The sequence below is a fragment of the Ictalurus furcatus genome, chromosome 17 (assembly GCF_023375685.1).
Source record: "Ictalurus furcatus strain D&B chromosome 17, Billie_1.0, whole genome shotgun sequence".
Classification (NCBI taxonomy): domain Eukaryota; kingdom Metazoa; phylum Chordata; class Actinopteri; order Siluriformes; family Ictaluridae; genus Ictalurus; species Ictalurus furcatus.
In genome coordinates, this window is record NC_071271.1 from 12,572,310 (window position 1) to 12,810,074 (window position 237,765).

At 39.3% G+C, this 237,765-nt stretch overlaps 2 protein-coding genes across 2 annotated transcripts in view; one reads left to right on the forward strand and one right to left on the reverse strand.

Moving 5' to 3' along the window:
- Positions 1–4,788: 4,788 nt before the first annotated feature.
- On the forward strand, positions 4,789–189,216 carry rtn4rl1b (reticulon 4 receptor-like 1b). Its single transcript, XM_053646365.1, has 3 exons — positions 4,789–4,862; positions 186,537–186,988; positions 187,074–189,216. Exons 1-3 carry the CDS (start codon positions 4,850–4,852, stop codon positions 188,058–188,060), a joined length of 1,452 nt encoding a protein of 483 aa, XP_053502340.1. The 5' UTR covers positions 4,789–4,849; the 3' UTR covers positions 188,061–189,216.
- A 36,131-nt stretch (positions 189,217–225,347) lies between these two features.
- The window catches only part of rpa1 (replication protein A1), a 39,341-nt gene continuing 26,923 nt past the window's right edge, over positions 225,348–237,765 (reverse strand). Inside the window, exons 14-17 of the mRNA XM_053646857.1 lie at positions 232,596–232,772; positions 231,709–231,816; positions 231,358–231,444; positions 225,348–226,060 (exon numbers count right to left, since the gene is read on the reverse strand). Of these exons, the coding sequence (XP_053502832.1) occupies positions 225,956–226,060; positions 231,358–231,444; positions 231,709–231,816; positions 232,596–232,772 (477 nt within the window). The 3' untranslated portion in view covers positions 225,348–225,955. The remainder of the gene's footprint in view (positions 226,061–231,357; positions 231,445–231,708; positions 231,817–232,595; positions 232,773–237,765) is intronic.

The following is a 237,765-nucleotide window of genomic DNA, read 5'->3' on the forward strand; positions in this document are numbered from 1 at the left end:
TGTAAGTAGCCATAGCAACTTACTCTCTGAGCATAACCTGGTCTGAAGCAGATGTGATCTGCCAAAATTACTTCTAATTAAATGGCTAATGCACAAAGTGAACAGTTGACTGTTGTTCGTGGTTTCTTTATTTTCTGTAATCGAAAAAGACATTTGAATTTATTGCTTTACCATTCAACAATAATTGACAGAATAATAATACTCAGTAGACAAATACTTTGCCCTTCTTAAACCAATGCTTCAGCAATTAAATTTCAAGCCTGGCCATTTTTATATTCACCTTTTTTCCCCTCCATATGAAGTTGTAGAAGGTCCATCTCCATGTCACTTTTTCTAATTTGCCTTTGAAGATGGACCTTATACAGCTCATTTGCAGGAAGACAGAATGATAATTCAATATAATTGATATTATAACATTTTTAATCAGGACAACTGCAAACTATTTTTTTACACTGCCAAGATTCTGTGTGGATGTAGATGGACCCTCCTCTGTACAGGAATCCCCAGCCATAAACTTTAATGGGAAAATGACAAAGTTTTAATAATCACACACACAAAAAAAGAGAGAATGCATGCAGGGGTGCCACTGGGGTTTCTGGGCCCCTGGCTAATTTGTATTCCAGGCCCCAAACCCCCAGCCCCCGATTATCTTTTCTTATTGCCACATGTAAAAACAGTCATTATCAATAAGCATAACAATTATTGCATATTCAATAAGAGACTATAAAGAACAAAATTTTAACAGTTTATTAAACTAACTGAAATTATGAATTTATAACTATATACAAATAACTATATATACAGTATAGGTAACACCATTGTACTCTCACTCATACACAGACACTATAGAAACTCTGTCTGGATGTCATTATAAGCCGTCGACTTGTACTTTCGTATTCCCCAAGTACCAAGAGCAATGAACTTTATTATTATTATTATTATTATTATTATTATTATTATTGTTATTATTATTATTATTCGGCCGCTCCAGAAAGAAATGTGGAAATTAGCTTAAAACAGTGACCGGATCATTGAATCAGTGAGTTGAACTCGAGAGTCGAATCGGTTCTATTCGGGAATGAATCCTTCATACTGGTTTTATCAACGGGATTCTCCAATTCATTGAAATGAACCGACTCAAACAAACGATTCACTTACGAATCGGACATCATTACAACACTTCTCATAAACTCACTCGGGACAATTAATGCAAATTTATATGATTACATTAAACTTCGATCGATTCCTCACAGAAAGCTGCTGCAAGGCTTCGGAAAGCTTGAATATATACAACACTGGACTATTTTTATTGTGGCTTGGTGCTTTTCCGTCCTTTTTGAAGCTCAATGCTCCATTACCATTGCTGGATTGCATGGAACAACATACATTCTTGGAAATATTCAATGTCTTGCTCTCTCCTCTTTTCCATCTCATTTCTCACATCTCATTTCTTTCCTCTTTTGGTAAACTGATGTTCTCTGCACCATCTCTTTCCATCTACCTGCTGCATGTAACGACTCACAAATGTGAAGTGCCCGTGTTTCTGAATAATCCTCGAATGTCTTAAGGGGACACACACATTCACTTGCCACAGTCTGAGGGCATTCATTATAGCGTGCTTCTTAATAGATTATTGTGCAAACAGGCCATTTAAATACCAAAATCATATAGAAAATTATGGGGTTCTGCTGGGCCCCCTGTCTGACCAGGGCCCCCCTTACCGCACCCCTGAATGCATGTTATACCTCTGTGGGCCTCCCATCATCTTCATTTTGTACCTCTGTCACAGCAGAGGTAGTCCCTTCATCTTCATCCTACAGGGCAAAATACTGAAGATGTTGAGTCTAGCAAACAGAAACAATACAATACTTGGAAGACAATTATCACTTTCAACTGTGGCAGGACGTGCTGTTGCAGAAGGGTCAATTAATACAACGTGTCCATCAGCAACTGTAAAAAAAATGAAATCAGATGCTCAATGTACATTCTCAAACAAATACAATTAATATACAAATACATAAGGAACATCTAGTAGGCACTACAGATAAGATTACAGTACACACCATATGCAGTAAAACAAAATAAGCATGCATAATATACAAGTGAAACACTGCCAATAAAGAGTTATTTTAAAATTCCTTTTTCAGACTGTCATCTTGATTGCTTAAGGATAAATCACTTAAAGCACTTGAAACCTTTTTATTTATTTATTTTTCAAAAGGCCTAAGTACTAATATGCTACACACACATTTTACCAAGATACTTATATCATATGAGGTAACTGACTCTGATGAACTGCCCCTTGATTAAGGGACAGTGCCAGCTCCTCAGCCGGAGTGAGTGAAGGTGCTGGTGATCCCCACACATTTCACAGGCCTCTGCCTTCTTCTTGTGACTACATAGAACCTAGAGAAAAGTTTTTATAGAAGGTTGGGCCAATTAGATAGGTTACAATTTAGGAAGTTTATGAAATATGATCTTTTTTCGTGTTTCATTTTGACTTGGCTCCAAGTTCTTCTGGGTCTAGAAGGATTACACGTTAAAGAAATTGATAGAGGGCTAAAAGTAGAGGCATATCTATTAAATGTTACAGCACGGGTCTTATAGGGTCACTGTTCAATTTTGCATCATAATGAAAGGAAACTTTTCAGATATTATGAATTGATATGCTAAATTCACGCATTTACTCGATTTGTCACTTTTTTTCCAAGCCAACTCTCTGCCCGAAGCAGCACTTACTTTTGTTGTTGTTATTGTTATAAATGGCTTATATTTCTCATAAGCATGTATTAAAACCTCTAACTCTGCTTCGCTGAAGTATGCAGCTCGCTTTGAATACTTTATAAGTACTCAAAGTTCTACAGATTAAACATGAACGTTTACACGCGTCGTAAGAAACGCGCATGCGCTCTAGATTTTTTTTAACCTTATGTTCACGCGCACAGCAGCCAGGCTCACTTGCACGGTGCATACACATTCAGTAGTAGTACATTATTTATACAGATATATTATATTGTTTATCAGATACTTATACCAAGGAAGATTAAGCTGTTTACATTTAGTGTTAAGTTTTAAGTTGCTTATACTACATCCCTTTTAATTATTATCCCTTATAATTATTTCATAATTCTGCATATGTTTAAGTGATCTTTGTGTTTGAGACAAGTTTTTTCCCCCCAAATTCTGATGTATACTAGCTATATAAAGGAATGACAATAAAACCACTTGACTTGAAAAGTAAACGTGGAATCCGTATATGCCTGGGTTGTACCATGCTACAAACGTCTTTTATAAATACTTGAGTTTAAAAGTAATTGCTGTTTCTCGAACATAAGTATATCGGTTAAAATGTATTATATGTGTTTAGGGGAGTAGGGGAGGGGGGCGGGGGGTTTAGGCACAATATATGAATGGAGCCCTATTCAATTAGCCTACACACATTTACCTTGATTATCCTTGAGCTTCCTTTCTCTTTTGTGATACTTGCTGCTGCTCAGCGGTGTCCCCTGGTTGCTGCGGAAATAACAGCATACATTATGTAGCATCAATCATTTGAAATGTATATCATTTGCATTTATAGGGGGCCCTTGGCTTCTGGGGGCCCAAGGTGGTTGCCTAACTTTGCCTATTGCTAAGTCTGCTCCTGGCGGGGGGGTTAGGGAGTTTGGGGGTTTATGGGGAACAAACATCTTAATGTTTGAATCTTAATGAACACCCAAAATAATTCCGTTTGATTAACTTCTTATGGGTGGACAAAATACGAGATGCTGCAAGCATAGGAATATCTGACAAAAACTGCAAGTTTTATTACAAAAAGCAAAGCAAAACAAAACAAAAAATAAAACCCTAAAAGACCCTCAACATTTCCTTTTGCTTACTTGGTGTTTAGAATTCGGTGCAGAAATAGCATCTTATCTGCATTAATAATTATGCCCTCACAAGGATAGTGAGACAAATGACAAACGCGTGTGTGTGTGTGTGTGTGTGTGTGTGTGTGTGTGTGTGAGAGAGAGAGAGAGAGAGAGAGAGAGAGTGTTGCATAGGCTTGAATATTGCACTCTGTAAAAACAAAGAATCCATAAGAAGATTTTTTTCTTTCCAGTGGCTGGGCTTCAGTCACACTACTGTGTGTGTATCTCGGATGGTCATCAGTCAGCATCACTTTCTTGTTTTCATGTAGTGCGCAAACACACCGGTGTCGCGCCCTAACAGCGCCTTACTGTCTCCTGTCTCCAAACCGGAAATGTGAACGCGATGCTCTGAGAGAGGTAGTGTAGCGGACATCTCTCCTCACAGAGACACCTTCTTTACTGGTGTTAAAAACAGACTGGATTGCCATGTTGGTCTAAAGAACGTTTATTAACCGGATCCTTGAGACAAACTTCTCGCGTCACCGACAGCAGCGCGTGATGTTCATTTAGACGCTGGAGTTTATTATCGCTCATGGCTCAATTCTGGACCTTTCTGGATTCTGGCTCCATGTAGGACGCGCAAAACAAAAAAAAAAAGCAAAGCAAAGCAAAAACCAACCATTTCGGACTGCAGGATGCGTCTCTGCGCTGCTCTGCTCTCGAGCTGTGTCCAGGACCTGACGGGAGGAGAGTAGATCAGTAGATCCAGCATCAGTGTAGATCATCCGAATTAAAATTCAGCTGAACTCTCTCGCCTGCTGTGGGACTTTTCATCACGGACGGAGGTGGTCACACCGCCAATGCCTCCAGCCGACATCCAGAGAAAAAAAATCATTGCTTCATATCTAATCCACAGTGAAAAACAAAACCCCATCCGGACCGGAACGCGAGACTAAATGATCCCCAGAGGGGTTTAACGCGCACAACACTTTTCCAACATGTTTAAACGGGGTAAGGCTCATTCCTGGCTTTTCTCTCTCTCTTTCTCTCTCTCTCTTCCGCTGCTTTGTGATCAGAAGTTGCACCTGGCAGGTGGTTTGTTAGTTTATAATTGTCTAGCGATGTAATTAGACCATGGTGTTAAATAGCGGTAAAAACAACAACAATAATAATAACACCTCACGCAGCTTCCTCCATAGTCAAGTTTAGTGGCGCGTGCGGCTTTGAAAGTTTAATGGGTTTAACAGCAGTGCTTTTTATCTGGATTAGCTATGGTGTATCCTGGTTTTGCAAAGACATATTGAGCAAAACAGTAATCTAGTTTATATCTGGAAATATGGTGCTTTTTAAAAAAGAAAGAAAGAAAGAAAGAAAGATAGTAACCATGGGTGCCGCACTGCAGTTTTTATCAGTCACTCTTCAATTGAAAGCAGTCGCGCGCTGTCTGTGTGGCTTGGATGCTTCTTCCTTGGGTCTTTTCACTTGTGAGCTGTCATTAAAATGGATAATAAATGCTTTCGGTATAGGGGTGTGTATGTGTGTATATAGGCTAATGTTGTTGCCTGCTGATCATTTTTAAATAATCAAATCCACATCTGCAGACTTTTCATTAATAAAATAATGGGCGCGTGCTTTTCAGTGATGCTGTGGCTGTGTCTGTTAAAGTGAGTCTGCCATAACTGCACTTCATCGTTGGGAAACAAACGGCGCTCGCGCTTCAGCTTCCATATAGCACTCTCTCTCTCTCTCTCTCTCTCTCTCTCTCTCTCTCTCTATATATATATATATATATATATATTTTTTAAATAAATTAATGTCCGGTTTAGGAAATACATTTAAATCATCCTGTTTTAGACAACAACAAAAAAAAGAAAAGAAAAGAAAAAAAAAGGAACTATAGACAACACCTCTGCAAGCTGCATTTCCATGTAGTAGCCTGTCTCTCAGATTATGGCCGGAATGGATTAATCTGATTGGCTGCTTTTCTCCCAAAGTGATTGGCTGCATTCGAAACCGCATACTTTCACACTAAATATTGTATTACTCCAACTCTGATTGGGTTGTGTTTGGATGTTCTATTTAGTATGAAAGTATGAGTTTCACTCCGTTGTTTTCAGTTCGCACAGAACGAGTCGTGAGAACGAAGACACTCGTGAATTAATAATAAATACTACACGAAGAAAAAAAAATATTGAAGCCCTTGCCAATAACCTATATAGTCTCCATTTTATTAAGAGCTGATTTATTGCTATTGCCTAATGATTAAACCTTTATCACGATGAAAAATAAAATGTATTTATTTATAGCTCCACCCAGGCACATGGCCTTAATGTTCCTGTAGTGAGGTTATTCCAACTTTACTCCAACACTACTCCAAACCCACATCAAAAAAAGATTTCCCCAATATTTTTTAGCTCCACAGAATACATCTAATTACTCACAAATAATCCTGAATGAAGAATAAAGCTGTGTAAGTATGCTATGGCTATGACCAAGAGGATGAGATGGTAGAGTATGGGTTTGATGGTAGCCTATACCAAGATACGGAAACCTGACAATGTTACATTAATGGATATTATAATAATGTATATAATAAATATGGAAAATATTTATTAGAGTAGATTTTTTAAAAACTTTTTAATGAAGCAAACTGAGTCTAAAACTGTAATTCTGCATAATAACAACCTAATGGAGGCGTCTTTACAAGTCTGCAAAAAAATATTCTAGCAATTTTCAATATCCTGTTACCATATACACTAGGGTGGAATGATTATCATAGTATGAATTTTTCATATCTTTCCACCCTGATATGGATATATTGCATTATGGGCTGCACTGAACCTTAATGTTCAGATAACCAATGCATGAGAGTAGGTGAATAGAATGCATGTTTTTTGTTGTTGTTGTTGTTTAGTTTAGTTTAGTTTTTTTCTATTTTGCTACACTGCAGATGTCAGTTTATTAGTTTCAATTTGAGAGATTAACATAATCCTTCAAAGATTGTAAACATCTAAAAGTGACTGCAAATGCATTTTCTGTCCATCTCTCTCTCTCTCTCTCTCTCTCTCTGTCTCTCTGTCTCTCTCTCTCTCACAGAAAAGCATGAGAGATGATATTTCAAAGGTGACATCAAATAATGTCCTATTAAAGGTCTATCTGAACAGAGATGTTATATAAATGCAGTCTCTGCCAATAGTATGTAAATGCCACACTGTGATGTGTGTGTGTGTGTGTGTGTGTGTGTGTGTGTGTGTGTGTGTGTATATGTGTGCACGTGATCAGTATGAGTACCTCTGACACTGTCATTGGGGCAAGGTTTATTTTAAGCCATGTGGCTCTGGCCTATGTGTCAGGTCTGGGTGAGTGACTCCGTCGCAGCTGGTAGCGCCTGATCAGCACACAGTGAAAATGTCCCCACCCTGCCCACTCAGCCATGGGTAGATGTGTCAGTGCGATGCAGTGTGACATTGGTGTTCATCATGGCAGTAGGTTGCTGGTGCATGTCCCTCTGCCTCATACCCTGTTTTCTGTAAGAACCCCAAGGAAGTGGAGGAAGACCCAAATGGCACCAATATGGCTCCATAAAACAACTTCTACTCCTACTGGAAACAGTGGTGGCTTCGAAATCATGCCTTTTAATTACAAAGCACTTAGTGTTTTACTGGAGGGTACATTTATGGAGTGGAATCCCTGGGATATTAAATCCTGCAGCCTTCTTATCTAATCTATTTAATCTAACATTAGCTCATTTCCTTGGTGCATGATGCAGAAAATGAACCAGCAATCATGTGGTCATCGATGCAAAGCACCCCTGTGTCTGCTCCTTGAGTTTGATTACACTAATATTAGTCTGATGTGCACGAGAAAGCAGTGAATGAGGGTTAGGATTATTGTTAAAACCTAAATTATACTTAGTTACAAAAATGAATGCAAATTACTTTAAGAAGAAGGTAAAAAAAAAGCACAAACACTGCAGGCTGGCATGGAAACCAATGGGAACCATTTTAATATGAAAAAGAGTGAGAGGTTTGATGACTAAATAGCATGCAGATGGATCAGGGTCAATCTACTGAACAAAGTTTTTGACTATAACAAAAAAAAAATGGAAAAAATAAACATCAACTAGAATACCTTCCACCATACCTCTTACAAGACTTGCCAGAGGTTGATTCTGGCTTGATTCTCTCTCTCTCTCTCTCTCTCTCTCTCTCTCTCTCTCTCTAATTCTTTCAATGTAACGTCTACAAGAACAGTTTGATTAGATTAAGGTCAGGTGACTGAGAAAGCCATTACATTAGACAGCACTGTGCCTGTACTCTTCTCATATTTCTTCCACAGCTTTAGGAGGTTTTTTCTGTGTAGATGACAAGCAAAAAATTTTTTTAAAATATACAATGTACAGTTGAGGCCAAAATTTACATACACCTAGAGAATCTCAGGTTTTCATAACTCAACACATGTTACCATACATTTCTTTTGGCAAGTCAATTAGGGCATCTACTTTGTTCACATCAGAGGTCATTTTAATTTTAAAACAATCAGTTAGAGACAGATTTATTTTAGCTTCATTTCACTATATCAGAAGTCCTGTGGGTCAAAAATTTACATACTGTACACCAAGTTGACTATTTCTGGAAGGTTCCAGAAATGGCTGCAGTTACTTTTAGAGTCTTCTGATTGGCTGGTTGTCATAATTAGATGATAATTTGGAGTGCGCCTTGGATGTACATAAAAGGGCCTATATTTAGAGACAGTTCTTTTTTGCCCTTGATGCAATGGGAAAATCCAAGCAACTCTCTCCAAGAACGCAGAAAAAAATGGACCTCAACAAGTTTGATTCCTCTTTAGGAACAATTTCTTAGGAGCAGCAACTGAAGGTACCATGAGCATCTGTATAAACAATTCTATAAAAAAAAAATCTTGGGATCATACAGACACTGCATCGTTCAGGAAATAGGCACAAATGAACTCCCATAGATAAACAAACTTTGGTCCAAAAGGTTCAAAATAACCACAAGGCAACAACAAGGAGAAAGAAAGGAGGCATCTAATATCAAATACATCTACCAACGCCATCAAGTCCTACATTGCTATGGTCTGAAACACTGTCACACAAAGAAGATGCCCCTACTCCAAGACCTGTATAAATAAGACTGAAGTATGCAGGTCTTCACCAGCCTTTTGGATCAGTGCTATATTTGGATGAAATAGGGTGAGGATTTTAATTTGAAGACCACCAGCAGCATCATGTTATTGGGTGTTCTGCTGGAAAAAAAGTGATGGAATAAAACAATAGTGCACTTTAAAAAATAGAACAAATCATGAGGAAAGAGGATTATGAAGAAATACTGAAGTAACACCTCAAGACATCAGCCAGAAAATCACAACTGCCTCTTCCTACAGGACAATAATCCTATGCATACTTGCACAATTTAAATGTGTAAAATGGCTTAAAAACAATATATTGAAGGTATTGAAGTGGCCATCTCAAAGCCCTGACCTGAATCCCATTTTGGACTGAACTGAAAAAACGTAGCTGAGCAAGGAGGTCCACAATCCTGACTGATTGACACCAGTTCTGTCAGGAGGATTGGGCAAAAATGGCAAAGTATTGAGAGAAGCTTGTGGATGGCTACCCCAATCATTTGATTCAAGTTCGAGCAATTAAAAAGCAATGCCACCAAATACTGACAAAGTGATTCACTAAAAAAAAAACTGATATAATAAATAAAAGCGGAAACAAATCTGTCTCGTAGCTATTATTTTAACATGGAATCTTATGGAAATAAAGCAGATACCCTAATCGGCCTAACACAAGAAATGTACAGTAACATGAAATGGGGAGTTTGAATGCCCTTGGCCTAGGTGTTTGTAAACATTTGGCCTCAGCTGTATATATAAAATATATCCCTGTGTACTGCATGTGTCACAGGGATGCTCAGCCAAGTCCAGGAGTCCATCGGCCCTATAGTTAGACACTGGTCATCAAAGGGTTACACACATTGCAGCATGAGAAACCCAGACTAGAATTAATAAGAAAATATTCTACATTCTACATAGACTAAGGATTCAAATAAATGCAATATAGTATATATAGATAAGCTTTTAACCCTAGCTTTTTCACCTCAGTGTCCTTCAGAGTAGAAAGAAGCCTGCTTTACATTGATCAGATTCAAAACAATGCATACATCAAGAATCAATTAGAAGTTATTTTTGCTCTCATAACGCCCCCCCCCACACACACAGACATAAAAGAGAGATGTCTATACTGTAGTAAATGATACATACATCTAAGTAGAAAAATGGCCCATATAAATGATTAATGTACATCCTTCACGTAACCATAAGATTTAACCTGAATAGACTTTTTAAGACTGAATAGTGTTAGTATTGCCAAGGTTATCTGCCAATTGATTTCACAGTTGTTATTATTGTTATTATGCTTATTGATTACAAGATAATAATACCATTACATATGATCTTTAAGAGTATTATTATCTTCAGTCAATTAAGAAGCAATCACTTAGTATAATAACCAGCGATGGATCAATTTTATAGTGCTTGTAATTATAAAAAGCATTATTATGTTTCACAATGATTACAGATATGTACAATAGATTACCAGTTGTTACATTTATAACAACAGTAGCTTTGTTTCCCAAACATCTCAAACCTGTAGTAGTGTTTAAAGTACAAGCAACATATTTAGAAATGCTAGCCTTGAGTGTGGTTGAAACATTGATTCATCCACTCAAATCTTCTGTCCAAGAAAAGCAAAACAACCATATTGTATGATTTCTAGCTCCAGTAGGAATCTATCTATTTCCTTTAAATGTCTCTGGAATGAAATTAAACAGAAATAGTAACACCTGTGTGAATCAGCCTTGATTGTCCAACCAAGAGGGATCAGGGAAGTGAATGGTGGTATGTAATAAGAAAAAGGCTGAACATAGAAGATTTGTAGCTCAGCTTCTCTGTCCTTCACACTGGATTTATCTATGTCTCTTCCCAAAGAGCTATTCTTCTTACTTTCATGCCTATAAGTAAGCACCCAAATCAGCTGGTGACATTTAAACAGCCTGAATTTGCTTAACACTGCTGAACAGTGTACTCACTTTGGGATATGCTCGGAAGCAGTGGGCACCAACCCTGATCCTGGATATCTACCTTCCTGAAGATTTTAGCTCCAGCTATAATCGTGCCCACCTGACCATCTTATCATAAGAAGCCTTAAGAAGTTTTTCATCAACCAAAACAGGTGTATTAGATTTTGGTTGGAGATGAAACCTACACGAAGGTAGATCTCAAAGAAGAGGATTGTTGCCCACTGCTCTAAAGGCTATAGGTATTATAGGTGCAAGGGTTTATTTTATGGTCCTGACCATACTAGTAGGTTGGAATGTTACTTCATAACTAATACATCTTCAGTAACACTCTTTATGCAGTAGTGATGTCTGACCCATGAACAAATAGTTCTTTTTCATTAATTGCTTTAATGTCCCAAATTGAACTTTGCATTGGTTTTGTTGGTTTAACATTCTAGTACAACTCTAACAATATAACAATTTAACCTCATAAATGGCACGATTAACTTAGTAAATCAAATGTAATTATTGAGAGATATGCTTGACTAAATGAAACAAAACCCACAAATACAAAAACATTTTTAATTCAATGTATTGTATAGCGTTTTATCAGTAGACATGATCACAAAGCGGCTTTACAGAAATTGTAGAGTATGAAGAGCTAAGGCATTATTGAGCAAGCCTGATGCGAGAAAAAACTCCCGGAGATGACATGAGGAAGAAATCTTTAGAGAAACCAAACTCAAAATGGAACCCATAATTTTCTGGGTGATACCTGATTATAAATCATTGCAGTATATCGCTGTAGAACAGTAAAGACAAAGAGTAATAAATGTGTTGAAAGTATGTTCAGAATTAGTCCATTTTAAATAAGTGTCTTGGGATGAACACAGGACAGGATTTATGATTACAGCAGTACTTCTTAGAAGGTACAAAAATAAAATATCCTGGTGTAAGCCAATCTCAAGATCCACTGGAAACTTGCTGAGCTAAAAGTCTAACACTTAACACAAACTAGTATGAGAGTTTGTTTATAATGGTGTTAGACTAGTAGATCTATAGCAGCCTTTGGCAATATAAAAACTTTTTATTGTAACTTTTTATATATATTCACTTTTTATGTTGTATACCACAAAAGCTGCCATTTTAAATTCATGAATATGGATCCAAGAGATAAAACATATTGTACTTGATAAAGATACAAAGCAAAAATGTTAATGATGTATTTTTAGCTAGATTGTTGATAGATGCCTTGGAAAATCATTATAGAAATATTATCAAAATGGTTCAAAATCTGAATGCAGGTAATAAGTAAGCATATTGAATAAGCTTAACACACATTATGTGGAGCAATTTGGAGGTTTTATATTCCCCTGGGCAAAATTGGCCAGATCAGAGGAATCAGCTTGGTAAATTGAATCAAATTTTCCATCACTATTATAGTTGAGTGCACAATAGTTTTATTTGTGAATAGATTCCTATTGATCTCAGACAGAGGTTTTATTTCGCACTCATACAAATATACCGGTGCTGTTTATGTATGGATTCGCCTTGCACATAAACAAAACTGTATGTGCACATCGAAAATGACATTATTCCTATACTAATTTACTTTTTCTGCATTTGTATTCATTTGTTGCTTTGTTTTTGTAATTTGTTTGTGCTGAAGTGTTTCTTCAAAACCTTACGGGTCCAGCTCACAACATTTTTACTACTGTCCTAAAATCTCACTGGTGTGGAAAAGTCACATTTCAGTGCAATATAGTAGACACTTAGTATAGACCACCAAGTCAGTTTGATTCTGAAGTTATCATTTTTTAAATATCCACACATTGTCTTATTTGTAGTTTGATAATTTAAATAAAATGTTCTTTTTTTCTGAATTTACAGTGCAGTGCTCTAGATAGCACATCAAGAGCTAGGTGTTGTTTATCACATTCCCCTTCCTAGATACTATTACAGGTGTAATTATAACAGTCATACCAATGATCTTTGCTGCACAATTTAAATGAAGAATTCACAGCACCAGTTCCACTACGTCAAGATCAATCTAATAGAAATGTTGAGCAGATTAGATAAGTAACTAATAGATTTGCCTACCATTAAACTGTCACTGCATAGCCGCATTGATACATTTGATGAATAGTTAATTTCCTAATTTGTGCAAGAGGAGCATCATTTCAAATGGGAGTTTTGTACATAAGCAAGTGGGGTTGATTTGAGCGCAGCCGTGTAGTTTTGTGTAAAAGTCATTCTGTGTGAGAGCAGAAAGAGTCCATGATACTGATTAAACTAGTGTGCAGTACATAATACAGAATGAAGATAATGATGGCAGTAAAATAGCAAAATTAGAAACAATGAACTAGAAAAGTCTAGAAATGATAAAGTCAAATTTAAAATGTAAAGACATATGCTTAGCTGACACACTGATTTGTGCTGAAAGCTTTTCTTGGAGTCTGTTGATTACTAACATTATGTTTATTGGCCATTATTTCACTCAGCATTCAAAATTAGTTGAAATTAGTGCACATAATTTCACACACTGGTTAATAAGGTCTAAATCCAGAGATAGCATTTTTCTTAAAATAATAAGTAGTTTTGACTTTAATTGCCATTTTATCAATTAAATCTAGCTGAAAGTGCACTTGTCACACATGTGAATAGCGTTTTATTTAATTTTTTAAAAAATAATTCTATAAAATAAAACTATTATGAGAAACTCTTATATGAAAGCAATTGCCCAGGCTTCAAGTTATATTTGTTAAAAAATAGATTTTTTTTTTATAAATGATATATATAAATGAGCGTATATTTAATAATCTACCACCTGATATGCATATTGTACTACATTTTTCAAAGCAAATGTGTGATACAAAAAATGTGTGTAAAAATTTATACTTTTAACAAGTTCAGTTCAAATTCAGTTCTGTTTAATTAATAGAGTGCTAAACCTGACCTTAAATAATATTTCCCACTATATTTCCTGTAAATATGAATTTTGTTTAATATTTTATCCTAAAATCAGAATTCTGACCTATGCACATTTTCTAAGAACAAGCAAAGTGCAATGGATAATAAACTAATTAGCGTTTTCTAATATGGGTGCTGTGTGATTCAGTCTTCTGTTCTGTCCTCAAGTATTTGTTGTAATTGACTGAGTGTTACCTTCTATCAGCTAGATGAGTTTATTTAGGGCTGGACTATGGAACATGTGTCAGAACACCCAGCATGCCGAGTACCTCATTTGTGCAGACAGTCTAAGAATCTCAATGGTGTTAGAGAAGGGGAGAGTTTATGATCATCTCTCACTTCTCTGTTTCTATATTTCTATCTTTCTATAAAGATACACTATATGGCCAAAAGTATGTGGACACCTGACCATCATCCCATATGTGCTTGTTGAATATCCCATTCCAGATTTAGTCTCCCTTTGCTGTTACAATAACCTTCACACCTCTGGGAAGGCTTTCCACTAGATTTTGGAGCATGGTTCTGAGTGGGGGATTTTTGCCCATTCTTCCACAAAAGCATTATTGAATTCAGGCACTGATGTCAGGTGAGGATTCCTGGGGTGCAGTCGGCATTCCAGTGTATCCCAAAAGTGTTTAGTGGTGTTCAAGTCAGGGCTCTGTGCAGGCCACTTGAGTTCTTCCACTCCAACCTTGGAAACCATGTCTTCATGGTGCTCGCTTTGTGTACAGGGGCATTATCATGCTGGAACAGGTTTGGGTCCCTTCGTTCAGTGAAGGGAAGTTGTAATGCTACAGCATACAATGAAATTCTACACAATTGTTTGCTTCCAACTTTGTTTGGGAAGACCCACATATGGGTGTGATGGTCAGGTGTCCACAAACTTTTGGCCATATAGTGCATAGTTGGTCTCATTGAAAATAATTAACAGCATTTAAGGATGTCATATCATTGTGCAAATTTCACTGTGTGCAACTCTTTCCTGAAGGGTTCCTCTTATCTTAGTACTACATCCATCTCTAGAAATGATGAGTATAGCCAAGTGATTCACTATGAAAATGTAATAGGACTGCTGATTTATTTGAATGTATTTTATGCCATGGGTGTCCAAGACTGCCCCAGTGGATCAAGCAGCATCTTCCTGTGCCCTTTACCATCACCTGAAATTTCAGCACAAATTTCCTGGTTTTCTCTTTGGAGTGGAAATGAGATGCTGGCTTGGTCATTAGCAGATGGTAATGAGGTAAGCGAGACAAACAACCCTAAGCCCTGTTGGTTTTGCTAATATTAATAATTAATCGCCAATTAAATGGCTAATTGCAGTGGAAAGGTCAATGTCAACGTGAAGGCCGCTGATGTCGAGTAGCAGGGTGTGGAGAGAGACTGAAGATGACATACCCTGCTTGTGTTGACAGGATTCCTGAGTGTTTTCATGTCACACTGATGTGCCTGCCTGCCACAGCTATAAGCCATCAGTGCTGAGTCCGGCATTCTGGTCTACCCCTGGGCAGGTTATCACCCTTCCTCACTACTACAAGTGTGGGGTTCAGGGGAGTTTGTGGATGAGTTTGCCAATATGTACATATACATAAGCAACAGGACAGGGCAGTGGTACAAATCTCGAAGTGTGTACATTATGTATTCAGAAACACACACACACACACACACTCACACTCACACGTGGTACACTCAGTCCTTTTCAGTGACACTCACTGCCTTCAGGAAGTGACCTTCAGTGTGGATACTCCTCATTACGATTCTTAATATCACTCTAATATTCTACTCACGCCAATCCCAGCTCTGAATTATTCAGATCCGTGTAAGCTTAGCAAGGTCCAGTCCGCTGCTTGTTTTCTTTTTTCCCCCCAGATAGAAGTTCCTTTGTTGCGTGCACTCAGTTTTATTAAACTCTCAGAAGGGAGCTGACATTAGATGTTCCAAACAGTTGGATGTTCTTTGTATAGGAGTGCTGTGAAAGGTCCCGCATCTTTCTTTATCTCTCTGATGACCTCCTCTTTTGCTCCTCTTGTTTACCACCACCCTGAAACCCAGATCATGGCTACTCAGTCTCTCTCTCTCTCTCTTTCTCTCTCTCTCTCTTTCTCTGCCCCCATTAATCAGACAGGATATTGTGACAGTGAGATTAGGATGGGATCTCGCTAACAGCCGGTGTTCCTTTGTGAGGCTGAATGTTATCAGTGTTCTTTCTTTACTTGGTGTTTCAGACCTGGTGAGAGTTCGGCTGTCCTCTGTGCCTCCTGCAACCAGATAATAGCAGCTCAGAAATGCATGTGTTGAGAGGTCTTACGGTTTCTCCACACTCCCGATGCAATCCCCACCTGAGTCTAGGCATCTCAATTAATAAACGCTGATTATTTCACCCCTGCTCCTTCCCCAGGTTAATATCTACCAGCCAATCCTAGCAACCGCCTGCAACCACACTGTGCAAATGTGTGTATGGACATGCCTCTTTTTAATTACTTCAGTGCCATGTCCTAAACTGTTTATTCATGGAAAACCAACACACCGGTATTTTCCTGTGCATGTTAACATTGTAGCTGAATCACTGTAGAGGACATTATGTTGGTTTCAATTCAGTGCACAGAGGTAAATGGAATAGTTATCTGTGAAGAATATTTGTTCAAGGTCTGATCTCTATTCTTTAAATAGATATTTCACAAAAAGCACCCTTAAATGGATGCACTCTTTAAAATGGAGTTTGTTCTATGAAAAGGTCTGGAACATTGTCAAACACCAGGGCTGATTAGCCTTGCGTATTTGTTCTAACTGCATTCACATTGCTCTATTTCAAGTACACAGTATAAGTTTGCAGAATAGTTTTTTTTCTTTTCTTATATTGTTTTCTGAATTAGAAGGACATCTTTGGCATTTGCTCATGGTTGTGTAGTATTGGCCAGCGCACACTGTTCCCCGAAGGATTCCTGATTAAGACCTTGTGCTCATACCCAGATCATTTCAGGGATAGGTGACTGCGAAGCAACAGAAATCTGCTGTTTCCCATGAGACATGCTTACATGTATGAGGCACAGGGAGGACTGGGATGCTGTGTACTTTCTGTTTTGATGGCATATGCATGTATGGATGTACTGACAATCACTTTATGTTGTGGGGAGGTTTGCAAGTCTTCAAAGCTTGATTATAGTCTGCAAAAGTTTTGTCCCGTCTCAGTGGAGGAGGAGCACTGGACATTTGTTAGGGTTGCCAAGGTCATAGTTTTACTCCAAATTGGGCTAGTTTAAAAATACTCCATGGCCAACATGATTATGTTTTACAGCAAGTAATCTAAAATTGAATCTAATATATTTCAACAAAAAAAGTCATATGCATACAATGTGTCTGTGATGTACAAAACCATTTCTATTGTAAGATATAATGATAATAAGTCTTTATTGATCACGATCACATACAGCCCCAGCATGTCAGGAAGCTGGGGGTCAGAGTGCAGGGTCAGCCATGATACAGCACCCCTGGAGCAGAGAGTGTTAAGGGCCTTGACCTTAATATATACTGTATGCCCTTAAATATACATATTGCAAAGATTGGAAGTGGGGTAAAGGTGATTATGGAGTGCATCATCACATCTTTACTTGTTGTATTCTTAATAAGATATAATGTAGCACCACCCTTTTGCTAGAATGAACACAGAAGGCTAGTTAAACCCCAAAGGAACACTTTTTTATTGAAAGGTGGAAGCAGAGGAGTGTGCAGCTGTCCCAGAGTGTGGTGTAGCTCTGTTGGGTCAAGCAGGTGATTGGCAGCACTCTTGAGGGTGCCTCTTCTCTTTCTTCTTTCCCAGTGAGTGGCATTTTTATCCTCTGATGAGCCACCTGCCGGAGTTGATTGGGATGGTGAGTGGCAACCAACCGTGAGCATTTAGTTTCAGCTCAGCACTGCGTGCACAGAGTTTTGCTCTTGTTCTGGTTGCTTATATGGTTATATTGTTTTCATTTTGCAACAAAATTACTCCTTAATCGCCTCGGACAAGCATTTTAACATTTAAATTCATTTTCACATTCAAATTCTCCAGTCACTCAGAGGTCTTTGCCTACTTTTGTCCCTTTTTCATACATAAGATATGTGGTGTTGTACATCTTTTCAACACAGCTACGACTATGAAGTGCTTTCTATGAAAAATAAAATTGGCCTTAAAAGCTGAACAGAGAATAGATAAAAATATGAAACCAATGCAAAACGATTGTCTATAATCCAGACAAAACTGACTGACTGGACTGAAATTGAAAACAGCTTTCACACTCTACCTGAATTCCTAGCTTAACTGGCCACAGGCCTGAAAAATAAATGCAAATATTGAAAAGTTCCTTACATTTCTCAATCGCATAACTACATATATATACTATTAGTTTCACTGTAATTATGGAATAATTTAGAGTAGTTTCTGAAATGAGATGAATAACTGAATAGTAAGCCAAGAGTTTAATGTATAAAAAACGATTTCTTACATAGGTGAATCAAAGGCTTAGGATAGAGTACCGAAGTGGTGTTACATCCTAAACAGTGAATGATCATCCCTTTAAGCTGCTCTGCGTTCCCACATGGCCCCGGCACCATTGAACAAAATTTCACAGCAGTAAAGGAAACCCTGTTCTTCAATCAGATAAGAGAAACAGCTGAGAGAATTGCTGCACAAGAGACACAGACGTACTAGCATACAGTGCCGGTCTCCAATCTGCTCCTACACATAGCCTCCATCACACAGTATCACATACCCAAGAGAACCAGCAAATGTGCTGAGACATCAGCCTGTGACATCTCCTACTGTGCCTTCGGTGCAACGTTTTAAATCATCCACATCAGAAAAGAGGCGGTATGGTGGCTTAGTGGGTAGCACATTTGCCGCGCACCATCAGGGCTGGGGGTTTGAATCCCACCTCCGCGAAGTTGCATTTTCTAACTGTGCTTTGAGGGTTTCCTCCAGGTACTCCAGTTTCCTTCACCAGTCCAAAGACATACGTTGTAGGCTGATTGGCATTTCCAAATTGTCCATAGGGAGTGAATGAGTGTGTGTGTGTGTGTAATTGTGCCCTGTAATGGGTCAGCACCCCTGTCCAAGGTGTCCCCCACCTTGTGCCCCGAGTTAACTGGGATAGGCTCTAGGCTCCCCCGTGACCCTGTTTAGGATAAGTGGTATGAAAAATGTATGGATGTCTAGACAACAGAAGAGGAAGGAAATTAGAATCTAAAATGCAAAATGGTAAAATATTTTGAAAAATTAGGCTATTGTTTGCTGTGAATGCATCTAGAGCCTAAATATTACAAATGACACACTGAATTCCAAAAAAAATATTTAAAGTGCAGGAGGCATTCTTATTGCACTGTCTGCTTATGAATACTTCACTGTTACTTAATTTATGACTCGGATCTTTTCACTATGGGAGAGTATTCTATACCAGAACAACTTCTGGCTGAAATATTACTTCAGTCGATTTGTCCCTGTCTCCAGTAGCACAGTCGTGTCAATTATTTAAAAGAGCAAAACAACATCAGAGTGGAGCAGGCAAGCAGTTTATGCCAAAGCTTCTCATTTACACCCTCTATTCCCTCCTTAGTATCCTGTGCATTTGGGCCACAAAAAGCTGCTTTCGCTCCTCCTGTTCATTTGTCTCAATATCCGTCTCACTAGGGAGGCTACATAGACGAACAGGAAGTTCACTCAGAAAAGACAAGTCGAAGGGAAGAGTGATGGTGAAAGTGGAAAAAAGTCAGAGTGCCACAGCATAGATATGCATGTTCAGCTCTGGATTAGCATTTTTTTTGAAGAAGAAAAGTGGCACAGTGTTAAAACGGGGGTTTAGTGGAGCGTATAAGTTAGAAAGAGAGTAAGAGTGAGAGAGCACTTGCAAGGATAAGCATTAGATTATGTTAGTGCTCTAATGGAATAAACAGGTTTTGTGTCACATCTGCTCACACTATTGATTGATTGGGAGATTAACAGGCACCAAAGAGTCCAGAAACCATTGGACTGTCGAGCCAATCAGAGTTCTGCTCCCACAATCTCCTGAGTGTCGAGAATAAAAACCATATTTTGGCTAGACCATCCAAACGAAATCACGTTGTCATGGGAACTGTCTGGAGTTCAATGACTTTATCTATTCTTACATTTGATAATGCTCAGTAAGGCTGAGATGACCCACAGATACAGTTTTCTTAGGATTCAGTGGAGTTTTTCCAGATTCAGAGGCATGATGGGAAAAGCAAAGTAGGAGAGGGTTGTAGGCGAGTGTTCAATATGATTACACTGGAGCATAGGCTAATTACAGAAGGTCACAGAGCAAAAGACGGAAAGGATAATTAGTGGCCTGTTTACTTAAGGTTCAGCCAAAGCCAGCTGACTCACAGAAAGTGTAGTGACCCTTGAGATTACTTGCCACTGGAGAAAATGACCGCAGTCACCCACAGCCCCCTAGCAAACACCGTCTCTCAGATTTTTCCTCTTACTCTTGGTTTCTTACCACCTCTTTCTCTCTCTCTCTCTCTCTCTCTCTCTCTCTCTCTCTCTCTCTCTCTTACTCTTTCCATTTCTCTCCCTCCAGTATTAAACCCCAAAAAGGTAAATAACATCTCACAGTGTTTGAATGAAGTGAAGCTCAGCAGAACTTGGCAAAAGAAAAGACAATTGTACGGTGTATTTTCTTTCTCTCAAGTACTTTCTAGGCCACAGTTCTACCAAAAAAGACTTCATTATTTAAACGTCTTGTCTCTTGCTGTCTGCCTCTAGAGTTTTAGGAGAACTGTGCCAGGATTTAGCCAAGAGAACAAGAGATGAATGTTTCAGTTCTTGCAGAAAAAATACAAGCAGTGTTCAAGAAAGGTCACCTGAAGAAGCTGTTGCAGTGTTTGCAGAGGAAATATGACATTGGCTTTGTGATAAAAGTCAAGACATGCTGGCTCAAGCAGCATGAAGCAAAGATGGATGGGTTTGTTACTACACAAGATACAATCTGCAGAGAGGTGGCAAATTTAAGGAAAAACCAACATAATGTGTAAGGTGTTGGTGTGTTCCAGGATGACAATGCTTCCATCCTGAGGTCTCATTGAATAGTTTGATGAGTATGAAAGTTATCAAATCATATACTATGACCTTCACACTCAACTTGCTTGAGCGATTTTGGACTGATGTATTAGACAGTGCTTTCCACCACCATCATCCAAATACCAGAACAGGTTCAGTGTGCCTTGGAATAGAAGGAATGGAGCACCATTTTTTCAAAAGATTTTCCCTGAGTTGAGGAGATATCACACTGTTTGTATTTAGATGATGATAAACACTGCTATTGCAGCATTTGTCCTGAATATTAATGGTCCCCTTGAGGACACATTGCACTCACCATGTCTGTATTATGAGCAGACTTCACACCTTGCTGAAGATCTCACTATGCCAGATGCCCAAGCGTCCAGACCCCCAACTTCTCATGCATCACATTACACAGTATGCTTGTAGGCAGGGGGTTAACGCCCTGATAAAACACACTAACTGAGAAAAACACCCTTACACAAAAGACTGACTGTTAGCTTTGTAGGAGGTCAGAGGACACCATGGCAATTATTCGTCAGATTGGTACACGGGTTCTTGGCTGAGTCTGGAGGCAGCTGCACCAAGGCAGGTGCAGAGGATGCACTGGCGGCCATGTGTGCCTTTTTACTCATCCACAGAGCGGAACCTCCATTTTAAATGTGCTCCACAGGCATACGATATTGCTGCTCCACTGCTGCTTGAGGAAAACACTCACTTTGCCAGGTGCCATGATTTACACCAAACACAAGTCATCATCTCACTCTCAGCCCATGCAGAGCCACCCATTTAGTGTCCATTACTTGACATTTAGAGGGCTATTTACAGAGCAAGGCCCAGCTGCCTACACAGATATGCCTTTTGCAATGAATTATAAATTATATTCTGGACTTTGAGATCCTGTAAGCATGTTTGGAAGAATCTGACTGTTTTTCGACTGAGGGTTTTGTTGTGATTTCTGGATTGAAATAGAGTTTTTGTGTCTTACTCACATCCGCAAACAGCTCTCCCACTCATGAAGAAAAGGTCAATTTAGCCTTCAAGTCTAGTCTTTCTGCTGAGGAGAAGTTTGATAAGTTTGCACTGTGCGTCCCTCCAAGCACTCTGATGACACTGTGGTGGACATCTCCCTGACTGAAACCACAAAAGAATTCTGTCACAGTGGATGGCTAATTAATTTTTGATCACTGATGAAGCATTTTGGGCTTTGAAGGTGTCTCGCCAGCTGCACCGAATCAGCACAATAGTGTATTGATCCCATTAGCAGAGCAGCCAGCCACTAATTCCTACCTCCGAGTCAAGAGTTCAGGAATGGGATAATAAGAGGCAGACAGTGTACCCAACAGGCCTAGAGTCTTTATGGTACTGTCAATATTACCTGTCCCTCATGCTTTTAGAAGTAATGAGACAAAAAGCCTTTTGCATCCAAGACCAATATCATTTATTATCCACGGCTAACAGGCTCCGGCTGGCTCCCCCCAGTCTGCCGTCCCTGGCTGGTTGCTATGTAGCACTGGGTTGAGAGAAAGCCTGAGTGAAGCTAAATGAGGCATATCTCTAGAGGGGCACACACAGCTCACAGGCTGTGACTTTGGCACCCAGTGACCTAATCTAATGTCACATACAGTATATCAATAGATTTGGCCAATGTAGCCATATAGTACACACACATGTATGCAGAGTGCCTGGCAATTTGGTGTGTTACAAGGCAACCCCATATACATACATAAGAACCAGTCAATATCATCTTCCATTGTACTTAGTCAGATATTCCCAAGTCACTACCTCTGAGTTCCAAAATGTCTACTCGGAAAAAAAAACATGGATAGCTCTTGAGTAACATTAGCTAGTGTGCTTCTGTCTAGTTTTGTTCAGCAAAAAAACAACACACCTGAATGATCAGTCAAATGAAAAACAGAAACCAAAAACACGCTGTAAGCATGTTTAAAAAAATGTTTTGTTTGTGACTTCTTGATTGAAGTAGAGTTCTGACCTAAAATGCAGTCTTACTCACATCCGCACACAGCTCTCCCACACACCAAGTAAAGGTCAACTTAGCCTTCAGGTCTAAAAGCATTTTGCTGAGGAAAGTTTGCACCATGACTGCGTTGCATCCCTCCTACCAGTCTGGTGTCACTGCGGTGGATGAATCCACAAAAATGTCTGGCTTGATGGATGGCTAATTAATTTTTGATTATTGAAAGAGCATTTTTGGCAGGACCTACATTAACCCTTATGTTCTGTTCACTACTTAGCAACGGATTTACTGTTCACAAGTCAAAAATTACAAAAAAATTTTTTTTTGAAAATGATAGCCCCTGAATAAATCTACGGTTTTGGAGAACAGTAAAGACACACAAAACCACTTCTCATGCCTGAGGTGTTCCTGCCAGCAGGTGTGTGCAATCAGACTGTGAGTGGAAATGAGATGGAAGCACAAAAATTAAAATTTAAAACCTAACCTAAGAAGAACATAAGAGTTTTTCAGTCAAGCACAATATTCTCTGTCTAGTAAAGTTCAGCAAAAATAACCCGAATAACGTTATATTAATAGAAACAAACAACACTTTCACAACACATTCATAAAACATACAGCTTTATTTACTCTTTGTTGGCTGCCTGTTAAGTTTTGTGTCGAGTATAGTATAGTGTGCTACTTATGAGGTTTAAAGCTCTAAAATGTTTAGTTCTGACTTATCCTGCTGATCTCCTGAAGCAGTAGAGGCCATCCCAATGGCCTATGCCATTGGCTTTTTGTTTGTTTAATATATATATTTAGTTTTTCATAGATTAACTTACAGTGGATGTAAGTCTATACACCCCTGTTAAAATAGCAGGTTCTTGTGAAGTAAAAGACACTAAGATAAATCATGTCAGATATTTTCCCAACTTCGATTTGAAATGAACTGAAAAACATTTAGAAACTTGGGGGAGAAAAAAAACCTAATAACCTAAAGTAAAAAAAATAACCTAGTTGCATAAGTGTGCACACCCTTTTACAACTGGGGATGTGGCTGTATTCAGAATGAACCAATCACATTCAGTCTCATCTCTAGTTTCATAGTCTTACTTCACAAAACCTGCCATTTTACCAGGGATGTGTAGACTTTTTATATCCATTGTAATAAACTCATTAGCGACTGTAGTTCCGTTTCAAAGGGAACTCAACATTGCATGAGTTTCATGCTGTGGGAAGCGCCCTCGCAGACCAGTATCTGAAGATTGTGTAACTTCATGCCTATTCATAGACCTGGCGTGATCAGGTGACGTGGCAATTCAGCATGTCGCGTGATATAAAAACGGCACCTGTGAACCACGCCATCAGCCTTATTATCTTCAGTGAGAATGCATGTCGGTTGTTTGTGTAACACTCACAAAAAGACTTCATTTCCTCTCCATCTTTAAAAAAAATAAAGAAAAATCTCTTTACTTTTCTGTCTCTTTAAAAAAGAGAGAAAAGTCTGAGAGAGAGAAAATTCAGGAAGTGTGTCATGCCTGGCTCCCGTTTCATCACAGGGGGACAGATGGATACACTTTCTGTGTGAAGTTTCCTGGGCTGGAGCACGCCAGGGCAGCCTCGAGAGGTGTGACTGTGCACATTGTGAACACCTTACAATTAGGCAGCTCTGCTCGCAGCTCGCTCTCTTCTCGGCTGAAGGGAGTTGGTTTTCAGAGCCTTGTCAGCAGCCGGCCCAGGTCCTCAGGTTGAACCTTAAGAAAATTATGCTTTCTCCAGTGCAGAGGACAACATTTCTAGGGGTTATATGGGATTATACTACAATAAGGGTGTCTCTATCCCCAACATTGAGCAAGATAAAGCTGGATTTGGGCATCCCCTCGAGTCTCTACGAAGGATTGTTTGGGGATTATGGCAGCAGCAGCCAATGTCATACCGTTGGGCCTATTGCACATGAGACCGTTTCAGAGGTAGCTGAAAAGTCAGTATCACGCAGCGATGCCTACATGCTCTGAGAATTTATAGGTGTCCCCGGCTTCTAGCCTTGGTTCACACTCTAGGGGTGTCTCCTTATTGCAAGACGGTAATCATAGATGCCTCCCTCATGGGCTGGGGCGCGGTTTTAGATGGCTGTCCAGCTCAAGGTTTCTGGAGTGGCCCTCATCTGGAGTGGTATTCATATTGCCTAGAAATGCGGGCCGTATTTCTAGCACTGAAATTCTTTCTTCCTCAATTGAAAGGTCACTGTGTATTAGTTGTGACAGACAACACAGTGGTGGTCTCATATATCAACCACCAGGGAGGGTTACGTTCGTGCCCCCTGTTCAGGCAGGCACAACTAAGACAGGCAGGCACAACTCCACAAGTGGTGGAGTCCATATGGTGGAGGTTCGGCTAAGTGGAAGTGGAGGTGTTCGCCTTTGAGGAGACAACACACTGCCCACTGCGGTTTGCCCTCACTCCTCCTGCACCACTGGGGCTGGATGCCATGGTGCACACATGGCTGAAGGTCATGTCTGTATGCTTTCCCCCCCAATTGCTCTGCTCCCAGAAGTTCTAGTGAGAGTTTGCCAAGACTGTCTACATCTGCCTCAAGTAGCACCTTATTGGCCAGCTCAAATATAGTTCTCAGAGATAATATCTTTGCTAGATGGCGCTCCTGGGGAGATTCCTGTCTGCAGGGATCTACTGTCTCAAGCCGGAGGGCTGATTTATCATCCTAGGCCAGAACTATGGAAACTGTGGATCTGGTCCCTGAGGGGCACCAGCTCATAGATTTTGGTCTTGAAACTGAGGTTGTAGAGACCATGTTGAATGCTAGAGCACCATCCATGATGAAATTGTATGCACTCAAGTGCCGACTTTTTGTCTCGTGGTGTGAGGAACATCAGCTAGACCCAGTAAACTGTGAAATAGCTATAGTCCTGGAGTTCTTACAAGGATGTTTCTCAGAAGGGTTGGCTCCTTTTACAATCAGAGTCTACGTGGCCACGATTTTGGCCATCCATGCCCCTATTGATGGAGCCTCTGTGGGGCAGCATCCTCTAACATCGAGGTTTATGAATGGTGTCAGGTAGCTGAGGCCCATCTGCAGACCATGCATACCATCCTGGGAACTTTCTCCTGACCCTGACATCTCTCAACTGAGTAGGAGATCTACAAGCTCTCTCTGTTGCCCCTTCCTGCCTTGACTTTGCCCCTGGATTAGTCAAAGCCTTCCTATAGCCTAGGTCGGAATATATTCCAAAGAAGCTCACGCAACTTGAGTTTCCTTTCCTTGTCGTCTGGGTTACGCATGTAACCCTGTTGCCTTAGAAGGGAACGAGACGTTGCGTAGCTTTTTCATACTATGGCATGCCTTTGAATTGCCTCTTCGCTTCAGATAATAGAGGCTGATGGCATGGTTCACAGGTGCCGTTTTTCTATCACGCGACCTGATCATGAAAGCCCTATAAATAGGCATGATGTTACACGAGCTTCAGATGGGGGTGCTTCCCACAGCATGAAGCTCACACAATGTCTTGTTCCCTTCTCAGGTAACAGGGTTACATGCGTAACCCAGACGATTGTTTCATTAATGTGCCTTTTACAAATAAGTATTTTTTTCATGATGTTGATGATGAGGAGGAGGAGGAGAATGATAACGACAACAATGATGACGATGAAAATGATTAATGTTTAAGCCTCACTGTGTATGCCATTATGAGAGTGATGTTAGGCATGTTTAAGTCAGCAAACTCTTTTTTTCCTAATACTTCTATCGCACTTTTCCATTATTACAGTTCTGAGTGCAATGGCAAGCAGGATACACACTGGCACAGAAATACACATGTTGCTGTAGATGAAGAGCACCTTTCTGAAGAGGAGAAAAGTGTAAGAAATAAAATGAGGGAGAAGACAAAGTGTTCTGTTGTTGTCGACCATTTTCAGATGTCCTTCACTGAGGCATGGCCATCACAAAGGGGAGGGTAAGTAGAGAGAGAGTGCAAAAACAAGTCAGAGAGGGAGAGAGTGATGGCACAAGAGTTTGCAAAATGAAATCTAGTTACAGCCTCTTTTTCAAGGCCTCTGCCCGGAATGAGGTGTGTACGTGACTGCATGTGCAAATGTGGCCTCAGAATAAATAATTGATAGAATTGGGACTTTATGCAAGAGCAGCATAATTACAGGGGCTCTGATTAATTGATAAATGTTTTTTTCCCCTTGTTGAGAAATTGAAAACAGTAACCAGAGGAGACCAGAAGGCCTTTGAGCACTGGATCCACTGTCCACCTGCAGTCACATCTAATTAGCATTAAAGTGATAAAAACATGATCTGAAAATTTGCTCTCTCTCATTTTGATCATGTCCGAGTCTAGACAAAAGTACTGTTTTATGGAGACAGGTAGAGGTGAGCGGTATAAATAAGTAACAGAAAGAAATTCGCCAAATGGTTTCTAAAGCCATTGGACTGTATTCAGAGTTGTTGACTTGAGAGGCCTGTTGCATGAAGCCAGTTTTGGTGGCTACCGAGGTAAGTTTGCGTTTACTTTGAGCAAACTCTGTTTTTTCGGTCTCAACAGGGTGGATTGGTTTATAGCAGTTTTCATCACCATGGCAACTTACACTACATGGCTATCCTGCTCAGGCTAACCAGAGCAGGTTTTCTTCTGGGTAAGAATTATCAAATGCATCAAAGTTAACCCTTTAGTGTTTTTAGCGATGGCTTCACCGTTTGTGGAGAATCCTTTGGAGCTCGGAGCGGAAATAATGAGAAGGTCACGTCGAAGAGAAAGAATTTTTAGGGACAGACACAATCCCCTGGCTTTTCCTGATGACCATATGTACAAAAGATATTTTTAGCAGATGGTATAGTTGGTATGGTATACAGAGTGGTACATATTTGCATGCGGTGGCATTATTCCTGTCCTAATATATTTTCACAAATTTATATTTATTTTATTCATTTTTAATTAAAACTATCTACATTTGTATTAAATGAAATTACATGAAATATGTTGGGGTTATAAGGTTGTCTCTTTGTGAGCAATCTCATTGTGAGCCTATAAAAGTAAACTTCAGCAATCAGCAATGTTCCACCAGCAATTTTCCTGAACTTCCCGAACTGGCTTGACAGCCAGCAATAGTGTTGCTTTTTGTGGTTAGTGTAGGTTTTAATTCTTCATATTTCCACAAAATAATTTCTCTTCAACTGAAAAGTATGCACACCTGTTTTTTCCATGTTGAGCGCTATTGGCTGGTTGCTCCAAACGTCTGGCTTTTATGCGCACGATCAGTAAACATTGATTCAGGGTTAAAACCTGAGTTGATTGAGAAAGTTGATAACCGGTGTCATGAAACCTATTAACCTTAATTAACCTGGGTTGGATTTCTTTGGTTTTGTCAACTCAAATCCTACTCTGCAACTCTGAGTTTGTTCAATTCGTTTCATGCAACCAGCCTCAGATGGTGACTTAAGTCCAAATTTTACATGGGAGGATTTTAGCATATTCAGAGATGGGCTAAGCACCTGCTTTAGCTGATTTTCTGGATGCATCTTTTAGATTATGCAAATTACCTGCATGTAGATTATGCCTCTGTGGTTGCCAGATTTTTCCTGAGGCTAGGTTTTTCAATAACACTTTCAACACAAGCATATGGCTTTAAGTCAGAACAACAAAACAGGGATAGAAAATGCGCGACTGAAGAGAAAAATAGCATTTTATCCCTTTGCTGTCAAGTGTAATACGTTGTTACATAAATGCAAGAGACTATTTAAAGACTAATTCAATGATATATGAATGAGGAGAGGGATAAACAAATCTAATAGGAGTCTTGCCATTAAAAATCTGAATATGACCCATAGAGAAAAACTTTAAAGGCAACCAATGTCTTAAAAACATGTAGCAAATCTACTGCACATGGCTGGATTGTATTCGGTTTCTGTTTTGTTTTTATTGTCTTCCTAAATGCAGTGAATGAGATATGAAAAAAAGCATGCTATCAACATTGAGTGTCTGTAAAAGGGTGCTCAGGTCCTCAATTATTTCCTCTATCAAGTATACAGGCCGTCAAAATGACCATCCTTATCTTATCTCCTGATGTAGAAGTGGATGATACAAAGGGTGTTTAAAGAAGGTGAGTGGGTGGGTGTTGGGAGTGTGTGAGAAAAGGAATATAGATTTTTAGAGCTGCTCTTTAAGCTTTCACCTTGATGGGAATAACATTTGTTAACTGAAATATAAGGGAGTCTAGTAAACAGCATTGCATTATAAATTCAAACTCTCAATACTATCTTATTGAGTTTTGACCACTTATGCGTTCCTTATGTCTTTTAAAAAAGAATAGTTTCTGTCAAATGCAGAGTACAGAGTGTTGCACCAGTGCTGAGGTAAGCCGCATTTTAATTCAGTTGTATGAAGGGATTATGTAGGATTATGTAAAGGTGATTATGTAAAGGTGAGCTGCCGTATGTGTTTCAGAGCTCACTGGTGAATGTGCAGAAAGCTGTGTTTAAAGTGTCTCTAGAAAACATGGGCCAAGATCTTTTGAAAACTTGAGCATGTATGAGTCTCTATCTCTAAGATTTTTCCACTACTCATTTCCTTTGCCTGCTCATTTAATGCAAGATAAGATTCCCTCATTCTCTTTCACCCTCCCTCCTCTATTCATACTGAATTATTGAAAAGTGTTTTGATTCCCCCAATGATTATGAATCCAAGGCTGTAGCTCTCAGCCATGCAGTCGTGATCGTCGTCTTCTTCATACTGCTCCTGTGCATTTTGCCCTTGTCTGGGTGGGATGCAACATTGTGCATGATAAAATGTTGCTTATCTAATGTGCTAAAATGTTTTTTTTTTGTTGTTTTTTTGTCAAACAGTACACTGAGGTTTCTCTTCTCTTAGACTGCAGTGTATTTCGCTCTCCATTTGCATTCAGGTCAGTGGATGACTTTTACACTTTCCCAGAATGCACTTGGGGATGGTCCCAAATTGGCATAAGGAAGCTAGCAGTCTCACCTAGGATCTTCTGCTTGACTGTGTCTATATAAGACACAGTCAGTGAGGTCTGTAACACCTTTAATGCTTACTCAGGCCTCACTTTTGTTATGCACTATATGGCCAAAAGTATGTGAAAAGTATGTTGGACATTTGTGCCAATTCAGTCAAAAGGGCATTAGTGAGGTCAGGCACTGATGTTGGATGAGATGGCCTGGTTTGCAAACGATGTTCCATCACAAAGGTTTTCAGTAGGGTTGAGGTCAGGGCTCTGTGCAAGACACTGAAGTTCCTCCAAACCAAACTCCTCAAACAATGTCTTATGGACTTGTGCATAGGGGTACAGCATGCTGGAACAGGAAAGGGCTTTCCCCAAACTATTGCCACAAAGTTGGAAGCATAAAGTTGTCTAAAATGTCTTTTTATTCTTTAGCATGAACATTACCCTTCACTGGAAATAAGGGATGTCACCCAAACCCTGAAAAACAGCCCCAGACCATTATCCCTCCTCCACCACACTTTACTGTTGGCACAATGCATTCTCCTGGCATCCGCCAATCCCAGTTTCATCCATCAGACTGCCAGATAGTGAAGGGTGATTCATCACTCCAGAGAACACGTTTCCACAGCTCCAGAGTCCAGTGGTGGCATGCTTTACATCACTCTAGCCAACACTTTACATTGTGCATAGTGATCTTAGGTTTGTGTGCAGGCATAAGACAGTTCCTGTGCTGACTTCCTGTGCAGCTTGGAAATCTGTAATGAGTGGTGAAACAGAAAAGCTTTGCCTTATCATCAAGCGATTATAAGTTCGAATCCCACTGATGGCACAACCATTCATGGCTCAACACCAATGGAGCAAAATTGGTTGTGCTCTCTGGGTGAGAGATTGACATACTCTCTCTGTGTCACAGTGTGTTACACTGCCCTGTGATGCAGCACAGGTCAAAAGATGCGGTTGGAGGGAGTGAGTGTTGGAGGAAGCTCCCTGGATGGTATATGTTATATGTTAGGAAAACTGGCTAGTGGTAATTGGCAGGTGACTAAATTGAGGAGAAAATGAGGATAGACCAATCAGATTTGAGAACTGTGATATAAAGTAATACTATAGTCATATTATCATGCTTCAGTAGTAGTACTTCATAGACTGTGCCGGCTTCAGAAAAGGCAGTAGCTTACAGGATGTATAATTCATAGCAGTTTATTTCCATATGTTTGAGTAAAACTCAGCTCAGTATTTTTGGGTGACACAAGGATGACATGTCACAGACACCATGCACTCTGGTCTCTCCTCTCCGGGCATGTGAACTTGGCATACTAATGCACTATGGATGGAGATGAACAATCTCAGCTTAGAGAGTGAGTTTTTTTTCAGCCAGATATTGATTTACTGTAGGTCGAATGTGTAAACGATGCTATACTTAATTTATCTGTGCATGCTAATCTTCCCAGATTTAATACAACACGTTGGGAAAAAGACCAATAGTTGAATATGCTTTATAAACTGTAGAATTTTCCACTGAGATTTAGAAGTTGTAATCCTCCCAATGGCCCAAGGCATGTTTTATTACATGCTCTGTAGCCAGTGATACACAATACAGGAGGCCTGTAGGGAAAGGGAGCAGTAAGATTGCCAATCTCGATCAATGCCACAATGACACAGGCCATGTCGATGAGTGATGAGCTTAAACACAAGCATAAGGACATGTTGGTTCTATACAATAGGGTGAATTTTGATATAGTTTATTTAACGAGCAGAGAGGCTTAGTTTATTTTCAGCAGTATCCTTTTTGCAAGCATATCTCCGAGGTCTATTCAAGGTGATATACAGTAGGTGATGATTCACTGTGCTATTTTATGTCAATATAAAACATTCCCTCTCTTCTCTTGTGGTTCCATTCAGTACAGTGAAGGGAATATTTTTTTCCTGATCAAACGTCCCCATTTAGATGTCATTTTCACTCAATAATACTTTCCATTAAGCCTCCCATTCTACCTCCAGCTAAATAATAATCATAATAATAAACACCACATGCACTGCATTGGTTTGGTTCAAATCCTTATTCATCCAAGACTGTGATTCAACAAGTCACCAACAAAAATAGAACCCATGGCAGCAAGACCCGATCCATTCACCACAAGAGATGCTGGTTAGACTAACATGTGCCTTCAAGGAACACACTAACTTTATTTGGCCCAAGGGAGCAGTTGTGTTCCTCTCATATCCCAACTTGCAGTGAAAGGTTTCGTGTCTTTTGCAATGTGCACAACCATGGAAGTCTGGCTCACAACCTTCTAGTGTCATACACAGCATCTGAAAAGAGTGACATGGGGTCAGTGTAGGTAAAGAAACAAGGTTCTGACGCCACCTGGAGAATATACAGGAATGTTTGTGTCAGAGACAGACAAGGAAAAGAGTGACCAGCGAGCTGTCCTGCTGTGATACACCATGCTGTCAGTCTGTCTTTCATACTCACATTTTACACGTTTTGACATCTGACAATAACTAGGAACAGAGATCAGACGTGGTATCTCAAAGCTGCTGTCTGCCTCTCAAGATCTTCTATGTCTCTCTCTGTCTCTCATATATATATATATATATATATATATATATATATATATATATATATATATATATATACACACATATATATATATATACATATACACACACACACACACACACACACATATATATATATACATATAAAATCATGTATTTTGAGTTTTCTGCTAGAAACCTAGAAACCAGAACAATACACTCCAAATGTGTTACTATGAAATACTATGAAATATCTAAAGTATATAATTTAATTATTATAATGCAGAGTGCATTTTGTTTGAGTGGCACAATAATAATGCCTACATAAATACTGAAATCATGATTGTTTCTCACAGTTATTTATCAAACACTTATTTATGGAAGTTTTAATGCACTTGAACATTTTACCATATTAAATACACAGATTTTTCAATGTACAATGTAAAATCAAAACAAGATTGTTCCCTTGTCAAATAAATGCTAAATATGAAAATATTACACTCAAATAGATAAAAAATTTACACGACAGAATGCAAGCAAATGGATAATTAATTAACTTTAGCTAAGTTCACCATTCATTCATCTTCGGTAACTGCTTTTTCTTGATATGGGTCGTGGTGGATCCAGAACCTATCCCGGGTAAAAGACAGCAATACATCATGTATGGTATGCCAATCCATTAGAGGGTGCATATGATTATGTTTAACACATTGAGGAAGATAAAAGTTATCATAATTAAAATTCAAATATGAGTAATTGTATTGCCTTCACATATTGTACACTATGTACTGCAGGGCCCATAATTCTTATAGAGCATACTCATAATAGGGATGTCGGTATTTTTTTCCAATATTCAGTATTCACCCTTTGGAAAATTTGGTAGTGTGAAGTCATGGGTATGATAGTTTTTTTGGCAGTGTGAAAGAAAATAAAGTTTTCAAATCATAGTTTTATCATGGGTAATATGGGTTAACCTTAGTTACTATAGTATCACCATGGCTTTTCACATTAGTTTTACCATGAATACTATGGTATGACCTTGGTTTTCAAACCTTCATCATAGTAACATTGATTTCAAGCCCATAGTTACACCATAGTAATTCATAATAGAATATGAATGAGTCAATCATTTCCAATAATCAATAGTCTTAAAGTTTGAATAGTAAATTAGGCTTTTATAAGTTTTATATAATAGCAGTCGTGAGGGTTGTATAATTATGACCTAGTATAGCTATGGGAAAGTGTGCCATTGGTGAGCAGGTACAGTATATGGCTATTTGCATGTTATGAATGTTTTTTTCAGTGCTGGTTGAGCTTTGAAAGGTAAGAGGAAAACGGGGTCAGAGTTGGGCTTGATTAAACTTTAATTACAGCTGTGCAGTGTAAAATCCAAAACAGAAGCTCTCTCTATACATAGGAACATGGTGGAATAGTTGGTGCAAAACATTTTTGTAGCTGTGTATCATTTGTATGCAGCTGACTAAATGTGTGGTGGTACAGCAGGTGACAGTTCACTTAGGTAGTTAACCATGCCTTAAGTTAATTCCGTATCTCACAAGGATATTGTAAAATTAAATTAAGTTTAAATGTGGACTGTGATATTGCATGGTGGCTTAAAGTGTCAAAGCTTTATAAAATCTAGCACACACACGCACACACACACTGCAGCAGATATAGGCTGCTGCATATTAGTCATATAATCCTTTGAAAAAATTCAACAGTACTGTAATTGCCTGAAATGCAGATTCTTAATTCATCATGATCACACATGCAGACATGATGGATTAGGTTATTTTTACAGTGTCAGTAGATTAAAGGTACTCTTGTGCTGACATACAACACTTAACTTTCGTAGTTCTTTGTACCCAAAATAATAATAATAACTAATATATTGAACTTTTGTCCACTGGCGATCCTGATTTAAAAAAAAAAAAAAGAACAGACACTATTTTAATCTCTTGAGGATTGTGCTTATGTAGTGATGATCTGAGGCAGAGATTCTATTGTGCTTGCTTAAAACTCCTGCTTTCTTCTTACTATTACTTTCTAGTGGTGACAATAAGTGCGTTTACATGGACAACAATAATCCACTATTAACCCGATTAAGACAATACTCTGATTAAGAAACTAGCATGTAAACAGCAATTTTTAATTACCTTAATCCGATTAAGGTCATACTCGAAGTAAACACTAATCGAATTAAGACATGTGGAGTACTCCTGTTTTAGTCACATTATCGACGTGTATTACAGACATGTACACACCTTAATCACATTATTAACGTCGCGTGGTAGTTTTCACCTCATTTTGCGACAGGGCATGATCACACATGGCAGTGCTCAACTGTTTGACGGCAAACAAGAGAGCACGGCTGTGTCCCAAACCGCGTACTTGCCTACTATAGGCCTGTAGTAGACGAAATACATGTATCTCGGCTACTATAAAGTAGGTAGGTATGTGATTTGGGACGCAGCCTACGGTTTCAAGCAGTCGTCTATTTGCACGTACGGCATGACAAATAATTAACCGCACTTGAAGCGTTCGTAAAAATTTTAATTAAAAACACCCAAAACTGTATACGGTACCATAACAAAGACGAACTGTATGTTGATACGTGAAATTCTGGAGGGAATGTCGGACGGCGTGGCGCAGTTACATAATGACGTGTGCTGTTAATCGAACTATGTTCTATATAACATGTAAAACGGGTACATGAAAGGAGTATTCTAAAAGCGACTGATGTAAACACCTGAATCACAATATTGTCTTATTCAGAGTAAGGTCAATAATTAGATTACTGCTGTCCATGTAAACGTAGTCAGTGTCTATTTTTAAACAGGTACCTAAGGAAAATGGGTGTACATGTGCAAGAGGGTCTTGCTGGGTTGCAAACCAGCCTGAGTTTGACAAATTGAAATTGTGCAAGTAATATCCAAAACAGTCTAGGTCAATACACTTCATTCATTCATTCATTCATTCAGTCACTTTCAGTAAACACTTTATCCTGGTCACGGTTGTGTTGGATCCAGATCCTGATGGAGCCCGATCCTGGGAACAATAGGTGCAAGGCAGGAGAATTCATACAAGATATGATGCCAGGTCCATTGCAGGGCACCATGCACACCCAGATTCACACAGACCCGCACACTTACAGGCAATTTAGCGTACCCAATTCACCAACCTGCATGATTTTGGACAGTGTTAGGAAACCAGGAAACCCATGCAGACATGGGTAGAACATGCAAAACATCACACTGGCATTAACCCGAGATCAGGATTTGAACCAGACACCCTAGAACTGGGAGGCCACAATGCTACCTGCTGTGCTCCTGTGCCGAGCAGCCGTACAATAACAAGGTTTAGACTTACTGTTTAGACTTAATTTAGAGCAATGGGTGCTAGTATCATTTAAACATTCATTCATTCATCCTCAGTAATAATTTCCTCCTGGTCAGGGTCACTGTGGATCCTGAGCCTGTCATAAGAACAATGGGTAAAAAGCAGGAGAATTCACTGTAGGTGGGATGCCACTGTAGCAGGGCACCATGCACATATGCCATGCACATTCACTATGTTACCGTGTTCTCCTAACATTTAAACCTTTGACTAGCTGAAATGTTAAACACTGACCAAATGAACATGATTTGGGGAAATAGAGAGTGAGAAACAGGGATATTATGGTGTGCTGGTATAGCCATATAATCCCCCTCTGCAAGTGGTGTTTTCTGAAGCAATGTCATCCCACTGTCAGCTGTCAGTGCTTGGCATGAAAATCTGGATGTCCTTAGCAGTAAACATTGATTGAAGGATTTTTGATGCCCTTAAAAGCAAACCATGATCATTCGTCTGTACCATACTGCTAGCCCACCAGATAATGCAAATAGATCAGGCTGGCCTTCATATCAAGTAGAGAGAAGATTTAGCCCCAGAACACAGAATGATATACAGGTTTGAGCACAGATATAGGTTTAAGGAAATGTCTGGGGGATGGCAGCAGTTTGGCTCTCTCACAATCACAGATCAAAACTATAAGTCTTATTTTATAAACATTTTGGCCAGCCTAACTTGTTCTAACAGAGCAGTTACTAAAGATAATGAATAGTCTGACTAATTGAAATTGGATTCCCAGATTTAAAAAACAAACAAACAAACTTTTAACTGGAGACACTTTTACCTTCTTTATAGGGTTATCTATAAAAGAAGACTGAAATAGTGCACTAACTGGACTTATCCAACACAGGGTGTAGGTGGGTTTCAAAGTGAACAGCAGTCCATATTAGCTCATTTCCTCTCCATAATGGTTGGTGTCAGACAGTAGAAAGAAAAGGATATAAGGATAAAACTGAAATGGAAGGAGGGAGGAAGCCAATCCATCTCACTTTTTCTCTAACAGCCCAGGATCTTTGGTTGACAAATCACTGAGAGGTGTTTTTTCCCCCCCGGGTTTAGACAGGGCTTGTCTTTGTGTGGGTGGCTGGCTGACCCTGAAAAGAGCAAGAAAGAGAGGGAAAGGGAGTAAGAGAACAAGAAAGAGAGAGGACATGTGAGAGAGAAGTGGGGGTGGGGGGTTGGGGGGGGTTAGGGCAAGAGAGCAGATGGCCCAAGCTAATGGCCAACTCTGTGTCCTCCCTGGCCCAGTGTGAGGGACAGAGCGAGGACAGCCGCCAAGTGTGTGTGTGTGCGTGCACGTGTTAGGTGGAGGTGTTAGTAGTGCATGAAGGTGTCTCTGCAGAGAATTGGAGGGAGGACAAGTCTCATGATCTTTATACTAAACTGAATCAGCATTCTACGCTGTATGTGGGTGTATATTAACTCACAAGCAGTACAGTATATAACGCTTGCAGAGCAAAATCTCAGAATGTCTCACGTGACTTGAGCTGAGTAAGCAAACTGACAAGGTATATTTAGGAAAAAACAGAGAATAGACGTGGCACCTGGATGGCTTTCTCTGTGTTGCCCTGTCCTTCACTCCATTTTCTTTCTCACACACTCTCCCTCTCTTCATCTCTGTCTTTGTATTGCACTCACTCATGTGATCCCCCTAATGAGGCAGCTTTGAGAAAAGGTAGGGGGTGACAGACTCCCTGTTGTTCAAACACGCATTTCAGAAGTATTACACATGCCCCACAGAAAATGAAGCAACACTGTAACATGAACAGAACATGGGAATTCTAGTCCACAACCACATGCATATAAATATATGGAAGTTGCTGTAGACTGTAACACATGCTATGGAAACTGCTTACATAAACAAGGAAGAGATTGGAAAGAAATCACATGATCCCTGATGGCACACACTGAAAAGTACAGTGTATCACAGAAGTCTCCAACCATAAAAGGGCGGCTGTGGCTCAGGTGGTAGAGCGGGTTGTCCACTAATAGTAGGATCGAAGGTTCGATTCCTGGCCCACATGACTACACATGCCGAAGTGTCCTTGGGCAAGACACTGAACCCCAAATTGCTCACAATGGCAAGTTAGCGCCTTGCATGGCAGCTCTGCTACCATTGGTGTGTTTGAATGGGTGAATGAGACACAGTGTAAAGCACTTTGGATAAAAGCGCTATATAAGTGCAGACCATTTACCAGAAAGGACTATGTTTGCCAGCACCATGTCGGTTGTGCCTTCTTCAGCGGATGTTCCACTGATATTATATATTAATAATATAAAATAAGTATGAAAAATTTTGGAAGACATTTTGCTCAAACGTGTTAATTTCCCCTATGTATGGAGACTTTGGGACACCCTCTAGGATGTGCATGCCGCCCACAGCAGTGCCTAAACCAGGATGGGATGGGAATATGGAACCAGTGCACAGGTTGCAGAGAATACAAAAGGAGGAATAGATATGCACATGCACACACACATGCACAAATGCAGCAGAAGCAATCACAGAAAATCCATTTGTTATTATTTGCAGGGGTCTTTTCATCTGTTTTTTCAAACTAGCACAGTATTAAAATGATTCCTTTCAATCACTAAAGCCAATTTTCACAGAATACCCCCCTGTTCTTCATTGACAATGAAGCCTCTCCTTCTCATAAAGACACCGAGCCAAGTAGAGCAGGAGTCTAGCCAGCCTGAGTGTCTGATGACATGGAGGAAGCCTTTGATAGGAAATAGCCATTCATCCAGCAATCAGCAACCATCAACAGAAGTCAACAATCAGACAGGGTTGAATACATGTGCAAGTTTATTTTGCATTTGAAAAACCAGACCTGTGCAGGTAATATCCAAAACAGTCCAGGTCAATATACTTCATTCATTCAGTCACTTTCAGTAAACACTTTATCCTGGTCACGGTTGTGTTGGATCCAGATCCTGATGGAGCCTGATCCTGGGAACAATAGGTGCAAGGCAGGAGAATTCACACAAGATATGATGCCAGGTCCATTGCAGGGCACCATGCACACCCAGATTCACACAGACCCGCACACTTACAGGCAATTTAGCGTACCCAATTCATCAACCTGCATGATTTTGGACAGTGTTAGGAAACCAGGAAACCCATGCAAACATGGGTAGAACATGCAAAACATCACACTGGCATTAACCCGAGATCAGGATTTGAACCAGACACCCTAGAACTGGGAGGCCACAATGCTACCTGCTGTGCTACTGTGCCGAGCAGCCGTACAATAACAAGGTTTAGACTTACTGTTTAGACTTAATTTAGAGCAATGGGTGCTAGTATCATTTAAACATTCATTCATTCATCCTCAGTAATAATTTCCTCCTGGTCAGGGTCACTGTGGATCCTGGGCCTGTCATAAGAACAATGGGTATAAGGCAGGAGAATTCACTGTAGGTGGGATGCCACTGTATCAGGGCACCATGCACATATGCCATGCACATTCACTATGTTACCGTGTTCTCCTAGCATTTAAACCTTTGACTAGCTGAAATGTTAAACACTGACCAAGTGAGCATGATTTTGGGAAATAAAGAGTGAGAAACAGGGAAATTATGGTGTGCTGGTATGGCCATATAATCCCCGTCTGCAAGTGGTGTTTTCTGAAGCAATGTCATCCCACTGTCAGCTGTCAGTGCTTGGCATGAAAATCTGGATGTCCTTAGCAGTAAACAGTGATTGAAGGATTTTTGATGCCCTTAAAAGCAAACCATGAGCATTCGTCTGTACCATACTGCTAGTCCACCAGATAATGCAGATAGATCAGGCTGGCCTTCATATCAAATAGAGAGAAGATTTAGCCCCAGAACACAGAGTGATATACAGGTTTGAGCACAGATATGTGGAAGGAAATGTCTTTGGGATGGCAGTCTCACAATCACAGATCAAAACTATAAGTCTTATTTTATAAACATTTTGGCCAGCCTAACTTGTTCTAACAGAGTAGTTACTAAACATAATGAATAGATATATTTTGTACCAAGACTGACATCCTTTTTCTTGAAAATGAAAAAGGCAGCTGCAGCTAGAGACATAGAAGGGCACGTGTAACCTAGTTTTGGTGCTTCCTTGTTTTATTCCTCCATTGCTTGGGTGTCAGTCAGTGACAGGGGATAAGCTAAAAGGATAAGAACAGTGGTAAAGCTCCTGGTAACAGATTTATCACAGTTCTGTGGTCCATTGGGAGGTCATTTGGCAGTTTTCTTTATTGAATACTTCTGCTGAGATTTAGATTTCTTTATCGATTTTAGAGCCTTTAATATGGGTTACACGATAAGGGACGGCTAGATAAGTAGAGGTCATCAATTTCCTTTTTTATATTACTCCATGAAATGCTTAGGGTTATGTAGTGCTAACCAAGATAAACCTAGTACTATGAGGCCATCAAGGAACTAATTGCTCATTAGGAAAAAAAAAGTTCATGGGAATGGTATCTCCTTTACATTTCCTTAAACAAAATGCTTACCATCCAAGGTCCCAATGCCCAGACAAGAGCGGGTGGATCAGTGCTGAAAAACTAACACATATAACAGGCACAACAAATTTTTGGGGTGATATTGGTGGTGTTGCTTTTCCTCACCCATCCATTCTCAAGTCAGTCACTCTCCCTGTTTGAAAGAGTACTAGGAGAAGCTAGGACAAGCAAGTGAACTTAGATGGAGGACACCTAGCTTGGAGGACATTATCAAGTCTGAATGAGAGTTGAATAAACTATAAGAGATTGAGCTAAACATCTTTGCATGAAACCTCCACTTGCAGTATTTTACTAAGCCTAAGCATTAAGCAGTTTAGTATGGGTTAATTCAGCCCACGTTTAGTGGCCAGATGCAAAAGGTTATGGTGCAGTTGTGGCTGAGCTTACCTTTTTTTCCAATAATAAGAGTTGCTTGCTGGCATCTTTCAACTCAGGGAATGATCCAAAAGCTTTTGAAACTGCTCACAGTGTTGAAATGACTTTCTAAATGTGGATTGCTGACTGAATATAGCCATTGCCCCTTTCACGGAGATAGAGAACTAAGGAAAACGTATTCTTTGTCAGTAAGGTAAGGCATGTGCGTTTGGCTGAATGAGAGAGCACAGTGCCTTAGGAAGCCTTGCTTCTCAGGAAGTGCAACACAAGGATTTATAGAAATCACTTGCACATAGGAGGTGATGTCTATGGGGTTGATAACTGAGAAACTTTAAACCAGTTCCTTTTCTGTGGTTGTAATTAAGGGTGGGTGATAGATCCTGAATGAATAAAGTGCCTTCCAAGATCTGTTTTGACAGAGAGATCGTGTGTGCTTTGATACTAAACACATTTTGTCAGTTGCACTGAAATGCTCAGACATGGCATCTTAAGCTTGTGTTCTTCTGGATAGACATATAAACAAACCAATAATAACCAAGAGTAGGCAGTTCTTTAGCTTATGTTTTCCTCCTCATCTTGGCAACATAGCAGAATGGCTGACCACATAGTAGTTTGTGCCTAAAAAGTTCAACATCAGTTATATGGAACTGCTGGATTTTCATTGCAGACACAGCTCAAACAACTGTCAAACAAAAGCAAGATTAACATGTTGAGGTAACATGATGAACCTGTTTAACCATCAAAAAATCACCCCAAAGAGTGTGCGAGAAAAGCCAGATGACACAGGAGTCCATGAGTGTAACAGCACCTTAGCCAGAAACAGTGATGAAGTAAACAAATGTGTTTCAAAACAAGTAACCGCTGGAACGGCATCACTGATACCATGACATTGTACCTAGTCAAGTATATGATACCCATCAAAACAGTTGAACATGAGGGGTTTAAGTGACTTCTAAAAATATCCATGCATTTACCCTGTCCAGGGTGTACCCCGCCTTGTGCCCAATGCTCCCTGGGATAGGCTTCAGGTTTCCCCGTGACCCTGAAAGAAGGATAAGCGGTATAGAAGATGGATGGATGGATGGATTATCCATGCAGATTTTAAGGAAGTGCACTTTATAAAAAATTGCTTGAAATGGTACTTTGGCCTCAGATGTCTCTGTTATTTGTTTTCTTTGCGATTAAGTTTCCCTGTAGAGCTTTATTTTCATCAATAGGGAAATTAGATTGGTTCATGCTGGTCTTAATATCCCACAGGTCTTTCTTGTGCTGAAATTGTTCGTTGTACCTAATATGGCCAAAGGTATGTGCTTGTTGATCACCCCATTCCAGATTAATCCCCTTTGCTGCTATAATAACCTCCACTCTTCTGGGAAGGCTTTCCACTAGATTTTGCATGGTGTGCTCATTCAGCCACAAGTGCATTAGTGAGGTTGGGCACTGATGTCGGGCGAGGAGGCCTGGGGTGCATTCGGTATCCCAAAGGTGTTCAGTGGGGTTGAGGTCAGGTTTGTGCAGGCCACACAATGTCTTCCACTCCAACCTTGGCAAACCATGTCTTCACGGACCTCACTTTGTCACAGATGCATTTTCATGCCGCAACATATCTGGGCCCCTTAGTTCCACTGAAAGGAAATTGTAATACTACAGCATACAAAGACATCCTATACAGTTGTGTGCTTTAAACTTTGTGGCAACAGTTTAGGGAAGACCCATGGCACCAAAGTAGAATTCATGAAGTTTAGACTTTTGAAGATCCACTGAGTATCAGCTGACAGATTATCATCTACAGTGTGTGAAAAATAGTAAAATGACAAGATTTCTAGCTACTTTATAGGTTGATATAGATGTTTATTTGAGTTTGAAAGTAAGAGTATGAAGAAAGCTGAAATTAGAGAAAAAGATACTTGTGATACAGTGAGAGGTGCCTCTGTGATTTATTCACTCAGTTTTTCTTGATATAACCTGTCAAGTTATTTGATTAATCAGTGCCTTGAACCAGCAGGCCTTCAGGCTGAGATTTATAAAGACTAACACCAGAGTGCACACAAAAAATGGAATCCACCTATTCATCCATCCATTTTCTATACCACTTATCCTACAAGGTCGCGGGGAACCTGGAGCCTATCCCAGGGAGCATCGGGCACAAGGCGGGGTACACCCTGGATGGGGTGCCAATCCATTACAGGGCATACTCACATACACACTCACACACCCATTCATACACTATGGACACTTTGGACATTCCAATCAGCCTACCGTGCATGTCTTTGGACTGGGGGAGGAAACCAGAGTACCCGGAGGAAACCCCCGCGGCATGGGAAGAACAGGCAAACTCCACACACACAGGGCAGGATTGGGAATTGAACCCCTAGCCCTGGAGGTGTGAGGCATACATGCTAACCACTAAGCCACTGTACACCCTGTAATGGAATCCATACATATATATATACATATATATATATATATATACATATATATATATATATATATACATATATATATATATATATACATATATATATATATATATACATATATATATATACATATATATATATATATACATATATATATATATATATATATATATATATATATATATATACACACATATATATATATATATATATATATATATATATATATATATATATATATATATATATATATATATATATATAAAAAGATCATTATATTATATATCTTTGCCAGTGGTCTATAATTTTGGTTAGATCGCTATAATAAAACACTGGGAGAAATTATCCTCCACACGCATTGGGAATCATTATTCATTCTAGCCTTCTTTCTCTTCACCTCTACACTAATTGGAAGAAAAATCACTCCCCTCCACCCTCACTCACACTCTCATTCACATTCCCTCTCCCTCTCTATTTCTCTCCTTACAGCAACTTAGACACAAATAATATTAAGAGGATGGGGAAAGCTAAAACCAATCAATTTTAAGCAGCATGATACTAGTCCGAATGCTTGATCCTTGCTCAAATGATTGCATAACAATTCACAATTCAGTAAGAAACCACTGTGCACATAGGAAGTTAATGCTAGGAGGTATAACAGGCTTTTTCCATTGGCCATGTATTTTCAGCCAGGCTCTGCTCTCTGTGGACAGAACTCCATCATTATCCACAGTAGTAGAGCATTATGTTCCCTCATGCCTGGCCTTGTGTGATAACCACTGAAGCACTGGCAGTTGAGGACCATTTCTAAATGAAAAGACATGTTCACTTGTAAGTATCTGTACTTGACAGAATTAATTTTTATATTTTATTTCCTCTCAAGTTGAATTGTTCAGGCACTGTGATGGCTTGATGTGCCACATTTAACTATACAGCATTAACAGACTTTTGAACTACTAATGTTATTTTTGTGTACAATGCTGCCTTGTTTTTTTTATTTTATTTTATTTTATTTTTTTAAACTGATTGTGCACTGTCACACTCATACACTGATTAAAGTAGCCAACACTGGACAATCCTGTGGGCCAGTGGGAGTGTGACACGGATGAGCTGTCTCTAATGGGTATGTGAACTGTAGAACTGCAAACAAGCTTCTCTCAGTGTCTGCCTCAGAGACACTCTGAACCAGGCCAAGCTTTCCTGCATCGCCCTGCTATTAATAGTCAGCCTCCAGAGCAGCTGCATTGAGGAGGAGACAGAGTTAGAAAGAGAGTGAGACAGAAAAAGAGACAAGAAGGGAGGCTTATTACAGTCCATGCTCACCCGAGTGCTTTCACCTATGTGCTATCACCCAGGAGACTAGCTGAGACTGGCCAGTTGCCAAGGTCAACGCTTTATCCAAAGCCAAGGTCAATCTCCTTATCACTCAGACCTTCATACAGCACTCTATCAATATCATGTGTCCATGTGTCTCTTATTGTTATTGTTATTTCATTATTGTAGAATAACAATGCTGTGGCATTTGTTCTGCCAGGAGGCCTATATGTTTTAGAAATAATCTGGCTTTTTATTCTGCTGCTTTCCTTAATTGCAACCCACGCAGCCAATGTTTTGTCTCCTTTCACATTGTACTGAATTGAGGTTTGATATGGTGCTGAAGTGCCTTTATACAACACTGATATTGCCCCATCATAACACCACCTGTTATGCTAAATGTTACAGCTGTCGCATCATTATGTAACATAGCATTAATCAGTATGTGAGAACGCCGTGGCATTGCGTTGTGGATTGTAGTGCATGCTGCAGATAAAACACTTGCCCCACATCTCTGTGTTCTTCATAAACCATGCTAACCATCTAGCTCCAGCATTGGTAATTACAGTCGTGTTAATTGAAAACGGCCCCTGTAGTTTGACAAGCTGTAATATGTCTCCAGATTAATCCTCAGCGCTGATCAAGCCTTGCTTCCAATTAAATGGCTTATAATGTCACATACTATGCGAGCCATATGGGGTAAGAGACCTGCTTAAACTCTGTGAATGTTGGATCTGACCCTTCCAGTTGTTCATAATCCATACAGCCTTCCAGTGGAGCCCTCATCAAAGTGAGGCTATTAAATTCTGCTGCAATTATCTGATTTCACATCCAGATACCACTGCCTTAGTATAGGACTAATAGACAAAGCTGCATATTTTTGCACACTCTGAACAAAACTTTGGAAATTAGCTTAATAGTAGATGATCTCACTGGATAATTGGTTTTATAATAGTATATATGGGAATATTAACTGAAAAAGGGTGTGTCATTCTTTAATAGAGGTCCTGCTTTGAGAAAGTTTAGGCTATAGAAAGTTACATTCCTAAAAAATGAGAGTTGGTACTATTCACAAATAGCCCTAAAGCTGGTGCTTTTGGTAAAGGTTAAAATTTTATTCAAGTAAGAGTAATTTGTTAGTATAACACTAGTGAATTGCTACGGTGGTTGTTTCCATTTTTGTGGCCAGAAATGAGTCTGGGCTGAAGCGCGTGCACTGGTGCAACACACAGTGTGATATTTGAAATCTGCTGACACAGTGATATTCTGTAGTCAAAAATTACATTTGTGTTACCACCTGCTCTTAGAGAGACTCCCTGTATTGCCACAACTGTATTTTACTGACTTCAAGTGTAGATTTAAAAGCTTTGTTCAAAACTGAATCATTTTATTTCTAACCAATAAAAATCTACTAAGGTTTAAAATTTGCATCAATTGACATGTCATTAATGAAAGAACATCATATGATCCATAGAATCAATAACATCACAAGTGATATCCATATCTTTCGACCTTTCTTTCTTTCCTTCTTTTTTAGTGACTGCTGGCTTTTAAATGAAAAAATCAAACCTCAGGGGTTTTGACACTGCCACTAAAATATGATGCATTTCTGTGACAGAGTAGACAAAAAATGCTTTTGTTGTAAATGATGTCATATATCATTATGAAAATGTCACTGCACTGTGCACAGGTTTTAAAGGGAATAAGAGGAGCTGATTTGATTGGATTGTGCAGCATATTGTCTAAACACACCTCTTGATAATGCATTTAAATTTATTCCATTTTTCACTATGCACCGATGGTCACAAAATACACAAATAATATACAGTATAATGGCACAATCATATGCCTTTTTTTGTGCTTTACCACGTTTCAGATCTGTTGCCAATCCTTTATAGTGCGGACCTTTTCATTTTGTAATAATGAATGGACAGATGGATCTGGCTTACCAAACTTTTAATCAGGGCTATGATTACCAAATGATGCTAACTCCTTTTGAAGATGTTCTAAATCATGGTGTGATCTGAACTGCAGATACCTCATTAGCCCTTAGATAGGCCATTCTCTCCACCACACCAATGCTGTGTGCGTGCTACCTTAATTAACACTGTACTTCATACTCACGCTAGCACGCCTCTGGGGAGAGGATGATCTCAACCATATTCTTCCTACAGCAGCCTGTACAAGACCCACTGTCTTAGCTGGAATATCAGTACAGTAGCTCTTACTTATCTTGTCCTGTTTATGATGCAAAATTGACAACTAATACAATGCTGTAATATTAGTACCAACTCAACACTGAATGCTTTGCACTCTTAATCGACCTTCGAATTCCTTTCCCACCTTGGATCAAGAGGGCTGCAGTAAGACATGGGTATGTTTTATATTCAGTGTGTAGCAGCATACTGTAGGTTGTGGAATAAATTATTTACCCTCCAGATAGAGGCTAGAGAATGAGCATTGCTACTGAAAACCATCTGCAGAGAAAAAATACAGACGTCCTAGCACCAGAAAAAGCTCTTTATATTTCTACAGCATTAATGGTTCATTAATCACTCCATGGCACAGGACATGCGAAGAGATACAATTGGAAATAAAAATTTTTTTTAAAAAGGATTTATGTGGCATTAAGTCATGCTCGTACAGACATGAAAACATTGTGTATTTCCTAACTATGAGTACAAAACATGGAGAGAAGCAAAATGAAATGCTGTCGTTTCTTTCTGAGCACTCCTACTATCCTGTTTTATCGGGTAATTGAAGCCAATGTTGCTACCTGATATTGTTCTCAGTCCAATCAGAGAGACCGGAATAGATACCACTGTATTGACCTGCACTGCTGGCAGCAGGGAATTAAAAGCACTCCAGTAAGCATGAGCACTGCAGCAGCTCAGAGACGCTCTGCTACCAGAAACGGAAACATCCATCCTGGCCAGTTGTAGTCCTAGTATACCATATGGACCAGCCGTGTGTTTAGCTGTTTTTTGAGAGGCTTACATCTGATTCTGCCTATTGCTCTTCATTGCACCATTCTGCTAAGGCGCCACTGCTGCATCCAAATGTCTGGCCTGGCATTAGTGTGGCTCAGCATGCCAAAATGAGTCTTTTCTCTCTATTAGGATTTGTCCCTGGAGGGTATGATTCTGAAGGAGGAAGAGAACTGACAGAGCATGCACGAATGACCACGCCAAAGGCAAATGTTTAGGCTAATTGGTGACAACAGATTTATTCTCATTTCCTCCTTTCCCTGTGTTTACTTTGCTATGGACTAGGCATGGATCCAAAGCAGAAAGGGTGCACATAATAATTGTGGCCAATTTGGCGTGAAGAGGTTAGGCATGTTCTGCCCCGGATGTCCATCTTTTTGTCAGACAAGCTGTGGGGGATATCATCAGTCAGACAGAGAAAGCTATTCTGATAGAAAGAAGATCTTCAAAGACACATGGAATAGAGGCACAGGGAGGTGACACCGGCCCCTCTTCATATCTACTCTAACACAAGCTTATTCAACATATGCCCTTTCTGCCTTAATGTCACTACAGGTACTATTAATATCACCAGGGCCTGGCTGAGATTTACGTCCCCCCATTCTCACCAGTGTTTGAACTGCTCTTGTCTCCATCACTGGCCTGCCTGCACGCTGACACATCAAAGTCTGTAAAACTCAAAAGAGCAAGGCGAGACGACTGGCGGGGCTCTAAAAGCGATTTGCGAGTGCAAGCTGACAGACAGGCGGAACATATTTGCCTAATGGTCTTTTTTTAGGTCATTTTTGTGTTTTTAGTGTTAAGAAGTAATGCTACTGTGAGGCATTTGGCCTTGTGGAGGAAGAGATGCTTAACACAGTATGCGTGTTTATTGATACATAGCATTATTCCCATATGTCCTGGAGAATGCAGGTTAGAACACAGATTTAAAAAACAGATCACTCCAGTCATAGAATACTCTTGTTAGTAGAAAAACAAATATTAGTGTGGTTTTGGAAAAAAGTAAGCCACTGACATGAAAATTTTAGCATGTTTTCTCCATTTTCTCCATTTAGTTGGTAGTCTTACCAAATCTGGGATTTTTATGTGCTTTGGAGTCAAATTACTTTTATATTATTTTCATACAGTTCATGAAGCCTGAATGTTTGGACACATTCTACCTGGTTCTTTTGAATTTGAATTCAATTTCATCACTGCAAATTCCCACTAACTTGTTCTCCTCTATCCTATGACACCTACCAACTCATGAGGTCAAAGGTCAACATGTGCTTCCTCTGATGCGTGTGAATCCAGCCAGCCAAATCTTTCTGAACTGTTTCTTATGAAATATCACACGGAATCTGTATGTCCATGGAGGAGAGGGCTAACTGCGCTTTTCTGTATAAATGAGCTAACAGCTGCCCACAGTTGGCTAGAGTCATTCTGACTGTCAGGAGTAATATTATTCTTCCCAAGCAGAGAGCAGGGCCAAGAATTCTCTCTTGGACTCCCAGCCATGGACGAGCCATGGATGACTGTGGCATTGTTGGGATTTACATACACACACACACACACACACACACACATATATATATATATATATATATATATATATATATATATATATATATACACTACCAGTCAAAAGTTTAGAAACACTTATTCTTTAGTTTTATTTTTTTCCCCTACATTTTTGAATAATAAAGTCATCAAAACTATGGGAATTATGTTATGATAAAAAATCCCAAATTAATCAATAAAGTAATTTAATTTAATTTAGTTTAATTTAGTAAATAAAATAATTTAATATTTTAGCATCTTCAAAGTAGACGCCCTTTTTGCCTAGAATTTCAGAAATGTATTCTTGGCATTTTATCAACCGATTTCTTGAGGAATCCCCCTGTGATGCTTTTTAAACAGTATTAAAGGAGTTTCCACCTACGCTGGACTCTTATTGCCTGCTTTTTGGAATATAAGTCATCCATTTAAAAAAAATTTTTAAATAAAATGTTAGTTTTCTGATGAAAGAAATGAATATGTTGGCACAATTATATTTTTGTCTACAACACCGATTTCAAACATTTAATCATATACCTTTAGACCAAAAGGTTTTTATCAGATCAAGTGTCTCCAAACTTTTGACCGGTAGTGTGTGTATACTGTATAATAATTTATATAATAACAAGCAAGTTAGCTAGTTACAGTAATTCAAACTAAGGGAAGCAAAAAAGAACATGTAGCACACCGATGTAGCATACTGGGTTTTGCTGAGGCAGAGATTTTCTGTGCTTTTTTTTTTGCAGAAAACTACCTGAATTGGCGAAATCGCAATTGCATGAAATTGTTTTGCACGGTCTTTCACAGTGATGTTTGTTGGTAAATGAGACCTTTTAGCTATACTCCTGTTTGACGCACGTGAATTGAAGGGGGCTTTGGCTGAATGTGCATTCTGATGACATCACATGACATGTCTTGGCCCAAATCTGTGGAAAATCTGCTGTAATTTTAAAAAAAATTGCAAGGTCCTACTAATATTGTGGCATTTGCTTTGATTTTTGCATTAATTTCTGCAATCACAAAATCGCAAAATCCTGGAGGGACTGGTACTGTAGCAGGTGGTGAGAATCAGATGCAATATAGTGCTATATTTACAGCAATAAGGCACATCACACCACTGAGACATGCATTAAGTTTAGACATACCAAATAAAAACTTTTGTCAATAAGGAGTAAGGTTTTTGTTTTTCTGCTTATTAAATCTATTATTAACAAGAAGACTATTTGTTCGGACACGTGTTTGTTTTTGTGAGTGTCTGTGTTTCAGTCATTCAGTAAGATAACGTTCATTTTAATGTTAATGTCAACAGATGTGCTTCTCTGATGTCATGATTATAAGCCATGACCTAAAAAGTGTAATGAAACATGATCTCCCAAATGCTGTTTCAGAATGCTGTTTAAACCTTCATAAATAGTCAATATGCTTAGCGCCACTGAAGTAGTAGATTTCTAATAGAACCTATTGTTTTGCAAACCCAGCCCCGTAATTGGTTGAACTGCACTCAGACGCTTGTGTATTGGTCTAATCATTACCAGAGCATGCTTCAAGTATCTGTTCTCCTGGCCTGCACTCTATGTAGATGAAGGAGATTTATTTATAACTTCTCATTTCTTATATGAGTTCTGTGCATATATAGCGTGCATATTTATCTCTGTCTTTCAGTTCAGGACTTAGTAAACAATGCTTATTTTTATTGCGAGCACAAGCTGGATATCCTCAAGCAAGTGTTTCTGTATTTGCTGCTAAGATGGATTCTAAATTCTCTGGGCAATACCGTAGACTTTGTGTGTGTGTGTGTGTGTGTGTGTGTGAGAGAGAGAGAGAGAGAGAGAGAGAGAGAGAAGGAGAGAGGGAATTGCATCAGGGTGAGTGTGTCTTATTATTTATGTGCTGCAATCTAGTTTAGAATTATGAGAGGGTTTGGGTTCTTACTCTGAAGGTCTGAGTGCCTTTACCTATACGTTTGTGCGTATGTCTTGGGCTGACATGTGATTTAAAATGCATCATATGAAGAGGCAGTATGAGATTTGCCGCAGTATGTCTCTTCTTACCGTGCTGACAGGGGTATTATGAAAGTGATGCAACAGTAATTACTCTTTATGCAAATGATGAATCATGCAACATCCCCATTTTGATCATCTATAAGCAGCTGAGACGTAGCAGTACAGCATCTAGATGCCAAAATCCAATTTGTAGCTCAGTGTGCGTGACTGCAGTGTGCAAATTTGCTCTGTATATATTTCTGCATCTGGAATGATATAAAATGACAATACGGTACTGAAATGTTGTAAAACTGTCACGACACCCTTGAGGATGTTTTTTGAAGACAAGAGTTTCAAAAGGGTACTAAACACATTTCTTTCATGATGAAAAACGTCTGGATTATGCATGTAACCCTGTTCCCTCAGAAGGGAACGAGATGTTGCGTGAGCTTCACGCTGTGGGAAGCGCCCTTGCGTGCGACCGGTACATGAAATCTGTGTAAAATCATGCCTATTTATAGGCCTGCTGCCTGGTGCCTGTAAACCACGTCATCAGCTTCTCTTTGTCTGAAGCGGAGATGCAATTTACAGGCATACCCTAGTATGACAAAGCTACACAACAGCTCGTTCCCTTTCAAAGGGAATTCAGTGTTGCGTGAGCTTCACTCTGTGGAAATGAGCATACCCACTCCGTCATACTGAGGGTATGGCCTGTCACAGAGGCTCCATCAGTAGGGGCGTGGCTGACTGAAATGGCGGCCACATAGACCCTAATTGTAGAAGTAGCCAACCTTGCTGAGAAATGACCTGTAAGAACTCCAGGACTGTAGCCATTGCGCTGTGTACTAGGTCTCACTGATGTCCCTAATGTTTAACATGGTCTTTACCACCTCGGTTGAGAGACCGGAATCTATGAGCTGGTTCCCCTCAGGTGCCAGACTCACAGTTTCCATAGTTCTGGCTGAGGGTGATAAATCAACACTCTGGCTTGAGACAATAGATCCCTGCAAACGGGAAACTCTCAGGGAGTGCCGTCCAGCAGAGGTATTATCTCTGAGAAATATATACGAGCTGGCCAATAAGGCCAAACTGTAATACCGAATGAATGTGTGAGGCGTAGACCACCCCGCTGCAGCACACACATCCTGTAAGGGTACCCCTTAGATAAAGCCTTTGAAGAGGCGACCCCCTTAGTGGAATGAGCCTCTATGCCCAGAGTCGTAGCGAGACCACACACCTTCCAGGAAAGGGGGAATTTTCTGCGGTGTGAGGGGGTACTCTCCTTCTCACTGGCTCCCCCTCTCTGTCTCAGAGAGGGTGAGTTGACTCTCCATACCGGAGGGAGAAGTCGTTTCGCAAGCTCCAAAACCGAAGAGTCGCATCAAGAAGAAAGAGCAAGAGCTAGAGCAGATCATTTACGGTCCCTCGTCCAAATCCATACGAGACCCGCAGGATCCCAGCTGGCCGGCTGCCACGACAGAGGCTGGTCCAGAGCCCTGAGGTCCCGAAACCCGTTGCCCTTCGGCTGAGAAGTGAGAGTGCCACGGTGTGATTTTACACAGACTTCAGATACCAGTTGCGCACAAGGGCTCTTCCCTACAACGTTGAGCTCCCTTTGAAAGGGAACACTTTGACATCCTTCTTCCCAAGAGGTTTTATGAGTATGAAGAAGTTTGCCAATGTCTCCAGGATAAAAGTATTATTTAGGAAACTTTGGCCTGATCTGTGGTAGTGGCTGATACAAAGAAATTTTGAAACTCCCTTCATGATATATGTAAGGTAAACGGCCAAATTTTGTTATGGCTGTAACAAAACTCTGGAACACAGCCAAACATAATGAAAAATTGGGTTTCAGCCAAAATGAGTTTTGCAAATATTTTTTTTTTCTGCAAATGATATACTTTGACATCTCTACTTATAGAAAACAAATATATTTTACCAAAATGACATGGAAGCGTTTTTATTTAGCTACTTCATAACCTTGCCTTGGCTGTTTGCCTGCAAACATCACCTTCAGTCAGGAACTAGTTTACCAAACTATGCTGTAAATGCATTCAGTCTGCCTAAACATATCTAAAACTTTGCTAGTGTTCTTTTCTGATGATTTGATTTTGGATATTTTTGGATACAGCATAGCTTAATGGACATAAGCCTAATCAAGTCAGTTTGTAATTGGTCATTTATATGTCAAAACGTTTAAATGACCTAATACATTTTAACTATAGGTCATTTAAATGTAAAAAATTATAATGAAATAGATTAATAACAAGAAATGTAGTCAAAAGAATGGAATGCTGGAATGTCTGGATTAATCAGTGATTATTTCCCCACCAATGTTACCGTGAATGGAGATCAGTCGAGTAAAGAGACGACTCTTATGAGGCTGGTATTTAAATTCCATGAGTGAATTTTATCTCATTAACTCCATCCATCCATTTTCCATACTGCTTATCCTACACGGGGTTGTGGGGGAGCCTGGAGCCTTTCCCAGGGAAATTGAGGCACAAAGTGAGGGACATCCTGGACATGGTGTAAACCCATTGCAGGGCACAATCACACATACATTCACAACCTCCGAACAATTTGGAAATGCCAGTCAGCCTACAACCCATGTCTTTGGACTGGGGAAGAAACCAGAGTACCCGGAGGAAACTCCAGAAGCATGGGGAGAACATGCAAACTCTGCTCACACCGGGCGGAGGTGGGATTTGAACCTCCAATACCAGAGGGGCGAGGCAAACGTGTTAGGCAGGTGAAGCATCTTTCAGAGTTGGAACTGAATCTATAAATACGATTTTCTCTTTTCTTTTTTTTCTTTTTTTTATTTATTTATTTTTTTTTACAGATTTTATGCTGTAACTTTACTACTTGTTGAGATATTTGCAAAAAAAAGAAAGATATATACTGTATAATCCATCTATATGGGGTTCTTTTTATAAACCCTATATACTTTTTCTATACAGAGATATGAGCAACCGAGTGGCAAAATATTCTACTGTAATGTGAAGAAAAAATAATTTGATTGGATAAAAAGGATTATACAGTACTACAGCCAGACTTAAATTAGTTATACTAAACAGTCAAACTATGTCTTTTTTTTTTTTTTAAAGAAAAATGAAAGTGACAGACATGATTTTGTTACATTCTGCCAGGACACATCATTTTGTATTTCAAAATTCAAAAAGCATTCCCCTTCTCTTAGATAGAGTATTCAAAAGCTCTCAGTTTGCCCTTGAGACACACAGTAAAGAACTGCTCCACCACACACAGACAACAGACTATAAGATCTCTCTCTCTTTCTTTCTTTCTTTCTTTCTTTCTTTCTTTCTTTCTTTCTCTCTCTCTCTCTCTCTCTCTCTCTCTCTCTCTCTCTCTCTCTCTCTCTCTCTCTCTCTCTCTCTCTCTCTCTCTCTCTCTCTCCCCCTCTCTCTTTCTCAGTGTGTGTGTGTGCATGTGGAGTAGCAGTGAGGTTGACATTGGCAGTATGCCAGTGTCTTGCCTCATAGCATTTTTGGGCACTTTTTGGCGACAAGGTGTACCTACAGTATAAGGGCAAAATTAGATTTTGGTAAAGCTTTCATGTGTTATGGTTCAAGATCAGCCTGCATTAATTTGATTAAAGCACGAAGTGGGGGACACCCTGGATGAGGTGCCAACACTTCACAGGACACAATCACACACATTCACACCCCACACACTACAGACAATTTAGAAATGGCAATTAGCCTACAGTGCATGTCTTTGGACTGAGGGAGGAAACCAGAGTACCTGCAGGAAACCCCCAAAGCACAGGGATAACATACAGGCTCTGCACACACAGGGTAGAGGCAGGGAAGGGGGACCACTAAGCCACTGCACACCCATTATTATAATTATTACACACACAAAGAACAAGTACAGTGTCCTCCACTAATATTGGCACCCTTGGTAAATATGAGTAAGGAAGGCTGAGAAAAATTATTTATTGTTTAACCGTTTGATCTTTTGTTTAAAAAAATTCACACATATACTCTTTATCCAAAAATATATAGATATGTTAAATATACATGTGCAACAATTATTGGCAACCCTATGAATTCATATGAGAAAAATATATTTAAAGTATATTACATTTTTTTTTAGTACACCTGGGTGACTAGGAACAGGAAATTGTTCAACCATGACTTCCTTTTTCACAGGGGTATAAATATGAAGAAACATACAAAACATACATCAAAATCAACACAAAAATGGTTTACTGACCACAAAATCAAGGTCCTGCCATGGCATAAAAAACCTGTGGGGTGAACTGAAGGGGAGAGTCCACTAGTGTGGACCTTGAAATGTGAAGGATCTGGAGAGATTCTGTATGGAGGAATGGTTTCAGATCCCTTGCCATGTATTCTCCAACCTCATCAGGCATTATAGGAGAAGACTCAGAGCTGTTATCTTGGCAAAGAGAGGTAGCACAAAGCAATGACTAAAAGGGTGTCAATAACTGTGGCACATATATATTTAACAAAGACATATCTTTTTTGGATAAACCTGTGTTTTGTTTGCAATTGTTTGATAAACATGAGAACAGAGTATTTTTGTTAATTTTTTTTAACAAAAGATCAAAAGGTTAAACAAAAAAGACAAATTTTCAGAGCCTTCTTTGCTCATATTTACCAAGGGTGCCAATATTAGTGGAGGGCACTGTACATATACACATCGATATAGCAAAATGTCAGCAGGTCTTTGACAAAGGTTTCAACTGTGAGATACAGTGCTCTGTCCTCAGATTGCACGTAATATTAAGTAATTATTCAAGTCAGGCTGCTGTCTTTATTGTCTCTGGGTATACAGTTTATCCCAGGAACTTTTTTCAAGGGACCATTTGGTTCCTCCAGACCTTTGTTGTCTGCGTTTCCATCGCGCTCTAAAGATTAGGCAAATTAGTCGGGTGATGTATGACCAGACTAGCCCTTGGCGAGGATATGAAGCCTCAAATTATGCTATAATCAAACTGATTATTGACACAAAGTAAGCTGATTTTAATGATGTAATAATATAAAATGATTGCTCAGCTCATGAAAAACACGTAGCAGGCGCTGATTGGCCAAAAAAAACCTTTGAACAATAAAAAAAAGGGCTTGTTGTAACTAAACTGGTGGTCTAGTGGTTAGGATTCAGCACTCTTACTGCTGCAGCCTGGGTTTGATTCCAAGTCTCAGAATGAAATTTATATTGTTATCTTTGGATAAAGGTTGTGTTTTTAAAACTGTCAGTCTATTTTCTGAAATCTGATAACGACACTGCAACAACAAGCATGGAGGAGATTCAAGCTGTGCTGCTGTTGATTGTGATGTATTGCTTTGCTAAAGAGGTAATTGAGAAAACGCTGGAGAAGAGACGAGCAGTGGTAGTAAAGCGAATTCAGAAATCTTGTAATGCTAGTCTTAAATAAGCAAACGGATTTCATCAGCTACTGCTGAGACGACTGAGACGAGCGCACATGCACGAGCTTCTCTCTGCACTGTTTTCCTGTGTGAACAATGCCCAGCTCGCTTAACCGAGTTGATACTTCTAACTATACTTTTTCAATGCAGGCCGCCGTTTCCAGTTCCCACTGTATTTTGTCCTCGGCATAAATACTTAATAAGGCCTGAACCTCGTCGTCAGTCCATCGGTCATATTTTTAAAGAAATTCAATTGTGTTGATTCAAATCGCAATAAACAACTGTTACTGTACGCACCGCAAGAGACTTTTAAAAATGGTGGTTGAAATACATGCTGTGTGCACTCAACCAATCAGCATGTTCAGCACCCAAGTCTCACCCCCCAAAATTCCTGGCTTTTGAAAAAGTACCACCTCCCGAGTAGGGACTTTGTAGGGCTAAATGTTTTATTTAGAACTTAATTTAAACCCTGGTCCCTGCGGTGGAAACACACAGAGTACTTCCAAAAGTCCCTAGTTTCTGGGGAAAGTTCCTGCGGTGGAAAAGCGGCATATGTTGTGCTAGCTGAACAGATTTTTACAGCTTATTTACTTTATTTTGCTCAGTTTCGTCAGTGTTTCCACATGCCTGTCATCGCCTGTCAATCATGAATTCCAAAAAATAAGGAGTAGGCTTTTTTTCTGGTTGTTGAATATACTTGTCCCCTTGGCAGCTACAAATAAAAAACTAGTAGCCTGGCATGAAATCTTCAGCAGTGTGGAAGTGAACACAGTCTAAAACTAAACTAAAACGTAGTCTAAAACAAGAACTGAGTAATATAAACAGGCAAAAATAAGAGACATAATATAATAAAACATACTGTACAGTATAAGCTTACATTCACACAAGAATACGACGAAGCTTCAGGTAGAGATTAATTTTCTATGTATGTGCACAAGACCGAGCCATAATTTTAGTGACAGCAGCAAGTGGCAAAGCGACAGCATGACAATGTGACTTGAGATGTTCTCAGTTCTATGCAAGTTACAGTAGGTTTGGCACAGTAAATTGACAAATCCAGATAATTGGCTCAGATGATGCCTTGGATCAATGAAATGTGCAGTCCAAGATTAATCCAATCCTCCTATCACATCTAATGCAGTTAGTCCATTTCATCATTTGCCTGTCATGTATGACCTCTCATTAAATGTGTATCGAGACATTATGATGAAAAGACATTTGCAGGAAGTAGCAGAGATTGTTGGTGTCTCTGGTGTATGTGCTTTGCCTTGCTGATCTGCCAAATAAAGCTAGTACGAAGTCTAGCATGTAAGTCTGACCATTCGATTAAGTATATTTTAAGCCATAGTGGTGTGTATAACTCATACAGTAGGCTGTGGTTACTTTTGTCCATTTGAAACAAAAACAAAAAACGCTGGACAGTGCACATCCACACGCAACACCAGTAACGGTCGCCACATGCCCACAAGAGACAACCTACAAGCAACACAAGCGACATGTTGCTTGCTAGTATGAGCGTAAACTCAGCAGTAACAAGCCCTCATAATAAACTGACTACTATTCTGAGTAACACATAGAATACAGGAAACTAGGGCGAGTGAGACTGTGTAAACTGGAAAAAGAAACATAGTATGTGCAAGGCTTCAGGATGACTACAGCATGTGAGTCTGAGTAATTGAGTCAGTCTTTGATTACAGGTGATGATTAGACACCGGTGGCATTAGTCAGAGGAGGAGTGTTAGGTTATTAGGTAGGTGGTGCCAGGAACATGACCATAACACTGTGGGAACATTTTGCTGGTCCTCATAATGAAAATTCCTTTTTAACACCAAATGGTCTTCTTAAAAAAAGAAAAAGAAAATAGGTTTGGTTAGGGTTAGCCATGATTCAGCTGCAGTAATATACAAGTCAATGACCAGCTCCCATAAAATTAGTATTCCAAGATAATCTGCATTAGTATCGAAGCACATATACACCATCTGCCATGACCTATTGCCACTGAGGAATGTATGCACCATCTGTGAAAGGTCATGGCAAAAACAAACCTAATGCCCATTCAGACAGCAGTTCTTCCAAAAGTTCTATAGCATTTATCTGCAATTTGGGATAACCTGGAAGCTTCTCGCACTGTCTTGGGATCTGTCTGTCGTTATTTCTGTCCAGGACTAAACCTGATCAGCTTGCAGTGTGATTAGTGTAACGGCCGGTGCTATGATTTATGTAACCTTTCCTAAATTAGCAGTTCCCACTGCAATGCTGTTGATATTCTACTGCCATCTCTGATTTCATACCAGCTCTATTCACTGTGGACTTCGAGAAGCCCCGGCTGACACAGGTGACAGTCTGCTGTCTCTCTTTTCCTTACTAAAGCAATAGGGACAGGCATAACAGATCCTCTAAGTTCTCATTTTAGCTTAAGGCCCTTTTATGGAAAAGGCTCTACTGACTTTTATTCAGAGCTCGGATCTTATGGCCCATGCCAGGCATTGCAGAGAGAAATGCTTGATATATTTTTAATAGCGAAAGTCTGAGTTATGTAACTTTTTTTATTTTAACTCTCAGAGAGACTGAGCTCACAGATGATAGTGGTAATTTCTCAGTTGAGGCTCTTTGCTCACATGTAATAATATGACTGTAATCAACATCATCGACCGTAAATGAGCTTTCTCAAACCTTCAGACACATAATTAGAGCATTGATGCACATGTAACCACTAATGATGCTTGGCCAAATATCCAGGCCTTGTAGGTTAGGCATGTACATGACATTTTGAAGCTAATTAGATTAGAAGAAAACAATAAACAGCAAGCTATAGTGGCCCATCTGCCTAAGGGTTCTCAAGGCAAGGGTTCCCACTTTTTTTCTCCAGCCAGGGACCTTCTTCAATAGAACATTATTTTCCAGACCCCCATATGCCTGCAGCACAGATTCATTTTATGAGCATAGTCCAAATATTTAAATGTTAGGTACATTAGCCAAACATATCTGAAGAGCTTTTATTGCTGAATGTTCCAGGCACAGTTAGCAAAGTTCCAGGGTGTTAAAATGTAGTTTCTAAACATTTTGCAGCTCACTCGTATCATTTTCCTGGATTTATTAACATTGCAGTTTGTTTCAAGTTGATGTTTATTTCTATAACTAGATTAAAACCAGTTAAATCCAAGGGATCATTTCATTTAAGTCATTAAGTCAATCCAAGTCATTTAAGCTTATAACTATAATAATTATAAAATAATCATAACAACCATAGCAATAGTACACTTAGAAAACAAAGGCTCCTCATTGTATCTTTGAATAGTAAAGGTGCTTCTCTTCTACCTAATCTTCTTCTATCTCTTCTAACTAATGCCTCTGCCGAAAAGAAGTCCTTCTTGTTACTAATTTGTAATACCTTTAAATAAAATTGAAACAGGAAGTAAGCTATTGAAGAAAAGCCATTTCACACATTTGACCTTGCTGTGACCTTGACCGTGTTTGGATTAAACAGACCACAATCGAATCAGTTCATCTTCTGGTTACAGTGATAATTCCATATAGATCCTACAAACATTGGACCACTCATTAATGAGATATCACCTTGTAGAGAATTTCAGATGGATGCACGGACGCACGGACACACAGACATTCTGAAAACGTAATGGCACGTAGTGGCAGAGGCGTAACAATGTCTTGAATAGAGGTTGTTGCTAGCTGATTAATTAATTTTATTAGATGTTTGTTTTGGGGTATGGTGGCTTAGTGGTTAGCATGTTTGCCTCGCACCTCTGAGGTTGGACATTCGAATTCCCACCTCCGCCCTGTGTATGTGGCGTCGGCATGTTTCCTCCGGGTACTCCGGTCTCTTCCCCAAGTCCAAATACATGCGATGTAGGCTGACTGGCATCTCTAAATTGTTTGTAGTGCATGAATGGGTGTGTGAGTGTGCAATTGTGCCCTGCAATCTGCTCTAATCAGATTGTCCTGTGCTTATCCCAGGACTCTTATTCACAATATGCTCATACCAAACATCCTAAACACACTTAATACTGTATGCCTTTATTCTCCTTCTCCTGCATACTGTCCAGATGGGAGGATGGGTTCCCGTTTGACTCTGGTTCCTCTCAAGTTTTCCTCCTCACATCATCTCGGGGAGTTTTTCCTTGCCATTGTTACCTATGGTTTGCTCATTAGGGATCTAAATCTACATCAAGATTTCTGTAAAGCTGCTTTGTGTCAATGTCTGTTGTTTAATAGAGCTATACAAATGGCACTGAATTGAATAGATAATAAGGGCATAGAATGTGATGCACAATGCTATAGGTCAGAGAATCGATGTCACCCAGCTTTGTGGACAGCAAGTCCTGCAGGTCCGCACATGCACACACAGACACAAAACCGACAAGTGAGTGGTGCAGACCAATTGCTTTGCAACTGAAGCGTGTAGTCCACGTCAAATCTGAGATACTTCAAAGTGCCTGAGAGCTTAATGCTTTTTTAGCCGAGCTCTTTCAAGCTGTTTGCCGTGACTGTGCTCGTCACTACGACTCGTGAAGCGGCAAAAAGGGGAGACTGGAGTGGCTGGAGGTATTATCGGTTCAGTAAGAGAATAAACCAAGTCAAATAAAGCTAAGAGACAGAATAATAATTGTTTTTAAACAAATCCACTGTAGAGTTCTCTGCCAACCAAACCTAAAGGTGCCACACAGATACTGTGTCTAAAAGCAAATCCGGGTTGATTACAGCTTCCAGACTGCAGAAGAGCGAGGCACTGTGTGAGAGTGTGTGACACACATTTTCCCTTAACACTTAGGCTGCTGTAATTACTTTCTCGGTCTTCAGAGAGGGAAGCACCGGGGGTCAGAGCACCCGACCAGACCGGTTTAAGGTGCAGCAGGCGGATATGTTTAAAGTGTGTGACAGACAGCTCAGGCAGAATCAGTTAAAGCCGACATCTCTCTCTCTCCTCCCTCTTCTTCTCTGATACACACATACACACAGCTGCTTGTCTGTCTGCTCCCTCTATCCCCTCATATAACTGCAGTGTTGCAACACGATGTCACCATATCCAGGTCAAGGCCAAAGACATCAGTCAGCAAACAGCCTGAGATCAACCACAGACAAAAGCTCACTGAAGCAATGAAGCTGAGAGAAGTGAGAGAAAAAGGTAGAGAGGTCATAGGAGATTAAGTGAGCGAGAGAGTCTGAGAATAAGTGAATGAGAGAGGGCACATGCCAGTCTGTGAATGATTGAGTGTGTGGATGAGTGAATTAGTATGTGAATGAGTGAGAGAGAGATAGCATGCCAGTCTGTGAATGATTGAGTGTATGAATGAATGTGTGAGTATGTGAATGAGTGTGTGGAGAGTGAGAAAGTGTGTGTGAGTGAGTGAGTGAGAATATGAGGCAGCGAGTGTGAGAGCATGCCAGTGTGTGAATGAGTGTGAGTATGTGAATGAGTGAGTGTGAGAGCAAATGTGTGAATGTATGAGAGAAAGTGTGTGAGTGAGTGAGAGAGAAATTGTGTGAGTGAGCGAGTGTGAGAATGAGTGAGTGAGAGTGCATTTGTGTAAGAGTAGTGTGTGAGTTAGTGAGAGTGTGTGAATGAATGAATGAGTGTGTGAATAAGTAAGAGAGAGAATGAGCAAGTGTATAAATGAGTGAGTGTGTGAACAAGTGAGCATGCGAGAGTGTGTGAACGAGTGAGCACGCGAGAGTGTGTGAACGAGTGAGCACGCGAGTGTGAACGAGTGAGCAGGCGAGAGCGTGTGAACGAGTGAGCAGGCGAGAGCGTGTGAACGAGTGAGCCCGCGAGTGTGTGAACGAGTGAGCACGAGAGTGTGTGTGAATGAGTGAGCATGCGAGTGTGTGAACGAGTGAACACGAGAGTGTGTGAACGAGTGAGCAGGCGAGAGTGTGTGAACGAGTGAGCAGGCGAGAGTGTGTGAACGAGTGAGCACGAGAGTGTGTGAACAAGTGAGCAGGCGAGAATGTGTGAACGAGTGAGCATGGGAGAGTGTGTGAACGAGTGAGCACGCGAGAGTGTGTGAACGAGTGAGCATGCGAGAGTGTATGAACGAGTGAGCATGCGAGGGTGTGTGAACGAGTGAGCATGCGTGAGTGTGTGAACGAGTGAGCACGCGAGAGTGTGTGAACAAGTGAGCACGCGAGAGTGTGTGAACGAGTGAGCATGCGAGAGTGTGTGAATGAGTGGACGAATGAGCACGCGAGAGTGTGTGAACAAGTGAGCATGCAAGAGTGTGTGAACGAGTGAGCACGCAAGAGTGTGAACAAGTGAGCTGTGAACGAGTGAGTACGCGAGAGTGTGTGAACAGGTGAGCATGTGATAGTCTGTGAACGAGTGAGCACGCGAGAGTGTGAGTGAGTGTGTGAACGAGTGAGCACGCGAGAGTGTGAACGAGTGAGCATGCGAGAGTGTGTGAACGAGTGAGTATGCGAGAGTGTGAACGAGTGAGCATGCGAGAGTGTGTGAACGAGAGAGCATGTGAGTGTGTGAACGAATGAGCTGTGAACGAGTGAGCACGCGAGAGTGTGTGAACGAGTGAGCACGCGAGAGTGTGTGAACAAGTGAGCATGCGAGAGTGTGTGAGCGAGTGAGCATGTGAGAGTGTGTGAACGAGTGAGCATGCGAGAGTGGGTGAACAAGTGAGCATGCGAGAGTGTGTGAGCGAGTGAGCATGTGAGAGTGTGTGAACGAGTGAGCATGCGAGAGTGGGTGAACGAAAGTGGGTGAGAGTGCGTGTGAGTGAGAAAGAGAGAGATAGTGAGAGAGAAAAAGACATCTAGGGGCAGGGAGAAAGGCAGTAAAACCAGACAATAAGAGAAAGAATACGAAATAGAATGTGATGGAAAGGAAGAGAGAAAGACAAAGGACTAGGAGAATAGGAGAAACGCAGATAAAGAAACAGACAGTGTGGAAGGAAGACATAGAGAAATGTAGACAGGTGATAAGAGATGAAGTGAGAGACAGAGAGAGAGAGAGAGAGAGAGAGAGAGCTCAGTCACTAAATGACCAATCAGTATGATGACAACAAATGAGGAAGTTTAGTGCACTGCCTTATCCAGCTCATTAAAACAGCGCTGCACCTGTGGCCCTGCTGAAGCTCACATCTGTGTGCCTCCTCCCTTTTCATCTCTCTGTTTCTCTCTCTCTCTCTCTCTCTCTCTCTCCCCCTCACACACACATACACGCACTGCTACTTTGCCAGTAAAGTACTAAGCATTATGCATTAAAGTATTACGGTCATTTTGCATTTAAAGCACTTTCTGCTACAGCAAATGATGATACTAGCAGGGCTTATCTGAGAAGGAAGGACTGATCACGTATTAAACGTGTGTTTCTCGTTCTTTGAAAGTGAGATGCAGGTTTCAGCAGAATGGGGAGAAGAAAAAAAGATTTCGGATTAACCTCTGAATTCCTCACATCAAAGAGACTGCTGTCCACAGCAATCACGTCCGAGCGTGGCATCCAAAAATGTTCTGACCTTTTCCCTCCATAAAAATGCTTCTGCAGCAAACTTCTGTGATCCTGCAGTAAGTCTTGCTGAAAAGACATAAAACTGGCAGCACTGATCACACCAGAGGTCAGCACAGTCGCATTATCCGTATACAGCAGGACATAACTAAGGCATTGTGCGGGAGAGTCTGTGTCTGCGCATTCGTTTGTGTATGCGCTGTATTCTAGCTTTCTCAGTTTTGTTTGTTTTTTTTTCTCTTGAAACATGATGTGGGTGTGCATGTATGTGAGTGTGTTCATTCCCTGTCAAGGTCTGCAGGCTACAGGAAGACGCTGGCAGGCTTCACTACACAGACAGAGGCTGTCACTATCTCACTACTCATGCAACCTTTTCTCACTCTAGCTGCAACATCTGCCTCAGATGCTACTTTATATTTACATACACCCGCAGCTGCCAGATTATTACATGGCTACAAGATACCTACATTAAGGTAAACCTACCATCTAAGTGCACTTTGTAGGTGTGTTATGCTGTGACACGAGGCAGGACGCAAGTGTGGATGTTTGGTGTATGTTTTATTGTGGGTATACCAAGAGTTATCGCCAAAGTCCATTGTGGAGGTCAATACACAGGCAGGCTGCAACAAATTAGGATCAGCTGTAATCAGGATCAGTATAAGAAATGATTAAATGAATAAGAACTAAAATCTGGAAATATGGGAACTAAAAAATAAGCACCAAGGAATCACTGCTTAGACTGAAAGGGACTATAAGACGCAATAACATTAAATGAGACAAAGGTACACAGACACAAACGGGTATAAATAGACAGGGCTAATACAAAACAGGTGAATATGATGAGGGAACCAAAACTAAAACAAACATGAGCACATGGCGAACCAGGGAGATTTGAGACAATAAGCATACATTCACTAAATGTGGCCCTTTGATATATTTGCTATACACTTTTCTACCCTATCCTGGATAATAAAGTGGCCAGTAAGTATACGTGCACAGTGTTTAAAATCTCCAGTATTGCTGCACTCATAACACACACTAACATGCCATTAGACTCATGTCAGAGTCTCTGCTGCTCTTAGAAAGGTCCAAAACCAAAATAATACCTAGTCAACAGTGACCTTTTGGTTGTACCCCTCTGTCACTGGGGCGAATAAAGCTGGACTAGCAAATTGTGCATAGCAACAGATTACAATCAAGGACTGTATTCATAAAAAATGCACTTTACAGTGTACCTGATAAAATCACCAGTGAATATAGGAATAAGCTTGGTACTTAATTCAATTCAATTTTATTTACACAGCACTTTTAACAATAGATGTTGTCACAAAGCAGCTTTATGTAAATCCATATGTAGATTTAGAATCCAAATGAGCAAGCCAAAAGCAACAGTGGCAAGGAAAAACTTCCTGAGTTGACATGAGGAGGAGGAACCAGACGCTTCTGAGCGACACTGAATAGTTGGATTATAAATCATTTAATACAATAGTTATTTCCAGTCCGCTAATGTGATTGACCCAGATGAGGACGGGTTCCCTTCTGAGTCTGGTTCCTCACAAGGTTTCTTCCTCATATCATCTTAGGGAGTTTTTTCTTGCCACTGTAGCCACTGGCTTGCTCATTAGGGATAAATTCACACACTTAAAATCTGTATCCTGTGTTTTATATTTCTGTAAAGCTGCTTCGAAACAATATCCATTGTTAAAAGCTCAATACAAATAAAATTGAATTGAATTGAATTGAATTGAATGGCTGAGGGGGCGCACATGGTTAGCACGTTCGCCTCACACCGCCAGGGTCGGGGGTTTGATTCCCGCGGCTCTGTGTGTGTGGAGTTTGCATGTTCTCCCACGTGCTGCGGGGGTTTCCTCCGGGTACTCCGGTTTCCTCCCCCAGTCCAAAAACATGCATGGTAGGTTGATTGCCATGTCTAAAGTGTCCGTAGTGTATGAATGGGTCTGTGAGTGTGTATGTGATTGTGCCCTGTGATGCATTGGCACCCTGTCCAGGGTGTACCCCGCCTTGTGCCCCATGCTCCCTGGTATAGGCTCCAGGTTCCCCGTGACCCTGAAAACCGATAAGCGGTATATAAGATGGATGGTTGGATGAATGGATGAGAGGCATTGCAAAATTGCTTAAATAACCACAATGGGACGCACTGGGAAACTGCAAACAATAATTTTCAGGAAAATAACTTTTGACTTAAAATATGAAAGCGCATCAGATGAAGATGAAATGGGAAGCACCTTTAACCAGAAAGTGCAAATCAACCTGAGTTAAAATAAGTATAACTTCTTCTATTTCTATTTCTGTTCGCAGAGCAAAAGGAAACAAAACATTTGGATGTATTGTGTCTGAAATGTCACTTGTCGATATTGAGTTCTAGTTTATAGAGCTGTTGTATAAAACCTGTGGGCTCGTGCCTACTGCTGAATCACAGGCATGCCGATATTCAGTATAACTACACTCTTTCTTGTGCAGTATTTCTTACATAAATCAGTGTACAGCTGTAGAAAGGGTGTTGAAAGGATGGTCAGTATAAGCATATTGTGAATAAGAGTCCTAGGAAAGTCTTTACGATTACGTCAGCAGTTCTTAGGTACAAATCTACAGTATCCAGGTGGGATTATCTCCTGAAGCAAGGGTGAGTCACAGGTACTGTTTTTTGGGAAGTGTAAGTCTTTAGGGTATCTATGTAGGACCATCTACAAAGGAGAATGTGAACATTTATTTTAACATTGATAACATTTATATTATTAACATTATCATGTTTTTTGTGCAGTTAATTGTCATTAATTTGCCCAAAAGTTTGACCCAGCGTACATGATGTGCTACGTCTACAGCCTTTTGTAGACTGTGTTCTAAAATTTTACAGAAATTTCCAGGAACTGGCTGTGGAATGTTATCAAACGGCTGTATTCTTGCAGCTGCATTCAACTTCCTTAGGCCTTATCTGCTGTCTTTTCAGTAGCTGTGCTAAATGTGGAAACATTTTAAAAAGTTGCACTACTTTGCTACTTTATCACATTTCTTACTTTCTGCTTAAATTACCACATTTGGTTAGAACATATGCCTCGCACCTCCGGAGTTAGGAATTTGAATCCCACCTCCACACTGTATTTGTGGAGTTTGCGGGGGATGGGGGGGGTGGGTTTCGTTGCAAGCTGATTGGCACTTCCAAATTGTCTGTAATATGTGAATGTGTTTGTATGATTGTGCCCTGCGATGGGTTGGATGGATGTATGGATGAAATGTCTCTGTGTTGTGATTTCATTATAGTCAACTTATATGATTACAGTTTCCAATATATCCATCCATCCCTCTTCTATACCGCTTTATCCTTTTCAGGGTCACGGGGAACCTGGAGCCTATCCCAGGGAGCATCGGGCACAAGGCGAGGTACACCATGGACAGGGTGCCATCCAATCGCAGGGCACAGTCACATATGCACTCACACACCCATTCATACACTACGGACACTTTAGACACACCAATCAGCCTACCATGCACGTCTTTGGACTGGGGGAGGAAACCGGAGTACCCGGAGGAAACCCCCACAGCACGGGGAGAACATGCAAACTCCGCACACACAGGGCCACGGGAATCGAACCCTCGACCCTGGAGGTGTGAGGCGAACGTGCTAACAGTTTCCAATATAGCTAACCCCAAATTAAATACAGTTCCTCACCAAAGTCTGTTTAAAGAACCCGTCACAACTTTTTCATAATTTAATCCCAGCAGGTAATTTGTGAACAACACAATCTAGAAGGGACTCGGAACATGTGTCCAAAACATGTAGCATGTTAATGTGTTACTGACACTTTAACTCTGCCTGATCAATGTATTACATCTTAGCATCTAACACTAAGGTGCTAGTCTGTTGATTTTAAAAAAATAATGGCTGTAAACACTTATTGGCAGCTTATTGGTTCTTCTCCCTGTTGTCCTTAATGACTTGCATGGCTAAAATGCTTTAGCTGTTGTAGCCAGTCTGCTGCATGGCTAATCTCATTCTTCTTCTCTCTTCAAATACTAATACTAAACAGCCCTGTTGGCTTGTGCTGAAAAAATGTAACATGTTGCACGTATAACTCATAATCTGATGCTGCTTTCACCTCAGCTCTAACCGGAGCTGTAATGGCTCATACCTCAGATTTTCTCTTTTTGCATCATCCACTTCTCTGTTGGTGATTCAACCTTTCTTGCTGTTCATCGACTTCTTTTATGTGGTGCTTGTGCTTTTGACATAGCATTAACATTTCCTGTAATCTATAAATGCCAAACCAAACTAGCCTTTTCAGCCTTTAACACCTGCACCGCTCTCTCTCTCGCTCCCGTGCTAATGCATGGATGTGGTTCACACTGATCTGACGCAGGAAGCAAGCAGCACTGGCCTGATAATTACATGGCTGCTGTTTATATAAAACACTTATGAGTAATTTTACCTCCTGCTTCAGTCAAGAGTCACATAGTCACCTACCCCTTCTGTGTGCAAGATGTTGAGCCTCATTTGCTATTGGCGCACTCATGCTTGTTTATATTTATTGCAGTTTTTGGGCCCATTAAGGATGGCAAATCAACTTATTCACACTCTCAACCTGTCGCAAAAGTTCCTGCATGTCACAAAGCGGGTAGAGAAGTGAGACTAATGAGATTAGAAAATCAGTTCAAGACAGTAGCTGTGTTTTGGCCCATTATACACATTTTCTATCATGTTTGTGTGTGTTTGTGTGTGTGGACGAAAGGGGTCACAGCGATGTAGACTGGAGTGCATGGCATTTCAAAGTGCTATTAGTGGTGTTGAAATAAAATTGAAGCTGCATCACAAATGGTGTACTTTGTGTACTTTTAGTGTGAGTAGAAGGTTCATACTGAAATATTTAGAGAGATGTCATGTACTATTACTAAAACCGCTGAAAAATTAATTATAGAGTTTTTTGTGGTCACCAGTTGCCTAACTGAATGGTGAGCACACTGAGTGAGAATGCCACTATACCAACACACAAATTAGAAGCAAAAATGTTGAGCTACATATTGTGTCAGCACTATCGGGTATCGGCTATCCGACTTTATACCACCCTCATGTACTCATACTTAGTAAATATGCTCCGATGCTGCAATCCGATGCCATGGGATACTATGTGATTTAGGCTTACTGTACAATGTCATGCTAATGAACATGTGGCATGAAATCTGGACATATTTCACAATTAATTGCATTCTGTGAAAATATCAAGAGGAGGAACTACAGCATCTTCCTACAATAAAATGAACCTGATAAAACATCTTCAACATAAAACTCAGTATAAGGAATTCACCATTAGAGGCACATGGCATCAACCGACACCAACCAAAGCAAAGGCTGGCAAGCTTATATTTTACACTGTAATAAACATATATATATAAATATATATATATGTTTGAATGTAAACAAATGTAACGTCACATGAGCTGTTTCCATTCATACATCCATTTTCCATACCGCTTATCCTACACAGGGTCACAGGGGAGCCTGGAGCCTATCCCAGGGAACTCGGGGAACAAAGCGGAGGTCTCCCTGGACGGCGTGCCAACCCATCCACAGGGCACAATCACACACACTCACATACGCCCATGCCAATCAAAATACAACACATGTCTTTGGACTGGGGAGGAAACCAGAGGAAACCCCTGACACATGGGGAGAACAGGCAAGCTCTGTGCACACAGGGTGGAGGTGGGATTTGAACCCCCAAAGCTGAGCGTGTGAGGCAAATGTGCAAACCACTAGACCACAATAAACACAGATAGCTCTCAGCCCTAGCTCTTAATTAAATCCAGTAAATTGTTTTTGACGGTCAGCCACAAATTTTCCATGACAACAAGCAATTCATATGCAATGAAACATTTTAAATACAGATGGACAGAAGCATTTTTTAGACTCGCCACTCTTTTGCACTTCATTTAAAACCAACTAGCTAACATTATAAAGAACTATCTTTGTAGTCTATGTGTGTAGACATGCACACATGCACTTTTCATGGCCACTACTTAAACCGGGGAATATTACGTACAGTAGATTACTTATTTTGCTATTAGTATACACTGAAAATCACACTGAAAATATAGTATTGATGCCATTTGAGATGATGTTTTTGTGTCATGCTGAGAGAAAATAGCCTAACTAAACACAGTGAGGATAAATTCCAGCCGTGATTTTCAGAATATAATAAGCAATAAGTTCGAGGTGGGGTATTATAGATAAATGGTGGCTAAGTGTGCAGCATTATCACCATCAGTATTTACGTGTCACTCTCACAATCTCCAGCTGACATTTACAATGGCTTTTGTTTAAGCTACAGCAAGGCAAACTGGAGCAAGCAGCACTACAACAATCAATGCTGTCAAAGTGCAGTTTTTGCACACATCATTTGATCTAATTGTAGTGCCACAAGATCCATACGATCAAATCTGTGCTATTTTACAGGGCTGATTCAGGCACATGCACAAGCAGAGTGTTATTTTATGAATTCCTGCTCTGGGAAATTTAGCTTGCTGACAGTCATGGTTTTATTCAAATGGGTCACAGTGCTGTCTCTGGAGCGGAAGCCAAAGTGCATTTGTGAGAGACTGGAAAGTTTGTGTTGTAAATCAAAAGCAAGACCATACTGGAGTATATGCACTGAAAACCCTAACAAGTTGACTGTACTCAATTGAGTAAACTCGTTCCCTCGATTTCATTAAGAAATGGGGTCTTCCAAAACGTATATATTTAAGTTCACTTAAACGTATATATTTAAGTTCACCACATGGTGCTCATGTAGACTGTACTTAAATGGTTAAGTTCGCCTAAATTTGTCTTCATATAGCGTACATTATAGTTTACTGACCAGGAATTGAAGTTGGGTTGCAGAAGTGAGAGCACTGCATGCTAGCCACTAGTCCTCCAGGGAACTAATGTGCTTAAATACATTAATACTTTAATAGCAAAATTTAACTTTATTTGCAAAACATCCTCTACGTTATGGCTATTTCTTTGTAAACACACACAGAGGCGTCTTGCCTATGTACTTATGATGAACTCTTGACTCACTACTCTTCACTACTCTTGTATGGGACCAGCAACTGATGAGACGAAGATTGGCCGCCTTTTGCGATTATCTACCAATAAGTGTATTAGTTCTCTTGTTGCCAGGCGGAATTCCTTGCATGGCCAATCTATTTGAGCTATTTAGGTATTTTAATAAATCATGATTTTGAGTTTATCACACTTGAAATCTTAAGCGTATGTATTTTGTAGGTAAATAAGTTAAACATACATAGGTTTTTGATTTATGGGTCCATGGGTCCAACATTTTAAGTAATGTTTAGTCATGATTGCTTGATTGTTTATGTAAAGACAATATTAGGGTTTACAGTGCACAGAGAACGATGGATGGCACAGATGAATGCAGAGCTGCTCACATGGTCTTTCACACAGCTGCACACAGTATGTGGTCTCGATTAAACCTTGCCACGCATGCACTTCATCAGAGCAATCGATTACCCTTAATATGTGTTCATCAGGACTGCATCATTGGCTGTGCTATACTACAAATCATCAGAATTACTTATTTATTCTGCCTCAGTTGGAAGTGGCTCTTCACTTTTATTACACAGACTTCATTTTTGTCCACTTATTCAAAAACTCCAAACATATAGTGACATATAAATGTTCATGAGAATGTATGATGGATAATATACTGTATAGGCAGTGTTTCTCTAATGGGAAGAAGCAAAGCAATCAATTTTCTTTAAGTGAGAAAGATGAAATGCACAAAATGAACTGATTTCATCCATGTCTTTATTGATGGTCAAGAGGAGTCCAGGGTAGATAGAAGTTCATGTATAATTTTCCTGTTCTATGTATTATAGCCTAGTGTAGCCTATCGAGTAAGGAATAAAAGAACAATTTGCCAACGAGTGTAATTGTTCACTTATAAATGAATGGCATGTTACACTTTTTAACCATTTATGTTTACATTTAATCTTATGGAATATCTACAAAAAAAGTTATCACTTATGTTATGCCATGCATAAAAAAAAAAAAAGAACATGCTGTCTTTCTTTCTTTAAAAAAATCTGTTTAGTGTTAGATTTCGATTATGTGGAGCTGCGATTAATATAAACCTATCATTTATGTTACAGCTGGAATTACTATTGTATCCATGCTGATTTAGAAAACGAATGCACACCTGATTTGAGATTTTTACACTGTGCTGGTATAATGTCTATTACAGTGTAATAGACAGGAGGGAAATGACAGTGGATTTCATCAGAGGAGAATTTTTTTTTTAAATCGGTGAGAAGGGAAAAATGAAAAAGAGGATTTAGTTATTAGATTGAGCCTCAGTTGTGCAGTATGTGAAGGGCAGGAAACAGAGAGATTGTAAACATAAATTATGTCTACTTTGTAACAGTGAGCTCTCTCTCTCTCTCTCACTCTCTCTCTCTCTCTCTCTCTCCCTCTCTCTCTCTCTCATGATCTCAACTATCATGGTTTTATCTCTTACTCACTGCATTAAAGTCACCAAGACATTTGCATTCGATAAGCCAATCGATTCTTTTTCAAATCAGATTGGTTTGAGGTAAATGTCAATTCAATTATTAAGATTATTCATGATCAATGTATATATCTGTGAGTGTGATTAGACAGCGCATGTTTTGATTGCTGCACTGAGAGAGACTGACTTATGGCATTTGGGAAGAAAGCAGGAAAATGGTGTTGAATGCTGCCAGAGCACATGCCACTGAGGAAGACTTGGCTGTCCACTGGATCCCTGCCCTCAAGCAGAAGAAATATTGATGAGAGGGGTCCAGTCACTGGAAAAGGGGATAGCACTTTGTCTTTGTGTCTATGTGTGTAGTGGCTCCTCAAAGCATGGTGGTCTGTCTTTAATTGGTGTCCAACTCTTCCAGAACAGATGTGCAACAGTGCTGCTACACAAGTCCCTATGCGGCTATATAACAGAAGGCAAGGTTGGCAATACTGCAGGAGTGTGAAGGTGTGTCTGGAGGCAAGGTCTGGTACTATTGTAATGCTTGATTGTGAAAATGCACATGCATACAGCCCTTCATCTTACTGACCAGAATCAGAAGTGTTTTAGGCAGATTTGTCACACACACTCTCTCTCTCTCTCTCTCTCACACACACACACAGACACATACACACACACACACACACACTTGTTTATTATATACTAATGCACAATGCTTTACGAACATACTTTTCCTTTTGGTTAAGTGACTGTACTGCAGGAGTGGGTCTGTACTATAGGAATGGGTCTGTGCTGCAGGAGTGGGTCTGTACTATAGGAATGGGTCTGTGCTGCAGGAGTGGGTCTGTACTATAGGAATGGGTCTGTGCTGCAGGAGTGGATCTGTACTACAGGAGTGGGTCTGTACTACAGGAGTCGGTCTGTACTGCAGGAGTGGATCTGTACTACAGGTGTGGGTCTGTACTACAGGACTGGGTCTGTACTGCAGTTGTGCGTCTGTACTGCAGGAGTGGGTCTGTACTACAGGAATGGGTCTGTGCTGCAGGAGTCGATCTGTACTGCAGGAGTGGGTCTGTACTACAGGAGTGGGTCTGTACTGCAGGAGTGGATCTGTACTACAGGAGTGGGTCTGTAATGCAGGAATGGATCTGTACTTCAGGAATGGGTCTGTACTACAGGAGTGAGTCTGTACTACAGGAATGGGTCTGTACTGCAGGAGTGGATCTGTACTACCGGAGAGGGTCTGTACTGCAGGAATGGATCTGTTCTACAGGAGAGGGTCTGTACTGCATGAGTGTGTCTGTACTGCAGCAATGTTTCTGTACTGCAGGGGTGTGTCTACACTGCAGGGGTGTGTCTACACTGCAGGGGTGTGTCTACTGCAGGAGTGTGTCTGTACTGCAGGGGTGTGTCTACACTGCAGCAGTGTGGCTGTGCTGCAGGAGTGGGTCTGTACTACAGGAATGGGTCTGTGCTGCAGGAGTGGATCTGTACTACAGGAGTGGGGCTGTACTGCAGTTGTGCGTCTGTACTGCAGGAGTGGGTCTGTACTACAGGAATGGGTCTGTGCTGCAGGAGTGGATCTGTACTGCAGGAGTGGGTCTGTACTACAGGAGTGGGTCTGTACTGCAGGAGTGGATCTGTACTACAGGAGTGGGTCTGTACTGCAGGAGTGGATCTGTACTACAGGAGTGAGTCTGTACTGCAGGAATGGATCTGTACTTCAGGAATGGGTCTGCACTGAAGGAGTGTGTCTGTACTACAGGAATGTGTCTGTACTGCAGGGGTGTGTCTACACTGCAGGGGTGTGTCTACTGCAGGAGTGTGTCTGTACTGCAGGGGTGTGTCTACTGCAGGAGTGTGTCTGTATTGCAGGGGTGTGTCTACTGCAGGAGTGTGTCTGTACTGCAGGGGTGTGTCTACTGCAGGAGTGTGTCTGTACTGCAGCAATGTGTCTGTGCTGCAGGGGTGTGTCTACTGCAGGAGTGTGTCTGTACTGCAGGGGTGTGTCTACTGCAGGAGTGTGTCTGTATTGCAGGGATGTGGCTGTGCTGCAGCGATGTGGCTGTGCTGCAGGGGGGAAAATTGAAAATTGAAAATTGAAAATTAGCAAATCTGATGTCTTAAGTAATAAACAGGCATAAGTCAAAACTCTGGAATAACACAAATGGAACGATGGGAATTATGTTGTCATAAAAAACAATCCAAAATAAGTCAAAATAATTTTATATTTTAACACTTGTTATCAGGTTGATATTCTCTTCCTGAGGCTCCCCACCGGGTGCTAATGGCTTTGCAAACATCAGGTATCACCGCTTATGGCGGATCATAAAGGCATTAGATCCTTCTCTCTGACAGACTTGGATAATGCCTTTTTTTTTTTTTTAAATTACTCATCTCGTCCCTCTCATATAACAATCGTAACAACGGATTGACCCATTTATTTCTGACAGGCAAAGGTCGCACAGATCCCTCTCAGTTAACCCCATACGATGAAGACCGGCCCCTGAGGGCTCATATAAAAGGCCTCTGTTTGAAAAGATCAACGGGAGTTGTACTATCTCCTTCTCCATCTCTCTCCAGCTTTTTATGGTCTCGATGTTGCTTAAAGACCCATATTTCTCAACCTTAAGGTTCCATGTCTCCGTCATACGGCGTCCAGCCACCATGAAACATCCATTACCGTCACCTTTTCCGGTTCCGCCATCTCCAGGTCAGGCTTGATGTACGATTGTGCAGTTGCAATCACAGGTTCTGTCCATATACTCCGCTTGACCTTCCTAAGCATTTTCTCCACCAACCGCATCATTCGGTTGTGGCGGGCACAGCGGGCCTGGTGCGTGACTTCACATACTTGGAGAACATGATTTAATGCCTCCCACATAGCACAGGCCCCCCGGCATATGATATCACCTGCCTTGTCAGGTCTACCGCGAGACCCTCGCGCCTTTGTGGACAGAACTCCGCCGCTCAGCTGGATTCCCCTAAGATGTAAACGGGGGAAGACTCTCACTGGTTTCTGTAGCCAGAGGTGGCTTGCTTTGTCGATCTTACCAACCATAAGCTCTCTGCCATCAACAGAGTCATGCAACTGTGAAGCCCACACATGTTGGGCTTCATCCCTAGTTGTTATAACCATTCCAGCCACCCTGCAAGGGATGTTTATACATCGCTCGATTTTCTTAAATGATTTCTGGTTGACAGCGGATGCGCAATATGTGCTATTATTTGTTAAAAGCTTCTGGAATCTTGATTTCTGGGCTAGAGGGACTGATGAGCTAATGCAGGGAATCCCCAGACCACCATCTCGCACCCTGGCATGTAGATACGCCACTGGAGTGTCTTTTGGCAGCCTCAACCATCTCTGGATACTAGATCTTATTAAAGTGTCCATTCTCTTCATTGTGTTTCTATGTGCATTCCCCAACACCAGCTCATAAGTTAGTTTGGGCAAGAGGAAAATCTTTAGAATTTCCAGCCTTTGATATGGCTTCAGGGGAGCTTCTGACACTTCTCTCAACATTGTCTTCAGCCTCCCAGTGTGCTTGGGGATCACCTTCCCCTTCCAGGTGAACTTCAAACCCAAGTAGCTCTGTACAGATTTTACTCCCATTGGTGCAATTACTCCACCAGATGTTCTTACCCTCCGTGGGACCAGAACCACACACTTTCTCTTGCCATCTCTTGCAATGGTAAGCCCAGCTGATTTTTTGATGTTAATAGTCATTCCTCTTGCTCTTAGGGCCTCCTCCAGCCCATCCAATTTTTCTTGGAGCCTTTCTGGGCGCTCCGCAAAAAGAACCAGGTCATCCACATATGCAAGTGCGTCGACCCTGCACCCACCCAGATCAACTCCTATTTCTGGGAGTGCCGCCCTCACGACTCTGTCCATGGCTAATATGAACAGAACCGGGGACAGCTGAGGTAATTGGTATTAGTCTGAAATCCCCGGGCGTCACCGGGTTTCCTGTTTTCAGAAGGAACACCACTCTGGCTGTGGTCAGTATCTCAGGGAGCTCCTCCAGCGCTAGAATCAGGTTAAGGTACCCAGCCAGCATGGGCTGGTGCCATTGAAGCATATCCTTTACCTCAACTTTATCCAGCCCCGCCGCCGTGGTACCCATCCCCCGCAGTGCCTCAGCTACTTCTCTTTCGGAGATCGGTGTTAGTATCTCCCACACCTGCTCTTCCTGATCCACTGCCCCACACCTGAGCTCATTCGGCATTGTCGTAGACTTCGTACTAAAAATCTCTTTCCAGTACTTTTCCAGACCTTCACAGTGATAATCCTTCCTTCTATAGGTCTCTCTCCAGCGTCCATCGAGCACTGTAGCTGCAGCGTCCCTCTTCCTCAGCTTGTAAAGACGCTGGATGTTGGCATAGTCAGCCCTCCTAATAAGTCTCCTAGATGTTAAACTTTTGACTTCTGTCTTCCTGATCGGTCTGGAAATCCACTTCAAAGGAAAGTTTCTTTCTGCATGGGCGTTCATGGAAGAGACTGCTTCTTCTCTGCTTAAGTGACCTTGCATAAGGCCCTCCGCGATGTCATTGAGGCAATCAGCCTCCAGCCGAGTGTCTCTAATCTGATCAACTGCTTTCTCCAGCAGCCTTCTCCTCCAATCAGGGGTTACACTCGAAGTCTTTTCCACTACTGCAGACTGGACTATCTCAGTGGAAATAGCACTTTGTGTTCATTTTCCTCCTTCTTCTCTTCTCCTCTGCCATGAGCTGGTCTCCCTCTCGCTCACTACTTGTTTGGAGTCTATTGTCATATGTTCTCCTGCCTCTCTGCAGTCAGCTTCCCCAGGTAGACACGGTGGTAGCCACTCCAGCACCTTTAGCCTTTTCCTGATGGACTCCACTGTGCGGTTTCCTGCTAACGTTCTTCCCAGTAGAGTGGCAAGGTCTTTTTTCAACATCCCGTCCTTCCACAAGAGGTCTGCCTGGCGCCGAAGCTCTTCGTCTTCCACCCTACTCCACACTCTTCTTCCAGCAGACGCCTTACTTGGAGACGCTGGAATGGGAGGAACGAGAGGAATTGGCAATGATTGCACTTTAGCTTGCTTCTTCTTTTCTGTAGCGTCCGCCCCTTCCCTCTCCTGGGCCGGGCACCAGCCAAGCAGCTTCAGGCGCTTTTTCGAGGCCTCCGTGGATCTCATGGGGAAATACTGCCGCAACTGTTCCAGGTGCTGCTTCTTCATCATTCCTTCTTGCCAGACGTTATTGGCATGCCTTCGCAGGGTGCTGTCTTCATCAACCGACCAGACCAGCTTCCTCGTAGGCATTGACACTAGCCTCTCAGCATTCAACTCCTCTGGATGTCTGTGGTGCCTATGCATCACCATGCTCCGCAAGGATGGGAATCTGATGCCACATTCAGGACAGTCATGTATCTTCAGATGAGTACCTTGACTGTCAGGACTCGTCACTTTCGCCCCTTTGTTCGCATCGCCGCTGCCTTCTACCTGGACTCCGGAGGGGCCAGGTTTCTTCCTTCTTGTATTTTCTGTAACCAGCAGATTTACCCCCAGCCAGAAGGTTAGCCTCACCAGGGGTTGGCCTGGATCTTGGCTCGGGTGGCTCAACATAAGCCACCGTCTCCAGCGGTCGCCACGAGGAGTCGCCCAGGTCTGTGAATATGGCTCATGCCATACCCATCCCTGCCAAAGCAACAGATTCATTTTAAATACTTGACAATTAGCAAATCTGATGTCTTAAGTAATAAACAGTCATAATTCAAAACTCTGGAATAACACAAATGGAACGATGGGAATTATGCTGTCATAAAAAAAAATCCAAAATAAGTCAAAATAATTTTAGCATCTTCAAAGTAGACCCCCCTTTTGCCTAGAATTTCCAGAAATGTATTCTTGGCATTTTCTCAACTGATTTCTTGAGGAATCCCCCTGAGATGCTTTTTAAACAGTATTGAAGGAGTTCCCACCTACGCTGGACACTTATTGGCTGCTTTTCGGAATATTTCGCTCCAAGTCATACATTTAAAAAAAAAAAAATTCTAAATAAAATGCTAGTTTTCTAATGAAAGAAATTAATGTGTTGGCACAATTATATTTTTTTAATCATACACCTTCAGATCAAAAGATTTTTAAGATCATGAGAAACATTTAATTGAAGTGTCTCCAAACTATATATATATATATATACACATTTCAGATAGCCTTTAAGAATGCCTTTGACCAAACGAGAACATCTTAAAATCATACTCATGGCTGGATTGGGAAGCTTTCACAAGGTTGCAATGGTCTTTAACAGGAAACATTGCAAGCGCATCACACACAACACTGTCGCCAAACTTATTAACAAATTCAAAAAGACTGGAAGTGAGATGTGGACATCCACGAACATCCACTGACGAAGGCACAACTGACGTGGTGGGATACCCTATGGATATAATTGGAAATGGCCTTGATGTTAATCACTCTAATTAGCCACTTGTAGCCACAAAATGTACTTTCCTAATGACACAAGCACTCAAGAGTCTTTTATCTGTAGGCTTAACAGCTTTACCCTATTAGTGCACTTGCCTTTAATAAAGCAAGAAGTTAGGGTCCTATTAGGATGCGAGAGTGGCCAGTTAATAACCAAAAAGAAGTTAAATCCAAAGATTAAGTACAAATTACAAACTGTACTTCAGGGACAAATTATGTCTGCGACACTAATAGTGAATAAACTGTAATAAACTATATAAGCCACAGTGTAAAACCGCGGCCATATTGTTTTCATAACACCTATGCTTGTTACAAATATATGACTAAATTAATATTGTATACAGTATATTGTAAATATAATTTATTTAGCAAGTTTCTCTGTGAGACCAGGTTATTCTGTATTACCAGTTATATCTAAACATCCACATGGTTAAATTAGAATGGCAATCTGGTGCTCTGACCACTGAATGTAAAATTGATTTCTCCTCTTGATTTACACAAGCTAACTAGACAACTGGGTTAATAAAATGAAAAACATTCAAAAATTCATTCAAACATTGGAGAATTTTGTGCCTAGGAAAGCACAGGGTGAGGTTGATTAAAATTGGTGACTCTGCCAGGAGAATTATCATCGCTGGCATAAACTCATAAAAGAAAGAAACTTACTTGAAACACGCAAATGAAGCACAAAGCAAAATAGGCAAATCAACAATAGTTTCAAAGTTAGCAATCCAAACTCAGTATGTTTCAATGTGTATCTTAGTATTTGTAATATTACCACTGAGACTGCATTAGTCAGAGTGATACATACTAGCCAGTTAATAAATTTCTTTGCTCTCTTCTGCTTCTAGATCTTAATTGTTACTTTTCATACAGGAGATCACAATCCTCCTTCCATACCATTTGCAACAGCAGCATGGTTCTCTTCTTTTCTCTGTCTGTCCATGTCTATCAGAGTAAGTATTCGTACTTGCTCAGCAGCAGCAGCAGCAGTGTAGCAGCTCTACTCCGCCAAGACCAAACCTGTTTACACTCCTTTCCTATCTATAAAAGCTCACAATTTCAATTTAACAGTAGTCATGGATGAACTATTGCTTTTAAAGACAGTGATTAGATGAAAGTGTATATTTTGCTGAAAAATACGACTGACTTTTGTATGTAAATATGTACACTACAAGTCAAAAGTTTGGAGACACGACTGAAATGTTTCTCTCTTTCTCTCTGAAATGTCTTTTCATCTGAAGGTGTATGATTAAATGTTTTAAATCGGCGTTGTAGACAAAAATATAATTCATATACATATTCATTTCTTTCATTAGAAAATGGGGGTTGATGTATATAAATGCTTAGAGAAATGACAATAAAGTGAAACTGAAACTGAAACTTTTGCTTATTTTTATCACTATGACTACTAGTTCTCGGATTTTAGCTTAACCATTGATGGTTGCTCTGTTGCTTGGAATACATCTGTTAGGAATCCCAGAATCACTATTGTTTCAGACTTGTCATTTAAGACAACTGCTGTATATGACAAATCTGAATCTTATATATGTAAAACAGCTTATTTTCAATTAGAAATGTATGCCAACTTTAGGAATATGATGACTGTGCAAGATGCTGATAAAAGGAATTTATTACTTCCAGCTTGCAATGTTGCAAATACACTGAAGCTGGAAGAATGAGCAGTTACTACATCTAAGAACACTGACCATATTAAACTATTTTATCTACCTTACACTGGCTTCTGGTTAAAATCTTGGATTGACTACAAATGCTTGTTAACATGTAATGCAGTACATGGTTTAGCACATTAGTATTTATATATTCATTCATTCATCTTCGGTAACTGCTTTATCTGGGTCAGAGTCGCAGCAGATTCGGAGCCTATCATTCTAGTGGGAGGTGGAAGGAAAGTCCCAAAATTATTTTAGATTCTTTTTTAAAAGAGTCTCTTAAATTCATTACTTATATTTCCTATTCCTGTATTTTTGTTTTTTTTTTATCCATTGATTATTATTTTTCACTTTTTCTGTTTTTCTGAGATACTTTTATAGTACAAAAGGTGTTCTGACCCAGTCCAGACTAACATGGGTAAATCTGAAAACACATCTTTTTTTTTAATTTATTGCTTTTTCATCCACAACATAATGCCATTTTGTTTAGTTTTACTTGTGTGTGTGTGTGTGTGTGTGGGCGGGGGGGGGGGGGGGGCGGGGGGGTTAATGAAAATCTTGAATCCATTTTGCAAAGGGATGCATCTTAAAACGCAGTATTCACTTTGTTATATGGATAAGGGCCAATATAGCCTTTTTAAAAAGCTGAAAAATCCCATGATCTTCACAATTCTAAGAGGGCAGAACCCTGTGCTGTTTTCTATATTAGCTATTTTAATGAGGTAATGGGTCAGACAGCTCGTGCATATACCCAGCTAGTGTGGCCAAAACATAATACAGCATTTTCCAAAAGACTTGTGATGACTAGGCCTATGTAAATTAAATAGAAGATAAAGGGATGCCTCATTAACAGATAGGTCAGTACTTCAAGGTGTGTGTTAGCACTTTAAGGGCATGGTTGTAATTCAGTGGCTATATCAATATGAGTGGAGACAGACATTAATGAAAGCTCATATTGTGAAGAAGCATCTTCCAGAAGTATAGGGGCTTCTTTATTATGTTGACCTTCTCATATAGTACCTTAGCGGTTTGTGACAGTAAAGACTAATGAAGGTGATATTGTGGATGGAAAGATAGCACATAGAGGAGAGAGTTGTAAACTAAACCTGTAAGCCTGTAACATCTCTGGCTGTATGGATTCATCCTAGGGCAGTAGCAGGAGAAAAAAAAACATAGCACGGCAGAGGAAGCTTCTCCTGGGTGTGGGAGTTGTTGAGACACAGCTTTAAAGAGAAAATGCACTATGACTGCACACACACACACACACACACACACACACACATACACACACACACATACACACACATGCCCTTCATTGCTTTCTTCTCTAAAGATCCATCCATAAAGCCTGGTGCTGAGGGTGCATGAATGTCTCTGAAGAAGAGGCCACTCAGCAGGGGTTGAAAATGTGCACATGTGTGTGTTTGCATACATGGACCCTTGAGAAGCCTGACACATTTATTATGTTTAATGTGATTCCTGAATCACAGTGATAGTTGCTAATGAAGCTCGTGGGGTGTCTGGCCAGCTGTTTATTAGTGGAACTGCTCCAAACTGCTTTCCTATTTCACTTTTTAGTATCTGGAGTGGAAGGGAGAGAAAGGGAAAGGGAGAGGGAACAGGAGAAAGAGAAGTAGTGGAAGAGACAGAATAGATAGACTGATAGAACACCAATGACAGGTAAGATGAAAGTGTGAGTGTTTGTGTGTGAAAGAAGCGATGACAAGAGAAAGACAGAGAGAGAGATAGAGAGAGAAAGAGAGAGAGAGAGAGAGAGAGAGAGACGGAGAGAGAGATGAATAGAAGTTGACCCAGTTTACAGGTTCCCCGCATAGCTCCCAGTGAATGCTGCAATAAATAGCAGGTGCAGACTGGCAGAATCCACCAGCTGCTTGGTGACTGTATGACTCTGTCTCCGACTGCATCCCACCCTCCTCCTTGTCCAATCGTGTTTGTAAACACACTTTACCTAGCCTGCAGTGTGTGTGTGTGTGTGTGTGTGTGTGTGTGTGTGTGTGTGTTCAGGGACACGATATAGGTAACAGTAAATGTGCTCAGAGCAAGTCTGGCATCTAACATGTTAGCTAAGTCACACCGTCAACATCAACCTATTAACAATAAATCATCATCTAGAGATAGTTAGGGATTACTACGTGTTATACATTAAACATATTTATAATATAATATAAAGCACCATGGTGCATAAGTACCACTGATTGTTCTGGGTGGCGTGCATCCATGAGATATTTTGTGTGTGTGAGCAGTTGAATGTGTGGCTCATTGGTTTTCTGGCACCAGCCATAAAACAACATCAACATAGTTTTACCCTCCCATCCGGTGACCCTGGCACAGACAGATGGGTTACCGAGTCAAAATTAAAGCCCTTGAACCTTTATTGTTGTGAGGTTTATTATTCTAGCAGCTCCAAAAAAAAAAAAAAAAACCCAAAAAACAGAGTGTTGTGTCAGTTTGGCTTGCAGTCACAGAAGCAAGGGGTGTAAATAAAGCTGCCTGGCCTGACGGATGGCCCCGCACACATAAAGCCCTGTAGATCATTTGCAATCTGCAATCTGCAACTCATATGCTCAATCAGCGATTTATATATACATTAGCCAGCATGTATATAGCTTCCTGCTGGGTAGGGAGAGTAGGACATGTGCCATATGTGCTATGACACCCTGTCAGCTCGGGAAGCCTGAGAATGCGAGATAAGCCCCAAAAAATAATGGGAAATTGCTACTGACAGAGGGGAGCTGGTGTAGTGGAGAGAAAGGGAGAGGTTGAGAGTGAGACAAAATGTATGGGCTAAACCAGAGAGAGAGAGAGACAGAGAGAGAGAGAGAGACAGAGAGGCTAGACTGATCTGGCACCTGATACACCATAACATGCCACCTGGCTACTGCTCAGCCAATGAGGGTGGGCATGCAGTTCATTTATTTAGGAGAGAAATTTGGGGTTCCATTGGTATGGTATTAATGAGTAATGAGGCAACTGTGTGTTAAGTGGTTTGGGTGTAGTGCCCCTGTAGGCTTCCTTGATGGTGCAGACTGTTTTGAGATAGCTGATCTGTTATTGTTGATGTATCCAAAAAGGAAAGTGACTTTAGTAAGGCTAAGGGTGAATTTTCCAATCTTCTTATTGGACCCAACTAATACCCTGTCTAATTGCAGACTATGTTGCACTTCCTCTTCTAAATTTAGAGCCTGGTAAAAAAAAAAAAAAAATTAAAAAAAGGAATGCGCATCAGCAGATGTGCATCAGGACTGGAATCCCAGGAGACCAAACTAAAATGTCTGGCAGTTTTTACTATCATGTGGGCAGCAGCAGGTAGACAGATATGCAACTCGCAGGACAAAGAAAGTCCATGCTGATTAACATGAGTGTATTGGACATGGCGGGTGGTTCATGTGGCACTGCATGATGTGTTCACAGTGTTAATTCATTCATCTTCAGTAAATGGTTTATCCTGGTCAGAGTTGCTGTGGTTTTAAAGGACTGTTTTGTTTATATTTTGGTAATAGAACCAACAAAGTTTGTAAAAAAAAATATTACAAACAAAAATAGTAACTGCAGGAGTGTGCAGGAACGTTCCGTGGGAATGGAATGATCAGAGTGGGGAGCGGGCAGGAGTGGAAGACTGCACACCTCTAAACTGGAAGACTGTAGAGTTTTAACAGAGCAGATATTAAGCAGGAGCCAGTGTGTAATAGCATGGAGAGTTGCATGGCACTGGGCCTGGATGGGTTTGTGTTGATTGGGCCACACAGGCAGTGAGCAACTGTTCAGACGTCCAGCTAACTGAGACAAATGGCACATTAATCCTGTATGATTGGGAGTGAAACCAGGATTATCACATGCAACACACTGTATAATTACCAACAACACACTAGCTGTGCAGAGGGTACAAAAGAGAGCTAGACTCTGTGCTCTGCAGGACCTGTTCTGAAGGTCAGGGGAAAGGAAAGGCTTGTAGAAAATATCTTCAAATGATCCTCAAAAAGCATTACAAGATCTCTCTCTCTCTCTCTCTCTCTCTCTCTGAGATCTTTTCAAGTCTATGTCTGATGACTTGAAAGATGCCCAGAGACAAATGTTGACTCTGTGTGAAAAGGTTAATGCAGTTGAGTGGAAGGGAAGGGTAAACAGAGAACTGATAATGGGGAAGAAAGAAGAGTGAAGTGGGAAGAAATGCTCGTCAGAAGGTAAGCAGGATCCTGAGAAAAGGTCATGTCAACACTGCTAATTGGGCTTCTGCTGGGTGACACTGATGAGATGGCTGTATGCTCATGAAAAACAAGGGTGGGAGAGGTCACTGAAAACCTAGCTGTTGACTGGCAGCAGTGCCCAGAGGAGAGGGACAGAGGGGACAGATCAGTGAAAAAAACGAAGTCCATCAGGAATGGTATCATTGAGGAGCAGTGCAAGGTAGAATTGCTCATTTGAAATTCTATTCCCTGGTCACAGCTTCAGGCTAGGAAGGGCTGAGAGATAACCTGTGCAGGAAACATACCCAAACATGGGTTTATGGATGCATTTGAGGGGCTCTGATGCTCAGGTCCTCAAAGATATGGAAAAAGACATCTACAGAACTTTAGCATCATAAAGAGCCTCAAAACAGCATGCATTCCGACTTTCCCCCCTTTGCTTATGAGCCCATAGATCCATTTACTATTCACTGCACACCATAATCTTGGTGTTCAAGCATAATATATTTGCATTAAAAGAAATGAACGAGCATCGCTACAAGCAAGTCAAGTATCTAAATGAAAATGCCACATTCTAAACTTTTTAATGCATTTATGAATTTATTTCAGGTCACTGAAGAGCCGGGCTCACACTCTGTGACTGAACAGAAAGGCTTCTAAAAAGGCTGTATATTGTAACTTTGAGTAATTCCCAATACACTGTCTTACTTAAATACTTTTTCTGTGTACCTACCCTGCTGCAGACACATCTGGGAAAAGAGCAAAAACAAAACAGACAAATAGATTGAACACATCCAGACACTTGCCACTATTTTCTCCCTTGTGATTTTCCTCAATAGTCACTTTACAAATGTAACAAAATATATTTCATCCATCTTTTTTTTTTTTTAGTTACGCATATACTAGCTCACTTCACTATCACATTCAGATGACAAGCAAGCAAATAAATAAATAAAAATAAGAAATTATCATAAAAATGTGTCTAGGTAATGCAGGTGAAATTGCACAATCATTTATATGGCAATCTATTTTTCTATCCTTTTCCGTACATAAAAGGAAAAAGAGATGGCAAGCATTCGTTATTTCAGCAGGTCTGTTGTGGGTTTTTTTTTAATGTTATGCTCTATCTGCTCCATCTACTTCTGAGCAAGGGTGTGCTGTACACTGTGGATTTTTTCACAACGCCCACAGCCAGCTGTTTCTCTACAGCAGCTTCAAATACAACAACTGTGACGAGCAAACCTCTGGTGGCTTATGGAGAACCATGTACTGTGCAATAATCAATTGATAAACTGCTAAACTAATAGTCTAATCACAAATCAGTAAATGGAGTTAATTTTTAAATAGTTAAAAGCTTGTTCTCAAACTTATTGATGAAACAAAATGATAATAACATTGAACAAAAACATGTTTCTGAGATTGATCAGTGTGCCAAATTGCTGTCAATCATTTCATATATTGGATGGATTGGCACCCTGTCCAGGGTGTACCCTGCCTTGTGCCCGATGCTCCCTGGGATAGGCTCCAGGTTCCCCGTGACCCTGAAAAGGAGCAAGCGGTAGAAGATGGATGGATGGATGGATGAACTGACTATCCAAGGCATGTAATTAAAGGAGCATTCAAATTTAGCAAATAATTACAAATTTGTGTGGCACTCCTTACTTGTTCAGCATTTGCCAAAGGACAATATATGTGTGTGTCAGCCTGGCAAGACCTTTCACTTTTTTTCCTTTTATTTATTTTTTTATTTTCATTTATCCCAACAAGTAAAGTAGCATGGCTATAGTCTGTTTATCACAATAGTGTAAGAGAAAAATTGCATTCTGTGGAGGAAATCACACTTTGTGCTTGTAAGGTTTAGACATTTTTTAAGGAGACTGACGGTTTGGGCTCCTTACCCAAAATAATCTTTATAGGAAGAAAGCCAAAGCAAGATAAGATAGGGTGTCAAAGTATGTTATAGGCAAAATAAATGGGGGGGGGAGAGGGGGGAGGGGGCAATGGTAGAATTCAGCCATAGTAACATCTAGCACCTTTTCACAGACTTCTGCAGATACATGGTGATGGTGTTCTTTGTTGGGAAAAGTTTTGTGTTGCCCCATCTGCTACTGCAAACTTGACAGGTAGGGGCTGTAACCAATAACTTAATAGTTCCAACAGGGCCAGCACTCATGTTATTTTTGTTTTTCTATAGTTGACAGAAGTTCTGTGAACTGTGGTCGTCCATCCAGACAGAGGGTCTTTGGGTGATCTGTGCAAGAGGACAAGGCGAATGTTTTGCTGGTGTAATATGTGTTGAGGACGGCATTCAAATGCTCAGTCCTATGTGATGAGATCCAGACTTTACTTTCTTGAGGAGTGCTGAGCCATCAGCTGACCAAACTGGGGTGATGTTGTATTTTTGAGAGCCATACAAAGTTTTAACGGCAGAGTACAAAGCCTGGGTGTTGTTTGTGTAGCTTTGAATGTCCTGTGTTTTTCTGAGACACCACTCGATTTTCTATGAATGTGAGTTTCGTCTGTGTCTCATTGCAGTTTGTTTTCTACTTTAAGAGGCAGGCTGGGGACTAGAGGTTAGAAAGAAGGACTTTAAGTGCTCTGTGTTGATCCTCTAGAGCTGCCTGAATCTCAGTGGTACTGTCATCAAACTGGTACTATTCATCTGTTTTAATGAAGCCACAGTTATCTGAGGCAGCCTGCATCATGGCTCATCCCAGTTTGGACTTATCCTCTATTTGAAAAGTGCAATCAGGATGGTTATATACTTGAAGCGCTACAGCAAGCACTAGTCTCTACCAATATGTGTGGAGCACCTCTGGGCAACCTAGAACCCTTAATATTGAGTTTATTGTTTGGTAGCAGTTTCACGCAAGGTGGCCAGCTAGATTCCTAAATTAAATTTGGACCAGGCAGTCTATGGTCAGTCCAGCATTTAGCTCCTTACAATCCCTTAAAATGGGGCTGAGCAGTGTGGTCCTAAGATACAGCTGTCCAGTAACATAAAGTTGCTGAAAAAGGATGCTATTCCAGGTTTTCATCTTCACAGTGATCATCAGGCCCATGTTGACTGTGTAGCTAGCATCTCCTTACCATATCCATAAACTGCCCTGAGTACCGGCACAATAAATTGATTTAATGTGAAGGTGAGGGTCGTAATTCCTTCTTTCACCATCTTCACTTCAATGTGATGTCCTATCAACAGGTTCGGAAATTTTCATCTTATTTTAATTAATTGAGGGAAATTTTACTATATTCATCACACGTTTTCAATCGAAGGATGAATTATTAATTAGTTATTGTATAGTTTTTGGTTGTTGAACATTTTTCATACCTATTTCCAGCAACAAAACGAGCCCTTAGAAAATCTTGAGAAGTACACATTCTTCTTCCTTCTCTCAGTTGTTTTTGTCAACTTGGCCTGACTAATTAACAGATTCAAGTATGCAGGTTTGTTTCAAAGGTCAAGTGTTTAATTTTAGCCACTCCTTGCTAATCACCACACATCCTCTGATACATTACCACATGATGACACGGCTATTTTATTTAGCCGTGTTGCTTAAAAATAAGCAGACGTTTCAAGAATATTTAACACTTTTATGAGCGCAAAAAGCTTTGCCAAACTAAGTTATGTGGACACCTACTGTATCTGACCATAAACATCTCCAGGAGAGCTGTGAGTAAAGACCTTCTCCTCATGTTTTTAAATCTAAAGCACTTGGCTCCAGTTATTTCACTACATTGCTTCTTTCTCCACTCTCATTTATTTTTCTTTCGTCTTTCGTCTTTCTCCCTTCCTCCACTGCCTGCTCTGTGACTCAGAGACAGCTGGCATAAGGATACTGAGTCTTTATTGCCCTCCTATCAGCCTAGTGCCACTCCAAGAGATTTGGGTTATTTGTTGGCAAGTGCAAAGGTCTGCGTGGTTTTATAGTGCCGATAGGCCAGTGTCAGTGTATGCCCAATTCTGCTGGCCCCTAGGCACATACCAAACAGACGTACTTACACACACAAGCTGTAAAGCACTGCTGAGGGTCTGCCTCCATGTTAGCACTGTTCTATTTGCTATGTTTGATCTTCCAATACAGGCAGCATGTACGCACTGTGTTTGTTTACCTCATTCATTTCTCTTCCCCCTATCCTCTGTGAAAACTTCCAGGCTTCCTGATCCTCAGGCTTAGCCTGCTCTGCTCCCTTTCTTAACACTAGGACAGGAGCAAATGATTCTTGATGGCAGTTGGATGAGGTAAAACAAAGGTGATCCAAACTATCAGCACTTCCAAGCTTTTGTTTGTGACAGCTAGCAAGAGGAGAGGAATCAGAGTGCCTACAGTACAGAGAGATGGACTACATGAAGCAATATCTGTTTACTTGCTCTTCACAGTGACATGATGTTTAATTCCCACTGAGACTAATCACACGAGATCCTTCTCTCCCATGCGGTTATAGGTTTGATCGTCTTTATTTTATTCACTGATCAGGTATTCATTTACTTACTTACCATTACTGTGCATGTGCTTCCAAGCCCAGGGCCTTATTATTGTCATTCTGCTGGAGATTGAGCACTCTCACTCATCAAGCAAAAAAAGCTCATTACATTAATTTGGCTTCTTTTCACAGGCTCTGCTTGCACTACCCAATTGTGAGAGGCAAACACTAAATGACACTTTGTTTCAGCAGATCACAGCAGGGTTTGTTATTGAGAACAACGGCCTGTTTTTCAGTATGAATGCCACTGAAAAGCTTTTCATGTTAACCAACTGCCAACCTCTACAGTTACTATAGATTTAATTAGATCCAATGACCATCCTGTATTTTTCAGGAAAAAAAAAATTAGATTTAACAAGATATAATTTTTGGTACCAGTTATTATAAAGCTCTTTCAATGTACAATGGGGGAAATAAGTATTGAACGTGTCAACATTTTGTTAAGGAAATATATTTTCAATGAGGCTATTCACATGAAAGTTTCACCAGACATCAGTATTAACTCAAGAAATCCGCACATATAAAGAAATCCAAACATTAAAGTCCATAAATGAAGTTATGTGTAATAAAGAGGAATGACACAGGAAAAAAGTATTGAACAGACTAACTGAAATTTATTTAGTACTTAGTGGAGAAGCCTTTGTTTGTAATAACAGCTTCAAGACGTTTCCTGTATGAAGAAATGTATGGGCCGCAGTATTCAGGTGTGATTTTGGCTCATTCTTCTAAAAATATTGTCTTTAAATCTTCAAGTCAGGTGATTGACTGGGCCATTCTAACACCTTGATTTTTTTCTCTGAAACCAATTGAGAGTTTCCTTTGCTGTATGCTTTGGATCATTGTCCTGCTGGAACATCCACCCACGTCTCATCTTCATCATCCTGGTGGATGGCAGCAGATTCTTCTCAAGAATCTCCCAGTAAAGGGCTCCATTCATAGTTCTTTCAATTATATGAAATCTGCCAGTACCATGCGATGAAAAACAGCCCCACACCATGATGCTTCCACCTCCAAACTTCACTGTTGGTATAGTGTTTTTAGGGTGATGTACATTACCATTTCTTCTCCAAACATGGTGTGTAGTATGACAGCCAAAAAATTACATTTTGCTCTCATCTGACCAGACTACACTCTCCCAGTATTTCATAGGCTTTTCCAAATGAGTTGTAGCAAACTTTAAACGAGCTTTGACATGCCTTTTCTTTAGTAATGGAGTGTTGCAGGGTGAGCATGAGAAGTGGAGTGCATTGCCTATTGTTTTCTCTGTAATGATGGTACCTGCTGCCTCCAAGTGTTTCTGGAGCTCTTTCCAAGTGGTCCTTGGCTCTTGGGTTACTCTTCTGACTCCCTGGTCAGAAATCTTGCGAGGAGCTCCTGTGCGTGGCCGGTTGATGATGGAGTGATGTTGCTTCCACTTGTGGATAATGGCCTCAATGGTGCTTACTGGAGGATTCAGAAGTTTTGAAATATGTCTGTATCCGATTCAATCAATATGTTTCGTAACAATAAGGTTGCGAAAGTCTTGGGAGAGCTCTTTGCTTTTACCCATCATGAGATGTTTCTTGTGTGACACCTTGGTAACAAAACGCCTTTTTATAGACCATCAATTTGCTAACCCAGCTGATATTAATTTTCACAGATAGGAGGTATAATTACTTTCTAACTACTTACGGATTTCAGCTGGTTCCTTGCCTTACCTTGTGTTGGAGAACTGCTTTTTCTTAGCGTGTTCAATACTTTTTTCCTGTGCCATTCCATTTTATTACACATAACTTTATTTATGCACTTTAATGTTGTGAATTCTTTATATTTCCAGATTCTTGAGTTAATACTTATGTCTGGTGAAAATTTCATATGAATAGCCTCATTGGAAATATATTTACTGAAAAAAATGTTGACGTATTCAATACTTATTTCCCCCACTGTATTTATTGACAACATAGACAGCAGAATTTATTAATAGCTTACTGAAAATCAGATTAATGGAAGCCAACAGTTCACATGACTAAACTTATCTATTATGGGCTCCCTCATGGTGCAACACAAGAGCATTAGCCCTTTCATCTAGAGATCACAAGTTCAAGTCCTGACGAGGCCAAAGCTATCAGCAAATGGAACCCCCAACTAGCCATGCTCTCTGGGTGGGAATGATAGATAATGAGTCTTTATTGATTACATATACATATGCACAGTGAAATTCTTTTCTTCACATACCCCAGCATGTTAGGAGGTTGGGGTCAGAGCGCAAGGTCAGCCATGATGCAGCGCCCCTGGAGCAGAGAGGGTTAAGGGCTCAGTTGCCCAACAGTGGCAGATTGGCAGTGCTAGGGCTTGAACCCCCGACCTAACGATCAGTAACTCAGAGCCTTAACCCCAAAGCCACCACTGCCCTACACACTATATATATATATATATATAGAATACTCTGTCTCACCTGTAAGTTATAGTAACACTAACCAATCATGTGTGTCTATGATCTCATGTATGTGAAAAGGGGCAAATAGCACACAAGCACTTCCAAAGTATGTGGCTGGTTTCACATGTCTCGGAAAAGAATGTCTTAACCTTTGCCCTCCCTGGTTGGCAGCTGCTGGGTGGGAATAGTCAGGTGACCAAACTAGGGGAAAAAAAAAGATTGAAAAGTTATAAAGATTAGGGTTAAGTGTAGGGCTAGTGATGTAGGGCTAAGTGCAACTTTCCTCATGACTTCCTTTGTCTTAAGTTGAATAATAGAGTACAAGTATCACCCTCTATTAACTACACCCATATATTATCAATTTGTAACCAAATGATGTATTAGTCACAACTAATAATTAATGCCCAAGAACAGATATCTACAGAATAGATTTTTATAGTAAATTTACTGTTTTATTACATATTTACATTATATGGATTAGTGTGTTAATATGAAAAAACAAATGTGAGGTTTCCAAACGTTCATTGTTCCTCCAGTAATGAAATGTTGTAGATAATTTCTATGCTGTTAAAAAAATAAATATATTAGTAGACAACAGCTTCAGATATATCATATTATCAAGGGATTTAACCTGCACAGACAGAAGCTTTTGAGACATGAAAGTGTGCTGTGGAATTGTGAGGAGGGGAACAACCTTCTAGCCAATTTCCTTACGCAGTGTACCAAAGAGAATCGATGTAGCTTTAAGGACACGAGATGACACCAAATATTCATTTTATTTTGTGTGTAATATATATTATACACCTAGATGATGTCAAATTAAAGGAAAAGCCTTTAATAATGAGGGGAGAAACAGAAAGAGTGCGGATGGTCACAGATATATGTACTGCATGATAGAATTAAAGCTCCCATGAAATTAAAATAAAGATATAGTATAAAGAGAGAGTATATGTATGTACTTTTATTTCAATTTTATACTTTATTTGATGACTCATTATGTACTCATCCAATTTGCATCCAATCAAAAAATAGCTTATATGTATGCCTCAAACATGTAGAACATCATTGCAAAACACTGTGGGCTGCACTGGCTGAGATGAATTCACTGCAAAATGCGCAACTAGTATACAGCTCATATGGGCTGTATACTATACTGAATGGATGCTAAGACACAGTGAAGCTGTTCTCATGATTTGATGTGCCCCAAAACCTTATGTGTGTGTGTGTGTGTGTGTGTGTGTGTGTGTGTATGTATATATATATATATATATATATATATATATATATATATATATATATATATATATATATATATATATATATGTGTGTATATATATATATATATATATATATATATGTATGAAGTGTTTTATTAGCTGTGCAAGCAAATTGCTACAAATATATATACGGGTGACAAAGTAATGGAAAAACCAACATAAAAACCAATACATAACAAAGATACAGGGAATAATCAGATGAATGCTGTTAATGGATGAGGTGTATTACAAGGCCCATGCCTCCTTGATCTCAAATCTCATCCAGCTCTGAGGTTCTCAGTAGTGCCATCCCATCATCATGAAATGCAATCAAACTCGTGAAGGACCTACACTCAGATGACTCATTGGCTGTGGTAATGACAGTAGTATACCATTATGAAAGAGGAGAGCTGTACTCTAATATTTCAAGCATAAAGTAATTAAGGATTGCTCAGTGTTGCAATGTACTTGGCTCTGTAGGATGCAGATGTAGATGATATTCTCAGAAATATTTCATAATGCTAATAAATATACAGAAGTAGGAGTTATTATAATGGGTGATAGCGGTCCGTCTATGCTGAACACAGGCTCAGAGGACAGTTAAATATCCCCCATGATTTGTCCAGTGTGTGAAATTCCACCGCTTTCTCTGTACACTTCATAAACTTTAATAGCAAACCAAAGGTAAACTGGCTATTTCTACTAACAGCAGGGGGCTATTTCCAGAGCACAGATGCTCCATTACAAAGCAATGTACAAAATAATAATAATAAAAGATAGAATCTATTGCTGGCATTGCCATGAAAGATCTTCTGCTAGGATTTAGAGTACATGCAGCTCATTCATTACAGCATGGAAAAATAGACTTTCTGACAAGAGCATTATTGCAATCTATTGCAATTGCTATTGCTTTTTCAATATCAATCTTGTATTCTGTAATATTTCACTGTGCATTATCTTGGAGTCCTGGCAAGAAAACAGAGCCTGCATGATGGGGCATATTACAGTCAAATTTAAAGGATGATGATTTATAGTGTATAAAAATGCAAATGGAACTGTTTATGTAAAGATAAAAGCTTCATTAGTTTAAATTGGGAATGAAAAAGCACAGTAAGTTTGAGACTAGAACAAGAAAGGGTGGACAGTTGTAGCAGTTGTGTGGCCAGGTCTAATATTTAGTATTCATGTTTGATTTCACTGTCACTGTGATAGCTGAGTTTGATTGCTGAGAGTTTGAAAAATTTGAACAATATGTCATTTGGACCAAACATACATGCTGTAACTGCCAAAGCTTTGGTGAGAGAAATATGGAGATGCATATTTTCTTCCTAAAGTAGCTTTGCATGAAAAATGTATCCAGTGAGGCAATAAACAAAGCTGTAAAGCAGGCCAGCTCATGTTAGGGCACAATGAGTATGTAGCAGATAAGGACCATTCTTGGAGGCAGAGCCAAATCCTCAGTCGAGCGGCAGACCGGGCTGAAAAGTGCAGAAGTATATTACAGACGAGCTCTCCTGGCTGTTCTACTTTCAAATTGCTGCATAAAAAAACACACAGTAATTATAACATTTCACTCACCGGCCCCTTTTTTACGAACACCCATATCCCTGCTCATTCATGCAATTGCCCAACCAGCCAGTCATATGGTAGCAGTGCAATGTATTTAATCATGCAGTGACAGGTCAAGAACTTCAGATAATGTTCACATCAAACATGAGAATTGGGGAAAAATGTATTTTTCTAAAATCTTATTGACTTTGACTATGAGATGGTTGTTGGTGCCTGGCAGGTTGGTTTGAGTATTTCAGAAACTGTTGGTCTCCTTAGATTTTCACTCATTACAGTCAATAGAGTTTACACAGAATAGTATGGGGGAAAACCCCTCCAGTTCTCTGGGAGCCTTGTTGATGAGAGAGGTCTGTGGAGAATGACCTGTCTGGTGTGATCTGACAGAAAGGCTACAGTAACCACGCTTTACAAACATGGTATACAGAAAGGCATCTCAGAAAGCAGGAAATGTCGAACTGTGAGGCAGGTATACATTTGTACCTGTTAAAGTGGCTGGTGAGTGTATTTTCATTAATGATTTTCTTGTCTTTTCTGATAGGACTAAATAATTGTTCAGTTTCCTCACTGAAGTGATCCCATTCCACAGGTGCCCGTGGTGTTATAAACAGTGGGCAACTGTTGCATTCAAAGGAAACCTGCTGTAAACTCTTTCTTTCACGTGAAGGCTATTGTTGAACACACAGAGACATTCACAGTATCTCTCGCTAAGCATAATTCTCTGTTCCTGTCCTTCTTCACTAAATCTCCAAATGGTTTCTGAGATCTCTAGATTAGATTTTTAGCATGTTCGCTTGCTGTCTGACACTACATAACAACATAACAAAACATCTCTGATAACAAAAGAAAAGCACTGATTTTTCTTCATTCTTTCCTCTATGATGTTCTTATATAAGATCTCCTCAATTTATAGATGCAAATTTAATAATAATAAGAAGAATAGATGTCTTGCAAAAGTGGAAAAAAAAAATCCAAAAGTGAGTTTCATCTCTTAATTTTCATTCAGAAAGTGAACAATGAGGAAACTCTTGTTGACAGTCAAAAATCTGATGTAAGAAATAGCTTCTTACTCTTAGCAGAAAGAAGGTACTTTACAACAGTGAATGTAAGAACTCCACTGCTTTCGAAAATAACTGGAGAAAAACAGGGATTGGGTTCATCTAGTATTTACTGGAATAAAAACAATAAACAAAACATGCTAAACGGAAAGCAAAGCCTGGTGTTGAATGATAGTAATGTGTGAATTGCCTTCCAGTTATTACTGTTTTACACTTTGTATCTTACACCTTGCTGGCCAGTTGCTCTGTGGGCGTTATTATGTATGTGTGAAAAGGGGCATTAATACAGTATTTGCTTATTTGTTACCAATTTACTTGAACCCTGTGTCATTAGACTGACATAACCACATCATAAATGTTATGGCAAATGTCATACGGAGTCATGACACCTTATGTCCAGTTATATAGCAGCATAACCATAGCTGCTGTTTTGTTTGTTGTCATGACAGTTTATGTCACATGCAGACTTTTACTAAGCATACTTGTGAATATATTTTGTTCTATACCAGTGGTTCCCAAAGTGTAAGGCAGGCCCCACTGGGAGACACAAGAGTACTGCAGAGGAGGCACAGGGAGATGGAATGAGAGTAGAAAGTGTGTGAGAAGTAAAGTGCACTATAGTGGGGTGAAAGCTAGATCACAAATTGTAAAATTAGGAGAATGAAAGTACAAAATGTAGAAATAATGGTTACACACCAGAGTTATCAACAAACACTGTGACTGTTGAATCACATCTTCTCTTCAGATAATAGAGGTTGATCACATGGTTTACAGACTGCGTTTTATAGTCACATGACGTGCGAAATGTCACGTCACCTGACCACGGCAGGCCTATCAATAGGTATGATTTTACACAGACTTCAGATAAAGATCATGTGCAAGGACGCTTCCTACAGCATGAAGCTCATGCAATGTCTCGTTCCCTTCTCAGTGAACAGGGTTGCGTAACCCAGACATTTCTTGTGGAGCACTCTGTGATTACATAGTCACAAGTTATTTTTTATGCTTTGACTATTGCCCTGTTTTCTCACGGTGTCTTTCTTGAAATTGTTTGTTCCGGTAATGAAATCCGTTTTCCCTGCTATTTCTCTGCACGCTTTGGAACAAAAATCACAAAACATTTTCTGTGTGCAATGATCACACCTGAGCCATGCAAACCCATGAATCCAAGAAGTCTTAAAATGCCGTTCTGCATTTTTACTTGGGCGTTCATTGAATGACACGGAAAGATGATCCTCTGTGTCTCCGTCGTTTTCTATCTCTCTCATGCTGGCACAACTGGTGTCTGCTTTTTTATTAGCAGGTGTGCCATCAGCATTGGTGCTCGACAGAGATGAGGATTGTTTGAGAAAGTCTGATATTTTTAGTTTTGACATGTCTTTCAGATGCAGAAAGCCGATCCTCGCATTCTCTGTGCGTATTTTGGTGCTTTGGATGAATTTGAACTCAGTGAAACTGCTTTTTTTCCCCCACTGAAACTTTCATGGCAGCGTTTCATTTTATTATGTCAACACAACAAATTATGTGACAGGCTACTCCTCACAGAACACGCAATTAAAAAGACATTACATGCAAATTTTGAAATCATAACGTGTGAATTTATATTGTCACCAGTGGCAACCTCAGAAAAAGTATAATTCGCAAATGAATATTTTTGGTCATAAATGTGACCATTTTAGGCACAGTCTAATGCCCTGCAAAAGTTTAATTTCTTTGCTTTTAAATAAAAAAAATTGTAATCCTGATAGTACTCCCATTTTTTTACAAAATGTACCTGTAATCTGATTACTTTGCTTTTTGACATAACTGTAACGGATTACAGTTACCCGTTTTTTGTACCAGTTTCCTGATTATGTAACGTTGTTACATGCATTCATTACTCCCCAAGCCTGGATGTCAGTCAATCTGTGTGTTGTATGGCAACAAATGACGCTCATGTGTAGCTGTAACAATTGTTACATAACAGGATATGAGTTCTCCAATGACATTGCTAAGACTTATACAATGGGGGAAATAATTAGTTTTTTTTTTATTGACTAAATTTCAGTTAGCGTGTTCAATACTTTTTTCCTGTGTCATTCCTCTTTATTACACATAACTTCATTTATTGGCTTTACAGTTGGGATTTCTTTATATGTGTGGATTTCTTGAGTTAATACCAAAGTCTTGTGAAATTTTCATGTGAATAACCTCATTGGAAATATATTTACTCGAGATGCACTGATAACCGATACCAGTAGTTCTGCCTTTTATGCCTTCTTATAAATTAATAATAATGAATTCCACAATTCTGAAGGAAATGCAAATAAAAACTTTATTCTCTCCATTTCAGCAAGTTGTTTCACAGTAACTGGTCTCATACACGTACTCTAATTAACATTAGCACATTAACTAAATTCTGAAGATTAAAGTAAGATTTCTTAACTTATTGAGTGTTATTAATTCATATTAACAGAATTAATTGACTGAATTCTAAAAAACCTCCTGTTAGGCTTCACACAAACAAAAGCATTTCTACTTTATCATTGAACATCAAACTAGTAATATATAATATAAACTTTTTTTGATGGTATTAACTCATATTAACATTAAGTGGATCTGAAATATACTACTCTACAAGTATATTTTTCTGTGCAATGTATACTTTTTGTCACTCATCTTCATTTAAATCTTTCAATGGTGTACTGGCCCTTTAAGTCAGCCCGAGCAGCGTGGCAAAAATTTTTTTTGACTTGACGCTGAAACTCCTGCTTCACTGCTGTAGCGTCCGGTGTAACATCTTAGCAGTGCAGAGATTACAGAGATTACAAACTGCAGTTTTGACATCATTCCACACAAGAGATATCTTCTTTACACACAGCACGAATTCCCTGTGTTTTCCCGCCCTCTTTTGATTGACAGGATATAATCGACCCTGAGCATTGGATGTTTTTAAACTATATTTTTTTTTTCAGTAAATATTAACAGTGCACTGATGTATTAATCAATAATCTGTATCGGCCGATAAAGGCAAATTTTCACGCTACAGGCCATCGGCCGATACAGATTATTGGTTGATACATCGGTGCATCGTTAATATTTACTGAAAAAAATGTTAACGCATCCAATACTTATTTCCCCCACTGTATTTGTTGCTATGGTTACATGTAGACAGGCTTGATGTCTGTCCTTTTCTTTTATTGTTGCTTTTAATTAAAACTTTTCCATCCACTATGAATAATAACATTAATTCATTCATCTTTAGAAATAATTTATCCTGGTTGTTGTTTTCGGTTAGATAATTACTGTTTACAATATGCTTGCGAATTAATTTGCAATTTAGAGTTCTTTTTAACATTTTATAAACAGTTATTTAGGCTCATTGCCATGAGCATGGCAACTCACAGCGTATTACATCTTCTATTACGTTTGCTCATGACATGGTTATGCCTGGATTTTTTCTTTTTGTTTTCTAAGCATCTTGTAGAATATGGGTTTTTCTGGAGACTTTGAATTTCACCCTTGCTTTTGTTTTTGGACCCAAAAATGCAGAAATCATAAAACAAACATCTAACATCTTAATAACTGGTATTAAAAACTAGGGCTTCTAAAGCACTATTCAGACAGGACTAGTTTTCGAAACGTAGTTTGAGTTACAATTCTTATCACCGGACGTCTGTGATTCCATATACTGATTCGGTTGGAACTAACATCTCCGTGTTTATTACAGAGGTGGGAGTGTCTGTTTTGTACATCTGGGCGTTGCAGAAGATCACATGCTCTGGATGCGTACATTGCGTGCATAAATACTTTTAAATTTAAAAAGTAAACTTTCTTAATTTATTGATTTAATTTTAATGTATTATTATTAGTTATTTAAAAAACCTTACTAAAATAAACGTCACATGATTTTATAGAACTGGCTGCTTATAATAGACCCACTGAAATAAAAACATGATTACATATATAATTAAAACATTACATAGTTGAGTGCAGAAATGAAGGTGAGTAATCACCTGACACTGATATTACAGTGACCAGTCTTTGATTTGGTTCTTCTTGTTGATATTATTATTTTATTTATTCATTTATTTTCTAGATAAAAAAGAGCCCCTGCTAAAGCTAAGCAAGCCGTCAGACTGCTACTTCCCTGGACTTATATACTTCCCTGTCTCTTATTCATGTCTGACCCTTGTACACAGACTCAACATGGTCTTAGTCAGGGACATTTTATCAACAGCTCAACACATGCCACTCTCTTCTCTTCTTATTCTTAATCCTTCTTCCTGTTTTCTCAGAAATATTCCATGTTGTCAATTTTTTCCCTCCCTCTATCTTGCTGCATCCTGCTGACCACTGCGATATGACTGAACAGCATGCCCCCCATATGTTTACTTTCCCCCTCTCTGCTGTGGTGTTATTCTGCTTTTATCATCCACTGTTTTTCTCCCACTGCCTCACATGCCAACACATGTGCATACCCCATCACACATACCAAGCATCTGTCTCTCCTTGTGTCTGATTGGGATTCTGCTCACACACTTGTCTGTCCAATTAGAGTAAGACGGAGGCAAGAGAAACAGAATGGCCTCTCTTAGAATGCCTTATCGGTATCGCCTCTCTGTCACCTTGCTTTCTTTTCTCCCCCTCCCCCCTTTTTTTTTTTTTTTTTTTTACAAAAGCATCACACAAGCACTGCTAATTGATTTGTTAAAGGATTTTTGTTTACTGCCTCTGTCTAGCACTCCAAATATCTGTATCTGTATCAGTATTGTAACTGTATTTGGATTTAAACTGAATACAGTGGGTGTGGCCTAAACTAGATTTTTTCAACTTAAATATGCCTCAGAGGGAGGCAAGGTGGTTTCGTGATTAGCACATTTGCCTTGCAACTCCAGGGTTGGCAGCTCAAATCCCACCTCCACCCGTTGTGCTTGGAGTTTGCATGTTCTCCCTGTGCTTTGGGGGTTTCCTTGGGGTACACAGGTTTATGGTTTCTTCCTCGAGTCCAAAGATATGCACTGTAGGCTGATTGGCATTTTCAAATTGTCTATAGTGTGCGTGCGATTGTGCCCTGTGATGGGTTGGCATCCTGTCAGATAAAAGTAAAAACATTCCACTCAAATGAGTTTTTAGTTGCACTCTGCAGGATCCCAATCCAATGCACACCTCTACTCTTATTCATATCTGTGTTTGTATTCATCTATCACACTATCTTTTACCCTTGTAAAAAAGGGGGACATTCAACGTGCTTATGAAGTCAAGTGAAGTCAATTTCAGGTAGCTAGGTCAAAATTTACTCACAACTTCTAGACTATTCAAAAACATGTTGGCTGGAAACCTTCATAGACATATTGCCACACATTTATGGAGGTAAATTCCTCCATAATAAACCCTAAAGGACCCATTGATAGATCTAGACAGGTCTATTTCTCACCCTCATAATTATATACAAATCATGGTGTTTTTGGTTTTACTGCAGTTAGTGAATAAATCATATCATGTTTCAAGATGAATATGAATAATAATACAGTAAGATGTTAAGAGGTTAATTATGAGCACACATATAGTGTTACAGACTCTGATAGCAATGTATTTAAGACCAATTATTTTGGAGGTTCATTGATTACTACGTACTTTCCACACACTTCAGATCAGACTATAAGAGAACGTCCTATTGGCTGCTATAAAACAGATGTGACCTTGGTGAACAGTAGCTACAACAGCACTCTCTCTGCACTCTCCTAGTGCAGAGCTTAATCAATAATTGAACCAAGTTTCATCAAATCCATGGCTGTATTTCATAGGCTTGTCTGTTTGAGTACACAGCATCCACAAAGAGGCAGCAGCAGAGCGAGTTTGTGGACAGAAGCTCTCAAAGCCTCTTTGATCTACCACACACATCTACTGAGGATTCACATGTAGGGCCAGGCACATGGGAGCAACTTGGTTGTGCATACATACTCAGTGACATGCACAATTTTACATATCCTTGCATAGCCCCAATAGCCTGTCTTCTGCTTTTAAAGGAATATTCCAGTGTTTACTTGAAACATAATGATATAATGTGTAATAAAAGTCAAGGGGCTCATGTTTGAATCTATCAGTAGTGTTTAAAAAGCCAAAAAATTAATAAAGCCCACAACAGATGCACTCACAATAAAATATAAATAATAAAAGCCTTAAGATGAGACAAACATGAGAGGATGACTTAGAAATTCTCATTCTTACAATACAAAGCAATTCCAGTTTCCTAAACTTTCTTTAATGTTTTGTGGTATTATGTGTGATCAGGCCCAAATCTGTTTTTAGGCATTTACTGTTAACTTATGCAAATTCTTCCCTCAGAAAAAGTTGTATTATCACTGAAAAGACAAATAATTCATGATTAGAGATTTATTTGAATAACTTTCCCAATCATGAAACCATTCTACAAAATATTTGTTTTGTACAAACTTATAACAAGTGTTCTTAATCAAGTGCCCTTCTATTATAGGTCTGTTTTGAGCATACAGTATAGATTTTTCTTGTCTTAATTTTGGAATACTGAGATGTTCCTTTAAGAGATATTAGGACAGTGACTAACACTAACTTATTTTCTAGGTACTTAGCATTGCTATTGATGTAAAACTTCCTTATTGTGTGCTATGGACAGTCACAGAAAGATCTTAACCTAGTTCAGATCCTGTTAGTGATAAATAGCAAAATTCAATAAAATGCCATACCATACCACCTAGCCATGCAGTTTGAGATAGCATTTCTTAATGAGCTGCTCTTCAGAACACAGTTTCTCTAAATATCCCACTGTAGCTGAAGGCTGAATGTAAGCAGTGGTCAGGGGTATTCCAGTGTGTGTGCATGTGTGTGCGTGTGTGTGTGTGTGTGTGTGTGTGTGTGTGTGTGCCTGTGTCTTCACTGCAGCTGAACCTAAAAAAAAAAAAACTGCAGCCAGGACTCCCAGCTGGGCCAGTTTACACCTTCTTTCTCCTCCTCACGCTGCAGACAGCGCTCTAATAAATCAAGCTTCTTATAAAAAATTCACTCTACTCATCACCAATCTCAGGCCAGCCTTGCAACATATTGCCAGACAACTACACAACACGGACACACACATGCATAAAACATCCATCCATCCATTTTCCATACTAGTTATCCTACACAGGGTTGCGGGGAGCCTGGAGCCTGTCCCAGGTGACTCAGGGCACAAGGCGGAGTACACCCTGGACGGGCACACAGTACAACCCATCGCAGGGCACACAGTTACACTCACAGTCTTATACCCACACTATGGACAATTTAGAGATGCCAATCAGCCTACAACGCATGTCTTTGGACTGGGGGAGGAAACCGGAGTACCTGGAGGAAAGCCCCAAAGCATGCACATGAACATGCAAACTCTGCGCACACAGGGCGGAGGCGGGGTTCGAACACCCAGACGTACAAGGCAAACATACTAACCACTAACCTCTACTGACCACTATTTTTTAAAGAAGAAGCCAGTTTTCCTCATTCAGAATATTTTCAGTAGGGCTGCAACTAACGATTATTTTCATAATCGATTAGTTGGTCAATTATTTTTTCGATTAATCAGATGGGGGGGGGCAACCATTCAGTACCATTTTTTTTGTTTATTTAAAAACCAGAAGCCTAACTTACCAATCAGGGAATACTGTATACCCAAGATAGAAGAAAACTCAAAGCACGTAATACATACACTAAACTCAAAACGTGCACACACACACACACACACGTTTGTCTTACTATCTTTTTGAGGACCTTCACTGACATAATAATTAATGTAGCTAATTAATGCTATGCTTCACCTAATCTAACCTTAACTAAATCTAACATTTTGGCTCTCTTATTTTTTAAATAAAAGCTGCCTTATTTCCCCTAAAAAAGCTTGTGGGGACCAGCCAAATGTCAAAGTACATGCCCACAGACACAAACAAACACACACACACACACACACACACACACACACACACACACGAGTTAACCAAAGGAGATATTTCTGTTCTAGCGGGAGCAGAATCCAGATGATCCTGTTTCATTTTGTAGGTGGACTGCATATATCATGTAATATAAATAAATGATTCTGCACAAAAGGCTGTTGCCATGTCAAACCTCCCAAGGCAACTATTAGTGTAAACACTGAACTATATTGCATTTGTCACTCCATCCTTAAATTCACTGAAATACCCACATCTCTTCTCTGCTGTTTCAGTGCTATGTTTCCTTCCTGTCTAACCATGTTTCCAACCTTGCAGCCCTCCTCCACACTCCTGCCCTGCTCCTTTTCTCATTAATTGATGTTGTCGCACTTCATTAGAGGCGTTTGTGCTGGAAAGGAGTTTGAAACTCATTTTCTCAGCATGTTTCAGCATCGTTAATTTCTTTCCCCATTGTGACCCATAGCAAACGCATTGCTATTCTAATTCCCAGTCCATATTTTGTGCTTCCCTCTTCTCGCCACCACATTCTAACCTCTTGCTCTGGCCCATAACGTTGGCTGAAACAAAAGTGCTATTAACACTGCCTATGTTTTTCTGCATCAGCGGACTAACTGCTAATTATTAGTTTAATTAAACTTGTACCCTTAATCCAAATCACATTTTCTTATAGATGTCAATTATGACAGTGTTGGAAATGCAACAATACAACTCTTATCATGTTGATGAGTTCACGTTGACTACAATTACCATTTAGTTTAATTTGATTATAAACTCATTTGATTAGATAGATAGATAGATAGATAGATAGAGTCCCCTCTGAAAGTATTGGAACGGCAAGGCCAATTATTTTGTTTTTGCTATACACTGAAGACATTTGGGTTTGAGATCAAAAGATGAATATGAGATGATAGATCAGAATTTAAGCTTTCATTTCCTGATATTTACATATGTATGTGTAAACAACTTGATGAAAATTAACCCACCCATATTTTAAGTGAGCAGAAATATTGGAACATGTGAATGACAGGTCTTTCTTCTTTTCCAGGTGTGCCGTGTTCGATTGTTTGTTTTAACAATTAATAGCTCTGAATGTTTACTCTTGGTTTGAGCCCTGTGTTTTGCCTCTAAAGGCTGCATTTGTTGTTAAAAAGGATAAACTAACATGAAAACCAGAGAGCTGTCTTTGGCGAAAAAGCAAGCCATTTTGAAGCTAAGAAAAGAGGGAAAATAAACCAGAGCCACTGCACAAGCATTGGGCATAGCCAATTCAGCAATTTGTAATGTCCTGAAAAAGAAAGAAACCACTGGTGTACTAACAACCAGACATTAAACAAGTCAGGCCAAGAAAAACAACAGCGTTGATGACAGAAACATGTGATGAAAAACCCCAAAACAACAGTCAGTTTCATCAGCAACAACCTCCACAGGACAGGGGTGAAAGTATCACAATCCACCGTTTGAAAAAGACTGCGAGGAGAAATATAGTAGCCACAACATAAAATGCAAACTCATCAGCAGTAGGAATTGTAATGCTAGAATGGAATTTGCAAATAAATACAGAGATGAACCAAATAAGTTCTGGAACCAAGATTAACCTCTATCAAAGTAATGGAAAGGCCAAAGTGTGGAGAAAGAAAGGATCTGCTCATGATCCAAAACATACAAGCTCATCAGTCAAGAATGGTGGAGGTAGTGTCATGTCTTGGGCTTGAATGGATGCTTCTGGAACAGGCTCACTAACAGAGTTTGCTATAACACGTTAAAAGTAACGTGTTATTGTATTCTAATTACTTTTGCTGATAACACAGTAATGTAATGCATTACATTCTAAATTTATATAATTTGATTACAGTTACTGATGTCAATAAAAGTACGTCTCTTACATTACAAATTTATTGTTAAGAAAACTGTAGCCCCAAAGATTTTTGCTTTAGCCCCGAATAATGCTCCACTTTGAGCAGTTTGTTACTATGTAACTGAACGTCAGTAAAAGAAGAGCAGTGTTGTAATTTTATATCTTCACTGAATCTAGGCGAGACAAATCAGACAGGGTTTAGAGGAAAATACGTGGAAACACTCGTGTCTTTTTGGCTGACATCTCTCAGTTCTGACAATCACTATCTCACACAGCCAGTGTGAGGAAAAATGGATATGCGCTGATTTATTATTATTATTTTTTAAACCAGTAAAGGGGTTGAAACTGAAACAGTAACATCCTCTAATGCTGAGCAGGAAAACAAGGTGTGTAAATGTTTATATGAGTTCCAGTGTACCTGAACATGATATGAGCAGAGCATAAGGAAAGATAATATACTTTGCATGGCACTGTAGCAGCTAAACCCATAGCTTAGCTGTTCCTCCCCTTGCCTAGCGACACCAAACTAGCCTAGTTATAAAAAAAGTTTTATATTTTCTCAGTCTGGTAGTTCTACAAATAGAGATAACACCTGAGGCAAGTTTTATTATAAATCCAACCTTTTTGTAGTGTATTTTTGTAGGTTTGAAAGTAATTGAAAGTAAAGTAATTAGTAATATGGTTACTTTTTACATGCAGTAATCAGCAATGCAATCAAATTACAATTTTAAAGTAGTAATTAGTAATCTTTAGTGAATGTTTTTTTTTTGAGGAACTTACCCAATACTGATCACTAATCTTTATTGATGATGGAACTCATGATGGCAGCAGCAGAATGAATTCAGAAACATTATGTCTCCCAATTTACAGAGAAAAGCATTCAATCCAATTTGGAGAAACTTCATCATTGAGCAAGACAATGACCCAGAACACACTGCCAAAGGCCAAGTCAATCACCAGACCTTAACCAAATTGAGCAACATTTTTCCTGAAGAGGAGACTGAAGGCAGACACCCCCAAACCACCCCCCCCCCCCCCACCAAAACGCACCATGTTCAAAGTTGTTTAACATCTAGCTGTAAATATCAGGAACGGAAAGCTGAAATTCTGATATATCATCTCATGTGCATCTTTTGATCTCAAACCCAAATGTCTTCAGTGTATAGCAAAAACAAAAGAATTGACCTTGCCGTTCCAGTACTTTCGGAGGGGACTGTAGATTTCACTGAGTTTGCGAAGTGCTTCCCGTTTCATAATTTGACACTGACATATGCACAACAAGTGCAATGGACACATTTGAATTTCAAACCAAAGGAATGTCCAAATTATTGAGAATAAATCTGGGAGCCGTGACAGAAAATGGTCAGGGATAAATAGGTTTCAAACAGCAGATGGGTCTCAGGGACTGAAGAATCACCTGGGGGAGGGTTGCTGGAAAGGATGAGAACTGATGAGGTAGCACTGTGCTTTAAAAATGTGTAGTTTCATATGTTTATAGAAATAGGGAAATACTTTTTACAGTTTAATTGTCTATCATATTTAGGTTTGTAGTATCCTTTCCCTACCCTACAAATTGTTAGTCATGACACAACAGATTTAAGACTGTTGTTTTGCAGCCCCACTGACTTCCTTTCCCTGCCTGTCACTTTTTGCTGTGTGATGATGATTTGTATCTTTCTGTGATAATTTAATAACACTTTTTGTCTTGACTGACAAAATTATGTCATAAATACTGTATGTCATGGAACATGACGTGCTCTCATGAGTTGCAATGTCTATTTATATCTATCTAGTAATATAAGATATCATGAGTGCTTATATCATATGTTAATGTTTGTGCAAGCTTCCTCTAGTTAGCATATGCTTTCTGACATGAACTTAATGATGTATACTTTATGAAAATTGTCATAAGGTATTTTATATCTCGTCCATGGAGAATACTTGTTTCTGACTGGTTAGTAGGTGTCTGTTATTGTCTTTTATGATAGTTAGCTCTTAGCTCTTGGGTATGAAATGCTAAAAATGACTAGTGGTGCTTTAGTTCGCATGTATGTTAGGAGAAATGTCAGGACAAGCCCTTTATTATGATGCCATATACGTGTCGTGATGATACAACAGTGTATATCATTCATGACATATTTCCTGATAGCGTATATCTTCCATGACACATTTCATGACAACTAAATATCTTTAATGAAACGTTTCATTATAGAATCATTAATGACACTGTTCATGACAGTAATTAAATACACATTTTATAACAGCATGTATTGTTCATGACAACATATATCATCCATGACATGGTTATGACATATATCATCCATGACATGTCCATGACATGGTTATGGTTGACATAAAGTGTTACTCAGAACATTTTTGAAAATTTTAGAATATTTCTTTGAATATTTAAAACGTATGCTGTCCATTTACACCTTCTTGTATCTGTCAGAACTTCACAGTTTTACTAAAATTATGAAACATTGCATTTTCATATTAATTTATTAGTTTCCTTTGTATTTCCATTTCTGATTTCTTCTCTATTTAGTGGAAGTATGTACATATACCTGTGCTGTACTTTTAGTATTTTCATCGCCCACACAAACAGCACAGCTGGAACTAAAAATCACAGATGCTATTAGAGCTGAATCTCAAGAACAAGCTTCTTGACTGCATTACTATTGTGAGTCACTTATAATAGAATAGAATTAGATAAGGTTTTTTTTGTTTGTTTTGCTTCAATTATTTATGCTGTAACATAGTATAGTAATGATGATTCAGCTATTTTATGTAATTTACTGTGCAGCTCCTGTTACTACGCACTGTTCAAAGTGTGTAGGACAGGGGTGGGCAACTCATTTGGGGTAGGGGGCCACAATGGCTAAAATATCACCTTAGGCGAGCCGAGAACAATCACAACAGTTCAAATTTAACTCGACACTTATTCATCACCCAAAATGGAATTCTGAGGTAAATTTTCATATAACAGCCATAATAGGCAGGATTAGACTAACACACAGCATGAAGGATAAAACTGATAAGACTAGACCTATCATTTCACCACATCACACTGAAATTGTAATTTAAAAATACTTCATCCTCAATTTTAATGACATTTTCATTTCAAGGGGGGAAAAAAGAAGACAACAGACTGTTGCTTTTTAAGTGCTGCAACCAACTCATTTAATTTCTCTGTCTGCGCCTGGCTGTACTTCTTCGCATGATTTGTATTGTAATGCTGTCGAATATTAAATTCTTTGAGGACCACCACTTGCTGGGAGCAAATGAAACAAATTGTTGTTGGTTTTTTTTTATTTCCCAGAAGAAATATACTGTTGTCCATTTTTCTTGGAATATACGCCATTGAGAATCCACCTTCTGTGTCATTGAAAGAGACATTTTTCACATACCCATGTTTTCACGTTAAATTGGAAATACTCATTACAAGATTACAGGTAGCCATTAGCAACAGTAAGCACTTTAACATTCGTGCTTAGGAACACGTTGACATAAGGAAGCTGACAAGAAGACCTCTAGTGGATATATAAGTAACTGCATCTGTGTGTGGATAATTCTTTACATTTCCATTACATTACTGCATTACATTTCTGTTTCTTGGCCTACAGGCCACATGGAATCATCGGCCCGTTTGTTTTGCAGCCCTGTATGATGACCTGAGCTACAGTATCCCACAAAAGTGAGTACACCCCTCACATTTGTGTAAATATTTGATTATATCTTTTAATGTGACAACACTGAAGAAATGGAACTTTGCTACAATGTAAAGTAGTGAGTGTACAGCTTGTATAACAGTGTAAATTTGCTGTCCCCTCAAAATAACTCAACACACAGCCATTAATGTCTAAACCGCTGGCAACAAAAGTGAGTACACCTCTAAGTGAAAATGTCAAAATTGGGCCCGAAGTGTCAATATTTTGTGTGGCCACCATTATTTTCCAGCACTGCCTTAACCCTCTCGGGCATGGAGTTCACCAGAGCTTCACAGGTTGCCCCTGGAGTCCTCTTCCACTCCTCCATGACGACATCATGGAGCTGGGGGATGTTAGAGACCTTGTGGTCCTCCACCTTCCGTTTGAGGATGCCCCACAGATGCTCAATAGGGTTTAGGTCTGGAGACATACTTGGCCAGTCCATCACCTTGACCCTCAGTCTTGGAGGTGTGTTTGGGATCGTTATCATGCTGGAATACTGCCCTGCGGTCCAGTCTCCGAAGGAAGGGGATTGCTCTGCTTCAGCATGTCACAGTACATGTTGGCATTCATGGTTCCTTCAATGAACTGTAGCTCCCCAGTGCCGGCAGCACTCATGCAGCCCCAGACCATGACACTCCCACCACCATGCTTGACTGTAGGCAAGACACACTTGTCTTTGTACTCCTCACCTGGTTGCCGCCACACACGCTTGACACCATCTGAACCAAATAAGTTTATCTTGGTCTCATCAGACAACAGGACATGGTTCCAGTAATCCATGTCCTTAGACTGCTTGTCTTGCAGATCAATTTGATGCAGTGTGTGGCGTATGGTCTGAGCACTGACAGGCTGACCCCCAACCATTCAACCTCTGCAGCAATGCTGGCAACACTCATACGTCTATTTCCCAAAGACAACCTCTGGATATGACGCTGAGAACGTGCACTCAACTTCTTTGGTCGACCATGGCAAGGCCTGTTCTGAGTGGAACCTGTCCTGTTAAACCGCTGTATGGACTTGGCCACCATGCTGCAGCTCAGTGTCAGGGTCTTGGCAATCTACTTATAGCCTAGGCCATCTTTATGTAGAGCAACAATTCTTTTTTTCAGATCCTCAGAGAGTTCTTTGCCATGAGGTGCCATGTTGAACTTCCAGTGACCAGTATGAGGGAGTGTGAGAGCAATGACACCAAATTTAACACACCTGCTCCCCATTCACACCTGAGACCTTGTAACACTAACAAGTCACATGACACCGGGGAGGGACAATGGCTATTTGGGCCCAATTTGGACATTTTCACTTAGGGGTGTACTCACTTTTGTTGCCAGCGGTTTAGACATTAATGGCTGTGTGTTGAGTTATTTTGAGGGGACAGCAAATTTACACTGTTACACAAGCTGTACACTCACTACTTTACATTGTACCAAAGTGTCATTTCTTCAGTGTTGTCACATTAAAAGATATAATCAAATATTTACAAAAATGTGATGGGTGTACTCACTTTTGTGAGATACTGTACTTTTGTTTGAGGAGGATTTATTCAGATTTGATTAACATCTCACTAGGGGAACAGCAAATCCCTGTTCCAGAACATACACTCCCCTCTGAAACTATTGGAACAATTGATTATTTTTGTGCTATACACCAATGACATTTGGGTTTGAGATCCAAAGATGGATATGAGATGAGAGTTTTGGATTTTAGCTTTTATTTCCTGGTATTTACCTGGTGTCTAGATATGCTAGACAACATAAAACATAGAACCTTTTGTATCAGACCACACAATTTTTAGGTGAGCAAAAGTATAGGAACAGAAGAATAAAAACAAGAGTAGATGATCAAAGTTTAAGAAAATTCAATCTAACAGCACACACCTGGGTAATAAGAAACACTTGTCAGTCACATGTTCCAGTATTTTTGCTTGAGTACAAATTGGTCTGATATAAAATGTGCAATGTTCTATGTTGTTGAACACATCTACATATAAACACCAGGAAATAAAAGCTGAAATTCTAAACTCTCTTCTCATATTCATCTTTTGATCTCAAAACCAAATATCTTCAGCAAAAGCAAAATGAATTGGCTTTGTCGTTTCCAATAGTTTGGGGGGGACTGAATGTCTTAAAACATTCATTAACAAGTAAAAACTGTTTCAATAGGGACAAGGGACAAAACAGTCCTTGCACTAGATAGTAATTAGTGGATTATGGCTTGAATCTTGTGCAGCTTTAGAATACAGTCACAGAAAAGGTTAATTGAAGATAAAGTGTAAATTGCAATTTGAGATGTGTGATGCTCAAAACCGCTAAAGAGAAGTAATTATGTTTGGATACTGCTGTGGAACATTGAAGTAGAACATTAAAAATTATTTCTTAAAGGCATGGTCACATCTGCAATTTTACTGAAGAAAGAGATGAGAAAAAAGGGCACTGTTAACTCAGTTTGAAGTGATTTCATTTCATATCATAGGCTGTAATTTCTGTGTGTTTGTTTGTGTAAAAACATGTGCAAACTTGATAACTTCTGCCAAAACATTACAAACAGTGTCTGTGGATGCTTCTACAGTATATGTCGGAATGACATGTCTGCATTCTTTGGCTAAGCATACTAAAGAATATGCAATTTGAGGCTATTTAAAAGTGTAAAATACAAGACAATGTAAACCTAGACAGATTGCCTTAGCACTCACAGTGTGGTTTAATGAACCTAATTGTCACAACTGTGTGCACAAATCAAAATAACTGAAGAGCAGGTATTACATTTATGAAAGCATCCCCCCCCACCCCCCCATTTAAACATAAAATGAAACCATATATTAAGGTTTCTTGAAATGAAGTCTCAGTATCTTCAGATAATGAGAAAATAATGAGAGCTCTTTGAACTCAACATGGTTATCAAGATCAATTAGCACACACACACACACACAGACACACATGTACACCATATATATGTGGTTTCCTTCTAACCACTGCACCCACTATGTATTAAATTGCACATGCACAGCATTACTCTATTAAATTTAAGCCCCTAGAGCAGTGGTCACCAACCCTCTTCCTTGAGATCTACTGTACCTTCCTGCAGGCTTCATCTCCAACCAAAATCTAACACACCTCTTTTAGTTGATGAAAAACTTATTAAGACTTCTTATGATTAGATGGTCAGGTGGGCACAATTATGTTTGGAACTAAAGTCTTCAGGAAGGTTGATCTCCAGGAACAGAGTTGGTGGCAATTGCCCTATAATATAATATATAATGGAACATAATGTGCATGTTACCCAACACAAAACCTTGCAAATAAAAAAAGCAGATACACATCACCTAAACAATGCCTCGAAAAACATCCCCAAAATGAATCAGACAGTCTTGTGTGATGAGCTTTTGTTCAAATATGCAGTACTAGAGGAGTACAAATCACATAGATTTGAGGCATGGGAACAAACCATCCACATCTGTCTGAGTTTTGCCTCCCACAACCTCTCCATAATCTTTTTTTCTGTGTGTTTCGCATTCTGCATGTCTTTGTTTTTCTTTTTCTTTTTTATGTGTGTGTGTGTTTCACATGCTAAATTAGCTTTTCTACTTAAGCACCTGCTCAAATTCCAATTGATTCCTGCTGTGTACAAGACAGAAACCGATCAGGACGTGGTTCTCAGGAGTCGGTGAGATGCTGGGGTGGTGTGCTGGCAGGCAGACTTAGATTGCTAACTGATAAAGTGCAGGAGTGCAGGGTGAGATCAAAGCACTTGAAGGTTTCATTGGCAGGAAGAGGCAGCACTACCCAGCATGCACCATGTGTTCAGAGAGAGCTCAGCTCACTGATGTTGCAGTTGCTGGTGTGAAGGGATCCCGCACATGCTGCTGCACCAGTCTGTACCTGCTAGCTATAGAAGGACTCTTTCTTCTAAGGAAATGTACAGAGTGAATTTTAAGGGGTGGAGAGGATGCAGTGGCCCTGGGTTCATATTCCCAGCCTCCTGAGATATTCAAACAGGATGTAGATTGCTGAGGAGGAAAATCACTAATGCAACTTATAATGGCACACCCTGAGATAGCCTGGTCGAGCTGTACCGAAGCAGTTATTCCTACTGTATCCTGTACTGACCGGAATAATTATGCATCAAAGAAACCTTGATTGGCAGTTTTGTCTTTACACAGAAGCTGAAGCGTCCCGTCTGGGAATTTGCTTGGCCACACAATCTCATTTTAAATTAGACCTTAGATGGACAATTGTGTGTTGATTTATTGAAACCTGGATATTGCACGTCAACCAAGCTTAATTGAAGCATCCTACAAATGAAATATGCTGATGACTGATTGCAAATCTAGTTGTAGTGTGTGGTTACCCAGGGGGAGGAAAATGATATGTCCTAAAATGCCTTTTCTATGATAATATTGAAACTTAATTTTTGTCCATCAACTTAAAAGTTACAGTTTAATAAGGATGAAAGGTGCATAATGCCTTCACTGCTAAAGCGTCAAGGGCCCCATTTAGAATTAAGTGTGTGTACTAAGGAGTTGTGGTATTATTTTATATTATTACATGCTAAGTATATTATCTTTGAAGTTGAGTGTTGTTTGTACAGTTGCACTTCTGGAAAAGGTTGGCCAAAATTTACATATAGTACCTCGTACATGTATTACATAGTTGTCTGAGTTACACTATACTTATTTATTTATTATTTTATTTATTCGTTCATTTATTTATTTAGAGTATTATGCACATTGGGAAAGATCTACACTGCGATGTGAGTGTCAGGGATAGAACTCTTAATGACATTTTTAATATATTCTCAATATACACTCACTGAGAACTTTATTAGGAGTACCTGTACACCTACTCATTCATGCAGTTATCTAATCAGCCAATTCTTTTCCAGCATAAAATCAACCAGATACGGGACAGCTACTTCAGGTAATGTTCACATCAACTATTTTGACCATTTGGGTATTTCTATAACTGCTGATCTCCTGGGATTTTCATAACAATCTCTAGAGTTTAATCAGAATTGTGCAATAAAGAAAAAACATCCAGTGAGTGGCAGTTCTTTGGAAGGAAACTCCTTGATGATGAAAAAGGTCAGGGGAGAATGACCAGACTGGTTCGAGCTGACAGAAAGGCTACAGTGACTCAGATAACTACTCTGTACAATCGTGGTGAGCAGAAAAGCACAACAAGTCGAACCTTGAGGCAGATGGGCTACAACAGCAGTAGATCATGCCTGGTTCCACTTCTGTCAGCCGAGAACAGAAAGCTGAGGCTGCAGTGAGCACAGACTCTCCAAAACTAGACAGTTGAAGACTAGAAAATGTAGCTTGGTCTGATTAATATTAATTACTGCTGAGGCACATAGATGGTAGGGTCAAATTTTGGCACCAACAACATGAATCCATGGACCCAACATACCTTGTGTTATCAGTCCAGGCTGGTGGAGGTGGTGTAATGGTGTGGGGAATGTTTTCTTGGCACACTTTAGGCCCATTAACACAAATCAGTCATCCCTTGAATGCCACAGACTATATAGAGTATTGTTGCTGACCATGTGCCAGCCTTCATGGCCACAATTTACCCATCTTCTAATGGCTACTTCCAGCATGATAATGCACCATGTCACAAAGCAAAAGTCGTCTCAAACTGGTTTCATGAACATGACAATGAGTGGCCTTCCCAGTCACCAGATCTGAATCCAATAGAACACCACTGGAATGAAAAGCATGAAAGTGCAATTGAAAAATCTGCAGGAATTGTGTGATGCAATCATGTCAACATGGACCAGATCTTAAAAAAGTTTCTAATATTTTGTGGAATCCATGCCATGAAGAATTGAAGCTGTTTTGAGAGCAAAGGGAGGCCCTATCCAGTATTAGTATAGTGTTCTTAATAGTAGTATAGTGTATAGTGTTCTTAATAAAGTGCTCAGTGAGTATATTTGTTATAGTGGTTTAGCATAGGTTGAATCTTTTCCTACTTGTCACTTGTATATTATCATAAAATTATGTATTATGTAAGTAATTCCACCAATTAAATGTGCTTAATAAACATACATTTTTTATTTGTTTAAAGCTTAAAGGCAAGTGCTTATTTTACAGCCTGTATAGATGCAATTGAAAAACTCATCCAAGTCTGAATATCTTATAAACTATCTTTGAACTTGAGTCTTGATCTTACATTGCCTTTTCTGAGCCTCAATACAGACCATTTACAAAAAAATGATTACATGGACAATGAATTATTATCATTTCAAGAACAACTAATAGATAAACCTATTAGGATTGAAATTAGGTAATGATTGGTACAGGCATTCCTTTCTTCATTGCATTTTCACAAATTTCACAATGTTCTTCTTGCCCTAAGTGATCATGGCCAGACATTTAAGAACTGGAGTGGAAACCCTTATAAGCCTGAAGCATGTGATGATGGTAATGTCCCTGCTCACAGTAATGGAACGGAACTGTAATGGAAATTGCTATACCATTACTCACACATGTACACTTTTGGGTTTTGCTAATGGTACCGTGTACATCTCAGTTTTCTATTACATTGTAATGAAGCAGTGAAAACCCAACCATGCAGATAATTGGTTCATAACTTGAAACATCTGCAGGAGCAAAAACAATATCTGAGATTAGAAATGTGTGATATGCACACGGTTACAAATGAAGGGAGGCCAGGCTGACTGTCTTATTTGCCGAATCCATTTTAAAGCAATTGCAGAGGTTTCACTGTGTGTTATGGTGTGTAATTCAAATAAGCATTCTTGCGTGGTGACCCCATCAGAACAGACTGGTGAACACAACCTGAATGACATTAAGAAGAAAGTTCTGTCCTCCTTTTGCACTGATCCAGATTTTCACTAAAACATTTTTAAAAAACGATGCACAGTTGATTCACAGGAACACTGATTGAGTAGCAAACAGACCATCAGTGCTGAATGCTGTTCTGTCCATGCAGTGCAGGCTATAATAAATTTTAACAGCCCACTCAGAAGGCATCTGAAATGACAAAAGGAAAGACAGCAGTAGAAGAGAGAGAGTGTAAAAGAGAAGGCGAGAACAAGACCAAAAAAAAGACACGCCAGATACGGCTGTGGTTTTGATGGATTTCCTCATCAAAAGCTCGTCACGCAGTATGGCAGCTCTCTATTTTACACCTGACCTTCTCCTCTTAAATACCCTGTTTCACAGCAGCAAGGTAAGCAGGTGAGCGCTTAGCGGGGTGCTGCATGCAAGCCAATGTGATGAACTGATGTCTGCACTGAGAAACTATTTACCATTAACTTGTTGACTGAAAATCTGTCGTATACCACATAGCTTATACTTTATGTTTTAAAACAGCAGTGTTTAAAATGGTATATTTCAGTAGTTAAAGGCTCAGTAAAAATACATGCTATTTTAAACATGTTCAGAAGCCTCCATTTGAGATAAAGTAGAGGCAGCATGGTAGCTAGAGAGTGCGAATTGAGTGAAAAATCTCTTCTGGAGGCAAATGATGGAGCACAGAGTGACTAATGTGCCTGTGTCATGCTAGCAATATGCACTGTGCAATACTGATTAATAGGATGTGAGAATGTCTGTTGGATGTAGCTACCAGGACACAGTAACCTGAACTTGTGTGAGATGTGTATGAATTCAAATGAGGGAAGGTGATGTGATTGGATTTTGTTCACCTCATCAAAGAGGTATCACTGTTAGTCCTCCCGCTATGTAACCTATCGGTATTACAAAATAGCAAGATATTAAGTTGAAATGATGATATAGCACATTTTTAACAACTTGTGAATCAGGGCTTCCTTAATAACTTTTCAAATATACAAATTGTGTGTATGGAAGACAGAGGGGTGAGAACATGCTGGGGCATTTACATAGCTCCCAAGACACTTGCCTTTAGCGTTTTTATGTTACTGAGATATACAGAACTATGCAAAAGTCTTGGGCGCATGCTAAAAATAACTGCAAAGCAAAAATAATTTCTAAAATAATGAAAATAAATGTTTCTACATAAACAAAGTGCTGTAAAGTTCAGTAAACAGTAATAAACTAAACAAAGCCAAATTTTGGTGTGTCAGCCCTTTGCTTAAAAAAACAACAGTAATCTGAATTCTTTTTTGTGTGTGTGTTTTTAAAAGGTACATTTTGTGCATTTTTATAAGGAAAATGGTTTTACCGAGCATCTTGGAGAATCTGCCACAGTTCTTCTGGAGACTTTAATTGTCGCACTTGCTTCTTTCTTCTTCTTCTTTTTTTTTTTTTTTGTATGCAAAGTAGAACGTTCCCAAAAATGTTAACGTCAATGTCTTGAGGTGGATGTTTGTGCAGACATGTTTTGGCTTTTACAGAGTTGATGGAAATACAGCCTGTTTGCTATCATTTTTAAGCACTTTAATTTGTTGCTTAAGAACACTTGGAAGGAAATGTATATTTAGGTGTTCTGTATTTGTAGCAATATGTGAAATGTTCATAAATCGCCTACATGAAGGAAGAGGATTTATTAAAAGCCTCAGTTAATGCCAGCCTGATGCATTGGCCAGGACTAAGTGGTTTTTAATTCAAGATATAATCTTTTTTCATTAATGTAAACCATAGCCCAAAGACACCATTCCAGGAGGGGATCATTTTCTGATTCGGTGAAAAGGTTGCTCTGAATGAAAACCATTAGGACAATAATATGGCGAACCCCACCTATGTCCATGGTAGATTGAGATACTGTAACCAGTAGGCATGCACCGAATGTTCGGTAACCGAAATTATTATAATAAGTGAAAAGGCCGAATAAATTTGATCGAACAATGGCGTGTTTGATGACGTGACCAAATAGCCTAGTAACCAGAGTGAGACGCGCGAATGTCACGACCTCGATGAGGGGGCGCGCGCATGCACGAGCCACGTGCACGAGCTACGTGTGCTTCGGATGTTTACTGTGCATTTGTTTTGTTTCTGTCACGTCGCGAGACGTAAGGGAGTAGAGTACGGAAGCAGGTAAAGACGTATTTATTTAAGGGCAGGCAGACAAATCCTATATCTACTATAATACTCCGCGAGGTGTACAGGGACGCGAGCGGTATATATCCCCAATATAATCGGCTGTATAGAACCGAATAGAACCATTTATCGCACTCTTGTCAATGTACTTTTTAATGCACTTTTTGTTATAGGCTACAGAGTGTTCCATTCTTTCAGCAGTCAGTTATAGGCCTAACATAGACTATTCAAGGGGGGCTTAAAGATGACCACATCAAAATATTTTTATTTTACTCATTTATTTATTTAAAGTTATATTGTGCCTTGTTGGTAGCCTATGCCTGCTGGAATGGAAAAAAAAATGTTCAGTGTTAAATAAATATTTTGAAATTGTAGTTTTTGTAATTGATTTTTTTCTTTGAAAAGCTAGACAAAATAGTAAAAAGCACATTTTGACTATTTAATTTATGCAATGGTGAAAAAAATGGCAATATAAATGGAAAAAACGCAAAAAAACGTGTTCGGTATTCGGCCTTCGGCCAAGTTTTTCATTATATTCGGTTTCGGCTTCGGCCAAGAATTTTCATTTCTGTGCATCCCTAGTAACCAGTGTTAAGGGTCCTCCTTTAGTTGAGTCATACTGTTTTACCATTCTTGACCCCTCCATACGTAAATGTATTTCAGTGCCTGTTTATAATGAGAGCATGAATTTGAAACAACAAGGCAGCGGAGAACTTTTGATAGATGTGACTATACAGCCTGTGACAGGGCAAAAAAAAAAAAACCTGCTGAAGACTGGCGTGTGTGCTTGCAAATGTCTCCCTTAATTCAGCGAGGAGTCGCCATGCTGATTATGCTGATTAGTGCAGATTCTCTGAGTGCCATCTGTCAGAGAGAGATAGAGATCTGTGGAATCTGAGGAAGAAGAGGAAGAGGAAGAGGAAGATTTGAGCTTGTTGCTAGATTCCCTCAAACTGGACCATTCATTCAGGTGCATCACCTTTACTGGCTTTCAAAGAAGAGAGGGGATTAATCCCACTCTGGACAAGGGCTCTACTGCTGACTGAGCTTGCTCTCCTTTTCTCAGATAAGACTTGACAAAATGTGGTTCTGCACCTGATGGCTTCTCTAAGCCTAATCACATGGCAATGGGAACAAATCAAACACAACTGCAAATTGAACAACTACACGTAAGCCGAGGCTCTGTTTGTTTAAATTTAGCAGTGACATTCTTATGTTTCCATGTGTTCTAGCTGTTTAGAAACCAACATGTAGCAGAAAATGGTAAAGAAAGGAGGAGACTACTACAAAGAAATATATGGGGGATCTAGATCTAAGAGACATCTGACAGGCAGACAAGCGCATGAAAAATTTCCCTCCATCCACACTCATTTATATGAGTGTTAGTGTACAAGACAAATAAAATCATTTAGAGAAATGTAGTCTTATGCAGTTATGAAGCTGCACTTTGCTTGGAGATGCACTACCCGTTTTTGGCCTCTAGACCACTGGATTCATTTTTCTCTACACCACTCAAATGCAACTAAAACCACAATAGAACGGGAAATCGAAGCACTCCCGCAGCCCTCAGGCAAAAATGTGGACTAGCCACTTGAGAAGATTGGCCATATAAGATTATAACCAGAGCTGTTTTTGTAACTGGATGAAAAACAATATGGGTTTAATGAAGGCTGGAGAACCTGAGCGTTTCAGCATTACATGGCCTTCACATTTAGGATGCCCTTGAGGAGTTTCATTCATAGGCCAGTGCTGAGGGTATTGTCGGGAAATGTACTGTATGTTGGCGGAGTCAGAAATTGGGTAAGTTATTTTCTGCTTTCTGGTGACAGTGTTTGTAGCACTGACATTGGATCAACTCCTTTTATAACTCCACTTGCAGAATTTAGCCAGTGTAGTCAGACAGTGTCCAGATGACCACTTACCTAAACATTAAAAGCAAGCAGAAAATAATTAATTTCATGGAATGCAATGCTGAATAAGACTACTGCATATGGGAAATGAACACCACATTTTAGCAAAATATCTTTCATTATATATATATATATATATATATATATATATATATATATATATATATATATATATATATATTATATATATATATATATATAATATATATATATATATTATATATATATATATATATATATAATGAAATATATTTTGCTAAAATGTGGTGTATATATACACACACAATAAAAAGACAACATGAGGAGATAACCTTGAGAAGAACCAACCTTGAGAGGACTCAAAAGGGAACCCATCCTCATCTGGGTGACAACGAATAGTGCAAATATAAATAATTCCCTTCTATAACTGTGTACTACATGGTCCAAAAGTACAATTGTGTAAACAGGAAATTAATTATAGTTTTCAAATGAAGTCTATTTTGTCTATTTTGTTATTAATTGTTCACTGATGAAGACAGTTGCGTTCAGAACTGTTGGTGGCAATTGCAGTCCTAAAGCTATCATATCAATTGCATTACAAAAGAAGTACATATTGAAATCATTCTCATGGCCGGATCTGGAAGTTGTCGCAAGGTTTCGATGGACTTGAACAGGAAACATAGCAGTGTCACATGACACTGTTGCCATACTTATTAACAAATCCAAAAAGACTAGAAGTGTTGCGGACCAACCGAGAACATCCACTGACGAAGGCACAACTGAAGTGGTGCTGGCAAACATAGTCCCCTTTGTATGGAGACTCTTGTGTCTCCATACAGCACCACTTTTGTGTCATAGAGTTGTTTTTCATGTGCTAGAAATAGCTGTGTTAAATATGCTTGCTAGTTTTTTGGCCACTTAGTGGGCAAGAATATACTGTATGTGAAACATAAAGAAAGTGAAGTGCTGATCTGGGTAAATCCAATGTAACTGAGTTCTGTGAAGGCGTTGTGATTTAATAAACTCAACAACTGTTTTGAAGATGATGAGATTCTAATGTTTTCAATCTGGTTGCAGTGAACTAGGAAGAAAGTGTGGTTAAAAACAGCTTTTCTCTTTACTGTCAGATATTAGGCCAGCTCTGAGTGTGTTTGCTTTAAGCCCTTATCAGAGCCAATTACAGAGAGTTCTACTAACTCCCTTCATCCTCTGATTAGAACAGAAAACATCTCATGTACACATCTGGGGGAAGAGCATGCAGACTGATGCTCCAGGCTCTTCATTACCCCTACAGACTCCATTGATGTACTTGATCAGATTTTTTGTATCATCTCTCCCTCTCTCTCTCTCTCTCTCTCTCTCTCTCCCTCTTTCTCCTCCATTACCACCGTCTGTTTCTGTCACATTTACCAGCCGCTGGAACAGGTGAGGACTGTGTCTGATTAAGTAGCAGCAGAAAATAATAACAGGAACATTTATACATACATATATGTGGTGTTCTGGGATATTGTTGTGGCTGATTTCTGGCAAAGAGCCGAAAAGGTTTGATTATGCATTTTCTGCCAGTAATATAGTTTTACATTTCTACTTTAAGAAAACGTTAATATATGTTTTATATAGATTTTTATTATTATTTATGATGCTTTCTAACCTTGCCTTGGGGTCTACCTGCAGATATAAAACAGTGGTATTAGCTGTGACAGTTAATCTGTCTAAAGAAGTCAAAAACCTTGCTAGCTAAGTGTGCTGTTCCCATACAATGAATACCAATGTCATTTGATCACATTGCTATGTGTGTCATAGCAAACAGGACATGCGTTTAATCAGTTCAGTATGTAATCAGAAACTGGCTGTCAAAGTGTCCATGATCCTCCTGTGCCATCATCAAGTAAGTAAGTAAGAACATTTTATTTATATAGCACATTTAAACACAGCAAAGCTGACCAAAGCTCTGAACAGAGTAAGAAAAAGTCAACCAAACCAGAGAAGAGCACTTACACACTCTGTACAGATGACAGTGGTTTTAAAATGTTTAAATGACCTGATAAAAACACATTAACAGTAAATATATTCGAGAGAACAGAACTTTGAATTAATCAGTGATATTTCAGCACTAATGCTGGCATGAATAGAGATTAGTCGCATTAAGACACGATGATGAGGCTCATTTTTTAAATGCTGCGAGTGACTTTTACCTCAGGTGGATGACTGATGTACAGTAGATGATTATGATCATCAAAGTGAGAAATCAATTCCCATTTTAAACAGAATTCTTAACATTAAAAACATATTTATTTGAAATTAAAGTTGTTTCATAAGTAGATCTATACAAATATAGAGGTAGACTAGGTTTTTTGCTTTACTTAGTGTAGATATAATAATTGCTATAAAATGATGATGCTGATATGATGATTTATATAAACGATCTTTTCAATAAAATATCTGGGTATTAATAATCTCTGACACGATAAAAAACAATCTATTTCAAGCTGAAAATAAAGTTATTTATTACAAAAAAAAGCCTGTCACAAACAGCTCAAGGTTTTTCCCCTGTCCTTTTTTTATGTTTACACAATAAGAAGTGAGGGGGAAAAATCGACAGTTTTATACATAGAAAATTTTTCTGCTACACTTGCAACAGCAGCAGAAACAGCCCTGCCTGCTTTTCTTCGCTGCTTTACATGAATGTAATTTTGCTCTGTGGCTTTGACCTTGATTTCATTGAGGCGGTCTGTCCTGTTTCTCCAGGCAGTTTTCACTACTGCAAAGAACCAAATGGCATATGTACAGCTGCTGTAAGGTACTGCAGAGTCCAAAACACACACACACACACACACACACACACACACAGAGAGAGAGAGAGAGAGAGAGAGAGAGAGAGATGAGATAGAGAGAGAGAGAGAGTGAGAGAGAGGGAGATGTAGTTAATATTACATTACTGAATAAGCATGGCAGAAGCATGGACTAGAATTTTAGAGCTGCTTTAGGATCTGTTAGCCTTCGGCACTGGGACATACAGTACTGAATAGCCTACAGCTATTTTACCTCATCGAGCCCATCAGCATAAGCCTCAATTCCCAATGCATCAACCATCAACTACACATACAAGCACACGACAAATTAAAGGAAAATCACCAGTAATTTTGATTCTGAAACGACCCATGATCTTAGTATTATATTTTGACTTGATGATGAGAAAAGAACACCTACAGTCTTCTGTAACCAAGATTAACATCTACCTCTGTGTGGACAATGAAAGACTCTACTCATGATCCAAAACATACAAGCTCATCTGTGAAACATGGTGGAGGTAGTGTCATGGCTTGGGCTTGCATGGCTGCTTCTGGAGCAGGCTCACTAATCTTTATTAATGATGTAATTCATGATTTAAAAATAAATAAATAAATAATAAAAAAATTTGCACTTACACCTCTACTCTGCATTTTGCTTCTTCTGGAATTCAATTAATGGATCTTGTATGGTAGCACTACTTGTATTGTTCTCTGCTTGATATATCGCTTTGCTTGTATCTTTCTCATTTGTAAGTCGCTTTGGATAAAAGCGTCTGCTAAGTGAATAAATGTAAATGTAAATGTAAATGATGGTAGCAGCAGAATAAATTCAGAAGTTTACAGGAACATTTTGTTTGCCAATTTACAGAGAAATACATCCAAATTAATCGAGAGGAACTTTATTATGCAGTAGGACAATGATCCAAAACACACTGCCAACTCAACAAAGGACTATATCAGGGGAAAAAGTGGAAGGTTTTAGACTGGCCAAGTCAATCAGCAGACCTTAAATCAATTGAGCATGCATTTCACCTCCTGTGACTGGAGGGGGAAAACCCCCCGAATCAAACAACAACTAAAAGAGGCTGCGGTAAAAGCCTGGAAAAGCATCACAAAAGAAGAACCCAACAATTTGGTGATGTAAGTGTCGCAGGCTTGATGCAGTTTTTGCATACAAGGGATATGGAACCACATATTAAGTGTTATTTACTTTAAGATTGACTTATCTTTTCACCCAACTGTAGTTTATGAAACGTAGTACACAACATAAAATGCTGCATTCACAATTTCTTACTGAACTTCCCAGACAACCATGATACTTCTACACTGAATGGCAACTAATAATGAACACGACAGGTGGTCTTCGTGTGAAGCATAATTTTTTTCCCCAGACCTGAACAGAAAGGTTCCTCTGGTACCTCCATGCGGCTAATGCAAATCAGAGGTGATTGTGTAAGCAAAGCTTTAGAGTTGCTGGTTTTTAGTGGGGTGTCTTCAGAGACCCTTGCCATTCTACAGGCCTTTCAGTTTTAATTTAGTTTGGATGAGCACAGTTATTAGCGGTGAAGAGCGGCTGTGTCAGGCAGCTCTGTAATGGGGCTCCTGCAATGCAGCCTCTGATAACATCTAATTAGCTGGTGTCCATCTTCAACGCTAATAACATACACACTGCTCAGATGAAGCCTGGCCCCAAACAGAACCGAGCTCCACATTACCTACTGTCATGACTACAGAAAAGATAGTAGATCCAGCCAGTGCCTCAGACAGGTAATAAAAGTACACACACTCTTAGTTGCTAGTTGCTAGGTACTAAGACTTACATGGTTGGTGCACACATAAGAACAAGATGAATAGGCCAGAGAATGCCCTTTTTCTCTGCATGTTTTGTCTTGCTTTATTTGGGAGAGAGATATAAAGACTATAGTACAAAATGGAGAACATGTGGAGGTCAGGTTAGAATACACAAACAACAATGCACCAAAATGCTAGCTAAGGAGAAGCAGACGAAGGTGGTACTCTCATCATCTTTAAGACAACAAGCAATAACGTATTGACTCGACCTGATCACATCCTTTGGGAGGAGTTAGCACAGAGATAGGACGAAAAGGAGAGATTTAAAATGCAAGCCAAAAGCCAGAAAAAACAACAATGTTAGCTGGACGTGTCCCTGAAGAGTGCAGATAAAATAAATCCTCTGAAAGTGTCAATACATAGTCTTGACAGGCAACAATGAGGATTTCTTCAAGGTTGAGATGAGATTCACAAAACAAACAGATAATGACAAAAGCTTGTCCCAGACATGTGGATCTTTGGGATTCTTTATGTTTTAAAGCAAAGATCGATGTCTACTGTGTACCTTCAGAATGGTCACATAAATATCTGATTAGTTACTATTTGTATTCATACTGTATTTGAGGGATGGGGAGGTGTAGCCAGGGCAGTGTGGGTGCTTCATCTCCCCCCCTTTCTCCTTGCTTTGTGTGTAAAAAGTTATTAAAGCACCATCTTAGCATCAAAGTCACAGGTAAGTCCCTTTTCAGTAGCACAGCTCTCATTTCAACTTCAATAGAATTTCATTTCCCTGTCTAGCTCCCCCAACCCATCCCTTTCACCCCTACACTGCGATGTGGGCAGGGAATTGAAAAGGAAAAGGAGGTGGTTGGTGTGTGTGTGTGTGTGTGTGTGTGTGTGTGTGTGTGTGTGTGTGTGTGTGTGTGTGAGCGAGAGAGAGAGAGAACATTTCCTTTTGGTTACTGAGGTAAAGGTTAGGGTTTACATTTACATTTACAAATAGCATTAATTAGTTGCATTTATATTTATGTCAGTGGAAAATGTGTTTTGATATTACTCACTCTAATCATTATACTATATATGAATGAATCTTAGATAGAACAGAAGTATAAGATACATGAAAAGCTTCTTGATGAACATAGCCCAGATGAGTAGAAGGCACTGCAATGTAAAATAAACACGTCTAAAAAAAAGAACATCTGCAAGCTCCACCACATGCCCTTCACCATTTGTAGGAATCCATAGACTAGGGGTGTGATGCAATGACACAATATGTATCTGTTTACTGCTCAAAATATTTGTATCTGTATTCAGATATAAACCCGAAGTAGGTGTTGCCAGAATCGGAAGGGTTTTTATAACCACTATGCCCCAGAAAACACTGTAAAACACTGGGAAACTGAGAGGTAGATATGCCAGAACTGCCTGAGAATTCTGGCTCTCATACTGTAGGTCCTTGTCACTCCAAGTTCATAATTGGTCTCGACTAGAAATGTGAGTGTGGCCATTTAAAAAAAAATCATGCTTGAGCAGATTTTATTTTTGTTTGTACCTACCTATAACACATTTAGTTGGTTGTTTTTCCCAAAATATAAACAAACTGTCATGTATTTCCCCTCGCACCAAGTGCTACATGCAGAGACTCTCAACACACATGGAAACTCACAGAGCTACGGTGCATTCTCCTGAGCTCTCATGTACTTGTTTACATTACCACGTGTGTTTTGATTTGATTCATGTCTTGTCCCCTCCCATGTCCTGTCATTGGTTGTCTCCATCATGTTTCCCGATTACTCTCACCTGCTTTCAGTTTGCCCCTTGATTAGTATGTATATTTAATTCGTCTTTGTTCAGTGCAAAGCATTGTTCAGTGTTTGCCTGCCTGACTTTACTGAGCTGTTTTGTTTTGTGTTGTTATTCTCTGGTTTTCAATCTCATTCTGTTCACTAGTTTGTGTATTTTGTTTTATTGCTGTCATTGTTGTTTGTAGATCACCTGACTTCTTCCTGTGTACTGTTTCACGATTTCAGTTCCTCTAATAAAACGCTTTACTGTAATTGCATCTGTCTCAGCCTCTGCTTATATGACACAAATTGGTAGCCTAATTTAATCATTTAAAGCACCATGATCCTGACCGGACAGTTTAAATGCATCATGCAGAAATGCACAAGCTTCATATAGACACTTCATTGTCAAAAGTATGTGGACACCATACCATCACACAATCACACCCATATATATTTTTACATCCCATTTCAGATTTCGACCTGCTTTGCTATAATAAAAACCTCCACTCTTCTGTGAAGGATTTCCACTAGATTTTGGAGTGTGGATGTGAGGATTTTCCCATTCAGCCACAAAAGCAGTAGTGAGGTCAGACACAGATGTCAGGAGAGGAGGCCTGGGGCGTAATCTGCATCCCAGTTCATCCCAAAAGTTTCCAGTGGTATTGAGGTCAGGGGACTGTGCAGGACACTCGAGTTCTTCCCCACCAACCTTTGCAAACAGTTTCTTTCTGGACTTCCTTGTGTGCACAGGGTAACTGTAATGCTGGAACATGTTTTGGCCCATTATTTCCAGTAAAGGAGAATGCTTAATGCTAGAGCATATAAAAACACATTTTAGAGAATTGTGTGCTTCAAACTTTCTGGAAACAGTTTGGGGATGGATCACATATGGGTGAGATGGTCAGGTGACCACAAACTTTTGGCCATATAGTGCATCACATCTACATGGAAGAAAAACCTCCTGCTCATACGACTTCTTTCTTGTGTCCTGATTATGGCAAGCGTTCTAAAATAAAGTAATAAAATAAATAAATCAATCTACTGGTAGATGGTTCCATCCCTACCACAGTCCAATGGTAACATACTCATTTTTTGCAATAACATATTTTATGTCCATAAAGGCCGAAAAGCCAATAACATTAATTGATTATGTGGCCAGATGGATTTCTTGCTCATTTTGGTTTTGTTCAGCTTCAGACAGACTCTGAGCCATGGGAAGCTTAGATTCAAATAGGACAGATGAAAGAATTAGTCTTTGTTGTCAGGACTCAAAGCAAAACTAATTTCATTGAAATGAAAGGCAGGTGGGAGAAGGAATAGTAAGGCTTTCATTTGTTTACAAGATGCAATCATTCACATTGTTCAGCCTTTGAATTGATACAAATGCAAGACACTAAGAATTGTTCTCAGCCGGATAATAGCCAAGCAAGCATAGCTGACTTTATTAGGGCGCTAAAAAGCTGACATGCATTCTGAGTTCTTTCCAACAAAAGTATAGAGGGGATTTGATGAAACAGGGACGTTCACATGCAAATCCTCCAAACAAATATTGACATTCTCAAGTGGCTCTGCTGTCATGCTGATGGACAGATTTGCATGTTCTGTCTTCAAGTCCATCACACTGTGCTGTTCCGTGAGCCAGATGATGTGCGTCACACTTGGGATTATAGTAGTGATGTAGCATTTAAATGAGGACATGACCTCCACGAACCATCTCTGTTGGATTTTTAGCCATCCTCTAGCTCCACATACCTTCCACATGGGGAAATAACTGGGGGAAAAACCATTGTGCCAAATCTGTCAGCCTAGATGCTGGCTGTAGCAGCTGACAAGTTCCTGGTGTGGGCACAAGGGACTGATGCATGTTTAAAGATTGCACAGTGCTGGAAGACTTGAGATTAAATTGGGTTGTGAGGGTTTGGGTAGATTCCAACCAGACAACTGAGAGGGAGAGCTGGTTTCTCCTTTGCAGGAGTGTTGAGCATGAGTAAGCAGCCTCCAGTGGACTCACATTAAAACTCCAGTCTCACATTAAAAACCAAACCTGTGCATCTCAGGGGCTCTTCACAGCAAAGGCAAGTGAGTGCTATTAATCCCAGGCTTTTCTTGTGAGGAACTGAGGCGACTGCTTTTTGTGTGTGCCTGCGAGAGAAATAAGGTAATGAGATCACACAAGTTATAGCTTTTATTGAGCTAGTTCGAGCCTCCTCTGAGGCTTTCTGTTGGCATGAAAAGGGGCAGCATTTAATACATTTTATAAAAGACAGACCTCTTTAATCATGCCACAATAATCTAAGTTATTTTTGGGACATATGGATGAGGAAGTAGAGTTGGTTAGGTAGGTGAGTTACTGATTCTAGACTGCCCCTAGGTATAAATGAGTGCGGGTCCACGGTACCCTGTGATGGACTGGTTTTCCATTCGGTGTGTATTCCTGCCTCATGCCTAGTGGTTAGCAGTGCTGCATCACATTGCTGCCTGATAGCTCCAGGGTCTCTGGTTTGATCCTGAGCTCAGGATAACTCTACTTGCTGTTTCACATGTTGGTGTGGGCTTCCTCCAGGTTCTCCACTGTCCAAAAAACATGCAGAACATTGACAGAAAAGGTATGCTAAATTGCCCATAGGTGGGAAAGTATGGATAGTTCCCTGTGATGTACTGGGATCCCATATATACGGTGAATTCTCCCACCTTATTCCTAGTGTTCCGGGGATTGGCTCTGGATCTGCCACAACCCTGACTAGGATGAAACAGTTACTGAATGTATGAATGAATGAAGGAATGTAGGTGCTAATTCAACCCAATAGTAATTTTGCCATGTGAGTTATAAATATAGTTTTACACACACACACACACACACACACACACACACACACACACACACATATATACATACATATATATGTATATATATATGTATATATATATATATATATATATATATATATATATATATATATATATAGTTATAGTTATATAGTTATATAGTTATATATATGTATATATATATATATATATAGAGAGAGAGAGAGAGAGAGAGAGAGAGAGAGAGGGAGGGAGAGAGTCCTTTACCAGGTAGGCAGTGTTGATTTCCACAGCTGCATTCTATTTATCCAGTGGCATGTGAATGAACTAATAAGATGCAGGCATGAAGTCAGAACCTGGAGTCAACTGCATTATCATGCAACCTTGAGCTTGTCATTGAAGAGGCATGGATATGTTCTTAAAATTAGCTACTATGAGTCCATTCTCACTAGCTGGAGATGCTTCACTGCAAAATTGACCACAGTATAACTACAGTAGGGGAAATAAGTATTGAATGCATATTAAAAATTTGAATATTAATGAATATTAATATATTCATGAATATTAATTTGCACAGATAGGAGGTATAATTACTTTCTAACTACTTACGGATTTCAGCTGGTTCCTCGCCTTACCTTGCCTGCTTTTTCTTAGCGTGTTCAATACTTTTTTCCTGTGTTTCCTGAGTTTCTTGAGTTAATACTGATGTCTGGTGAAAATTTCATCTGAATATCCTCATTGGAAATATATTTACTGAAAAAAATGTTAACGCATTCAATACTTATTTCCCCTACTGTGCCTTGCATACATCACTGCTCCCTTAACTTGACAGGACACAGCTCAGGCAAGATAATTATGCCGATCCAATAGTAGATTTTATACAGGTAGTTTTTAGTAACAGTTCTCATCCTCTTTTCTCTCTACCTCCATCCCTTGCCTTCTATTTTTCATATGCGTGTAGAGAAAGACAGAAACAGCTAGAGACACTGAAATATATAAAATATATATATATATATATATATATATATATATATATATATATATATATATATATGCATACCAAAAAAGACATCTTTCCTTTCCTAAAATCTTCACAAGTGATTAAATTTTAAACCTACATATCTGCTATTATTAATTGCATGTCAGCAGAGTTGGGGGGTAAAAGTAAGGTAATAGGAAAGGGGCAGTCTGTGGTGTCCATCACAAGAGGGAATACTCTGATAGGATCTGGTGCTAGGTGGGTTAAAGGCTGTGTGTGTGCGTGTGTGCGTGTGTGTGTGTGTGTGACTGTCAGATAGAAAACCTCCATCACTAATTCATCAACAATTTCTCTTCTTCAGACAGTGATGCTCTTCAAATGACCTTTCCTCAAAGCACTATCACTGAAGCATTGTAGCACACCGCACACCTAGAAGCTCCTCTATTGATTTACAAAGACGTATGTGTGTAATAGATGCATTCAGAGCTTGCATTTACTTCTGAGCAAGCAGGAGTCCTGAAATGACAACGGTCTGGAATGAGAGTTAGTTGGTGCACGCAGCCCTGTGTTCTCCTGGGAATAGAGGTGGTCAGGTCTAAGAGAGCTGTGAATCATCGATTAGCAACGGTAGTGAATGTCTAACATGGAGACAGTGCGAGAGAGAGCTGGTGGTGTTGGGGTGGGAGGGGAAACTTGTGCTGTTCACACACTTTCGCATTCATTCACTGACAGAAGCTAAATTCGTTATGCATATTCAGAGCCGTGCTCAACTCCACTTTCACTCCCTCGCATGCAATTCTCCCCTGACACACACACACGCACGCACACACACACATGCACACACACACGCATGTCTTATCCTGCCTTTGTACTTTTACCAGTCTGTATTAAAGCAACACAACTTCTACATTCATTTCCAGTCCTGCTGCAAAGGGTGTGCCCTTATCCACCTGTCCATCATGTCTAGAGGTGACCTCATGGTGAATGAGAAATGTTGAGGGAAGGACTGCATAATGCCCTTTAATGTCAGCGGAGGTCAGCCTCCCATCCACTTCCATTAGACTTCTTCCCCTTTAGATTTGGATTCAATGTGCACTTTCTCAGACTAGAATGTAGACTCCTCTCTCCAGACATCCAATTTGAGGGGCTAAACCTAGCAATCAATTCCCAAACTAGAGACTGCAAACTGAATTAGAGGCGAGAGAGGAGCAGTGGATATGTCTACAGTATATCAAAAGCATTTGAGAGCTAAGAGCTGCTGAATAGCACCGAGAGCTTGAGGATGATTAAAGGTACCCTGTGTAGGCCAGTATGATCACACACTATCTAGCTGTATGTCACGCTCGCTCCCTGCACTCTTGATTGATTTCCACAGCTTCAAACTGCCACTGTGTCTGTGTTTTTCAGAATTACAGGTGGATGCAGTAATAAAGCATGCTTCTTGTAGTCCTGGTCTAAACATGTAGTTCGAGGAAGTGTAAAACAGTCATCAATTGAACGAACACTGAGAACACGGCCATTTGTTGTTATCACATTTTGTAAACAAATGTAAGCAATGATGTGTGAATAGAAGTAGATCCTCATCATTTTAAGTAAATCACCATATGCTTGGAGTTGACATGCAGACCCCGTCTCTTATTCTCTTTCTCTTTCACACACACACACACACACACACACACACTCACACTCTATCTCCTCCTCTCTTTCTCTCTCCCTATAAGAGTGGCAGCCTGCCCATTTCAATATGTAAATCATCCATAATTCAAAGCTGCCTGCCATAAATCTTAATTAGCAAGTAGAAAGAGAAAATGGAGCTGTTCTCGAGGTTCTTTAATGCAACTTAATTATGTAAAGACTCCATCTGAAGCAGTGAGGGGAGGGATAATCTGCACCTTGAAAAGTTATTGATGCCTTGTGTCATAATACTAAATATTCACTGTTCCTCCCTCCTCATCTGTCCGAGCGCTTCCTCTCTCATCGACATTGTCAGCCATATAGATACACGGTCTAGCTCTCCTTTGTAAACTTTTTCCTGTCCATTAGCCTCCAAGATAGGAAAAATGGGGTTACAAATGAGCTTGCTGATCACCTAGCTCAGTGGGCTTTTAAAGAGTGCCTTGCCAAGGCTCTCGAGCTATTTGCTCATTTCTCATTTAGATAACAAGGTTTTTCAAGTGGCTGCTTATTGATTTGATTTAGGCGTTTCATGCTGAGCAAAAAAAAAAAAATTGGTGGTGCACTAATGCACTTTTCCTTAGCTTTTATCCTGAATCAGAGAGGGGAGATTATGAGAAACATTCATCACCTCTACAAGGCATTCAAGTAACTAGTGGGAAACTGAATTCTTCCCTGTCCCTCTCTATACTGTGCCATTAACAGTGTATTATACTGTTTGCCTTATAAAGCACAGACACAGTTAGCATTTAGACACTGTCAGAAACGTATCTCTGTACATCCTTCGGTCTGTATCTTTTGCCACACTCCAAAAGAAAGCCTTACTTGTGGGATCCGGTTGAGCGATGGGAAGCATATCAGTGAATCGCCATATCAGCCACAGGAATGGTTCAGCACATTTCCTTCAGGGAACTAAAAAGCCTCATTCGTAGCTATCTCAGCTGAAATCATTCTGTAGAACCATGTACACAGTGTGATATCTTGGCAGATCTCTGATCTCTCACTGAAGAAGAGTCTTAATACTGAACAGACAGTGTGGTACCTTGGGAAATGCTGATCCTCGTATGTGGAAAGTCTGAGTATGTTTCACTACATCTGTCTCATCTCATTCACATTAACATCCAACCTGCTGCCTGTCAGAGCACTGCTGGATTTATACCTGATACTCCTAATTAATAAGCATTAAGGTTTTTAAGCAGCCCAGTTGCCACTCTGGACAAATCTCACCTTGCAGCATGAGACTGTGGATTTATGGTGGGGAAATGTGTAGCCAGACCACAGAAATACAAATATCTTTTAGGTAAGTTACATAGCTTAGTTTATTTAAGACCTTTAGTCAGGGGTCTCAAATCAATATGACTGCAGGTTTTCATTTCAATCCTGCAGGAGTACACGGGATTCTATACAGTATGTCTTTACATGATGAGCTGTATCATGTATGCTTCTGCTTGGCTGGGATGAAAACCAGCAGCCACACCAGCCATATGTGGACACCCCTATCTTAAAAGAATACTCCAGCAATCTGTAGCTTATGTAAAATTATTCACTCTTTCATTCACTACGGTATCCGTTTTATCTGGCTATGTTTTATCAACATTTAAACAAGGAATTGCCTTTGTTTTGGCCTGATCACACATCGGTACTAACTACTGAGTAAGTTACTATTTACTGCATTGTTCCAGTGTTGAAAATTTGGATAATACCTAATATATATACTGACAGAGTCAACTGGTTGTAGTTTGTGTTTATGTTTTAATGTTTATTTAGTTGATAACAGCTGCCCTTACACTTCCATTATAAGTGAAATTCAAATGGGTTTCTTGTATTTTTTTCCCCTCAGAACATGGGAACGTAGTGCTGAGCAATATGGTCAAGAATCCTTCCATAATATATCATTTACATATCATTGGATATTGGTATTTAGCAATTATTTAATCAATGATTATAATTATTTTCTGATCATTAATTGTTGAAATACCATAAAAATTATTATTTGGTGTAGTAAATAGTTAATAAAAAAATTAGATCAATCAGTATTTATCATCCAACACGTTTAACTGTTTAATTGAACCTTTACCAGTCATCAAAAATGTAAGATAAAATAGTCCCAGGATTTCCTCTCCCATTGGTGGGCTGATATATACTGTAAATGTCCCTGCTTGGTGTTGATAATTGCCATTATTATATTATGCAGGCCTAGGGAAACGTGTTTGTGGTAATTGCATATATGAGACAGATGCAGTAGATACAGATAAGGCTGAAAAAACATGGGAGTATCCCTTTAAGCTAGAGGTGGATGTGCAGCTGTGGGTTTTGATTCCCACCCAGGAGCCACAGCACACCTGTTTCAAATGACTGATGAGCTGTATCATGTGTACTGCTGCTCGGCTGGGATGAAAACCTGCAGTTGCCAGACTCTGTACAGATAAGATCAGACACCAGTGCCTTGAACAGGGTTACAGCATATGGTCTTGGGAATAATGTAATGGATTACAGCACACACAGTGGGGTGGTGACTGGCCAGAAATTCTGTATTATTCTTACGACATCATGCCGACTAACCCATGAATGTGTGTGTGTGTGCATGCATGTGCTCAGTAAGTTGTGCACAAATAAGCTGAATCCCTGCCACTGCTGAGTGCTCTTAAAGGATCGTGGTGTGCAGTCATGCCTCATTAGAGAGCTGGATGGTACAGTGGGTTGGACTGGTCCATTAGCAGCCGATCAGACCTGTTTGGAGTCCAAGCTGGCCATCAGCAGCTGTGAGAGGGAGTGCTGGAACAGCAGCGCTGATGGACAGCCTGAACATGACAAAACAAAGTAGGAACATATGCTTCTTGGCTCTGAGGTACCGAATATAATGACATTAACCATTATAGATTAGCATTATGCTTACCTTGAATATTTAAAGGGTAGAAAATACGCATTTTAAAAGGATCTTAGGTTTGCAATATTTTGGATTGGAGATAATCCTCGAATATTCATGATCTAACCTACTAAATGTCACATTTCTTTCCTTAAATAGACCAATGTTTGATTAAGTTACAATGTCAAACTTTACGTAAAAGATTAGTGCGCTTCAGATCATACGTCATTATCTACTTCCTAGCAATTATCCATCCATCGATCCATCCATCTTCTATACCGCTTATCCTTTTCTTCAGGGTCACGGGGAACCTGGAGCCTATCCCAGGGAGCATCAGGCACAAGGCGGGGTACACCCTGGACAGGGTTCCTAGCAATTATGTGCTATAAAAATATGCATAGGATACACAAGAAGCAGCATTGCAGTCCAGTTGGTTTTAATCTGTACATCAAAGCCATTAAAGCAGGACCTTTCTTTAATCTGACTAAGAATCTTTCCTTTAGGGGGAAATAATACTCACTATATTAGCTACCATGATTGCCAGCAACCGTAATCAATTACTTTATGAAGAAGTCAGTCTGAGAGGTTTAATTGTTTCTAACTATTACCTATTTTAGAGTCACACGGTTCTTCTGAGCCCACGTTTGCATGTCTTATGAATTTTTGTTCTAGCGCGTACTGTGGGAAGTGATTCAATTTGCCACTAAGCATGCCAGAGGAGGGAAGAAAATGATTTCCACCATCTTTTTTAGTGAACTCATAAAAATCCAATATATCAAAGCTGTGCCCTGGCAGTAGGTGTTAAACAGACACCTGTTTTCATTTAGATTGCCCTTCTTCCATCTTTTCCTCTTGTCATTTCCATTATTCCTGCGAACCCTGGGAAAAAAAGGAGGAACCAACCTGTAAGGCTGAAATTAGAAGTAAGACTGGACTGATGCCTCTGGTGTGTATGGTGCGTGTCTAGCACACTGCAGGAAGGCTGCAGAATTCAGAGGAATATTGCTGGATTCATAATTTATATTCCATTGGTTCTGTTCACCTCAGCATTCCAAGGAGCAGGCTCTTTCTCTCCATGTCTCTCTCCCTTTCTCTCTATGTCTCTCTAGCAGATGTCAGGCCAGGGATTACTTTCCAGATGGCTGCTCCTAAACGTCAGCGTTAATCATGGTCAACATGGTCAACACCTCCTCTCACTAAGGGTAATGATGGCAACCTACTTTCCCTGCTACTCTTTGATCCCTCCTTCAGCCTGGTCTTCACTCTTACCCCAATACTTCTTGCTCTCTCTCTCTCTCACGCTCTCTCTCGATCTCTCTTTCTCTCTCTCTCTCTCTCTCTGATTGTGAAACACAACATTAACTTGAGCTTCTGCAGAGCTTAATCTGGCATTTTAAGAGATTAGCAACAAGCCTCTTTAGAAATCAACAAATGTTTGCATTTCTTAACAGACCTCGATGGCCTACACATCATGGAGTCAAGGCTTCTTGCATGTTCAGGGCTAAACTGGCTCTAGTGCCAACAGTCTGCCATCTCAGCGGGGCATTAAGTAAACAGACTAAATTAATGTTTTACATCCTCATGCTTATGCCTACAGCACTAGCAATAACCACAGTGTTTTTCATATGCTATTTTGTGTCCCAGCTGTGTGTGTTAAATTGACATTTGGGACTATATTTAGCTCTTTGGTATTCAGTCCTCAGACGTAAAGATGGACTTAAGCATCACTCAGACCATTAGTGGGGTGGAGCTTGACGAAAACAGACGTGTAACTTAGTTACATGTGATTTTGTCCCTGAAATTATGGCAGTGGTTTTTTTTCTTTGCATAATCTCAGCTCCACTGAGGATCAGTATTAGGTCCAGTGCAATATTATTAAATAATTACAGCTCAGACTTGCCTTCTTATACATATGTGTTTTAGTCTTTTTTAAATTGCCTCTTGCTTTTTTGTGGACCAAATACTGAAGTTGACAGCATAAGAACATGATCTGCTTCTTTAGTCCACACTTTTCTGGCTTAAAGGCAAATGCTTGTGTGTAAAGACAATGATCTAAACAATTTTCTTGGACACCACTTCTCAAGAAAAATCTGGCAACCTTGGAGGCATAAGCAACATGCAGGTGACTTCCTGAATGGAGCATTCAGAAAATCAGCTTAAGCTTAGCATAGTGTGACTCTGAATATGGTGAACCTTCCCTGTGTTTAAAAATTGATGCGACTTTTGAACCAAATTAGTTTGGTCCTTAAGTCGCCAACTTAGTCGGGTCCTTAGTGAATGAAAAAAGCATCACAATGTCTATGTGAATTGCTCGTTGAATAAACAAAATCACATTACAACAGAGACAGAAATAAAGGACTAGGTATAACCTGAATTCTTAATTGCCACTTTAACTGTCCAGACAATATCATTACACTCACCAAGGAGAGATAACACAGACTGATGTGATATTCCTTATATTATTCCACATCTCTTCATATTATTTTGTAATATGACCCTTTCGGCGTAATTAGATTTTGTTTTTTTAATGTTATTTCATTTTCATATCTTCATAGTCTAGTAAATCTACAAGGTGACCTTACTTCTACGCTGACTGAAACAGGAGCACAAATATGAAATCTACATTTGCATTTGTTTCGACGTTTACAAACAAGTGATATTCATTTCAAACGAATGGTTCAGTGGTGCATGCATTATTTAAATTGAGGTGCAGAGGATACAAGATAACCCTTGTGTTTTGTTTTTTTTTAAGAATAATTATGTAGCTCGCTGGCTTTCATCTCATCTTTCCAGTATATGAAATTAAATACCAAACATGTGATAATAATGTCAGAGCTCCTTGTCTGAATGAGTTCATTTGCTTTACAATGACACCTAACAAATCACAGTCTGATTGTAAAATCCATACTAATTCTATAGGTTTAACTCCAACTTAGACAATTCTGTAACTCTTGTGTGTCTGGACAGTTTACACTGACAATAATCATGCACTTGTCTGGTTACACGTTCTGCTAGAATGTTCTAAAGGCTGAAAATATGTGTTCAGGTGCCTAGTAATGGCATATTAAGGCTATAATTGATTCTTTGGTTGGAAGGATACTTTCAATATGTATACGACTCAGAATAAGAAGGAGACACACACATCTGTATTTGCTGAGGGCAGAGGTGCTTGACTTGGGAAACTGGAACTAGTGCATGAGAGCATCTATTAGAGGAGGAAATGTTCCCTTGGTGAGAAACCCAAAAGTCAGCAAAAAATAATGGCCTCCATTCTTGGCAGTAGAAGGAGTCCAAAGAAGTCCATAATCCGTAAAGCAAATATTGAACACGGTCTAGCTAAACAGATGTTTTGCATCATGTTTGCTATGACGCAAGATAAGCACTTATGGGAAAACAAGCCAAATGACATCTCTAGGAACAATTTTAACAAAGCAATTATGCCGTATATAATATATTCCACTCCATATACTTCAAAATCTGTTTCTTTCCATTTTGCATCTGTGCTGCAGTGCTAATATGCACCAGCTCACTGCTCCTGGAACAATATTACTCATTGTCTTTAGAGATAATATCTGCTGCTTTATTCTTTAACAGAGATGCAGTTTTCGTCCATGAAACTAGAGATACAATATGCTTACTATCGAGTCCCATTTTACCAATATTGACCATTTCATTCCTTCCATCATCAAAATAGTTTGTCATGCTGCATTGCTTGCTTGATCATTTTGTAAATAGTTCAGTTTTTATTTACCATCTTTGTTGGTGGAATATTTAGACAAATATTTAGCTTGGGTAAGAGTGTTTTCTGACTGATTATTCTGGTAGTCTCTGTGACAATAAAGTCTATCTCCAACTTACATACAAGTATCAGTGTCTAATAGAAGAAAAAACAAATCTAACTAGTTACTGATAGTGGTGTAGTGGGATATAGCCCTTGCTTCATCTCTACCTAAAGCAAGAGATGCAGCAGTGCTTTAGTAATTTAGTCTGTCCAGTTCTTTCACCTCCTTAGCTGTACACTCTTGTCAAATATATACACGACTGTATATGGCCAAAAGTCTGTGGACATCTGACCATCTCACCCATATGTGGGCTTTTGCCAAACTGTTGCTACAGAGATGGAATCATGTCTTTGTATGCTGCAGCACTGTTATTTCCCTTGACTTGAACTAACAGAAATTACCTCAACACTTGTCTTCAATCCAGTTCACCTTTGGGATGAACTGAAATGCTGACTGCACTCCAGGACTTCTCGCCCAACATCAGTGACTGACCTCATTCTAGTGGCTGAACAAGCAAATCCCCACAGCCACGCTTCAAAATCTCATGGAAAGTCTTCCCAGCAGGGGAAGAGTGGGTGTTATAATAACAGCAACCGGGGACTAAATCTGGAATGGGATGTTCGAAGAGCACATATTGGTGTGATGGTCAGGTGTCCACATACTTTTGGCAATATTTGGTACGTTTCCAAAGCTTAAACTTTCTTGCTGATACCGTTATCTATGCTATCATACTTGTCATCTTGTAGATCGCAAAGTCGATCTGCTTTCTGTGTTGTGTGGCTGCATTGCATTTTGGATCTTTGAGTCCAGTGTTTGCTGTCTCTGCTGCTTCTACATCAGATTTCTCATTAATATGACAATGAACATCTCTGGAAAATGTTGAGTGAGAAAAGAAAATTTTACTCAATTGATTTTTGGACCCAACAGCGAAACTCGACAGTTCACATATGTTTGAATTTGCAGATTTTTTCCTCTAATTTATCAGCATTGTAACAGGCCTCACAATGTCCCAAAGTGGCACTCGCCCACTGACTCTACAGGAACGAAAGTACAGCACCAACCAACAAATTAGCACCAGAATGAATTTAGCACCAGAATGAATTTAATGGTGGCCTTTTTCGGTTTCCTGGTAAACTAGTGGCTAGCATGCGATGCCCTCACTGTCACGGCCCAGGTTCAATTCCCGGTCAGGGAACCAACCCCAGCCGCTGGAGGGTGGAACAAGCCAGTGTACTCTCAATGCCAGTCCCAAGCCTGGAAAATAGAGTTTTGTTGGGAAGGGTATCTGGTGTAATACTTGGCCCAGAATCAAAATATGTGGACAGGCTGTGGTGACCCCGAACGGAAGCAAGAGGAACAAGAAATTAATTAATGGTGAACTTTTCCTTTAACGTGACTGTTGTTAACATTTTAATTGGTCATTCTAAAACAAATTACTAACCATAACCATACCTACACCCTTTTTACAGCCTGTCTGTTTTCATATTTAAATTCCAGATATTGAAAATCACTGTACTGAGCATTCCTAATAAAACAAATAATGGACTGCCATGTTGTCGTTGCTATAATGCCATCACTGTGAAGGTGTCAAACTCTAATTTCAATTTAATCGTATCTGTTCTGGTAAGTCTGACCTCTGCACTTCAGGTTTCAGTCCCTCCAGCCGGTATTACTCTGCTATTTATGACTTCATTAGTCTTGACATTGTGCCCTATTCACTTATGCCGCATCACGCTGAGACTCCAGGCCTAATTAGCAGAGTTCAAATGGCAGAGGTTCATGAGACCACGTGAGAGGCTGGGGAATTAGTTTTATCAGTAGAAAAAATGAACACAGTGCACCATATATAATTACTGTTAACTGTAAATAAAAAATCTATTAGTTAACATCAATATGTCCCAGTGAGGCATGGTACACATTGACAAAAATGCCATATTGTGTCTAATACTAAATCTCAAGAGGGGGTGAAGCAGCCATCTGGAATGTGAAATTCTTCTTCCATTTCTTTTTCAAAATGTTCCGTGGATAATTGTCACTACTGTGGAAATTGTGTGAGCTTTAAACTTTTCAAACATCCAGGTGTTTTCAATAAAGGCTTCTGCATTCACTGTAAACAGTATTCTCTAGAGTATGAAGTTAAATTATTCTTACAGTCATAGAGATTTCTGGATGGAAGATATTGTTTTTCATACTACAATTGCATATTTCAGTGTGTAATCTTCACAGTGGGGATCTGCTCTGTATATAACAGCAATTCAATCTAATGTAGGCTTTCATCATACAATGGCACATCAACTACAAGTTTCTATTCTCAGGTGACAAGGAATTTTAGGACTTATTTTATACTGTCTATTTTTATTTTATTTTCCAACAGCACATAAGATTATATCAATTCCTAAATTGGGAAAAATATCTCAAATCAAATCAACAAAGCAGGACAAGAAAGAAAAAAACATCATTAATTTCCATTGTTCCTCACACTTACTGTACAAGCCCACAGAGCCAAGAAAAGCAACAAAATTGGCAACGATCCCATAAAGTCTCAATATATTATTTAGCAACTACTGTGAAACTAATAGGAAATGTAAGTAGCTATGACTGGGGAATGTCATAAATTAGGAAAGTGTAATTTATTGTTTACAGGTTGCTGATTGAGACCATTTTGTAAGTAAGTTTGTGCAGTTAAATTAAAATAATCCACATCAGGTGACGCAAATCAGATTATGCTGGATTATTTTTGTATAACCGCATTTTCAGGAGTGTTATTCCTCTTATAATACAGCGATTTTGCCAGTGATTACAATGTTGAATTCATTAATGAACGACACATTTTAATGGTTTATAGTTAAGATTTATTTTTGTGGACTGTCCTTACATCCTAAGTTATTTCCTGGTATCACTTATGCTATAGCCACAATAAACAGGCATCACGATAAACAGCACTTCTCTCACTCTCTCTCTCTCTCTCTCTCTCTCTCTCAAAAAAAACAAAACACAGCTTATACTTTTTTAAAAAAGATCTCTGTTCTGAGGACTTTCCTGTCATGGGAAACTTTGCCAAGCACCATGCCTGTTACAAAATGCAGACTCTGGATTCCTTACATAAATGTCAAATAAATATCTCCTAACAACAACAAAAAAAGCCTTCACCACATTAGTGGTGTTTATTAAATTGTTCTTTGTTAAACAACAAGAATATATTTATTTATTATATTAGATTTAGATTATGTGGAGTCCCTGTGTGTGAGCTGTTACTTCAGCATAATAGAACTTAATGTATTAGAGCATTAATATGAGCCTATCGTTCATTTTACAGCTGGAAATACTGTCCGAGCTGTGTGGTTATACAAAAATAATGCCCACTTTCTGACCAATCAGATTAGAATAATATCTGACTGTGACTGGGATAAAATAACGGCATTTAATTAAAAGAAGGGGGAAAAAACCTCCTTTACTCCAGGTTTGACAGTTGCATATACTACAGTATGAGTTTGGGATGCAGTGCCTCTTGTTTAGACTTGGACAGTAATAGTTTACTATCTCCTTTTAAACACCAGCTGGCAGAAAGCTGCTGAATCATAGCTGAGATGTGCTGAATCATTACAACCTGTAACATGACCCATTTTAAAGTCTTTAGTCTCACAAGTGAAGCACTTGTTACAGACCACCAGCATCCACCAGATTGTTCTGTGTACAAGTCAGATACGTTAAGCAAGAGATTTCAGTCAGGGAAATGTTATTTTACATAGCATAGCTTTATCAATGTCCTGTAAGATTCCTTATTAGACTGTATGTTATATAGTTCATTGGGCGGTTCACAACTGCGCCTCTCTGTGTTAAACTCTCTCTTGAAATGAGTTGTCAAAATGGCCCACTTTAAAGCATTTTGCACTGTAAATTGTTCAAAGAGGAAAAGTGCCGGTGCTTTTATAAAATCTATTACTGTAGCTTTCTGATAAGTGATGGAGCAAACTGAATTGGTCAAATTATAATAATGATTTAAAGTGATGCATTTTACACATTAAACATTTCGTTGCTTCATTCAAGTTATAATGAAGCAAGGTTTCATTTTGAAAATATAATGTAGTCTAAACAAGTCAAAACAATAAAATATGTTCGGGTAAAGGCAAAAACCCATGATTGGGACAGTCCAGCTGCATTTGATTATGCCTCCATCCATTAGAGTTTTAGCATCTCTACTATAATGTACTGTGCTTAGCTCTATGGCTGAATGCAATAGCTCTTTCTTGTTAACAAAAGGATGGTTAACAGGGGACAAACATCCTCTGGCAGACACTTAACAGACAGAGAAGATTCCAACAGCCCTTTTACACCTTACGTGATCAAGCTGTGCTTTATTGGTACTAGCAGACCAGCTGCGTAAATGCCACTTGTAAAGTAGGCATTAACAGGATTGTCACCAGGTGCCTACTAGCCACAGGAGCAGCCATTGTATAAATCTTGTCTGCTGGGCTAAATAGAAAGGAGAGCATGGCCTGAAGAAATGCCTGCCAATGCCAGCTCAATAAGGGAAACGTATAATATGGCCCCGGACACAGCAATCAATAGAGTGTCTCTGTAGGGGGGGATACAGTGTTCCTGCAGAGCCATGGATTAGATCAGGCAGTGTAACCGGAGCTCAGTAGCACTGATGTTAAACCAGGCTGGTGAGTCACGTCCTCCTTCATTTAGCCTTTAACTATCAATGTCAATCACTATTCCCATCAAGATCCATATCTACTCTTAGTCCTCTTCCCTGTGCTCCAATACATAGACCTTAATTTCAGACTCTCAACTGTATAGGCAGAGTGATGTAAAGAATATGAAGTAAAGGATACATCTGCTTTTAAAAAACATCCACGCAGTGCAGGTGGCCCTCCTAACTTATCTATTTATGATTTTAACAGTGTTAAAGAGTTTGGAGAGTACCACTACAATCCCCAATAACCCTCAATAAAGCCTGCTTCGTTTGAACATGATTGCACCCCTGCAATTATTGAGCTTTTTGTTAAAAAAAAAAAATCAGGGAAATGTCCCTGAATTTGACTTTTTCGGCTCCTGGCCTGGTCTTACTGAAATTTTAATTTACATGCAGAACATTACAACCAGCTTAAATCAAAAGGATGTAAGATATTGGGATTTGGTCCTCTCAGGTAGGACACAATATTGCGTAGTACAAAACCATTTTGTAACATAGGTTGTGCTGCATCCTTCTATACTGTGAAGATTAAATTTAGAGGCAAGTAATATGTACATATTCCATAACAATTTGGGAATGCGTCCCAATCCACATTTTATACACTAAATAGGATGCCTAAATAATATAGACAGAACTTGGTATAATACTTAATATGGCAATTTGTGGTTTGGGGCACGACTGCTTTCTGCTTTTTTTATTGTGAACATCACGTTTGAAATAGACTATGTTGTTACCTCATAGCTCCAGGGTCCTCAATCCTGATCCAGGGTTTAATCTTGAGCTTGGGTCTGTGAAGTGTTTCACATGTTCTCCTTGTCTCCATGGTTTTCTTCTGGTTTCTACAATTTCCTCCCACTTCACAAAACATGCAGCTACATGGATTAGCTACTGTACAGTAAATTGCCTTCTAGGGGTGTGTGTGTGTGTGTGTGTGTGTGTGTGTGTGTGTGTGTGTGTGTGTGTGTGTGTGTGTGTGTGTGTGTGTGTGCATGGTGCTCTACATAGACTGGTGTCCTATCCAGGATGTATTCCCGCCTCACGTCCAGTGTTCCCAGGAGAGCAAAATTTCTCTCCTTGCTAACATTGGCTGTATTGAGCTATCTAGTGTGCCTTTGACTGATTTCTTTCAGGCATGGTGATAGCATGATGTAGCATGTATGTAAGCTGGTGTGTGATGTGTGCAATCAAAATTTCCTGTCAATTTCAAACCGAAGAGCTGTGACTGTGAATTAGTCTGAATGACTATTACAGGATTCTCGTGGTGACTCATGGCAGCACACAAACATCATATTTTATAGTATAAAATTATTTTTGAGTTTAGAATATTTCTCCCCTCACTCAATAATGCTTTTTTCATTTGTGCTCAAAATTCCTATGCACTGTAGCTTTGACTTACAACTAAGAGTCACTCTTTTGGTGCACCCAGCCTCTCAGAAACACAACCACACACCTCTCAGGAACAAAAACCACTGCACTTAGAGACAAATCTGGAGAGAGATAAAAGACATGGTCATGTTTGCAATCAGAGAAGATGAAATAGGAATTAAATGAAGATGGAAAAAAAAGACTGACGCTGTTACAGTGTTAAGTGGGGTTGCATAGAGGAAAACAAAATAAGAGGTGGAAATACTAAGAGAGAGCTACAGAAGAGCAAAGCAAGAGAGTGCAGAAGTGTCAAAACATTCTCCCAACCTTGGCTGTCTCAGTCCTGTCGCTGTGAGTTAATATAAGCAGCACACAATGTTTTAAATAATATACCAGACTTACGGATAAAACGGATAAACATATAAAAGATTCAGCAACCATGGAATCCTGTCATAAGAGAGATCCACACAGAGAGCGAAAGAGAGAGAGAGAGAGAGAGAGAGAGAGTTGGTGGTGAACAGTGATGAGGGATGAGACAGAGAAACAGACACTTAAGCTTTGCTTTCTATACATATGTATGGATATAAAGCCATCAAACATGATGGGTGTCAGAACAAAATCTCATGGCTAGATGGCTGTATCTATTCAGGCACAATGTTAAGAAAGTATTGTCAAAAAATAAATTGCAGGGAGTCTGTTTCATCAGAAGAACTAAACAAAGAATGTGAGATACTATAAATAAGCTTTAATCAAGCACACACGTAAATCTAACCCTAATATTAACTTCAGCAACCAAAAGAAAAAGTCTTGGCTCTCTTATTTAAAAAAAAAAAAAGAAAAAAAAAGAGAAAGAAACAAAGTTAAATGAATGAAACGGTTTTTCACATAAGGACAAAAGTCAAAACTGTCAAATATGCCTATCCTTGTGAGGAAATTTGGTCCCCAGCAAGATATAAATACACACCCACACAGCCATGGTTCAGATTCTACATTCTATCCATCCCTGTTTCAATTAGGAGAGCTGTCTGAGAGTCTCACATCTGCTGTTAAAACTGTCAGTCACGCAGTCAGGAGCCATCACTGTCAGACAGAAAGAGAGCACACCATCAAAGCTACTGTGCAGAAACAAAGCTTAAGACGGCACATGGCCAAACATGGCATGTAACTCAACTAGCCTAGATTCCAGCTTCTCACTCCAGCCTGCACAGCTCGTTACCTATTACAGAGTCACATCACGACCATGTGTGGAAAAGAAAAGAAAAAACCCACAAATCACAGCTTCAGCTAACCAATATAAAATGAGCAAGAGGGCACAGACAAAATGCAGCTCTTTATTTTTATCCTCTCACCACAGCAATGGAGTAAGACAACAGAATTACTGTAGAAGGAATGAGTGGAAAATAGACATGCGCGAGTGGGGATACAGTGGACGCAGGCTGTAAATGTTATTGTGCCATTAATCATGGTGACAGCAGACGAAGTCCCACACCTATCAACCCAGAGAATTCTACACTCTGACAATGAAGTAGAAGAAACCTACAAATAAGCAGCTCCCATCGATCCGGATGAGAAAACTGTAAGCAATCCTGCTTGTGATCTGTTTTTCGACTCGGTTAGTTGCTGCCATAGACCATAATTGAAACCAGCGCTGTGGGTGCATGGGTATTTTTTGTCAGGCTATATAAAGGCTAAAATATTAGGTTAAATATGAAAAGGTATGTGGAATTCTGTGTCAGCTGTCAGGGTTGGCAGAGTTCAGATCCTCTTTTTCACTATAAAAAAAAACTTCTGTGATTTCTACACTTGATGTGGTATTACTATAAATAAACAGTTTACATTGCAGAACTTGAATGAAATCTCCGGCAGGTGTTTTTTTGTCTGTTTTATGACTAAAAGAAGGATAGAAAATCTGCTTTTCTTTAATCTTTCATTTCACTGCCACCACTGCCAGTTTACAGTCAGGGGTGCTGTAATATGTTACATATATTCATAAATGTGTGTATTTACATAATGTTTCTCTGTGTGGATAAATAAATCTCCCAGGCAGCAATGACAAGGGCTGCAAGTAGCATGATATGCGAACAAAAATGTCAATAGGAGAAGGTGAGAGCAATTAGACTGACAGTAGGAATGAACATAATGCAGGCTAATGAGGCTGATATTTCTATAACGCTTATTTAGAAGTTGTTGCTATGTTAACAGCATATCACCCAGATTGTATTGCATGACACACTGTGAAGAGATTGTGTATCATGTCTGCAGATGTGAATTATACTGAGATATTTTCCCAGTGCTTTTTGATGTTTGTCCCGACCCGTTTGGAACATAAAATTTGGTAAAACTGTTATATAATAGCTCATGGCAGAAATATGTCCACACAGAAGTGTATCTCCAGTTTTCCATACTGCTTATAGATAGATAGATAGATAGATAGATAGATAGATAGATAGATAGATAGACTTTATTGATTCCACAAGGGAAATTGTTTTTACAGTGTCATGTCATGGCATACTCACAACTCCATTTCCCAGAATGCACCGTAAACTTCAAACATGGCCAAAACTACACACAGACATGTCACGGTCTGCTGAGGACTAATAAGAGACACCTGTTCCCAATTACACTCAGAATCACGCCACACATAAAAGAGACTCTCATACACAATGTCTTTGCGAAGTAATACACTCAATTGATCATTTCTCTGTCATGTAGCAAGCCTTAATCTAGTGTTTATTAGCCTGGTTTTTTGACTTTGTTGACTCCTTTGACCTTGATTTCTGCCTTACCTGCTCTAGCCTGTTTGCCTGACCACTACCTGTCTTTGTTTATGTCTTTTGCCTTGCCCTCTGGATATTATAATCTTCATTAAAGCTCTTAACTGCAATTGCAACCGTCCTAACCTCCATTACATGACATACAGCAGCATAAAGTATAACAATAAAATTAAAAGCAGGGGGTGAACAAAAAAACCCTGAATATTAAATAAAGATATGTACAACATCAAAAAGAATAATAGTAATAAATAATAAATAAAAGAAAAAAAGAGCAATAAAATCAGGTGTGCAGAAAATGGCAGTGAATAATATATGCAACATACAGTATGTATGACATAAACAGTGTCCTACATACGGTCACGGGAGTCTGGCCCAGGGAACTCGAAGCACAACATGGGGAACACCTTGGACAGGGTGCAAATCCATCACAGAGTATAATCACATACTATGGACCACTTGGAAATGCCAATAAGCCTACTGAGCCCCCTTGTCTCCAGACAAGGGTAAGAATGATGATGATGGGGAAAACACTCCATATATAATCAATTAGAACCCAATCCAAGGTGTGCCATTTTTCTTCCCTGTATCGTGCACATCTCACAGAAGGAACAGATGCTAGTGTTTGAATCCACACTTGTTTTTTTGTTTGTTTGTTTTTTTCAATACTTCCATTGCATGATGGATGCTTTGTAAGGCTTCTAAAATTAGTTGCTATGGTTTACATCACCTATGTTGCGTCTTCATTGGGAACTCATTAGAGGGAAAAAGAAAATAAACCAAAGAGAGCAAGCCTGAAGACTGATTAAATTATCCATTATAGTGATAGCTACAGCGCTGGCATAATGCATGCCACTTAAAATGTACACATATTTTATGCCAAAATTTTGTGAATGTAGTATTCTGTAAATAAACTCATGATGCAGTAATCATGTCACATATATTTGTGACTCAAACATTCAGGTTTGCAGGAAAAGAAACCTAATAGCAACTTGCTTGTGCGTGTTCATTTATAGCTGCCAGGATGCTATATAATAGGGCTAAAGTGATATGTTCAAATAGAGTTTGGATCAGTTTCTGCTGCGAGCTATTCTACAAACTTTTTTTTTTTTAACAAACTGCATTTTCAAAGAGTGGTGGGGACAAAACTGGGCATATCAAAGAGCGGAGCGCAAATGTCCCTGGCATAAGTTATGCCTGTGCTGGCAGCTATGCGGTTCATTAGCAGTAAATAGAGCATACACAGAGAGTAACCCAAGCTCAGAATTGAACAGCAGACCCTATAGCTGTAAGGCAACAACACTACCCTACTGCACCACCATGCTGTCCCCGTAAACAAAACTGTTATTCATTATTTGCTAAAATAATGAAGGTAGTAGCTAAAAGAATGTGAGTGTCCGTTAGTCTCAGGATATTAATACAAATGCAACTATTTTGCAGGATGTTGGATCAGTTCTTACTTTTTTACTTAGAAACAGCATGATAAATAGCCTAGTGTAGTATGCCATGCAGTAGTTTATATATATTTTTTTCTGTATTAGCCTACTTAATTTCACACTTGGGAGGGAAGTCATGAGTTATGTATGTTAAAATGTAAGCCGCACACATCCAAGCCTAGAAAAAGTTTACAATGAATAGATCAAATTTGGGGGCACAAAGATATCTTACACGCCACTGGCAAAGCTATACTGCATACAATATTAGCTTATCCAAGCTAACAAGTGTTCGTTAAAAACTGCTATAAAGAGAATGTTGGTTTAGCACGTGAGTATTTGAGTTCACCATGCAAGCTTTTAAGCCTGGCTGATTTGGTTAAATTGTAATCGTTTGTGATCGTCATATTGCAATTGTAGTCTATTGTAAGTGTAGTGACATTGTACAGTGCCCTCCACTAATATTGGCACCCTTGGTAAATTTGAGCAAAGAAGGCGGTGAAAATTGTCTTCATTGTTTAACCTTGTGATATATTGTTTTTTTAAAAATCACAAAAATACTCTGCTCTCATGGATATCAAACAGTTGCAAACACAACAAAGGTTTATAAAAAATATATGTATATCTTTGTTAAATATATGTGTGGCAGAATTATTGGCACCCCTATGAATTCATAATAACTAATAATAATAATAATAATTACAATAATGTCACGATCTCCCCTATTGGCAGCGCGCTCGGAGAGATGAGAGGGCGCACGCATGCACGAGCTACGTCCACGAGTGCATGCTCTTCGATTGTTGACAACTGTGACATTGTTCACTGTGGACACGTGCATTTGTTTTGTTTCTGTTCTGTCTCCTCCCTGTTCTGTCGTTGGTTGTGGGTTGAGGGTGTGTCTTCACTGTTTTCAGCTGTCAGCACTCAACGCTGATTTTGTTTTCTATATATACCACGCGCATCCCAGTACACGGCGCGGAGTATTAGATTATTTAGTATAATTAGATGCGTTGTCTATGTTATGTTCCTTGATAAATTTAGTTAGGTTAAACTTTAGATTAGTCCATTTGGTGCACGCTGGTTTTTCCGCTCCCAGTTCTTAGTACGAGTTTATGTTCCTTGTTTTGTGTTTTGACCCTGTGTTCTGTGACCGCGACTCTGATTCCTGCTTTGCCCCGTTTATGCCTGTTTGCCAATCGCCCAACCCTTTGCCTGTCTTGACTACGTTTTTGGATTACGATTTGGATTTGTCTGCCTTTGTCTCCTTTAATAAATACGTCTTTTCCTGCACCTGCTTCCATACCAAACTCCCTTACATCTCGGGACGTGACAAATAATAATTCCTTAGATTTATATAGTGCTTTTCTAGACACTCAATGCACTTTATATTGTATGGGGGGATCGCCTCAGCCACCACTAGTGTGTAGCATCCACCTAGATGATGTGACAGCAGCCGTAGTGCGCCAGAATGCCCACCACACACCAGCTATTAAAGGAGAGGAGAGTGATATAGCCAATTCATAGATGGAGATTATTAGGGGGCCATGATAGATAAGGGCCAATGGGGGAAGTTCTCCAGGACACCGGGGTTATTCCCCTACTTTTTTATGATAAGTGTCCTGCGATTTTTAATGACCACAGAGAGTCAGCACTTCAGTTTAACGTCAGATGGTCCTAGTTTTACAGTATAGTGTCTCCATCACTATACTGGGGCATTAGGACCCACGCAGACTACGTGGTGAGCTCCTCCCGCTGGCCTCACTAATACCAGTTCCAGCAGCAACGTTAGTTTTCCCAAGTGTCTCTCATCCATGTACTGGCCAGGCTCAAGCCTGCTAAGCTTCAGTGGGAAACCAGGTGAGAGCTGCAGGGTGATATCTCATGATATCCATGAGACCAGAGTATTTTTGTGAAATTTTTGAACAGAGATCAAGATCAAACAGTTAAACAATAGACAATTTTTCACAGCCTTCTTTGATTATATTTACCAAGGGTGCCAATATTAGTGGAGGGCACTGTATGTTTGTGGACAAGTTCCTGTGGTCAAAATGTACTTTATTTAATTGTATTGAAGGATACTCCAGTGTTACCGCTATGTACCATCCAAATGCAAAACTGTTCCTTTAAGCTGTCCTGAGAAAATCTTCACGAAAGAGAGAATGTTGATAAGCGGTCAACTCTTTGTACATGCTCTGATGTAAGTGATAGCAAGGACAAAGTTCTTTCTCAGACATTCTACAAGATTCAAAACAACTATAAATAGGTGTAAATGTTGCGATTTTGCAAAAGAAAAATTGTCAGCATTGACACATTTCTAGGGTGTTATAGCAAAATAATTATACCCAAGGTGATACCTCCTTTTCACCTACCCCATTATTGGTTATTTTCCCATAACGATACACCAGTCTTTTATTAAATTCATTACATTGGTTAGAAATTAACAGTTTTCTATAACAGGCATTCAAGAATGGCTTGATGGGTTTGACAATTAAGTTGCCAATATGCCAAAACTTTCTCTTGCTATTTTTAACTCTTTTCCCTTTTTTTTTGTACAGACTGGAAAACGGGCCAACTCATATTCATATTTTTCAGTAAAGCAGTGTCAATGGCGATGTTAATGGCTTTAACATGTCCATTTGGAGGTGGCAGATACAAGTTACACTGTAACCATTATGTTAGTCCTGGTGTGTATTTGACCCTTGGTTATCAGACTAGTTCATCCGTGTAATGTATTGCTGTTCCCATAGCCTCACAGTTATGAATTCCAAAATAGGCAGTGCTAGAAAATGTGTTACACAAGATGGAGATGATCCTGCAAAGAATGGTACATAGTTATATAACAGTATCTGGAATATATACCTGCCTATGTTTATCAGTGTTTATAATAGGTCAATAAATGAACATACATGGCAGGAGAACACAGCAGGACAAATATATATTGAATGTATAAGTCTGCAGCATTATTTTTTTATTATATTTTAACTCCAATAGGAAACAGCGCTAATCAAACCAGCCCAAAACCTGCAAACGTCAGCATACAGTCTGCTCCTTTCTTGTAATTTCCATTCAGCCTCCTTATCCTTTTACTTTCAGCAGTCTGGCTGGAAAGTACAATCGAGTGTGCACTGTGTCCCTCAGAGCTAGTTAACAGCTTTTTTTCCTCCAGTGTCCATTTGAAAGGGTCTGGCATATGTCAACATCCACTTCGCTGTTGTCTCCTTCCTCCATTGTGAACAGCATCAAAAGAAGATCAAATATTGATCGATTGCAATGACAAACCAAGACTTAGAGCAGTACAAAAATTGTCTAAGGCAAACAAACCACCCAGTGAGAGCAGAGACAAGAGAGAGGAGCATGTCTTGAAGTCTCCACAAGTCAGAAGGGCTGGGACAGTGGGAGAGCAGACAATTGGTTTCCCATTATTTTTGCAGCAGCTGCTGTTCACCACTGTTTAAGCCTACAGCCTGACTGGTGCAACTTCTCACAGGTGAGAAATGACTTGATGAACACACTGCAGTTTTGTAGATGGTCTGAGTTGCTCTTGGGTCTGGACATTCCAAGTGTTGTCAGCTTTTTTTTCTCAGAGTCCATTTATCAGTTCAAGTCAAAGCAAGTTAAAGCTTTAAGCAAGATGTTAAAATATTACATGAGCAGCATATAAATAGAGGAAATACTGTACCTATCTATTCTTTTTCTATCTCAGTTCCTCACTCTGCCTCATACTGACCTATGCTAGGTGTGTCAAAAAGTGTCAGTATTTGTGTCCTTTTCTAAAACGTCAAATTCAGCCCATAAACCTGATGAGTTTATTTAGCTATTTTCACTGCAGTGCTGCAATCATTTGGTGCTGGAGTCTCACACCCCTACCTTAAGCTCTGAATTGAAGCTGTATGATAATTAGACCATCCAGAATATACCAGTCAGCATCAAACTCGCTCCTTTCCTCTTCACCTCTTCCCCCCCCCTCTCTCAAAGAGATCCACTGAACCTCATGATCCTGTGCATACACTATGCCAAGCAGGCTCCAGTCCCAACCAACAGCCCCACTCTGCATTTTCTCATTCCATTTACAAATATTAACATTCATGCAAAATGCGTTTGGAATAAATAAAGAAGGATGAGGAGTTAAAGATGCTTTTGTGTTCAACTCCATTGGAAATGAGAAAATGTATGGCAACCAGTGAGGCAGAAGCTGTACATTAACATGCAGAAATATATTTCATAATATGAGGCCTGTGCTGCTCGCTGCCTGGTTTTTAAATACCCATGCATTGCTATACTTTGGTGGAGTTTATTCACCTCACTTAAATAGGAGACTGCCTTCTAGTGAATATTAATCCATAGCAGTTCATAAATATTGGTGTATTCTTATGTAGATAGATTATTTACATTAGCAAGTGACAGATTTACACTTGAAGCAGCTTCTTCCTTAACAAGAAGCAGGATGCTGCCAGTTTATTGGTGCACTAAATGGTGTACGGTCTAGACAGCATGCCCACAGACCAGAACCTACACATTTCCAATAAAGATTATTATAAAACTTACTTTATCATTCACTTACTTCATCATTCAAGCCCACTGCTAATTTTGTTTATTTATTGCAATAGATGCACATCACACAATGATGTCATTATGTCAATTTTTTTATACCAATATCAAGTATAGTATCACAATGGTCAATAACAAAAATCCTATATATTTTTTTAAATAATATTTTTTGTCACAATAGTAATTATTTTTTTTTAAATCAATAAGATGGTAATATAGTAAATATTATACATAAATGCATAAAAACAGTCATTATTGGTCATCATTTACATTGTGCCCAATTCAAAGCAGAATTAAAGTATTTAAAGCATATTGAAAGTCTGTTTTTGTGCATGTTAACAGTTTCTAGGAACTTAGGTGCACCCCGATGCAAATATGCAAATTAGATATGCTAATTGTTCTTTAGATTATTGTTTGAGTTCTTTAGATTATTCCACTAGGTTGCTTTAAATGCACAGCATGCAATTCTGACTTTTCACTATCTAAGCATAATGTCAAAATAGTGTTACCACGTTTAAATAAAGATATGAAAGCACTGGAAGTTGGAAAATTGAATTGTTCTCCACATTGTAGTATTGAAAAACATATATATATATGAACCTTTCTATACACTACATCATACAGCTTTATTATCTAACCTTTAAGATGTCAATTCCTGAGGCAGTTTAGACAAGCCCTCAATTTCCTATGTGTACTGCACTGCTTGTAGTCATAAATACACATACACACACTGCAGTGTCATACTCAGCATGGTTGAGTGTGCCAACCCCCACACAGACACCTTGAACTAGCTTCTTTCTCTGTTTATCAGGAATAGAGTAAATCCCTGGCTGCCTCTGATGGACAGTGTTGGTTTCTCTGAACCTCTCTGAAGAGGCCTCTGCTATAAAATAGTGGGCTGAAGTCTGCAGCCCCAGGCACAGCCTGCCTGTCATAATTCTTTACTCTGTGAACCAAAGCCTAATGCAGCATGCAACCTGACCACAGCACAGAAACATCCTCTCTATTTTTACTAAGCCAAAGAGGACCATACACATTATCATCGCCCACCTGGTGTACCCTGTCAGATTCATCACTGCAAATGCAGATCAACACTACTATAACATCAGCATCAAAATCTACAGTGTTCAAGGATGTTTACATATATAAATCTTTTCTTTTTTTTTAATGAACCATACTCAGTCATTTTAAAATGGTCCTGATGGGGAATTAACTTCAAATGTCATCCATACTTTTGGTGTTCACAATACAAATGAATTTTAGCATTGGTGAGATCTCAGACCACTTTTTGTTCATACCACAACTCCTTTACCAAACTGTATTAGTCGTGCAACGTTGAGTTATGGATTTTGTCACTCAAATAGTTTGCGTTATGTGATTCTATAATTTTTTGGCTGTGTAATGATATAATGATAGAAAATAGAGAGAGTAAAACAGAATTTAAGTAAAATACCAGAAACATCTGGGGGGAAAATGAAACAACAAAGTGTTTTGATGCAGAACCATCAAAACCAACTCATGCTTCATGCCATAGATCCACTGACATTTCTACAAGAGCTACTACACATGTGAGTAGTTGGCATAGACAACAAACATGCATACACAACATATATTACAATAATCACTATAGTTCCTGATAGTTATTGTGATAGTTCCTGTTACTGATTTTTGTGTCTTGAACAAATGGCCATTCACACATTTATCTCACATAATATAACCAATAAAAACACCATGTAATGGTAATGGATCATAATAACACTGGACCTCAGTAGAACTGACATGGAAAGGGGCAAGAAATATTCCATTTTAGACACACGCTTATGATGAGCTCTTTTCCACCATACAGTAAACAGCCACCACAATGTTGCAGATGTTGCTATGAAGCTAGTGTCCACCAAAATACCTTGATATGCAGAATTCTTATTAAACACTGCCAAGAAACAAGACATCCCAACGACAATTAAAATAAACATGTGTACTTGTAAATATATTGTTTTAGAGCACTTATTCAGTGATACCAATGATCCCATTTGATTTGAACCCCTACTGTGCTTCCTGTGCTGAATAATTGCTCACATCTTTTGTAACCCTACCCTAATCGGTTACAGACTTTGAAAATAACATTTATAGCCATTTCCAATAAGCCACTTGTGGTTTATCTCCAAGAACTGTTTCAAGAACAAGGGAGTGTGGTCTGCAGCAGAAGATGAGTCTGTACTATAGATATTTAAAAAAATGAAAATGACACACAGTTACACTCTCGCTGGAGAAAAGGAACAAAATCACTTCCCTTGCCCTATTTTTCTCCCTTTGTTCTCACACATTTTCATCTTCTGACTTGTTCAAGTGTTTGTGTTTGAGCATTGTGGCAGGGGATGGAATGGGAGAGCAAGAAAGGGGTGAAAAACGCTGGCTGCAGCCATCAAAAAAGCAATCAGTGCTCGATGCAGTGAGTCTGTGGGCTACAAACAAATGGGAGGCAAGTAAATGACAGCCTGTTAGGGGTGGGGGGAAAACAAAGGGTGGGTGTAGGAGAAGAAAAACTTTACAAATGCATAAATAGCCTGTTCATAAATACACTTTGTTAGTTTCATCCTATTGCTGAAAATGATCACATAGCAGAGACCCTATTCAACAAGGGCCTAATGCTAATGGTCTGTCCAGCATATCCAGAATAATTACATGAGTGATGACTGTTGTTTCTGTGCCATCTTGTGATGCTATCGACATTAACTGAGTTGTAAATTTGGGGTCAATTAATAATTTGAGAGGAGACATCATTTTTTTCTGGTTTGTTTTTTACTCTAGACTTCTGTATAAACAACACACTGTTATGATCATTAAAAGCAAAGAATGCAGTGCCTTGCATAAGTATTCACCATCCCTGAACTTTTTTATAGTGGTACAACTTGGAACTGACATGGACTTATGTCATTAATCTACATAAAATAACCCATAATAGTGAAGTGCAAAAATAAAGTGTGATTGGTTACATATTCATTATCACTGCTGTGACTTTAGGTGCATGGTGGTGGTAGCATACTGTAGAGAGTTAACCATCAACTTTATCCAGTTACTATCTTTTGGTGGCTGACCTCTGTGTCACACTTGTGCCATGTTTGTTCCATTTTGAAATAATGAATTCAATAGTGTTCTGAAGGATGGTTAAAATTTGGGATATTTGTCCGGAATAGTTTTCATAGCTCTTTGGTCTTTGTGATGCCGTTTGTTTAGGTATTTTAATTAACAGGAACAGGTGTGTTTATATTTGTGTGCTTCTGGATGCTAATGTTGCAACTAATATTGCGGTTTCATGGCAACAGGAGGGAAAATTTTTATATTTTTATTTATAAAAATTTTTGCATTAGCTCCCCTGCCCCTTTTTTTCTTTCTACTAACTAAAGAGTGTGTGTGGGTGTTTTAGAATTGACCTATGTTTCACTCCCTAATATTGTTTCTTTCTCTTTGGCATAGTCAAAACTTCTCTTTGGCATATTCATGAGGATTGTGTTCATAAAACAACAAATGAGAAATCAAACTAAGAACAGAAACAGAGCTAGCAGAGAACAATTTTATTCTTATTGGCCTCCTCTTCTGTTTCAGAATGATGTGTAAATTGGATTGTGTGCTTGATTTGATAACAATAAGACTTCAAGGCAGTCTATTTGGTTATATAGAAAGTGTGATGTGGGAGCCTAGCGTGAACACAGACTGTTGAGGAAAAAACACTGTAGTTTTGTCACACAATGGATTTTGTTTGGTTTATAGTTTCAGGGAAGAGAAAATCTTTCTCTTCAATCTTACATTTGAACAAGTAAATTGTTCTTGTACGGCGTGATTTTGGTTACAGGAAGTGCTCTGGGTCAAGATGTGTGAGGCTGAGTCAGATTTGAGGGCAGATCTGAGGACGACTCAGCAAGAGTGTTAGACAGCTTTTGCACATATGAATAGTGGCTTTGTTGTCTCTTAGCCCTTCTCAGGCATGCATTTCTTGTGTTTTGTTGCTCATGCGCTGCCTGCAGAGGTGAACGAGTTGGATTGGTGCCCTCTACTCATGAGTGATTGTGCCCTGCCCTGACCGAGGTGATCTTGCAGGCACAGCTTTACCCCTTCACAAGGCCTGACAAGACAAATGCTACAGTTGAGTTGCACCCCCATGGCTTTGGAATGGGGGGGAAAAGCAAACTGTACATCTACTTTATAATTTACCTACAAAAACCACAGAAATGTTACATTTAAATGTCCATAAGGATAAAGAGAATCAACAACAATATTTTTGCCATGGCAACGTCTGTGGTTCTCCAGATGTTGTGTGATAAAAGCTGTTTAGCTGTTGGATCCATTATAAAAGTTGGGCATACCAGTTATTAGTGAATTTTCATATCACATTTGAACTGATATTTGATCATTTCTTTTCGCTGTTAATATCTTACATGCACTACTTGACCATTTTGTCAATGAAAGAGATTAAATATCTTGTTATATATCAAAGTTCTTTTTTATTGTGGGATTTTATTTTGTCGAACTGTATATAGGAAATGTAAGAAGATCAGTATCTTATCAGCACCAACTAAATGATACTCAGTTGTTAGGGATTTGTAGAGGCGGCAGATGCAAGTGCAGATTTTATTGAAGTAAAGTGTAGAGAGAACCAAAACGGTGAGAACAAGAATCTGAACTAAAACAGAATACTAAGCAAAAACATCCACACAACGACACACGAATATGACATCAGAAGCCTGACAATCAGGTGCTGAAACACAAGAACTTATGGTGCATTCAAGTCATGTCGGAAAGATTATATTTATGAGTTGACCACATAGGGATACCACCACAAAGTCGTAATTACATGTGCGGACACTGAATTTGTTTTTGAGCTCCGAGTTGGGGGCATGTCAGTAAGAAAACATGGTGGAATCAATGCATGCAACGTCTGTAGTTGATTTGTTTAAACTGAATGTTTACTCGTCTCAGAAGCAGATTTCAGTTATTCAGTTATGCAGCGAGTTATTGTTAGTCTTTTTTATTTACAATAAAACAAGCTAATTGCCTGCACAAAATATGATAGCATTGTACAATTACGATATAATATGTAACGATACAGTTTAAAGTGGCTTCATAAATTTATTAAAACCCTAAAAAAAAGCTAGAAATTTCATTTTCTAGAAGTAGATATAAGAAACCTTGCTGTATTTTTTTTTTTAGTTAATTAAGAGAAGGTACACGCCATCTTGCACCGACCTGACCTCCGACTAGAATGCCCCTAATGTCTTAATTATGATTTCCCAACTTGTAAAATACGAATTTCCCAGGAGGACTTTATATATTGGTGCTAATCAGGGTGAAACGAGACACAGGTGCAAGTGATAGACAACATGTGACATGCTGGTGCTGATGGGTAATGTAGTTCAGTGCCCCTTTGGCGCTATCATGACATCAGTGTTGTGCTGTGTTTTACAAACATATATTTAACCTAAACAGGAGGATTAATTAAAGTACTGCTGAAAGGTGGAACACGCTGTCATTATCACGCAGACACACCTGGTGGCAGAAAGGAAGAGAGACTCTGTGTGTGTGTGTGTGTGTGTGTGTGTGTGTGTGATAGCGGTGAAGTGTGAATGTGTCTCCGCTGCTTTGTGTAGACATATGCTCTTAGTCTAAGCCAGACCACCCAAGGGTCCTACATGCTGGTACATAAACTGTCTGCCACTAACTCAATTGTATTTTATTGTGCATTCATTTATTTGTGTGTGTGTGTGTGTGTGTGTGTGTGTGTGTGTGTGTGTGGGTGTTAACAATTTATCATTTTTCCAGGACAGACCATAAGAATAAAGCCAGGCATGATGCCTTGCACACTGATGCTTTTTCTGTCATGTTCCTTCAGGAGTAAAATCCTGCCAAATAACAGACAGATTAAAAGCATAAAACAAGAAGAAAAAAAAAAGAGATGGGAAAGTATGAAAAAGAAAACGAGAGATAAGCGAGATGGAATTAGGGCAATATGCACAAAATTACACTCGTATTCTTTCAGCCAGCACCAGATGCCACTCAGTTAGTCAAAGCCTCCTCAACATACAGCTCTGGATTATTATTATCTAATGCTGTTTTTTTTTTTTTCAGGCCTCCATTTGTGATATTATACCCACAGGCAAGAGGAACTATTGTGAAATCATACAAGTTACATTAATCATCAGCACAGAACATCATGTTAACTCTGTTTGCTCTGAGGATTTCCAGTGAAAAACTTAATGTCTGACAATACACTCTTCTCATATCCTGTGGTGGCTGTACAGCGAATTTATATTAATCATAAATCCACACTCCTGTCTCCACTCTTCTAAGCAGTTTAAGAGTTCTCCCATCAAAATAACCTCAAATTGGTACAATTTTTTTTTCGCATGTGGGTGTACTGGACGTCGAGCTGAAGTGCATGAAAATGAAGTCCATTCACTAATGCATGCATGTGGATTTGTGTGTTTATAGAAGCAGGGGTGGTGGGTGTGAAGGCCGGCTGTCAGTGGCCAAGTCAATCAAGAGGAATTGAGCTGCTCCTGCTGTCATTCATAGCCTGTAGTAATGATACTGGGCCAGTGAACGCAGCACTCCATGATCTCATTACACCCCGATAATTGGAAGTGGTTAAAAGGCGCAGTGCTCAGACCGGATCAGACAGGCAGTGCGTTTTCAGTTTTGGCTAGATTGTGTCAGTGGCAGCGCTGCACTGCCCGCTCTTATGAGGCCCATCAGCACTGACAGGCGAAACCGAGGAGATAGCGCTGCACTGGGCTGATGGCTCCAACTCCAGTTTTTGACAGTTTGTTTTTTACTTATTTATATATGTGTTTAACTTTCCTTTTTCTTTTTTCTTTTCTTTTCTTTTTTTTGTGAATTGAACTCTGAAAGTTCCAGCAGTGAAAGAGCTAGCTTTAAAGAAGTCAAAATGAAGGTATGAAATACAGCTCTTGTTTTCACCCCTTAAAAGTTTTATTCTTTCAAAAGTTAAACCATTAAACATTAAAGTTAAAGGTTTCTTATTATCGCTACATGTCTAAGAAGCATTTCAATTTTGCTTCTTATTGCTCTCACATATGATATCCCATAAGGCTCCAATTAAAACATGACGTGTGTCACCCGAAAGTCCAGACGTTTCCCTTTAACTTAAATTTAAACCAATGATTATAATTCAGCTTGAGTGAAAATGAGGTCTATTGAACTACAGCTCATGCTTCAACAAAATCTGCTTGTGTCTGAGCAAGATAAAGATGCTTGGTGGCAGGATTGCAGGAACATGGAAAGTCTTACTGAAATGCTTGAACACACACAAACACATAGATGGTGGCTGAGGGCAAAACTCGGGTAGTAATGAGTTACTAATAAATTCACAGTTGAATTGAAGAACATCTTATCTATGTCTTCATAGACTGAGAGAGCAGAAATTGGTCAAATTTAGACACAATCTCTCCTTCATGCACCAAGCACAGCCATTTAAAATGCCATTCAACATAGTCGTCATTTTAAAATATATTTTTTCCTACATACTTGTTTAAAAGCTGTTATATTTCTCTGCATTTAAGCAACAGTGAAAATCACCATAATTATTGCAGCTGTCATCAAACTTCTAGAGTTGCAGGAAGGCAAAGCGAACGATTTAAACAGCAGTCTACAATTGAACACACCAGACAAAAATACAGGCATGAAGTGGAGAACTAGGGAATCTCCATTGAAGTCATTCAATTCTCTCAACAGATAGAGAGAGAGAGAAAGAGAGAGAGAAACTTGCTAGTGGTAAGATGCCTTTAAAGCATATCATTTAAAAGATGGGTTATGGATTTGAGAGTTGTAAACTCAGAAACCTAAATACAAATAGATACAATAGATTGTAGATTTCATGTAAATTTGGCCAAAGAAGAAGCAACTGGGATACCCAGGGAAAAGTAGTGCAGAAGCAGTTGTGCTGTATGGAAATGACTTCGGTCCACTCTGTTATTATCAGTCATTTCCCAAGATCTATAAATATAGAGAAAAGAGCCCTCAATTTCTGAATGCACCTAAAGCCATGTCCCAAAGAACCAATGAAAAGGCTCACTATCCCTGTAACCAACACTAACACAGTGCACACTGCCCAGACCAGCACTGCTTTATCTGTCCACACCCCCATCCACCCCCCATTCACCAACTGTCAACCCCCCAGAGAGGGCCTAGATAGATCTATATCAAATCAGTTCTTGCCCACTACCAAAAATGTCAATTTGCACTATATTTGATATGCCAACTCAAAATTCCCCAGACTATCATTTCAGATTAATCTCCTCTATGACAAATCTATTGCTGAAACAAATACAACACTGCTAATGCTGCTGTTAATGGATTTTAAATAGCATGAAATACTAAAGTTATATCTAAAGGAGAGGGAGGAGGCAAGTCCTAATGAGCACATTCATATGAGAATCATTTTGCATCAATTATTTCATAACTCTGCTAATGTGAGATTTTACTAATTTAATCTTATTTAGAGTTATTACCTGTCATTACTCAAGTATTGTGCCACTTTTATCACAGGAAGTGGATAGGGGAGGATAGGGGATATCCTTGTCCGTGTCCAGGCATTCATGGTCTCTCTGCTGGCCCGCTCACCATTTTACACCATTAAACCACCCCAGATCTTAGTGGTTAGCACGTTCGCCTCACACCTCCAGGGTCGGGGGTTCGATTCCCACCGTGGCCCTGTGTGTGCGAGTTTACATGTTCTCCCCGTGATACGGGGGTTTCCTCCAGGTACTCGGGTTTCCTCCCCCAGTCCGAAGACATGCATGGTAGGCTAATTGGCATGCCTAAGTGTCCGTAGTGTATGAATGGGTGTGTGAGTGTGTATGTGATTGTGCCCTGCCTTGTGCCCAATGCTTCCTGGGATAGGCTCCAGGTTCCCCATGACCCTGAAAAGGATAAAGCGGTATAGAAGATGGATGGATGGATAGACCACTCCAGATTATACAAAATGGTGCACTTCATATCTTCACCTCACGCCAATGTCTCCCTGTAATTGCTCACATCAGATTAATGTCCTTGATGCTTGCCTATACAGTAACCCATGGAGCTTACACTTATCATTGCTTTCATTCAAATCCCAAATACTACAGTCTGTGAGGAATAAAGCCTGGTGGATATCTTCATAATTTTCCCCATCATAGCGTTCATGAAATGGCTGAAGATCCATGAATATTTATGCATAAACCAGTGTGAGCTGTCTCCCCTTGAGTGTTTGTCTGTCTGTATTCAGTATTCATTTCAACTATTCATTTGGGTTCTTTTTGGCCACTTGATTACTTATTTAACATACTGTAAATGATGATGGTGTGGGAGGCATGGTAGTACGGTGGATAGTGTCGCAGTGTCACAGCTACAGGGTTACCAGTTTGAGCCTGAGCTCTGTCTCTGTGCATGTTTTCCCCATGTCCATGTGGCGTTCTTTGGTTTCCTCCCACCTCCTAAAAACACACCAGTAGGTGGATTGGCTACCCTAAATTACTCATAGGTGAGAATGTGTGTTCATGGTGCCCATCAATGGACTGGCATCCTATCCAGGGTGTATTCTTGCCTCACACAGAGTGTTCCTGGGATAGGCACTAGATCCACCGGGACCCTTATCATGATAAAGCAGTTACTGAAGATGAATGAATGCATATTATCAGTGTGTATTATGAAGTGTCATGATTGTAACATTTGTAGTAAAAACAGATTGATTTTCAATTTGTTTGTAGCACTCCTGAGTATTAGCATTTAATCTAAATATTAAGTTAGGTAATTGCTCCCACTCTCCTACCTATAACTAGCTTGGACTTGTTTCTGGTCAGATAATGGCAATGCTCAGTTGTGCAGCACTTGTATTGCTGTCAGCTTCAAAAACAACGTGATGTTCGGATTGTATACTGACGTGCTAGAAGAGGATAGGTTTCCTTTTGTGTCTGGTTCCTCTCAAGGTTTCTTGCTCATGTCATCAGGAGTTTTTACGTGTGACTGTCACCACTGGCTTGATCTTTAGGGATCTATAAGGAAATTGAATTTGCCAAGTATATAAACAGGATGTATGCTATTCAAAAGTACTGGCAAAAGAAAGAGAAAAGAAAAATCTTTCATTCCAAGTCAGTGCCAAGATTATGTTGAAGCATAAACACTTTGCTCATTATAGCCAAAAAACAAAGTGGAACATTAAACAGGCAAAGGCTTGATCTGGATTTTTTTTTAATTACATTTGACCGGTGAACCGACCAGCAGTCATTTCAGCAAGACCAGTTTTGAGGAAAATTGCTTCCTTGCAGAAAAACAACAACCGAGCGTTAAATTGTGGTGTTGAGTTCATGTTTCTGGCTGAATACTTCAAAATTGGAAGTCAGGCAATTTTTACTGTATACTCAAAGAAAAAGAAAAAAAAAACAGTTCCTCAAGGGTTCTTCAGATAGATAAGTGTGGTTTGCTTCCTAAAGCAACCCTTTCTGAAGGGAAAGCCCTCTGCTGTCAGGTTCAAAATAGAACCCTTAAAAGTGGAGAAGCCAAAGAACATAAATTATATCCACAGAAAAGCCATGAAAGCATAAAGCATGTTGCATGCAAGTGGATGTACAGTAATAAGAAGCTCAGTATGACGATGTCAGTAGTAATGTTTTTCATCCATATTCATTCACATCTACAAGATGTCCCAGAAATCTCCATTCATAGGGGACTATGTTTGCCAGTACCACGTCAGTTGGGCCTTGGATGGTGGGCCAGTGGATGTTCGTGAAATTCCACTTCTCAGGTGGTCTGCAACACCTCCAGTCTTTCTGAATTTGTTATGTTTGGCAACAATGATGTGTGTGATAATGTTGGGCTTTCTGTGTTTCCTGCTAACAGTTTCCCGAACCAGCCATGAGAATGATTTCAATATCTTCTTCTTAAGGCATTCCTAAAGGCCATCTGAAAAAAATATATAATAATAACTAAGTGTGAAAATTTTTGAGACATTTTGCTAAAAAAAACCCTGTTCATTTCCCATATGTATGGAGACTTTTGGGAGACCCTGTAGTATATGGGGTGGGACAGTATTTTAAAAAATAATAATAATTTGCTGATTAGCTAAAATTAGATTCATCTTCAAAATGTGTAATATTCGGTGTACTTTTTTTTTTTAAACAAGTTAAGTCCACCCGTTTATGGTTCTTAACTTGAACAGTGTGCTCAAGCTTAATCAGCGTCTTCTGCAGAGTTAAAAAGTACAATTATATCAGCATTTTAGACTGAGACTTCTATTTTTTTTTTATTTGTTTGTTTTGTTGGTGTATTGCTGTATCAGCTACACAATACTGTAGCTCCCAGACAAAAAAAAAAAATAATACAGACACATAATGAATACTCCAGAGAGAATGTGGGCGATGGCACAGACTTAAATATTGCAATCTTATGCAGTCCAAGGACAGGCGAGTAAACACTGCTTGTAACTATACAATGTTTACCAAACCAAAAGTCACTATGTATCTACATTTCCATAGTCATTCTGGCAGAGCAGCATGGCATACAGGCTAACTTGTGTATGAGAAAAATGATGTAGGCTGCTGGGTCTCACTTTGCTGACTAATCCCAATGAGATCTTGTCCCAGACATCAGACACTATTATAAAGGAAAATAATAAGTAGCTCTAAAGGCCAGAAGATGTACTCAGACATTGCGTTACTTACAAATGGTTATTTTACTTACAAGAACAAATATATTTTTTTTCTATACTCATCTCTCTTTTGCTTTATCAACTGTATAACCCAGACAGTGGGCCCCCAGCTCATTTATTTCTGGGTTAAAAATATGCTTTCAGTTTTTGTTGTCATTTTTAACTGGAACAATCTACTAAGTGAATCCACATAAGATCTCTAAAAAGGCAGTGTGTCAAAGAAAAAAATGAGTGAAGATATGGGCCTACTTCACTTAATGTCAGAGTCATAATTCCTCATATTCTCTGATATTATTAGTCCATGTGCAAAATTATTTCCTCCCTGCTCAGAGTGTCTTGTGCTTTTCCTCTCAGATCTACACATGCAAACTTAGGCACATGCAATGTAGGCTATGTGTCCATTGTAATTAATTCATCACCCAAAACTTCACTCCCATTCATTTTTAACAGGAAGTAGTGAAAAAATTTGGTGAAAAAACTCTCATTGCAGCGAGAAAAGCTGGGGTGGTTTCAACTTATGCACATTACAAGCGGTGGCTGAATAGCACTGACCAGTCTGTCAAAAGACATCTTTCCATTTTCTGCATGCTATTGCTCTCCGCGTTGTACTGCTTACAAACAGTTCTGTCTGGCCGACATGAACGAAAATTTATAACAGCTGCAACCCTCTTCTTTCTCCAGTGCATGCTGCGGCTAATAGATGTGCCAAAAATATTGAACGTACCTTTTCAAGAAATGAACAAAAATATACAATGAGAAAGAATATAAAGAGCAAATCGCTGTTAAGCCCGCCCACACATGAGATTTGTGCCAGAATGGCGAACATAAACTTGCAGAGCGTAAACAAAATCTTTGAAAGTGTAAACGAAAACTCTGTCAGAGTATTCAGAAAGCATGATTAGCAAAAAGCAAAGCTTAGAAATCTGTTATTAAGAATGCTGTTTATTTGAAGACCATGTAAAATTTTTGCCAATGAGTTCACTGTTTTCATTTTCAGAGTGTTTTTCCTTCTTTCTCATTGTATATTTATGTTTGTTTCTTGAAAAGTTACGTTCAATACTTTTGGCACAAGTTGAATTCCATAAGGGTTTATGAGCATAGCCTACTTGAATAATTTATTTAATATCCATGATTTAATGATTGTCAGGATCATTCAATTCCTGCATTGTAGACAGGAACGCCTCTCAAACTGGCAAATGCAATTGACATTTAGCCTTAGAGTTAATAAAACATCAAAAATGGTAGCTATTGCTTACGAGTTTGAGTTTCGTGACCTTTTGTCTTTTGTTTTTGCTTGACATGCAGTACTTCGGCATAGTCCGCTTGTTTTGTCCTCTAGCTAAGTGCGGAAATGATCAATAAAGAGGCAAGTTAATTGTTGTTAAAGTTAATGAGCCAATGAAAATATTGACTGAAAATCAAAGTTCTTTAAAGTGTTCCCAGGACTAGGGAGAACTGAGAGATCAGCTACTTCATCAGCAATACTGGAGGAACATGAAATAAAAACAGCAGACGCTCAGCAGGACCATGTGACTCCCATCAAAGGCAGTACGGAGAATCCTCCTGGGAGTGGCTCGTTCACAACATTATGGTGAACACTGAGTGTTTGTAATGTGGTAATATAACAGGGAAGTGCATTTACTTGTTCAGAGTATTAACAGGAGTGCTTTATCATGCTCCCTAGACCTTGAGTCATCTCTCCAGACTTTCAAGTGAGAGAGTTGTTGTTAGCCTGCTTGGCTTGATTTTCCCACCTCCTTCTCTTACTCTGACTGTGCATCTTTTGCCATTCCTTTTTATCATTTTTACATAACCCTTTTCTCTTTGTCTCGGTGTGTACATCTGCTGCTGGGCCTCAGAGAGCTGGCTGAGCCTGCAGCAAGCACTAGCAGAGCCACTCAGTGTCCTGTCACAGATCATGATGTTGAGGAGCGTGCGTTGTTTAACTAGAGGGTACAGCTTTAGTCCCATAGGTGTCTCTCCCTCTCGTATTCCCTGGCAACCTAACGCAATGTCATTTTGGGGTTGAAACAGGTCAGAGGCAGAAAGCTCGACAGGGATGTATGAAGATAATACCCCCAACGGGGAGATATGCACAGTACAAGTTCTTTTTTCTTAAGTTAATCTGCTGTGAAGGAGTCCTGAGCAACACAGCAAATTCAGACATTATGTTTTGATTCCTTTTGCCAGCTTTCTCTCCAAAAAGATTTCTCATGTTACTCACTGCTGTCACTTACATCCAGAGTTTTTGCTTTATGTCTAAGGGCTAGTATGGCAGGGACAAAACTTTGTAACTCTACTGTACATTTAATATAAGAGTAAATATCCATAAATGTTGGCGTTGTGGTGGGAATAAACAGAACGTCGCAACAGCCAGCCTTTAAATTTGCTCAAGCTGTTACAGTTTATACGGTTTATATTCTGTAGGTTTTGGAGCAGAGGGCTGAAAATTAATTTTTCTGAGTTGCTCTGCTGACAAAACAAACATACGGCTTAACAAAAAATGTGATGAGTGAGCAAAAATAATTTTTCCCATGAGAGCACACAGAGATTCGAATTAACTAAAGGATTGTGTAGATAAAAGCATGCAAACTTGCAACATCTGCAAAAAATGTGCAAGCTGATTGACTAGCAGGGTTTACAGATTATTGTGACGTTCAGAATTACAGAGTTTGTCTGTTCTGTGTGTTTGCTATAATCAATTTAGGGTGTTTCTACCTAAAAGTGTAAAACATCAGGTGTAAAGTAGCATACACGGTATGATTTACTAAACCTGAAAGTCTCTTCAGGAACAGCATGCTGAAATAAATACAATTGAAGGGCAGGTATCAAATTAGCATTAGTCTGTTTTCACAGATTGTTTCACACAATGAAAAAAAATAAGTTTTTATAAAATGTATTAAATTTCTTTCTTTATTTAAAAATAGTAAGTTTCTCCGTTATTGTGACTTCTTACTAGGGGTGTATTGATACCGACTGGGTAGCCTGATACCCATTTTCTCATTTACTCAGACTCATATTTATAAAAGATTCTCAGATGTCAGCATCTGATACCAGGTGATATTATGTGATGTAACGCAAGGCTAGCGTATGCTCCTGTGCTAATAAACAGATAAAATTAAGTGACAGGGATATGGATTTATTTCACAATTGATCAAAGCAAAGCAGACTGCAAATTGTGCTTTGTGAAAACATCAAGAGGAGGAACTACAGCATCTTCCCGCGATACAAGTAACCTGATAAAACATCTTAAACCTAAAACTCAGCAGGAAGAGCTCATTACCAGCAGCATACAGCAGCAATCACACAGGCTAGGTGGGAGAAAATGTATACAGACAGCATTACGTGAGTGACAAAAGCAGCTTTTATCCAGTATGTTGTTCTTGATGATCAGCCGCTATCGGTCATTGACAAGGAATTCTGATGCAGGGAAAACAAAAATGTGAGAGATACTTAGAGTTTGGGTTTAAAGCATTTTTTCCAAATTGAAACAAAACCTTCTTTCTACTACAAACCTATCCCATCCCAAATAAGTATTGTAACTAAATAACACACTTCATTTCAAATCTTTATAAAGAAAATGTCTGATTGCATGAACACATAAATCTGCTTTTATTGGTCACTGTTTAAACCAGGGAAATATAAACAATAATCACAAAACCATACTTTCTGTATTTAAAATCATGACGTACAAAGAAGTCATGATTGTTCAACTTGTAGCTGCAGAGCAGAGCTGTGATGCTTATTTTTACACCAAAACAAGCACAAATATACCAGTAATTCACTGTCCCACTGCCTCATGTCATGTTTTTAGGTGAATAGTTTGGTAATTACAGCTGGCAGATCGCTATGGATAAATCAGGCTTAGTAATGAAGAGAGCTCAAGGGCAAACCAGAGCAAAGTGACCCACTTCATCTTCTTTTAGTTGCTGGCTGCTATACATCCAGTCTGTTTTGTCAGCACCCTCTTCAGGACAGTTTGGTTAAAAACAATTCAGTAATTAGTAAACAGGAGATTTAGATCTGCTTGAGAGAGGGTGTGGTTTCACTGGGGGATTTGGTAGCTCTCAAACTAAACTTATTCCATAAATTATTAAACATTAAACAGTTAATATCTCTCAAACAAAATTCACCTCCACATAATTGATATTTGAATACTGGAGTTGCCAAAACAGATTTAAATCAAAGTATGCTTTTGCTCATTCTCCTGCCAGTACCTCAGAGGGAAACACAGCAGAGATGCATCTGGTTTCAGACTCAGTATTGGCGAATACCAAAAAACATGTACTTGTACTTGGTCTGAAAAAAAGATATCATTGTCCCATCTAGCCATGCATGCTCTATACCGCTTATCCTATACAGGCTTGCAGAGGAGCCTGGAGCTTATCCTAGGCAGGGTCACACCCTGCACATCTCAGGGCACAATCACACACGCTCACACACTACAGGCAATTTAGGGATGCCAGTCAGCCTACAACAGGTGTCTTTGGAGCCAACCCCAGAGGTGCGAAGCAAACGTGCTAATCACTAAGCCACTATGATGGTATCATTATATCCCTACTTACATTAGTAATATAATATCCTTACTTACTCCAGTAATGTTTGGTTAGTATTAGATATTCATCACACTTTGCATCTCCAATGCCAAAACATTTAAATAGAGCTTGTGAAAAGGCTTTGATTATAGACATTATGAACAGAACACACACTCATGTCTACTCTCTTTTATTTTGTATTCATTTGCTATTTTTGAATAGGATTTCACTGTGTCTCACTGCCTTTAATTAGAGTTGTACTTGACTCATAATTAGGGATATGTGGAAAGCAATTAACACTCACAAAACCTCACTTAATTGTTACTTCCTCCCCCTACCTTACACTTGACCCACATGCCCTCTAACTACACGTGCAACACACAAATTACTGATTTATTTGGGATCTTAGTAAATCAGGGCCATCTACAGTGAGGGAAAAAAGTATTTGATCCCCTGCTGATTTTGTATGTTTACCCACTGACAAAGAAATGATCAGTCTATAACTTTAATGGTAGATTTATTTGAACAGTGAGAGACAGAATAACAACAAAAAAATCCAGAAAAACGCACATCAAAAATGTTATAAATTGATTTGCATTTTAATGAGGGAAATAAGTATTTGACCCCCTCTGCAAAACATGACTTAGTACTTGGTTTAAAAACCCTTGTTGGCAATCACAGAGGTCAGACGTTTCTTGTAGTTGGCCACCAGGTTTGCACACATCTCAGGAGGGATTTTGTCCCACTCCTCTTTGCAGATCTTCTCCAAATCATTAAGGTTTCGAGGCTGACGTTTGGCAACTTGAACCTTCAGCTCCCTCCACAGATTTTCTATGGGATTAAGGTCTGGAGACTGGCTAGGTCACTCCAGGACCTTAATGTGCTTCTTCTTGAGCCACTCCTTTGTTGCCTTGGCCATGTGTTTTGGGTCATTGTCATGCTGGAATATCCATCCACGACCCATTTTCAATGCCCTGTCTGAGGGAAGGAGGTTTTCACCCAAGATTTGACGGTACATGGCCCCGTCCATCGTCCCTTTGATGCGGTGAAGTTGTCCTGTCCCCTTAGCAGAAAAACACCCCCAAAGCATAATGTTTCCCCCTCCATGTTTGACGGTGGGGATGGTGTTCCAGGGTCATAGGCAGCATTCCTCCTCCTCCAAACACGGCGAGTTGAGTTGATGCCAAAGAGCTCCATTTTGGTCTCATCTGACCTCAACACTTTCACCCAGTTGTCCTCAGAATCATTCAGATGTTCATTGGCAAACTTCAGACGGGCATGTATATGTGTTTTCTTGAGCAGCGGACCTTGCGCGCGCTGCAGGATTTCAGTCCTTCACGGCGTAGTGTGTTACCAATTGTTTTCTTGGTGACTATGGTCCCAGCTGCCTTGAGATCATTGACAAGATCCTCCCGTGTAGTTCTGGGCTGATTCCTCACTGTTCTCATGATCAATGCAACTCCACGAGGTGAGATCTTGCATGGAGCCCCAGGCCGAGGGAGATTGACAGTTCTTTTGTGCTTCTTCCATTTGCGAATAATCGCACCAACTGTTGTCCCCTTCTCACCAAGCTGCTTGGCAATGGTCTTGTAGCCCATTCCAGACTTGTGTAGGTCTACAGTCTTGTCCCTGACATCCTTGGAGAGCTCTTTGGTCTTGGCCATGGTGGAGAGTTTGGAATATGACTGATTGATTGCTTCTGTGGACAGGTGTCTTTTATACAGGTAACAAACTGATATTAGGAGCACTCCCTTTAAGAGTGTGCTCCTAATCTCAGCTCGTTACCTGTATAAAAGACACCTGGGAGCCAGAAATCTTTCTGATTGAGAGGGGGTCAAATACTTTTTTCCCTCAGTAAAATGCAAATTAATTTATAAAATTTTTGACATGCGTTTTTCTGGATTTTTTTGTTGTTATTCTGTCTCTCACTGTTCAAATACAACTACCATTAAAATTATAGACTGATCATTTCTTTGTCAGTGGGCAAACGTACAAAATCAGCAGGGGATCAAATACTTTTTTCCCTCACTGTATGTACTGAATTCAACCAGATGCAATCAGAGCAAAAAACAAAAACAAAAAAAAAAAAACACGGTGACACTGCGAGCAAAACAGTGTCTGTTTAGGAAAGGAGACTTAAAATGAAATAGGATACAATTAGTCATGCTTTATCCTCTCCCACACACACTTTACCTCTTACAATGAACTGGTAGTTCAGTATAATAATCACAATGTAGCATTCATGATCCTTAGATCCTTTTTTCATAGATTGAAAAGTGGGGTTCATGTAATAGAAACAATAATGGAAATTAGCATGATTGAATTGACATGTTTTGAAAGCTGGTTTAGAAGAGACTTTGAAGTAGCCTTCGAGCGTGGTGCTGCTTGCGTATGACTCAGTGAATCCCATAAGCTGCTGTACTATCTCTAACGTCCAGACTGGCTTTGCTTTAATCAGGCCTGCATGCTGACTGTGTTTTATCCAGCTAAAGCTGCTATGCTGCTGCTTACTAGCAAACAAGAAAACAGTGTAAGGGAGAGTGGCAGCATGGAAGAGGATACCACAAGAGAGAGGGAGAGAGAATGGGGAAAAGGGATAGAAGGAGCGAGAGATCACATCGTAAAAGAGAGAGAGGGAGCGAGAGAGAGAGAGAGAGAGAGAGAGAGAGAGAGAGGGTGGAGAATCGTTTTTAATGCAGGCATAATTGAAAATGTGTGCAAGAGAGGAAATATAGTACATGTCACCTTGTAATTGAAGTGGAAAATCTGGCTGAGCCAAACGTAGGGATGCTTTAGAAGGCATGAGTTGAGGAGGCAAGCAAGTAGCAGAAGAGTCAGTCAGAGAAAATAAAATGGGGGAAAAATGATAGAAGGGAAGAGATTCAAGGATAGCTATAAAGCGGTAAAGCAAAGTAAACAGCTAGAGAAGATTGATATGTATGTCTTTGTGATAGAGATATGAAACAGGGCTTGGCTGGAATGATGATGAAAAGACAGCAATTGAAGGGAAGACAGCAAACAGGCTAAAGGATTGTGAAGCATAGAAGGACACATTCACATGTGACCCTGAGTTTAGAAAAAGAGAAATGGTTGTGTTTGTTTCCTCTGCTGTACTGAATGCCTATAGAACGTGCAAAGACTTCATTACTATAAGCAGTGACTAAGCTCAGTACAGTTAATGACTTGACATTAAAGCAGGATCAATGGAAAGACTCACAACGTCTAAGAAGGTACACTTAATGAAAATGGATTACTTCCATAAGACTGCAGTCCCTCATGTCTCCCGCTTCTCTAGCTCAAGTAGAAAAACACTTGCATGCTGTTCTTCCTAATATTGCTCTCAGAGCAGGTGTTCAACCCTCCACCGTGAGTCATTATCTGCCTATACCTTCACATCTCTGTCAGTGGCTCTGAAATGCTTTTAGTTTTAAGGTCACATAAGTATCTTAGATGCTGTGAAATGGATTTATATGTGCTTGTTTATATATGTGGCGACTGTCTGTGTTTGGGTTGTGTGCAAGGGTAATGATTGTTAACAGGGCAGTGTGTAGGTCAGAGTGACAGTAAAGAGGTCTCCTCCCTGCAGGTTGCCTGTGAGCACTGATCAGCTCTGTAAGAGTAGTAATGATTGTACAGCCAGTCAACTACATACTCAACCCTAATCAGCTGCTATTGTGAGCTGCTTTTCTCTGTCATTTTCTGCTTGGCTTCACCCAAATGTGGTGCCCTGTAGCACTAAATGTGGTGTGTGTGTGTGCGTGCGTGTGTGTGTGTGTGTGTGTGTTTCTTATAGTATAAAAAAAAAAATCACCTGCATTGAATAATTCATCTCCTGCAAATCTGGGCCAAGAGAGTGGTTAGTATGCAAGCTAGCTGCAGCTCGTACAGGTACATTTGAAGGAAAGTCTTTTTGTTTGGGGGGAAGTTTGGAGATCTCTTAAAGGATGCCAATAATAATGAATTGAGGTGAGCTACAAAAGCAGGCCATGCTGCTGCTACAGGCCACCTGGGCATTCAGGGCTGCCCTGGGCAAAGTGCAAAGCAACTCTAAATCACTCATCACAAAACACTTTTAGTCAAGGTTCATTCAGCAAGCATGCAGCATATCCACTAGACATCAGCGTGTAGAAATACAACCTGGTCCTCTCTGTAATAAATCAGTAATAGACGATCATCATGTCAAGATCACAGGTTTCCCTAGAGACACCAGTAAGTGAGAAACAAGGCAGGGTTTTGTCTCAAACTTCATGTAGGCACAGTTCACAGTAAAACCTGGTTTAATCCAGAAGCTGAAAATGTAATTGGATGTCATGTAATGGGAGCACTGTCACCATCCAATATGCATAGAAGCCTTGAAAAGCCTACTGTTGCCTATTCTATATTCACATGCCGTAGTCTGTGAGAGTGACTGGCTTCTCTGTGTCACATGAATTTTAATGAATTTCAACACAATGGAACCTGGACTGTCACTTAGACAAAATGTCCAGCTCCTTTTGAGGAATAGACAAACTGTATTGACCAATTTTTCTTCACCACCTCTGCGGGTTTATTTTTATTTTATTTATTTTGTATTTATTTCTGTTTCTGCACATAAAATTGCACACACCATTAGAGCTGGGCACTGCCTGTCAGGCTGAGGTGACTAGAGAGTAATTGACATTTAATTTTGAATTTGATGGTTACCCATTATATGCACCAAGGGGAACACAGGCTTGGGTGTTACACCTTTCAGTCAAGCTCTCATACTGTATGTCTTCAATTAAATACTTATATATAATAAAAGCCCAGCGTGTACTACATAAAATGAATAGATGATACATTTTAAAATTATAACGCTTTTAATAATAAATATTCTCACAAATCTGCTTTACAAAAATCCAGATAGATTTTGATTATTATAGAGATTGATAGCGGGATTATAAATCATTTCTCATTACTACGTTTGCCGAAAGGATGTTCACGATCAGCATGTTGTGAATAATTGTCCTAGGATAAGCACAGGACATCTTTATGGTTACAGCAGCAGATCATAGATGGTACAAATCTATAATATCCAGGTCAGATTATCCACTGAGGCAAGTGTAAGTCTATGGCATACACTGTCTTTTTTGGATCTGCAAATCTTTAGGGATATCTACTGAAAGCATCCACAGCGGCAGAATGTGCAGAAGTGCAGCCTGCTCCAAGCAGACGTAGAGAATCAGAATGAATCAGTAAAGTCTGAAGGGTGAGAAGAGCCACAGCAGTAAAAGTGTGCCAGCATCACATCAGGCAGCAGAAGTGCATGTACAGCTCAACAGAATGAGAGAGAACAGATTATTAGGTATGTTCTTGTCCTAGAGTGGCTTGAAAGGATGTACATTGTGTCTAGTAGGGAGTCTAGAAATGTTTTTATTTACAGTAGGTTACTTACTAACCTTGCCTTGGCTGTCTTCCTGCAAAGATTACATTAGTTAATGAGCCAGTTTAACCAAAGCAGTCGGGGAAAACTGTCAATCTGCATGAAGATGTCTAAAACCTTGTTGGCTAAGTCTGTTTTTTCATAGGAAATGCCACGCTTTGATAAATCTTTTGGATTTTTGCCATAATCAGGTCAGTTTGTAATCAAATAGGTCATGAGTTCAAATCCCAGCACCGCTAAGCTGCCGCTGCTGGGCACCACAGCGAGGCCCTTGAGCCTCAACTGCTTAAATGTATAAATAAGATGAATGTAAGTTGCTCTGGGTAAGGGCATCTGCCAAATGCTGTAAATGTCTGTGTCACATTCACATCATCAAAACAGAGAAGAGCACTTATTCACTCTGAACAGATCCAATTTAGCCAACAGAATTAATCATTGATTATTTCCCCGCTCATTTCATTTGAGGAAAACTAGTAGTTTTCGGAACTATTCAAAGTGGAAAATGTTAGAATTTGACTCTGTTAAATATATGTCTGAAAGCAGTTAACCATCTAGTCTGCCCTGTTCCAACTACTGTATTTACAGTTATTTAGACTTTGTGCATCAAGGGTTTTAATGATGATTGTGTCTTTGTCGTCAAGTCATTCGACTACTACTGATGATTTACTGCAACTGTGGTTACTGCTTTTGATTCAAGATTCATGTTCACAGTCAACCCGACCTCTTGCTTGGTTTGATATTGGTTTATGTATTGAACCCAACTGTATGGATTCAGTTGCTTGAAAAGACAGAATGGTTAAAGATCTTGTCTTGTTGTTTTAAAACAGCATCTGATGGTCACTGCATGGTCAAGAATAAGACTAAGTTGGACATGTCAGATGTCAGATAATATTGCCTGATTTTTTTACACTTTGGGTTTCATTGAACATTTCATTTACTTTTATTGCTTTTGGCAGATGCCCTTGTCCAGAGCGACTTACATTTATCTCATTTATACAACTGAACGGTTGAGGGTTAAGGGTCTTGCTCAAGGGTCCAGGTTGGTGGTGCTGGGATTTGAATTCAAATCCTTCTGGTCAGCAGTCCAACATTTTAACCACTGAGCTACAGTACCACTTCCAAGATAGTACATAGGAACGTCACCATATCCCACAATGCTTAATCCAGGCCTCTAGTAGAACCTCCCTTTTTTATTTATATATACCATAGCTTTGATGGAATATGGGCAATAAAAGGAATGTGCAGATTTGCCCTATGATTCATACAGGGTGAATGTAAAACTGTCCTCTTCATAGGGTGATTGGCAACTTCTTGAACTGCACTGTAATCAGACCCAGCATGTGGAGTGTTGTCTGGGTCTGATTGCTCTGTATGTCCCTGTACCCCTGTCACTGCTCACCGAATTACTGCCCACAGTGACTACATACTGAACAAACAATGAAACAAATGTCCTCCTGCCTCGTCTAAGAACAACTATATGGAATTAACGCCTCTCTGACATTTATTGAAATCCTTTTAATTAAAATGGCCGTATTAAACATCTGTACTTTCCTTGGCTGCCAACCACTCTCTCCTGCACCTTTAAACGCTTTTCCAGTATCAAATTCAATCCCACTCCACCCCCAAATTCCACTCTGTATTCTTTACATGCTCCATATGGCAGCAGCTTGTTTAGCCCAACTATTTTTAGCTCCTCTGATTTGTCAGCTGGAAAAGCACTGCTGTCACTTCTTCTATACTTGTTTTTTGCTTTCTTGTGGTGTTTGTGTGTTCATTTAAGAGTACATATTCATTTGCAGTGAAATCCTTGCTATCAAAGATTGGCAGTGCCTTTCACACACAAGTGGTCTCTTGAATATCTTATCAAATTAATATAATAGAAAGTAATCTCTCAAATATCTTATCAGATTTCTTTGTATGCACCAGATACCCTACTGGGTTTACAAGTTGCACATTAAGTGTTAATCATATCTATTAGTAGATCACATATGTCAGTTAAGAGGGGCCAGAGCTACCCATTATCAAACTGTAGCAACATATGAGGAAGGAAAAACACTAGCACTGCAGACATTAAATGTACAATCATATCTACTTAAGTGAGGCACTATTTGACAGGGGAAATGTCCCCCTCATCACCCAAGTCACTGCTTCGTGCATATTATACCGGTAATATCGGTCAGCACACTGAGGAACAGGGTAGGTGTAGTTGTAGGCTCCAGACCATTTTTCTGATGAGACTAGGCCATTTCAGAGGAACGGTGCCCTAAAGATTGTATCCCATCGTGTCTCCCTTGTTCACTGCTTCAGATAAAACAAGTATTACATATTGGTCATGTCTACAGAGCTTCTTATAACCAGTAGTTTAACTACATAATTTGTATTTTTATTCCATCCTAGAATACATGGTTGTTCTCTAAGGTCTCCTCCACTCTGAGTTAGGTTTTGAAAAAATTTTTATTCTGCTTCAGATTCCAAACCAGTTACAGATTTTGACTGCTTTACTCAAGCGGTTAATAATGCACTGACAGGTAGAGAAATGAGAGAGGTCCTTATAGTCGGTGATGCAGAGTTAGTACCATACCCAGGGGGTAAATTTGAATTTGGAGGAGCTCATGTGAGCTGATCCTTTGGATTATGTTAAAAGCAAGTTTGCAAGTAGAGCAGAGCAGAGCTCTGGAAATGTAAATCATAGCATGGCATATTAGGGATAGTAATACACTACATTATCACATTGCTTTATAGACAAATGCTTACAATTCAAAATTGTGTACAGCATTTCTAGACTGGGACATGGTTAACTGTTGTTTGTATACAGTCATGTGAAAAAATAAGTAAATTGGTGGCTTTTAAAAAAAATTGTTACATATTTGGACAAACAAACATTTCATCGTCTTTGAAACAGTGCCTATTAAAGAAGTTTATATACCTGAACAAAACCACTATGAAAAATAGCTGGAATTTTTGACCACTCTTCCATGTAATATTCTAATACTCTAGTTACAAGATGTTTGAGGATTTTCTTGCATGTACTGCCCGTTTCACATCCCCCAACAACATTTCAATGGGATTCAAATACAGGCTTTGACTAGGCCATTCCGTAACCCTCCATTTCTTCTTTTTGAGGATCATTATCCTGTTGAATGGTCTACTTTCAGTTCAACTTAAATTTTCAGACAGATGGCCTCACATTGCAGAATTCATAGTTGAATTAATGAATGCAAGCTGTCCAGTCCCTGAGGACGTGAAATAACTCCAATCTATAACATATCCACCACTGTGCTTCACAGCTGGTACGAGGTGCTTCTCCTGAAAAGCATGTCTGCTGTTACTGTGGCCAGACAACTCTATCTTTGCTTCGTCTGTCCAGAGTGCGTTATTCCCAAAGGCCTGGTTTTTGCCTGTATGCTCATTGGCAAACTCTAGTCTTTCTCTAATGATCTTTTTAGACAGAAAATACTTTTTCCTGGCATGCCTTTCATGCAGGTCAAATTTGTACAAATTTATCTCTTTCTGATTGTAGAAGCATGCACTTTGACACCAACAGTTGCAAGTCTTATTAGCAGATCCTGTGATGAAATTTGGGGGATTTTGGAGACTTTTTACATTAGACGGTTAAATTGTTAAAATTAATACAAAATGTCAATTTTACGTGTCGTTTGATTGTTTCACCTTTATTAATAGGTACTGTTTCAAAGGGGATCGAATGTTTGCTTTTTAAATCAAATAACCCAACAATTTCCATGGGGTATACTTATTTTTTCACATGACTATAGGGTTAGAAATTAAGTACAAATGAAATAAAGCAAAGTAAAACAAAATCTGTTCATTTAGCTCATCCAAAGTCTTTAGTGTGTTATGTGTTTGCTGGAAAATAAGGTAAATGAAGGCTTTAAAAATATTTAAGGTACATAATTGGAGTATAATTATGAATATAAATTATGAATGGAGCATAATTGAATAAAGCTTCAAAACTACACTATATACATAATTCTAGTAAAAGATACCTACTAAGTCCACATTGTTAGAACTGGTGAGAGAGATAGGGCCGCCCGATCTCCTGAACTCTGAATAGTACCCCTGAACATACCTAGTACTTATCAGTAATATCAGTGTTGTGAGAACAAACTTGAATTTTCAACCACCAAGACACCCTGAGGTGCGATGATGCCCTTTAGTTCATCAGAAATCTTTACCCTTCATTATACTTCCAATTAGCTAAGAACCATAAAACAGGCAGTGTTCCTTTCATTAGCTATCATTAGAAGCAAAACATTTGCTCTACTAATGCCACTTAAGCACATAAACATGCTCATTGATTGTTGCATTTAACCAAGAACAGCAATACAATCACAATAATGATGTTTAGACTAATTAGTGACTTGCTGAACTTGAATTGAATTCCAGGTCTATTAAAAAGAGAAACAGAAGTAACAAGATGTGTTGGAAAAGCAGTTGTTGCCATTTGTCGAACTCTAGACTATAAATAAGGAAACAATCATAATTACAATCATATTTAAACCTTATACTTTTCCTATAACCATATCTTTTAGTGATCATCTGTATGTTCTCAGTTTTTTTGGTCATATGTTTTGTAGACCTGATGTAGGCTAGATCATCATTCATGTCTCCAATCACTTCATGTCACTACAAATCAGAAGTAGTTGATTGCATTATTAGCTGGAATTTTAGACTACTCTGGGCACGTGAGTTCATAAAACACCAAGAAGATACTAAACATGCTGTTGCACCTTAGCTAGCTCTACAGGGAACTGGCATTTTGGCAGCATTCCATCAGTTTCATTTATGTCACACTAAGTTTAAGACATATTGGTTGGTTTTGAATTATTCACTTCCTGTTTCTAGCTTGCCTTGGAATAACTGACAGTCAGCTTTCAAGCAGAAACGTTTCCTCATTGCATAATACGTTTATTATAATGTAAAAACACATGGGTGAGGCCTTTTACATATATATATATATATATTTTTTTTTTATTACAATAGCTGTAATCATGCTTGAAGTTCTTGGGAAGGACCAATCATATCTTAAGGATAGGTTTAGAGTTTTCGTTTGAGCTTTACCTAAATATAACTGAACATACTTTTTACTTTTTACTCCTTTTTACACACTTTTTACTCCTCACATTTTCATTTAGCTCTTCCAGGTCTTGTTACAAATTATGAATTTCCCCCCCTTTATCTTACTACCAACTGAATCATTTAGACTGTATAGTTTAAACATTATCCAACATTATCTATGATGGCAGCAGAAATCATAATCACAATCTATAGTCACTCTTACTGCTTTGCCCTTTAACTTGATTCTTTTGTGTGTGTGTGTGTGTGTGTGTGTGTGTGTGTGTGAGTGTGTGTGTGTTTGTGCGTGTGGGAGTATGTGCGTGCATGCGTGTATGAAGATCAATGTGGCCATCTCTTAAGGGAAAGCATGTTATTTATTGGGCCATGCATGCAAGGTAGCAACAGCCATGCGCTTATCAGGGTCCTTAGAGAAACACAGGAAATTGAGTTTGTCCAGTGTAATGGTGTGCAGAGTCACAGACACACTGCTTCTCTCCTATTAGCAGCGATGTGTTATTCATGAGGGCAAATTTAGTGTGAACTATGCTTCATTGATATTCAACAGACTGACTTTACACTGTCTGTCTAGGGACCAAAACCATTCTGTTTCATGCCTTTATTTAGTTATTTTCCTCTTGGTGACTGCAAGGCATGAAAAGGGACGGTGGCCGTGGGGTCGGCAGGGTAAACGTCAAGCCCAGTCACAGACTGTTTAATCATTCTCCCTGTAACGAGCTCTCAGCTGCATCCATTATACACAGACAGATAAGGGGAAAGGTGTGGAGAGAAAGTGCAAGAGAGAAACAGAGGGAGAGATGGAGGAGGCGAGCGAGACTGACTAGAATAACACCTCCATTGTTCGTCAGCAAAAATCTATCTCTTTTGTCAGGAATTCAAAATGGTATCATTGGCACAGGGGGGGCTATAGACGTGTTAATGGAGGCTCTATGACGTGGTCCAAACCAGCTCAATAATTCACTTTAGTGAGGCTCATTATGTGGTCAAGCAATATGATAATGCACCTTCATGCTCTCATGTCCCATTTGCATCTCCCTACATTGCTAAAAATACCTCCTTTCTCACTCTCATTCTTCCTGTGTCTACACTCTGCTGGAGATGCAGAAGGGTGTAAATTGTGGTGAGAGGGTTCCAGGAGACACACACACATGCTGCAATCAGGGAGGTGACAGGTGTGAAGCAGCAGGTCTCTGGAGGTAGTTTTCCGCTGCAGGGTGGAGCAGAGCGATAGAAACCCTGTCGCTCAGATGAATATCCCATGCCTTCCCAGGCATCAGTGGGCACTTTTTCTTCCAGTGAAAGACAAGCTGTTGTATTAGCTCACTTCTATGATAGCAGAAAAAATAATACTTAGAAATATATTTTTTTAATTATACCACAGACTTCTCAGATCTGATTGATTAATTTTCTACAGCTCTGACAGTAGCAATGGCTGTAATTCAAATCAGGCTTACATTAATGCACTTGTTCTAATATGTTATCGTTTCTATAGTTACTCATTCACAGGGACTTGTTTGGTGGACACGTCACATAATCTAAACCTAATAATAAATGGAATAATAAATGTGTTATTATATAATAACACAAATAAAGATTTCCGGTTTTGTGGCAAGTGGTGACATGACAAGTTAAGTGTTTTTAGCCTCCTAAAACCATTCCACTTATAAACCTTTCTGATAGCGAAACACTCTTTTGTATGGTTCTACATAGAACCTATAAGGGTTCCCCAAGGATAACATGGGGAGTTAAGCTTTGTGGTTACAAGGCTAATAAACAGGCAAAGCTATGGCACACAGCTCAGATTTAGAACAGCTTTGCAAAAAAAAAAAATTTTTATCCTCCTAATGCTTCTGTAGTGTACACATCCTCTCGGATTAGCTATCTTACATCCCAGTCTAATATCTCCACTCTAAACTAGGCTTTTGTGGATGTGTTTCTATTACTAGATAATAATGTGTTTTTGTTCATAAGGTTCAGCTTTTGTAATATTCTGGGCACAACAATCTCCTTATTTCTATGCGTCTCAGCATTTATTTTTGCTACATATGTGAATTTAATTGAATTAGACATCCTCAAATTTCTCTCTTGCAGTTTGGATCAGATTTAGCCCAGATAAGGAGTGACTATCCAGCTCAGATAAAAAAGACTTCTATCTCTTACCAGTTTAATAATCATGTCTGACACATTCCATTCTCACTGATGCACTACAGTGTCAGGGACTGTATTAAACCTCTTCTTTTTTAATTTTTTATTTCTGTTGTCTGTCTATGATTTTCGTGGTGATCATATTAATAGTGGGGAGAGAGAAGCGACACCAAGCGGTGTTGTGTATGTGTGACACATCGAGAAAAAAAAAAAAAAAACAACCAACTATATTTGACCCCCAATATAAGGATGTGAAAACTTTGGAACCTTTACATTTAAATTGAGTGCATATATCTTTCCAATGCATAGACTACTATTGTATTAGAAAATATATGACCTACTCTACAGTTTTTATTTCCTTATACAATATAGTCCTGAGAAAAAATAAGTACACCCAATGGAATTATTATTATTATCTTCTTCTTTTTTTTTTTAAATATTTGGGCAAGCAAATATTTGATCCTCTTTGAAACAGTGCCTATTAATAAAGGTGATGCACTCTATCAAATGATACATAAAAATTAACATTTTGTAGTCATTTTTACAATTTAATATAATAACAAAAAAACAGATCAGTAACATGAAAAAAGTAAGTACACCCCTGCATTTATCACACCTTTAAATCCATAAAATTAGAATCAGGTGTTCAGGACTGGGTGCCAACGATTAGAACCTGCTTAGGGAGTGCAGGTGGAATCTGTCTTATTTTTACCCCTCTCATATCTAGTGTCTGGTGTTTGCTTTGTTATTGAGGTGTGTGGTGTCAACATGCCAAGATCTAAGGAGTTCTATAAGGCTTTCAGAAAAAAAGGTTGTGGATGCCTATGAGTCTGGCAACGGATTTAAAAAGATTTTTATCAAATTATTTGAAATACATAATTCCACTGTAAAATATGAAATTCCACTGAAAATAACCTATAAGTGGCACAGATTTCAAATGACTGCCAATTTGTCTAGGACTGGCCGTCCCAGCAAATTCAGCCCAAGAGCAGACCATCTGATGTAAAAAAGAAATCTCCAAGAACCCCAAAATTCCATCACAGGATCTGCTAGTAAGTCTCGCAACTTTTGGTGTCAAAGTGCATGCTTCTACAATCACGAAAAAGCCTTTGCAAGAGTACAGTTTGCCAGTGAGCATATAGGCAAAGACCAGGGCTTTTGGAATAATGCACTCTGGCCAGACAAATTAAAGATAGAGTTGTTTGGCCACAGTAACAGCAGACATGTTTGGCGTACACCAAAGACAGCTTTTCAGGAGAAGCAACTCATACCAACTGTGAAGCACAGTGGTGGAAATTTTATGGTTTGGGGTTGCTTCACTCTCTCAAGGACTGGACAGCTTGCATTCATTGATTCAACTATGAATTCTGCATCATATCAAAGAGTGCTTGAAGATAATTTGAGGCCATCTGTCCGAAAGTTGAAGTTGAACTGAAACTGGACCTTTTAACAGGATAATGATCCTAAGCACACTATCAAATCCACCAAGGAATGGCTCAAAAAGAAGAAATGGAGGGTTTGGAATGGCCCAGTCAAAGCCCGGATTTGAATCCGATTGAAATGTTGTGGGGGGAAGTGAAATGGGCAGTACATGCAAGAAAACCCTCAAACATCTTGCAGCTGAAACAATATTGCATGGAAGAGTGGTCACAAATTCCAGCAAGCTGATGTTAGATACTGGTGGACAGTTATGTAAAACGCCTACAAGAAGTTATTTCTGCTAAAGAGGGCAATACTAGCTTCTGAGGCCAAGGGTGTACTTACTTTTTCCACAGAAGAATATCACATCTATTGATATTTCTGTTGAATAAATGATTGAAAAAGCTATTTTTCCTAATGGTTTGTTCAAATATATCAACTTTATTAATAGGCACTGTTTCAAAGATGATCAAATGTTTGCTTGTCCAAATACGTCAAAAAAAGGCAACAATTTCCATGGGGTGTACTTATTTTTTCACATGACTGTAAATGACCTGGACCCAGTTTAGCTTGACTTTTGAGTTAACTAGGGATGCCCTGTCTGCACTTAGGGAATTTTGTAACTCAAACACTGAGCCAGTATTGTATTGTTTTCTCACTGACTATAGAATAGTGGAGTCCCCCAGTAAAAGAGCTGTGTTCAGTCTGGCTGCTCACCAGGCATACTAACGACTGTCCAACTCTTTCTGATGTGCACTTTCATTCCCTATTTTGATATTCAGCTAGGAGCTATTACATTACCTATTTATAGAGGCCACACATGAGTTTTGAAAAATGCCTTACCTCAAAAAAATATTCCAATAAATATGTGCTTGTCTTCTGTAAGAGAGTAATTCCCTAGCCCTGCATTTCAAATGGAGGAACTAAGGATTATAGTGATGTTAAGAGGCAGAGGGAGCGAATCGATTTTGAGTGAATGACAGGAATTGTGTTTTGAATAATTCATTTTTGAGAAAAAAGAAAACAGCTGTCACTTGTGTAGAAATGGGACTTACAGTGTGAAAAAATTTGCCTTCTCATCCCTTCTCGTTAGATGAACTGCTGGATAAATCAAACTGAATAGCTTCAAATAACATAGGTTATTATAGGCTTAACATAGGTATAACTAAGCATCTATTCTACCATTTGCAAGCTCAGAGATTGATTTCAACAGAAGACTGAGGCTGATAGGTGCATATATCTGCAGAATAATTTATTATGATAGGGCACATATCTACCTTCATTTATAGGTTTGTGGAATTTTAATGACTGAAATTCCAGTTATTTGTGGTTTTCACGGAATTTGGTATCCATGTTTGTTTCCCTGGGCAACCAGTAGAAGATAACTTCGGTGTACACAAGATGTCAACAAGCATCCCAAAGGCACAAATCATAGTGACCACATGATAATCCGTAGCTACCAACAGATTGTGTGGTATGTTCATTCATTATCATTTAGCTTCTTTCTTGGACAGCCTGTTTGCTGTATCCTGCTGTATTGTGTCCATCCTTGTCCAACATCTTACTATTCTACTATCGCTTTGTCTTGACCTTATGTGTGAATTGTTTGCCTGCTCTCCTCGCAGTCAATTGTATGCTTCTTTGCCATTTTATTTCTATAATATTTCATGCCTAAATCAATCCTACCCAGTTCGTTATGGTGCATAAGCAGATCCTCCTGCCGATGAGCTCTAAATCTCAAAAACTCAAAATGGTTTACCACATGCTAGGCTGTATTCCACTAGGTCTGCAACTAACGATTATTTTCATAGTCTATTTTTTTTTTCTTTCTTTTTTCTTTTTTCTTTTTTTCTTCGATTAATCGATTAATCAGATGGGGCGGGGCAAACTTTCAGTACCGTTTTTTCGTTTTTTTTTTTATTTAATTCCACAAACTGAGTGTTACAAATATTAACTTCAGACTAAAACCTTACACAACTGTTTGTTTAATTATATAAGACTGAAAAGAACCCAATACACACAGACACGCACCAGAATATGTATTATTCACTTAGGACTGTAGTTTAATTCAGTGATTTTTGTGCATCCATAAAAAAATGCATATATATATATATATATATATATATATATATATATATATATATACACACACACACACACACACACACACACACACACACATATTATATATATATATATATATATATATATATATATGAAATATAACATATTATAATATGCATTACTTTTTATGGATTCACAAAAAGCACTGAATTAAACTACAGTCCTAAATTAATAATTAAAACTCTTTCACTGCACTTTGTGGTTTCTGGTACTCGCCGCCTTTAGACATGCTGTTTTACTTGTGTTTGCTTTTGATCATAGTGTTTTAATTAGGCATTACAGATCTTACTTGCGCTCCCACGCTGTATCACCGCGTCTACACCATGCGTGATCACCTTCTGTTATAATAAACGACAGACGTTACACTGATACAGCATATAATGTCAATAAACTTAAATTACAACAACTCGACACAGCATCACTGTTGTGCTTGTGCTACACAAACTCCGCTTTATCAAGTTTATAAATCTTCTCGGCAGTGTTTAATATAAAATGCTCCACTACCTTAGAGGAGTTGGAGGTCACACACTTTCTTCCTCAGCCTCCGTCTGATGGTGGCTGAGAGAAAAGCTAGTCGTTGTCGGTGACACTGGGTATTAGGCTAAAGCTAGCGCCGTCGTTATTACATGACTATGACGTCATGTGCCATCAACTAGGAAGCAGCTTATACTTCCGGTTAGTAAAAAAATGCTAGTGTTCCATTTTAGATGATATTACCTTTCTAAAATTCATACACTAGATGGTAGAGTACATAGTACATAGTGTAATTGTACAGTACTTAATTTGGGACACAACTTTAGTATTTACTCTCCGAAGCATGTTTTCAGTACAGAAGTAATGTAAGGAGTAAACATGCCCTGCACCGTGCGCAGACCAACCAATCGATAATGAGATTCGTCGACAACGATTTTCATAATCGATTATTATCGATTTTATTGATTAGTTGTTGCAGCTCTGTAGTCCACAAACACTTTTCTGATTCTTCCACCTTTTTTCTTCCATCTGTGTGTCTCTCTAGGCTGTGGGCTTGAGTTCCTGTTGGTGCTCTGTGGGTTGGAGCTATCTTGGTCCTGCCCGCGCCACTGCATCTGCTACTCGGCTCCCAGCACCGTCAGTTGCCAGGCCCACAACTTCCTGTCTGTCCCTGAAGGCATTCCCCCCCACAGCGAGCGTATCTTCCTCCAGAATAACAAAATCCACCGGTTGTTGAAAGGCCATTTTAGTCCCACTACAGTAACACTGTGGATCTACTCCAACAACATCACCTATATTGAGCCCTCCACCTTTCAAGGGTTCACCCTGTTGGACGAGCTAGACCTTGGAGACAACCGCTACCTGCGTTCTCTATCCCCAGAGACCTTTCATGGGCTTAGCCGTCTTCATGCCCTCCATCTGTACCGCTGTGGCTTGAGTGCTCTGCCTAATAACATCTTCCAGGGCCTTCGTAATCTGCAGTACTTATATCTCCAAGTAAGTCTTATAACTACTCATGCTTTTTTATGTGTTATACATTAGTGTTTTGTCATATTTAGTTCTCTCCTCTTTGTCTCTAAAGGATAACCACTTAGAGTACCTGCAGGATGACATCTTTGTGGACCTACACAACCTGAGCCATTTGTTTCTTCATGGGAACCGCCTGTGGAGCCTGCATCAGAACACCTTCAGAGGGCTGCGTGCTCTGGACAGGCTGCTGCTGCACCACAACCAGCTGCAGTGGGTGGACCGGCTGGCTTTCCATGACCTGAAGCGCCTCACCACACTATATCTGTTCAACAACTCCTTGACAGAGCTATCTGGTGAGTGCCTGTCCATGCTTGGTGCTTTGGAATATCTTCGTCTCAATGACAACCCCTGGGAATGTGACTGCAAGGCTTTGTCTCTGTGGGACTGGCTTAAGAGGTTCCGCGGCTCCACATCTGCAGTGGGCTGCATGGCCCCAGCCAGTCTGGCAGGAAAGGACCTAAAGCAGCTGAAGAAAGAAGACTTCCCCAATTGCTCTGGATCTGAGTCCCTGCACCAGAGCAAGACTAAGTTGTGGGTTGGAACAGACAAGGTCTCACTGAAGCAAGAGCCTCAACCTGCCCAGCCTCCACAAACACGCCCTCACCACCCCCACCTTGGTGAACAATTCTCCTCTCTGCCTACACCTTTGCCCCAACCTCCCCCTGCAATCAATGGAGTACAGGCAGGAACAGGCGATTCCCCAAATGCAGTCACTCCTCAGAGGCCTGGTCGTTCTCGGAACTGCACACGCCAGCGGAGCAGGAGCGGCAAAGGGAAAGGCCCCAACGAGGTTCATACTTCAAAGGAAATGGCAGACAAGGAGTTTTCCTCATCCGACTTCACTGGGAAATATGACCACACATCCCCTGATAGTTTGACCACACGGAGAAAGAATAAATGTACTCCCCGGACCACTGTGCGTCCCCCCAGTGGGGTCCAGCAGGCCACCAACATGGGCAATTCCCAGTGGCTCCACCTCCCTCTCTCTAGTATTGCGGGACTTCTTGTGCTGCTAAGTGCTAGCTTCATCATACAGTGAACTTGATGCTGGTGCATTGTAGCTAAATGAAATCAATGCAGTTCTCAGATCCACTCTAGCTCCAGCCTTCCAAGGCCTCTTTACATGAGTCTCTGTGTGTGCAAGTGCGTGTGTATGTTTTTGGGTTGGGGCGGGGGGATTATTGTGTGTATGTTTAATAATATGTGTAAAATACTGTTTAAGGATCTTTGACAGTTAGACACTGAAATAGACACACATGCTTAAGCATCATATGCACATATCTGTGAAATACATACATATGCGTGAATATCAGATGCCTAATATGAGCAGGAGGATGGAAGATTGAATTGAAAGAGAAGCAGCCTAAACATGCTTTCACTGCCATTGTTGCCAAAATATTTTGATTTACATCTAGATGGGTGATTGTACCCTAATCACAAATTATAGCTAAACAGCAAGACATGCAATTGGAATATAACATGCAACTGAAAGGCAGGGTTGCTAAAGTGAAAATTACTGTAATACAAATTAATGCCAATTCTAAATTGTTACATTCTGACATAAACTTAACACATTTACAATATTTTTCATTACCTTTAATTTCTTATATAAGTAAGTTGCAAAATATCATCCAAAATAAAGTGTATTTGTAAATCCAGAAAAGTTTTACCTTTAGCATGTCCTGAGTTACATTTGTTGGCAAAACACATAATGTTTTTTTTTTCTTTGACAACAACTGAATGTAATAATGCACATAATTGCCTCATCATTATGAAATATAATTGCTGTGTATTCACGTAATCCCAGACCACGGTGTGCTCATTATGGAAATAAATTAATAAGTTGAGAAAGATACCATGTATAACAACATAGCACAACTTTGTTATTTTTAGTGAAATGTGTGACTTCAGCAGATTAATTAGGATTAGCAGACAGAAACTGTTTACTTTCCAATTTTATCCTTCTTGTTATTTTATTGCAGTAATGTGCTGCCAAATATTCCTTCCTAGATTCACTGCCACTGAGGGGAAAAAAGGGACTCTTAAAATGACTTACACTCAGCATAGAGAACATTCAGGCTAGAATCTACTTTAACATTTTACAGTGAAACACAATTTGTCAGTTAAATTGTACAACACACCCACACTGAGTAGAAAATATAAAAATCCCAGAAAAGGCCACGTTGCTGCCCAAATACTATCCATTTTCAACTAGTGCTCATATATACTGTATACCTTAGTAGGTTTGATATGTTTAACCTTTAGATCTTTTGTTTAAAAAATTCACAAAAATACTCTGCTCTCATGGATATCAAACAATTGCAAAACACAGGTTTATCCAAAAAAATATATATTTGTTAAATATAGGTGTGGAACAGTTATTTGCACCCCTATGAATTCATATTAGAAAACATTATTTGAAATATATTCCCATTGATATTTTACATTTTGTAGTACACCTGGGTGACTAGGAACAGGAAATTGTTCAAGTTAGTTCCGTCTTGGGGTCAGAAAGTCTTCAAAACTACAATCCGAAGTCACCTACATCATCACAAGTTGTTTGGAAGGGTTTCAAGAAAAAAGCCTCTACTCTCATCCAAAAACAATCTCAAGCATCTTCAGTTTGCCAGACACTACTGGAACTTCAAATGGGATCGGGTTCTATGGTCAGATGAAACCAAAATAGAGTTTTTTGGCAATAAACACCAGAGGTGGTTTTGGTGCACACAGAGAGGTAGCCATATGGAAAAGTACCTCATGCCCATGGTTAAATATGGTGGTGGCTCTGTAATGTTCTGGGGCTGTTTTTCTGCCAGACGACCTGGACATTTTGTTAGGATGCATGTCATCATGGACTCTATCAAATATCAACAGATATTAAATGAAAATCTTACTGCCTCTGCCAGAAAGCTTACAACGGGCCGTGGTTGGATCTTCCAGCAGGATAATGATCCAAAACATACATCAAAATCAACACAAAAATGATGTGGAGAGATTCTGTATGGAGGAATGGTCTCAGATCCCTTGCCATGTATTCTCCAACCTCATCAGGCATTATAGGAGAAAACTCAGAGCTGTTATCTTGGCAAAGGGAGGTAGCACAAAGTATTCACTAAAAGGATGCCAATAATTGTTGCACACCTATATTTAACAGATATTTTTTATAAACCTGTGGTTTGTTTGCAATTGTTTGATATCCATGAGAGCAGAGTATTTTTATGATTTTTTTAAACAAAAGATCAAAAGGTTAAACAATAAAGACAATTTTCCCCAGCCTTCTTTGCTCATATTTACCAAGGGTGCCAATATTAGTGGATATACATTCCTCATATTTTATTTTGCTACAAACATTGCTTCAAGATGTATCGTCATGATTTGCACAGTTTGTTTGGATTATTTTGCAACTGCACATTATGGAGCCTATTATAACAAGCTGCTATTAATGTTTAACGAAGCAAACAGGGTACATTTGCTTCAAGAACAGTGTGTGTGTGTATGTGTGTGTGTGTGTGTGTGTGTGTGTGTGCGCGCACGTGTGTGTGTGTGTGTGTGTGTGAATGTGTGTGTCTAGAATATAAAGCTCTGAAAATCTAAAGAGTTGTATTTGTTTCTTGTCTTCTGTGTTTGTTTGATTTGGCTGAGCTGGGAACTAGAGATGACCTGCTAATGGGGCACAGAAACAGGAAGTGCCCCGAGAGGACAAAGGTCAAATTGGGATGACCGTTTTTTGCTAACATCCCTCTGTCTGAACTGCCTATTAAAATGGACACTTTTCACCCTTAAAAGGCTGTGAAATCAACAATTCAACAATACTACGAAGATACAGGAAAAGAATCCTTTAAATAACTCGGTGTGATGTATAATAGTGATTTTCAACATACCATGGCCAAAAAAAGCCCTTTTGGAGCCATAGGACAAAAAAACTGGGGTCCAGGAGAAAGACAATTTGTCTGCGCTGGATAGAGGGAAAAGTGTGGATGGATGTTCAATCTCCAGTTACAAGTCCAGGGAATGGCTGGAGAATTGTGCCTCGGCTAATGAGAAATTCTTTGTAAAATATAATGAACTGTAAACAGTTTCGTCAGCCAGTAGATGGACTTGTGACTAAGATCATATTGGTACCACGATAAAAACCATGAATGAATGACATTTATGATGACAACAGGGTTTTTTACTTCTCAAGCAGAGAAGTACATTTCTTCACATTTTTTGCTTTCTCATTTTTTATTTGGTTCTTACATGCTTTAGATTCCATTTTCAAAGAAACTGCACAATCCTCCTCCACCATGTCCTCTCTCTCTGTCTCTCTCTCTCTCTCTCTGTCTCTCTCTCTCCTGCACCACACCATCCTAGTTATTCGATGGTTTAACAAGTTGTTCTCAGAAGATAATACAAAAAATGTTTATAAAGATATTAAAATCTATATCTTCTTATTTAAGACGTGTGTCGCCATTTCTTTTTTAGTATTCAGAAAGCAAGGCACTGACAAAGTAAAGAAATCCTTCCACCTCTCTCCTGTCAGCAAGATTTTTACAGTCAGACGATGCTCTTCTTTGCAGTGTTTCCGGATCAGTCGCTGCCTATTATATCAGAGGAATAATCCAGGTATCTGTGTAGCCTAGTGAGTCCCTCTCTTACATACACGCGCACACACACACACGGACATCAATATCACCACCACCCACAAAACTCTGTGTGTGTGTGGGTGTGTGTGTCTCCAAAACTTATAAGCACCATATTTGAGATGGCCATTACAATTATTAACAGAGCTTTACACTATTTTCTGCTCTCATTTCTCATCTCCTTCCCACTATGATGGGAATTGATCGTGAGCTAAACCATAATTTTTTCCTACAATAATGTGGGGAAAGCTAGTTTTCCGCATGGCAGAGAACGGATACAGCATTACTTATGAATCAATGTTGGATGTTGCAGTTACATAAGAAACCACAGTATATGGGGCTTTTGCCTCTATCTTTGTGTAACCTGATGACAATATGGTGCTAATTTGGTTGGGTATAAGATTGGGTTTTTTTCTTCACATTTGCTCCCCCATCTCCCCCCAATGTCCTGCCATGTTTCTTACAATCCAGTTTAAATAATAATTTAACAATATAAATAATTACCAACCTACTAAGTGAATTAAGTTATCTGTGGAAAGAAATAAAGCAGAGATGTCATTACACATTGAACATAATTTAAATAAATGACTTATAAGACTAATAAATACCACTTGCCAAAAGTATTGCCATCATGGAGAAGAGGAATAAACTGATATAAATTCTGTGTTCTAGATCATTCGTTATGTAACTGTACACCAACAAGAGCATACGAGAAGACAGAAAACACATTTGTTGTCACTTATATTAGCCACTGCTCCAAAATGAACAGCAAGTGAATTTACAAATAGGTCAGAAATTTACTTCATTCATTCACTGATTGGTATAATTCATTCATCTCCAGTAACCACTTTATCATGGTCAGTGTGACTGGCTCTGATGTTGGAATAGACCCTGAATGGTCCATCACAGGAAACCATGCACACACATATTCACACACTCATTCACACCTAGGGGAAAATAAGTATAGTCAATGCACCTACTGACATGTTTTTGGTTAGGTGTGAGGAAAAATGGAGAACCAAAAGGAAACCCACATGGACACCGTGAGACCACACCAACTTTAGTTCGACACTAACCCAAGCTCAGGATTGAACAAGTGATTTTGAAGCTGTGAGGTGGCAAAAAATATGTGTCCCCTAAAATAATTTTAATGCTTTGTTTTATTTTCGTGTTTCTATTATAACTGCGAAAACAGGGCCCGTCTTTTCTTCCCACACATGATTTCCATCATAAATCCAGCTTTGTATGTTTAGCTCGAAATAACAAACATAGTAATATTTGGTATTCTTCATTTAAGAGCAATTTAAGTGAAGTCTTTTGATGGGACCTGGGGAATCGTCTACTTAGAATATCTGCACCCACCAACACTAAACACAGATCTACTGTCTTGCTAATTAGACAGAAGGGAACAAGAACAATAATTTGTCGACTTGTATGAAAACATTCAAAGCTGTTTGTGCTGAGATGTGAGAGGCACACACTGTTAATGCTGCTAAAAGCTCTAGGCTAAACTGCAATCATGTCAATGCTGTCAGGTTCTGGGGGGGAAAAAAAGCAGCTCTAGCAAGAAATCTGCTCCCACGTCAGTGTGTTAGTGGAATTTACTCGTAAGGGAGACGTTGCCTTACAGCTGCTACATATACCCTCAACTGACATGTGTGAACAAAGAATTAGGAAATGCATGGCATTAACAAGCTTGTAGAGGGTGGAGGGGTAAAAGAGATAAAGTTGGGCTTCAGGGAGAAGGAGAGAGTAAAAGAGCAGACTGAGAACAGATGGTGGGAGGTGGGAAAAGGTGAAGGAGGTACCATGGGGCACACAAGGGTCCATGAACTGGTGGAAAACAGAACCGGTAATGATGAGAAACCAGATGATACTAACCAACAGAAAATGCAAATTTGTGATTTTACTTCCACCCTGCAATGTGACGATTAATAATAATGCTGATAAAAAAAATCCATCATTTGTAGTTCAACTAATGAGACAGCTTATCAAGAAGTCTGAGGAAGAACTGAGTATACATGGGTGTTACTTCTTTTCACTGCTGTGTGAGTTTGATGCTTAATTAAAAAGCATGCACTTAGAAAATTAAAAAGGCAAGCACACAAGAATGAGAGAGAGATGGGGAGAGAGAAAAAGAAAGTGAGAGAGAGAGAGAGAGAGAGAGAGAGAGAGAAAGAAAGAGAGAGCAAATGAGGAGAACATGATAATTAACAGCGAAAAGAATAAATCACAAACACCAAAGCACCTGGCTCTTAAGCAAGCCCTCCCCCTCTTCCCACATTCTCTTGCCTCTTCCCCAAGTCCCTCACTCCCCAATCAATCACAAACTAATATCGCATCCCTCTATAGAAGCCCTTCAGTCTCTCTGCAGTGCTTTTTATTCAGTTTATTTATTTAGCCTGAAAATCCTATCAGTCCTCTCAGAACACCTCACTCCCTCCAGTTGAGGCGTCTGAATATAAAACAGTAGGATAAGGTTATATCACTCTTCTCCACCCTCTGCCTTGGCTGACCATGGAAGTCTGTAATCTTTAGTTCCTGAAGTAAAAGACTGAATTACAGTACTGCCATACAGAAAATGAACATTTCTCCCAAATCCCTTGACTTTTATTTGACATAGTTTATTAGCAGCCTGCTTGTATTTTTCAGAGAGTTATGACTGAGGCTGCCTGCATAAGAGAAACCCTTGCTGTGGGAACATGCCTTGTGATGTTTCCATTGGCTGTTCGGTGATTTCCATTGGAAGTTTATTACCGTTTTGTTAAATACAGTGGCCTCTCCTGCTGCTCTCACTCCAGAGCTCAGTCCCGCTGAAGGCTCCTCTGTCAGGCCTACAGTTGATCAATGACTGCAATTAACAGAACAGATCGATTTGTGCGAATGGGGCCCAGGGAGCGCGAGCCTCTAGCAGCATGTCCCATAGCTCCATCAGTCCTGCACAAATCCCAAGCTGAGACAAGCCCCTGAGCAGCACGCCTAATGACACACACACACACACTGCACTATCTCTCCTCTGACTAATCACACACACCCTGCCACTGACACCATACACATTTCAAACCATGATGCCAATTTCTCCAAGCTAATACCAAGATCCAAAGGCATAAATGTGAAAATGGACAAATAGTCAATGATGAATATGGACAAAATGATGTGTGTCTCATATTTATGTGAGAAAGAAATCATGACAGGAAAATAACCAATGTGATGTAATGGGGCCCATTTTTTTTTTTTACAAACAACATAACCCAAGTGTTTTCCTCTTATGCAACAACAATTTGCCAACAAGTAAAATTTTATATTTATTAATCATAAATTAAGCATACATTTTATTTGTTTATAGTTCCATGTGATTCCATGTAATGAAACAAGTTAATATCTTTCCCTCACCATCCTGTTTTTATTTCTCTCTTTTTATTTTATTTTATTTTTTTAAATTAATAAAACAAAACAAAATGCACCTGTCCGCTTACCAAGAAACTAGAAAGTACAAACTCCTCTGTCCTGAAGACTCTCAGCTTACTGACCTGACTGTTAAGTGCTTTTGGTTACTAAGGTTAATCAAGACTCCTTCCATAGATGTTAAATAAACATCTCCTTACAGAAAACTTCACTGCTTATTATTAGCCTTAGATTTCATTGAGTGTCTGCCATTCCTGTGTAGGAGTTGTTATTATAGAAACAACAACATATTAGAATGTGTGCATTAATATAAACCTGTGATTTAAAATTCCAAGTCATTAATTAACACCTTCTGACTAATCAGATTCAAGAATTCAACTGAGCTGTATAATTACTTTTGTTGTTTCATTAAAATTGATGAACAATTACGTGATTCACAGTAGACACAACTGTGGCGTTTCAGCTATTTATTTTTAGACTCTGCAGGTGGTAAGAAGAGCATTTATGGATTGAATATCACACTCTTCTGGCAAAAATGTCTCACCACCTGTTGCCACACTCCACCCACATCAGTGCAGGCATGTTTACTTCCGATCACAAAATAGCAGCTGAGCGCACACAAGAAAAAATAGTTTTGCACCCACCCAAATTAGAGCTGGAGGTAACCAGGAAATTACACTTTTACTGCCACAAAAATAGAGTCTTAAATTTAAACTTGCAGTAAGTTTGTCATGTAAATCAGAGAAGGAACTCTGAACTACAGTTCCCAGCAGCTACTGCATCACAGTCACATGACCATCTGCACCTGAATCACGTTCCTGTTAACGAGCACTCGTGTATATAGCAACAGTTTGCACTACATTCTTTGTCTTATGTTCGGCTTTCTTTGGTGTTGTTTTTGTTGCTGTGTTTAAGTCTCTGGTTTATGTTTAGTTTTGCCATAGTGTTTTGCCTCAAGGTCATATTGTCTTTTTGTGTTTTGTTTTGTTCTTTATTAAAGTAATTAGTAATTCTGCACTTGCATCCATCTCTACCTTGAAATCGTGACAGAACGTAAGACCTCAACATGGATGCAGCAGAATTTTTCAGGGCCCAAGAGGCCCTGTAAGAGAGGGAAAAGCCGAGATGGGAGAAGGATGGGAAATTCTCCCTTAGAAGCCAATCGGGAATGGCTCGACGTGCTGTACTCTGTAATGGGGTATGCCAAAGGGGAGCCTTCCAACCAGGCTGGAACTCTCTCCCACCCTCCCCCCCCCACTGTGGATCTCATCCAGCATGCCGAGTCGACGGAGAACGTCATTCAGACTCCCTGCTCATCTGAGGAAGCCTCTCAGCATTCCTGTTCAACTAAGGACACCAGTCACCCTGTTCAGCTGAAGACGTTGCTCCGCGTCCTGGCATGGCCAAGAGCTCTACTTTTTTTTCTGCTCTGCCTCTAATGTCACTACGCCAGGCTCCGCTTCAGACATCGCTCCACCTTTCTACTCCACTGAGGACGTTGCTCTGCCATCCTGCTGGGCTGAGGACTTCACTCCACTTTCCTGCTCGGCTGAGGACATTGCTCTGCCATCCTGCTTTGCTGAAGACGTTGCTCTGCCTTCCTGTTCGGCTGAGGACATTGCTCTGCCATCCTGCTTCGCTGAGGACGTCGCTCTACCTCCATGCTCCGCTGAAGACGTCACTCGTTTTCTTTGCTTCACGCCATATGTCGCTTCCCCTTCCTGCTCCATGGAGGGCATCGCTCCCCCCTCTGGCCTCGTGGAAATCTTTGATCCTCCCTCTCGCCTCGCAGAGAACTTCGCTCCCCCCTCGGACCTCGCGGAGAGCAGCTCTCCCCTGTCTAGTGTCATGGGGAATGTCGCTTCCCCCTCGGGCTCCACCTTGAGCTTTGTTCCTCCCGCTGGCTGTGCAGTAGGCATCGCTCCGCATTCAAGCTAGGCCGGGGATATCGTGTAATCTCTCTACGGTGAAGAAGAGAAAGCTCCACACCTGAACCTCAGAGAGCACGGCCAGTTCCTGTCTGAGGTCGACCTCATGACTGACCAAGTTCTCCTCATGCCTGAAACCGACGTCACGACCAGCCAAGTTCTGATCACGCCCAAGACTGCTAACATGGACAACCAAGTTATGCTCACGCCCGAGTCCGATGACACGGACTACCAAGTTCTGCTCACGCCCGAGTCCGATGACACGGACTACTAAGTTCTGCTCACATTACTCAAGTAACAGTAAAAGTAATAATGTTAATAATTACTTGAGTAAGAGTAATAAAGTTTCCAATTAGAAAACTACTCAAGCAGTAAGTTACTAGTTATTTCGGATCTGATTAAAATGAAGGGAAAACCCTGAATCTCGGACTAAATAGAGAACTGTAAGTCACACCTCTCCTTTTTCCCTGAAAGTCTGTCTGTTGTGTTTATATGATATTAAACCTGGGTTCAAGATGAAGCAGCAGATCCCAGTCCTGTGATGGGTAAAATAACACAGACCCTGTCATTTTCAACACAAAGTTTCACTCACACTCCAAAAAAAACATGTTAACAACACAAACTTGTCAGTATCTGCATTTAAACTAGACAACAGAGAACAAAAGAACAGACTAGGGTACAGAACAGAAGAGAAAGTGAGTACAGAGAGTGAGTGGTTGTGTGTGTTACTATGTTTGTGTGTGAGTGTGTGAGTGTGTGTGTGTGTCCTGCCTCCCTCAACACGCTTACATCTTCCTCCTCTCCAGGACTGAGCCACTAAAAAAGTGAGCTGTTGTTGCGTCTGCTTTCAGACCACTGCAGCATATCGTGAGACTCACGACCTCATTATACGTGAAATAAACTAATTATTAAAACTACAAATATTCATTAACATTTAACAGTAACGCCACCAAATGTAGCAAAGTAAAAGTACCTTTCTGTGATTAAAAATGAACTTGAATAAGAGTATAACCTAAGAGTTACACCTATTCTTAAAAGTATTTTTTTTCCCCAAAAAGTTACTCAAGTAAATGTAACGAAGTAAATGTAGCACGTTACTCCCCACCTCTGATAATGGACTTGTAATGTATTAACATATGCTATTTATTTTACATGCACTGGTTTGTGCATGGGAAGTGGGGAAAGTGACCTGCTTAGATTCCTTTTCACAGGCAGAGGTTACATTTACTTCATTACATTTACTTGAGTAACCTTTTGAAAAATATTACTTTTAAGAGTAGGTTTAACTGTTCTGTTCCAGTGCAGTGTAAGTATGTTATCACTTAAATGTAGAACCATTTGGTCTCCACATAAACATTCACATATGGATTTATGTAGTCATGCATTCATAATCAGAAACACCAAACATCTGAGCTTATTTTATCAGCTGTCACTCACTGCTCCCTCATCACTAAACTCAATCGAAAACCCAGTGGCAATACAGCAGTGTTTTTATTAGCATATGACCTGATCCATCCACACAAACACTCTTAGTGGTGTTATCCTCTCGCCTCATCTCTGCTCCTCTCGCTCCCTGTGGAGCAGCATGCTACCCCCCTTGCAGCTCTTTCTAGATTGCAGCGTTGCATAAAGTTTCATCTTCTACAACAAAAGAGGCAGACACACATGGAGTACCTCTCTCTCTCTCTGCCTCCTCACTCTCTCTCACTGTAGGAATCCGCAGCTCTTCTGAGGCCAAGTTCAATCTCGCCCTTCAATTTCACTCACTGTTCTTCACTCTGTCCCTCCATTTTTGGTGTCTGTTCCTCCTGCCTGCTTTCCTGCCTGCAGCAGCAGCCTTTCCATATACAGTTTATAAACCCACAGACACAACAGTCAAAACAGGCTGTAGAGATCTCTCTCTGCACTACAACATAATCACGTCGTAAGGCATTTTTAAAAATGAGTTACAAAAGGATGCCATATTATAAATTACAATTTAGTTCACCCCTTATGTGTTAATTAATACATTAACTAACAAACATGTACTAATGTACTTAAGGTGGTCGTTATTCACGCATGAATTCAGGACACGCCGTAGTTATGGAGTTATGCCTTAATTCACCATTAGTTCATATTTAAGTAAGTGTTAATTCAGGTATTAGTGCATGATTATGCTGTAAAGTGTAAAGTGTTACACTGACTTCTGTATTACTATAACTGTAGGGAAATAGTACTATGCCTACAACTAACTCTAACCTTAATATCAATAACCAAATGAAAATCATTCGTTTTTGTTTTTACAGTTTTTAACTATAAAAATATAACACGCATGCAACTGTATATTTTCCACCACATTAATTTAATAGCAAAATGTCCCTGTCGAATTATAAACACAAACAGATTGATAGATAGTTTGGAATCTGCACTTGCGACAAAACTTTCCCCTTGTTTTAATGAGATATGAATGAGAAATTAGTGCTGTAGGATTCTATTCTGATTGGTCAGAAAGTGATGATTAATTTTCTATCATTTTCTATATAAGCAGGATTCTGAGAGTAGTGCCAGCTGTCATTCAAATCACAGATTTGCATTAATGCATTCGGTCACGATTTCCCCTCGCGCTAGCACTGTAGCGCATGCTTCCGGGTTTTCAGTGACATTGAATTTGTTTTTGTTTTTTTTGACGTGTGTTTTGTTATGGTTTATGTCCTGTCTCCACCTCTGTATTGTCATTGGTTGTTTCCCGTCTTCATTATTGTTCTCAGCTGTTTTGTGTTTCACCCCTGATTTATGTTTAGTATTTAAACCCCTCGTGTCTCATTGTTTGGCGCGAAGTATTACGATGAGTGTTTCCTAATACCAAGCCTTTGCTCCTCGTTTCTGTGCCATAGATTTGATCGTGTTCTCATCCTTGTTATTCGATTCTTGTTTAGCCTAGTGTATGCACATTAGCCGATCGCCTGACCTTTTGCCTGTTTGACCACGCTATTGATTCACGTTTTGGATTTGTCTGCCTGTCTTCTCATTAAACTGCCTTACCTACACTTGCATCCGTCCTAACCTTTATTACGTGATTTACATGACACATTCGTTCTAACATGTTATTATTTCTATAGTAAACCACTTACACATGGCTGATGCTCCACATCGAAAATAACATAATCCATTTATTATTATTTTTCTAACAAAGAAAAAAATGTATTATTGTTGATGCTTTATACACAAGAGGAGACATTTATTTAACATTTACAGAAGGATGTCAACTCTCTGTAATGATAAGTAAGTTTTCTTACAAGGAGGGTCTTCAGGAAAGTAGAAAATAACTTAAATTGAACTGTAAAAAGTTCAACAATATGATGTCTGCTCATGAGTGGCACAACAGTAAAGTGCTTGTCCTATTATTGGGAGTTTGGATTCTGACAATCCCACATCCTTCCATGGCTGAGAGCCAAGAGAGCTAAACTGGCCGAACGCTCTGGGATGAGATTATAGTAAAATATTCAACTTTGATTACTATATGATTATTATTTATCATTGTTGTTTTCTTAACAGTACACCATGTCATATTTTATTCCTTATAGAATTTACAAAATGTATCTTATCACCAGTGATAATTGTCATCAGAGTTAAATTGCAATTTTTAAGTTTAAAAAAATCATTCTGATTCTCATTATTCTCTCTCTCTTACTCTCTCATACACATCTGAACATCTCTTTGTAACATAAACACCTGACATATCTGAACCCCAGGTATCTCCAGCCTGAAAGCTAGCTGACAGTGTTTACTGAAAGCAAACTGGGGTGAATAACTCAAACAGAGCACGTCTGGCCCTCGTCCATGCAGCCACTCACACACTAGCTGACACTTTTGCTCTATCACAAAGCAAATGTCAATCAGAAAAATTAGGGCTCTTCAAATAATAGGTGGTGAATAAATCACTCCTAATAGCTGAATTCATCTGGGGGAAATAAAGCCGAAGCCTACATTGTTGATGGCGATGTCTTTTATTTTCACAGCAGATCAAGCACTCACATGAAATAAATGTCCTCAGTGTACAAAATTACAGCATGTCAAACCAGCAGCAGAACAAGCAGGAGTTTACAAAACATCCTGATGGAGGCCATTTTTTTCTTTTCTTTTCTTTTCTTTTTTTTTTTTTTTGCTTTCATGCTCCTGCTGTCTATTATTTCCTCAGGATAAAAATCCATCCGAAAAATCAACATAATACAAATGTCACAGCATGTCATTTAAACCGTTTTCTGTCTACAGATCAGTTTTCAAATACAAACACTCATTATGTTAACTCCAGCAATCACACTGTCAACAGTAGTTCAAGTCAAAACGTTCAAAGTGAAAAACTGTCAAACACTAGAGCATGATGTTATTAAAATCAGGTTTTATGATACAAATTAAATTTTATGAGTCAATAAATTACTGTAGAATTTGTTCAAGGGTGTCTAGATTTTTTTTTTTTTTTAAATCCAAAATGCATTAAATAGTTTTTGTAATTTGCAAGAACATACTGAAATATAAACAGGATTTTTGAACAGTGGCCCAAGTTAATGTCCTCATTTATCAATCTATCTTCATGTCCATGGACAGGCTTATCAAGCACATGGTGTAGCCACGCTCAGGTGAGTCACTTAAGCTCCATTACTTGGTTGATGGGGAGAAAGAGCTGTTTCATCATTCTGTTTCTGGGAAAGGGAGTAGGGATATTAATGTTTGGGGGGCATGGTTGCTGCTGCATTAATATTTTTTTGGCTTTGTGGACAAACAACAACGTTTTAAATCTGTGAGCTGCTACAGGGAGTTAGTGAAGGAACACAGCAGTGGAGTGATGTTGGAGCACTCGGGAAGATTGAAAACAAGTCATGCAGCTTCATTCTGGATCAGTTGCAGGGGTCAGATTGTACGTATGGGAAGACATGCCAGGGACAAGTTGCAGTAGTCTAAATGAAATGACTGAAAGGACTGAACAAGCACCTGAGTGACCTCTGTGGAGAGGAAATGCCAAATCCTCCTGATTTTATAAGAGACACATCACTGCTGACCTAATGGATATAAAAAATACATGAGCAGTAGGGATATAACCAAATACGAATACATAATTCAGATGAATGGATACGAAGATACAAATACACATGTGAAAAGGAGGCACGATATTCAATTTCCTTTTTTTTTTTTTTTTTAGAAGGAATGCCAGAAAATCTCACATTTGAGACATAAAATAAACATGAATATGCATTGCTGAGTGAAGCATTTTCAGCATCTTTAGTAAGTGCCTTGTTCAGATCACAGTAATTTAAAAAAAAAATTGTACTCAATTATGTACTCAAGTGATGTGGAACCATGTGGACAGTGCTGGTATTTCTACCTCTGAGCACCCGCCCGGGGTTCTCCAATGTTTCCTGGAATAGTGGTGTGGTGCATATTTATTGCCACCTCCCTCCCCCCTCCCAAGCCCCGCCTCCCACAAAAAACAAACAAACAAAAAAAAAACATCTTGTTTTAGGTCTCACACACTTTGAGTGTAAATCTGAATACAGTTACAGATATGAACTTTTGATGCACTAAACAGATACAGATATAGAAACAGACACAAATACAGATAGAGGCAGTACATTATGGCCTGATGATAGTCAAAAAGCATGAAAATGGTAACTGCATACCGGCATAGCAAACAAACCCACTGTACAATATGGGTGTAGATAATTGATTCTTTGAGTTTGTTTTGTGGCTGGAGGTCCAGAGGTCCATAACACTTTATGTATGTGTACTGATATGATGTATAGTGTTTTTATTACATTCATAAGCATTGCATAAATCTTTTAAAAAGCAAAATGAAGAATTTATGAAAGGGTCGTCAAAACTCATGAGGTGACATTAGTGGTTTACTGTGACTTTGTCTTTACATGAAATAGAAAATAAAGAACAACCCCCAATCATAGTTATGGATACATTGATAGAGATTATTACTGGGTTGTTGTTGATTGTTTTTTTTGTTTTTTTTTTTAGCTTTAACTTGTTTACTACCAGCACAGACATGACACTCTGAGGAAGTTGTAGAAGTTACACATAGAGTCTTGCTGTTATTAATGAAAACGTAATTACCACTTTTAAGGGCAATAAAATCATTCATCTGGCAGCCATATGGATTTTATAAATAAGCGAGGTTTCATTGGAATTGTGTTTCAAATAGCTTTGCAAACTGACTATTAGCACTTTAGCTGAAGAGAATTCCATTTCATACTCCTATAAGAGATACAGTAAAGACACTTCCCAAATGGTTATATGGTACGTTATAAGGTAGACACTTCATAGATGATTACTCAGTATCTCATGAGTCTGAAATAGAGACAAAATAATAACTTCAAATATTTGATTAAAATAAATTACCTGTACAACAATCTGGAACAGTGGACCAGTGACGGCATTGGTTAAAGGCAGTGGAATACAGATGAGACAGCTGTGGGTTGAAGAACCTTGAGCAAGTCCCTTAACCTGTAATAGCTCAACTGTGTCCTGTCTCATTTGAAGTTGCTTGGATTAAAGAATCAGCCAAATGTATAAATGTAAATAAACAATCAACCCACACTGGTAGTTGATTATTCTTCTCTCTTTCATGTAAACACAAAGCAATATTCATAAATATACAAACAGATAAAGCAATATGCATAAAATATGTAATATACATATATAAAAAATTTTTATGTAATTTCACAGGTTTTGACAGGCCTCATACTCTATAAATTCTCGAGTAATGCTTTATAAACTAGCATGTATCCTTCAGATATAGACTGCGTCCAAAATTGCGCACTGAGACAGTACCTACTGCATGGCCGATGGAAGAGTACGTACAAATCAGTGTGTGTAATATGAATACAATTCCGGAAATACTTCATCCGCCATGTTGGCATTGTCATGTGACCTTCGAAATCATCGTAAACACAAAAATCTTAAAGGGGCCACCAGATTAAAGCAACTGCACTAATGGCAAAATGCACATCAGGAAAGTTAATTGAATTAGTAATGTAATGTGGACAGTGTTAACAGGCTGAGGTCAATTCATTACCATTAGCTTGGCCAGCTAAGGCATGATGGAGATCACAGAAAAGGACAAAGGTTTCAAAAGCTTTGACAACGGTTTTCTTGTTTAAACCTTCAACAAGCTAACAATTTGTTCGGGTACTGTCAAACAAGTCCTGTTTAACCAAGTTTTAATACTTAAAAAGAGCCGACATGCTGTCCTCCACCATTTTTTATTCTGGGTTCATCTGCACCAGTTCCATTGTATTATGGGATTTTTGACTCGCGTGTCCATCGGCTGCATACTGCAAAATCTCGCCGAAAGCAGTACACCATCCAAGTATTTCTTGCCTACTGTTTTTCGCCTACTGAGTATTCGGACATACTACCCCTCTGGCATACTGCTTTTCGCCTACTGTGTAGTAGGGTAGTACGTGATTTCAGATGCAGCCATAGTGTTGCCAAACCAACTCATTACACCTGTTATTCATTTTACTTATTAACTTTTGTTCATTTTCATGAAGGGTGATTTTGGTGATTCTAGACTACACTGTATGTACTATTACTTGAATAGGTACAGTATTATACCCTTAATATAATTTCAGTACTTGCACCATCCAGTACATGACATAAAGAGAGAGAGAGAGAGACAGAGAGAGAGAGAGAGAGAGAGAGAGAGAGCGAGAGAGAGAGAAAAATGCACCACCTAAAAGACCAAAAACCTGAGACTGTCCAGCATAGGATCAGATGCAGCTATCCATTCACGGACCTACGGATAGGGATGAAAACACTGGGGCATAGAGTGGGTGATGAAACATGACTGATGAAAGAGAATCCATGCAGAAAATTGTGCGCATAAATGTTCTAAAAATATTAGCTCCTGCACAATGAAGCTGACAGATTTGAGGGATGGCAAGATTAAATGCAGAGATCAGAGGAAACTGAGAAGCAATCCGAAGGATGTCTTGGAGGACTTATTTATAATCTGGGAATAAATTATTTTAGGTGTTTCTATCAATCTGATGCAATGACGAAGAGAGCTTGCACAAGAAAGGTCTAAAAAAAAAAATGCTGAGAGGATGCCACTCTCTCTAGGGGTGTTCTCCGCAGGAGACAGCACTCCATGCCACAACCCCATAACTCTGACAGCCTGCAGGAACACAGGCTTAAGTGTGCCACTCTGCTACTCATGCACACACAAACACACATACCGTGTTGGATGGCTAAAAATACTGCAACCAAGTGTGGCAAGCTCTGTGCTCACTTCTGTACCTCAGATTAGAGGCTCGGGGGGATGAACCACATTCACTTTAGCTTGTTTATCTTCCATGTAACATATAAGGGAGTATCCACTCCTCTCAGAGACATTTTGACTCTGTAGGAAATGCAAAATTGTACAATGCTACTTTTCTATTTGAAGGCAAGACCTAGAAACACAATCACTATAGATTACACATCAGTTTGGGCTTTGGAGCAGACAAAACTATCCGATATTTCCCCATTAGATTTGCCCCAAAATAAATCTTTTCTGTTTCTGAATGCCATTTTGGCATCCGGCTAATCGTGGAGTCCGGTTCAAAGCCCAGCTGAGAGGGTAAATTGAGTGAGAGTGATGGACATCCAGTTTCTATGTCCACATCCTTCTTCCTCCATCTAGCCTCCTCAGCCCTAACCCAGTCAATTAAATTCAGGCCTGTCAGATCAAACAGACTTCCATTTACTTTTATACACATAACAACCCCCAGAAGAATGCACAGAGAAGGATGGCAGGGTGTTGATTTTTATACTCAGTGAGGAGAGGATCAGGACAAGAAAGCTGACATTTGAGGAGTGGCGAGAGTCGTGCCCAGAGTTCCCGTGACGCATGCACTGCCCCATCAACAACTCACAGCTGCTTGTGTTCAATTAGGAGAGTGTGTGCTGACTGTGTTTGATGTGCTTTTAGAGCCCGAGAATAGGCCAGTACTTCAACTCCTATTAACAGAAGCATAGAGATGCACAATTGGACACACACACACACACACACACAGTCAAGCTTTTTTTTGTTTGTTTTTATAGCATTGTTGATTAAAGTCTGAATGCTCATACATTTTCTGTCATGTCTTTGGAAATTGGCCTTTTTATGCTGCTGAAGCTGCACATAATGTACAGGTACAGCATGTACAAAGAAAAATAATAATAAAGGAATAAATGGTTGTGAGTCTTTTTTCTTTTTTTTTAAATGCTATATTTATGTTTGAATATTTGCCAGTCAGCTATTTTATGCTATAGATACTATAGACGCATACAACATGTCCTCTTCAATACCTCCTAGCATTAAAAACACTGAAGGGCTGTTTTTGATTGGGTTCATGGATACATGCTACTGATGCCAAATTCTGACCCAACCATCTCCATGTTGCAGCAGAAATCAAGATTCATCAAGATCAGACAAATCCTCAACTGTCCAGTTTCTTTGAGCTTGTAAAACCCAATGTGATCCTTTGCTGTTGTCGCTCATCTGACTCAGCCCGTGTCCCAATTGGCATACCATCCATCCTAAATAGTATCTGAGATGAGAATTAGTACATCCCAAATCATAGCATGTTGAAATAAGTATCTCAAAGTTACCCGGATATTCTACTATTTCCGGTAGTTTTCCGAAGTGTGGAACTGTGGACACTTTTTCAGCTAATATTTCCCACAACTCCTTGCATGAGGGAGGAGGAGTTTTGTGATGACTTGCTTCGCTGAATTCAAGGATGCATTTTAGAGAGGTGTAAATGAAATGTGGAAAAACAAATCAAGCAAACGATAAATGAAATTATATAGCATAATAAATGAAGAAAAGCTGAAATGGAACCACGTTCTCTTCCATTTCACAAAGTGTTATTATGTCCTAGTACTTGCATACTCTTTTAATACACACTCAAAAGTATGTACTTTTTCTTCACAAAAACAGGACATATTTTTAGCACAATTGGGACAGCATGTTGTGCATTCTGACATACTTTTCAGCTTACCAGTTGTAAAGAGCAGTTATTATAGTTACACTTCCTCCTGTCACCCACACAAGTTTACACAGAATCTAGTGGGGGAAAAAACATCCAGTGAGCAGCATTTTTGTGAGTGGAAAGTCCTTGTCGATGAGAGAGATAAGAGGAAAATGAATGATCAGACTGGTTCAAGCTGAGAGGAAGGCTATAGGCTCCAATTAAAATAACCAGGCTATACAACCATGGTGAGCAGGAAAGCATCTCAGAATCCACAATACATCAAATGTTGAGGTGGATCGGCTTTAACAGTAGAAGACCATATGTCATTAAACAAGCCAAGAACAGAAATCTGAGCAAAGACTGGACAGAAATGTTGTCTGGTGTCCAGTTTCAGTGAGTCTGTAGCCTCAGAATCCTGTTCTTGGCTTGTTTAATGACGTGGTCTTCTACTCCTGTGGAACACAAAATAGTTAGGAAAATATGTGGACAAAGGGTTTCTCAAAGATATTGTCTATATCTAGTGACACCTGGTTTTTCTTTTTCTTTCTTGTGTGAAGGTGTGAGGTAAATCTCTAAGGGAATACACATTTCAAAGCTGTCTATACTGTATATATATATTTTCTATGGGGTGCTAACATTAAAAGTGTCCACTTTATAGAAAAACACTTTTAGTGACTTGCTAAAAGTTCCATGGAAAAAGCAATTCTTGAACACTTTGAATTACCATCCAAAGCTTGAGGAAAAACAGTGCTGGAAGAAATCACATGAAAATCATCCATCCCTCTATCCCAGGGGATATTCAAACAAAACAGTGTCCTGATGTTTAGCTTTGGAACATCAGTCAAGGAGAAAGATAGAATGAACAAGGATAAACCACAAATTAATAAACATGAGGAATCATCCATTCATTAATTCTTCAGAACCACTTCATCCTGGTCAGGGTCGTGGTGGACCCGGAGTCTATCCCAGAATCCCTGGGTGCGAGGTGGGAATACACCCTGGATGGGATGCTAGTCCATTTTAAGGCACCATGCGCATATATATTCACACAGACTCATTTACACCTAGGGGTAATTAAGAGATTTAGAACCAATCTGCCTACGAGCAAGGTTAGAGGAAACCAGGAAGCCCAGAGAAAACCTTTGTGTACAGTATATGGTGAGAACATGGGAAACTTCACACTGACAATTCCCCCAAGCTCAGGATCAGACCAGAGACCCTGGAGCTATGAGGCTGTGATGACACATTGTGTCACTGTGTCACCCTAAAACCAAACTGAGATAATGGAACTGTCCATATATTGTATTATATCCTGATTGAGTCGTAATCTCTGCATTTCATTTCTCTTGCTAGTGAGAGAGTTTATAGAAATTGTTCATGCAGTTTTTCAACTACAGCTGCAGATCAATAAAACAAAAATGAAGTAAAATGTTTGTTATATTGTGATATTTCTTTTCTTATTATATTGCAGATGTTCTACAGATTACAGAAATGTCGACATATATACAGATGTTTTCTCAGGCATTAGACTATGTTAAATATATCTTGAAATACATTACAGAATATTGTTCATAATTGTCCCTTGTTATTTTGTCATAAATGGCTGAGACATTGGAATGATAATATTCTAACTGATTGGTTTGAGCAAGAATGAATTAATGTCATGAAAATGTTATTCGCATTTCACCAAAAATATTGCTTGAAAGTGTTTAATATAAAGTGTATCTGCTTTGTCGTTATTGGGGGGAATCATAGCTCAAATGTTGTTGTTGTTGTTGGTGGTGGTGGTGGTGGTAGTAGTAGTAGTATTTTTTAGGATTTCTTTTTATCTCTCACATTTTGTCCCCAGAAGAAACTAGTCTGTAGAAACTGCAGTGATGTTTGAAAGTGTTCAATTTCACTGCAGTTCACCATGCACATGATGATCAAAGAAAAAAGCTGTTTCATTACACAAGCTTTTGTTAATCAGTGTTCCATATCACAATCTCATTAGGAACATCATAAATTAATTTTTTGTTGTTGTTGAAATTATACTAATTCTGAAACACTATTTGTAACAGACCCTCCTAATTACCATTTATAGTGATAGGCACACATAATTCTATTTAAACAAATGGAAGGAAGACTTTAGATGTTTTAAATTTCTCAATTTAATGACAGACAGTCTTGAAGGTGACTAAAGGTACTAGGTAAAGACTAGGCCAATTAATGCACCAATAAAGACAATGGCCACATTTCTGTGGGAGAAAAACACAGTAAGAATGCACACCAACACCGAGGTTTAGGAAAAAACAAAGACGGCTATGTCCATTTCAGAGAAAGACAGTGAATAAATAAGAGCTGTCTCCATGTACCAGATTTGTGAGATTCCTGTTTGCTGTCGATGTATCTTTGACCCTGTCACACATGACACAAGAGTCTCCATACAATGCCAAATGCACTGAACAACAGGGGACATCTCATTTCAAAAAAATTATCAGAGTGCTGGCAGGGATCAGGTCAAGTCTCTTTGTCTCTCACTCAGCTCCTAATCAGAGTAGCATTTTCTCATCGCTTGCTTTAAAAATGTCAGAAAAAGCAACATTTACTTAGACACCTCTGACCTCATAAACACACATGGGTGAAAGGTCTCTCTGATGTCACTTGCAATCTCATTTTATTCTATGAATGGTCTGACAGTGCAGACATGAACAGGTCACACAGGCCTTGTGACGTGATTGAAATTGGACATAATCTGATGAAAGCCACAGCTAATGACTGTGGCCCATCTCATCAGTGTGAGAATCAACAGGTTTCAGCTGAGGTGGCAGAGCACAACCCTTCTGATATGAAATGGCAAGAAGAACATTGGCAGAGGAAAAAAAAATCATTAAAAATAATAAATGAGGGAGAATTTGAGTTTAATAAAAGGTCACCAGCTGTCAGACCATGGCCAGTTTGAGTCTCAAAATAAAGTAACTGTACTTCAACTGACCTTCCAGAACCTCTAACAGGATGAAATCAGCGTAATGTTCACTGCTTGCTGTCCTTTTCCTGGTCCTGGCATCTCATGGTATAAGGTCTCTATTTTAATTATAAATGTATTAATTTATCTTCAATAACTGCTTTATCCTGATCCTGGTCAGGGTCATGGTGGATCCAGAGCCTATGCTGGGAGCACAATGCATTAATACAACCCAGATGGGAAGCCAGTCCATCGCAGGGAACCAATCACTGATCCTTTCTTAATTCAATTGGTCAAACTACTTTCATACAATGGATACTATTTATATACCTGCATGTGTAACCTCACTCCACTGCATTCCTCTACACTCAGTTCTTGCAGACTTGTAATGGTCCAAATATTAAACCCAGTAAAAACACTTGGCTTAGTGGGCTTAGGGATCAGTGGCAATAAGTAAGGACACATGACACAGTCATTTAGCTTTTCAGAAATTTTGTAACACTTTATTTAAGGGTAGTTCTTACAGCTGACATAAACCTATATGAGCATTTATAAAGTATGTTCCAACAATTGTTAATTGGTCAATTGTTATGTCAAAATTAAGGGCCATATTGTTGTTGACATAAGGTTGTGTAATAACCATAACCCATATATACAGTATATACAGCCTAACATGGTGTGCTGAGTTTTATTAGAATGTCTTGAAAACTGACACTGTAGCTCAGTGAACGTCAGGTATACAAGACAACCATATGCCAATAAAACTGTATGTCACTTGACTCCAGGTGTCATGTAGCCTTATGAACTCTATCCTTAAGTGAATTGTTACCAGAAAGTACATTTTTTTCTAGGTAAGCAGGCATTTAATATTTGATGACTCTTGGATGAACAAAAAAGAGAAAAATGTAAAATCATTAATTGTAATCAAAGCTGGGCATGATCGTAAGGCAACCTTGAGCTTTATAACTGTGCTTCCTAACTGTAATGCAATTAGTGGTCTGTTGAGTTCTTCTCTTATTTCCAGTATAATTATGTACATACACTGTCACTCCAAATTTTCGTGATTCTTAGCCTGTGACCTTGTCATATGACCTTCTTTTCCTTCTCAGCACTTATCAACTCTGGGGCAGCAGGGAACTTCATAGATGTCAAAACAATTAATCACTTCAGGATTCCTGTACAACTACTTAAGGCCCCTGAAATAGTGAAGGAATATGGGAGGAAGCACACACCCATTTATGCTGCCCAACGACAAAAGGACTTCATTGACAGACACTGTATGGAGAGCAGGAACCAAATGACCAGGTGTGAATTGTCAACCAATAATTTTACATCAGCTCATTGAAGATCATCTAATACAGGGGTCTTCAATCATATCCTCAAAGGGCCTGTGTGGCTGCAGGTTTTCATCTCAACCAAGAAATAGTCATACCTGATTCCACTTGTTTATCCAGCTGATCTTGGACTATAATCCGTTATTAACTGTGGCTCCTATTTGGCTTGAATGAAAGCCTGCAGCTTCAAAGCACTTTGCGCAAAAGATTGAAGACCCCTGATCTAATGTAACAATGAAGTAACCACAAATTGCAACTGTCACATCATCACTACTTATTCCCAAGCTTCCATGTCTCACTACTCAAGCCTGTCATTCCTGGTCTGCTAGATGAAGCAACCACCCCAGTGAAACCCCACCACCACTGCTAGACATTGACTGTTAGACATTGATAGAATAATATACTCTGTTAGGTTGATTCCTTTACTCTCGTCACTGCCGAGTGCAACTCCAGTACCTCAAAGACTGGAAGGGCTCTGGCTCTAAAAAATGCTGCTGTGTCCCTGCACAAGATGTCCAAACAAACACCTATCCCCATTCACAATCTCCAGATTGGACTCACCTTTACACAATCACCCATGCTCTCATTAATAACCCTGACACACTAATAGACTTTGCTTAGTCTCGCTTGAACATTGTCCCATGATGATTCTAAGCCTTTGTTCTCTGCCCATTTGCCTGTGTTTTGACCTTTGTCTGCTTATTTCTATTCCAATAACCTTGTCTAATTTATGCCTGTTTGCCAATTGTCTCACCCTTACCCCTTCTCTCATTTTGAGCATTAGCCCTAAAAGCCTACCCTTTTGTTTGTTTTCCTGAGTGTCCAGCTATGCCCATACACACAACCACTGATTTCCTAAAAAATTAACTACAAAAAAAACACCCAGTCAAAATGGCCATAAACAGGAACATTTATGATCTGACACATTTTCCCAATTTTCTCCCAATTTAGTCATTACACATTCCCCCTTATCCAAGTTTCCCTTTTTCATACAGGAACTTCCAATCCAGAAGGGTTCGAGATATGTGAAACCACCCACTGTAGCTTCTTAAATTGCCTCTCAGGCAACATCATAGTACAGCTGGACAAGAGTGCTAAGAACATGCTATTGTTAAGGAAGCCAGGGTTTAACGAAGAAGACCAACTTCAGTACAAAACAGCACCGGTACAAGTCCATAGGTACAACCTGGACCATATGAGCAGCTGATATGACTGAACTGGATGATTATTGCACTTTATAAGGACTCCAAACTGGGTTATATATACATCAGCTTACTAAAATGTCCACTGTAATGTTGTGTTGCTTTTTATTAGGACTCTAACACATGGTTAAAGAAAATGTGATAGACAATTATGGCACATTCAATAAACTGGTTCACTAGAAACAAGAGGTTGTGGTGTTAGGAGATTAAATTTGATGTCACATCAGATTGGGCTTGTGAATCCTTTGACCTAGCAGCAGGACCCAAAAAGCAAACACAGCTATACAATTATCTGCAAACAGCCCATTACTCTCGGTTTCTGACCTCATTCTGGCTTGCCTTTATAATTCTTTTATCTATCCCGCACTATCTCTGTTGCCTGTTCTGCCCAGCCAAGCTTTCAGCCTACATTGCCTTCTAATCATACAGCCTTTACTTATGGCACAGTCCATTGAAAAGTCATCTGAAGCCATAATCAATTACAGCTGAATCAATAACACTTGGCTAGCAAAGAGCAAAGGGTGACAGAGTGCTCATTGAGTTGTCAATCAGATACTTACTCTTATCTCTGGATTTATTCTGCCCTGCTATTAGATGGAGATAGGGAGGTGGATATGTGTAGTGGGTGTTACTGCCAGATATCAATAATACTAATATACAATATGTTGAGTAACATTTAAAAATACTTAGGTAGCCCTTGATATATTTAATACCTTGAGGTCTTTGTACAGTTATGCACACATGTAGACATCGAGTGAATTATTAGATCGTTTGTGCACATGCAGCACAAACAGTAGAATAATAAATATGTGAAGCCATAACTCAGAGATGTTATGACAATAACAGAGAGATCTCTGTCTCCGATCACAAATAGTAGTCTGGAAATGAAGATGTTAGACTCATCCATCAGCGCACTCCATCAACCACCAAGTAATTGAAGACTGTTCCATCAGTATGTAGGATTTATTGAGGGGTGTATGTTTACGAATCTGGGCTTCAGAGAAATGACAAAAGATAAGAGGGTGAAAAGTGATTTATGGTACAGAGCAGAACCTCTTAGTGGGATTTCAGCACACACACACACACACACACACACACACACAAAAAGGACTAGTTGCTTACTGCCATTCAAGTACTTGTGTTAGACAACATTGTATGTATGTTACAGTAATGTTTAGAGAATGAGATTTTAATGTTTTCAGTAGAGTGCTTTAGGGTAAAATTTAAAGCGCAAGCAGTGATTTTAAGACATTTTGTCCATGCCAGAGAAGCCACTGTAGATACCGTACACAGTCAAATAGAATACTTGTGTACATGTGTACTTTGCAGAATCTCTATTAAGGCATGTCCAAAAAGTCTAAGATCAAACCCAGTAAGTAGAAGCAAAATCATCAAACCCAGAAAGAACTAGGAACCTATAGCACATAAGTGTGCTTTAAATACATGCCAGATTTTGCAAAAGATTAAGAAAGGAGTATATATATATATATATATTATATATATATATATATATATATATATATATATATATATATTATATATATATATTATATATATATATATATATATATATATATATATATATATATATATATATATATATATATATATATACACACACACACACACACACACACACACACACACTGTATTGAATGGGTAGAAATGGCACTAATATGTGTGTGTGTGTGGTGCCACCTTTCAAAGAACTAGAACATCCAGGGTGTATCCTCGCTTCAAGCCCAGTGCTCAAAAAATTAAGGAATTAATTTTAAATGCAAAATTTTCTTCTTTTTCTATTCTATTTCTATTTAATGTATATTTTATTATCTGTTGTGTGTAATTGAGCTACTGTAACATGGGTATTTCTCCAGTGTGGGATCAAGAAAGTTTATCTTATCTTAAATAAATGGATGAATGATGAGACTATTGGGATACAGATGTGAACGGTGATTTGAGAGTAGGGTTATGGCTGGACATCAAACTGGAATCAGACAGTTTCCGAGGGTAATCTGGTTGCTGTAAAAAAAAAAAAAGGCTGGTTTGTTAACTGAAAACTGTATATATATATATATATATATATATATATATATATATATATATATATATATATATATATATATATATATATATATATATATATATATATATATTTTAAATGTATATATGCGCTGAAAATGTAGCATATATACATTAGGTACCTTTTGTAGGTTATTGCAGACATGTGTCCCAGTATATAGAATAAACATGCCACTAATTTTTTTCCTCCTCATTTTGGTCATCTTCTAATTCCCACTCACTGGCCAGCTCTCCCCTATCATACAACCGCTAGCTCCGGGAAGGGGCAAGGCTAACACATGCTTCCTCTGAGACACATGAAGCCAATTAATTACGTATGTTCATGTAGCATCAGAGGGCAGCATAAAACACTCTGAGGAAAGTGATATCTGCCCTCTTCCACATACATGATGCCCAGGATTGGCTAGTTTTACTATGATTGAGAGAGGAAAGAGAGTATGCCAAAACTTCCACACAGGGAGCATGGCCAATTTTATTCTTTTGATTCTCTTGGTTTGGTACTTGTGCAGAAGGTCCATTTAATTATGCACACTTTAATAATGGTCCCTTAATAGTTCACAGCACTCTTCCCGCTAAGCTGCATGCATGCACGGTCACACACTTCCAGTGATGTGCCTGTGCAAAAAAGAAAATCTGTTCATACACAAAAATGTGTCTAAATAGGTTAGTCAGTTGGAGTAACTGACAGATGATTGCATTACAGTTTGAACCAGCCACAGGTACACTTCACTCTCATAACAGCAATGCATATTTCATGCTTTCTGAAGGCTCAAACAGGAACACACATCAAAACAGAGACAGACCTACTTCCAACACTAGCTATCTACATGAAGTGTGAGTTTAGCAAGCCACTTTAATTGTTCAACACCTCCGATAATCACTAAATTAAATTTTTAATTTTAAGTTAAATTTTGTTATCATATCAGTACTGCCGAGAGTTGTTGTCTTCCCAGCCTAGGTGGCTAATTTTAACCAGACAGGAACAGAGCAACTCCAATCTGCGCAGCTCATGGGGTATTTCTGAATAAGTGGCAGAAGGGTCTGCCCAATAGAAATAGGTTTTGCTCAGCTTTTAGCAAAATAAAATAGTGGGAACATTGACGCACATCCAGAGCTGCTTTATGCCTGAAACTTTTAAAAACATGATACAAATCCAAAATTACATTTGTATTACAATGTATATAGATATGAGTTTGCATTATGTTAAGGCATTTTGCATGTAAATTTAAAAGAGAAATATTTCACAGGCTCTTTAATTGCTATTGTCATCAAAGGTACGAATTTGTGGCAAATATTGAAAGTAAAACCCAGTTTACCATGTAATACTAAGTCATACTTTAAAGAAACTCATTATTTTAGCATTAAAAAAAATTTTTTTTCAAGTGCAAAAAATGGGTGTCTATATTTTGATGATTTGATACAAGAGAATCCAAATTATGAAAAGAAAAAAAAAAAAAAGACTGGAAAAGAGACTCAGAATACAAGTAGTGGAAAATAGTATGTCTGCGATGATAAGGCAAACTGTGTCTGCCAAAAATCTAAATCTTTATCCATTGATCCATTACTTTTCTGGAGCCTGTCCCAGGAACAGAGTGAGGCGGGAATACATCCTGGATGGGCACCATGAAAACACACATTCACACATTCATTCATTTGGACCAATTATATTACCCAATTCACCTACCATCATGTTCTTGGGAAGTGGGAGGAACCAGGAAAAACAAAGGAAATCCACAAGGACATGAGGAATACGTGCACAGAAACTCTGCACAGTAAATCGAGCTCAAGATCAAAGGACCCGAGCTCTAGAGCTTTGAGACCACAACGCTACCCATTGCACCACCAGGACACGTGGGGCTGAGAGGGCAGAAGTGGGACAGTAGCTAAGCCATTGGGCTAATGATTTAAAGATAATGAGTTAAATTCCCAGCATCACCAAGCAACCACTGCTAGACCCCTGAGCAAGGCCCTTAAACACTCTGTCTCAGTTGCAAGTCATTTTAGATAAAAATGAGAGCATCTAAATTAGAACAATGTAGATCTAATCATAGAATAACTCTTATTTGCATGTTTTGATAATTATTCATAAGTATGCCCTCATCCTCAAGAAATTCTATTGCAGCATTTATATTACTCAGGATGCAACTTCATGTTGGTGCCTGGGGATTCATGGTATCTTGCCAGACCTCCAGCACACAGCTGCATGGACATCTGAGGAACTGGAAAGAAAGGGCTGAGAGTCTTTAAAGGGGGACAATTCACCTGCCCTTCATGAGTGCTTTGAAGCCCTGAGATATGCTTGCTGTCATACTGCCCAAAGCAATAGTCACCACAGTCCTTATTCACGCCTCCGCCTCAAGAAGACACTCACAGTATAAAAAGTGACAAAACTCCTGTATAACAGTTATGCAGGCTTGTCACATTGCCGACAGGATGATGGCAGGGATGGTGGACCAGCTGGATAGACTGAACTGATGAGCTTAAAATCTCTCACATAAGAGCTTCAGCAATGAAAGCCGTAGGTTACCAGTCAGCCACCTTAACCCATTAAAATGAGCTAACAAACATGTCTAAGCACACAGCCTGTGGCTTTCTGGCCTACTCATTGTCTTATCTGCTTCTTTGCAGTCCCCTTCAATAGAAGAGATACAATATCCAAAGCTCTTACAGCACTGGCTATTTTCTGGTAATTGTATCTCATTTGAGTTGTGCCTTGGCCATTTGTCTTCCTCAATAGTTCTCACAAAGGCTGTTTTCCTTATAACACTGCAGTCTGTTGGCTCATCCACATTGGTCTGTAAAAAAATATTCCATAAGCCGTATACGTGCGAAAATTAACACAATTTGTTTGAATACATTTACGCTGCTAATTAAAAAGACATCTGGAAATAGGTTGGCTTTTGACTTTCTGAAGTAAAAGAAGACCCATCATTTGAAACACTTAATGGGCCACAAATGCCCTGAAAACATGAAGTGAGATCCAAGAACTTTGCTGAGATAAAAGTAACGTTAGAGCCAGTGCAGAATGAAAGGACCTCTGGGATTCCTTCACTGAATTCTTACCTTTCATTTGTGGCCTGTATGACTTCTTTCAGCCCACCATTCTGAACACTCATGGTGGTTTCAGAGACTCAATAGAGTGTGAATCACAGCTATAAACAAAAGTCTCAAATTAACTATAGTTAGTCTGATGTAAACCAGATACTGGCTTTGATCAGGCAGGCTATCTAGACAAGCAAGATACAGATTTTTCTTTTCATTGAAGGAGAACATCAGCAAACAAATTGAGCAGTTACTTTTAGACAGAGCGAGGATGGCCAAGACACTGTGTGGGTGACAGTGGAAACAATTACTCTCAGCAAACAATATATCAGCTATGACAACTCTTGTAGGACAACTGTATCTAGGAAAGTTGCCACACTTTGGTTTAATATTGTATGAAAGTGACAATCGGAGCTGTCCTCTCAGAGCTGATTAGACATTCACTATCAAGAACTTCTTTGGTCCTAAATTTTCAAGAATACATTATTTATTCATTCATCCTCAGAACTAATTTTTCCTGGTCAGGGTTGTGGTAGGACATGGTGGAGGTCATCTTGAGCCTGTCCCAGGAGCTTTTACCTCTGAATGAGATGCCAATCACATATACACTTATTCACACCCAGTGGCAATTTAGAGTAGCCAATCCACCTTCAATCATGTTTTTGGGAGGTAGGAGGAAACTAGAGTACCGGGGAAAAACCTGAACAAACGAGCGGAAAACTTCCTACAGACTCCTCAAAGACAGGAACCTGAGGTCATGACTGAACCCTGAACCCTGCATCTGTGTGCCACCATGATGGCCAAGAACATCGTTTCAGATTTAATTGTAGAATTTTTTTTATTAGAGTGATAATGGCATAGGGCTAGCATTGCCACCTCACACCTCCAGGTTCCCTGGTTCAATCCTGAGCCTGCTATACTGTTTGTGTGGAGTTCCACATACACTCACCGAGCATTTTATTAGGAACACCTGTACACCTACACATTCATGCAATTATCTAATCAGCCAATTGTGTGGCAGCAGTGCACTGCATAAAATCATGCAGACACAGGACAGCAGCTTCAGGTAATGTTCACATCAACCATCATAATGGGGTTACAAACGTGATCTCAGTGATTGTGACTGTGGCATGATTGTTGGTGACAATCTCCTGGGATTTTCTCACAAACATTCTCTAAAGTTAAATCAGAATGGTGCAAAAACACAGCAGCAGTTCTACCGACAAAAATTGCTTGTTGATGAGAGAGGTCAACAGAGAATGGCCTGGTTCAAGCTGACTGAAAGGCTATAGTAACTCAGAGAACCACGCTGTTCAATTGTGATGAGCAGAAAAGCATCTCAGAATGCACAACATTCCAAACCGTTGAGGCAGATGGGCTACAACAGCAGAAGACCATGACAATTCCACTTCTGTCAGCCAAGAAAAGAAAGCTGAGGCTGCAGTGGGCATAGGCTCACCAACACTGTACAAACTTTGCCTGGTCTGATGAATCTCTATTTCTGCTGAGGAACACAGATGGTAGGGTCAGAATTTGGTGCCAACAGCATGAATCCATGGACCCAACCTACTTTGTGTCAACAATCCAGGCTGGTGGAGGTGGTGTAATGGTTTGGGGAATGTTTTCATGGCACACTTTGGGCTCATTAATAACAATTTTCACTTGAATGCCACAGCCTCTTGGCCACAATTTACCCATCTTCTAATGGCTACTTCCAGCATGATAATGCACCATATGTCACAAAGCAAAAGTCGTCTCAAACTGGTTTCATGAACATGACAATGAGATCAGAGTTCTTCACTGGCCTTCCCAGTCACCAGATATGAATACAGTAGAACACCTTTGGGGTTTAGTGAACAGGAGTACAGGACAACTCTTACAGCACTGGCTGTTTTCTGGTAATTATATCTCATTTGAGTTGTGAGGAGGTCCTACTCAGTATTAGTATAGTGTCCCTACTACAGTGCTCAGTGTATATTCCTCATGTCTGTATTAGTTTCATCCAGGTCTCCTGGTTTCCTCCCACTTCTCAAAATGTGCTGGTTGGTGGATTGGCTACTCTAAATTGCCCTTAAGTATGAATGATAGGACGATGGGGATCCACTGCGGCTCTTATCAGGATAAAGCAGTTACTGAAGATGAATCAATGAATATTTTAATAACTAATGAAATAAAAACACTTCTTGATAGTAGACCCCACTGAAACAACATTAAAAAACAAACCACATAGATTGACAAAGCCCTTGCAAAACAGACATTTATATGTCAAATTTTTACAAACCAGAAGCAAGAAAGAATCTTTAACCAAAGTTCACAGCAAGCATTCTGAACATGTTCACGTTCCATGGCTCTTTTCCTGTAACATGTACACTGAACACAGCTTTTCCATTCTTCTTCAGTCACCCAGGGCCAATCCAAGGCTTTTGACAAGAAAAACATTGGAATGCTCAAAGAAAAAAAATGCACTGTGAGAGGGTTGTAGCTGCAGCATGGAGGCCGTGCTAATCTGAAGCTGGTCTTTTCCTACTCAGTAGTTGTTCTACTCTCTGGCAGCTCGATCCCTGAGGGCCAGGTCTGAGCCCGGGCCGCTCCGCCGCACAATTTAACTGTAGACTGGTGCAGATGGAAGCAGAGAGACAGGCAGCTGCATCAGCGTGAAACCAGTGCACTGTTACACATCCAAACAGCCTGTAGAGAGATCTCCATTGAAGAGAAGATTCTGTAGGAGAGAAGGAAATGAAAGGCTCTGCAGGATGGTGCAGAGACAGAAAGAGATGCAGTAAATAGTCTACTCCTACACAATTAGGCTACCATAGCTATTAATTATGGATAATGAAAGTGTGAGGTCAAAGACACACAAAACATTCAGTGTTCCTTTAGTGTTAATTTGATCTTCATCAAGTTGTCAAAACAACTAGACCAAGCTGTAAGGATCAGATGAGTGGTGTGTGTGTGTCTTCTGTTTCTCTCTCTCTCTCTCTCTCTCAGTGACTTCATTACTGCTTCTGTCACAGTTTATTAAAGCTGATACTTTAATAAAGTATGATTATCACCATTAATTTGTCATTTAAGAGAATTTTTTTTTAATTAAACTGCTCTTGCAAATGCACCCACCATATTTTCTCAGCAGTTATCCAAAAAGCTTCTCAAAGGAGAAATGTGCAACTTGAACAGATATGAGCTGTTATATTGACAGTGATATGACAGAGCCTTGATGCTCTTTCTTTGTATTCTGCCTGTTTTTTTTTTTTTTTTGATGTACTGTGTGTATCTACAAAATCCCTAATTCTCATTTGTTCCTTTCTCAAACAAGCAAGTGCACAGTAAGGAATAAACCCCAAAGCTGCATGCTGTTATATAAAACAATCAATGACAGTGATGGGATGCGGCCAATTTTACGCAGAGTTACTGCTACCAACCCGAATGTGATTATTTTCCAATAATAGCTTGTGTTTTATTACTCTTAAACTACAGCAAGTTTCCAACACTTACAGTTTTTTTTTCAGTTATTAAGGAACGGCATGTAAGTTGTATCTGTTAATAGTAGTGGAACAACCATGAAGCAAATTAGTTCCTGTTATCATTTGCACCATAACAGCTCTGAACTGTCATTTCCTCACAAACCTATTTTTTCTCTCTTGAAGTTAATGACAAAAATGGAGCCTGTTATGTTTCAAAGAAACTGTTGGAAACATAACAGTCCTGAAGAATTTCCTGTGCTGGAAAACTGTACAAAGCACTGACACCTTCCAACAGCATTAAATAAACATCTCCTACACCATAACAACTACAAACATTTTTGAATACATGTATGAGGTGTGTCTGTTATACAAGTCCCTGTTTAATTTACTATAGAAACCATAACACATTAAAATGCATTAATATACAGTAAACCTCTGATTCACTTTATAGTTGACCTACTCTTCAAGCAGTGCTGTAATAAATAATTAATCAACACCTTCTGACCAATCAGTTTCATGAAAACAACAGCGCTGTTCAAGCTCAGAGACACTGATAACACTGAATAGGCAGTCTATACACATCTCCCAATCATTGTATGCTATTAGGGGGAAAATGTTTCTTTGGCTGGCTCTAGAAAGAACAATTCACAGTTGTTGTCCACATACGGAGCCTTCAAAAGGTTTCTCTAGGAACAACCCTTTAGTGTAAGTCTATTTATACAATTATTTGTCAATTATTTACAATAATGTAAGTATGTAATAACATAAGTGTGCATTATGTTCAACTAGAGTGCAGTGAACTTATTTATTTAATTTCACAGAAAAACACTTCCACAATGACACAAGCTGTATAAAAGAACATATTTGGCACTGCAAAGAAATATTTCTGCTTCAGAGATGCATAGATAAATGGAACTCAGAAATAACAATGCACAATGCAGATGCCTTGTTTGGCATGAAGGAAGATGTCTTTGTAATATATATTCCTTGACAATAGAAACCAAATCAACCATTCATTCATCCTTGGTAAGTGCTTTATCCTTGTTAGGGCTGTGTTAGATTCAGAACCTAACCTGGGAACACTTGCTGTAAGGCAGGAATACACAGTGGATTGGAAACCATTCAATACAGAGTAATGAGTTCACCTACCAGCATGTTTTGTGATGTACGTGGAATACCTGGAGGAAATCCACATGGACGGAACATGTAAAACTCTGCACAGTTTTAGATTGAGAGATTTCAGCTGTCTTTTAAAATGATTACTAATCACACGGTAGGAGATGACTGCAATATAATCTTGGTAAGATAACATGTTCTCGATGTCAGATTTTACAATGAAGTACCTCTAACAGAAATTTTCCTCTAAGAAAACTGTAAGCGGAACGTAGCATCAATCAATAGGATCCGGGCACACGCAGAAATGGGGTTACATTAACAGCTTGAGGTAATAAAGAGATTTTTCTGTCCATTAGCATGTTTTGTTTATGTTTTGCCACTACCACTACTGTATTTGTAGCTGCCCTCTGAGCTTCATGGCATCCTGTGCTGTTCTGATATTGGTGATTTTTAGACAAGCTTCGCATCAGCAGTCACAGTTAGAAAATGTAATCAAAATTTTAATCAAGAATTCTTTTACAATGTGCATTTATTGTCTACAACAGCAAAATTGCATATTGAACAACCAACCTTGGCATACTCAACAACCTAATCTCATTTCTGGGGCAAAGTGAAGTCTCAAAGTCATTTGTAGCTATTTGAGGAACATTTTAGAAGATATACTTCTTTGTAGCATTGCAAATAGGAATACCTCCAGTTTCAACCTGCATTTCACAGATAGTCATTTTTTGTCCAATTTCAGGGGTCATGCCACAGGGGCAGAGCCACTGAAGTTCTTGACTCAACAGAAGGTGAAAGGGGTGAATACGAAGGCAGAAGCAGATACTGATCGAGTTCCCTGTCCCCACACAGGTGGTATGCTCCTCTGATTTGAGCTTAGTGATGCCCTGCAGAGATCTAGTGAGCATGAGCTATCAGAAGACACTCACAATCTTTCCCTTCTCCTCAGGTGTCCATGTTCACTGTAGACAGGGGGGGTTTAAGGGAGACATATACACCATCTTTCCTCACATCTTTTACAATTAGAGTGACACTGCCGAGATCTTCCCCACCCATCTGTCTCCATACCACTGACAATGCTAGGACTGCACATAAGAATTCTTCAAAAGAAACTGCCACAAAACTCTCACCCAAAAGTCCTGTTTTACATGATGATAGACCTACTAGGAGCCATTTAGTAGAGTGACATGTTCATGAATTGTGGTTGTGCCGCAAGCTCTCGGTTTCTACTGCAAGAATCATTTAAATAGCTGAATATGCAGTAGATTTTAATTATTAAACAGTGCTCTAAAATCCTAATACACTAAAACATAACATCCCTAAGCAAAGAACCAATCTGAGAGCAAATCACATTTGCTGCAATCACCACATCAAGGACGAAAAAGGAGCGGAACAAATTGTTCTACTATACTACAGTCTGCAATTTCAACCTCACTCTTCATCTACAGGAAGCTTACATAATATCCATGTCGCAGAGACATGACAAAACTATTTGATCCACTTCTGAGAGTGAAACTCACTGTCTGAGGTCTTAATCAGGTTAGAAGGCTTCAGTGCAGACCAAGCTGCAGGGAAGCATCCAGGCAAACGAGCATTACTGCAGGATTGGAAGATTTGAAACATGCCAAGAAGCATGTTGAGTGAGTAACAGAGGGAGAAAGAACATCTCTGTGTGAGGCAAGCATCTGAGATTAAGCTTCTGCTTCTCTGCAATCCCCTCTGCCTTTTATTGGAGTTCTTATCACATCAGGGATTTGTTACACTTTTTGCAGGGTTTAGGCATTGTTAACTCAATTTGACAACCCTTTATCAGGAAGTGTCCATCAGGAAACGAGACAAAGATAAAAAAGCCCAGAAGTGGTTCAAGGTAAAAATGTCATAGTTAGCTTTTAAATAGAAACAGAAGAGCATGAAGAACAAATCCTATTTCCATGTTTCCATAAATTACATGCATCTCATTTCTGATGCATAACTATCTTATGAACATAGTGAAAGCTATGTTTGACTTTGGAGAACCACGTGACTGCAGTAAAACTTACATTCTCTTGAAGATGTAGAGATTAAGATGGCACCAACTTAATACCAATATTTGCTAGATTTGATCAAATATGCTCATACCTCAAGTTCGAACGACGCCACAGCCATGCAAGGCCGGGAGCCAAATCACCTGAAGGCTCTGGGTGGGAGGGATGGCATGCTCTCTCTTCCCTGTCAATCACAACACCACTAGCCAATCATGGGTGTCTGAGAGCTCATGTATGCAGAAGAACGCAGACAGTGCTTTCTTCAGAGTCGATTATGATGCCCTGTGATGGAGCTTGGCAGCAGTTCCAAAAGACGTGGTTGGCTGGTTTCGACGGAAGCAGCTATTAGATTTCACTCTCCCTGATTGGAAGTTGTCAAATGATATGGGAGAGCTGGCTGGGGGGTAGGACTTGGTGGGTGATCAAATTGGAGAGAAAAGGTGAGCAAAAAAAAAAAGCTCCTACCAATCAGCAAATCCTCACAGTTTCAACAAAAGAATGAACTGAAGCCAGACTTTCATGATCCTAGAATTAACCAGAATCCAAAAAAGACAGGGTTGCCATGTGGACCATCCCGTGATTCAATTTGCCTTCAGTCTTAAATAAATATATCCCTCATTACGTCGCTGTGATTCACACATCAGTATTTCCCAGAACAGACGAGAAAAACAAAAACAACAGTTGCTCGCAATCAAACATGGAATTAGAGGTCCAGATTCTCAGTTGGGTTCCTTGAAATCATAAGTGGATTGTAGAGGCGATTTCAATGGCTACAGGAAAATGACAGGCAGGCAACAAGAGCCCTCGAGTGTCCCTGTAGAGATTTAGGGAAGCACTGAAAAACATGCAAGATCTTTAAAAGATGCATTTAGAAAAGACGGTCCTTTATATACGAGTACCATTTTAGATACAATACACTGAGAGGGACATGGACATAGTACAAAGAGTCATTGACCTAGAGTGTTAAAGGGGATTATTGGAAACTGTTTTATAGCTCTTAGTGAGACTCAGCCCTCCTAGGGCACATATGGCTACAATAGAAGAATTTGTGCATGTGTATTGAGAAACAATTCATTACCTCTAGCTTAAAATACAGAAAATCTGTTAAAAGTGGCCAGTACAAAATGTGATGTGTGTGCATGCAGAAATTCTCTTAAAATCAATTAAGAAAACTACTCAATACCAGAGTCTTCAAAATCTTTATTTCTTGTGTTGGTTAAACTTTAGTTTTCCATAAAACAAAAAATAGAGAAAAATATCTACATGTACAGAGTGCTTCTGTCTCTGGGAAGTCACTCTGACCTTAAACTGTGCAGGTCTAAGCAAGGCGAGCTCAGAGACAGGAAGCCTACTGACTGGCCTGATGAAACAAAACATTAGGAAAGGGCACTGGATTTACTTCTGCCCGCTTAAATGCGGACACAACTTTGCGAGCATACATACTGACCGGTATGATGCCACCAGACCTTCTTATACAGTTCCCTTCCCTTCTCTTAATCATTCATACACTAAAAGGTCAGCATTTTCTAATTAACCACCCACAGCTAACTGTTAACATGTAGGGAAATCTGCACAAGCCAAACCACATCTGACCTGCAGTGCTCCTCAGTCCAAAATAAGCATTTATTTCATATTTATAAAAAAAAAAAAAAAAAATTCTGTAGTAGAGGGACTATGAATTATACTTTAATAACAAAACAAAAATAACCAAGTAAAGGAAAGACAGCACAAAGAGACACATGTATACTGCAAGTCAAATACTGAAGTGCTTATAGAAAAGTACCAGTGTTCCTAATTTGCTGCATGCTTCCTGATATTCATGATCAGCCTCTTGCTGTATTCCTTGTGATCCACAGGCTTGGCCTCCATCACCGTTACTTTAATGCGAGATTCATCCTAAACAAAGAGAACACACCACATCAGCAGATGCTCATTATTCTTAAACGTTGATAAGCATAATGATATGACAAAAAATATCATTTGATATTTCTACAAAACAGGATATGCATCACAACGAACTGCAAACAATTAAAAACCGCATTTGGAAAAAAAAAAACCTATGAAAAACTAAGTTTAACCATTTGTTTCTGTAGAGGTTAAAGTAACACTGAAAAGATGGGCGGAAGAAAATCTGTAAAAGTATGTAAAATATTCTGTAAACAATTCAATCAGCACCAAACTACCAAATCAACCGCTTATGGTCAGTGTGTAATTGTTAAATTAATAAATTTCATTCATAAATTTAAAAACGTATTATGATACCTTATTTTTTTTGCTTATTATAAATCACAAAACTTACCATACATCCACTCCTATAAAGATCTTACTTATATTACAAGAGTTGTCCATAATACGCCATTGCAACCAACAAGCAGTCAACATGTAAACGAACAGACCAACAATGTTTTTATATGGAGGTTCTCTTTTTGCCGTTTTCCCCCCCCTTTACTGAACAGAGAGGCAAAGTCACCACCAAGCCTGGTATATAAACCAATTTCATTACAGTATTATGCAGTCTGAGAATCTGGATACTAATGTGCTACTACATACAAATTTCCCTGAGCAATAATATAAAACTTTAGACAGAGCTTACCTGCCACTCTACCACATACTTGTTAACATAATCTGATGATACACTTCTTATAATATTTACATTACATTTATGGCATTTGGCATACGCCCTTACATTTATTACATTTACTTATACATCTGAGCAGTTGAGGGTTAAGGGCCTTGCCCTAGGACCCAACAGTGGTAGCTTGGCAGTGCTGGGGCTTGAACTCCTGTCCTTCTGATCAGTAATCCAGAGCCTTTAACCACTGAGCCACCACTGCCCCTACTTATAATACAAACATAGAGTCAGAAAGGTGTAGTAGTTTTTAGATGCTGCCGTGTGCATGAGCTGCTAAGTACTGCATCTTCAGCCAGTGAATTTGTCAAATAACAAATGGCTGTCTGCGTCACTGCACTGCAAGTCATTTGTAGTCAAGGGGAAATTCAAGTACACCAAACTTCATCTTCTCTACATTTTTGTATTGTATACCGCTTTGTGCCATTTTGTTGTTGTTCAGGGTTGCAATGTCCGTTTTAAAAAGCAACCCAAAAACTCCAGAACAAAATTCTAAATATTACCCCTTCCAAGCCCTTTACAGAGCACTACTATTTGGAACAATTCAATTAAAACAGCATAAATGATAAAAAGTGTTGATTGAGACTATCTTTAACTGCAATCAGCAGAAAAGTTTAGACTGATAATAAACCAGCTGAGTGCACAAGATGTTTGCAATCTGGTTCACGGTTGACTTTGTACACGATTTTAAACTATCTACAACTGTAGTGAACAATATTTACTAGTAGAAAATATTACTGTATTACTTTACTGACAAATATTCAATAAACTGATCAGCCATAACATTAAAACCACTGACAGGTGAAGTGAATAACACTGATCATCTCGTTACAGTGTCACCTGTCAAGGGGTATTAGGTAGCAAATGAACAGTCAGTTCTTGAAGTTGATGTGTTGGAAGCAGGAAAAACGGGAAAGCGTAAGGATCTGAGCGACTTTGACAAGGGGCAAATTGTGATAGCTCTACCCTGTGTTTTTTTTTTAATTACTGAAAGACGTTGCTGTCGACACAGAAAATACTAATATAAAAACAAAGGAAATTCAACCTTTTTGCAAACATTTCCCCCAATCCAGACTTGATAGTTCTTGATAGCAAAAACAATAACTGATCATGTGATCCCAACATGTGATCAGTACAGAATGTTTGTTCTGACAGATAAGAGTCTACTACAAGCCCAGGTTTTCACTACACTATATCAAATTTAAAATCAAGAGATTACAGTCAGTAATTATGGTATGTGATTTTGGAGAGAAAGTATGAGTAACTGTAGTACCAAGCAAACAGGAAAAATTTCAGAAGTTTAGTGTTGTCTTAAATATATTTTTACTAACTACAGACAGCAGTCCCACAGACTTGTTTCTATTAGCTCAAAATCCCAAAGCCCATGTATTCACAGGTGACCTAAATTAAGTGAATGGGCTTTTCCACAAGGCAAATTTTATTTGCCGATTTAGTCAAGAAAGCAGAAATATGTGCTTATAATGTGGCTCCAGCATCACTGTAGCAAAGGTTCAAATATCTACAGCAAAGTCGCCCTGGCCACAGTGCTTCGTTATGGAGTCTGCTCTGCTCACAGCCTTTTCTGAATGTACCAACAAATACAAGTTCAGTGGATGGTCTTTTTCCATTTAGTTCTTTAATCTTTAAAAGTATACCACCAGCATTATTTAGCACAGAATCTGAGCTATACCTTGCACTATTTTTCAAGGAGATGGCTTCAAGGGCATTTTACAGTTGCCAAGTAACGACCCACTTGCTCTAGTTAGACTTTGATAAAACCTGAACATACGCACAGCGCACAAACAAGCATAGATAATTCCCTAAATAATTTTACAATCCTGGTACTTGGTAGTAGTTCTTTCTGCCCAGGTACAAACTTACTACCTGCAATCAAAGAAGGTCTAAAAACCACAACACAATAGTGAGCAGTGAAGCAGGCTCACATAACATCCTTAGCGAACTCCATGGTCTCTAACATCAACAGGAATGTTTTATTGTGTTTGCTTTGCAATGAGATTACTACTAGTAGGCATGAAGACTATTCACGATTGAAATAGTCACTGAAAATAAATTAGCCTCTTCCCCAAGCAGATTGGCAGATGGCGGTTCAGCTAGTTACTGGGATAAAAACTTAATTAATAAAAAGATCTAGAGAGAAAACTGAAAGCCTGTGAACAAAGCAACACACAGTAGTAACCACCCAGGGAGGTTAAAAGTTATCCTGAGTAACAGCATTTCACTGGAGGTTTATACTCCTATTTGAAAGTTAAATTTATATGTGCCTGGGAAATCGAGCGAGACCATGACACCTTCTGTGAGCTGTGCTGTACCACCAATTGATAAATGTATACACATACTTGCATCTTTTGAAGCAATGTATTTTGAAATGGTAAACCCTTCACCTGTTAAGCTGATGTTTCTCAGCTACATAAAATTACAATCAGGTGTTCAGAATTCAGTGCCAGTGAATAGAACCTGCTTAGGGAGTGCATGTGGAACCTGTCTTATTTATACCCCTCTCATATCTAGTGTCTGGTGTTGCCTTTGCTGTCGAGGTGTGTGGTGTTGTCATTTCAAGATCTAAAGAGTTCCATAAGGCCTTCAGAAGAAAGGTTGTGGATATCTATGAGTCTGGCAAGGGATTTAAAATATCCCCAAATGATTTAAAATCCATTATTCCACTGTAAGGAAAGTCAACAACAAATGGCACAGATTTCAAATGACTGCCAATTTGTCCAGGACTGGCCATCCCAGCAAAATTCAGCCCAAGAGCAGACCGTCTGATGCAAAACAGTCTCCAAGAACCCCAAAATTTAATCACAGGATCTGCTAGTAAGTGTTGCAACTGTTGGCGTCAAAGTGCATGTTTCTACAATCAGAAAGAGATTGCACAAATTTGGTCTGTAGGGGAGGCGTGCCAGGAAAAAGCCTTTGCAAGACTACAGTTTGCCAATGAGCATTTAAGCAAAGATGAATCAAAGTAACAGCATACATGTGTGGCACAGAATAAAGACAGATTTTCAGGAGTAGCACCTTATACCAACTGGGAAGCATGGTCAAGGCCAAGGGTGTACTCAACCTTTTCCACAGAAGAATATCACATCTACTGATATTTCTGTTGAATAAATGATTGAACAGAACAAAAAATGAAAAACAGCTTTTTCAAATATATCAACTTCATTAAAAGGCACTGTTTCAAAGATGATCAAATGTTTGCTTTCCATTGGGGTGTACTTATTTTTTCCACATGATTGTATAGAGGCAGACTGAATATAGGGCTGCAACAAATAAAAATAGTTGGCAGTAAATGTTAAGGCACTAGGTCACTAAACTTAGACTAAAACACATTGGATGGAAAATGATGTGGAACAACAGAGAAATCAGTCCAACAGAGAAACGCCAAAGTACAGGGACACCACATTATACTCCAGTGTTGACCTCATGACATAATTTATGGCTAATGTGACCATCAGTGGAAGCGTGATTTCCCAGGTTGAGTCATGTTTATTAATCGCCTCCTACCTTATGCAGTTGTTCAAATGTACTGCAAATTTATCAATCAATCAGAAAACATTCTCATATTATGTTGGCCAAGGAATTGGTAACTTATATGACCTCTTGATGGATTCAACATGACTGAACATGGCCTCCAACAAATGAATGAAGAGATGAATGTTTTCCCATGAACCCAACTCATACCATGAAGGGAAACTCATTCAGACTATGTTTCTTTTATTTGACTTGGTCATATTTTATTCATAAATAACATCCTGCATTAATAATGCACTTATGCTGATATGAATGTGTGCAGTGCTCCATCAAACAGCATTGTGGTGGGTGTTCTTTATTCAGCAGACTCAGACAGATCTTTGGTACCATGTACAATGTATATCTGACTTTGAACCTACACTATGTGTATTTTGCTGTTTTTTGCAGGTGTAGTCAAAGTTACAGACAATTTAGCACCAAAGAATCTAAATGTCTGATGGACTTGAGATCATAAGCATGGGATAAACATGCACATATTAATAGAAGTGGAGATAAAACTCCACTTGCTTCCCTCTCCTCCACAACTTTTTCATCCCACACAAATGATACCAGGCCTTAAACACCACTGAAGGCTCCACAGCCTTCATGATGCAGCAACCCAAACAAATCCACTTTACATTTCCCCATACAGCCTAAGGAGTAACAGCCCCTTGCTGATACACGACGACACTTCTACTCCACCATTAGTGCATAGCCAGGTGTAGATACACGAATGGTGACAATTCTATGGTAGTCATTATTGTTGTATACATAAGTGCACCACACACAGTGATGCTTATGTTCAGTTAAAAGGAAAATACCTTCTTCCACTTTAGCAATTTTACTCAGATTTTGGACTAGAACAAATTGACAAAATTGTAAAAAAAAATTCACAGCAAGAACTATGACCAAAAAAAAAAAGAAAAGAAAAGAGCATGCAGGGGTGGGTTTGGTGGAATAACGAGCAACTTCACAACTTCAGTTCCCTGGTTAAGTGATGTGCTCAAAAATGATGCCCAATTAAATATGTACTCACATTGTAGGTCTCCAATTTCACTCGGTTACGGAAGACAAAAGTGCTGAAATTGGCGTGCTGGAAGACCTCATCAAAGGCAGCCTCATTCTGCGCAAAAATATAAAAGGAGAAGTAATAAAATTTACTGAGAAACAAAGTTAATTGGTCAAGACTGAATCGTGTGTAGGAGCAACTTCAGTCAATCTATTCTAATGAACTAAGACCTCATAGAACCAGTTTAGTGCTGAACACTCACTGATGTACCACAGACTGTCAAAACTGAGCGTCCTGTAGAGGCTTTGTATTGCACTGGGAACATCAGAGAATGAGAATATGGCTGTAGCAAAGAGAATACCAGAGGGACAAACTCACAGAGTCCTTGAGTTGGCCAATGTAATCTGATTTCTGGCCCAGGATGGCCTCAGCACTGTCTTGAAAGCACATCACCCACTGATTATCTCCAAAATCTGCAATATTCGCCTGGAAAGACAGAAAACAAACTATTAATCCACATTTTAACAGGTTGATTAACTACTCGAGGTAGGGCTTGTTGAGAAATCAGACCTGACATGCAGGAGCTACACTCAGTGTAAACATTCATTTTTAAGTACAGCATTATGTAGAACCACAATGTACTGTAGGACCAAAAATGACTAATTCGAAATAATGAGTAAATATTTTTATTACAGGGGACACACTTGCACTGAGGAAGACTTTACAATGCACCTTTTATAGGAAAATGAACACAAAGCTGAGCGAGTGGAGAAACCAGTGCACTAAATATTCTGAAAGTGTGCAATATTCAACATTTTTGCAACCCATCACAATGGGTAGTTTTGATAGCAGTATTGTTGCCATCATCTGTAGAAAGAAACCTACACATAAGCAGCAATGAGCACAAGTTTGAGAGGTGGAGCTGAGTGATACAGTGTGCCTGTCAATATCTACTTATACAGGAGACCAAAGTATACAATAATAACTTATCACTCCCACACTTACTGGTTGATGAGGTTTTACCTGCATGAAAAAAAAAAGCTGGAACTGCTTTTTTTTTAAAAAACTGCACCAGTGCTGAAGAATATAATGTAGCATCACATTGGTCAATGTGAAGGTATTCATAAAAATCTCATTGTGCTTTTTCCATGTGTGTTTAAAAAAAATAAAAAAAATAAAAAATAAAGGAGCAGGTTTTTTTTTTTTTTTGCTTATGAGAAGATAACAGTAATAGGTAGGTGGGAGTGAAAGAGAGCTTGACTTACAGAGAGCATGAGACGATATTTGAAGTCAGGAAACTCTTTGTCACACTTCTCACAGCGGTACATGCCATTCTGCTGGTCCACCACCTTTTTGTTGCAATCCTTGCTGGGACAGGCCTGATACAGAGAGTTCTCCTTCCTCATGTACACAATGGTGGCAATACAGGTAAAGTAATCAGCCTAGAGCGAGCGAGCGAGAGAGAGAGAGAGAGAGAGAAAGAGAGAGATCAGCACATAGAGAAGACTGTACCATCACACAGGACAAGGGTGGACAAATCAGTAGGATAAGCAGATTATGTGTGTTGAATTCATACTTGCCTGGCAGACAAGTAGGTTAGTAGGTTCTAAAACCATGAAAAGAAAAACAAACACTTCTGACTGACTATCACTAAATAACAATTTTCACTTGGTATGTGGTTTTCATTATGTTTAAACGCAATTCATTTCAGTGGTGATGCACCTCAACACTGTAACTACAAGCACATGTTATTCATTCCACATCCCTCCACTTGCTGCACTACACACATCAGCTGAGGTATGATTTACTGTTGGTAGATCGTTTTTAATAGGTGGATTAATAAGCAAGCACGTACGACAGACAACCTTTAATGAACCAGAACCAAGTAGTGTGTCTACACTGTGTGTATTAAGCGGACAAGTTATATCAGTCCCTCCAGGATTTCGCGATTTTGCAGTCACAGAAATTAACGCAGAAATCAAGCGAACGCCGCAATATTTTTCTAAATTGCTGCAGATTTTCCGCAAATTCGGGGCAAGACGTCATGTCATGTGATGTCATCACAACACACATTCGGTCAAAGCCCTCTTCTAAAAGGTCTACATTATTTACCAACAGATATCACTGCAAAAGACCGTGCAAAACAATTTCATGCAACTGCAATTTAGTCAATTCAAACAGTTTTCCGCAAAGAAACTCCCCCAAAAATTTTTTAAAAAAGCTGAAGCAAAAATCAAGCATTTTTGGGTGTTACGACCACAAAAAAACTCCTGTACGGACTGGTTATATGATGGCTTTGCTTGACTTCATTTTGCTTGATTACTCAGCCACCTCATGGATAAACATAAGAGAAAATAAAGACACTAGCCAGACTGTATCTTTGATGTGCAATACCAGGAGAGAACAGCATATCTCATGGCCAGAATGTTGGCCCATGACTTTGTGTCATGAGTACAAACACAATGTGCTACATTAGAAACTTTATTAGAATAATAATGGAAAAATCTGTATTAAATGCATTTAACTAGCAAACTACGGGGTGTCCCAAAAGACGGCATACATAGGGGCAATTAACACTTTTCAGCAAAATGTTTTCCAAAAATGATCATGTTTAGTTATTATATATATAAAAAAATTTCAGATAGCCTTTAAGAACACCTTTGACAAAAAGGAAATACTGAAATCATTCTCTTGGCTGGATCAGGAAGCGGTCGCAAGGTTGCGATGGACTTCAACAGGAAACATGGCAAGCACATCACACACACAACACTACTGCCAAACTTGTTAACAAAATCATAAAGACTGGAAGTGTTGTGGACTGACCGAGAAGTGGACGTCCACAAACATCCGCTGACGGAGACACAACCGCTGTGGTGCTGGCAGACTGTATGTATGAATACTTTTTGGACACCCAGTAATTTGCCATATATTACATTAGCGAACGCTTTTTGGTCATTTAGGTTTCTGGCCAACCAAAACATGGAACTAGGAAAGCATATTGGAACTCTGAGTAATGAAGCTAATGAATCTCTGATGTGTCCACCATGCATACTGGAATAGATTTAATGAAACATGAGACAGTGCTATTTACTGTGCAGCAGTGCTGTAAAACTGCACTCTTATTTACATTACATTAAGCTTACTCCATTAATCAAAGATTACACTGAACATGGTGATAAATAAATGTGTAAAAATGCTGACAAGTGCCACACATCACAAATGCCAATATGTTTGTTAACTGTGCATAAGGGGAACACGGTAAATTCGTCATTTGTGTTAAGCAAATATTAAAATATTAAAAAAGTAGAAAATGTAAAAACCAAAACACTGCTCTGGAATAAAAAGGGGGGGGGGGGGGTTGTGAAAAATGCCTGGTGGGCACGAAAGTGGCAGCTCAGAGCTCAAACTAATAAAGAAAATCCCAGACAACTAATTCAAACTGGAGTGGCACTAAGGCTGCTGATGAGAAGAGCCATGCTGCATTGCTGCTTCTTTTACTTCTCTCTAACTAGAAGTGACTGGAATAAATGAAGACAGCCAGCTAAGGACAGCGTGCCGTTTCAAACTCGAGCCAGGCTCACAGATCTGTCCGGCATCTGGGGGAAGTTGTTGGTCACTGGATAATGACCATAATCGCCATCACTCTTAAGAACAGGAACCGTGAGCATCTTAGAGGAAGGCAAACCAAAGCAACATATTCCAATAACCAATATGATATTATTCGCCCAGCGGACATACAGCATACTTCAAATTCACTCTTTGTATAATCTGTTACTCTTGAGCATCAATTACAGTGTAAATTTAACTCTCAAGAACATTCAAAGGACACTTTGCCTTTCAGGACCTCCATCTATGTTTACTCCGCACACGTTTCAGGCAAAGCCTTAATCAGACGTTTTCTAAAGAAATAAAGAAGAAAAGCAGAACGTGAAAGCTTGCTGCTAACAGAATTGATTTCTCGCAACGTGCACAGGTTTAACGCTGACCACTCTGTTACTACACTTTGGATATTTGACCCCAATTAGCTTCTAAAAGTGGCAGAATTGATATTCTGCATTGCTTCGAATAAATGCACAGCTCCCGGGAACTGCTGAGTGACAATGCCACAAGCCAGAGGGAAAATAGCTGTGTACTCAGACAGAATTTCGCTGTAAATGACTGTTATTTCAGTTGGTGTTGGGGAATCTCAACATTTCAGACTTTAAAAAGCAGTAATTAATAAAGTGAATGGCTAGATAATTGTTATAATTATATAATTGTTTTCATTCACGTTACCACAAAATTAGGACAGAAAATGGAGAAAAAAAGAGAGGCAGAAATACATTACTGGCTGTTATAATGGCTGGCTTTTATGGCGATATGAGAGCCATTTGTAGAAATCCATTTGATGTTTAAAGTAGGAGCACAGGAAATATTAATATATTAGCATGAAAGGGCTCCAATTGGCATTATCTGAATGTCAAAAGGCCAACATGGAATTGTGGCAATGGGAGACAATACAAGAACTGGAACAAGCATCATTAATTACAGGTGTTTTCAATGGCTTGACCTTTTATTCCAGTAAAATATAGGAAAGCATTAGTGCAGATGGAAACCTGCGTTTCAGTGAGTGAGTCCAGGGTCATGGGAAAGAGTGGAAAGAGTCTAACTTAAAGGGGAGAGGGTTTTTTTTTTGTTTTTTTTTGTTTTTTTAAAAAAGACGCGCAGTTTTGTGTTTTATTTCTTATTTAACCAGGGTTCCATGTACATTAGACATGACCATTTTGGGTCAGTCATGAATGCAAGACAAGGATAAGGATTGAAATTCTTTGTTTCCATGCAGAAAAGAGAAGACTGAGAGGAGTGTGAACATTCACACTTGCACTAATGCAGCTCTTAAGCTTATTTCACTAAATGCTGGACATAAGTGCAGAAACAAGAAGTAGTGACGTGTTTGGGCTCTGTAACTTGAGTTTCCTCACTGCAAAGGGCAAAAGACACTTCCGCTGTAGACACTACCAAGGATAAAACCTTATTAGCAGCACTTTTATTTTTAAACTTGCATTTATTGTCTCATATTACTTCTTTAACTCACTTCCAATATTTAAGCAGCTATGCTTGTAATGGGCTTTTCCCACTACTTTTTATTGGTCTAGGTAGTGACAATTTTTTAAAAACCTTCCTAGCACTTGTAAAAACTAGTCTTTCTTGCTAGGTACCTTTGCAGATTCCCTGCTCTCACTGTTAGCATGTAACGCAAATTGCTCTGGATAACAGTGTCTGCTAAATGACCAATAGCCAGTGTTGGTCAGGTAACTTTAACAATTTAACACAAGGAAATGGCTTCAAGATCCTTTCCTTTTTACAGCTGTCAGTATTTCAATATAACTTTAAATATGTCCCAAACTCTTCTGAGAGCTACAATATATAAACAACAGCACCCCGTTTGGTTTTCTCTTCAATAATTCAGCTCCAACTTATTTGAAAGCATCCCCCCCATTCACGCATCTCTTCACTGTGATATTGGGAAGCTTTACTTTGCAGCTTCTGAAGATATCCCTCTGCAAATACTCCCCTTTAATATCTCACTTCTCTGTTCTGCACCTGATGATTCTTTATTCTCTCTCATCTTTGGCCATCCTTTCTTCTGCCTTCACATTCAGATCCCTCATCCTTCAAAATAAAAACACATTCTTATGTTCAACTACTGACACTGGAAACAAGCTGTTTGAAAAAACAACAACCCTGAAACGATAAAGTGCACAGTGTTAGCTGGAGTCGTAAAGGAAGCCTATATAAAGGGTCCATGGATTTACTGGCATTTGCATAAAACATATCAATACATATTGGTCTTGAAAAAAATAAATAAATAAATAAAATCATGTGACGCTACCTTGGAAAATGCCTGAATGTGAAGCAGGCATGGACATGAGTTGAGGTGAATTTGCCAACATATTTTTTTAATACTGTGGATTTCCCTTCACTGCTTAAAATTAGAAATTAGAGCTCTCTCAATTATTTAGATGTAGTGCTACAGCCCTTCTCACAACACTCACAAAGATCTTTCCTCAGTATTCTTTCAATGGTACATAACCAAAACAGCATGCAAATCATCAATCTGAAATTGAAGTGTAAGAACAGTCTTCACACCTACGATACTACTGTAGGATTGTCTACCGGATGGTTTGCAGTAATGAATGAGGATGCAATCACGCAACTCTTCAACATTTGCCAGACATATAAACAAATATTCTCAAATCTCTCAAGTGACGACCAGCTCAGGAACCTTAGTCATGAATAAATCATAATACATACTGTATGTGTAGTAGTCTTCAAAAAACTGCTGGCTGTTGCAGTGGAAATATTCAAATCGGGTTTTGACCAAAATTGAGCTTTTCTGTCCATAACATACTTTGATATCTCTACTCTAGAAAAACATGCATATTATACCAAAAC

Excerpts from the sequence above, each read along its gene's own strand:
- rtn4rl1b (XM_053646365.1), top strand. Across the intron at positions 186,989-187,073 it reads TGCAGTACTTATATCTCCAA|GATAACCACTTAGAGTACCT; the intron begins GTAAGTCTTATA and ends TTGTCTCTAAAG.